General features: G+C 40.2%; 2 protein-coding genes across 2 annotated transcripts in view; both read left to right on the forward strand.

Moving 5' to 3' along the window:
- The window catches only part of LOC122805110, an 807,491-nt gene extending 802,918 nt beyond the window's left edge, over positions 1-4,573 (forward strand). The window contains exons 6-7 of the mRNA XM_044075326.1: positions 4,027-4,335; positions 4,526-4,573. Coding sequence (XP_043931261.1) covers positions 4,027-4,335; positions 4,526-4,573 — 357 coding nt within the window. The remainder of the gene's footprint in view (positions 1-4,026; positions 4,336-4,525) is intronic.
- Positions 4,574-60,980: 56,407 nt separating this feature from the next.
- On the forward strand, positions 60,981-203,952 carry LOC122805259. The gene is made up of 4 exons (XM_044075381.1): positions 60,981-61,121; positions 94,479-94,558; positions 116,382-117,548; positions 203,799-203,952. The coding sequence occupies exons 1-4, from the start codon at positions 60,981-60,983 to the stop codon at positions 203,950-203,952; spliced, it is 1,542 nt and encodes a 513-aa protein (XP_043931316.1).
- The last annotated feature ends 84,406 nt before the right edge of the window (positions 203,953-288,358 follow it).

Genomic DNA, 288,358 nt, shown 5'->3' on the forward strand with positions numbered 1-288,358 from the left:
GGCTGAGGGTACTGCAGGACTTCCAATCTATGTTAAAGTCCCCAAGTATTAAGGTTTCTTGTGGAAGATTGATAGATATCCAGTTAAGAATGCTTTCAAGGGTATTAATGTTATTACCAGGGGGAAGGTAAATACAAGCGATGTTAATGGATTTGAATTTGTTGATTTGAAGTTTAGTAACAAGGATTTCTGAGTTATTAAATATAGGTAGATTTATGTTAGAAGAGGTGACTTGTAGATTATTTTTATAGAGGACTGCTACACCTCCTCCCTTTTTGTTAATACGGTCCATTCTCAGGATACTGTAGGCAGGTGGGGTAAGTTCATTGTCATTAATGGATGGTTTTAGCCATGTTTCTGATAGACATAGGAAATCAAATTGGTAGAATTCTAATAGGGCATGAAGATGGGTAGTCTTGTTTTTAATGCTTCGAATGTTAAGATGTGCTATTGAAAGAGAGTTTGGAGGCTTAATAGGTTTATGTGCAAAAGTAATATTAGATGTGATTTGTACGGTGTCAGGAATATTGTTTGGGCCAGGATTAGGATGAATGTCACCATCTAGAAGGGATAAGTGGAGTATGTTATATGTGGGGTTGCTAACTTTAAGGAAATAAAAACAGAGTGTTTTTCTTGCATGGAGAGTACTATATTTTATATGGGTTAGTCTGTGATATTTGGCTTGCAGGTAGCAGGGACAAATTGTGGTGTTAATGCTATAAAGAGAGGTAGGTAGTAGTGGTGTGGAGGTGAGCCTGGAGGGCAATAGAAGGTTTGGGTGGAGTGTATGTTCATAAGAGGTTAATGTATAGATGGTTATTAGAGGAGGTAGGAGCAAAACAAATGCTATAAATTTTAGTTGAGGTCGATAGGAAATATTGGCCATGATGTAGGTATAAGATGGGAAGATAGGTAAGGGTATTTAGTAATTGCAGTTGGGTATTTGAAACTATAAGGGTGGGGTGGATATGTGATATAGTTAGGAGAGGTAATTGAGTAAGTTTGGAGAGGAGTGGTAATAAGGAGAACTATTTGATTGGTATAGGTAAAATAGGGGTGTGGTTAAGTGAGAAATATATTGAGGACCCTGGGGGTGGGTGGGAATTGGGGGTAGGGAGGAGTGAGTGAGGAGGCTAACGGAGCGGGTTGAGACAGTTGAGTGAGACAGTCGTGGTGAACAATCAGTGGAATTCTGATTGTGGAGGAGTGACTGCCGGGGTAAGTAGGTTTGAGATCTGTGTGGAAGAGTAGGATGTTGTATAAGTGAATTTTAAAGGCAGATAGTGGGAAAGTATAGCAGAACAGGTAATAGGTAGGGTCAGTTGTAAGAATGCTAAAAAGGAGTTTAAACAGAAGACAACCTTATGAGGATGAGGGGCATCAGGAGAGGAGCAGAATAGGAGGGTGCCACCTAGTGGGCAGTCAGGTTAATAACCACAGAGGTGAGGAAAGATTCAGGCAAGGCTATACTGAGGCTAGAGAGGCAATATATATGAAAGGGTTAATAATACTAGGAGTATGAGAGAGATTATACGTAGTCTACTGGATTTAAGGGGGGGGGTGGCTGCTGGGTGTTCAGGCTGTGAGGCTTACAATAAATAACAGCAAGGATAAAAGCAGTGGCATGAATTAGCTATAAGCCAACTTACAAATTGCACAAATTCTCTTGTCACTTTTCGTGTGAGAACAGCAGATTACACTTGTAAAGTGATGTTACAGTTGGATGCTTGGGGTAGGTCCTTGGGTCCCTGGTGGAAAATAATCTCCTAGTGGAGGGTAGGCAGGAAATTGCACAAATTCTCTTGTCACTTTTCGTGTGAGAACAGCAGATTACACTTGTAAAGTGATGTTACAGTTGGATGCTTGGGGTAGGTCCTTGGGTCCCTGGTGGAAAATAATCTCCTAGTGGAGGGTAGGCAGGAAATTGCACAAATTCTCTTGTCACTTTTGTGTGAGAACAGCAGATTACACTTGTAAAGTGATGTTACAGTTGGATGCTTGGGGTAGGTCCTTGGGTCCCTGGTGGAAAATAATCTCCTAGTGGAGGGTAGGCAGGAAATTGCACAAATTCTCTTGTCACTTTTCGTGTGAGAACAGCAGATTACACTTGTAAAATGATGTTACAGTTGGATGCTTGGGGTAGGTCCTTGGGTCCCTGGTGGAAAATAATCTCCTAGTGGAGGGTAGGCAGGAAATTGCACAAATTCTCTTGTCACTTTTCGTGTGAGAACAGCAGATTACACTTGTAAAGTGATGTTACAGTTGGATGCTTGGGGTAGGTCCTTGGGTCCCTGGTGGAAAATAATCTCCTAGTGGAGGGTAGGCAGGAAATTGCACAAATTCTCTTGTCACTTTTCGTGTGAGAACAGCAGATTACACTTGTAAAGTGATGTTACAGTTGGATGCTTGGGGTAGGTCCTTGGGTCCCTGGTGGAAAATAATCTCCTAGTGGAGGTAGGCAGGAAATTGCACAAATTCTCTTGTCACTTTTCGTGTGAGAACAGCAGATTACACTTGTAAAGTGATGTTACAGTTGGATGCTTGGGGTAGGTCCTTGGGTCCCTGGTGGAAAATAATCTCCTAGTGGAGGGTAGGCAGGAAATTGCACAAATTCTCTTGTCACTTTTCGTGTGAGAACAGCAGATTACACTTGTAAAGTGATGTTACAGTTGGATGTTTGGGGTAGGTCCTTGGGTCCCTGGTGGAAAATAATCTCCTAGTGGAGGGTAGGCAGGAAATTGCACAAATTCTCTTGTCACTTTTCGTGTGAGAACAGCAGATTACACTTGTAAAGTGATGTTACAGTTGGATGCTTGGGGTAGGTCCTTGGGTCCCTGGTGGAAAATAATCTCCTAGTGGAGGGTAGGCAGGATTTGATCAGCACAAAGGGGCATGAAGCACACAGCAGCCAAGGGGTATCCTAGCAATGCTGCCCACTCATGTTTAGGACATCAGAGGGTAGCCATTCGGCCATGTCTCATGCATCCTACAAATACATGTACATATATTTTGATATATGTGAAGGTGTTAAGCATTTGGTAGGTGGGTAAGTTTTCTTTATTTTGGGTATGGAAAGTGGGAAAAATGGTACGTTACAGCATTCCTAAATTAAGTACTTGACTGGGTGGACTGAATACCTCAAAGACCCAGTAATGGGATTGGGTTTTGAGTTATAACTGCTCAGTGGAGAAATAAGAGGATTATGAATCTGTTAAGTTGCTATCTACTCTTGTTTTTTTTTCAGACAATGACCATTAATGCACTGCTTTGATGAAACAGCATGTGTTTTTAGTTAATCTAGCTAGTGACAGTATCTTTGATATTTCCGTGTTTACATTCCACATGGCATTACTGTGGCAGAGCTTGTCTAATAGGATGATGAAGTTGTGATTCTCAGTACTGGAATGGGAGTTAAGGCCACACCTTTCACATATCTCTTTTTCCCCTGCTGTTCTGCATAAGGAGGTTATTTGTGTACATGTGTAAAATCGTGTAATTTTGTAAAAATGGGTAAGATTTTTGTCCTTGTAGACCCCTTTATTTTGGGTCTGTGCCCCTGCCCCACTACATCATTATATTTGTAAGTATTATTTTCTGTAATGGCTCTCTCATGGAACATTATTCTTGGAATGGTCAATAAATTAAGCTATGCAGCATGCAAATGTTTCTTGCATCTTGAATGGGGGAAGCATGAATAAGATAATTCAGATTTCTAGAATAAGTCTGTGGTTGCTTTGTGAATATTCGCTAATTTATTTTGTTTTGGAGTTTATTAATGACAGCTGTTTGTAAGACTAGGCATTTTCACAGGTATCATTTCTGTCGAATTAATATGCTCATGTCACAGTTATTTCTGTCAGATTAATTTGCTCATGTAAAGCTGAGCTGTACATTTCTGAGCTTATCTGTTGTAGATTAAAAAATAAAATTAGATTACATAAAATTAGGATCTTACCTGCCATTGTGCTGATTGAAAGGTCTTAGATGTGACTGAGAAATGTATAACTTAACTACACATTTTTTTAGGTCTCCAGGTGGTACTGTTCAGTTTTTTATCAAGTGCAGTTTAAAGAAGCTACATGCAGTGCTAGTAAGAAGAGCTTGCATCCTTCAAGAAAAGAGACAGTACCTATAAACCCAGCTTGGCAAGAGCATGTTCACAATTTCCAGAGGGAAAATCCTCCTCCCGCTGTTGAAGAACTAGTACATCTTAGACAGTTCTCTAACTTAGCTCCTGAAGTAAATCAGAAGAAACAAGGAAACTGCCTTTCATACAGGTGTGTATTTCCACTTCGCTACACAAATGTAATAGTGCTTCACAGAATTCTCATTCAGGTACTGATGTTTAATCATATTAGTTGTATCTCAGGACATGGGGTTGTGTTGAATTTCATCAGTTCTGATAATGTGCATCTGTCTCACAGAAGGACTGTACATACTGGGTAACATAATTGTGGGTGTACATCTATAATGTGCCATATACATAACAAAAACTGTGAGTAAATGTTTAATGTTTTTTTTTTAGAAAAATATAGTGGATGGACTTGACTTCAATGAGCTTTTTGAGAACTGATAACTTAGCTGTAGAATATGGTCATCATTTCATCAAATCTGCAGTAGCTTTAGCTATATACATCTTCGGTGGATATAATAGCCAAGCAGCTCCTAAAGTATAAGGAGAACTTCCACGTGCCCAAACTGTTAACATCTTGAGCAGAGAGGAAGAAAATCAACAGTTTGGACACCAAGCCATTCAGAGCTTCCCTGCTGCTAGAAGACCGCTCCTCTTGGGGGCTTTCATGGATCAGTGGTTGGTTAGAGTTCCTCCATTGTTGAGCACATAAGTTTCTGGAGGGGACTTGCACATTTTAATTTTTGATAGAAACTTAACTTTTTATTTGAAATAACTTATTTTAAGCTAAGAAATTGTGTTTTATTGGACTATCTTATAAATTTTAACAGTACAGTGCACCTTTTTACTTTTGTGTAAAAAGTTGTTAAAACTGTAATTGTTTTTCTTTTCTGCTGTAAATATTTGTTAAATTATTTTAAAGAGTTGGAGTAAGTATTTGTTGTGCTTTTTATAGTGTTTTTTGTGGAAAAAATACTTTTTCTACTTACCACTTTTACTGACTGTTGCTGCCAGTGTTACGTGGGCTTCAGGCTTCGATTTCGACTTCACCATGAAACAGTTTACCTGTTCCTCATTTCAATTTCGACTTCACCATGAAACAGTTTACCTGTTCCTCATTTCAGTTTCGACTTCACCATGAAACAGTTTACCTGTTCCTCATTTCAATTTCGACTTCACCATGAAACAGTTTACCTGTTCCTCATTTCAGTTTCGACTTCACCATGAAACAGTTTACCTGTTCCTCATTTCAATTTCGACTTCACCATAAAACAGTTTACCTGTTCCTCATTTCAGTTTCGACTTCACCATGAAACAGTTTACCTGTTCCTCATTTCAGTTTCGACTTCACCATGAAACAGTTTACCTGTTCGTCATTTCAGTTTCGACTTCACCATGAAACAGTTTACCTGTTCCTCATTTCAGTTTCGACTTCACCATGAAACAGTTTACCTGTTCGTCATTTCAGTTTCGACTTCACCATGAAACAGTTTACCTGTTCGTCATTTCAGTTTCGACTTCACCATGAAACAGTTTACCTGTTCCTCATTTCAGTTTCGACTTCACCATGAAACAGTTTACCTGTTCGTCATTTCAGTTTCGACTTCACCATGAAACAGTTTACCTGTTCCTCATTTCAGTTTCGACTTCACCATGAAACAGTTTACCTGTTCGTCATTTCAGTTTCGACTTCATCATGAAACAGTTTACCTGTTCCTCGTTATTTTCCTTCATCCAGACACAAAAAGAAGACAATTCCCAGACAGACTTTTCCCCTTCTGCTGGCTACAAATTTGCCTCAGTTTCAAATGGGTGAGTTTGCTGTGGCCATTTCTGGTTCCTCAGACCATTCATATTCTATTGTAGTTCCCCCTGGTGTAGTTCCTTCAGCCAACATGTCCTCTGAGGCTGTTGGAATGCACTTGGTAGGTGTGGGTGAAGCACTCTTATTGGTCTCAGAGGAAGGAGCAGGAAATGTCTGTCTGGCTAGACAGACTGGAATGCTTATTCTGCAGGATGATGTGCCTCACAGGAGTTAGTCTGCTTCTATGTAAATTCCTGTTAAGAAGATTCATAGGTTCATAGGTTGGTACTTGGCTATCGGCCCTAGGGGTATGCAAGCCTAGCCATAACAATTCCCTGGATATTTCTTCCCACAATATTTACTTCTCTGGACCCCTGTCTAGCAGGGTGACTGACATGATCCGCGGGGTGTCTTTCCTATCTCCCATCCAATCATCAAGGTTCCTTTTGAAGAGGGCCAATGAGGCGCTCTGCTTGACATGTATGGGCAGTCTCTTCCAGAGTATGGGGAGTCTCTGGGTCAGGAACCTATCCCTCCAGCATGTTTTGTTCATTGTGATCACAAGGTTTAGATCCCTGGAGCGTGTGGCTCTGAGGGATTGGGATTTCTTTAAGTGGAGCATGTCCAACAGCTCTGGGTTTGAAATGGCCTTGTATCTTAAGCAGAGATCACCTCTGAGTAGACGATATGCCACAGAGTATAGCTGGAGTTTTTTTAGACGGTCAGCATATGGCATCTGCTTTAGGCCTGTGATTCTTTTAGTGAGGTATTTCTGTGGCCTTTCCAGCTGTTGCAGATGTCTTGTGAGGTACATACCAAATGGGGCATTACACTCTATAATGGGTCTAATGAGGGATGAGTACAGTGGGACAATGACCTCCTTTTTTTCTGGATGAAAAGCCCTTAGTGATGACGTGTGCCACATAGAAGGATTTCCTGACTGTTGTGACGATGTGGTTATCGAAATTGAGACCACTGTCCACCTGTGTCCCTAAGTCTCTCATCACACTTTCGATGTTTATTGTCCTGCCACCTATGTGGTAATTCATGGATACATGTTTTTTTCCAAAGGGGATAACTATACATTTCTTGGCATTAAGCTTGAGCCCATGGCTCTGGCACCAGGCATCTGTTTCTGTAAGGCCATTTTGTAGAATATCCACATCATTTGGGGATTCAATAATGGCTCCCAGTTTGCAGTCATCTGCGAACTTTGTTAGCCAGAGTCCCTTAGTGTTGGCCTGTACTTCAGAGAAGAAGCATAATGTTAAATGTTTATCTTCTCCTGTCTCAGTTACTTCAGACAGGAATGATTTATTGGGTTTAAATCTTGATCCCTCTCATTCTGTCTTTATTCTGTAAAAGAAAAATTAATTGTTTTCTAAAGATTTCCAGTATAATAAACAGATGGAACACCATGTATTTTCTCTTCTCAGATGACTGAGTCTGAGAAGAGTTTTTCTTCTGATAGTCCTTTAGAAGAATTTTCTTTTTCTGAAACCATATCCAAAATGAACTGATTGTTTCCTTGGGAGCACAACGATTTTCTGGTATCCATAAAAAGTAATTTGTTACAGCTGGAATTTCAGCAACAGACTGCTGTTCTCCTTTACTTCCAGCAGTGGAAGATGCTTTTATTACGGCCTGTAAGTTACCTGGCAGCTAGCCTGCTGCCCCTAAGAAAGCAGATTGTATGACGTTCCCCAGTTTTACCAAATGTTATTTTCTAATCCCAGATCTGACCGTGCAGCGATTTTCTTAGCAACTCCTGCTGCTGCCATACATTTGGTAAATTCTAATTCCCTCTTTCCCCGATAAGGCTGGGAAAGCCTATGATGGATTTTGGGGAAAAGTGTTTACTTCTGCCACACTTATTTTTAGGATTCTTAGTTGTCAGGCTCATGTATTAGAGTTTTTGCTTGTATCATTTGAGAATATGAGGAACATTATAGCCATATAGCCACGTTTCCCTCTTTTTAGGAAAAATCCTTTGTGAATATACTTACTGCTTCTGTGCCTCAAGTGACCAAAGACTCCTGAAGTGTGCTTATAATTCAGCTTATGCTTCTTCAATTGCTGCTGGAACCATTGTGAGAAGGTTTGTTTGGATATCGGCACAAAATTTACATCAGGATGTTAAAGCCGAATGTTGAACTCTTCTTAAAGTGTTTTTCTACAATTTGTTACTGATTTCCTTAAAAATTATGATGAGAGAAGACACTGATTCAGGAGGTTACTCAAATTTTTCAGGCTTCTCTCTCTCCAAGTTTAAGGTTTTACACCTGTCTCGGCACACTTTTAAAAAAGCAAAATAAGCAGAGAAAGCAAGTGTCTGGCAAGTACATATTTAAAAAGCAACAGTAAGGGAGCTCCAAAGAGAAAGAGCAACCCATCCAGAAACAGGAACAGTCCCAGCAGGTCTGTATGACTGTCTACAGATGGTATCCTCCTCCTCATCCTGAAAAGCCTTTAAATCTTCCCCCAAATCTGGCCCTCCATTTCTCTTATTGGCAATGATAATCTCAGACAAATGGGTTCTGAGAGTGATACATCAGGGATACAGATGGCAGTAGGAATCTCTTAATCCTTTTCATGGGATTCCTCCTTACTAACCATATCAGACTTCTTTTTTTTTTCCTCCTGTCATTCGGCATCCCCTCACTCTGGGGGTAATAGAAGCTGTCCCTCTTTCTCTGACAGAAAAAGATTTTTATTCAACAAACACTCAATACATGCTGAATAATGTTTTGGAGGCGGAATGAGATTTATAAAAAGGCAGGATTTCAATGAGCTATGTGATGTTTGATTGACAGTGAGTGGATGTATTATAAATATAATGTTTGCAACTAAAAATGTCAGTATGGTTTGTTTTTATTTAGATATACAGTGGCTATAAAAAGTGTACACACCCCTGCTAAAATGCCAGGTTTTTGTGATATAAAAAATGATACCACAATAAATCATTTCAAAACTTTTCCCACCTTTAATGTGACCTATAACCTTTACAATTTAGTTGAAAAACAAACAAATCTGTTAGGGGAAATAATATAAAAAATAACAAATGTACAATAAGATGGTCGCATAAGTGTGCACACTCTTAAACTAATACTTGTTGAAGCACCTTTTGATTTAATGACAGCATTCAGTCGTCTTGGGTAGGAGTCTATCAGCATGACACATCTTGACTTGGCAACATTTTCCCACTCTTCCTTGCAAAAGCACTCCAAATCTGTCAGATTGCGAGGGCATCTCTTGTGCATGGCCCTCTTCAGGTCACCCCACAAATTTTCTATTGGATTTAGGTCTTGGATCTGGCTGGGCCATTCCAAAACTTTATTTTTTTTCTGGTGAAACCATTTTTTTGTTGATTTGGATGTATGCTTGGGGTCATTGTCATGTTAAAAGGTGAAATTCCTCTTAATCTTCATCTTTCTAGCAGATGCCTGAAGGCTTTAGGCCAAATGTGACTGGTATTTGGAACTGTTCATAATTCCCCTCCACCTTGACTAAAACCCCAGTTCTAGCTGAAGAAAAGCAACCCCAAAGCATGATACTGCCACCTCAATGCTTCACCGTGGGGATGGTGTTCTTTTGGTGATGCACAGTGTTGTTTTGGCGCCAAACGTACCTTTTGGAATTGTGGACAAAAAGTTCAACCTTGGTCTCATCAGACCATAAAACATTTTCCTACATGCCTTTAGGAGGCTTGATGTATTGTTTTCAAATTTTATCTGGGCCTGGATATTTTTCAATGTAAAAAAGGGCTTCCGACTTGCAACCCTACCTCATAGTCCAGACATATGGAGAATACGGGAGATTGTTGTCACTTGTAGTACACAACCAGTACTTGCCAGAAATTCCTGCACCTCCTTCAGTGTTGCTGTAGGTCTCTTGGCAGCCTCCCTGACCAGGTTTCATCTTGTCTTTTCATCAGTTTTGGAGGGATGTCCAGTTCTTTGCACGTCACTGTTGTCCCATATTTTCTCCACTTTTTGATGAGTGTTTTCACTGTGTTCCATGTTATATCCAGTACTGTGGAAATTTTTTTCTACCCTTCTCTTGACGATTACCATTCAACAATGAGATCTCTTTGATGCTTTCTAAGCTTTCTGCGAACCCTGGCTTTTGCTGTAGCAGGTAACTGAGTAAATGTCAGGAAAATCCTTCTAGGACAGCTGAACTGTATTTGGGGTTAATCAGAGTCTCTAATTGATGGCAGGTGTTTACTCAAGAAGACTGAATGTTGTAAATAAATCAAAAGGTACTTCAACAAAGTATTAGTTTAAGGGTGTGCACACTTATGCATCCAGCTTATTGTACGTTTTTTATGTTATATATTTTTTCCCCAAACAGATTTGTCTGTTTTTCAATTGAAATGTACAGGTTATAGGTCACATTAAAGGTGGGAAAAGTTTTGAAATGCTTTATTGTGGTCTTATTTTTTTTATATCACAAAAACCTGACATTTTAACAGGGGTGTGTACACTTTCTATATCCACTGTGTATGTAATATATATATATATATATATATATATATATATATATGTATAGGTTTATTATCATTACAGCGATCGCACTTGCGAGTTATCATTTCTATGAACCGTAGAAACAAAAAAAAAACCAGATGACAAATATGTCGAACCCGGAAGTGGTGAATGTTTGAATTCGACACAATTCGCAATTCACCACACTTCTGCAACTGTTAAGTAATGAGCAACTCACAGTAAAGAACTTTTTTGCAGTGGGACAAGCCCCCCCCCTGCACTCCCCCCTGCTATGTATATATACAAACTCCGAGATTGCATTACAGTGAGGGAAAGGGTACATTTTCTGATCCCCACTATAGTGAGATATGTGCTAAAATGTAGAAAGTCACAAAAATGAATGCTGTAGCACATTCGTTGTTGTGCATTTCTACATTTCTATGTTCATTCATTCGATACTATCGAATGGGGCATTTCTGACTGCCATGAATTGAACAAAGTCCGATCGCCCATTTGATGGGTGTGTGTGTGTGTGTGTGTGTGTGTGTGTGTGTGTTTATATATATATATATATATATATATATATATATATATATATATATATATATATATGGGTCTGCTTTTTCTTATCGAAAGCTCATCCTTTCAAAAAGAAAAAGTACGAACCCATTTACGTGAAAGTGCACTTTCACGACTACCGATTCAAAAAAACTGGTAAGATTAAAATAAAAAAAAAAACACAGCACTGCATCATGCTACAGTGGTGATAAGGGAATATACCTGATTCCCCACTGTGGTGTGATCTCTGAGTTAGTATATATATAAAGTAGTGTGGATGTGGGGGCACAGCCTCCCACATGGGGGCTGCAGGGGGCTTCCCCCCCTGCAAAAATGACTTTTTAATGTTTTTTTAATCTTACCAGTTCGTTGAACTGGTAGTTGCGAAAATGCATTTTCATTTAAGTGCACTTTCGCGTAATTGGGCTCGTACTTTTTCTTTTTGAAAGGATGAGCTTTGGTTAAGAAAAAGTGGACATATGTATATATATATATATATATATATATATATGTATATATATATATAAATATATGTAGATATATATATATATATATATATATATATATGTATATATGTATATATGTAGATATATATGTGTATATATACATATAATATAGTAGTAAAAATCCAAAATAGAATACCACGACCGCCACAGCTAAACATAAACTTTATTAATAAGAGGATAAGCGTTTTTGAGTTGTAATCCTTCTTCAGATCAAAGCTCAAACAAACAAATATTTATATTGTAAAAAGTCAGTTTTAGAATTTGATTGGTTACTCCAGACACCAAAAAATGAAGGTGAGGTTTTGAATATCAGAAACTTAGTTTCACTGCGATCGTATTGCATATGAAATATTGACCATTTCTTTATATATATCCTTTTATATGATGATTACGTTTACCTTCTGGTGAATGTTGAGGCACATTTTCATGACTTCTTTGGAAAGTGATATAATTGTTTATAAACAATTTGTGGTCTGATGTAATTTTAAGTATACATCGTGAACACTATAGCCATTGGTCAAATTACAGAATATTCCTATTGGAGGAATTTATTAATACTCATTCTTTATTGGTTCACAACTTTTAAGACTTGTGATTAATCTCTAACTGAATTTTAGGCTTATGATTGGCTCTAACAATAAAACTCTTCATTTCAGCATTTTTCAAAAAAAGTTAAAAACTTAAACTTCAGTGATTTGTTATACACACATACAAAACATGAAAATATAGGTCTAAGCTAAGACAATTGGCCTAAAATGCATTATTACACAGTAAAAAACTGTTTAGATATACAGAATATTATGCATGAATGAAGGAAAATGCTTTGGTCTTTACTAAAGAATATGCCATTTTACCATTGGCTTAGGATAGTAATTAAATAAAACAAAATCTACGTTAGCAGAACCAGCAGCAAAGAGTCCAATATTAAGTGTTTTATTAACATCCACTTTTCTTTCAAGAAAACTGAACTTAATGGCCAACTTTTATCAGAAATGTATAGACCATTTGAGTGCTGAAATTGAAATTTTGGATGCTAATATCAAGTCACATGTAGACTTTAACAGGTATAACTATGAGTATAAACAAATTTTTTCGACCATAGACCAACAGATATCTCGTAATATGGAGATGAAAATGAAAAAATTGAAAAAAGACATAGATGCATATAACAAATAAACTGCATATCCCCCCCCCCCCATTCTCAGAGTGTTGGCGACAGTCTAGGTGCTCTTGTCAACTCGACTTATGGGGTTATGAGGCAGACAGCTAGACCTAGTAGGCCGGCCACTGGAGAGGATGTGGAGGATGTTGTTCCTACAGAAAATTTTGTAACTGATGGTGGTAGGGATGAGGAGGTTTCTCGTTCTACACCGTCTTTTTTCCTCAAACCGGGGACAGAACCATCAGAGGTTTTACAACACGAGGAGCTATCACAGGAACAACAGCAAGAAGCCTTTTCAGAAGTAATGAGAAGGACAAAACCTGACATCATTAGTAACAGTTTTGGAGATTTTTTTGTTTACAACTATTCGAGTTTTACAATCACTGTGGAAATGTCTGATTTATTTTCAAATGGTCTTACTTTTGTTCCATGGAGACATTTTAATCTAGCACACACATTGCTTGATTTAAAGTTGTTTATACGTAAGTTGAATTTATTGTTAATTTTTGGTAATACTGTTTTAGACAAAAAAACTTTGAGAGTCCCAAGTACATTCAACCCCCCTATTCACCCTTTACTTTTTGTATTTGAACATTTGTGTGAAACCAAAATCAGAAACTCAGTCAACTGTTGTAGGACACTTCCGAACAAAAACTTGACTGATGACAAAGTTGACTTGTTGGACACTTTAAAAAGTTTACCTGTCAGGATTCTCAAACCTGACAAGGGGGGTGGTTTAGTACTAATGGACACTTGTCATTATGAAAACTGTCTTACCCACATGTTATTGCAGGATGCTTATACACTGTCTAGCATCAACGAATTGAATGCAGCGTATAGGTGCATCCATGTTTTCTTGAATTATTTGTTTTTAGAAAATGTCATAGAACAAGATTGTTGAAATATTTGACTGTTTCGTTTCCTAAGATTCCAACAGTTTTCGGATTACCCAAGATCCATAAAGATGTGTACAACCTTCCCATGAGGCTATTGGTCAATGCTAGGGGTTCAATCACTTACTCGATAGCCAAATATGTGGACAACATACTGAAAAAATACGTTGAAAAGGAAACACACATTTGTAAAGACTCTTGGGCTTTTTTAAAAGCCATGGGTGCTTTAGAATTCAAGAGAGGTCATAGATTTTTGACAATAGATGTAAAAGACCTTTATACGTCTATCCCTCATGCTACAGGGATTGACTGGGTCACTGACCGCTTATTGCATCACAACGCTAGCAGTGTAGAAATCAGATTGGTGCAGGAATTGTTAGACGTCATCTTGAAGTACAACTTTGTAACATTTGGGGGAGAGATATATTTACAGAAGACTGGTGTAGCCATGGGCTCACCAGTAGGGGCCAGTTTTGCTAACATCGTAACGGCCGAATGGGAACACAGATATGTGTTTGGTAATCGCAACGGTCAGTTCAAAACTGATTTTTACACCAGATTTTTGGATGACATTTTTATATTGACAGAAGGTTCAATTAATGATGTGGTGACTTTCATGGACCATCTCAATTCCAGCTTGTCTTTTTTTGAATTTCACATTTGTAGAGTCTGATTCTAGAATTTCTTATCTGGATGTAGACTTATACAAAGATATCTCTGCTGGTAGCTTTAAGGCCAAAATATTTCGTAAGAGTTCCTATTCTAACACCATGTTACACTTTACTAGTGCCCACCCTGGGCACCAAAAAGGAGGTGTAGTCAAGGGGCAACTTGTGCGCACTGCTCGAATGGTAACTGACGATGAACCCTTTTTAGAAGAATGTTAGTTTATTAAGGGATTGTTTCTACACAGAGGTTACCCAGACAAGTTTATTCATGACCTGGTTACTGAGGTCCAGACTAAAAGGTATGGGGGTGTTTATAAACCTATTTTACAAAGCAGTTTGTTCACAAGTTGTCCACTAGAACATTCACCTCCAGTTATGCCTGAAGTCTTTGTAGACAACAAGAAAGTAGACACTTCTATTTCTTTCATCACTAATTACAGTGCTGAGATTCACTTAATTAAGGAGGTGTTTGTCAAGAACTGGAGTATTTTCAGGTGTGACAATGCCTTACAAGCCAGGCTTGGCACTTTGCCTAGTTTTATATACAGGAGGGTGATAACCTCAAACGGATACTAGAAACAAAAAAGGACACTCGTGTTAGAGTAGAGGGCACTTTCAAATGTGAGAGTTGCAACATGTGCAGGCACATTGCCACTGGTTTGAGATTCAAAATTGCTGGGTCTTCTTTCTCCACTGTTGGTAGATTCAACTGTAAATCTCAATCGGTCGTTTATTTAACTTGCTGCCAGTCTTGCCCAGCGTTTTATGTGGGCAAGACTGACAGAGGTTTTAATGAAAGAATCTATGAGCACTTATATTGTATTAGGAAAAATAAGTGTGAAAACGCTTTGGCGAAACATGTTAATGACCACCCTCAGCATAGTTTTACTTTTAGGGTGTTAGGACAGGTTCCCTTCGACATCAGGGGGGTCCTTTCCAACTATTATTAGAGCGCCTAGAAGTGATTTGGCAGCTGAAACTCTGTTCATATAGACCCCCAGGTCTCAACGACAGAGTAAGTTTAGCTTGCATTTTGAAACTTAGAAGTATGCAGAGGTAATTTTATTATTATTTTTTATTTTCATTCTTCATCTACGACTTATTATTTTTTATGTTTTACTTCTTTCTTTTTGTCATCAAATCGGTTCCATTTATTATGTTTCGTTTTTCTTGGTTTTAAACATTTTATGTTTAGACACATTTTCATTGACAATTTTTATTTTATTTTGGTCAGTTGTTTGATTTCAAAACACAATTTGTAAAGACCTGACTTTTGTATGCAGTAGCACTTTAAGAAGCTTTGAGACCAGCTTTTTCCCACATATTGATGTCAGCGAGATTTAACCAGGTGGTTGGTCCATTCAAATGTACCATGTGTTGTTAATTGTGTATTTAAGGAGATTTTTTTACATTTGTTACCTTTTGATGTTTGTCTGAAGAAGTTCAGTTTTCTTGAATGAAAAGTGGATGTTAATAAAACGCTTAATATTGGACTCTTTGCTGCTGGTTCTGCTGATGTGGATTTTGTTTTATTCATCTTAGTTTGTTTCAGCTTTTGTTGCTTCAGTTAGGATAGTAATTACTTTTGACCTGTTTTGTTGATTTTTATGTCTTATTAACATATTATATTTTAATGGCCAAATATTTTTGGCACTTTAATGGCAAATTTTAATTGGTTGTTTTCAACTAATGAACCCGAAGCTGGCAAGAGTGAGAGATGGTGCTTTAATGGCTTTATTGGCCAAATATTTTTGTTGCTTTAATGGCAAATTTTAATTGGTTGTTTTACTATTTAAATAATGGTTTGTTTGTTTGAGCTTTGATCTAAAGAAGGGTTACAATCTGAAAGTGCTTATTCTCTTATTAATAAAGTTTTTGTTTAGCTGTGGCGGTCGTGGTATTCTACTTTGGATTTTTACTACTTTATATTTTTGGATACCTGACCTTGGTGACCATTGTTCTAGCTTCTTTGTGGATATATATATATATATATATATATATATATATATATATATATATATACTTGTAGATATATATATATATATATAAATATATGTATACACACACACACACACACACACACACACACACACACACACACACACACACACACACACACACATATATGGATTCACTTTATAACCCCGAAATTCTGAAATACCGAATTTCAGAATATCGAGATCATAAAGCCGAAGCACCACAATACCGACTGCCCATAATCGCGAAATTCAAAATCCCGACACTTACATACACACACTCACATACACACAACTGCCTCCCACACACAAACAAAACTAACCTACTTAAATATTCTAACTCCGGGACCGCACAATCACACACAAAGGCAATTCACACCCACACATTTCACAGCCCCATGCACACACACATCACAACCAAAACACACACTAACATACACTACAGCACATAATCTACACACTCATACAAATTTACCTGCACTTACATCCATTCATACACCGCAACACCAGAAGCTCCAAACTTCGGTATTTTGAATTTCGCGCTTCTGGTGTTTTGTGATTCCGGGCATTCGATATTCTAATCTCGGTATTCTGAAGTTTGGTATTTCAGAATATCGAGATTATGAAGTGAACCCATATATATATATATATATATATATATATATATATATATATATATATATATATGGTTCCCATTCAGAAGCCTGAAACATCATAAGCCTGAAAATCAAAATCCTGAAACCAAAAGCCTGAAAATTCAGAATCCTGAAAACTCAAAATCCTGAAAGCCCAAAATCCTGAAAGACCAAAATCCTGAAACTCAAAATCCTGAAAACACAAATAATGCTAATATGTCACTATAAAGACACTAATATCTACCAACTGACCCTGACCCTAACCCTAACCCTAAGATCCGTCACTATCACACACTCACCTGAACCGCGCCCTAACCCTAACTCACTTAAACCGCCCCTAACCCCAATATTTGTCACTATTGCATACATACCTAACCTGCGCCCTAACCCTAACTCACTTAAACCGCCCCTAACCCTAAAATAAAACCAACCACACACTTACCTGACCCCAACACATGACCTAACACCACAGGGCTAACAATAGCAAAGCCACAATGACATCAGTATGTCTATTTTTTGATTTCAGGATTTTGAGTTTCAGGATTTTGGTCTTTCAGGATTTTGGGCTTTCAGGATTTTGAGTTTTCAGGATTCTGAATTTTCAGGCTTTTGGTTTCAGGATTTTGATTTTCAGGCTTATGATGTTTCAGGCTTCTGAATGGGAACCATATATATATATATATATATATATATATATATATATATATATATATATATATTTAGGTTTACTATCATAAATTCAGAACAAAACGTGTCTGCATTTTCAAATTTATACATCGGAAATGAACATTTCCGAATTGTCCTAACGTAGAAAACAGTTGTGTATTGTCGAAAATGTCGCTCGCGACATTTTCGGCAATACACAGCACTCCCACCCGTCCCGTAACTACCTACCTAACCAGCCTAAACACACAGTTATGCAGGGGGCAAGCCCCTTGCACACCCCCTGTGGGGGCTGCACCCCCCACACACCCCCAACTTAATATTCCAACTCCGAGATCTCACTATAGTGAGGAAAGGGATGTATTTCCCTAACTGCACTTTACCGCGATCCCCTCACATGAACGAACGTTAGAATTGCGAATGCACAGTCCATTCGCAATGGTAACGTTCTCTCACATCACCTGCCGAAATATGAAGTATTCAAACATCTGTTGTTCGAATACTTCATAGCCGTGCAAGTGCACGTCAGCATTGTGATAGTAAACCATACACATATATATATATATATATATATATATATATATATATATATATGTAGATTGCTTATCTCATAAGTAATAATTTAGTAAAGATGTTTCTTGTTTAAAGAAAGAAGCGTCTTCCAGACCAGTCTAATATTTTTCCTTTTTAAACCAGTTGTGAAAGCCCTTCTTTTGCCACCTTTAAGTTTCTTTTGTAACTCTAGATTTCAAGAATGTTGACATCACATTCCCATATCCTCAGATTTCAAACATTTCTTAAAGTTTTTAGTCTCTGGGTTACAGTTTCAGTTCTCTGCATTCCTCTTTGGGTTATTCATTGCTCCAAAAGTATTGATAAAGAGTCTAACCCCAGTGATAGCCTATTGCAGACTGCAAGGTATTCACGTTTTCTTTATTTAAACATCTTGCTTATTTTTGCAGTGTCTTTTTCAAAGTGTCCGGAATCTCTCACTTGGGTGACAAACTCCTTCCCAGACTTGGGTGAGAAACTCCTTCACAGACTTTGGTTTCAAGAGAAGATTCCAAAGTTTTGTTTGACTCCTTCCCACAGGATTGTTTTCCTGGGCTACCTCCTAGCAGCTTCAGTTCAAAGAGTCTTTCTTCCACAGGAAGCAGTATATCTGTATCTAGATCCATTCCTGAATTTTCCCCAGTCCAAGACTTCAAGCAAGGGAATTTTTCACAACATTGTAGCCACCACGACTGGTTAAAACTTTATTTAACACACAGATAAGCGCTTTCTTGTATTAGCTCTTCATCAGATCTAAAAAACAGTTAAAATCAACCATATTTAAACAAATAGCAATCAATTAGAATCAATAACAGAACCTACGCCCCTTCAATAAGGGTTTTAAAGGCATACAAACATTTAACCCAGGTGTATGGTTAGCTTGCAATTCAGTTATCCATCTTAACTCAGCTAATTCAGTAAAATGTACAATGTCACCCCCCCCCCCCCATACTCACTTGTATTTATAACACCATAAACTGAAATCTGAGCTCTTTATTTATTTCAGTATGGTGATATAGAGCATTACTTCTCAAACATTATCTGATGTCACTAATATGTTGCAATGTACGTTGTTTTAACTTTATGTTAGTCTTCCCAACATTGAATGCTTGGCATGATATGCACTCAGCTAAATATACCACTTTTTTAGTTCTGCAGTCTGCATGTAGTCTAGATATATACTCCCTGCCTGACACAGGGTGTACAAAGATGTTATTTTCTTTAATATGTTGACATGCCTTGCATTTCTTACATTTAAGAGTTCCCAACTTCTTCCTATGTGTTGTGGACTTGTTGGGAAGTATGTTCTTACATAAAATCTGCTTCAGATTTTAGCTGTTAGTATAAGCAAATATGGGGTGGGGACCTACTAGTGCTTTCAGCTTGTCATAAGTATGGAAAATCTTCCAGTTCTTTATCACCTGGGATATGGCATCATTATCACTGTTATAGTGTAAGTTTATTCTCACAAACGGGTTATTTCTTAGCTTCTGTCCATTAACAATAGTCTTATTGTCAGAACTGCTCATATTACTTTCAAACCATGGCTTCCCTCTCTTCCTTCTCCAATTTTTTGTCCTAGCTATTGTTCTCTTAACTCGTTGTGTTGAATAGCCATGACTAGCAAACATATGCTGCATATTGTCTAGCTCACTTTCATATATACTATCTTCAGTGTGTAGTCTAGAGATTCTTAGCCCCTGCCCACTCATTACATTATCAGAAATGTGCCTTGGGTGCATACTGTCATACATTAACATGTCATTTCTCCAACAACTGTTCCTCTACACTCTGGTTTGTAGTTTGCCAGTCAAATCTGTGTAAATCTTCACATCTAAAAAAATCTATTGATTCAGCAGAATAGCTCACAGTAAAATGTAAGAAATCTGTTGTGTTTTCCAAGTATCTAACAAACAACAATAGTTATTCAATTGTACCACTGCATAAAATAAATATGTCATCCACAAAACGATGGTATATTTTTAAGCTTGCCTTCCATGGGCAAGTACTAGATAGAACATGGGTGGCCTCCCACGATGCCAACACCAGGTTGGCGTAAGTGTTGGCACAGGGGGTACCCATGGTTACACCATCTCTCTGCCAATAATATTGATCATAAAACATGAATAAAGTATTGCCCAAGATCAGTTCAAGAAAAGCACATATCTGTGTAACTTTTCATCAAATGTTACATGAGCTAGAATAAAATCTTTAACAGCTGTGATTCCGTAAGAATTCGGAATCACAGTAAATAAATTATTTGCATCTAAAGTCACATATATGTAACTTTCATGACCAGTTATAGATTCATAAGAGTCACTCAGAGATCATAAGAAACAGGAAGTATTATTTATCATTGCTGGTGCATAAGATAACATTATTTTAAGTTTCTTCTCCACCCATATGGAGAGCAACTCAGTAACCCAACCTCTGCCAGATACTATTGGACCATAAGTGGGTTTGAGGACATTCTTATGAATCTTAGGTAAACCTTTCAATATAGGTATAACAGGTTGTTCAACTATCACAAATATATATATATATATATATATATATATATATATATATATATCTTCAGTTAGAACATTAATCGCAATAAATTGTCTAAATTATATTTTACATATGCAATAAAATCACTCACTTGATTGCATGTTGTATTCTGATAAGTAACATTTTCAACATATCTTGTAAGTAATCTCCTCTGTCAAGTATTACAATTCCATGCCACTTATCAGTTGGCCTAATAGTAACATTAAAGTTCTTCAAATTGTTAAGAGCTTTCTGTTCACACTCAGTTAAATTATAATAACCATGTCTCTTCTTTGTAGCTAACATATCAGAAATTTCCATTATACATAAATTCAAAAAGTGTCCATAACAGGATGTGCAGGTGGTATAAATGTACTTGGTTTCTTCAGCGGTATCTTAGTAATATCATTATCCTGCTGGCCAAACAGTAATTTAAGGAGAACGTTTCTCCCAAATAAATGTATGTCAGAAAAAAACTTGATGTGTTCTGGTACTTTGTGCTGGTATAAAAGACATACCTCTGTTCAATAGGGTAAGCTCAGAGTCTGATAAAACATATTTAGAAAGACTGCAAACAATACTTTCATCAGTATGAACTGCAGTACCTTTTATCTAATCATTTTTCTTCTTTTCCTGCCTATGCTGGGTGATCTTTCTTTCCGCTGTGTGTTTTTCATCCTCACAGGGACTGTAATGGTAGGAAAACCCGAAACAATCAAAAGCATCACTTTCAGTCTGGCTCCCAGTTCTTTGTGTGAGCTTTTGTCATTGCTGGTGGCTGCATCATATTGGGACTGCAGCATACAGCCATTTTTATTCAAATTTTCATTTTGTAACTCATTTTCATTCACCACTGTGTTGTCAGAGAGCATTGGTACTTCTTGGACTATTACCGCCAAACCAGAAGTGCTGGGTCCTTTCACTTCTGGTTGAGTCCTGCCCTCTGAATATTCAACCTCAATTGCATTTTCATTCATGCTTTTGTACCAGAGTTAAATGTAGGCCAAACAAAGACATTCCCCTTGGAAAAATCAGTATACTCTCTTTGTAACTTCCGTATTTTAATACGCTGAAGTTTTTCATCATAAGTATTAAGGGAATGAAACAGAGTGACTAGCCTTGCAAATGCACATCATTCTCCAAGTTCTTTTCTGTTTCATTCTGCATTTTCTCTATTTTTTTCAACCAGTTCATTTTCAGTTGGTGAAAAAAAGTCCAGCAACAGCTGTATATACTTAAAGCTGGTGTCTAAATTAAGGGTTTGCTATCTGGCCAACAGTTCAGGGTAAGCGTCCCCATAGGAAGGCATACATAAAACACACAGTCCTCTTGGAACTATTTAAAAATGGAGGCATGCTTCTAAGTGAAGTCTTTGTCATTGCATGTGTTTAAGTATAAACAGTTCTTTTTCTAGTTCCACACTTTTTTCATTGAGGCACTCCTCCTCACACATATCAGGATCACTGCATTCTCCATCAGCTGAACAAATAATAGAGGGTTGTTGTTCATATTTTCCATTCTCTTTGCTCTTTCCTTGAATGTTCTTGTACATGGTGTCACAGGGTTCAGTAGATTCTGAGTCAGCACCAGCCATGTCTACTTCCTTACAGAATGTGAAGCAGCAACAACAGCAATAAAAATCCAAAGCAGCCAAGGAAGAAGTAAAAGTCCACAGTGGTAAAATGTACCATACAGGACAAAAAGAAAACCCACCGGAGCCAACACGACCGGTTAAAACTTAATTTAACACACAGATAAGCATTTTTGAACTTTTATGCTATATGGTATATTTTACCACTGTGGACTTTTACTTCTTCCTTGGCTGCTTTGAATTTATAAGATTCACAACATTCATGATTCTTATTATTTTTTAGCCAGACTCCACACGATAACGATTCAGTGGTATCTGGAATTTGTATGGTTCCGACATCAGCATCCCCTTACATTCCATATTCTTATGTTCTTGTTTTAGGATTTGTAAAAACTGCTTCACTGTAAAGACCAGTTTTATCTGAATCCAGTTCTCCCATTTGCCCTTCCATCTCCAACACTGTGTGTAACTATGGATGGCTTAGCACTTTGGGGAGCAGTGTATATGGGTGTAAAAGTAAAAGGTCTTTGGAAGAAAAAAGACAAACCAAAGTAAGGGTCATGCTGCTAAATGCTAGGAATTTAAACTAAACCTGCACTCCCTGGAAGCACTTCTTTCACTAGAAGATGTAGATGTCTGTGCAGTTACAGAAACCTGGTTCAAGACCTCCGAGAGTACCCTGACCTTACAAGGCTACAATGCCTTCCACACCTTTAGACTGCAAAGTGAACATGCGAAAACCAAAGGAGACAGTATTACCATCTATATTAGAGATAAATTCACCTCCCGTCTAGTTAGACTGGACAACTCCATGGAGTTACTCCAAGTCCAGGTTACAGTGGTTAAGACCCCCCATTCAAGTCATAGCCAGTTATAGAGCCCCCTGCATGGGTCATGATGCCCACAAAGCCTACTTGACCAAACTGGAGACAATCCAAATTTTACCGAACAGTCTGGTTATGGGAGATTTCAATTATCTCACCATCAACTGGGAAACCTGTGCTACCAAAATACACTTAGTCACAGTATGCCAAAATATCCAACAACACGATAGTCACAAACAAACAGTTTTAATGAGAAGCTTTCGGGTCTACACCCTTCATCAGCACATAAAATCATCTCAATTAAGGTACATTTAAATAGAGGAAATATTAAAAAACACATGACAAAGCCAGCCATTCACACAAAGGGTAAAATTAAATATGCAAATCTTCTAGAGTTTTTCTAAAAAACCTTTGTTAATACATTGCACTGAAATCAAAATCAAAAAAACCTTCCCCTATGATAATCCATATAAAAATACAATATATACACCTCAACCATACACTATTCATTACACAAAATTAGACATTTACATATTATACTAAAGGTATAAAAATATGTAAAATTATAAAAACTACCTCATAAATTTTCTCTTTGATGTTTGACCAGAACTGGTTTAATACTCACAGCACCATTCAGGCCTGGAGTTTTATCTGCCTGTAAACGTATAATCCATTCATATTCCTTCAGGAGCAAAATGTTATCTATGTCACCACCCCTATTACCCATCTGCACCGTACAAATACACCTAAACTTAAATGCATGAGTCTGAAATTCATTTAAATGTCTATATAAAGCATTTGTCTCCACCTTCCTTCTAATCTCAGATTTGTGCTCTGTTATTCTATCCTTGAGCCTTCTTGTTCTTTTCCCCACATAAAACGCATTACAGGAAATACAACTAGCTAAATAAACTAGTCTAGTGGTGTTACAATCTGCTTGCGATGTAAACTCAAAATATTCACCTGTAACTGGATGACGAAAACTGGCATTTCTATCATTTATATCCGAACAGCAGGCACAATTATAGCATTTAAAGGTGCCCCTTTTCATTCTTATGGGAACATATTCATTCATAAAATCCTTATAACACAAAATTTGTTTGAATGTTTGCCCATTCCTAAATGCAAATCTTGGTACTGGACCTAAAATGTCCTTTAAATCAGGTTGGGACAATAAAATTATCCAGTTCTTTTGTATTATCTTACATACATAATAAGTATTAGTGTTATAGGTGGTGGTAAATCTAAGTACATTATTACAAACCTTTCTATTAACTGTTAAGTTTAATGCACTTCCTGAAGTACTCATTGAAGCATACTTTAATACTGGCCTATAAGGGCCACTTCTACCTTCTAACACTTCTATATAACCCATATTGATATCTTTAGGGTGATAGCCATTCTCAAAAAATTCTGCCTTCATTTTATCAGCTTCTTCCAAAAACACATCATTGTCAGTAGTCAACCTACTAACTCTTATCAGCTGTGATTTAACAATCCCTCTATATATATGAACAGGGTGCAAGCTGGCCGTATTCAAATACCTAGCTGCATAAACATCTTTTCTATGCACTCTTGTCTCCAATCTACCTTGCTGTTTATATAACCTGACATCTAAAAAATCAATATAATCCATAGAGTGCTCCATCTTAAATCTAAGAAAGTCTGTCGTGGTATTGATATACGACAAAAAATTCTCCAATTGAACTAGAGTCCCCTTCCAAATGAAAAAACAATCATCCACAAACCTACAGTAACACTCAAGAAGATGAGTATACTGATTAGTTTCATTTAAAATGTATTGTTTTTCTCACATATATAATACTAAATTAGCAAAAGTGTTTGCCACCGAAGTGCCCATGGCCACACCACTTAATTGCTGATAAGGAACACCATCAAAAATAAATATATTCTTTGTCAAGACCATTTCTAATAGAAGACAGATGTTTTCAACTTCAGACACCTGCTCTAATGAATAAGCTGTTAAAAAACGTCTCACTGACTCAATCCCATAATTTATCGGAATTACCGTGAAAAGGGATGTTATGTCTAAAGTAACTAAAAAATACTCATTTCCAACTTCATCATTATAATAACATGCTCCAAGCTTCCCAAGAAAGTGCACAGAGTCTTTCAAGACTGTTTCACATCTAGATAGATGCTTTCCTAGTATTCTCTGCAAATATTTTGAAATTGGCTCTGTGACCCATCCTCTGCCTGACACAATGGGTCTAAGAGGTGGGTCACTCATAGATTTGTGCACTTTCGGGATACCATAAATTTGTGGAATTTTTGGACATGTCACTGTTAGATATGAAAACAAATCAATTGTTATATCATTATTTAGTTGCATGTCATATAACAATAAATTTACTTGAGAAATATGCTGTTTAACATCAACAAACGTTAGCATTTTAAATGTAGATGCATCAGACAAAAATTCTTTAAATTTACTAATATACCATAATCTATCCATTATTACCGTTGCCCCTCCCTTGTCAGCCTGTTTTAACACAATGTTCTTATCATTCTTAAGCTGTGTCAGCAACTTATATTCACTATATGTTAAATTATATTTAGTATTCTTATTCTTACATTTACTATTGGTAAGATACAAAGCCCTTATTTCATTTTCAACTACATTCAAAAAAGCAGTAATAACTGGTGAAAGCTGAGGTATGAAAACACTTAACTTCTTGTTTACAACATTCCTATCATTCGTTTGCTTGTACAAAGATTTAAACATAACATTTCTCGCAAGCAATTTCACGTCAGTTAAAATATCAACAATATTGTCTTTAAATGTAGGAATAAATTTCATCCCATAGTTCAATAATTTGTAGTGTTGTTCATTCAGAATAAGTTTGGAAAGATTAATAGTACCTTTAAATAAGCAAATGTCCGTACTCATCGTCGCGGTGCTTTGCTGGGCAATTTCGGACTCTCGTTCTTCCAGTTCAAGACCGACTTCTGCAGCATTTTCTGACCCTGTGATTCCTGCGAAGGAATATATCTATATCAATACCACGACAGACTTTCTTAGATTTAAGATGGAGCACTCTATGGATTATATTGATTTTTTAGATGTCAGGTTATATAAACAGCAAGGTAGATTGGAGACAAGAGTGCATAGAAAAGATGTTTATGCAGCTAGGTATTTGAATACGGCCAGCTTGCACCCTGTTCATATATATAGAGGGATTGTTAAATCACAGCTGATAGGAGTTAGTAGATTGACTACTGACAATGATGTGTTTTTGGAAGAAGCTGATAAAATGAAGGCAGAATTTTTTGAGAATGGTTATCACCCTAAAGATATCAATATGGGTTATATAGAAGTGTTACAAGGTAGAAGTGGCCCTTATAGACCAGTATTAAAGTATGCTTCAATGAGTACTTCAGGAAGTGCATTAAACTTAACAGTTAATAGAAAGGTTTGTAATAATGTACTTAGATTTACCACCACCTATAACACTAATACTTATGATGTATGTAAGATAATACAAAAGAACTGGATAATTTTATTGTCCCAACCTGATTTAAAGGACATTTTAGGTCCAGTACCAAGATTTGCATTTAGGAATGGGCAAACATTAAAACAAATTTTGTGTTATAAGGATTTTATGAATGAATATGTTCCCATAAGAATGAAAAGGGGCACCTTTAAATGCTATAATTGTGCCTGCTGTTCGGATATAAATGATAGAAATGCCAGTTTTCGTCATCCAGTTACAGGTGAACATTTTGAGTTTACATCGCAAGCAGATTGCAACACCAGTAGACTAGTTTATTTAGCTAGTTGTATTTCCTGTAATGCGTTTTATGTGGGGAAAAGAACAAGAAGGCTCAAGGATAGAATAACAGAGCACAAATCTTAGATTAGAAGGAAGATGGAGACAAATGCTTTATATAGACATCTAAATGAATTTCAGACTCATGCATTTAAGTTTAGGTGTATTTGTACGGTGCAGATGGGTAATAGGGGTGGTGACATAGATAACATTTTGCTCCTGAAGGAATATGAATGGATTATACGTTTACAGGCAGATAAAACTCCAGGCCTGAATGGTGCTGTGAGTATTAAACAAGTTCTGGTCAAACGTCAAAGAGAAAATTTATGAGGTAGTTTTTATAATTTTACATATTTTTATACCTTTAGTATGATATGTAAATGTCTAATTTTGTGTAATGAATAGTGTATGGTTGAGGTGTATATATTGTATTTTTATATGGATTATCATAGGGGAAGGTTTTTTTGATTTTGATTTCAGTGCAATGTATTAACAAAGGTTTTTAGAAAAACTCTAGAAGATTTGCATATTTAATTTTACCCTTTGTGTGAATGGCTGGCTTTGTCATGTGTTTGTTAATATTTCCTCTATTTAAATGTACTTTAATTGAGATGATTTTATGTGCTGATGAAGGGTGTAGACCCGAAAGCTTCTCATTAAAACTGTTTGTTTGTGACTATCGTGTTGTTGGAAACCTGTGCTACCCCCATCTTGCTAGCACAAAGGTTCCTTGATTTTGTTAATTCAAATTCCCTGGAACAAATTGCTCATACCCTGACAAGTGGAACAAGCATTCTAGATCTGGTCCTCACTAACATGTCAAACAGATGCACTGCTCCAACTGTCAGACCATCTTTAGTTAGATCTTACCACAAATCAGTCACCTTCAAGCTGGCACTAACACCAGAACTCACAAAGGGTGAAATCAGACTAAAAAACTTCACCAAGGCAAAATATACCTTCCTAGGTGAAGGTATAAATGCATTCCAAGCCCCGCCTTAAGCTAGAAGTGGTAACTACGTTGAAGCTTACAATAAAGCCCTGTACAATCACTTGCAAGTGTGTAAACTCTGCTGTACCAGAAAGAATAAAAGCTAGAGCCCCAAGTAGAAACAAGCTGCCATGGTGGCCATCCAACATCAACAAACTTTACAATAATGCAAAAAGTTGCTTTCTTAGAAAACAAAGGCAAGGCCCCAACAATGAAAAGGCACCCTCCTCAGCCTCAACAGGCAAATAAAACAACTTGTCAAATCCTCCAAGGGCTCCTTTGAGAGAAACTTGGCAAGTACAGTCAAGGATAACCATAAGGCTTCTTACAGTTACATACACAGCCTAAAAGGTAGGACCCAAGCATGTGCAGAACTAGTGACCAATGGTATCATATGCACTGACCCCACAGAGATGGCAAACCTGCTAGCAGATAGGTTTGGTGAAACTTTCACTCCCATATTCCCTCCTTACTTATCACAAACCTTCCCCCAAATCCCCCACCCTACATAACTGAACAGCAGGTTCTCAAAGCCTTATCCAAGGCAAAAAAATACAGCCTCTATGGGACCAGACGACATCCCAGGCTATCTTCTAAACAGGCTAAAACATGAACTAGCATCACCATTAAGTATCCTTTTCAATCATAGCCTAACCACAGGCTTTGTTTCTGTGGAATGGAGAACAGCAACAGTTATTCCCCTCCACAAAAGTGGCCTAGCTACAGACCCAGGGAATTACAGACCATAAGCCTCACCAGGCTCGTCTGTAAGGCCATGGAACATATCATTATGGACCTCATAAATAAAGACTTAGGTGACCTCCAAACCTTGGATCCTACCTAATTTGGTTTTGTCAAGGGCAGATCCTGCCTGTTAAATCAGACCCAGAAACTTGACCAGGCTCGTCTGTAAGGCCATGGGACATATCATTATGGATCTCATAAATATAGACTTAGGTGACCTCCAAACCTTGGATCCTGCCTAATTTGGTTTTGTCAAGTGCCTGTTAAATCTAGTGGACTTCTTTGAAAATGTGACCAGGGCCATTGACGAGAGCAGATCTGTGCACATTGCATACTTCGACTTGGCAAAGGCTTTCGACACAATCGCACATTTAGGCATTACCGATAAACTTAGCAAACTGAATATAAACCCCTTCATTATAAGATGTAAATCCAAAAGAGAAAATATAGCCAATTGCACGAACACGGCTGAAAACTGATAGCAGTTAAAACAGATTTATTGACAAGTTGTCTAAAAGCACGTAAAATTCTGTGTAAAGTCTCCAAAGAATCTCATACGATAAGCACTTTCGAATCTTCTTCAGATTGCAGTTGGCTATATTTTCTTTTTTCTTTTTTGGATTTATTGCTTTGGCCAGCTGCAGTTTAGTAGTGGGAGGTACTAGTGGGGTGCCACAGGGTCATTGCTGGGCCCCCTATTGTTTGGTATATACTTTTCAGAAGTTCAGGTCAAAACTAAGGGATTGTGGATGACCAAGTTTGCAGACAACGGCAGTCGTTGAATCCCCAAATTTTATCAGTATACTCCAGGAGGGTCTCATGCAGACAAATTACTGTGTATTAGTCATGGTCTCAAACTGAATGCAAAGAAATGCATCTTCATTCCCTTCAACACAAACAATGTCCTTTCACACTATCAAATCGACAACAATACCCTAAGTACCCGTGAAGTGATAATGGACCTGGGATTACAAGTTGACTGCAACCTCAACTTCCACCACCATGTGTCTGCTGTAGTAAAGAAGGCTTTATACGTAGCACACTTTATTAGTAAAGGCATCACCTCGAGAGCAAAAGAGGTTATAACCCCACTATACTCGGCACTAATCCAGCCCATAGTTGAGTATAATACCCCATTCGGCATGTACCATACAAAGCACCTGCAGCAATGGGAGAGACCTCAAAGGTTTTTAACAAAGAAGATCAAGGGGCTCCAGCATGTGCCTTACACAGACAAACTAAAGTCCCTGTCACTGTACTCCGCGTTGTATAGACTTCTTAGGGGAGACTTATGCCTGGCCTACAGAGCAATCCAAGACCCAAAGCTTAATGAACTTGCTGCATATCAATAAATCAAATGGGACTAGGGCTACCTGTTCCAGGGACCTAAATATGGCCTGTGATTTAAATAGGATATGCATGCTTGACAGATTTAGTGATTGCTGCATCTTTGGCTCAGGCTATCAATTCATGTGAAGCAGAACACCTCTATGACATCGTTCAAGAGGAACCTGGATGAATGGATGGGGCACCATAAATTCTTACCAGGGATACCACCCACAACCCTCTTGGACATGGGCAGTCATTACTAAATGCAAACTTTGGTACTGACTAGCATTTTCATGGTATTACATTGGAATGAAATGGCTAGGCTTAAAATTACTTCCTGGTTGATATCCTGGTAATCTCCTATGGCCAGAAGACATAAACATAAAAAAAGATGTTGACAGTCATAAATGCACTCAACTCTGTCAATCTGTGGTCACCTGGATCATTACAAGTGATTACAGAAAACCACAGTGATATGGTACTTAAGAAAAGGGGTGATCCAGATCTTACCCTTTGTGCAGACTACCCGTTAAAGTCTGGTTTATAGCAATTCATAACAGTCTCATTCTCAGGCATCTTACATCCCCTAAGAACAAAATTGCATGGAAGACAAGCTGAGCAGGACAAGGGCAGACCATCATGAATGGAAACTAGATTGGGCATCTTCCCAAGTTTTGATCCATTTGTGAGGAGTTCCTCAAGTAGATCTGTTTGCCTCCTCTCTGAATAATCAACTGGCAAGATTCTACTCCAGAACTCTATGCAAGAAGGCCTGGAAGACAGATACCTTTTTGTTTCTTGGACAGGAATGTTCCTGTACACTTTCCCTCCCTTTCCATTGATAGCCGGGGTACTTCTGAAGATTCAGAAGGACTCTCCCAGGATTATTTTGGTGACTTCCTTCTGGCCCAGACAACAGTGGTTCTCTCTTTTGGAAATGGCTGGGGGCAATTACAACAAGCTTCCTAACTGATCGCACTAGATCATGAGTGTGTGATGCATGCCGACACCAATCAACTTCATTTAACTGCCTGGATGATAGGGCCTTAATTCCCTTTATGTATCTGTTTACTGAGGATGTGCAGTAGGTACTAATGGAAGCAAGAAAACCTGCTACTAGAAAATCATATATTAATAAATGGACAATGTTTTCTTATTTGTGCCAATAACATAACTAGCACTCATCCAGGGCTAGTTGTTCTCAGGTGTTACAATATTTGTGTGAGTTACTATCCTATGGCTTTTCTTACTCCTTCATCAAGGTTTATTTTTCATCCATTTCAGAACGTCTGCCCATGGAGCCCCCTCTTTCAATGCATTTTCATGTCAAAATGTTTTTGAAAGGGGTTTTGCATAAGAGCCCCCCAAGAAAAACTGGTGGCACTTTTTTGAGATCTTAATTGTGTGTTAGAGAAGCTAACACTTGCTCCATTTGAACCAGCTAATCTGACTGACTTGAGGTTCTTAACTTAGAAAACAGTTTTACTGACTGCTTTGACCTCTGCAAGAAGAGTATCTGAGTTGCAAGCTCTAGTGGTGAATCATCCTTATCTCATTTTCCAAAGAGACAGAGTGAGAACTAATCCTTCTTTTATCCCTAAAGTGGTATCCATGTTTACTTTAAGCCAAATTATCTATCTCCTTTTTTCCTTTGAGATCCTAAAAATGTCCACAGGCAACTCAGGTACTATCTTGATCAATTGTTCAGTTCTTGTGAAGGTAAAAAGAAGGAACATCTTGCATCAAAACAGACTATTTCCAAATGGTTGTCTGAGGCTATTACCTTTTGTTATTTTCACTTCAACACAACTAGGGGAGTCTTGGCTTCATCTATAGCTTTTTAAAAAGGCTGGATTCTAGTAGTATTTTAGAAGCAGCATCTTGGTCATGTATACATACTTTTACAAAGCATTATAAGCTTGTTCCTTCTCTGTGTTTAGATATGGATTTACTAGGACCATTCTCCAGAAGCTCCTGGACTATTCTTCCACCTTCCAGATGTAGTAAGCTACAGTAATCAACCCATATAGCTAAGGTTAATGCAGCGGTGATAAATATGATGAACATATTACCATAACAGTAGAAGTTCAGATGTTTACTGGTGCTGTAGCTGCTTCCTCCCTACATTCCCCTTGTTTTTCCTGTGCTGTTTATAATAGGGTGTGGACATTTATTTTGTTCCTAGCAATATCCTTTCAGTGCTGAGCTTCTCTGTTGGCATAAAGGCTGTGAAGGGTTTGGCACAAAACTCTGTTTTTTTAGTCAGCCCAGCTTGAGCTGACTGGCGATTTGGGTACATTGAAGGTGCCCCAAAGCTTTGGAAGCTAGCTGGTTGTATTCTGTGCAGGATATAACCCACATAGCTAAGGCTTCTGCAGCAATGATCATTCAAACATTTACTGTTATGATAATTTTACTTACACAAATGTGCTTTCTGTGATCTTTGTAGTGACTTCCATCTGTCCCATTCAGAAATGATTTTCCCTTCTTTTGGAAATGTTCAAAGGCATTACTACAGGTTTCCTCACATACAAGACCGGGATTGTATAATACACCTTAGCTTGAAACATAGTCAGCTAACTGCCTGGATGATGGCCCTTTGATACCTTTAGGCAACTATTTTATGAGAACATAGAGCAGGTGTTGATGGATGAAAAGAAGTCTGCTACTAGGAAATCATATATTACTAAATGAAAATGATTTTCTAGTTGGTGCCAAGGCAAGAACCAGGACCCTGTTAAGGTTAGTATTCCTGTAGTTCTGCAATACCTTTGTGAGTTATTATCCTCTGGCCTTTCTTACTTCTCTGTCAGGGTTTATTTTTCAGCCATTTCAACATGTCTGTCCATGGATCCCTCCCTTTCATCACATTCTCATTTTAAAATGTTTTTGAAATGGTTGCTGCATACCCGGCCACCTAAAAGCCACCAAAAAAACAGGTGGCTTCTCCTTGAGACCTTAACTTTGTGATGGAAAAATTAACTCTTGCTCCATTTGAATCAGCCCATCAGGCTGATTTGAGGTTTATTACATGGAAAACAGTTTAGTTAATTGCTTTGATGTTTGCAAGAAGAGTGTCTGATTTATAAGCTCTCATTGTGGGCCAGCCTTATCTCGTTTTCCACAAAGATAGGGTAGCTTTTATAACTAAACCTTTTATGCCTGAAGTGGTATCATGGTATACTTTGACCTGAGCTGCTCATTTCCCTGTCTTCTTTCCAGAACCTAAGAATGGGGGAGAAAGGATCCCTCATACTCTCAATGTCCACCGAAAACTCAGGTACTATCATTACGTAACTAAATAGGTTCCTAGGTTCATAGGTTGATACTAGGCTATCTGCCCTAGGGCATTTATAAGCCTAGCCAGAGTGTGTTTGGCTTTCACCACCCTTTTAGATTAGTTGACTGTGCTTCTGTATAGTAGGTCACAGAAGATAGCCCTTTTAAGGTTAGTTTACTGTGCCTCTGTCTAGTAGGGACACAGAAGAGATCCCAGGGGTAAACCTACGATCTCCCATCCACTCGTCAAGATTTCTCTTGAAGAGGATCATTGAGGGGCTCTGCCTAACATGGATTGGGATTTTGTTCCAGAGTGAGGGGAGCCTCTGGGATATGAAACTGTTCCTCCAGCATGTCCTATTTATTTCTGTGCTGAGGTTTAAGTCCCTGGAGCGTTTAGCTCTAAGGGATCTGGATTTCCTGAGGTGGAGCATGTCCATTAATTCTGGGTTGGACATGGCTTTATACATCAGGCACAGATCGCCTCTGAATAGGCAGTAAGCAACTGAGTAGAGCTGGAGTTACTTTAGCCTAACTGCGTAGGGCATCTGTTTGAGTCCCTTGATCCTCTTAGTGAGGTACTTTTGGGGTCTTTCCAGTTGCTGCAGGTGTCAGGTAAGGTACATCCCGAATGGGGCATTGTATTCAATTATGGGCCTGATGAGTGATGAGTAGAGGGGCACAATAACCTCTCTTGATCTAGATGTGAACCCTTTTGTGATAAGGTGGGCTATATAAAAAGTCTTTCTAACCACTTTGGCAACGTGATTGTCAAAGGAGAGATTGCTATCTACTTGGGACCCCAAATCCCTAATTACTTCTTCCGTATTTAATGGATTACCACCTATTTGGTAATTTGTGGGCACTTTGTTTTTCCCAAAAGGGATGACTATGCACTTTTTGGCATTTAGCTTTAGGCCATGGCTCTGGCACCAGTCTCTTTCAGATCTTTGGATCAGTTCATTTCTTGTGAAGAAAAGAAGTGACAGCTTTTGTCAAAACACACTTTCTCCAAATGTTTGTCTAATTCTATTATTTTTTGTTGTAATTCAACAAATCTATTCCAGTCAGGGTCAAAGCTCCCTCTACCAGGGCCAGCTTTGGTTATATTGTTAAAGACCCAGACACATTGTGGTTTCTTCAAATTCTAATAAACTATGTAAAATTGAACATGGATGTTAATGGTTTATGTACCAAGGTTATGAATCAAGCACAACAACTATGTCTGTCAATATGGATTGATCAGTTAGACTCAGACCTATCATCTGAAATCCATATGTGCAAAATGCAGTCATTAGAAATTTTTTGCTAAATAAACATCAGATTATATTTGGTCTTGTGTGTTGTATATGGCTTTGCTTCTACCTCAAATGAAATCTGTTCAAAATAGTAATTCATGCAGAAATTAGAAACATTATTTTACAGGGTAAATCTATTTTTAATTCTAGTAAGCTTATTGAAGTAAGTCATACACTTTATGCTTTCTGTTTAATTTACACAATTAAAATATTAAAAAAAAAAAGTAAAAAGCTTTAAGATGATACAGGAGGCAGTGTTGACTTGACATTATGTGCTGCTTATAGAACTATTTTGAAGTGACTGCAGTTGCATGAAGTAGAAATAGAATTACATAGCCCCGCAGGAAAACCTAAGTGCATTGGTAGGTATCTAGCCATGTCTGAGTTGAAAGGGAAGCAGGTATGAGCTCTGGGTGTATGTGCTGGATGGTCCATACATAATCTGCTCAGTAGAGCTGTGATGTGTGTTGCCAGAGTAAATGAAATTAGTTTGAATGTGTTTGGTGAAGCTGGTCTGCTTAACTGTGAGTCAGTAACAATAAAATTAAAACCAGGTGTCGTGTTAGGCCTTTCCCACATTCAGAAGAGTGCCATTTCCTATACTGTCCAAAGCAGAGGTAGAACTTAAATGAATGCAAACACTGGCTGTGACTGAGAGTGTAAGTGAACTGACTGAATAGTGTGTGACAGTGGTCCTACTCATTAAAAAATGGCAGTACGTAAAATGTTAAGTGATGCAGTCATGCAAGAAAGGTTTATTGTAGCTGTTGTAGGAGACATTGCTTCAAATCTGGTTGATGTCAAAGTGCTCTGCACATTACAGGCTTCAAGCTGGGTTTGGCAGATACTCTTGATGGATAGCTGAACTCTTAACAACCTTTATTGCTCTCATTAGAAGGTTTTGTTTTACGAGACTCTCATTTGGTATAACTTCAATTTTAAAAATAATTCAGTGTGAGATGAGTAATCTTAAAAAGACATAAAGGTGTTTTTGCCATGTATGACCTCGTAGTTGGCCTTGTTGGACTTAATTAGACCTCTTATAGGTTCATAGGTGTTTCCTAGGCTAACAACCACAACAGCCTTTTTACGCCTAGCCATGTATCCCAAATCTCTGACAAGTTCTGATACCCTTGAGAAGTTTAAGCATGGGCCTGGGAGATGAACCATTTATAGATTACCTGTGTCCTTTAGAGACATAGGTGCCAAACCAGGGATGAATTTCCGGTCTCCCATCCAATTGTCCAAGTAGCACTTGAATTGGGTTAGAGAGGACCTCTGCTTCACATGGATGGGGAGCCAGTTCCATAGATAGGGTAGTCTCTGTAATACATACCTATCTTTCCAGCAGATCCTATTTATATCCTAGGCAAGGTTTAAGTCTTTAGTATGGGTAATTCTGGTGCTGTTTGTTTTGTCCATCAGAGTGGAGTCTGACAATGCCCTGTAGACCAGGCATAGATCTCCCCTCTAAAGCATCTTAGTTTCTTGTTTAGTTGTATAAGAGAGCACTTGTCTTTAAGGGGAATTGATCTTCCTGATTTTGGCCATGAGTTTTATTCCTTTATTATATACCCTGGTTAGGTGAGAATTTCATCAGTGAGGTTTGTTTTTAATGGTTGTTTTGTGTTTACTTCTGGCAGCCTGTATGCAGCCATTCACATGTCTGTATAGGGACAGTGTGAATAATACTGCATAGGTAGCTGTGGTCTTTTGGTTAGGGAGAGACTTGAATTTTGACAAACTCTCACTTAATAGGATGTAGTTTGCCTTAGAATAGTTCCTAACTGTCACTGGTTTAGCTGGGTTTTCCAGGCTGATGTTTACTTCAAAAGAGACAGCTTTGTGATCCAATGTCATTAGTGAGGATGTGACATGGGGGGGGGGGGTGCAGTGCTCTCCCATGTTGGTGAGTATCAGATCCAGTATGCTTGATCCTCTGGTTGGAAAATTTGCTGTCTTGTTCCAAGGTGTTTGTGTTTTTGTGTTAATAAAATCCAGGAAGCATTAGGTCTGTGAGTTTCAGGCACTGTACATTTCCAGTCTATAGAGGGGTAGTTAATGTCACCCATGAATAGGGTGTTTGTCTGGATGGTGAGCATCTCTAATAGGTTTAGGTAAGAGTTGTGAGACTCTAGGGGCATTGATGGTGACCTGTAGCTAGCCACAACACTTATCTATAGTAACTTGCACATTAATGAGCTCCATGCTACCATCCTGTTTAACCAACTTGGAGGTAGGTTTGTTGCTAATGTAGATCGAGACACCTCCATCTTTGCCTCTAGTCCCTGCTATTGTTGGTTTAAATGTGTGTAAGGCTATGTAGACTTGCACTGCCAAAGTACTTTCTAGAGCTTTAAACCAAGTCTTGGTCATGATAAGATGCCTACATTCTCCAGGGTTAGGAGGGCTTGAAGGGTATGAAGTTTTTTGTTTAGGCTCCTAACATTGAGCAGTAGCACCTTAGGGTTGCTTGGAGACTTTTTCACTATTTCTGTCTTTTCAGCATTACCTAAACAAGGCTCCAAGGGTTGGATAAAGTTTTTGCCAATATGTGAGACCCTAGGGTGGCAGGTGACAGCCATCCTTGACAAAGCAACATCCTCTTTTGACAATGTTCTCCCATGCTGACAGATATCAGATCCCCTGGAGTGACATCAGAAACTAAGCCCATTAGTAAAATCAATCATTTTATGTTTATACTGTAGCATCATCCGTTGTGAAGGTAGAATGCTGTTCAATGCAAGGCTCGTACCTATCTGTGACACATATTCTGAGAGATCTGTTATGTCTCTTTTCATGTAGTCCAATGAGGTATGTCTCACACGGACTGTGATAGAAATATATTGGTACCTGGGGTGCAGTGGCTTGAGTGCATGCATAATTTTGCAGATCCTGGCTCTGGATAGGCAACTAAGTGTTATCTTCTCCTTGTCTAACCTAGTGAGTGGAGCATCTGTGTATCTCACAATGGAGTACCCAATCACAAGAGTAGTAGTTAAAGTAAATGCTTGCCTTATGGGCTTTGTTCTTGGGAAACCATTGGGTGTAGGCTTATGTGAGATGTTTGATGTTGATTTTGGTATGTGTGTTTTAGTGATTGATGAGAAACAATGTTGATCTTAGATGGCTTTGGAGGTCTTTGAGATTTGAGAAGGTTTCTTTTAAGCACCTCAGCATAAGACAGTCTGTGTGTGTGTGTGTGTGTGTGTGTGTGTGTGTGTGTGTGTGTGTGTGTGTGTGTGTGTGTGTGTGTTTGTGTGTAAGGAATGGTGTTTGTGAGGGATGTAGTGTGGGTATTCTTGACAACCTTGTTTGTATGTAAGATTTTTGCATCCAAGGAAGTTATGTATTTACAGCTCTTGCATGCTGTATTATTTTCTTTAGTGATTACCTTGTTGTCTGAGAACATGACAGAATTGCTATATTCCCTCAGAATACCCAAATCTACCAATCTGGCCAGAGAGACATTTGAAAATTGTGTATCCTTGTTGACTCAGGTGCTTGAATAGGATTGGCTGTTCAGAATTAAGTATTGGGTTTTTATAGGGTTCTGCAAGGGTAGCTTTTGGGGTTAAAGGCAAGGTGTTATATATTGCTAGGATATGCTAGTGCTATTTGATGTGCAAACTAGTTTCTGGAGTTCAGGCCAAGATGTTATATAGTGTTAGGATATGGTAGTGCTGTTCTGTGTGCAGGCTAGCTGCTCTAAGCTTAATTCGTCAGAATGGCACACAGTTTAACATGTTTTGGACCTAATACTAACTTTGTAGGGAAGTGTTGCTTTCTGGCCATTTGCTACTGTACAAGGCACTTTCTAACCATTGCTGCTCAGGGGGCAGCTTCATGCAAACTTGCCTGCTTTATAACTGAGAAAAAAAGCTTTAAACTGGTACCTGTGCCCTCTAACCAATAAATAACCACACTTTTAGCTCCCTGGAGTGCTTCCCAACTCAGAGAGATCAGGTAAACACCTACTGCCACAAGATGGATGATCCTGGAATTTTGCAATGTGAATGCACTGGAAAAAGCAACTCTCAACTATAGATTGAACAACAAACAGCTACCTAACAACTAAGTCCCTGGCTAATTCACCTTTCTACAAGAAAATTTAGAGGCAAACAGAACTAAAAAAGCCAACAAACAGGGAAATTACTGTTTTTTTTTTTTTTGCTATAATGTTAAATAAATACTGCTCAAAAAGAGCAGCGATTACTGTATAAAGCAAGTGCATGTGCATTAAACAAGAACATTTTCTCATCTTAGAGCTTAGATGGCTCGGAATGCAATTTGTGGGACTCCAGGGGGATTGGGTAAGTGTTATGACTTGTTACTTATTGCTCCAGAATGCTTTACTGATACTGAACAAAGATATTTACAAAAGAAAGCATGCCTTGTGAGTGTTTGGGTATATAAAAAGTTATCGGGACTAGAGATTTTCCATGTCTAACTTGACAACAAGCCTCAGGTTCCACTGATTAGTTCTTATGAGCTGAACAAATTGCCACCCAGATGCCAAACTCACTTATGAGACATTTCAAGTTAAGAGCAATCCATATGCCTGGAAAACAGCTAATTGTGGCTGACATGTTATCTCGAAATCCAATGTGTGACCAGACACAGTCAGATACTGAAGTAGACATCGCTGCCTGTGTGCAGACCATTATGCAACTTGACCAGTGACTGCAACAAGTCTAAAAGACTAAAACAAGCTACCAAAATTATAGTGAGTTAAAAAAAGTCATCAGGTACCTCAGGGATAGATGGGCTAACCTATTTACACAGACAAAGTATATGATGTACAAATACTACTCCATCTGTGCGCAGTTGTCTAAGCATAGTTTTACTTCATCACAGTGTGCTGAAGTGTTAACAGAAATACATAAAGGACGCAAAAGACTTAACAAAATGTCACAAAAGAGCCAAGGTGTTGTCTGTATGGTGGCCCAGCATTAACATGGACATTGCAAAGCTTGTGTGAAAATGCAAACACTGTGTTATACACAAACCATTCCAAAGGAGAGAACCATTGCTATTAACTCCTTTACCATAAGGTCTTTGGTAAAATACAGCTGCTGACTTCTGAGAGTTCAATGACAAAAGCTACCAAGCTGTAGTGGGATGTTTTTCACATAGAGGTATTGCAGGTAACAACCATGACTAGCCAACCAGTCATTGCAAAATTTAAAACTGTATTTCCCTAATATGGCATTCCCATCAAAATGGGTATAGAAAACACTACCAGCTTTATGTCAACAGAATTCCAGAAGTTTGTTGGCTACAGTGGTTTTCTTCATACTATATCAAATCCTTTCTATCCACAGTACAATGGAGCTGCAGAGAGAGCAGGCCAAACTGCTAAAATCAGCCTTGGACAAACAGATATACTAAGAACTTTCATGTCTTACATGCTGCCACACAAAGGGCCAAAGGAGTAAGCCCAACACAGCTAATGCTTGAAAAACTAACACAGTGGCAGTGGAATCCAAATTTGAAATAAAGTCCATTCCATATGAGTTTGTAATGCAAAATGATCAGAGAACAAAAGACTCTTAGATTCAATTTTATGATAGATGATATTCTACCCATCCACTGCCTGTCTTCCATCTAGGCCAGTCAATGTACCTTAAGTTAAATGGGGCAGAGAAGGTGGAAGACAGCTGATGTTACAGTACAAAAAAGAAAAGAAAAAAAAAAAAGCAACAAATTAAGGTCCTGCATGATGCAAACTGAAGATGGTTCCATAGTTACATAACTGGAGGTCTGATGTAATTTTCATTCATTCTTACACCTGTGGGTTCAGATCCAAACCTTGGATGCACCTCAGCTGCTTTTTTCTAGCTTAGGATCCGACTCTCGAGCTCCTTCCTTACCCATAATGCCCCTGTCCTCCAAATGACCTCATATCTTGTTTGCACTTCTAGCAAGCTGGGATTTTTCTCTCATAGCTCCTTGTGGGTCGTGTGTGATATAAAACTAATTTTAATACCTTTTTCTGGCACTTACTTGTAGTCTGTCACCCTTCCTTACCCTTCTAGAATCTGTTTTTTATTATTTTTGTATTTCTCTGGGGTATATCTCTCTCTACCACTGCTGGTAGTTTTCCTTCCTTCTTTCCTGTATTCCTTTTCTACTAAATAAAAAAAGTATTCTTTTTCTACCAAAACAAAAAAGTCTCTTTCTCTCTTTGAAAATTGCTTTTGTTGTTAGAGCCTGATAATGGCTGGTAAACCAGACAAGCCTGTCGGGTTCAAAAAGTACACTTCCTATGGGAACAGGATTCCTCAGTCTAATGCTGACAGGGAGTGCATTTGCTGCCTAGGGCCTAGTCATTTGGATGTGACTTGCAATATTTATGTGGGTTTCAGTACCTGTGCTCTTGTGGAATGCCATAGCAAGTTAATTCTAAAGGGTCTTCTTCCTCAGCCTGCATCTGTTGCTGGTCTTATCTAGGGAATCAGGGACTCAAACCCCTACAAGAAAGCATAAGGACACCAGGGAGCACAGTAAATGCTCTCCTGGCCAGTCTCTACAAAAAAGAGCTACTTCTTGCCACAAGTCAAGACTGTGAAACTGTTAGATCCTAGGCTTTTGGATCTGACACAAATTATCACCTCCTCAGCGCTGAACTTCTAGTCCCTCCCTGGAGGTCATATCTCCTACCATGACGTCTCCCTTTATTCAAGCGACTCTGAAGAAGTCTTCCAGACCTTCCTCAACATCATCCTCAGTCAGATCTTCCCAGAACCTTTCTGAACAGGAGGTGGACAGGCCGAAGAAGAGATTCCTCAGGACGTAGATAGAGATGGATGTTTTGCCTGCTCCATCTCCCACCGGATTCCTGATCCACCATCCTACCTTTTTGTGCCTTTGATTACTCCTTCTCCGATCCAACCTCCTGTTTCAGAGCCTTCAGCTCTGGAGGTAACCAGAGTCGATACATTGACCTTATGTCCCTTCCTTCCTTGGCTCCAGCAACTTCTGTGATCTGATTGGCTCTGACTCTGTTGGATCATGACGGATCTCTGAGCTGAAGTGTCAGTGTTAGATCCAAAGGAATGTCCTCTTCTCTGAAGTGTTCGTAGCCGTCGCTTTCTGTCTGAGCCTTGGAAGGTGACAGCTCCGCTCCGACTCCCCCTACGAGACAGAGATTAATTTGGAGTTGTCTGTTTCTAGAGTCATGGTTCAGGAGCAATTGCTTTTGGCCTCTCTCGGTCATTCTGCATTCGAAATGGTGGAGAGAGTATTCTCCCACCTGAGAGTTACTTCAACTCGACCTCCTTTGGATCCTACCCCTCTTCTGACTTTTGCACCTGAGCTGGCTTATCCTCCACCTCAGGGACAGCCAGATCCTAAGAGCTTCTGAGCAGTTTCCTCCACTGAGTTCCCCATCTCTTATGACACCTCCCTGGAACATCCCACTGAGGAGATCCCTCGAAAGAGACTGTAAAAGAGGAGGCCCTTGAATTCCCATCAGCAACCCTTGACACAAGACTTGAATTTTGATGAAGTAGAAGGGTCTACAAGATCTCCACAGGATGATGTCTCCTTTGAAATCCTATGCCAAAGAGGTGGATGGTCTACTCAAAGCCCTTCCTCATAGGAGTCAGTGTTTCTGGAGGCCTTCGAGTCTGGCCCATCTAAATCTTGGATGTCCCCTCTCCTGCGGATGACCTTATTGACCTTGCTCCCGCAGGGCATGTAAGGAGCCAGACACCATGGAGCCCATTTCAAAGAGAGCTGACAAGATCCTCAGTGCCCCATTAGATATGCAGCACTGGACAAAAGGTTCCCCAGTAGATGCCATGGTTGTTGCAGCAGCCACTAAACAGGAGCTAGCTGAACAGTGCTCGTCTGTCCATCCTCCTACCAGGGAGTCTAGGGCTTTGGACAGACTTGGGAAGCAGGTATACACATCGGTAACTTTAGCTTTTCAGTTGCTGAGTTACCTGGCACACTTCACCAGACTACAGAGGGACTTAATTAAGGAACTCTCTAGCTCTGCCCCAGGGATTCATGTTTGCAGATGAACAGAAAACCTTTTCCTCCGGATTGGCCATCCTCACATGCTGCAGAGGGTACATCAAGGGCCGCTGGTTCAGGCATTGCTATAAGGCATCATGCCTGGATGCGGCTCTGTGACTTCATGGAACCTTTCAAGACTTCCTTCATCAGTGCTGCTTTTGATGGATTATTGTTTGGCCCCACTGTTAGAGATGTTCTCCCATAATGAGAAGGATGGAAAGATCTTGTCTGCCATTGGAATCCATTTTTCTACCCCACAAAGACCCTTCTCCAGGAACCAGCGTGGTGTTAAAAAAATTGTGGTTCAAAAAGTCTCAAGGTCCTTTTCAAGAATCACAGGGAGGTTTCCCCCAAAGGCAGAGGGGGAATAACTATAATGGTAGATGATGCCTTCATGGCAGAGGGATCTGCAAAATCAAGGATCACGAGATTCCTTTTTGGATAGGTCCTTTCAGCGATTCTGAAAGGTTGCCCGACTGTCCATCTCTGAAGGCAGTCAGGGGGCAATTATCCTTGCACCCAGACACTTGATTAGCCATTACAAATGATTGCTGGGTGCCAAGGATCATAGCCAGAGGATATTCCATTCCATTTTTTTAAAAAAACAAAATCAAGGAAAAATCTCATCTATGTTCTGCCCAATCAGCGGGAGAAAAATTACAAAGCTGCTAGGAAAAAAAGAGTCATCCAGGAGGTCCTACCAGACTAAGTCAGATCCAGAATTTTCTCAATGTTCTTTTTAGTGCTGAAGAAGACGGGGGACCCAAGGCCAATCTTGGACCTAACTTTAATGAACAAATCAGTAGACAGTGTGAAGTTCCAGATGGTCACAGTTCAGTCCATTGTACCACTGTTACGAAATGATGACTGGATGTGCTTGATCAACCTTCAGGACGTGTACTATCTCATCAAAATGAACAGGCACTCCAGAAGGTTTCTCCTTTTCTGGCTGTGGGACAGTCATTATCAGTTCAGAGTACTTTCCTTTGGTTTCACCACAGCCCCCAGGGTGTTCACCAAATGCATGGTGGTAGTAGCAGCTCATTTGAGACTGCATGGATTCAAGTGTTTTCTTATCTAAATGACTGGCTCTGGACCACATCAACCAGTCATCTACTACTACAAGCCAAGGACTATTTACTTTACCTAGCCCCTACCCTGGGCATTATGATCAACATACAGAAATTGCAGCTTCATCCAGTACAGCTGACAGACTTTATAGGAGCATGTGTAGACACAGCCAGTTGCCTATCCTTTTTGTCCCCAGACAGGATAGACACCTTAAGATGCATATAAAAAAATTCTGGCCATTCCCAAACTACTAGCAGGTCTAGTCCTCAGAACATTAGATTCGATGGCTGCCATGATAACTTGATTCCAACAGCACGCTTACATATGAGAATCCTTCAGTGGACACTGGTGGTTCAATGGTCGTTACACTTGTATCTGCTAAATTACCCAATCAAATTGTCCCAAGTGTGCAAGGACTCCCTTCTCTGGTGGCTGCAGTCAGAAGTCAAACATGGATGTCCGTTTGTTCTTCATCCCCTCAACACCATGTTGACCACCGATGCTTCCCAGCTAGGGTGGGGGACATTACCTGGGTCAGACTGTCCAAGGCACATGGTCAACACAGGAGACCAAATTGCATATCAGTGTCTTAAAGGTGAGAGGGTGCTTCTAGTGTTGCAAGCATTACACAGCTTTCTTCCTGTAGGAACTATTGCAGTACAAGCGGACAATATGTCTGTGGTATCGTACATCAACAAGCTGGAGGAACCAGACCTTACCCCCTCTGTCGAGAAGCAGTGGGCGACCTCTTCCAACTGCTTCCTAGTTGCAATGCACTTTCCAGGGAAGTCCAACATTCTGTCAGACAGGCTCAGCAAAGTTATTCTGCTGCCTCATGAGTAGTCTCGGTCAATCAGTGGTAGACACGATTTTCCACAAGTGGGGTCAACCTTGCTGTGACCTCTTTGCTTCACCCCTCAACATCAAATGCAGCAGATTTTTTGCCTTGATCCCTCCTCAAGGACAGTCACCAAGAGATGCTCTAGTCTTTGTTTGTCCCTCCAGTCTTCTTTATGCCTACCTTCCCCTACCCCTCATACCCAAATTTCTTCAGAAAGCACAGAGGTTGAAGAGCAAGGTGATGCTCATTGCTCCCTTCTGGCCTCAACAGGTTTGGTTCCCCTTTCTTTGGTCTCCTGTGTGGATGCTAGAACTGCATCCAGAACTTTTGTCCCACCCATGAAGGCAGATTCATCCAGATCTTCCAGGTTTAAAACTAACCGCATGTTTTTTCCAATTCCAGTGATGGCTAGAAACACAAGGGTTACTTCACTGGTTCAAATGATTTTAATATCCTCACATAAAGCCTCTACAAGAAAGATTTATAAAAGTAAATGGAAGATATTCTCTATGTGGGCACACCAAAAACATTTGGATCCTTTTACAGCTCCATTTCCTGTAGTTTTGGACTTTCTTGCTTCAGTTTTCCAAAGCGGGACACGTTTTTCTACTATTAAGGTGCAACTGGCAGCCATCTCAAATTATCACATTTGGGGCAATTCATCTTCTCTGGCTTCATCCTCAGGGATATCTTTTCACTTAGACCTCCTGTAAAGGACCCTGCTCCTCATTGGGACTTAACCATAATGTTCCAGGCTCTTGTCCTACCTCCTTTTGAACCTTCAGCCAAGGTAAACTTGAAATATCTTTCCTGGAAAACTGCCTTTTTAAGCTCCATCACCGGCTTAAAGGGTATCTGAATTACAAGCGTTTTCAGCCAAACTCCCTTATTTGAATTTTCATAAAGATGGAGTGACCTTGTGTACTAATACTTCCTTTTTGCCCAGAGTTGCCTCCAAAAACAATATTTATTTGTTTATTTATTTACATTTGGTTACTGGGAAAGTCCAACAAGAAGCCCATTTTCAGCGGAGGCCTGGGGAGAAAAGCAACAGAAATTTAAGCAATATACAATAATTAGATAGTACAATACTATACATACAGTAAGATGCAGAATACACATCATCTAGTTAGTCTATACAAAGTAGTATTCAGTACAGTTTTCTAGTAGATACAAGTTCAAAAAGAAAAACACAAGCATTTCAGTGAAGATCACTGTGAGAAAAAAATATCAATCAGGTCATTAGCATACCAGTTTTCTTCCCCAATTTCTAGAACAAGTATGAATGCACTCTTCACCTGCAAGATTAGATGTTCATAGACAGCTGCTTTTCCGTTTGGACAGAATAAAATCTTTTTGAAAAACTGACCAGCTGTTCGTCTCCTTCTCCAGTGTTAGAAAAGGAAGGCCAGTGTCCAATCTAATTTTGTCTAAATGGATCACAGATTACATCTCTCATGTATATTCTTCTAAAGATATCCCTCTACTTGGTCAGGTTAAAGCTCATTCTACTAGGTCCCTGTCTGGATTTCAAGCCTTCTGGTCCAGAGTTTTGATAGAGGACATTTGTGCAGCTGCTACTTGGTCGAACTCCCATTCCTTTGTCACACATTACAAATTGGACATTGTTTCTAGAGGTAGGGCTACTTTTGGTTCCGCACTACTCTGGAATATCCTTCCATGAGGGTCACCTGCGGTTACTGTAACTGGGGACTCTGTCCCACAGGTTGAGGAATGAATGAAAATGACAACATCAGATAAAGAAGTCATATACTTATAATGTTCCATTTATGTTGTCCATTTTCATTCTTCCTCAACCTTCTCCCTCCATCTCCCTCTCCCTTCTGGGAAGATTTGCGGAAGTATTCTGGGAACTGCTGTTCCTTCTGAGCTCCTGGTTCTATCTGCTCTCTGTTTTATGATAGTTTTGTATCCATACTTTTATGTCTTTGCTTATATAGCTGCAGCAAACTTGATCTGAGGTAATTTGGATGACAGGGGCATTATGGGTATGGGAGGAGCTCGAGAGTCAGATCCTAAGCTATAAAAAAGTGACTGAAACCACAGGTTGAGGAAGAATGAAAATGGACAACACAAATGGAAATTTATGGTAAGTACATAACTTCTTTACATACAGGCTGTTCCTGAAGTGTCTCTAAAAGTTATGTTCCAGAGACCCATACCTAGGCATTTGAACCAAGAATGAAGAAGTCCTTTGCCACTGAGTGTTCCTGTTTCTTCAAAGACTCTACTATAACTTAATATTTGAGACAATGATGGATTGACCAACATTAAAAACTGAGCTGAATTTGACTGTTGCTAATTCTGTCCAGACTTTTCCACTGAGAGACAGTAGACAGAATTCTAATTGCTTTGTTTGTTTAACTATTTTTCCTCCAGAAGTTCCAGTGTTATTTACATTAATTTAAGTGATCATGAAGTACACGTTCCATTGAGATGTTGTGAATATGAGATACAGCGGGTAGATAAATTATTGATTTTTTTTTGTTATAAAAATGTCATTGTGTTGCTGTTAAGTCTTAATGCCTACCTGAAATGTTATTTCAGAAGTAATTGCTTATCTAGTATTGGTAAACAGTTTTATAGTATCTGTACAGCTAAGTAGCAGTGAAGAGCTATTAAATATGTGCATCAGAGATAGTATAATCATGTTCCATAGTTTGAAAGAGAGTTCTGTCAATGATAAAAAGTTGTATGTCACTCTGAAGTTGTATATTCTGTGGATATATCAAAACAGATACCACGTAGGCTCACATGGTGATACTCATAAACTTTAATATGTGTGCAAATACATAAAATGACTAAAAGATAACTAAAAAAATAAAACATAAAACTGGTAGATTAGTGCTTTCGGAATAAATCATGTTTCTTCAGATCACCATTAGCACTGACCTCCTGCTATTTAAAGACACCCAGTAGCGAATCAGAACTGATGTTGGAGCCTCGGCCCCTTCAAAATCGGTTTCAATGAAAGCATTCCATTTAGACCAGGAAATTTATTAGCCTGAAGGTTCACTATCCACTGAACCTCAGCTGTTTAAGTTAAATTGCACAGATCTCCACCTCTTTTACTTGGTTTACAGCTCTGCAGTACAGAAAAGAAAAAGCTATGGGCAGGGTTCTCTTTAATGTGCTGGAAGAGCGCACTACATTTACTTTTCAGTCTTATGTCTCTTAAATGTTGTAGAATGCACTCTTTCAAGCACTGATTAGTTTTTACCACATAGCAGCATGGGCAGGTGTGACATCTCTCAAGATGTACAACAATCATCATACAGCAGTTAGTACTGATCTTTGGTTGGTACACATTACCAGATTTGGGATGTACAAAAACCCTGCTCCAAACAAATGTGTTTGCAAGCTTTCCAGTATCTACATCAAAAAGGTCCAGTTCTGTTAGATACTGCTGGATTATAACTTACTGGATAAAAATTTCTACTTATGTTTTATTTTTTAGTAATCTTTAATCATTTTATGTATTTGTATGCATATTAAAGTTTGAATATCACAGTGTGACTTTACTTGGTATTTGTTTTGATATATTTGATATATTTTTACCACCATAGACTTTTCATCCTTGCCAGTTTTTGTGCTTCTTTTAGTTTATATTCTGTGGATATGTGATACAGCACCTTACATTTGAGTCAGTTATCCCTTAATGCTTACAATGTATGGTCTGTCAGTTAATGTTAAGTTCATGATAAAAGATGAACCTGTTACTAGCCTTGTTCTTGGTTTGTGGTGAGAGATGGAGCTGTTAACAACCTTCTTGCTTTGCAGTTATTTTGTGTATTAAAGGTATTGTTGTACTTGAAATGCTTATGTTTCTTGGCATTATTTATACTTGAAACGAAGATGATTGGGCAATCGTAGGTATACATTATGACGGATATAACAGTTTTTAACAACTTGTTATGATCAGGAGAACAGATACTGACTTTAGAATGACTTGATTGCCGATGGTGATATTAAATATTACCCCAACTCAGGAAAATTCTGCATATGTTATCATTTGTTTGTTTAGCAGGCGTGGCAAGATAAGCTGTAACATTGTGCTTATAAGGCTATTTTGTGTAGAGAAGGAACTGATGCACATTTGCCCTCAAAAGACTTATATATGATTTAAAAAAGGACCTATATGTGATTCAGAAGTATATTTGATCATTTTATTCTCTGTGCAACCAAGTTTTGTAGTGACCTTGGCACTTTTTTCAATAGCTTGGAACCAGGGCCCTGACTCCTGCCTTACTCACAATTCCCCTTGGTGTCCCAATTACCTCAGATCTTGTTTGCTGCTTGATCTATCAAGATGTGTGATTTGAGGGCTATACTGGAGTGTGTAGTGCTGACTTTTGAATTTACTGCGGTGGTGGTGCTGTGGTAGTGTTGTCGCTTCACAGCAAGACGTTGTCCTGTTCGATTCTCAGCTAGAGCGTCTTCTGTGTGGAGACATGTGTGAATGGGCATACCTTCGTTGAAAGTTGTGTGTCAGGGCCAGCAACTCGGCACGTAAAAATCTACTGCCAATCATTAGCAGACTGGAGTTCCGCTGTGGCGACCCCTAACTGGGAAAAGCCGAAAGACACAACAACAACAACTGTTTTCCTACATACATATCTGCTTAATTTTCTAGTCTTCCCATCAGATTTGGCCTTTAGCAGTTTATGAACTACTTTGTCTCCCTTTCTAAGAAACTTGTTGCTGTTCCCACCTTCCCTACCTGAAAAAATAATAAATAAATAAAAACAATCTTCTGCTGTTGTTGTGCATAGGTGCCATATAGCTCTTTATCTGGTACTGTTGTTTCCACAGGAATGCTATGAACAGTGGTTGTGGTTGTTGGTGATGGTTACTCTGCTTGCATTGTGTGCTATTGCTTGTTTATTTTGACATGTCTTACAAAGCCTCTGGGTTGAAAAAAATGTGCAGCTTTCAGGAACACAATTCTGCCCCAAGATCTGCATCCTCTTTGTGTTTGTTGCCTTGAAGTTAAGCACTAAAAGGCTGAATGTGAAACCTAGGCTTCTTTTGGTTCCAGTGCTTTGCAAAGGCATCATGGTAAACTAGTTTTGAAGGGCTTTCTTCCTGGAAGGTTCAACTTCTTCCACTTCTGAGATGCCTTCTTCATCCTCAAAGAAGCTAGATAAAACTATGGTACCCAAGGAAAATGAGAAGGAAGGAGAAAAAGTAAAGAAAAAGAGCAGAAAAAGAATCAGGGGAAGAAAAACAGAAAAAGGTCTTCAGATGTGTTGATCAGTGTGGTCTGGCTGTGAAGACCCCAAGACTTTCAGATCCACATGCTTCAGTAGATCTGTGGCTCTGTTCACTATCTCCATCCCTTCATTTTCCTCAGAGCCAGCTAGCCCAAGGCTCCACTAGCCCTTTTATAGGCAAAAACACTAATGATCATTGTGATGGCTTCATCTTTCAGCTCTTTCTGGTCATTGAGTTTTTCTTAAGCTGACATTGACAAGATGGTACAGAACTTTCTATGGACACAGATCCAGCTGAATGTCCTCCTGGTGCCTACCCCATCGGTGACTCTGGATGTTTCCTACTGTCTCACCATTGATCCCTCCTGTACCAGTTTGAATTTTGAATCTGACACCCATGTTAGTAATAAAATCATATTAGTTTTACAGGATATTTACATCAATGCATGGACTAGGTCTCTGATTAATGGGATTTTAGGGATAACAATTCATATTCAAAGAGGTGTAAAACAGGGTATCTGATGTTAATTTTCATTCACTCCTCAGTTAATGGGGATCAGATCCAATCCCCAGAATTGACTTGGCCCTTATACTAGCTCATGCCCTTCAACAAATTCTTGGGCTCCTTTCCTGCCCATAATGCAGGTACCCCCCTAACAACTCTCGGATATCATTCTCTGCTTTATTGTCCAGACATGGTCATCTTCAGATCTCGGGTTTAAAGTAGGAGATTTTGATCCTTCTAAAAACTCCTTATATTTCACTATTTCTTTAATCTTTCTTTAATATTTAATCTTTAGTTTTAGGTTTAGGTCATTCTTACTGTCCCTTTCCTTACACATTCGAGTGTATTCTTTACTACAATAGTAGGTGGGCCTAACTTTCTTTCCCTTTACCCTTTTTTACACTTGGTGTATTTGTCTTTAATTACCATTGTTGGTATTTTGTCTTTATCTACTAGTTTATTATAGCTCTTGAGTACTATTGCTAGTATTTTTCTTTTCCTTTCTTTCTGGTAAAAAAAGTTTACTTTATCTCTTCTCTTGTTACTATAAAAATGTCTGGGAAAGGTCCAACAGGATTTAAAAAATGTGATAAGTGTGGGCACAAGTTGCCTTTTTACGATTGCCACAATCTTTTTGTGTATTGATTAGGTCCAGAATATTTACAACAACACTGCAGTGTCTGTCATGGGTTTAACCCTCAAGCACTAGCGGACAGGAAGAATAAGTTGATTTTAAAAGGATTACTGCTATCTTCCTTTTCTGAAGTCATTGCTGGGGTTCAATCCCCCAAACACAAGTCTAGAGAATCTACTAAGAGGTCTAAGTCTTCTGAGTCTCCAGCCTCTATTTCATTGGATCCTAGGAAGAAGAAAGAGAAGCTGGATCTGAAATTACTTACAGTCCAACCCTCATTGGATCCAGTTAAACCCATATCAGATCTGACAATGTACTCTCCAAGTTTGGATCCGGTCTCATCCAGAATGCCCTCTTCCCTTTTTAGAGAGGTGCTCCAAGTCGCCATCCATAGTATCTTCTCGTTCCTCCAGGAGTCTTACAGAAGCATATGTGGAGAGGATTGTAAGCAAAGTTTTCACAGAGCAATTTCAGAGAAGTGTTGTCATGGTTCCTACCCCTTCAGTTCAGGAAGTCCAGTCGTATACTACTCCAGTCATTACAGCTCCTTCTCTAAGACTCCTTGGATTCAAGCGTTCTGGGTCAGTCTGGTTCAAATCCAAAGAGAGCACAGTCTTCAGATGTGAATACTACTCTAAGTGTACCAGCTCTGACATCTGCAGAACCGAATGACTGTCTGAGATGAAGCATCCCTTTTGGATCCAGGAGGATGATGTTGACTTTGAGGATTTTGGAGCCATCTCTTCCTCTTGGAGCTCTGGCACAGGACAGCTTGGCCCCAACTTCTGCCTGTAGTGGATTGTTCTTGGAGCAGATCAGCTCCGTTGTCTTCCTTCTCCCCAGAGCGATCTGCTTTTGAGGTTGTGAAGACTGTTCTCTGCTCCAGCAGGTCATGTGGATCCTTCCCCCACAGATCCACTCTGTGCTTCTCACATGAATTTGCATCGTGATCCTCAACATGCTATCCCACAGGGATAGCCAGCTGAAAGCTTCCAGACTACCAGTAGGGAAATTTAATCTCTTCTGATACTTCACCGGACCACCCCACCGAAGAAGTCCCTAAGAAGAGAAAGTGCAGGAGGAGACACTTGGACTCTCCTCAAGAGTCAGTCACTGACGATACTGATTTTGATGGAGAGGGGTCCCCAAAATCACCACCCGATGATGTCTGATTTGGAGACATTCTTGAGATCCTTAAGCAAAAGTGTGGCTGGTCATCCCAAGACCCTTCTCTGGAGAAATCAGTATTTCTTTAAGCTTTTGAGACTGGCCTGTCTACCTCCTGGGTTGTTCTGCCTGATGATGAACTCATTGATTTGATTTCTAGGTATGAGAGGAAGGAACCTGATACAAGTGAACCAGTCCCCTAGAGACAAGACCAGATTTTGGCTCCACTAGAAGGCTGGGAATTTTGGAGTAGAGGGGTGCCAGTAGATGCCATGGTTGTGGCAGCAGCTACCAAAAAGGAACTCGCAGAACAGAGTTCCACTGTCCATCCTTCTAATAGAGAATCTAGGGTGATAGACAGATTTGAGAAGTGTTTATGCTCAGCAACTTTTACACTCAAATCACTGAACTATTTGGTGCATTTTATGAGGCTTCAAAGATATTTAATTTAAGAGCTATCAAAATTTCTTTCTGGAACTGAAACTGCTGAGGCTCAACCCTTCAGAAGTCTCTCAGTTTGCTACCCTACAAGCTATATCTAATTCATCCACTAGGCTTATTTTGCACACTGCAGAAGGCACCTAATGAGCTGTGGGTTCAGGTATTTCCATCAGGAGGCATGCATGGATGCATCTCTGTGATTTTGCGGATCCCATCAAGTCATCGTTTGTCAATGCTCCCTTTGATGGCACTTCTTTGTTTGGTCCCACAGTTAAGGACACACTCTCCAGATGTGAGAAAGAAGGAAAGACCCTCTCTGCAGCAGGCGCGCATTTCTTGACTCCTCAAAGGACCTTTTCCAGGAATCAATAAGGAGGTTGAAAAATGTTAAGAAGCTGTCTGGGTCCTGTCCAGGTCACATGTGTAGGTAGTTCCCCCAGAGGCATGGGGGGTGATAATAGAAGATGATGCCCCCATGGCAGAAGAGGCCCACAAAGCCAGGGTCTAGAGATTCCTCTTCTGACAGACCCTTTCAGCATTCCTGAATGGAAGCCCAATTGCTTATCTCTTGAGGCAGTCGAGGGTCACTTACCTGTGCACCTGAGAGCTTGGCTAGATGTAACAAAAGACAGTTGGGTACAGAGAATTATTTCCAGAGGTTATACAGTTTCCTTTTCCCTACCTCCTTCATTGTCAAGAACATTTCCTCATGTTTCACCCAATCAGAAGAAAGCAGCAGCACTAAAAATTCTAAAGCTGCTAGGAAAAAAGAGTCCTCTAAGAGGTCCCATAAAACCAAACAGAATACGGAACTTACTCAAGATTCTTTTTAGTGCCAAAGAAAACACGGGACTGGAGACCAATTTTGGATCTCAGTGTATTGAACAAGTTGGTTTGACAAAAAGTTCTGGATGGTCATGGTTCAGTCCATTCTGCCCTTTCTGTGCAAGGGCAACTGGATGTGCTCGATAGACTTTCAGGATGTGTAACTATCACACAAAGATGAACAGATGATCCAGTAGGTACTTGGGCTCCTGGTTGGGAGACAGTTACTTTCAGTTCAGAGCACTGCCCTTTGGCCTCACCACAGCACCCAGGGTGTTTACCAAGTGCATGGCAATGGTAGCAGCTCACTTGAGACTACCAAGATTCCAGGTGTTTCCATATTTAGTTGACCGGCTCATTACCACCCTGACCAGGCGTTAACTGATACAAGCTCAAGATCAGGTGTTTCAGATCTGGTCACATCTCAGAATAACCATAAATTACAAGTCTCATTTATAACCAACCCAAACATTAGTGTTTATAGTAGCAGTGTTCAGCACAGTGTCTATGGTAGCTTCACTTCTAGCATCGAAAGTGCAAACAATAAAGATGCAGGTCAGGAAAATAATTTTCAGTACCAGAATTTCAGCCTGATTGATTCTATGAGCCCTGGAATTGATGTCAGCAGCAATAATTTTAGTTCCTTTAGCAAGATTTCACATGAAAATTCTAGAATGGATGCTAGTAACAAATGGTCAACACTTTTTCAACCCATGTCAGTGAAGATAAGAATCACCCAAGTATGCAAATGGTACCTTTCCTGGTGGATGCAGTCACTACAGCTGTTGCAAGGTTATCCTTTCATCCTCCCTCAGCCCAAGGACATAGTGACTAGTGACTCTTCCCAGAGTGTGTGTGTGTGTGTGTGTGTGTGTGTGTGTGTATGTGTGGGTCATTTCCCACGGAAAACAGTCCAAGCACTTGGTCCCCAGAAGAAGCCAACTTGCATATCAATGTTCTACAGATGACACCAGTGTTTTTGGTGTTGCAGGCATTTCAAGACTCTCTCCCTCTAAGGACAATTGCAGTCCAGTCAGACAACATGTCCGTAGTTTGGTACATCAGCAAACAGGGTTGAACCAAATCTTACCCTCTGTGTCGAGAAGCTTTCGGAGATTAGCAATGGATATATCTGCCAACCCCTTTCTAATAGCAATGCATATTCCAGAGAAGTCCAACATGATAGTAGACAAACTGAGCAGATCGATCTTACTACCTCATGAGTGGTTTCTCAACAACAAATTGATGGAAATTATTTTCAGTCGGTGGGGACAGCCTTACTGGGATATTTTTGCATCTCTCCTAAACAATAAGTGCAGTAGCTGCTTTGCCCTGATCCCCTCATTGGGGTATTCATGGAGGAATGCTGTACTACATGATTGCCCCCCCCCCACCCTGATCTTCTGTATGCCTATCCTCTGACTCTCTTAATTCTCAAAATTCCTTCAGAAAGCAGCTCAGTTGAAGAGCAAAGTCATTCTCATTGCACATTACTGACCTTTGCAAATTTGGTTCTCTTTCCTTTGGCCTCATCTGCTATAGCCATCTTGGGTCCTGGATCCAATTCCAGACCTTCTGTCTCATCCGACAGGTATAGTTCACCTGGCTATCTCAAAACTTAAACTAACAGCATGGAACAGCATTCCTTTAATAGCCAGGCAACCAGTGTTCTCTTCCCTGTCTTTTCCATACTTTTATCTTCCCATAAACCTTCTACTAGGAAACTCTACAGGAGTAAGTGGAGAAGGTTCATTTATTGGGCAGAATAGAATTAGATAGACTGTTTCTAATCTCCAATTCATTTTGTTCTTGAATTTTTAGTGAGGTTATTTTAATGAGGGTGCTAGTTCATCAACTATTAAAGTTCCATTCACAGCAATCTATAACTTTCAAGTGGGGCTTCAAAATTCTTCCTGGCTTCCTCTAAACTGTGCAAAGCCTTTTTGAAAGCTACTTTTCTGCTAAGACTCGCTTATAACGACCCCTTACCACCATGAGATGTAAATTTGGTACTGCAGGCCTTGATACAGTCTCCCTTTGAACCTGCAACTAAATGTGATCTTAAATTTTTGACCTGGAAAACTATCTTTAGTTGCAATTACATATGCTAGAATAATTTCAGGAATTCAAGCATTATCTTCTAAGCCCCCATATTTGATTTTTCATAGATAGGATCACATTATGTACCAGTGCGTACCAGTGCTTCCTTCCTTCCTAAGGTGGTGTCAGACTCCAACATTAACCAATCAATTAACTTGCCAGTATTCTTCCCACAATGTACAAATAAAGGGGAATATATGCTGCACTTACTGGATGTTCATAGACAATTACATTTCTACCTACCCAGAACAAAAAAAGAGTAGAAAGACTGATCAGCTATTTGTTTCCTTTGCACATGATAAATCGGGGGGAATCAATTACAAAGGTAACTCTAGCTGGATGGCTGACAGATTGCATCTCCTTTATCTATAATAAATTGAATCTCCCTTTACCAAAAGCGTTAAAGGCTTATTCAACCAGATATGATGGCAACTTCTGCTGTTTTCTATTCTAGAGCCTCTATGGACGATATATGTGTGGCTGCAACTTGGTCAAATCCTCATACCTTTATCACTAATTACAAGCTAGGTCTGATCTCGAGGGGAAGAGCAACCTTTGGCTGAACCATACTGTGGAATATCCTTTCTTAGAGTACACCCAGGAATTTAGGCAGCTGGGGATTCTGTCCCATTAGCTGAGGAATGAATGAAAAGTGACAACATCAGTTGAGTTCTGGAGGAATTAAATACTTCAGGACACCTGTGTCCTTTTTGTTGAACTGCAGTTATGACATTTCGTTTATAGTCTTCTTGTCAAGCTGCAAACAAGATCTGAGAGATGTTAAGGGTAGTCGTTATGGGTAGTGAAGGATATGTTGGAGGCCATAAGCTTGTATAACAGACAAGTCGAATTTGAGGATCGAATCCGATTCCCATTAGTTGAGGAAGAATAAAAATGGACAACACAGATGGAATGTTAGGGTAAGTACAGAGCTTCTTTTTCCCGTGGAGTGGTTTGCCATTTAGTTTGGTCATAAATGCTGTATTGTGTGAATGTGTAGTACTTTACAAATATAAATCACTTATTTTTACTAAATTTGTTTTGATTTCTACATACTTGTCTTATGCAGATGACCTAAATATAATGGCTTGTAACACTTCTGATAATGAACATTTTTTTGTGGGCTGAATTGAAGAATGAATCAAAATTGACATCAGATACCCTGTTTTACACCTCTTTGAATATTAATTGCATTATAATGGGCCAATACTGTTATATTAGACCTTGGCGTGAGCTATTTCCTTCATTAGCAGCAGTATCTGCCAAACAGTGACTCTTTTCTAGTACATATGATTTGCAATATTTTTCTGGAGATTAAAGGCTTGATGAAGTACAAGATTAAGGAGGATAGGCTTTGTAAATATGTTTTCCTGTGAACATCTATGGAACATGCTTTATTATACTGTCTGAGAGTTCAGAATTTGTAGACTCAAGTATTACCGGATTATAAACATGTAGTAATAACTTTTGTTATGATTCATTAATGACAATTTGAATGCTTTTATAATCATTTATGATAAAATAACTAGTACAGTTTGGATATTGTGGTTAACTCGCTACAATGGATTATTATACCACAAATTGTGGGGCTACACTTTGATAATAGAGAATATGAAGAATGGCTGTTGCAGGAGTGGTGGGCTGATACTTGACTTTGTTTGTTTTTTATCTTTTCCTTTTTACTATCAGTATGTATAATTTAATTTATTATATTGTTGAATTTCTGTATTTTGTTAAGCATGTATGATGCATGTTGTGCAAATATATGTGCAATAAATATCCATGCTTTTTAGTGAAATGACACTAAAGCTGCTTCCAGGAGAATACACAATGGAGGAAATGGAGAGAAGAGGGATGAGCAAGCATGCTGTGGTCATTTGCAGTATGAGGAGAGTAATGCCAGTGAAGAAGGGACTACGGATGTAAATTATCCAGGTAGTTGAGAGCCACATACCATTGTGCCCAGACTTCAGACTAACAGTTCGGAACATGAGGTTCTATTAAAAAGTATGAATGAAGTGGAACCATGTGATGAGGTAGCTGTTCCTGGACCACATATGGAAGTATTTCCAAGTGAGACAGAACAGAACTTGTAGGTGTTTCAAGAGAAGATGGCACAAACAGGCTGGTGAGGCAGAATAGGAAAAATTGATGTTTTTTTTTCAAATTTAAGTACTAATGATATGACATGTAGTATGTGTGCTGAAGTCACAAAATACATATGCATCTATTGTGAATACATTAAAGAGAACAGATAAGAATGATGTTAATTTGGTACAAATGTAGTAGCCTGTTAAAACTGAGACTGAACTAAGGGAACCAATTCATAGATATTGTGTAGGACAGTTTGGTGCATACATTTAGTGTTAAACCAGAGGACATTAGAGCTTTTATTCATATAGGTGCTGAATACTTTCTCAAATTATCGTTTGAGACTTTAGAAATGGCAGAAGGGTTTCTTATTGTCTTTGATGCAAAATCTTTTTGTGAACCTTGGAAGAAATGTGTTGCATGAGGTTCAAACAGGATGTTTAAAAAAGGAGATGGAGTTTCAGTTTACAGCTGCTGATGTGACTGAGAGGGGAATAACCTATTTTACTGAAAAAGGTAAAAAAGTGTGTGATATAAAAAGTCTGGACAAAAGAAGATTATGGAACGGTGCATGGGATATTAATATTTACTTAAATGACATTTTCCTTCAACATTATGTAAGTGTGATTATTATAAAGTATTGAGGGCAACCAAAAACATGCATTCATTGTGGTTCTGCTGAGCTTCCCCCCCCCTGAAAAACTATACAAACTTGTGCTGTAGACGTACAATTCGTATGGCAGCTTCAGCACAACTTCCTGAGGGTCTGGCGTCACCTCCTGACATTCCAAATTTGTTCAAATGTGGAAGTAGAGGTCATGATTTTTGACATTCTGTAAAAGTGACATTGCCAAATTCGGAATGTCGGTTCGATCAAGTGAATAGATTTTTTTTTTTTACTTTCCACTTTTTGATAGTAAACCATACACACACACACACACACACATATATATATATATATATATATATATATATATATGTGTGTGTGTGTGTGTGTTAGATTATTTAAGGTTAGGTTGATGGTTTTAGAAAAAAAAAGAAAGAGGAGTATAATAATTTAGTTGAGTAGCATGAGGAATGTATTGAAAGAGCTGATAGTGAAAGAGCAAATAAAGAAACATTAATAATGAAAATATGAAAAGAATAAGCACTTTACTATATAAACAGAGGTATTTATTGCAGGGTAAAATCAAGGAAGTGTCTGCTTTTTATGTAAGAAAGTAAAAAAAATATGAGGAGAATGGAAGTTCTGAAGGACAAAAATGATAATAAAATGTAGAGGATACAAGAAATGATGAAGATGGACGAATGGAAGTAATGATTGTTGAATAACATATTAAATATGTCTATGATGATAGTAGTAACAAGATGGTAGATACATTGAATTTAAGAAAAAAAGATCATTATAGGATTAAAGAAATGGAAAGGACATAACATAAAGCAATCAGATATTTTTAAAGGTATTAAAAGGTTAAGTGCACATGGCCCTGATGAAATAAGAGTATACATTTTACAAACAAATCAGTTGTGAAAAGAAAAATAAATGTTAAAGTTATGAATTATATGTTTAACATGGCATTACTGATAAAAGGTTATGTAAGGGCATTATAAAGTGTATTTATAAGAAAAATATGAGAAGGATGATGTAAGGAATTGGAGTCCCATAATGCTGAATAATACCGATTATAAAATTTTCATGAGTATGTTGCAAAAAAGATTGAGTAATTATATTGAATGATGTGATTACTGAAAATAATTTATAGAACTGCAGGGAGATATATATACAAAAGACCTGTTTATTATAAAGAAAGTTTTTTAAAGAAACAGTAAAACAAGCAATATAAAGTTAGTCACATGTGCTGTTGAAAAGCTTACGATTGTATAAATCATAAAATTATGTTTGTAATTTTGAAACAGTGTGGATTTAAGGAGCAATTATTGGGAAGCAAGTCTGTGTTTAATAATTCAGTTATTAATGCAATTATAAATGGATGGTTCAATTATAAAAATAAAAAGAGTAAAGCAGGCATGTCTACATAGTGTGGCATTGCTTGCTCTGTTAATGAATACCATTGTTAATAAGGTGGAGTAAGATGTACAGGATGGGGCAGTAGTATTTAAGAAAGTGACTGTCTACTTTGCATATGATGACAATTTAGTAATAATAGCTAATGGAAATGATTGGATAAAAGAAGCTATTATAGAAGTGGAATATTTTATGAGTGTCACTGGATTAAATATAAACAAGGCAAAAAGTAAAGGATTTGGTGAAATTTATTTTACTAGATCAGAAGTTCATTTATTATTATGTATTTGTTAGGTATTACTTTCGGTAATTAGAAAGTTGTAAATCAATGAGTTTAAATACTAGAAAATGTTAAATCAAAGAATACAAATGTGGAAAACATTGAAGTTGTTATACTCTAAGGGGGTTTAGCTCATTCATAGTTATGTATTGGGGAAATCATGGCATTTGGGTAATGTTTTCAATTTTCCATTGCATCTGGAGAAAGAGTGGTTAGAGTTAGTATTTTCCTTTTTGTGAGATCTAGCTTAAATTGGTTATGAAAAATCCTGTTGTTTTTAACCTCCTTGCATTTATATTGGATTATATACAAGGAGTTTAAGATACAGGAAGATTGTGTTACTGAAATGCTGTTGGTTAAATATAAATGTTTATGGGATATGAAAATAAAGAAGAATGGTGAAAAGCAATATTTTGAGCTAATTAAAGGGTAGAAGTCCTCCTGCCCACCTTAGAAATAGGTGCTAACCTTAACCTGTCTGTTTTTGTAACCATAACCCTACACCTTACTTTAAACAAAAAAAAAAAAACTTCCTGTAATATTGCCAGTATTCAGACATATTTGATTGTAGTGTTATTGGAGGGGTTTAGTGTGAAGATCTGGACAAGATATAGTGTTCCTTTTTTAGTGTTTAAGGCTTAATATTGTGAGAGTTCAATATTATGTACTTTCAAACTTCTTAATGCTGGTATTTTACATTTGACAGTAAGTACATTTGATTGTACACAATGCAACTGTACGTGTGTGTGAATATCGATTTGTTGGTATTACAGTTTTCGTTATTTTGTGTAGCTGATGTTTATATATATATATATATATATATATATATATATATATATATATATATATATATATATATAAATTCCTTTGTTGATAGGATTAGTCCCACTAGGCTAGTAGCCTCTTTTCAGGTGAGATCCAAGGTGGTATTTATACTACTACAGGAAATTTGGCCAGGGCATCAGGGAACTTCCTTACTCTTTATTGCTGCTAGATGGGTCCAGAGGGTTCCTACAGCAGCAAGGAAAAGGGCTAAGGGAGGCAGCAACAATGGAGGAGGAGAGAAAAGCTGTGGAGAGTTTAGTAGTGGAAACTGAGAATTTAGAGAAATATTTCTTTGATATGGAGCAACAGAGTCTAACAAAGATTCCTGTGTGATGGCTGTTACAAATGAGGAGTGTTTTGCTGTCTCCTTGGAGAAGGAAGAAAACAAGTGTTTTAAAGTGGTGCAAATAACTGAGCTGACAGCATAAGGGCTTGCAGATGATGTTCTGTTAAAAGTAATCAAGCAGCATGATCCAGATGGCAGTTCTGCTGTTTCATGGGGTGAGATGGCAGATAACATTTGTGGAAGTGTTGAGGGTGGTAGTGTGGAAGAGGAACCAGGTGATGTGGCAGCAGAGAATGCACCAGTTAAAACCCATGCAGCAGTGACAGAAAGTGAAAGAGGAAAGCAGCGACAAACTGAGAAGGTATGTAGTTTTGTGGCAGCAGATAATGCAGTAACTGAAACATATGCGATATTGACAGCAGGCAGAAAAGGAGAGTAGCAACAAACGTAAGTATTTTTTAAAGAAGAGAAAAACAACTGTGAGTGTAAGAACAGCACGACACTGTAATAGACAAATACAATGTATGTTCATAGGCAAATACTAGGCCAAATGCCCTTGTGGGGCATTTAAGCCTAGCCACTTTTCCTTTTGTGAGAATCAAACCCTGTACCTTGTATTTGTGAGGTACACACCTTAACAATTTCACCAACTTCCAATATGGTAACTGTTCTAGGTTTTAGAGCTCAAGAATTGTGGTCATTTATACATACTGAGACAGGGACATTTTCTGATTTAACATTTGAAATTGATGGACTGATGATGAAATTTCTAGAACTGTGTAACAAAAAGACCATTTATCCATGGGAAAATGATTTATTTGCTAGTAGCAATTTAAGTGTTAAAAATGTTACTTTGCAGGTTAGAGCCGATGAACTGGAAGAAAACAATGTTAAAAAAATACATGCAGCATCTGTGTGAATCTGTTGACAATATTCTGAAAGTTAGAAATGAGAGAAACTTGTGTAATGGAGGATGGAAGCAGTTTGAAATGTGAAAGAAACATGGTGAAACACTTGTCAAGTGTTATTATGTGGTTGCTGATGTAGAGGGATTTTAAGATATACTGGCCAACCTAAATCATGTTTCTTTTGTGGGGAATTTTCTCATTTATTTAATGATTGTAAGAAGGTATAATGTAACCAGTGTTGGGAGAAAGGACATACAGCAAGAATGTGTTTGCCTGAATGCAGGCTGTATAAAAAAAGGGACACTTTCAGGTGGATTGTCAAGAGCAAACAGTAAATAATGAAAAGAATGGTATAGGGAAGAAAACATACCTAAGGACGAACAATAAGAGGCTGGGGAAATGGTCATTTAGGTGAAGAAGAAACCGTAAAAGAAGAATAAAAGAAAATGGATGGGGGAACATGGTGATGACAGAGAGTGCATGCCGGAACAGAGGTCAGGAGAAGGGATTGATACAAATACATTTGTTTGAAGTTCTAGCCAGTGTAAAATGTGATTCTGAGGATCAAAGGTTATTTGTATATAAACCTAGGGAAAAAAATATTAATTTGGGGAAAGAGTAAAAATAAAATAAAATGTTTCCTTTAAACTTAAAAAGAAGGAAAAGCAACAATTTTAGAGTACTTTCAGTAAATGTGAGCAGTATTATTAACAATATAAGAAGGTCAGGCATACTAGAACGGTATGTTAAATGTGATGTGGGTGTTTTTCTTTTAAGAGGATGTATGATTCCTGACAAGTGAAGAAAAAATGCAAGCAGAAAACCTGTGGCTTGGAAATATAATATGGAATTTAGGAAGTGGAAATTGTTCTAGAGAGGCTGTGTTGTGTAAAAACAAACAAACAAGCAAACAAACTAACAAAAAAAACTGAGGATACTAGATGCAATGCTGGAAATATGAAAGGGTTAACTGTAGTGGAGAGAGCACGTTTATTTAATTATTGCATTGTATGCATATATAACTAATATTTGTTACATCAAATATTAGACTGTGGTGGTTTACAAGAAAATTATAATTGCAGGGGACTTTAATTGTGATTTAAGAGGAAAATGTAAAAAGAAAGTGAAAGATGGAAAACAAATGCATGAACTGATGAAATGTGGTAAATTAGCTGTGTGTAATAAAAGTTAATGGACTTGTAGTAGGGGAGCTCTTGTTTCTGAAATTGACTATTTTGTATTATCAGAAAGCTTGGAGTAGCAGATAGTTTTATAGTTGTAATGGGTTTATCAGACCATTTGGTAATATGGGTGTAGGTGATGGAAAAAAGGGAGCATATTAAAATAAGAAAGGAAATAAAAAGAATAAATGAGGAATTATAAGATGAAATTGGAGAGTAGGAAGTATTGCAGTTATGGAAGGATCCTATAACCATGAAGGACTTCTATAAAAATTGGCTGAATGGTGGATTAAGTATAAAAAGTATTTTTATTTTCAATGGTAGGATGATGTAAGAAAGGAAGAGAAAGTAAAATATGGGAAAATGTTTAGAATTGAATTAGAGAATTAAGAGAATAATAAAAGAGAGTATGATGATATGGAAAAAGAAATATATAAAAGAAGTTGAGAAAGAAATAAGGCATTGCTGTTTAGACAGAAATATTATTTTCAAGGGAGAATGGAGGGTGTATCTGCATATTTGGGTAAAATAATAAAGCGGGTATTGGTATAATGAGGGAATGAGAAATGTAAAAGAATGTGTAAAAAGAAATCAAGAGCAAATTATGAGTAGTGTAATACAGTATGTGGAAAATATGTATAAGAGTAAAAAGAAGGAAAGTAAGAGTGAATGGAAAACAAAAAAAATCCACAAAGAGTTAAGGAAGAATTAAAAAAAAAGAAATTACTACTAGTAAGTTGATTGAAGTACTTAGGAAAGTAAATATTGATTTAGCATCTGGCCCAGATAGTATAGTGTATGGAATATACAGGAATTAAGGGATTTGCAAAGATAGTATTTTGTAAATGTACTGAATGAATGGTTGAAGGAAGGGTTTGTGTATGAAGAGTTATGAAGTGAGATATTAAAATTTATATGGAGGAAAGATGAGAAGACTGAAATAAAAAAAATTGAAGAGCTATCACACTAAATAACACAGATAATAATACAGAGAAGAATGGAAAGAAGGGTGAGGGATATTATGGAAGAAAGTGTATATGTATAAAATGGAAGCTGTGGATGATCAAAAGGCAGAAAGTGAAACTTATGGTAGGGGATATTAACCAGGCATTTGATAGAGTAGGACATGATGCTTTGTGGATATTATGGAGAAGTATAGAACAGGTAATAGAATTAGGAGTATGTGTATGTCAGCATATCAAAATAATAGTCTGTGTTAGTGAATGGGTATCTGAGTAAAGAAATATGCATGAAGTGTGGTATATAACAAGGATGTCCCATGAGAGGAATATCGTTTGCACTGGAAATGAATGCAGTAGTGTGTGAGGTAGCTTATAAAATGAAAAAAATGCTACATATGTGATGCAAAAGGAGGTGGCAATTCCAGTAGTTTTGATATACACAGACTATATATTTGTAGTTGCTAAGAACAAAATGCGGATGAGTGAAGTGTTGGTTTGTCTGAGTGCATTTTTAAAGGAACTGGGAATGACCTTGAATAAAGATAAAAGTAAGAGTTTGGATGATTTGGTGAAAATTGTGGGGGTGTATTTTTCAATGAATGAAGCATCTGTGCTAGGGATAACACTTGGGAAAATGATGTAGTTATGTTGCCATGGGAGGATTTGATAAAACAAAGAGATATGTCTTCTTTGGAAGAGATATAAAGTAACATTCAGGAAAGATATTTATCTGGTGATTTCTGTATTAATGGTGAAAATGGCATGTACGTCAAATGTATATATGATCTTAGAAAAAATATGTAAAGGAAATTGTTCAATTTGTGTTTTCTTTCATATGGGGTTCAAGATGACATCTAGTGAAAAGAGGTGTGTTGTATATGAGTGAAGATGAAGGGGGATTGGGGTTGCTAAATCCAGCTGTTTATTCTGTTTCTTTAAGTATTAAAGTGGGTGAAGGAAGTGAATGAGAAATTAATTGTGAGAATGTTTAAATATAAGTACTAAAAATTCTGGGAGATGAGAATAAGAAAGAGAAAAAAGAATATGTAAATAAAGAAATTAAAAACTATCAAGAAAAAATACTAAGATATAAAATAAAAAAGGATGATATATAGAAAGATCGATAACTGTGGTACAATAATACGATGAAACAATATAATTATATAAATCCATGGGAAAATTTACCAGAGGAAGTGACTAAAGCCATTAAAGTAAGGAAAAAGTGGTACACCAAGATAGTGGAGTGTCAGGATTTCCTGTGTAGACTGGTAATAAATAAGTTACTAGTAAAGGGGAATATGCCATTAAAAAAAAGTTGAAGGCATGTGTTTATTTTGCAAGGAGGAAGATAGAACTGTGCATGTTTTTTTAAATGTAAAAGAGTGGCAAAACTGGAAAAAGTTGTGTGAAGAATATTTTTGAGAATATTTTTAATGCAGTATAGATATGACAATGATTACATATGGATATTGTACGAATACAAAGAAAGAATATGTGAGAAGGGTAGATAAGAATTTATTTCATGTAATGTGGGTTACTTGGAATGAAAGATTGAACAAAATTTTGTTTAAAGGGAAATGGATGTTGGCAGTTATATTGGGAAAATTAGACTAAGGCCAAGGAAGAAGGAGTGGGGCTCAGTTATGGAAGAATAACAATGAATATATTTATGAAAAATGATAAATAGTAAAAAAAATTAGGTGTATATATGGGTCTACTTCACATCATCTAAATCTCATTTGACTGAATTTCGTTTGACTGAGACCAAATCACCTAATTTTCAAAATACTGAAAACTCATTTGACTAACTCTCATTTCACTGAAATGTAAGTCATAGACATGGTGTAGGTTTCCCTTCACCTGTACTTTGTTTGTGATAAAAAAAAATTCTGTAACTTACAGTGCTGACTGTCAAAATACCAACAGTCATGTAGAAAGTAGTGTTTCTAAATGTGGGTATGTCTCTTTACATTTTTATGGGAAATATCTAAAGTAATATGGCGGATGTGTTGTGTGTTCCCAGCAGTAGTGGCAGTGTCTAGAGTACTGTAAGGTAAGTAAAAGCTGTATGCCCTTTTCCTGTTGGAGTTAGTATATCTATATCTATATCTATATATATATATATATATATATATATATATATATATATATATATATATAGTTCCCCTTTATATGACTGAAACTACAAAAGCCTGAATACTCAAAAGCCTGAAACTCAAAAGCCTGAAAACACAAAAACTGCGTATATTGACTTCAAACAACAGAGACCATATTAATTTCCACTAAGTATAAGCAGGGGGGCAACCCCCATGCACATCCAATGTAGCCACCACACCCCCTGCTACTTAAATATACCAACTCTGAGATTGCACTTAGTGTAATGAAGTACAGTCCTGGAGTTGATATGTTTAAGTAGCAGGGTTTGTGGGGGGCAGGGGGGCTTGCCCCCTGCTTATACTTAGTGGAAATTAATATGGTTTTTGTTGTTTAAAGTTAGTATATATTTTTTTGTGTTTTCAGGCTTTTGGTTTCAGGCTTATGAGTTTCAGGCTTATGTTAATTCAGTCATATGAAGAGGAACCATATATATATATATATATATATATATATATATATATATATATATATATATATATATATATTGTTTGGGGGGTCTGGAGGCATAGCCCCCACCTAGTTTGGTTTTATATTGAAATGAGATTCAGTCAAATGAGTTTTCAGTATTTTGAAAATTAGGTGATTTGGTCTCAGTCAAATGAAAGTCAGTGTGTGTGTGTGTGTGTGTGTGTGTGTGTGTGTGTGTGTGTATATATATATATATATTTATGTATATATATATATATATATATATATATATATATATATATATATATATATATATGGGTTCACTACATAATCTCGAAATTTTGAAATATATCGAATTTCAAAATCTCAGGACCATTAGCCGAAACCCCTAAATATCGAAAGACCAGAAGTGCAAATTTCAAAATCTCGCGGTTCGGAGATGTTAAAGTAGCACTTCTAGTGTTGCAGTCTGTGAATGGGCAGGTGGAAGGCCTGGTAAGTATCTATGTTTGAGTGTGTTGGTTAGGGGCTTTTGTGTGTGTAAGTGTATGTTGTGACTGTGATGTGTGTGTGCGAGGGGAATGTAGGTATGTGGTGGTGTTTTCGTGTGTTTGTCTGTGTAGTGCGGCCTTGGAGTTAGAATATTTAAGTAGGGGGTGTCTGGGGGCGCAAGTGGGCTTGCCCCCCTGCTTGTATGTAGTGTAGGTTAGTGTGTTTGTGTTTTGGGTGAAGGTGTGTGTATTGTATGTGTGTGGTGTATGATTAGTGTAGTGTTCGGGATTTTAATATTTCGCATTTCTGGTCTTTCGGTCTTCTTGTCTTTCGGGTATCTGGTCTCGGGATTCTGGGTGTTGATATTATGGGTTTTCGGTCTTATGTAGTTAACCTATATATATATATATATATATACACACACACACACACACACACACACACACACACACACACACACACACACACACACACACACACACACACACACACACACTCCAGGCTTCACAGTTGTTGACAGATCTTCCTGATTCTGCAGCCAAAACACAGCTGTCTATCTGACAGCCTCCTCCCAAGTAACTTGACATCCTTAAAGTGCAGTTCTGATGCAGCTGAGGTATCTGCTAGGTTAGCTGCTTCTGGATCTGTTCTTAGGAGATATTCTTGGCTAAGATTGCAGCCTTTGCCTGATGATACCAAGGCAAAATTTATAGATGCACCTCTTGACAATTCTGCTCTTTTTGGTGCTAATGCTGCCACCCTTTTCAAATCTCTACAAGAAAAAGGGAAAGAGTTACAGGAACTGAAGCCCATTTTTGTGTCCCCAGTCCCAAATTATCATAGGAATTATCCTTTCAAATCTTATTTTGTGAGGAAGAAATTCCGCACCCCTCCCCTCACTCACAAGAAAGGGACATGCAAGCAGAGCTCCTCCAGATCTCAAACAGCCTCACTTCAAACACCTCCTTTTCAGTGGCAAGTCAGGTAGTCTGTGACTACCAGCCCAATCTCTCCACATTTCTGTTTCCCAGTGCCTCTCTCATTTACTTTCTTCATGGACAAGCATTACCACAGACATATGGGTCCTTTCCATTGTCTGAAATGGCTACTACATGGTTTGGAAATCCATCCCTCCTTTCATGGGCATCCCTCAACCCCTTTGAGACCATCTCCTTCTTTTCCCTCTGGTGCTTCAAGATTTGATCTCTCAGAGGCCCATTCAGGAAGTTCCCCCTCTGCAAAGATGAAAAGGGTTCTATTTCACAATGTTTCTAGTCCCCTGAAAATATGGTCCATGGAGACCAATTTCTAGATCTGTTCCAACTCATTCTTTTTCTTCAGGTTCCCACCTTCTGCATGCTCACTTTCCAGACTCTGTTCCCTCTTTTGCTTACTCAGGCCATATGGTTTCTGTAAACATCAAGGACACATATCTTCATATCCCCATTCACCTATGTTCAGGAAATTCTTACAATATGTTTTTCTGTTGCTTCTTCTCATTTTCAGTTTTGTGCTTTGCCTTTTGGACTCTCCACCGCTCCAGGGGTCTTTACAAAATGCTTGGCTCCTGTCACTGCCTTTTGCAGACTTCATTTAATTCTGATTTACCCTTACCTGGATGACCTGCTTATTCAAGCAAATCATCCAGACATTCTGCAAAAGAACCTCCAAACGACCATATCCCTGCTCCAAAGCCTGGGATTCACTGTCAGCTACAACAAGTCTTCCCTCATCCCTTCTCAGGATCAGGTTTTCCTGGGCTGCAGAATAAGGACAGGCCTTATGATGGCTTTTCTCCCTCCACAAAAAAAATACAGTCTCTGCTGACCTACTTCCAACAGTTGCTTCCTCTAACTTCAGAGTCAGCCAGAGAGTTTCTCTGAATGCTAGGGTTTATGGCATCTCTTATCCCCATGTTACCCCTAGCCAGACTTCACATGCGAAAATCCCAGTGATGTCTGAATACACTCTGGTGCCAGCATGCTCATCCTCCAGAGTTTATTCTTTCTGTTCTCCCTTGTCTAAAGAAAGAGTTACACTGGTGGATTCAACAAATATCTCTGAATCCAGGTTTTCCTTTACAGGCCCCACATCCTGTGCAGGACCTATTTACAGATGCTTCAGACATGGGGTGGGAAGCAACATTGGGACACTTAAAATCCAAGGCCTTTGGTCTCCTTCCATAAGGAAACAACATATCAACATCAAAGAGATGAGGGCTTTGATTCTAGCTCTCCAAGCTTTCCAGTCCTGTCTACGCTCATGTCCCATGTATGTGAAAAGTAAGGGGGCACAAAGTCATACCTGCTTGGCAGGCTGGCCCTTCAGGCCTGGGAGATTGCTTCTCAAGCAAAGGTCACATTACTACCTGTTTACATTCTTTCAGCTCAAAATGTTCTGGCAGACACTCTAAGCAGGTCCCTGACACAAGCCTGTGAATTGATGCTTCACAGGGATGTGTTTCTGGACATTCTGCACTGGTGGGGTACTCCTGCAGTAGATCTCTTTGCTCCCCCTTGAACAGACAGCTTCCAAATGTTTTTGCCAGAGTCCCAGATCTGCTGGCATGGTAGGTGGATGATCTATCAGTCTCATGGAAGAGGATGTTTCTTTATGCATAATGCCCTTTCAGACTCATTTGGAAAGTTCTGCTGAAACTACAGCAGGACAAACCAAAAATCTTGTTGGTGAACCCCTTTTGGCCAAGACAGCAGAGGTTCCTTCTTCTTTTTCAGTTAGCCAAGGGCAATCATCATAAGTTACCTCACAGGGCAGATTTTCTCACTCAAGAAAAGGGATCTCTTATCCACCCACATTTAACAACTCTGAGCCTGACTCTATGGGCAATAGGCTTCTGATCCCTTTCTAACACCTTTTTTCTGAGGATGTGCTTATAGTCCTGCAGGAGGGCATGAAACCCAATGCTAGGAGATCCTACTTCTCCAAATGGTAGAGATTCTCCATCTGGTGTCTGAAGAAATAGCTAGTTCCATTTTCAGTGGACATACCCCTAGTTCTGTCTTACTTGTGTGAGCTGATTAAGGCTGGATTAGCTTACTCTTCTGTTAGAGCCCACCTGTCCGCCATTTCTGCATGTCTGCCTCTATCTCCTCCTTTGACTTCTAGGCTAGTGGTTAAGCTCTATCTTAAAGGCATCTTTCACATCAGACCTCCTAGGAAACCTGTTCCCCTCCCTGGGATTTGAATTCTGTGCTGGAATAGCTTACTCAGGCTCCTTCTGAGCCTGCAATCTCAGCTTCTTTGAATTTTTGCACATGGAAGACTATTTTTCTGGTAGCCATCACCTCTGGTAGAAGAGTTTCTGAACTTTGAGCCTTAAAGGCTTGCCAACCTTTTCTCATTTTCCACAAGGATAGGGTTTCACTCCGTACAAACCCCTCCTTCGTGCTTGAAGTGGTTAATGACTTGTCCTTTAACCAATCTATTCATCTACCTGCCTTCTTTTCTTCTTCTCAAAATTCTAGTGAAAGGGTGCTACATACCTTGGATGTGCATAGACAACTCAAATTCTACCTAGACAAGACTGAACCTATTAGGAAACCAGAACATCTGTTTGTCTCCTTTCATCTCAGGGCACCAGGAAAACCTGTTTTTAAACAATCTATTTCCACTTAGATTTCTAAGGCCATTTCCTTCTGCAATGTGTTCCATGGAAAGACACTCTTTCTCAATAAAAGCTCATTACACTAGGGCTGTAGCTTCCTCTGGGGCTTTCTTCAGAGGTCTGGACACTGTTTTATTCTGGAAGCAGCTACATGGTCTTCTGTCCACACCTTCACCAAGCATTACAAACTGGATACTATCCCCAAATCCAGAGCAGGCTTTGCCAGGGCAATCCTGCATGGGTTCATGGAGACTTCCTCTGCTCTAACCTCTCTTTCCCTACCATGAGCTTTGGTACTCTCCCTCATGTTATGAATATTGCAACATGGGAATAGAATGACATAGAATACTTGTGTAAAATCTTACCATAACCATAGATGTCCTTCTCTTCATGTTGCATTAGTCTTTCTCATCCTCCTTCCTCCTTGGTTCATGCTTTTCTTAGAATTATGTTTTCTTTTACCTCCTGTCCTTGGGCTGGTATTTGTACTGGGCATTTAGTTCTGAGGATGGTATGTGCAGACATTACTTTTATGGCCTACGTCGACTGATATCCTATGTGCAGCATTGCATATACCTTGCAGTAGTTAATCTTTGGTATAGAATGCTATGCAGGAATACTGCAACATGGAAGAGAAGGACATCTATGGTTATGGTAAGATTTTACACAACTACAGTAGAGAGTCTATTATCCAAACTAATTAAGACCTAGGATAGTTTGGATAATCAAACTGTTTGGATAATCAAACATAATTGAAAGTCATATGTACAGGTGGTGCAAAGGGCTAAGCATTGCTTTTTTTGCCAGAAAGCAAGCTCACTGTTGCAGTATTAAGAGCAGGGTTTCATATTATATTTCAGATATAACTGTTTTATGCAACTGTTAAACTACCCAAATAAGGACTGCCCTGTTCTAACATGTTTAAGTGACAACCCTACTCAATCTGATGGCAGCACACGAACTCACCATAAAGACAGAAAGGGCTAACCTGGCTGCAGAAAGGTAACTAAAAAGACCCACCAAAAACACATCACGCAACAGTAAAAACAAACAAAAAAAATTAAGGACGGCACAGATAGCACTGTGGACAAAAAGACCACACAAAAATAACTAGACTGTGTGCTAAAGTGATGCAAAGATAAGGTTGCAAACAGCATGGGGAGGGTGTATCTGTTCTACATTACTGTAACAAGTTACATAATGTGTTCTTAATTAACAAGCTAATCTGAGCATGGTATGAAAAACACAGACTATCAAATTTAAACTTCCAACCCTAATACATCACGGGGTTCAAAAACATGTACTGTGATCCAGTACCAAGAACCATAAGAGAGAGAAAATCTTTTTAATATCTACATTGCATGGAATGACAGTTTAAAGCCCCCACTCAAAATTTAGCACGTGTCAAAATCAAGGTCTCTGGGACATGATGCAAGCACACCCTTACTGTGTACTATAGAGGAACAAGGTGACCTGACAAAAGTTGAACCCCTGTTTTAAAATCTCATATTTGATAACACTTACTGTAAAACACAGCAATGCCTATTCTGCAGGAACGTGCAGTAAATTTCAGCACATGGTTGCATGCGACACACCCAAAAAGACTTCGGGAGGGGGGGGCAAGATACCCACAACCAACTCTAGTATACACATTAATTAATTTTACTTGGATATCCGCAAGCTAAGACACAAAATAATACTACAGTTATTCGCCATGGACTGCTAATACAGAAAGAAATTATAAGCAACAAAATACGCATTGCTAAGACTCATTCAAAGATTTCACTGCACCCCATCAATGGAATAAAACATGAACTACAGAACATCTTTTTGCTAAAAGAAAAAAAAAACTTTTAGTGGACACTGGGGTGCCCGTAAGAAACTCTATAAACCTAATGGCTTAACTCTTTATTTTCAAGCATAAAAAGGGTAAATTGCTATTCTTAAATCATTTCCAATCAGCAGTACACCAAACAGTTTTGTTTTAATTAGAAATAATTAATTTATGCACCTATATTGTCTTACTGCTGTAGTGCCAGAAGAAGAGGCGATGTAAACTCTGATCACTACAGTGCTGTTGCTCTGCAACCCAGCAATGTTAAATACTGCAGTTGATAAAAGAAAAAAGGGGATCAGGAAAAGAAAGGCCCTCATAACCTCTAGCAAACAGCACACAATTTACAATAAAATAAAAATAGGTTTAAATGTATGATCTCACAATGTTTCCACTACTAATTTATGCTGGGATGCTTCTTCGCTTGGGTGGCCATTAACCTGAATATTCTGATTAGCTATTAAGCAACAGCAAAATCTGAACTACAGCAGCAATGAACATTAAATTTTGCGTGGTAAGAAAGACGCATGTACAGACGCAACTCTTATGAAGGATGCGTTTGGATAATTGACGTTCAGATAGGTTCATAGATAGGTACTAGGCTATTGGCCCTAGGGCCTGTACAAGCCTAGCCAAAAAGGTACCCTGGCTTTCGCCACCCAGAAAATTATTTCCCTGTGCCCCTGTCAAGCAGAACCACAGAAGTGATCCCAAGGGTGAATTTCTATTACCCATCCAATCATCAAGATTTTTCTTGAAGAGTGCTAATGAGGAGCTCTGTTTGACATAGATAGGTAGTCTGTTCCAGAGTATGGGAAGTCTCTGGGACAGGAATCTATCCCTCCAGCATGTTCTGTTTATTATGATGACAAGGTTTAGGTCCCTAGAGTGTGTAGCTCGGAGGGATTGGGATTTCTTTAAGTGGAGCATGTCCAACAGCTCTGGGTTTGACATAACTTTGTATGTTAGGCAGAGGTTGCCTCTGAGTAGGCGATATGCGACGTAGTAAAGCTGGAGCTTTTGAGTCGGTCTGCGTAAGGCATCTGTTTGAGGCCAGTAATCTCTTTGTGAGGTATTTATGCGGCCTTTCCAGTTGTTGTAGATGTCTTGTGAGGTGCATACCAAAAATGGCGTTGTACTCTATAATGGGTCTAATGAGTGATGAGTAGAGGGGAACAATGACCTCTTTTTTCTGGATGAGAAACCTTTTCTGATGAGGTTTGCCACGTAGAAGGATTTCCTGACCACTGTGGCCATGTGATTATCAAAGGAGATACTAGTATCCACCTGTGTCCCAAGGTCTCTTATCACACTTTCAGTGTTAAGTAGACTACCGCCTATGTGGTAGTTCATGGGTACAGAGTTTTTACCAAAGGGATAATTGATGCTCTACTGTATTTTTTACTGGAGTATGTGGCAGGTGCAAGGAACCCTTTCAAAAAAACACTTAATCTGATGTTGTCATTTTCATTGATTCTTGAATGAATGGTTTTGGATCTGGCCATCAGATCTAACTCAGACACTTTCTACAGATTCTAGGCATTATCTTACCCATAATGCCCCTGACCATCACAATACCTCAGATCTTGTTTGCTGCTCTTCAAGACGGTTGGGATTACGACTTCTCAATCTCCTTTGGGGTTGTGAGTATGTTTTGCTACTTAAATTTAAAATATTTCTCTATTTTTTATTTAGCTATCTATCTGTACACACACACACACACACACACACACACACACACACACACACACACACACACACACACACACACACACACACACAGTGGATATAAAAAGTTTACATACCCCTGTTAAAATGTCATGTTTTTCTGATAAAAAAAATGAGACCACAATAAATCATTTCAAAACGTTTCCAACTTTTAATGTGACCTATAACCTGTACAATTCAATTGAAAAACAAACAAATCTGTTAGGGGAAAAAATATAAAAAATAAAAAACATACAATACGCTGGTTGCATAAGTGTGCACACCCTTAAACTAATATTTTGTTGTATGTGCACACCCTTAAACATGAAGCACCTTTTGATTTAATTACAGCATTTAGTCTTCTTGGGTAGGAGCCTATCAGCATGGCACATTTTGACTTGGCAATATTTGCCCACTCTTCCTTGCAAAAGCACTCCAAATCTGTCAGATTGCAAGAGCATCTCTTGTGCACAGCCCTCTTCAGGTCACTCCACAGATTTTTCTATTGGATTTAGGTCTGGGGTTTGGCTGGGCCACTCCAAAACTTTAATTTTCTTCTGGTGCAGCCATTCTTTTGTTGATTTGAATCTATGCTTGGGATCATTGTCGTGTTGATAGGTGAAATTCCTCTTCATCTTCAGCTTTCTAGCAGACACCTGAAGGGTTTGGGACAAAAGTGACTGTTATTTGGAACTATTCATAATTCCCTCCACCTTGACTAAAGCCCTAGTTGCAGCTGAAGAAAAGCAACCCCAAAGCATGATACTGCTACCACCATGCTTCACCATGGGGATAGTGTTCTTTTGGTGATGCAAAATATTGTTTTTGCGCCAAATGTACATTTTGGAATTGTGGCCAGAAAGTTCAACCTTGGTCTCATTGGACCATAACACATTTTCCCACATGCTTTTCGGAGACTTGATGTATTGTTTTGCAAATTTTAGCCGGGCCTGGATATTTTCCGTCTTGCAACCCTACCCCATAGTCCAGACATATGGAGAATACAGGAGATTGTTGTCACATGTAGTACACAACCAGTACTTGTCAGAAATTCCTGCAGCTCCTTCAGTGCTGTTGTAGGTCTCTTCGCAGCCTCACGGACCAGTTTTAGTCTTGTCTTTTCATCAATTTTGGAGGGACATCCAGTTCTTTGCAATGTCACTGTTGTCCCATATTTTCTCCATTTTTTGATGACTGTCTTCACTGCGTTTCATGGTATATCCAATGCTGTGGAAATTTTTTTGTACCCTTCTCCTGACTGATACCTTTCAACAATGAGATCCCCTTGATGCTTTGCAAGCTCTCTGTGAACCATGACTTTTGCTGTAGCAGGCAACTGAGTAAATGTCAAGAAAATCCTACTAGGACAGCTGAACTTTATTTGGGGTTAATCAGAGTCTCTTTAATTATGGCAGGTGTGTACCCAAGAAGACTGAATGCTGTAATTAAATCAAAAGGTGCTTCAACAAAGTATTAGTTTAAGGGTGTGCACACACAACAAAGTATTAGCTCATTTCCTCCAGTACAGCTCTTTTGAGCATGTACCTTTAACTTCCAGTGGGTGTGGCTTGAGCCTTTAAAAATGAAGTTATCATCTTACAGTTCTAACAAATAGTCATTGACAGAGGTCAAATATCAATACAGTTGTGTTTGCCATCATGAATGCCTCAAGATAAAATCTTGTGTGTAGCATGGTTTTGGAATTATTAATGCAAATATGAACAAGCCATATTTGACGCCTAGAGGCGTCAGTAGGAGGTAACTGCAGATGCATCTGGAGGCATCACATGGATGTAATGAGTTAGTTTAAGGGTGTGCACACTTATGCAACCAGCATATTGTATGTTTTTTATTTTTTTATGTTTTCCCTCTAACAGATTTCTTTGTTTTTCAAATGAATTGTACAGGTTACAGGTCACATTAAAGGTGGGAAAAGTTTTGAAATTATTTACTGTGGTCTCATTTTTTATATCACAAAAACCTGGCATTTTAACAGGGATGTGTAAACTTTTTATATCCACTGTATATACCCTTCTTACCCTTATATCACTACCTCTTTAATGTAGCATCACTGGTAGTTTGTTCCTTCTTCACACTTATACCTCCAGGTATATTTTTACCATTGTTGGTGGTCTTTCTCTCTCCTCTTTATTTAAAAAAAGACTTTCTTGTCTTTTTTTTGTCTACTACTTTAAGTAGGTCCCTTTTTCTGATATGGCTGATGAACCTACTGGATTTAAGAAATGAACTTCCTGTGGGCATAAGATTCCTAATTCTGATGCCCACAGGGAGTATGTTTATTGTTTAGGCCCAGCATACATTGATGCTCCCAATGTTATTTGTGTGGCCTTCAATGCAAGAGCTATCAGCAATCAGGGGAACAAGCTTATTTTAAAAGGTCTCCTCCCTGCTTTACCTTCCTCTTCCAGTATTTCTTCAGGGGATCAAATCCCATCTCAGAAATCCAAGGAGCCCAGGGAGCACAGTAAGCTCTCTCCTGCCCAGACCTTTCCACATCCACAGACATCTTCCTCAGAACCTCAAAAAAGGTTCTAAATGTAGCCAAAGCATTCAAATCTGAAACAGTCTGTGGATTCACCCCCTCTGTTTCATGTTCCCAGGTTCTCCCTGGAGCAGGTGTCTCCAAGGCTGAGCTCACCCTTTTTACAAGAAACTCCTAAAAGTCCTCTAGACCACCCTTCACATCCTCTTCTGTTAGGTCCTCTTGTAGTTTTTCTGAAGCAGAGGTGAATAGGATGATGAGGAAATTCCTCAGAACACAGATCCAAATTTGTCAGTTTCGTCCCTCACAAAAAACATGAGCCATCAACCTGCTTTTCCACTCATTATTACTCCTTCTTTGACCCGACCACCTGTTTCAGACTCCATGGATCCAAAGGCTCCAGGAGTTGATATGTTGGATCTGAGAGTTCTTCCTACTTCAACTGCTTTCCTGACCCGATCTGCCCCAACTCTGTGGGAATATGAGGGTTCTCAGAACAGAAGTGTCAGTGTTGGATCCAAAGGGTTGACTTTGACTCCAAAGTTTTCAGAGCTGTTGCGTCCTCTTTAAGTCTTGGCACTTTATACCTCTGCTGTGACTCCTCCTTTGGAAGGGGAGATTGGAGACACTCCGTGCTTGTCTCCTCCAAGAGTCTGTGCTCCGGAGGGATTGTCCTTGGTCTCTCTGGGTCTTTCTGCCTTCAAGGTGGTGAGGATGGTCTTCTCTCAGCCAAGTGTAATGTTGACTCTCCTGTCTTTTGATCCATACCCTGTATCTTCTCTGGATCCTGTGTCTGTGCCTTCACATACTACACCTCAGGGACAGCTAGCCCACAACAGCTTCCAATCAGTTACACCTATGGAGCTCTCCGTCTCTTCCAATACCTCCCAGGAGCATCCCACTGAAGAGGTCCCTCATAAGAGAACATGCAAGAGGAGGCACCTGGATTCCCCACAGGAATCCCTTACAGAAGATACCGACTTTAATGAGGGGGAAGGGTCCCCTAGTTCACTGGAAGATGTCTCATTTGGAGACATCCTAGTGAGCCTTCACCAGAAAGGAGGTTGGTCTGCCCAGATTCCAGTAAAGCCAAAGAAAATTCTCCCCAATGTTTCACCTAATCAGAGGGAGCTATCAGCTCAAGAAATTGCAAAGGTGCTAGACAAAAGAGTCATCCAGAAGGCCCCACCATACCAAAGAGAATCCAGAATTTACTCAAGTTCTTTTTAGTGCCAAAAAAGATAGGGGACCTGAGACCAATTTTGGACCTAAGTTTTCTTAACTAATTCATAAAGAACTCCAAATTCTAGATGGTCCTGGTCCAGTCCATTGTACCATGTCTTCAGAAGGATGACTGGATGTGCTCAGTCGGTATTCAAGTTGTGCACTATCACACCAAAATGAATAGGTGCTCTTGAAGGTCTCTGCACTTCCAGCTGGAAGCCAGTCATTTCCAGTTCAGAGCCCTTCCCTTTGGTCTCACCACAGCCCCCAGGGTGTTCACCAAATGCATGGCAGTAGTAGCAGCTCACCTGAGACTGCTTGGATTCAGAGTGTTTCCCTATTTAGATGACTGGCTCCTTACCACACCAACCAGGCATCTACTAATAAAAGCCAGAGATTATGTACTTCACCTGGCACTCTCACTGGGAATCACCATCAACATGCACAAATCTCTTCTTCAACCATTTCAAGTAATAGACTTCAAAGGGGCTCACTTGGACACAGTCAGTTATCTAGCGTTTCTGCCTCAGAACAGAATTTTTACATTGAGGACACACGTCAGGCAAGTTCTTTCTATTCCCGTGCCCCTGGCAAGATTTATCCTCAAAGCATTAGGTTCAATGGCTGCCACTATAACTTGGATTCCCACTGCCTGCTTACACATGAGAATTCTTCAGTTGACTGTAGCAGTGCAGTGGTCCTTTCATCGCTATCCCTTGAGTCACCCTATATAATTGTCTCAAGTGTGCAGAAATTTTCTTCTTTGGTGGTTCCCACTCCAAGGTGATCGAGCTAGGACATCTGCTTATCCTTCCTCCCCCCAGCTCCACATTAGCCAGGGACACCTCTCAGTTTGGTGGGGAGCATTCCTCAGGATGGACTGTTCAAGGCACATGGTCAGTACAAGAGACCACTCTGCATGTCAGTGTACTAGAGATGAGAATATTCCTTCTAGCGTTGCAGGCCTTTCAGAGTTTTCTCCCTTTAGGGACTATTGCAGTACAAGTGGACAACATGTCAGGAATCTGGTACATCAACAAACAGAGGGGATCCAGTCCCTACCTCCTTTGTTGAGAAACAGTGATGGTGTGGCAATGGGCAATCTCTTCCAACCGCTTTCTTTTAGCAGCACACATACCTGGAAGTCTAACATTCTAACAGACAGACTCAGTAGGAGCATCCTCATGCCTCACAAGTGGTCTGTCAACTCATGACAGACATGATCTTCCACAACTGGGGTCAACCTTGTTGCAACCTATTTGCATCCCCCTTCAACAACAAATGCAGCAGGTTCTTTGCCCTTATCCCTTCTCAGGGACAGTCATGTTTGGCCCTCCTGTCTCCTTTATGCTTACCCTCCCCTCCCTCTCATCCCCAAAATTTCTTCAGAAAGCACTTCAGTTGAAGAGCAGAGTGATCCTCATTGCTCCCTTTTGGCCTCGACAGGTATGGTTTCCCTTCCTTTGGTTTCACTTAATACATCCCCCTTGGACACTGGATCCCAGTTCAGACCTCCTGTCTCACACATCAGGACAGATTCACCCAGATATTGTAGCCCTCAAGTTGATCACATGGTGTCTCCATTTCCAATGATGTCTAGACATTCCAGATTTTTCTCCCCAGTTTAAAATGGTCTTTTCCATTAAAACTTCTACTAGAAAAGTTTACAAGAGTAAATGGAGAAGATTCGCTATTTGAGCTCACCAGAAACAATTACATCCCTTTACTGCTTCAGTTCCAGAAGTTCTAGACTCCTTGCTTCAATTTTCCTGGGCAGAACAAGTTTTACCACTATTAAAGTTCAACTGGCAGCCATCTCGAACTACCATATAGGGGATAATGCTTCCTCTTTAGCATCATTTTAAATTGTGTAAAACAATCCTTAGGTGTACTTTCTTACTTATACCCCCAATAAAGGACCCCACTCCACCTTGGGACCTCACCTTGGTTTTACAAGCCTTAGTACACTTGCCTTTTGAACCATCTCCTAAGGTGAATCTCAAGTTTCTTTCAAGGAAAACTGTGTTGTTGGTAGCTATAACTTCTGCAAGATGTGTATCGAACTCCAAGCACTGTCATCATCATCTTCTCCTTTCAGATTTTTCCTGTTAGGGGTCACCACAGCAGAACAATGGTCCACAGAATGATTTGCAGTGGAGTTTTATAGTGTTGAGTTGCCAACCCAGCACCCAACCTTCCACAGAAGGCACAAACATGCACGCACTCACACCTAGGGCCAATTTAGTGTCCAATCTACCTGCAGCATGTCTTTGGGATGTGGGAGAAAAATGGAGCATCAGGGAAACCCACGTGACCACAGGGAGAATGTGCAGACTCCGCACAAAAGGCACCCCAGCTGAGAATCAAACCGGAGACCTTTTTGCTGTGAGGCAGCAACACTACTGCTGTACCCAAACACTGTCTTCTAAACCACATTATATGATCTTTCACAAAGATAAGTTACATTACGCCCAAATCCTTCTTTTATACGTGAAAAACAATGTCAATCAGGTCATCAGTTTGCCAGTTTTCTTCCCTAAATTTGAAAATAAAGGAGACTACACCCTTCATCGTCTTGAAGTACATAGACTTGCACTTTTACCTGGACAGAACCAAAGCATTTAGAAAAATCTGATCAACTATTTGCTTTTTTTTCTAACATAAGAATGGGAAGGCCAGTGTCCAAAACTACCCTGGCTAAATGGATTACAGATTGCATTTCCTATGTCTGTTCCTTGAAAGGTATTGCATTACCGCAACAAATGAAGGCACATTCAACCAGGTCAGTATCTACTTCAGCAACATTTTGGGCAAGAGCCTCTATTAACAATATTTGTGCAGCTGCCTCTTGGTCAAATACTCCTACCTTTACTGTGCATTAGAAATTGGACATCATTTCCAGGGCTAGAGCTGTCTTTGGTGCTCTGGAACATCCTTCCATGAGGGCCACCCAAGGTTACTATAGCTGGGGTCTCTGTCCCATTCGTTAAGGAACGAATGTAAATGACAACACCAGATAAAGAAGTTATGTACTCACCATAGCTTTCCATCTGTGTTGTCCATTTTCATTCTTCTTCAACTTCCCTCCCACCTTCCCCCTGTTCTTAACTCTGGGAGAGACCCAACGGAAGAGTGGTTAGGAACTACAGTTCTTGTTTGAGGTCCTGATCTTTCATCTGTCACTTTCCTGTCATAGTATCATTATCTTAATATATTAGTATAATGTATGTAATAACAAACTTGATCTGAGGTATTGTGGTGGTCAGGGGAAATATGTGTAAGGGAGGAGCCTGAGATTTGGATCCTAGAGTCTGTAGAAAGTGGCAGAGTTGGATCTGATAGTCAGATCCAAACCCATTCGTGGAGGAAGAATGAAAATATCCAACACAGAGGGGAAGTTATGGTGAGTACATAACTTATTTTTTATGTTTATTTTGTAAGTCTCAGTCATGCTTTTCATCAATATTATTTTTAGATAGAATGTAATAAAACATATCTTGTAATATACATAGCTACACATGGTTATATATAAGATATTCAGTGTTGCAAAATATTGTAGCAGCAGTCATTGACCAAAAAATTGACACATACATTACCGACACTAAAATACACATGCACCAAGTGATGGACAAGGACAATATATATATATATATATATATATATATATATATATATATATATATATATATATAAATCTATGTTGCTATTTGTTGTTGATGCAATTACACAAAAAATCAACGATGAGTAAAAATGAAAAAAAGATATTGAAACAACATGATCACAAATGTAAACAATCCATTTACATTTGTGATAATCCATATACCAACCTAAGAAAAACCTACACCCATCCCAAGTATGTGTGTGTGCGTGTGTGTGTGTGTGTGTGTGTGTGCGCGCGTGTGTGTGTGTGTGTGTGTGTATATATATATATATATATATATATATATATATATAAATATATATATATATATATATATATATATATATATATATATATATATATATATATATATATATATATATATATATATATATATATATATATAAAAGGCTGAAGGTAAGAGAAATGACCAGCTAGAACAAGAAGGCTGGAAGAGGCAAGAAGTTGGAATTTGAAGAGATACTGAAAAAAAAAAAGCTGGTGATGGTATGCAGCTGTAAAACAGAAAGAAAGAATGAAGGGAGCTGTATGAGACTGGGGTGGGTGATCTGGTTACAGGACATAGATCAGAGGGTGCTGAATGTCTTAGGAGAAAACGTCATGAAAAAACAGATGTAGGGAAAGAAAGGAGAGGGGATTTCTGTGCAAAAATGTGCTGGGTGGAAGGAGAAAGTGAGAGGAGCAGGAGTGTTATATAAAGAACTAGGACAACAGTTGTAAGAAAGAGAAATGGAATAACTAAAGATGTATTGAGAGAAGAAGGCAGAATAGACAGCAAGTTGAACACACTAAGAGATAATATGAAGAGTAATTCCAAATTAAAACTTGGGATCAACAACTAAGACTACTGTATAGATGTTTCTGTATGCCACCTAGCCTAAAGAGGTTGAGAATAGAAATGGGCAGTAGTGCTAGAGTTGTGGGAAAGAAAGGTGAGAATCATATATGTGTTCTGAGAATGGACCCCTGTGGTGAATGATATAGAGTGGAAGGTTTGAAAACAGAAGGAAACTGTTACATCTATGATTCAAATTCCATCAGAAAGAGATAAGAGAAGAGAATTAGGATACAGGGGGTTGGTGCTGGCATAATGGCACAGGTACAGGGTTTGATTCTGATCTCTGGTTATTGGCTAGGCTTGGAATAGCCTGTATACTAATAGTCTAGTATTTACATATGAACTTCTGAATCTATGCTAATAAATGGATAGATTGTGAATCACATAATATTCAAGGAAAAGGGCAAAGAACCTTATGTTCAAAGATAGCAGCTAGGCATGTATTCCAGGAGATCATTGAAGAGCCAAGCCCAAGTCTGATTAAGTGACTTGCTCAGAGTCGCACAGTAGAGAAGTAGAGCTCTCTACTGAAATGTCAGCACTTGCAATCCTGAACATCATTCTTAAATCATTTTTCTCCTTTAAACTTGTTTTTTTCTTGGGGGGGGCAAGTCACCTGCACTCCCCCACCAATATGCAAGTCCTGTCATTTCAAATGGTTATTGGGAAGTGGATGTGGAGTGAAGATGTGCTGGGGGCTAGCTTTTGGTATTATTCATCAGCTGGGGAACGTGTTGCCTGGTAAAGAAGGGAGTGAGGCATAAATGGAACATCACTGAAAAGCCAGAGAAAACTCTGCCACCACACCTGTTGTGCACCCACACTCAATCTGTTGCCTGGCTTATTCAAAGGGAAGTTAGGGCAGTAAACTTATCTTTGGGCTTACCAGCTAGCTGCATTACAACAGCCTTGCATATCTGCTTCTCGCCCAAGTCACATAGCGTCCAAACTTTTATGACCGAGAGATCTTCCACCTGGAGATGAAAGAATGACATGGCAAAGAGCTGCATCCTGGCTATGCCCCATCTTTGGTGACTGTAGTTGTGTAAAATCTTACCATAACCATAGAATAGAGCAGTGGCATGTGCAAAGGATATGAATTCATCAACAGCTGACCTCTGCCAAACCAACTTCAAAAATCTCATAAAAAGAGTGAAAAGAGGATTTGGAGTCCATGTAGAAGGAAGATGGCAACAAGGAGCAGGAAGCAGCTATGCGGAAAACACTGCGACAGGGTGGAATAAACTAATGGAGAATGAATTATATCATCATTCTGAACAGCAGAAGTAGTAATCAAAGAACGAGTTCAAAAGAGATGATCAGATGGATGATAGAAACCAAGATTGTGGACTGGGATGCAAGTGAATTAAGTGTGCAGAACTAGGGAAACCAGCACAGAGCAAGCTGATTAATGTCAAAGATGAAATGCGCAATGGGGATTAAGTGGTGCACAAAGTGATTGATGATGATGATGCTGGATGTACAAGGATATTCTAAAGATTATGGTGAATATTTAGAAGACCTAAGAGTCAGCGCAGTAAAGCTTAAGTAATGTGGCTGAATTAGGGAAGTTTCCAACTGGACGATTTTTGTTAGGGAATGTTATAGCATGTTTCTGGTTTGGTTTTAAAATACATGCATTAACACTCTGATATCAGCCCTTATTTTGATGCAGGTAACCCAGGTTTAAGCAGTTATAAGTGGCAATTGAGAAGTCAGGCGAGAGTGGTAAGAGTGAGATATGAATAGCTTGAGCTCCTTCCTCTTGGGCAGGATTCAGGACTTTACATTGCAATAACATTCTGTGGTGGCATCCTAAGGCTTGGTACAGGTGAGTATGTCATTTGACTGAACCTGTGTGAAAACTGATACATAAAAGTTGGCTATAAATGTGGAGAAATTCAATATGAATGACTGTGTGCTTTGAGCCTGCAGCTTAGTCAGGGCAGTATGTCATTAAAGAAAAAAAAAAATAAATAAATAAAAATGATTCCCTTTTGCAGATTGGTAACTGCCTGACCAATAGCTTCTACTGTCCCATCATTATTTTTGTGCATTGTTTTGTCTCTGGAGTCTGTGTTCCCTGGTCATATGTTCTTGGGGGGCCCCCAACCACTGCAAGTCATCTTATGTTGATATTTTGTAACATGTCTGTCAAAACAACAAAAGGTAGTACAGGAATCTTGCATATTTAATAAACCAGGTGGGTAATAACTCTTATTTATATCGCCTTTAAAATTCAAAGATATTACTGGTTATAGTAACAGTGTTTTATCAAGCAACAGCTTTCACAATTCCATTAAATATTTTACCACTGACATAGTGCCCTTGGCTTAGTTAAACCCTTCTGGTGGACATTCTCTCCACTAAAACTAACATATCCAGCTTTAGCTACCTGCAATACCCATGGCTGCAGGGGCCCCCCTAATCATCCTTGACTGTGTGGGGGCCCCACAAAAGCTGTGGCTGATGGGGAAAAATGAGGAGGAAAAAAAATTATTAATTTCCTGATTAGGTTGTTTAACCTGAACAGGGCTATTATATGACTCTGTTATAATAAAGCTGGCAATGAACATAGGCAAGGTAAGCACTAGAGAGATCATTAGCCCAGCAAGACTGATCTCAATGCATATCTTGGAGTTTAAGAACAGCTGATGCTTCTGATCTTCAGGGATGGTTTTCTTGTACAGGGAGTTTTATAAAGAATGGCAGAAGAGCAGATACTATTAACTCACACCTTTTTTGCTGAAGAGTTCAGCGCCAATACCAGTAATACCAGAATAAAGACTCAAAATCAGGATCAAGTTTTAAATATTACTCTAATTCAGTTAAAAAGTTAATAGAATAACACATTTTGCATCAACATGCATTTTTTTGCTCAATAAGTATAAAACTCTGATGTCTGGATTTATTGACTGTCTGTAGTCCTGAATGATTCACAAGCAAATCAAACTTTTTATGAAGGACAGAACAAAATTATGTGACTTACACCTGCCACTGTTTAACGGGTTCCTATCAGCAGACCGAAGACGCATGTTAAATGGCCGCTTTCGGTACTTTGTTGTTTTCAGTTAGTATATTTAAGTAGGTGTGTGTGTGGGGGTGAAGCATGTTCTAATGTTGGAAAAAATGGCTGTTCTAGTTTTGATTTTTTTAAGCTTCGCCATATGATTAATCACCGCGTTAAACACTAAGCGTTCGTTGATCTAATATAGACCCCTGTTTAACTGCTAAACAGCAGTCACTGATGTGTGTGTGTGTGTGTGTGTGTGTGTGTGTGTGTGTGTGTGTGTGTGTGTGTGTGTGTGTGTGTCTGTGTGTGTATGTGTGTGTGTGTGTGTGTGTGTGTGTGTGTGTGTGTGTGTGTATGTGTGTGTGTAAAATGTATCAGTGATTTTTATCTGTGTGCTCACACCCAGTAATGCCAGGACACAAACATTATTCTTCTGGGTATCAGTAAAAAATGTAATGTAAAAATTATATTTCAAAAGTGAGGCATAAAATATGTCACAGAACATTTAGACACTTAGATCTTCTAAGAATCTGGGGGCCCTCACTCCCCAGATTATATAAATGGATACAGGGGGCGCCCTCACTCCCCAGATTATATAAATGGATACAGGGGGCTCACTTAATCATCCTTGATTTTGTAGGGGCCCCACAAAAGTTCTTGCTGATTGGGGAAAAGTGAAGAGAAAAAAATGTATTAATTTTCTGATTATAATCTTTTACCTGAACAGGCTGTGATATGACCCTGTTAGGATAAAGCTGACAATGGCCTCTGCCTTCAACTGCAACCATTGCTAATACCTGCCCTGCTTGGATATGTGTGTACAGGAAGCTGGTGTAGGTTGTGTGTGTGTGGTGTGTGGGGGTTGCGTGTTTATTACAGCTCCTTAATCTAAACTGTTAAAGGCAGTTACTTGTTTGCATTCCTGAAGTATGTTCATCATTTTCTTTTACTTTTCTCATAGACCTCAGAGGTGTAGAAAGAAGGCTATTATGGCTTGTGTAAGGGCAGGGTACTGTCTAGGAACAACAAAGCAGAATACATTACTGCAGTCATTTGTTTCACTTTCCCCACAACCTCACTTCAGGAATACATACAAGTAGCTGCCTTTGACAGTTTGGGTTGAGGAGTGAGGAGGCATGCTATGTATATGTATGTCTGCAGTCACTTGAAATACATGACTGTAGTAGTCTGAACCTTTGCTTTCATCCCAATCTAACACCAGAGCAATGCTTAGGCATTCATTTTTTTTGGGGGGGGGGTGAGGCAGGCAGTTCCCAGATAGGACTTGTGTATCCAGACAATTTGTTTGCTAGTTTATTGTTGCTATAATTTTGTCATCTTTGAACATTAAGTCTTGGGTACAACTTATATATTTTTCTTGAAAGTAAAAAATAAGACTGAAATTCCTTTCTTACTCATTTTTTTTATGTCACCACTGGATTAAGCAGCTGAGAAAATGCTCTAAAATACATCCCAGAACATCTATAACCATATGGCTTCTTGGGCCCTGGCTTATTTGAGTTATTTCCTAAATGGTTATTACTGTGCTGAGTTGGTCTGGAAAGATGTGTTGAAAGGATGCAAGGAAAACTAAAGCTGTTTAGCAACACAATTTCTTTCCTCAATCATAATTTCTGTTCAACTCATCATTGGTTGAAAAGATTGTGTAAAAAGAAAAAAAAATCTTTAAAATGCACTTCAGAGCATATAGGGAGTTATGGCTTCTTGAAAAAGCTGAAGAGTAAGGCAAAATGAGAGAAAATGAAGAAAAATGTAATGTGCATAGTATGGGGAGCCCGAGATTAGGGGAAGACTGGAGAGTATGCGTGTATATGGGGGGTGGGGTGCTGAAACAGTAGATCTAGGGTGCCATTTCACCTAAATCCAGAACTGTGTATAAAGTTGCTGCACTGTATCATTGTTGCAGCTAAATGCCACTAACTGTGACTATCCCTTTGTGAGACGGTCCAACATAGTGTGGTACACAGGCCTGTTGTAATATAAGAGCATTGTAGCTACAGATCAGTATATATACAATACTCCTAAAAGTTTGCAGTATGAACTAAAATTTTGCTTAGGAAGGATGGCAGTGACAAGGTGATATGTAGACTTGAAGTGCCCAAGGGGCCCCCCAACTTGACATCTGCTGGGGGCCCCCAAAATGCTAACACCGGCCCTGCTCCTGGTCAACTGGCCTATTCATTGTCCATCATCAAGGCAAAGGTTGACTGGTTCAGGGCATTACCTTTATGGCCCTAGTTCTTTGTATGAGCAACATGCTAAACAGGAAAAGAGGACCATGCAATGGGCTGACCAGTGTGGTTGTTCCTCACTTCTGCAAGGAATGTCTCCATAGCACTGCCCTCTGCCCTGAAACATAGGAAGCAATTACTCTAGTTTCCACCAGGGTAATTGCACTTTCCTCTGTACTTTCCAATCATCCACAGTGAGTGGGTCAAGTCCCTTCATTTCTTTCACTTCCTACCTGGCGTCTCCAGTGTTGGTGTCGCTAATCAAACCCCTATCACCTGGATTACAGTCAAGGTCCATCCATGTGTGTCATAGAACCAGGCACTCTCACTGGGTTATAATATGGGTCAGCTTTATGGGGAATCTTCAGTGTAAAGGGCAGACCTTCATAGGGTGATATGGGAAGTTTATGGTCTGCAGGTCAAGAGGAATGAAAACATTACCAGCAACCAGATGAGTTTTGATAGCTGGCAGGAAGAATAGTCAAAAGTAGTGTAAAGAAATATACATTTATGCCTACACATGTACACCTGTAAAGGATTTTTTTCATCATTTATATGAGAACATAGATGTTTTTGGAAAACATTTGGAAGATGTAATAGATTAAAGGCTGTGATATATGTTCATCATTCTCACTGCTGCAGTAGCCTTCAGGATACAACAACCAGCCAGTTTCACAAAGCTTTGGCTCCCTTCTACACCTTCACTCTGACTGCTGATTAGTTAGCCCTGTGGAGGGAAATCGTCAGTCAGAGTGAAGATTTCATTATTACTTTCTTACTGCCTGGAGACAAAATGGCTGTCAGGTTTCACAGGAGTAGCAGTTGAACCTGAACTTCATTTCTGGCAGATAAGTCCTAAGTGGGAAACCCTTCCACACAGAATTTTTGCCCTTTTAAGAAAAATATTGTAATTTTTCTGGGGGCTTTAGAAGTATTTCTCCTTTAAGAAACCTGATATTCTTTATGAATATCTGAAAATGTTCATCGTATTGATAATTGCTGTAGTAGCCTAAACCACATGGGGTTATATCCTGCTAAGCATATAATAGCTAGGTAGGTTACAAAACTAAGCTTAAGGGCACCTTCCATTTGCCCAAAACATTAGATAGCTTGAGCTGGTGTAGCACATAGATCCAATCTGGATCAGGGGTTAGCCATGTCTTCTGTGGCTGTTGGGGTCCCTCAGTGGGCAAGAGGGGGCCACTCTTGTCAGTTTTGGGAGAAAGGACAGTGAAGGTGTCCATCCCTGGGGAAGTTGCTATTGCTGCCATTAATAAACCTGTTTGCCCTAATTTTCCTGTCAAAAACAAACAGAAAACTTAATGTTTATCTTCTCCAACACCAGTCCCACAGGACAGTAGTTTATTAGGTCTGGCTCAGGGTCTTGTACAGAGTGTTGACCCCTCTTATAAGGTTGTTTCTGGTAAAAGAAAAAGGGATTTCTCTTTTCTTAAATGGATTCAAGAAACTGAATCTTTAGAGGAGTGTGATGAGTCAGATGCAGGTTTTTCTCCTCAGATTTCTGATTCAGACTCAGAGGAGAGCATGGTATCTGAATTTTCTTGAGTGATTCTATTTCTTTGAGACTATTTACATAATGTGCCAGTGTTTTCAGTGGGAGAACACTAAGGTTTTTAGCCTCTCAGAAAATACTATGAGCTGTCACAATTGGAATTCCCAGAACAGTTTGGCACAGTGTTGTACACTGTGTTAGAGGTTTCAGATACAGCTAAAGAAGACCTCATGGTCGTTCTTGGCCTGGGACCTTATCTTCACCTCAAATTTTGCTTTGTTGAACTTAGTCTTCTTTGTTGTCTGTTCAGTTTGAAGGGAGAGTTTTTATATTTTTTTGTGTTACACCTCCTAATTTTAGCTATGAATGTTTCAGTTGTTTTACAGCCAGTTTAATTTTGGATCCCACCAGGGTGGTTTGTTTTTTGAGTTAGTTTTTTGGGTTACTTCTGATAGGCACAGCAGTGTCTATGCAATCATTGACATGGCTGTGAATAATTCTGCATAAGCTACTGTGCTTTGCTGTATGTGATTGGAGGGGCTTGAAATTTTGACAGGTTGTCACTTAATAAAAGGTAGTTTTGCCTTGGAGTACTTTCTAACTGTTACAGGGTTTGCTGGGGATACAGCATTGATTCTTATTTTGAAGGAGACTGTTGTGTGGTATGACCTTACCAGGCAGGACACAACACTGGGGGATGTGCAGGGTTCTCCAGTGTTTGTGAGTACCAGGTCCAATATGTTTGTACCTCTAGTAGGAGTATGTACTGACTTGTCCAGGGTGTTTGTGTTTGCACAGTCTAGGAATCTCTGTACATACGTATTTGGGGACATGTAGGATTCCCATTTTATAGAGGAATAATTAAAGTCCTCCATAAATATAATATTTGGTTGAATATTAAGTGTCTCCAATAGGTTTAAGTATAAGCTATGGGTTTCATGGGACATACAGGATGACCTATAGATTGCTAGGATATGGTATGGGACTTTGTCTGTGGTAATTTGGACATGGAGGAACCCCAACTGCATCATCCTGTTTAAGCAACCAAGAAGTATGCTTGCTGTTGATGTAGATTGGGACTCCTCCACATTTTTTCCTTATCTGTGCAATTGCTGATCTAAATGTGTGGTAAACACGCTTTAAACCATGTCTTGGTAATTGCAGAGATGTCTGCCTTCTTCAAAGTGAGGAGAGCTTGGAGGGAGCGGAGCATCTTGTTTAAACTCCTGGTATTGAGAAGCAACTTTACATTTCCTTGGATAGATTTTGCTATTTTGGAAGGTTTGCCAATTTGGCATTGCTTAAAAAGGCTCAGTGGGGGAGGACATTGTTTTAGACAATATTAGAAAACCTATGCAGAATAGGTGCAGACCATACTTGGCAAAGCTGCATGTTTTTTAACCATGTCCTCCCATATAAAAAAAAAAAAAGTTGTATCCCACTAGAATGACACCAAAAATTAAACCAATTATTCAAGTCAGTCATCTTCTGTTTATATTGTGGCATCATCCTTGGTGAAGGTAGAATGCTGTTTAATGCTAGGCACATACCAGCCTGTGTCACATAGTTTGGGAGGTCCATAATGTCTCTCGTCATATAGTCTATGAAGGTACATCTCAGGCCATTTACAACTGCATGGACTATAAATCATATTGGTACCTGTGGTGCAGTGACTTGAGTGCATGTGTAAGTGGATCCTAGCCCCTGATAGTGAGATGACTGGGGTATCAGTGTGCTGTAAATTGGAGCCCTATATGACTAGAGTCCTAGGTAGTGTACTGGCTTGCCTTATGGGCTTTGTAGCTGAGCCTGCACTTGGTGCAGCTGCATGTGCAGTGTTAGGTGGTGTTTCTCTTGAGTGCTCTTGGGTTCACTGAGGATAGTTTTCAAAGGTGGAATGCCTGGGAGGTCTTTGGGGTTTGGGAATACTGGAGTTAAGTGCCTCAGCATGAGCAGGTCTATGTGTGGGGTGCATACTATCTGTGAATGTGTAGCGTGTGTGTATCTCTGACAACCAGATTGTTATTATGAGTGTTTTTATGTAAGATTCTTTTTACTCTCAAGACATTATCTATATACGTCTCTCACATACTGTGTTTTTTTCTTTCAGGATAAAATAGTTGTCAGTGAACATTAAACAATTGTTACATTGTTTGAGTATTCCCATATTCACTAAACTGGCTGTGGAGAAATAGGGAAAGTACGTATCCATGATGTCAGGTCCTTTACTGGGAGAACTACTAACAAACGGTGCACAAGTGGCTAATACTGTGTGGACTAAGCATGCTTGTGAGGCTAGAGACTAGACTGAGTTATATAATACTAAATTCAGGGGGCAGTGTTCCATAACACACAAACTAGTTAGTCTGTGCTACTCAACATACAAAGTTGATGCTCTACACTCACCAGTTTACTATTACACTTTCAGAGGTGATTTTAAAGGGAAAATTTGGCTTCTGTCAGCATCTATACAGGGCATTACTAATCACCACTGCATAATGAGCATCTGGCATGCAAATTCACCAAATTTACACAGGCACTTAAACACTAAGAAACTGGCTAATAAGCCATAAAACAACTACAGTTAAAGCTTTTGTATGCAGTTCCCAACTCAGATAGACCAGGCCACAACCCACTGCCATTTGATGGACTTTCCCAGCTCTCTTATTGTAAAATCACCAAAAAACAGACTGCATGAGAGTGTAATGCTGTCACAAAACAACTTAAGCAGACTACCTGGATGAGGCAGTTTCAAGTATTAGGGACCTATGAAATGATTTAAAACACACAGTCACCTAATAAAGTAAAAATGAAGCAGTGGCACTCTAAAACAGTTATCTGAAATTCAAAACAATAAAATAAATATCTTATCTGCTAAAGATGGAGCAGGATTAATTTAAGACCCTCTCAGAATATGGCAAAGACACCAAGCAGATGGGAGCTATGTGAAAATGTGCAGGTTTACTCAAGAGCAATACTGGCTTGCTGGGTGGGCCTTCAGCAGTATAGATATATAGAAAACAATAGATGGGAAAAGCACTTAAATAGCTTACACAACAGGTAATAGCAATGAAAGGGGGAGGGGAGGGAATTTGGATGTCAGATTACCATAAGTGGCAGAATACAGAGAGACAGCCTTTTAAAACCACAACAAGAAAAGGTTGGAAGAGTGGGGAAAAGTTCAACCTGCAAACAGCAGACTAGCTAAACAAAGATCTAATTAATTAAAGCCAGTGTTGGAGCTCTAGTCCTGTGACTCTGAGCTACAGGTCAGTGACCCCAGGTAGATCAGAATTTCAGAAAGTTTAGCTTAATGTCTCAGTCAGCGATGGGGCAGAAACAAAGAACAGTGGAAAACACAGTAGCAAAATAAACATAAAAGCAGTGGAATGCAACTTTAAGAAGGTAAATGATAAACAGAATATTAGACTCTAGCAGCCAAACTTTAATATAAATAGTCATAAAAGCCATAAAGCACAAATCCTGGAAGAAAATTCACGATATCACCAGTACTGCAATTCCACAACAGACTAAGGCACCAGACTACTCAGAAATTTACCAATAATACTGTGTATGGAAAAATGTAGTAATAAATAACTAAATGAGGCTCAAATCTAGTCTTGGCTCATACTTCTGCCACAACTGTGAATGAAACTGTAACACTAAGGCTCCAGACAGGTATTAAAATACAAATGGCTAGCTTTGACAAGTAATTCTGGATGGATGGAAGTGCAGTATGATGTATAAACAATACTAAGATCTTGCGGTAATTTGCAGTTCTGGAAAGACTGGATATATAGCAACAACAAAAGAATGAAAACCGATAACTTTTTGGCTAAAACATGAAAAAAAAGCAGAAAAGTACAAAAAAGATATTTGAGCAGAATTTAAATAAAAGTTTTTTTTTCCTTTCATTTTGATGAAAAGCTTGTTTCTAACACTTCAGGTCTTTCCACGTCTCTGAGTCTTGAATAGCAAACCAGCTGTTTATTTATGATGGGGCATTGAAAGGACAACACATGCAAAAATACTATTTCAATTTGGTTGTCCTTGGCAATAGCCTTTTGTTATTCCCTCTGTGGTAAATCTCGTCCAGGCAGTACCAAGGCACATTCTATCAACTTCTTGGCTTCTTTGTTTTGGGATTTCCAGATGGCTGCACACTGAATAACAGCTTGATTTCTGCTCTTCCAACATGAAAACAGAAACTCGGAAAACAGATCCAGTGAATTTGTCTTCTTGGATAAATTTCAGTTACTGGCTAAGAAGTGTACTGCCTGGATGCCAGCAAAGAAGACATTTAGAGAATCTGAAAGAACATCAACCACAAATGGTGAGGTGAAGACACTGACTTGGAAGAATCCTACAGCTGTTCTGCAAAAAGCAGTTTAATCTCCAGATTTTGTACAAGACATAGATGAAAAAATAGGTCAGAGGTGTTCTGACCTGATTAAAATAAATGAAACACTGAAGGTATATATCAACTCAGATAACAAAAGGCTGGAAAAATGGAAGAAGCTTTAAACAGATATTCAGAAGCCCTGATAAAACTGCAACAATCAAAGGTCAAAATGAAGAAAAGGCGGGTTGAGTACGAGACTGCTCAAGAAGAGATGTTTCAAAAAATGGTAGAATTAGAGGACAGAGCATATAAGGAAAAATCTGAGATTTTCTGCTACCAGAAAAACTGGAAGAAATAGACTGTATTAATTTTATGAAAGCACAAATAAGCAACTGGACTGGTATTTTACAGCAGAAGTTATTAATTGAAAGGGCACATCATGTATATGCTCCAAACCTGGCCACGAGAAAGCACTGGGGACCTATATTAGTAAAGATGCAATCCTACCAGCAAGAGTTGATTCTGGCAAAACTGTGGCAGAAGGGCAAAGTGTTAAAATTTGGAGGCAGTAGAGTGTTTGTGGAAAATGATTATTCACTGTATACCAGACAGAAGAGGAGAAAATTTATTCCAACAACCAAGGAACGTTGAGCAGGAAGTGTTTGATTTAACCTGCTGTATCCAACTATCTTCAGAATATTTTTCCTGGAGGACCAAAGTAATATTTTGATGCAGGACATGCTAAAGAGGAAATACAAAACTTTGTGCATCAAAAAGTGAGCTATCAAACAGAAGGGGAGTCTGTTTCTTATTCTTCTGATGATAAAGCTGATAGAGAGATGTTGCCAGTGAAACCTTTTCCAATGCTCCAAAGAAAAAAATATTGAGAGACAGAGAAAAGCACAAGAGTCAACTAGATGAACTTGGAGTACGTTGAAATGAACCAGAGACTGGAGTTCGAGGTCAATAGGAAGAAAACCAGCAACTCAGAAATTAATGAATAAATGTGGGAGTACAAAGCATCAATCACATTTGGAAAATATGGCTGAACAAGAAATACTAGAAATATTGGACTTTTTTACTTTGTTAAACTTGTAGGGGACTCCACAACATTTGCCCTTCTTCATTATATTAATATTTGGAAAAATGTTAATGAGAAGAAAAGAGGAGAGAAAGAGGTAACTGTAAGAATACATTTTGTTCTTAACAGTTTTTTATGAAACTTTCATGTCATAAGCTGCATGTTATATAGTAAAACGTTTTCAATTTTTATGTGTTATAGGGATACTAAAGTAAACAGGTGCCCACTTTTCTTCTTCATCTTTCTTTATTCTTAGTTTTATGAAATGTAGGCATTGCAGTGTAGAAAGAGAATAAAGCCTGGAGAAAAGCATGTTGCTGCAGGATGGGGTATAAAAGTACATTGTTGATTTGCTTTTTTTTTACTGTTGCATAAGGGAATGACTGGATTAAAGATATTGGCTTGATCAGGCAACATGTTTTAAGTGGAAGCAACTAAATAAGGGAAGATTGAATATAATGAAAAGTTTTCTTTAGCAAATAAATGCTCACGGTGTAACATGAGAAGCTTGTAGCTGAAAGCAACTATGTATCTGGTTCTTCTGTTTCTATGATAAGAAGACAATACTTTTTTAAGGCTAAAAATTAATGTTTTTTGAAAGAAGTCAAGTTGTTTTCTACATCTGCAAGAGGAAGAAATGCAAGACAAAAACAGACAGCACTTAGTGTAAGTAGAAACACAGGTTATGTCATGCATTTTGGCATGCATGACCTTAATTATAGGTCAGTTAAAGCCTGTGACTGTAATGTCAGTCTGGGGCAATTGCTCCTATTAGAAGGATTAAACATCATTATTTGAAGATGTCCACAGTTGTGTGCATTTATAGTACATTAATAAGTTATGGGGTTATTCTGGGGACTTTTTTAGGGTTTTCATTTAAACAAAAAGTCTTGTAAGATGTGACACAGCTTCAAATGGGCATGACAATAAACTGTATAAAAGATCAACCTGTCAAACATTGGTGCATACATGTAACACAAAAGCTGAAAACAGACATTTAAAAAGCTGTTATACATAAAGGTGGTAGCAATAACTTCTCATCATATGCAACACTTTCCATATTATCTTAGAATGTGAATGGTGTCACAGGTATATAGAAAGAGTAGTGGACTATATTAAAAAATGCAGAATGCAAATAGCTACACTAGAGGAAACCCATTTGGAAAGTATTGAGCTTTTTCATTTGGTAAAGAAAGGATTTCAAGATGGTTATTTAGCAGAATATCTTGGACAAGGGAAAGGGGGAGTACTTATATTAATTGCTAGAGTAGCTCCAATAGTGGTAGAAGAAGAGACTAAATATAATGGTAGATTTATGGTAGTAAGAGGCTAGTGGCATGGATTATGCTGTCATGCGTTTATATCCCACTTAAAACTGCTACAGTGCATCTCAAGAAGATTTTGGGAGAAATAATCAGCTTTTTGCAGGGACATTTACTTATAGGAGGGGACTGTAAGTTGATTTGCAACAGTGAAATGTATCTTGGAGGCATGTAAAAGAGTGTTGATTTTTAAGAAATATATGAAAATATTTGGTAAAGAAGATGTGAATTCAGTGGTAGGAACTCAGGGAACTCCAAGGTACAATAACTGGGCTAGGCTAGGCTAGATAGAAATTATATTTCACAGGAACATGTGCATTTAATTGAAAGTTTTTATATACATCCAATATCTCTTTCAGATGACATGCCAATAATAACTGAAGTAAAAAATGCAGGGTAATGAAGTAAAAATGGGACCCTACCTAACTTAAGGAACGGATAGTAGAAATTATTCAGGGGTTTTTGGGGAAGATAGAAATTTGTTCAGAAGGTATATCTTGGGAGTGGGATAAAATGAAAATAGAGTTTAAAAATAAGGTAAAAATAAAAGAAAAAGAGATATGGCTAAGAAGTAAGAGAAATTATTTAGAGGAAATGACAACGATTAAATCAGAGAAATGTAGAAATAAAAAAAAAGCACAAATGGAAATATTTATGGAGGAATTGAATATGCCAAGATTAGAGGTAGATAAATTTCAGTTATTAACAGTTAGAATAGGAGGAGATGAGATAAACATAGGGATGTATAACCAAGCCATGGGAAAGTCTCCAAGAATAGATGGCATTCCTGTAGAGGTTTGGAAGCTAGGATGGAAGAAATTTAATACAACCGAGAAGACGAGCAGTCTTGTTTATGGATATGGATAGCAAGATAAAAGCAGTGAAAATGTGTTTACTCCCTTTAGGTTTTTATATGCAGGTCAAGCATATCGTTATCAACCAGAAGAGAAGTTCTGGATAGCAATTAATAAAAAGTTGAAGTATTTTATCCGGGAGGGGAGGAGGGCAAGAGTCATATGGGATAACTTAATCCTTCTAGTAGAACAAGGTGGGTTGGAATTAGCTGATTTGAAAGGATATTTTAGAGCTACACATTTAAAGACCCAATACATAGCACAAAACAGAAAGCTATAATTCAAAGTGGAAAGGAATGATGATGAAGCAGTGGGGAAGCTCAGGAAATGAGGAGAGAGTGGGATTTCAGATGCAGATCCTTAAGGGGAACAACAAGAGCCATACAGAATATTATACTGATAAAACAACAGAAAGTATTCTAAGAACTAGGCCAACACAGGAATGGAGAAAGGAGATTCCATCAATAGGGATGACTGCAGTTAGGGATATAGAGAAATGGCAAGAGGGAGAAGGAATTTACTGGAGAAAACTGCAAAGGAGCCCAGTTATTGTGTGTATAGAATTGGAGAGAGAAAGGTAATAGAATGGCAAAAGGCCAGTAATAGATTTGGACCACAGACATGAGACTACTTTCCCTACAAAAGATTGATATCAGAGTACAGGCACATAGAAAGGGTTAGGGAAATCCTAAGTGAAAGACCAGCACTGGTAGAGGTTTTAGTAGAATCCAGAACAGAATTGCCGTTTAAAAAAGGATAATTAGTATTGCATATAAAATATTGCATAATAGCTATAGGAATCAATCTGAGGAAGTTAGAAAAGCTTGGGAAGAGAGATTGGATAAGCAATTCACAAAGAAACAATGGGAGGATATATATATATATATATATATGTATATGGCTCCCAAATGTGCAGCCAAGTCTAGAAGATTTAGGGTTTTTGCTTGGAAGTATTTGCATGTGCATTTTTATGCCTTAAGCACTCTCCAAAGTATTTTTCCTCCAGTAGATGGCAAATGATGGAGGTGTTTTGGGGAAGAAAGTGGTAACTGGGAACATATTTTTTAGGAGTGTAATGAGTTGGTGGGCTTTTAAAAAAATGTCCTACAGACTACTCTGTGAGAAGTACTGGGTGAGGAAATTGGTGTAACTAAGGAAATTATTTTTTTGAGCTGGGATATTGGACTTGAATGATATTGACAGTGACTGTGCTAAAAACTATATTTGATATATAATGTTTGTAACTGAGACTGTGTCAGTATGGTTTGTTTTGATTTATATAATTATTTGATTGTGTATGTCATAAATAATAATTCAATGAGATTAAAAAAATGGCTTCTTCATTTGTGTATGGGAAAGTGGTAGACTCAAGAAGCATTGTAGGGGAAACTACACGGTTCTCTGTACATACTTTTGTAAAACATTATAGACTGGAATCCAGGTCCAGGATAGGCTTTGCTAGGACCATTCTGCAGGAACATCTGGATCCATATCCTTCCTCTTGCCAGGTTGGATAGACTTTGGTAATTAAGCCATATAGTCTAAAGGCTACTGGAGCAGTGAAATTGATGAACATTGTACAGCTGTGTAAGTTGCACTGACCTATAACAGTAGATGTTCAAATTCCACACAGCTGCAGGAGCTGCACCCACCCTCCATCCCCCTTCTTGTGTATATGGTCAATGATTCTGATAGATGTGTTTTGGTACTATATCTTTTTGAGTTTCAGGATGAGTATGCTTCTTCTCTTATGGGCAAGAAAGTCTTGCAAAACTCTTCACTCTGTCTGCTGATTTCCGTACACAGGGCTGACCAATCAGAAGTCAAAGTGAAGGTGTGAGAGGGAGTCAGAGTTTTGTGAAGCTGGCCAGTTGCATCCTGGGCAGGATAGAACCCATATAGCCTTAATGCTACTGCAGCAGTGAGGAATTCAAACATCTGTTGTTATTTGTAAGTGCAGTTTACATGACTTTTGTCAGTGTGTGCTGTCATATGTCCACAATGGAAGTGCATGCATGGAAGCATGTATGAGTGTCACACATTTATTTATTACAGTATCATAAGACTGACTGGTAGGGCATTTAAAGAAAAGTTGAGATTTGCAATATGATGGCATCAGGGATTCTGCCATGCAGCTGTCACTCCAAGTAAAAAGTATAAGGTATAAGTGAACAACTTAACAGTTCCTAATACTTGAGGCAAACAAGGGTAATAAAACAAAAAAAACAAAACCTGTTTCTTGGAACATTAGCTTTGATGTCTGCATAGGCTGGCAAGATTAACGAGTATACTTCCCTCAACCTCCTTTGCCATGTTTCAAATGTAAAAGGATGAAAGGTATGTTTGATCTCCATCTAGAAGCAACCTTATGCCTGTAATAAGTTATGTACATTGATATAAAAAGTCCAGTTATTTGGTGCAGTATATGGTGTGAGCTAGAATGCAAGATGGACATTCATATAATAACAAGAGCAAAATCAGAGGTATTGAAGTTTGAGATTATAGTCAACAGATCATAAGTGGAGCTTGCTTGAAAGAAACTAATGCTTGACTAGTTTCATGCGTAAGGTGAGTATAATGAGAGAGGGGAAAGCAGATGCAAATAAGTTTGAGAGAAGTGGGCATTAACAGTCAGCATTTAGATGACAAAGATAGACAACTAAAAGAACATGAGTTGGAAATATAGCACATAAAGAAAAGGCAGGGGTGGGAGACACAGGAAAAGAAAAGATAGACATGAAAGGAGAAACAGGAGGGACCCGAGTAGTGAGTGGACTGGAAGACCACTTGGCATTTTACAATTAGTAGTGTACATAGCTCTCCACTGAGGTGGGAGGAGTTTAGGAAGGAGTAAAAAACATGGCTAATAATGTCAGCTTTTAGATATTAGTGATATGATGAAGTTGTTTTTTGATTCACCACTATTATTTATTTAATAATTTATTTATTTGCTTTTGTTTACCAGGAAAATGTTTATCAGTGGCAGGGGCATAAATCTCCAAGTTAGCATACATTCAAGTACAATTAAGAAATGCAATAATATACATGTATGAAGTGGTTACATTGTATTTATTTATTTTATTTAACATTTGTTTTACCAGGATAGTCCGACTGGACAGCTAGTGCCCATTTTCAGTGGAGTCCTGGGGAGAAAAGCTCCAAGAAGTTACAATTGAAATACATAGGTTGTTGAAGATTAAAGATTAACATTAGTAGAATACTGACATTTTAGGCAGGCGTGACAGTTGAATGCAATAATAGTAGTCGGATAACAAGAGGTAGAATGTTAACATGTAAAAGGCAGATACAGTTAAATGCAAACGTCAAATGCAATACAATCTCATAGCTCAATCAGCAGATCACAAATCTTACAGTATTTGTACAATATATGAACATAAGGTACTCAGAGTAGGTACATATTTACAATATTTAAAAAGTTATACAATTCACATACGTGGTCTAAAAAGATAATAAGAAGTAGGCATCAGAGGCCTAAGGGGGTCCCCTCCTACAGTGGGGTGACAGTTCAGGAGGGGTCATTGCAGTTGCAAAGAGGGGTAGCATGAAGGTAAGATTTAAGGAGGTCTTTGAATGTGTTTGTGCGATTTTGTAGCCTGAGGTCAGGAGAGAGAGTGTTCCATGCTTTTGCGACCTCATGGGAAAGTAGCGGTTCTCCAGAGCTGTTCTTGCATGGATTGACTTCAGTCAGGGCTTTGTTACTGGATCGTAGTTCCCTGTGTAGAAATTTAACATGCCAGCTAGGGTGGGGGTTCTCTCAGGGTGATATAGAATTTGATGAACTATGTTGAGTTGGTGGTAGCTTAGTAAGTTTGGAAATTATAACCAGTGTAGTTTATGTAGGGACTGGCAGTGGTGGGAGTGTGATTTAGCATTGGCTGCGAACCTAGCTGCCTTGTTGTAGCATGTGGAGAGTTTGTTCAGGTCAAATCTATTAATGTTAGTTAGAACTAGGGAGGCATACAGTAATGTTGATAATAGATGAGTCTGGCTATAGTAGTTCTAGACTTGGAGGGTAAGAACTGTTTGCTACGATAGAGGTATCCTAATTTTTTGTGGACTTTCAAGATAGTTTGGGATATGTGCTTATTGTATTTAAATTGTTGATCAATAGTAACACCTAGTAGTTTGGCCTCTGGTACTGGGATGATGAGGGTATTGTTGGCTGAGAGAATGGAGAATGTGGGGTCATAGGGGTTAGTTGAGTGAAATAATATTAACTGTGTTTTTTGGGGGTTTAGTATCAGTTGGTGATGGTTTAGCCAGTTCTCTATCTCAATGAAGGATTCTTGGGCTTTACTTTCTAGAAGATGGGTGTTGGGTGCCGGGCAGATTAGGGTAGTATTTACCGCATATTGGACAATTTCAGCTTTAGTGGTTGCTAGGTGGAGTTTGTTTGTAAATTAAGGAGAAGGGGTCTAGGATTGAGCCATGGGGGACAGCACATGTGAGGAGGAATGGAGGGGATAGGGAGTTGACCCATTTGACAGTTTATGAGCGGTAGCTTAGGTAACTGTTAAACCATTGCAGGGAGGGATTACCAAGGTTGGGTTATAGAGCAGGGTTACCAGATTTCCGACTGGACAGGTAGGGACAAAGTGAAGACTAAAAAAAAAAAAAAAAAAAAAAAAGATGGCTGACACGGACTTATACTGCATACAGTTGCTTTTTTTAATTAGATGTATTAATCAAACCAAATATGCAAATAAGTACATACAATACAGTAGTACTGAAGCAGGAATCACAGTTATTATACATTACAACATTACAAACAGTCACATATTGATTAGATATCATCTAAACATTTTAGTTAAATTCTAATTATAAACATATAATCAAACCAAATACATGGAATTAACTACATATACATAATAGTCACACAGTAACAATAATAATAACAATAGTACAGTAGTACACTTTGAACATTACAGTCACATATTGATTAAATACCTTCTAAACATTTTAGTTAAATTCTAATTATAAACATGTATAATCAAACCACATACATGGAATTAACTACATATACATAATAGTCACACAGTAACAATAATAATAACAATAGTACAGTAGTACACTTTGAACATTTGCAGGAATCACAATTATTATGCATTACAAACAGTCACATATTCATTAGATACTTTGTAAACATTGTAGTTACATTCTAATTAGAAACATGTATAATCAAACCATATATATGCAAATAACTACATATGCAGAATACTCACACAATAATAATGATAACAACAATAACAGCAATACAGTAGTACACCTTTGAATGACTATTTTGATTTAAATCCACAAAGTTATATAATAATAACAGTTTTATTACAAGTACTTTTCACAGCTTTTAGCTTGTTTCAAAATATATTCACCATCTGTAGTTGATAAAAACTTTCTAAAGTCTTTACAAGTGTAATTAAAATTTTGTTTGACCATTAATTCAGCTTCCACAGTCTTTAACAATAATCTGTTTCTCTCCTTTCTCCAGGCTGCACTCATTAGACTAAATATTCTCTCACAAATTGCATTCAGGATGATCTTTAAAAAATATTATCCATTTCTCATCTATTCTTTTTTTCTCATTTGCTTCAGTCATACTCAGTACAAACTTGTTTAATAAACAGACATCTTCATATATTAGTATTGCAATTATCAGTATTGCAAGTAATATTAAATAATTTTGTTAATTCTTCAATTCGAATTTTACATTTGGTTTTAAGGACAAGACATTAATGCACTGAAATTTGTTACTTTCAAATTCAAACCATTTCTGTAGGTATTTGTGTGTCATCACTGCATTGTAGTAACATTGTTCTAGCAATGCTTCCATAAAAGGCATCATCTTTTTTTTTGACTGAGTGACTGCAATACACCGTTCATTATTTCAAAAATATAAATTATTAAAACATCACTGCTTTGAAGTTTTGTTAACGCATTCTGAATAATAGTGCATGCATTTGCAACAAACCCCAGGTATGCCAATGCCAATGCCAATTCATCACTGAAAAACAATTCAAGAATTTCAGATTTGGATTTTTGACTCAAAAAGTACAATCTCAAAATTTTTATTATCCGCTCAATTGTGGGCATCAAAGTGAGCCATGCACATGGCATAACATTTCAGACCACTCTACTGCTAGCCAATAATTCTAACTAAATTCATTATAAATTTATATCAAAAGTTAAAGTTTGTGCAGCCTTTTTAGCAGTATTATGTAGTATGTGAAATTATATTTGAATTAAGGTCTTTAATTCTGTAAAGAAAGCTGTTACATTTTGTATTTTGTTATAGAATCTGCTATACTAACTGATGTCATATTGCCTTTATTTGAGGTGGCTGGTCATCTTGCAATTCTTTCAATATAATTCTTTTTGATTCAGGTGCAAGCACATGTGTAATAATTTTTGTTGCTTTAGTTCTACCACAATATTTTTTTGATATTGTTGAATCTGGGAACAAACAAGGAAAGAGCAATCCTGCACAGTCACTGGAAATGTAACTGTGTGAATGCTTCACAGTGTGAAAACAAAAAGCTGTTTCTGCAGCAATAATATCTTCTTCCTTTGAATTTTTTGTCATGAAAAATGTTGTTATTTTGGTGCGTGAAGCTGCTGAAATATTGTTGGAGTAGACTTCACCATGTCCAATTGAAAACGACATATTATTGCACATCGAACATATAGCATATCCTTCCAGGAATATTTTTTCATCCAATCAGTGTTAAATTTCACAAGCCTTTTTATTTTCTTTGAAGGAGTATTATCAATATCTTCGGAAGTACTCTTCTATATAATGATGAAAAGTTTTTACATGTTAAGATATTTTTAATAGAATGTAGAAATCGACTATGAACAAGCAACAAATACCAGGCTGGGTGTTGTAAACTCAACAAAAAAGTCGTAAAATAACACCACTAAGCACAGAGACAGAGTCCAAGTTGATTTTACTTTTTAGTGTAGTTAAACTGCAATAGTCACTATTTGATGTTTCTTAATGTAAAACTGGTTTTGAGAGCTATAGTGTAGTACCAGATGTTTTACAACAAAAGGCAGAACTCCTGCAGTATCTTGATCCTTAGAAATAAGTTCACAGACTTCTACATAGAAAAACTTTGCAAAACTCAGAACAGCTTTTGCAGTATCAGAGGAGGTTAGGATGTACCTCACCAGATTTGTATAACTGGAGCTGTAAACACCCTAGAGGCTTCCAACAAAGAGAATTCTACATTTGAACAGAAAGACTAAAAGCAGTGTCTCCCTTGAGTGTCTTACAGACTCTTCAGAGGAAATCAATGCCTTGCCTTCCACACAGTCCCCAGCAGTCAAAGACCTTTTGTACCTTCACACATCAAACAATCCCAAAAATATCAGAACATCAGATCTAAACCAGCTTTAACAGAGCAGTAACACAAGGTGGAGAGACAAATTAGTTACTCAGAATTTTCAAAACCTCTGGAATAGACTCACTCTTCAGATAAAGCAGTGTAATACACTACCTTCTTTCAAATGGGACCTGGATAATTGAATGAGTATTCACAAATTCAACCTAGGCATGACTGGCACAAGACAACCCTCGGGGTTACAACAATCTAGGGTGGGGAACTGACATGGCATAATGATTGCAAGACTCAGTAGCCTTAAACTTCTTGTGATAACATTAAATACACTTAAATGGGGAAGACATCCCAGATCAATATCAGCAAGAAACAAAATCATCCAAGGCTAGCCCAAAGATAACCACAAGGCATTCTTTAGCTATGTCAAGAATCTAAGTAGCAATTCTCAGATCTGCTCAGAGTTGGTGCAGAATGGCACAAAATACACTGAACCGACCGATATAGTCAACATCTTGGCATACAGGTTCAGTGCAAACTTATCCGGGCCCATAACTATACCAGAAGAATGTAGTGCCCCTGAAATCACAGACACTCAGGTTAAAACAGCCCTCTCCAAAGCCAAAAACACAGCATCAATGGGACCGGATGGTGTCCCAGGCTGTGTCCTACATGAGCTCAAAGATGAACTAGCCTCTCACCTAAACACACTCTTTAAACTCAGCCTCTTCACAGGCTATGTGCCCACAGAGTGGTGCACAGCAATGGTTATTCGGTGGAGTCAACCCTGGGAACTATCGCCCTATAAGCCTGACTAGCTTGGTATGCAAAGCTGTGGAGTGCATCATCTCATTAACAGAGACATTGGGAACCTCCAAACACTGGACCCTACCCAGTTTGGCTTTGTTAAGGGCAGATCATGCCTCCTAAACCTGGTAGACTTCTTTGAGACAGTTGGTGGCCCACACAGCCTACCTAGAGCTCGACACCATTCCCCACTCAGGTATTATAGACAAGCTCACCAGCCTGAACATAAACCCGAACCCACATGGTAAGAGTTTGGGAGCTAGGTCTGACTCTAAACCAGTTACAAGTGGCATTCCCCATATACTTCTCAGAGGTACAGGCAAGCACAGGAGGATTACTGCAAACTAGGGGCTATAATTGACTCTCCGGCTGACAGAGACATCCTCCAAAAGGGTCTCACTGAGACAGACACCTGGTGTCAAAACCATGGCCTCAAGCTAAATGCCAAAAAATGCATAGTCATCCCTGGAAAAACAAACTACCACATAGGTGGTAGCCCGGAAAACATAATAAGGGATCTGGGGACCCAAGTAGATAGTAACCTCTCCTTTGATAATGGTTATAAAATCCTTCTATGTGGCCCACCTAATCACAAAAGGGTTTTCATCCAGATCGAAAGAGGTCATTGGGCCCCTCTACGCATCACTCATCATCAGACCCATGTCACCCATCATAGAGTACAATGCCCCATTTGGGATGATCATGTACCTTAGTTACAACAAGACACCTACAACTGCAAAGACCACAGAAGTACCTCACCAAGAGATCACTGGCCTCAAGTAGATGCCCTATGCAGCTCGAATGACCCAAACCAATAAGCAAACAACACAGTATAAATTTAACATACACAGAAGTAAAATACATTTCAATACTTAATCAAAATTAAATAAATAAAATACATAATGTTCCACAGAACATAAAAATAGATAGTGAATCTAGATTCTTAGTTAAAGCATAATGTAAATACTTTAAGAGTGGAATCATATAGCATAAATCAAACAATTAACACTTACATCCACCTAAATTTGACCTATACAAGTAACTACAGCAACAACTTTGTACTAACACCCTCAATATTTTATCCTTTCCTGTACTTTTTTCAAGGTACTCCATCCTTCAAATGCTTAAACTATCGCTATGTCTACTATTCCTTTCCTTTCTCCAGTCTAAGAAGCCCTTTAAATAAGAATTGTATATCATGTCACAATGTGTTGTCATATAGAGTAATGTTTCATGTGCAAATTGGTTCTGAGAATCTGAGTTGACCTACTTTATCACATAGTGGCTTATTAAGGTTAACATATTTAAACAAGAGTATTGAGCTAAATGTTAATTTGTTAAGTCACAGTTCTTTACTTTTTTTTTTTTGCTGGTTCAGTGGTTAAACAATCATTATTTCATGACTGACAGTCTGAGTACGTTTCTCTTAGCGATGTTTCTTAGATGGGTAGAAATCTTACTGTGTGCATTTCTAAGTTATGTATTAGGATATTATCATCTTTTTTGCTTAAGTTATCAATTAGCCTATTAAGAGGAGATATAATAATATATACTTAAATTACAACCAGCTGCTTGCCTCTGTCACATTATCACATATACAATCGTAAACAGTTATTATTTCTCTGGCTGGCTGCATGCTCAGCCTCTAATACTGTTGTCTTTGGGCTGAAAAGCCTGAACATGAGAACTGGGCATTTGGATCTGTGCTCCCGAGCCTGATTAACAGTTTAACACACAAATAAATAAATAAATAGTCTCTCCATTGAATAACGCAACGCAGTACTACAAATACAATATGTAAGGTTTTACTAACTCAACTCACTGTGTAAGTGGGTAGATCATCACATGACACAGCAGAGCAGAATGCAGAACGGAACATGTAGCAGCCTTATCGTATGATGAGAAACTTGTGGAAAACAGCCAGGCAACATACAGGAAGTCACACACTGGCAACCCTGGTTCAGAGAGGCAGGCAAGGAGTTGTTGTGGGAAACTGTATCGAATGCCTTGGATAAATCTAGGAAGGTGGCAGAGACACGTTTCCCATGGTTCCTGGTATGTGTTTATGGTATTAGAGAAGTTAATTAGGGCAGTGGTGGTGCTATGGAATGATCTAAATCCATGTTAGGTTTTAGATAGTAGACTGATTACTGCAAGTATTTAAGTGTACAAACACATTTCAGATCATATTTAGAAGATATTGAAGAGTAGGAGCCTTTATGTTTTTAAAAAAACGGTTGAGGATAGATACATTTATGCTACAGAAGTAGGAGGAAGGTAGATGTTGGATAGATGGAGTTAGTAATTCAGGTGGAGTGAAATCAGAAAGACTAATTGTTTTGTAAGGTGGGTTGGATTTTTTAACAAGGCAGAGAGCCTGTGGGTAATATATATTTACATGTTTTTTTTTTCTTTGGTGGTCTTTCAGTTTAGCTTTGAATTGTAGATTGGTCAAACCCCTCATACCCCGTGGTAGGTTGCTCCATGCTTGGGAGTTGCTGGCTGAGAACAATAAGTCATCACAAGAATTGTTTGATTTTGTGGATTCTACTAGCTTGAGGTCTTTAGAAGTGCAAGTTTCTATTAGGGACATGCCAGTGAATGTGTTTGGCCAAGGTGGGTGTGTTTAGTGCATGGTGTAGTATCTTGTGCACCACGAGTTATTGTGAAAGAGAGATACGATAGGGTGGTTCATAGGTAGTTAGTTGCTAGGCTAGATACACAAGAGCTATTTTACGCCTAGCCAAGCTTATTTATTTATCTTTGTTGACTGGGAAAGTTCTACTGGGTAGAACTCATTTTCAGCTAAGTACCAAGGAGAAAAGCTCCTTCACAGTATATTTATATTAACAAGTGAATTTCAGACAGTTCTCAGAAAAACAACAGTTACCTTTCGCATGGAAAAGCAAACATAATTACAAAAGAGGTATATGCAGTACAGTATTTACATCAATAATTATGCCCATACAGTTGGTCTAGCTTGTAAAATAATTCAAAAATAAATGGATTGATACTGCAGAAGGGAAACATTATTTTAATGAAGTTTAGTGTTCTTACATTTCAGTAAGGAAAAGTTTGCAAGGAGTTCAACATATGTCATGAAGTAAGTTATAAAATTATGTAGGAAGGGAGATTTTAGTATTGCATAGGTTCGTCAGAAGTTCAAGAGATATAATGAAGTAAGTTCTTAAATTATATAGGTGGGGAAGGGAGATATTAGTATTGTATAGGAGGATAGTGGTAATAGCATATGACTGGGAGAGCATCGTATACGATTAGCTCTATTTAGTGTGCCTGTTTCAAGTTAGTGTATGCAGAAGGAGGTATAGAGGTGATGCATGAGAGGGGTAGAGCGGTGAATTGGGCATTTAGAAAAAAAGCAAGATGAGAAGCGTTACGTAACAGGGGGGTGAAAAGGCATGTATTGATTCAAAGGCAGGAGGGAAAGTTGTTAGTGGTGTAATTATTCAAGTAGAGGAGGGCGAAAAGTTAGTGATAAACAGTAAGTTTGTGCTTTCATTAGATTTCTCAAGCTGGTGATGAACATGAGCATGACAAGGACTGGGTAGGGCAGGGCTTCCCAAAGTGTGCCACCGCAGCTTCCTCACAGGGGCGCCATGAACTAATAAGCTTAGCTGCAGCTAAGCTTATTAGTTTGCGGCAAACTAAGTCTAGACCTACACTTTAGCTTTTTAGCAGAACTGGCATCAAGTATAGCAGCAGTCGCCAACCACTGGGCCATGGACCAGTACCGAGCCATGGAGCACTTGGAACCAGGCTGTCAGGTAAGTGAATGCCTGTATGCGTGTGTGTGTGTGTGTGTGTGTGTGTGTGTGTGTGTGTGTGTGTGTGTGTGTGTGTGTGTGTGTGTGTGAGAGCAGGAATGAATGAAGAAGTGGCTGTGTGTGTGTGAGATCGGGAGAGTGAGAGCGATGTGTGAATGAATGCAGGAATGAATGAAGAAGTGGCTGTGTGTGTGTGTGTGTGTGTGTGTGTGTGTGTGTGTGTGTGTGTGTGTGTGTGTGTGTGTGTGTGTGTGTGTGTGTGTGTGTGTGTGTGTGTGTGTGATCAGGAGAGTGAGAGCAATGTGTGAGTGAATGCAGGTATGAATGAGGAAGTGGCTGTGTGTGTGTGTGTGTGTGTGAATGAATGCAGGTATGAATGAGGAAGTGACTGTGTGTGTGTATGTGAGATCGGAAGAATGAGATGGATGTATGAATGAATGCATAAGTGGGTGTGTGGCATGTGAATGTGACAGACCGTGAGAGCGATGTGTGAATGAATGCAGGTATGAAAGAGGAAGTGACTGTGTGTGTGTGTGAGTGACTGTGTGTGTGTGTGTGTGTGTGTGTGTGTGTGTGTGTGTGTGTGTGTGTGTGTGTATGTGTGTGTGTCTGAGAGAGTAAGAGTGATGTGTGAGTGAATGCAGGTATGAATGAGGGAGTGACTATGACTGTGTGAGAGATCAGAAAAGAGTGAGAGCGATGTGTGTGAGTGAATGTGTGCATGAATACAAAAGAGGTGTGTGTGTGTGTGTGTGTGTGTGTGTGTGTGTGTGTGTGTGTGTGTGTGTGTGTGCGTGCGTGCGTGCGTGCGTGTGTGTGTGTGTGTGTGTGTGTGTGTGTGTGTGTGTGTGTGTGTGTGTGTCACGGGGGGAGAGAGTGAAGAGTGAGAGTGATCCCTGGCAGCAGCAGCAATGAGGTCTGTGTAAGTCTGGACCATACCACTGGACACACACCTCTCACCCTCTTAGATCAAGAAATCTGGACAAAGCCAAAAATAGTGGGGGTACAAAGGCACAAAACAGGGATACCTTTAAGTACTGCTCTCACACTTAGAAGTTGATAGAAATGCAGGTTTTGCATTAGCATGAATTTTCTGAAGGGTATGAAGTATGAAACTCAACTGTCTGTCATTATTTTCTGACTTCAACCTCAATGATCTGCCTGTGATTTGCCAGAAAACAATAGTTTTATGAGAAAAAGACCAAAAATATGAGGCAAAAATCTGTACAATTGAGACGTATGCTGGACAGAGCCAAATAATAGGGACAGATTTTAAATATTGCTCTTATAAACTTAAAGTTAATAAGGTTGCCATTAGGTTTGCTTACCTCTCAACCGTAGTAGATCAGTGTTATATTGTTAAGCAGAATGTACACTTTTTTTTTGGTAATTGTCTTTTTATTGTACTTTTGAGCTTTTCTCCCCAGGTCTCCCAGTCCTGTCAGGCAGCCTCGTTAAACAAATGTCAAATAAATAAATGAAATATGCACTTTATGCGCACTGCGGGGGGGCCTTGGGAAAACCTGGATTCAGCAAGGGAGCCGAGAAACGAAAAAGTTTGGTAACCACTGGTGTAGGGTATAGTTTGAGCTGGATTTTAAAGCTTTGGAATTTGTAATTTTCACTTGTGTAGGGATGGTGTTCCAGAGCCCCCAAAGAATTATTTGCTTTAGTAGTGCTTAGTAGAAATTTATCACCAGAATGGAGGTCGCTTGTGGGCATGTAAGACAATAATATGTTTTTAATGCAGGGCATTGTTCAGGAAAATATATCAGTTTGTATGCCATAACTAGCTGAGCGTATGTTATATAGTTGTTAACCTCTAGCCAGTTTAGCTGCTTCAAAGCTTGGCAGTGGTGAGCTCAGTGTTCAGTGTTGGTAGCAAACGTAGCTGCTTTGTTGTAACAGCAGGCTGATTTGGATTTTAGTGTAGAGTTTAAAGATAGGTGAGGCATATAAGATGGTTTGGAAACAAATAGGGTGAGGCAGTGTTTTTTTTTTCTGGGCCTGTAAGGTTCTGTTTTGCCCTGTAAATGGAGCCACGTTTCTGGTGGGTCTTTTTAATTGTTTGAAGAATATGTTGGTCTTAGCTTAAATTTATCAAAATATTGCTGACAAGTGTCAGTACCCCAAGGAATTTTATAGTTGTGATATAGACACCAAGTGTTCACATGCTGTCCTGTCTGTCCATTAGAGACATAGGTGTCAAATCAGAGGTAAATTTGAGATTTCCCATCCATTGTTTCAGTTTATATATAATTAGGGCCAGCAGTGAGCATGCAATTTTTTTGCTGTATAGATGGGAAGCCTGTTCTGAGGAAGTGATAATCTTTGAGAAACATACCCATCCCTTCAACATGTACTATTTATGTTGCAGTTGAGATTTAGGTCCTTAGTTTGTATAATTCTGATACTAATTGTTTTGTGGTCATACAAGAGATCCATCAGTGTGCGATCAGCAAATGCCTTGTAGGTTTGGTATAGATGACCATGCAGCAGTCTGTAGGAGGTAGGGTTTTGAGATGGTCCCCATAGGACTTGCGGTTTACTCCATGTATTCTTTTTGTGAGGAACCTCTCATACAGTTGAAAATGCCTGTTCAGGTACATGCGAAAGAGTGCATTGGACTCAATAACTGGTCTGATGAGAACCAATTACAGTGAAACAATGACCTCCTTGGACCTGGATGCCATGCCCTTACTTATACATTGTGCAATGTGGAATGATTTTGTCTTCACAGTGGACAGATGGTGGTCAAAAGTCAGATTAATGTCAATATGCATTCCTAGATCTCTGACCAATGATTCTATTTTTAGGGGTGTGTTATTGATGTGGCAATTTCTGTGGGTGGCTGTCTTTCTAAAGGATACTATTATGCATTTTTTTCACACTGAGTTTCAGACCGTGGCTCTGGCACTAGTTGTTTGTCTGTGTTGGGTCTTCTTAAAGGGTATCTGTGTCTATTGCGGATTCAGGGACTATGCTTAGTTTGCAATTGTCTGAAAATCTGGTTAGCCAGAGATCTTTTACATTTGTCTTAACTTTATAGAATTAAATGCCAAAAAGTGGAGACCACAGCATCAAACACTGAAACCCTGCTAGTGACTGACCTCTTTTGGGGAGGTGGATTCCATTGTCCTAACTTTTTGTGTCCTATCAGTGAGCCAGCTGGCCATCCATTGGGTGACATAATTCTGTAAGTTTATCCACAATGCCCAAGTCAGGTATTGTGTCGAATGCTTTATACCAGGTTTAGGTAGGTGATGTGCACTGTTTTGCCCTCATCCATAGCTTTAGTGATCTTCTCAAAGAAGTTCACCGGGTTAAGTAGGTATAACCTCACTATGACAAAACCGAACTGGGTAGTGTGCAGTGTCTGTTGGCTTCCCATGTCATTGTTTATCAGACACATGATAATTCCTTCCATAGTCTTACATATGAGAAAAGTCAGACTAACTGGTCTGTAGTTTCGTGGGTCTGTGGAAGGTCCATTCTTTTGTAGATGTATAACTGTTGCAGTCCTCCATTCATTATGCATGAAGTCTGTCTGGAAGATATGGGTAACCAGTTTCTAGCTGGCCTGGCTGGTCACGTTTCATGCTATTCAGGAGACAATTCAGGGTGCTAAGGGCAGAGCATTAGTAGCATAGTTTGGGCAGGGCAAGGGAGGCAACTGCCATAGGACCAAAGTGGTGGGGTAACATGAATGGACGATCCCTTTCACTGTTTAATGCATACCAGCTTTTAAAAGCTGTTACTGCATTTGTGGTCAAACCTGATCACTTTTTTGAAGAGCTGAGGGAGTGGGACACTAGTTAGTCAGACCTGCATAGATCACTTTATTGGACTTGTAGTGGTGAGTCCAGGTGTGGAGCTTGCATATAGACTTACTAATTGTCTTACAACATTGTGCTAATTTAAGTGTGATGGCGGGTGGAGGTTTGTGAAGATTGTTCAGGCATGTAGGAAAGTAGTGAGGTTTAAACAGGTGGCTGATATTTGTTTTGCTGTGATTTTGTAGCATATGTTTTGCTGTATATAAGAAGCCTAGCTTGATATGGGCTTTTTTGATTGCGGAGTTAGTGATACAGGTCAAACTTTTTTCAATAATAATTATGCCAAATAGTTTGGTGTTTGTGGCCTTTTTCAATTTTTGTGTTATTTGATGGTAAACTATTAAGATTTTTGTTATTTTGATTCATTCTATTGGGGAGAAATAAAATAGGAATATTTTTTTGAGGGGAGTTAATAGCAGTTGGACAGTTGTAGCTAGTTTTCGACAGAGATGAGAGCATCCTGTGTGATAGTTTGTAGAGTGGATAGAGGCAGAGCAGACTAGAGTAGAACCATCTGTGTATTGCATGATGGTTGCTTGTTTAGATTGTTTATACATGCTTTTTATAAATATATTAAAAAGGATTTGTCAAAGAATGGAGCCCTAGGGGACACCAGTTGTGACTAGGTGGAAGGCAGAGTGGGAGTCAGCCCATTTTACAGACAGGGTGCAATTGTTTAGTAGTTGTCAAGCTAGCCAGTGACAGGTGGTGGTAGACCATTTAGTGTGTACAGAAGGAGTTGATGCAAAACTGTATTCAAGGCCTTTAAAATATCAAGAAAGAAAGTGGAGATGATTTGGTCTAAATTCCTACCTTGATTAACAGAATCAAGGAAATGTAGTGAAGATGGTGGGGTAGAAGGTTGTGCTGGATGCATGAGAATAGCTGATGTTCTAGTAGGAAGGTTAGGAGCTGCTGGTGAATACATCTTTTGAGTACTTTCGAGAGTGGGGGGTGGCTATGGGGAAGTAATTAGACTGCTCAGTGAATGTGAATGAAATTATGAATGATGCTTTCCATAGGGCAGGGATGTAGATTTCTGTTATGCAGCTATTAATAAGGATGGATATTGTGTAACTTGTACTTTTGGCTACTATGCTGAAATGTTTAGCTGGTAGGTAGTCAGGTGCCATTGTTGGTTTTAGTTTCCGAAGATGTTTTTGCTGGTATTGTTTGAGATGGCTTTTCAAGTTGAGATGAGGTCTGGGATTGGGTCATCGGGACATATGGGGTGGGAGATTGGATTATTGTTGGGAGGGGTGCAGGATATGACGTGGTTATTGAATTTATCTGCTTTGTTTTTGTTGGCTTCTGATGGAAAAAAGCTTGAAATGAGTTTCCTGCATGGCTTTAAGAAGTTTTTTTAGATATTGCCAGGCATGTTTGGGATTTCTGTTAGAGTAATCTGGTTAATGGGGGAAAAAAATCATTTTGTCATTAATAACTTGAGTTTTGGTATGGTTTCTGAGATGGAGGTATGTGTCTAGGTTTGTTTAGGTGCTCTCTTTGTGCCATTGTTTCCAGGATTTTGTCCCTTTCTTTCATAAGTATTTTGGTTAGATGGGTTAGCCAGGGGGGCATTATTTGCCTTGACTCTTTTCATAGTATGTGGGACTTCTGATTCATTATGTTTACAAAGGAGCTGTTGAAATACGAAGCTGACTCATCTAGTGGTAGGTATTTGAGGAATTTCCAGTTGCATTGTTAGGTGTCATTGAAGGTGGTTTTGATGAATTTTTGAAGTCTCTTGCATAGTTAAAAAGTAAAGGTTTAGTTGGCTCGTGGTGGCCTCTGTGGATATAAGTGGAATGGTGATCACTTAGGGTAGCTGGAAGAATGACTGTTTTGTTTTTCTCAGGGTTGGTTGTCAGTATGCAGTCCAGAATAGATGTTTTAGATTGTCAGTTTGTTTTAGTTCTTTGATTAGCTTTGTGAAGTTGAAGAGGTTCATACCGTGGGAGGGGGAGCACCTAGATAAAGTATTGGAAGTTGTACACTAATGTGGGCAAAATAAACTGTGTCCACATGCAATCAGCTGCGCCTAGTCACTGGTGCTAAGTTGTGTGTCCTAGTCAGACACAGCTTGCCACAGGCAGAGTGGACACATGTAGAAGCCCAGGCATAATGCATGCAAGGACCAGCACAGCATGGACTGTACACCATGTAATGCACTCACTGGCATTTGTACAAAACAAACACTGTCCTGCCTGTTTCTATTTTCTGAAAGCTGAAAATGCTTCTGACATAAAATATGAGGAAAGTACATGGATGCAAGTAGATGGGGATAGGGTTTAATTAAGAAAAAACAATACGTTTATTTACATTCCTGAAAAAAAGGGAATGCTCCTTTCAATGAGTGTTATTATCAAAGAGGTTCATGTGCAGAGTGTAACACTGTATAGCAAAATAACTTATGCAATGCGTTCTGTATTCTTGCTGAAACTGAACGAGTATAAATGATTTTGACTATTTGTAAATGAAAACGTCATGTACAGCAGTTTAGTGGATATACAGATATCTTATTGCATTGAATTCATAGTAAAAATATTGATTTTTTTATGAGAGATATACATGCTTCTGTACTGGATAATGTGTTACATTAGAGTGGGCCCTGAATTTGATAGATTTATATCATGAAGTGTTTATAGTTCAAAAGGAAAAATTCCATATGGATCTTAAAATATATTCTGTGCTTTTAATTTACTAGCAAAAAATAAATGGATATATGTGGTACATTGCATTTTACTTTCATAATAAATGTAACCACGTAGCATTCATCCATTTCTTCAAATGTTCTAGTAAAACATAATTGATACTGTACCATAGAGTGATGTGCATTTCTAGATATACCAAATATTTACCTGGTGAATTTTCTGCAACAGTCAGTTGTTAAGTTTATCCATAATAACACTGTTGCTACCTAGAGTCAGTTGACTTAGTTGACTTAATGTAGAACAAGAAAAAGTGAGGCATTGGCTAGTTGCCTTTCTTTCAGGAAATAAGGGAAAGTTCATTACATTATTAATTCAGTACATTTCTCAGGTAGATCAGAGAAACTGCAAGAGTACAGTAGATTGGGCATTCCCACCTTCTATGACCTCAGTGTGTGATATTAGGCCTAGTGATGCTTCTTTTCCCAAGGTATCCCAGAATGTGAACAAGACAGAGTCCCAGCTTTCCCACACTACAGTTGGACTGCAGTAGAAGAAGTGCAAAGAACCTAGGTCTTAAGAGCTGAGAGGTAGTCACAGTGCCATTGCAGAGGATGAAATCCACTCAGAGTCCTTTTTACTAATGCTTGGTGAGTGCTGTTTGTACTGAATAGATATATTTGTGTGTAGGAAGTTCTGGGGGGTTTTAAAGTATAGAAGTACCCCACTTTTGGAACCATTCAGTAGACAGTGTTAGGAAGTTTACATAGGTTCCCTTAGGAATTTTAAGGCAGTTGATAAGGAAGACAGAATTTGTGAACAGTGTAGTGTTTCCTTCCACCTGCACCACAGTCATGGCTTTTTACTGGTGAATAATGAGTGTTGTGACCAGAAAACCTTGAAAAAAGGATATTAGTTACTATTTTGTTCTAGCTTAGGAGGCACATAAGAGCTATTTGTGAGATGTGAAATTGGGTGTTTACGTAGACATGTGACATTTTTTGATGTAAAAAATATACAGCAAGTAAAAAATAATGTACAAACTTACGTAACGTTTATATACATAATGAAGGTAATTAAGCATCATCCAGTGCAGCTGAAGTAAAATGAAACTAAGTAGGTGCATATTTTATTGTAGAGCATGCTTTTTTGTCAGTGACACTGTTTTTCAGGCAACTGTGCAGTTTACTAACTTGAACCACTGAATATATAAAGGTTACTGAAATGCTATTTTTCTGCCTTTGCTGGTATTCAGAAAGATTTTAATTTTACATAGAATTGGTCTCAAATTTTCTTTTTTTTTCCCTTAACAGATGCTATGTGATTCGGAAGCTCTTGAGATGTCATGGGCGAATATTCTGTAGGGATTTGGAGCAAGTTATCCAATGGCAGGAATGCTTTCTTAGCCTACATAATCACTTCTGGCCACTAACCACTAGTAATGTTTATACCAGTGCAAATGCAGAGCTCAGAGCTACAGCATGTATGTTTCCTAAGACAGGTGAGAATGATTCAGCACCAACCCTGCTTGCTATGAACTCAGAATACCTTATGGAACCCAATGATCATTTCATTGACAAGCTAATGTTTCGAACCCAAATGTCTGAATTTGGTATTGAAATACCTTTTGTCCAGTGTCATTTTGATCCTAGCCAGAACACTGCAACATCAATTAAACCATTCGACAGTAAAACTTCTTCTGTAAGTTCCTTTGACATTGGATGTGATCATGTTGCTATTGGCAACTTAGAAACAGTGACTGTAAAACACAATAGTAATCTGCCAGGTAAACTGAGCACTGTAGACACATCTCACTTGGCTGAAAATTCATATGCCTTAAGTGATGGAGATGTTAACAGTATTTCATCTGGCTGTGTTGATGACTGCAGATCAAATTGTACCAACATGGTTTCAAGAACTTTAAAAATGTTGCCCAGAATAAATAGGAAGTCATGGAACATTGAATTGAAAGTAATTCGATCTTCTAGCTTACCCAAGAATCCATGGCTGAGCTTGCCTTTGGAGGACAGTGAAAAGTCCTACACTGTTGCTCTGATGTTAGGGAGACAGCTGTATGAGTCAGGTGTCAATCATGCAGCATCTAATTATCCACATCGTGGTGAAGAGTCTGAAGAAAAAAGAGCAGAGACCTTTTGTTTCCCTTCTCTTCTGTTTGATTGTAGTAGTTTTGACAATATTTGGAATCCAGAACCAGTACACCAAACAATATGTGAAGTACATTGTGATAAGAGAAGTAACTTCAAGGATTGTGGGGTTCAAACAGAAGGGAACAACACATGCATTGTATTCTCTGACCCATTTGTTAACTGTGAGTTTCAGTCCAGTTGTAACCTGCCTCTTTCCTGTGCCTGTAATAAATCCCATGAAGACCACAGGGTGACAAAGTTCAACAGTAGCAACCTGTGGGATAATAGTAACCATTGCCTGTCAAGAAATGTGGCGAATGACATGTCGGAAAGGTATTTCTGTTTTATTAATAAGTGTGTAACTTATAGAACTATAAACTAAAGTAAATGCTTCCTGTACATAGAGTGAGATTCTAAATTTGAAGTTTGTAACTCATAACTGCTGTTAAAACAGGTGAAGTAGTTAATAACAATGAGGCATGTAAGTGGTGAGGTTTAACTGTTTTACACCGACTTCATCATGCCTAATTTACTTTGTCTGTACTTGTGCCTTATTTATAGGCTTGACTCCACTTCACAGTTTATGAACTATTTCAAAGCTTGAAGTATTTAATTTCTGTTTAAAAATATGCAAACTTGTACTGCTTATATAGTAGGATATGATGTCCTTTTCATTCTTCCTCACAAATGCGTATTGGATCCGATCCTCAGATCCAACTCGGCCTCATATAAAAGATTTTGGATCCAATTCTCAAGCTCTTTCCTGTATCCATAATGTGCTGTTCTATTCCCAACACCCCAGATCTTGTTTGTGCCAGTGTGCTAAGACGGATGTTCTTTCTCGAACTGGTAAGCAGTGTTTTTTGTGTACTTTTGTCTTTCCCAACTTTTCCAAAAAAAATTTTATTTTACTGTTAGAGATAGTGTTTGCTTCTTTCTCCTCTAGATGTTGCTGGTGTTGGGACATTGCTTCACTTTCTTGTCTTTCTTTTCTTTCAAAACAGGTTTATTGTTTTAACATATAAGAGAAATATCATAACAATTTTATACAAGTAATTAAAAATAGGTATTATTATAATATTCAACAAAACAACTAAAGTATTTACAAAGACATCCACTACAATCAGATCAATTAATTAAACTAAAATACCGTGCTATTGAAATTAGAATTTTTTTAACAAATTTTGTAAATTATCCCATACAATATAATATGATGTTTTTCTAGTTGTTCTCATTCTAATTGTGCTTATTTCCATATGGCACATTATATTCATAACATTTTTAAATTCATTGAACGAAGGAGGTGTATCTGAAATCCAATTTCTAGTTATTATTTTCCTGGCCACTGCTAGGATAGACCATAACAAGGGAAGCTTAATCTTTTAACACATTGAGGTACAGGTGTGTTGAATAATATAAGAGACTTAGAAATAATGAAATTATCTGTAAAAGAGCCTGCAAAAATTCATTAATTGACTTCCAGTATTCTTTCAACTTCATACAATCATAAAACATATGAGCCCAGTCAGCATTAATTTCTACATTACATCTCTTACATAGATTATCTTTATTATTTATTTTATTCATCATCAAAGGTGTATAAAAAGATCTATGTAAAAATGTCCATGTATAAAGTCTCCAGACAATGGAAGATGTAGTTCTATAAGCAGATTCCAATATATATTGTTTATCTTGTTGAGTTGGTGGGTCCCCATTAATAGAGGTGAAATAATTCCAGTATGAATCTACACTGTAAAAAGTTTCTTGTCTGATAATTTTATGTATATATGAAAGTTTACCTTTATCAGAAACTTTATGCTGTAAATTTAATATCAAGTAATCAATCAGTTTTGGAATAGATTCTTTAACTGTTATAGACATTAGATCTAGTCTATCAATGAGATGGTGTCTAAAGATCTGAACCTCTAACCAGCAAGTTTCTCTTAGATCAAATTCTTGTTTTAAGAAATCTAGATTTTAACTTTATTATCAGATATCAGCTGATACCAGTACTTTAGATCATTATCTATAGCTAAATGAGCTCCTTCAGAAGTAGATGACATAAGCATACCCTGAGTATACATTATAGGGAATACAATAAAATTCCATTCCCTATACTTAGGGTGCATGAATATAAAGTTACGATAACTAATAATAATATTTAATGGGTAACAAACCATATGTTTAGGTGTAATAGGTGAAGTACAAAATTCCTTTAGCAACCACAACATGGAGTTATTTGCAATCATATTTTTATGTGTTAAGGAGATTTTCATGAAGTGCATACTAATTAGCTCCCAATAATCTTTCCATTTTGCGATATATGACTGATCTATTAATAAAGTAATAACTTTTATAATAGAAGAGATAATATATAAATTAAAGTCTGGAAAAGAAATACCCCTTGAGACCAGCTATTAGTATGTTTCTTTAATGCAATCCTAGGTCTATTAGGTGCCCATAAGAAATTTAACATTAGTGTATTCAGTTTCTTGATAATTATTTTTGTAGGTGAAAGTATTATTGATTGTATTAAGTATAAAATCTTGGGAATATTATCATTTTAATAATTGTAAGTCTCTCCTCCATAGTAAAAACATATTATTCCAGGTATTAAAAGATTTTGTATATTAAGAAAACAGGTATTATAGTTATTATATATAATAGATTTAATATCTTTAGATAGTATTATACCTAAATAAGTTATCTGACTTGAATTGGGTACATATTTAGTAAAATCATTAATGAGAATATTTTTATATATAGGTAGTATTTTAGTTTTTCTTCATTGAATATTAAACCAGAAATACTTTTAAAATTCATCATTTTATCAAATAAAGACTGCATAGAAGAATTAGATCCTGCTGATGTAATTAGAACATCATCTGCAAAAGTTGAATTTTTGATGTTGTATTTATTTCAAAACCCTCTATGTCAGTACTGTTTCTAATCAAATTAGCCCAAGGCTCCATTACTAAAGTGAATAATAGTGGAGCAAGTGGACATCCTTGCTTTGTACCTTTAAGAATGGGTATTTTTTGTGAAACATATGTTCCTACCTTAATATAAGCCCCTTTGTATAAATGCTCAATTAAATTTATAAATGCATCAGAGAAGTTTGTGCATTTCACTAAGGTAAACAGATAGCCCCAACTTACTGAATCAAATGCTGAACCTATATCAAGACTAATAAGTGTTAAATCTTTCTTTTTTCTATTTGCAAAATCAATTAATGTTAAAGTTCTTCTTATATTATCAAAAGTATTTCTATTTACAATGAAGCCCGTCTGATCTATATCTATAATGCCGGGGATGATTGTCTTCAATCTATCAGCAAAAATACTCATAAACATTTTATAATCAACATTAAGTAATGAGATGGGTCAATATGAAGAACATCTAGTTGGATCTTTATTAGGTTTTAAAATTGGTGAAATAAATGTATATTGCCAAGATGGGGTTATTAACTCAGTTTGGGCCAAAATAAAACCTTATGTATTAATGAATATGTAGTTTTAGAAAGGATTTTATATATCTCTGGTATAATACCATCATTACCCGGTGCTTTGTTTGATTTAAGCTTATTTATTTGTGTAATAACTTCTGTATATGAAATACTCTTGTCCAATAGTTTAATCTGTTGTTTATTAAGCTTTTTATTCATGTTTGTGGTTATAAACTCCTTTATTTTATCTTTAGGTTCCATGTTAATGTTGTTATGGTTAATCTTGTGAAAGTGATTTCTAAATTCATCCAGTATTTCTGGTATACTAGAAACATTCTTCTTTTCCTTAGAGAAAAGATTTCTTTGATATGGTTTTGTTTATTCAATCTTTTGTTTTATTTTTAAGTCTATGTAAGTATTTGGGGCTTATTGAATAAGACAAAACTTGTATTCTCTAAAGTTATTTTAACTTTATGAGTTAAAATTTCTTTGTATTTCTCATTTAGTTTGTTTATTTCTTCAATAACTTTCTTGTCCATAATATTTTCTTTATTATTATGCTTATAAGAGTCTAATTTACTTTGAATATCTAACAATTCCTTATCCCAAGATTTCCTTTTATTATTATACCATCTGGTACTTTGTCCATATAGATATGATTTTAAGGCATCCCAAACATAGACAATGGAGACTTCAGGAGTATTATTTATGTCTAGAAAATGTTGTACTTCTGAAAGCATATATTCTTTATAGTCTTTTAGCTGAGTTAAGTATGCTGGTATCCTTTTGATCTGAACATTATGAGTATTTTTTATCATGAATTCAAAAACAATTGAGTTATGATCAGATATAGGACATGAAATGATTTTGGAATTAATTAAATCTGTTACCATCTGGTTAGAAATAAAGACCCTATCTATTTTTGAATAAGTTTTGTATCTGTTAGAAAAAGGTGTATGGTAATGATTTTGAATCTATCTGATTATTAATATCATTCAAATGATAAGAATTAGCAAAATCATTTAAATGTTTTGCATTGGATGTAATTCTTCTTTTCCTTATGGTGGTAGTATCACTTTCATGTAGTATACAATTAAAATCACCAGCTAAAATAATATCCCCTATAGAGAATGATATGATCTTATCAATATGATGTTTCACTGTATTAATACCAATTCCAGGTATCCAATATACATTAATTAAAGTGTAAGTCTTCCCATTAATTTGTATTGTAACCATACAAAACATTCCTTTGTCATCCTGAAAAGACTTAATGGTTTTAGGAATGGGCATACATTTATTCCATAAAATAGCCACTCCTCTTTTTTTCTGAGTGTGCTCTGAACTAACCAATACTGTATACTTATTAGTGGCTAGTTTATCAATATCTTTTTCAAGAGATGGGTTTCTTGCAGGAAGACTAGATTGGCCTTGTGTAAATTAATGTATCTTATTAGGCTTGCCCTTTTACACGGATTATTCAATCCATTAATGTTTAAAGAAATTCCTTTTAAAGATGTCATTTGGCATTTTAAAACTCAAGAATCTTATGATCGAAATAACAAATAACAAGATAAATAATGTTACATCTCCTCTTTAGGTGTACCTTTAAATATAGCTGTATTTATTAAATCTCTTATGGGATTTTGTATAGGATTCAATTTTATTTGTAGTGACAATGAGTATACAAAATATATTGTGGATGTCAAAACTATATACATATAACAATGAACAAGTGAAAATAATGTAAGGATTAAACCTTGCATCCAGCCTGGAGTTGAAAACTCCAACTTAGAGTAGTATTTACTACTCAAGTTAACCCTACCTAAGCAGCAGTACCTCAGCTACCACCTTATCAATTTAATACTAGTTATATTTAACTGAGGTTAACAGTTTTCAATTCAATTATCTATCAAGACAAAACTACACATTTGGTAAAACAGCATCATATAAACTAAAATAAACTTTTTTTTTTTAAAAACTGTTCATACTACTATATAGATCTATGTAATATATAACACTTGTATTCAAATAGCATTCAAATAATCTTGATGTTAGAAATCAAGAGGAGAGAAAATTAGGTTCTAACATTCATTTAAATCAAAAACTTTGGCTAATATGATTCAGACATTACATATATTAAGATGCATCTATTTTCTGTCATGTGAATACTATTAACAGCTTCCAAAAAAAAATCTTGAATTGTTTGTATATGAGCATTTACTTAAACTCATTATTGTCAATAGAGTAAAATATTGTATTCATAAAATTATTATAAATCATATTGCATAGTTATGCAAATTCTCAGAAACACTTGCATTAAAAAAAAGCCATCACACACATACACACAGACACACACACACATACATACACACACACATGCACACACACACACACACATATATATATATATATATATATATATATATATATATATATGATCTCACTGAGTTATGTCCTTGTTGAGCACTATCCTACTTGCTGTCCCTAGAATAAATCTGTCTGCTTTATAGAAAATAATGCACAGCAAACACATTTTAGTAACCAGATTTTACAATCATGCTAACCTACTGCTTTAAAATATATCACATGACATTTCTTCCAGAATAGAATTATAAAATTGTTTATGCTTGTCAATCAGATGAATTAAATGAATTATAATAAAGTATATGTTTGGAACAGAAGTTTTTAACACAGATTATTATGCTGCTGTTAAGTAGATTTTCAAAAACATTTAAATAAATGTTTCATTTTCTATGCCTTCTAAAATAAAACATTTACTTACTACAAGAAACTAAAAAAAAAAGCCATCACACTCACACACACACATACACATACACATACATACACACACACACACACACACACACACACACACACACACACACACATATATATATATATATGATCTCACTGAGTTGTGTCTTTGTTGAGCACTATCCTACTTGCTGTCCCTAGAATAAATCTGTCTGCTTTATACAAAATAATGCACAGCAAACACATTTTAGTAACCAGATTTTACAATCATGCTAACCTACTGCTTTAAAATATATCACATGACATTTCTTCCGGAATAGAGTTATAAGATTATTTATGCTTGTCAATCAGATGAATTAAATGAGTTATAGTAAAGTATATGTTTGGAACACAAATTTTTAACACAGATTATTATGCTGCTGTTAAGTAGATTTTCAAAACATTTAAATAAATGTTTCATTTTCTATGCCTTCTAAAATAAGACATTTACTTACTACAAGAAACTACATCATTTAGACTCATTATAACTGGCATATTTTATGAATAGAGTATTTTCCTGAATCTGTGGTGTGTCAGTGTGATAACTATGTCAAAGGTTATACTAACTGCTTTCAGTTTCTCTGTGAGAATTCTGTGAGTTGAAGCTTTTGAAGTAGTTCATGGACACTGTGCATGAGACAGCCCACATCTCAGATTGTCTCTCTTAACATTTTGGCGGGAAACTTATTAAAACTAGTGACAAACATTCATTTAGTAGTGTAAATGCATGTAAACATGACAAAACCTTCACAATGTATTCCACAGACCATTACAGCCTCTTACTTCTTTTCAGAAAGAGAAACAAATTGAATCACAGCTTGCCATTAAATCTTCAGATATTTTGACTGGTTATGAAACAAAACATTCTAACTGACATATTTTATGAATAGAGTATTTTCCTGAATCTGTGGTGTGTCAGTGTGATAACTATGTCAAAGGTTATACTAACTGCTTTCAGTTTCTCTGTGAGAATTCTGTGAGCTGAAGCTTCTGAAGTAACTCATGAACACTGTGCATGAGACAGCCCACATCTCAGATTGTCTCTCTTAACATTTAAACTTATTAAAAACTAGTGACAGACATTCATTTAGCAGTGTAAATGCATCTAAACATGACAAAACCTTCACAATGTATTCCACAGATCATTACAGCCTCTATGTAAGTGAAATTAAGCCCAAAATTACCAACAAGCAATAAAACTCAACATTCTTCTCCCAACTCAATTTTCATACAAATCCTATTATTCACTGTGCCCACACAATCAAAAGCATTTCTATATATTAATAAAGAAAAGAAAAAGAGAGTACAAAATAAAAGGGAGTGAGGCAGAAATAAAAAAATGTAAGAGAAAGCTGTAAGAAGTATATGCAATGGAATGTTACTTACTGTTTATATTAATAGAGTTAAAAATAAAACATATTATTTACTCTTATTTAGTTCTGATTATTATTAGTTAAAGCATAACAGATTATTTACAAACAGGCATAAGCAGTATAATCAAGAAAGTATAATTAGAAATAGCATTTGAAGAACTTATAAAAACTTTTACAAGGAATAAATATGTTATTATTCTATTAATGATATTTTCATTACTGTTCTCTCCATACCCTCCCCACCCTTTACCCACTACATAATCTAAATAGAATGTCATTGTTTAAACAAAGAAAATAATAAAGGAGAAGGAAAAAAGGTAAAGATAAAAAATGTATCAAATTACTAACCTTACTTCTTTTCAGAAAGAGAAACAAATTGAATCACAGCTTGCCATTAAATCTTCAGGTATTTTGACTGGTTATGAAACAAAACATTTCTTTGCACATAGAGAATAACTTTGATTAAATCTTTTCCAAAATATTTGTGGCTTTCTGGAAATGCAGGAACTATATTCAAAAGATTAATAATGAACTAAAATGATGAGAGAAAAAAACATATAACAAATCATTTGTTTTTCAGTCTCTTCTTCTTCTCTGAAGTCTTCCACGAAGCTTCAGTTGCCAATCTCTTTAATGAAGAACTAGCCCATTCCATTTCTTCTATTTTATCCAAAATCCTTTTTCTTTGACAAACAGTAAAGCAGATTCTAAATCATCGAAAACCTTAGGACCATCAGGAAGGAAGATTTTAAGCTTGGCAGGAAACAGAAGGTATGTTTTAAACTGTGCTTTTTTAAGCTCCCTTATTAGTGGCAGAAAAACTTTTCTTTTAGCTATTACCATGGAAGAATAGTCATTGTCAAAACGCACAGTTGTCTCATTAATCTTAACAGGAGCTTTAGCCCAAGCAGATTTAAGAACCATCTCTTTATCAAAAGATGATAGAAATCTAACTATAACTGATCTAGGATATTTTTTGTTAGAGTTAGTATTAGCTATAGATCTATGTGCTCTTTTGATACCAAAAGAGAATGCTTCTGGTAAGTCTAAAGTTTTAGGGAGCCAAGTTGTTAAAAAGAAGTAATATTGTTACCTTCAATATTTTCTGGCAGTCCAAAAATCCTAATGTTATTGCGCCTAGATCTATTTTCCAGGTCATCCAGCTTTGTTTGTAAATGTGTATTTTGTTTCAGCAGAAACTCAATGTTGATTTCCTCTTCTTGGATTCTATTTTCCATGTCATTCACAGCTTCTTCTATGCCTGTCATCTGGTTCTTCTGTTGTTGCAGGTCTGTATGTAACAGGTCTATTTGTTTTGTAGTTTTTCTATGAAGGTGTCTATTTTAGTATCCATTTTATCCATTTTATCAGTAAGTTGCTGGATTATAATTATCAGAGACTGAAGTTCTTTCTTGATGCTGGAGTCTTGAGAATTTGTCTTACTGGAACTCATTTCAGACTGATAAACTGACAGGAAAATTTCCACAGTGATTTCTGACAGGAATATTGTTAAGATTTCCTTTCTTTTTTAGATATAGTTCAAGAACTATATAAAACAAACGTATTTAGAAAGAAAATTACTTCAAAAATTAATTTTTTAAGTAATTAATTCCTGTCAGTGTAATGAAATTGGTGGAGCTGAAGAAATCTACTGCTATCCTGTGTTCATCCTTGGCCACGCCCCCCTTGTCTTTCTTTTCTGACCATTCTTCTTAGCATTGTCATCCTGGTTAGTACTTTCCCTTGTAAGTATTTCGCCCTGTTTCGTTCATAGGTTTTTCTTTATAAAAAGTTAAGTTTCCTATAAAGTGCTATTTGGTACTTTGTTCATAGGTTCATAGGTTCATAGACTGGTACTAGGCTATCGGCCCTAGCATAGCCATAACAATTCCCTGGCTATTTCTTCCCACACTATTTACTTCCCTGGACCCCTGTCTAGCAGGGCGATTGACGTGATCCCGGGGTGAATTTTCTTTCTCCCATCCAATCATCAAGATTCCTTTTGAAGAAGGCCTTCTTCTCCCTTAGTGATGCTGTTTTTCTGCTTCCTTAAGATATCTGAGAAACCTGTTGGTTTCAAGAAGAGCACTTCTTGTGGGCAGAAGATCCCTGACTCTGATGCCCATGAGAAGTGCATTTATTGCCTGGGAGCTGACATCTCATTTCTCCTGTGCCATTTGCACCACTTTCAAATCCAGGGCTCTCTCTTACTGATGCAACAGGTTAATCTTAAAAGGCTTGCTTCCAGTTTCTTCTGGGGCTCAACCCCTCCACAACTTCTCAGAGTCCAAAAACAATCTCTTCAAAAGTCTCCAAAGGCTTCTTCAGAGCCTTCAGAGAAAGTTAGGAAGGTTTTGGAGCTGGCCTCCTTGGATCTGTCTTTCAGGCCACCCTTGGATCCACAGTCCTCCTCGGATCTGACAAGCTTGGATCCTGCAGTGAGCTACCCTTTACCATCCATCTTCTTCTCGAATCCTAAGCCTTTAGATCTGACAAGCAGAAGTCGTACACCAAAGTACATTCTGAAACCTGTCTCGACAGCTCTACCTTCTTAACTCTTTCAAACACCAAGGAAACACTCCAGACCAGCGTTCATGGCATTGTCCAGGTCTTTTAAGCATTTGACAGAGGCAGACATGGATAGGATGATGCAGAGATTCATCAGGGCTCAGATCCAGATTGGGGGGTCCTCCCTGCTCTGTCCCCTCATGGATCTGTGAGTGCCCCTGCTAAGCCCATTCTATCTCTGATCTGACCTGCAGTTTTCGAGTCCCAGCATACAAGATCCCTGAGAGGTTCAGTGTCAGATCCAACAAAGGTCCCATTTGGCCCTGACTTTGACTAACTCATTCCTTCCCCTGGGAGCCTCAGCCCTAGACAGTTTGGATCTGATTCTCTCTGTGAAGCTTGGATCCAGAGGTGGCCTGACCTTCCTTCCTTGGAGAATGCAGGCCTGAGAAGGGGGGGTTCCAGTGGTCTGTCAGCATTCAAGGTGGTAGAAAGAGCATTCTCTTTGCACAGAGAACTCTGTTATCTGGATCCTAACCATCGTCCCTCATTGGGTCCAAGCTCTGAGCCCATCAGACCTGTTCTACAGAGAAAGCCAGTTCCAGGAAGCCTACAAACAGGTTCCCCGGTGGAATTTCCCCCCTCTTCTGATACCTCTCCCAAACACCCCACGGAAGAGGTCCCTCGGAAGAGGACTTGTAAGAGGAGACACATAGTCTCTCCGATGGAGTCTTTCATGGAAGACACTACTTTTGATGAGTGAGAAGGATCCCCCCGATCACCACCCGATGATGTCTTTTTCAGAGATATTCTTCAAATCCTGATACAGAAGGGTGGCTGGTCTTCTAGTCTCCTTTACTTGAGGAATCAGTGTTTCTGGAGATTTTTGGTGCTGGACTATTTACGTCTTTGCTGACTCCCCAGGTGAATGAACTTATTGACCTGGTTTCCTGCCAGGCTTGGAAGGAACCGGACATTGTTGATCCTATCCCCAAACGCCAGGGCATGTTTTAATTCACCCTTCTGATAGACCCCACTGGAGCAAGGGAATCCTGAATGATGCTGTAGGTGAGCCAGCAGCCACCACGAAGGAGCTTGCTGAACAAAGCTCCTCTGTCCATCCACCAAACAGAGAATCCAGAGCAATGGACAGATTTGGAAATGGAGTTTACACCCCAGCTAAGTTCACGCTGTGATTGTTAAATTACCTGGCACACTTTACTTGTCTGCAGAGAGATTTGATGAAAAAACTTTCAAATATTCTCCGAGTCCATGTCTGCAGAGGATCTCAAGAAGGTTTCTCAGCAACTTGCCACTCTTGTGTCCATTTCTAATGCATTGATAAGGCTGATTTCCCACACAGCAGAGGATGCCTCACAAGCTGCTGGTTTAAGGGATAACCATTAGGAGACATGCTTGGATGAGGTTATGTGACTTTGCAGAACCCTTCAAGCCATCCTTTCTCAATGCCCCCTTTGATGGCTTTTCCTTGTTTGGGACATCCGTAAAAGACATGCTCTCCACAGTGAACAGGAATGAAAGACTCTGTCTGCCTTAGGAATCAAGTTTTCTTCCTCTCAATGTACTTTCTCTAAAACCAATGAGGCAGTAACAAGATGCAGTTCTAAAAATCTCAGGGACCTATACAGGATTCACGTGGGGACACTTCCTCCAGAGTCAGAGGAGAAAGTTTCAATGGGTGACGTCACCCTAGAGGCAGAGAAGGGCCTGCAGAATCAGGGCTTCAGAGATTCTTTCTCTGATCGGCCCCATCAGTGCTCCTGAAGTGTTGCCCAACTGTCTGCCTCTGGAGGCAGTCTGGGGTAATTTTTATTTTCACCTAGATGCTTGGACAAGTATCACACAACATTTGTCGGTGCTAAGAATCATATCCGAGGGTTACTATATACCATTTTCCCTTCCTCCTCTTGCCCGAAGAAAGAAACTTCCAGACATTCCTCTCAGTCAGAGGGAAGATGCAGTTCAGGAAATACAAAAGCTGTTACAAAAAAGAGTCATCCAGGAGGTCCCACCCGAACAAATAGGATTCAGCACTTACTCCAACGTCTTTTTTAGTGCCATAGAAAACAGGGGACCCATGAATCATTTTGGATCTAAGCAGGAACCAATTTGTAAAGAAGACGAAGTTCCAAATTATTACAGTTCAGTTCATCCTGCCTGTTCTGCACAAGGATGATTGGTTGTGCTCTAGATCTTCAGGATGTGTACTATCACATCAAAATAGACAGGTAATCCAGGAGATATCTATGCTTTTGGCTGGGGCCAATCATTACCAATTCAGAGTACTACCCTTTTGTCTCTCCACAGCCCCCAGAGTGTTTACCAAATGCATTGCAGTAGCAGCTGATTGCTTTAGATTCAAAGGATTCCAGGTGTTTCCATATCTCGACAATTGACTCCTCACCGCCACATCCAAGCATCAACTTCTACAAGCCAGGGATTACTTTCTCCAGATTTTCAATACCAGTACCTTAGGCATATCAATAAACCATGCCATATCAAACCTGATCCCAGTATAGACTTTGTAATTTATAGGTACTCTCTTGAATACTACGACTCAAGTGGTGTCCTTACGTCTTCATCGCATCGCATCCTTGAGAAATCTGTTACAGGCCATACTATCTCACCCATCCCTTCCAGCAAGACTAGTATTACAAGCTCTTGGTTTGATGTCAACTGCCATTCTTCTAGTTCCTGTAGCAAGATTCTTCATGCAAATCCTTCAATGGACCTTGGTTGCACAGTGGTCATTACTTTACCAGTTCCTGTCCTTTTTTATAAGACTCACCCCAATCTGAAAACGTCATGTTCGCTGGTTGATCCAGTCCAATGACCTGTTTCTGGGCAGATCATTCACCCTTCCTCTCCCTCTCACCAAGGTGACCCATGGATACTTCCCAGGTGGGGTGGGGGGGAATTTCTCAGGAAAGACGGTCCAAGACATGTGGTATCCTCTGGAGACCAAGTTGCATGTCAGTGTCCTAGAGATGAGAGCAGTCCTAGTGTTGCAGGCATTTCAGGATGTTCTTCTTCTGGGGACTATTGCATTTCATACAGACAACATGTCAGTAGTCTTGGTACATCAACAAACAAGGAGGAACCCACTCTTATCTCTCTGTGTAGAGAGTCCATGAGGGTTTGGGAATGGATGATCACTTCAGACCGCTTTCTCATTGCAATGCACATACTAGGGAAAACAAAGCACTAGCAGACAGAATCAGCAGATCCATTCTGATTCCCCATGAGTGGTCTCTCAATCAGTCAGTAGTGAACATGATCTCCAGCCATTGCGGCCAGCCTTGCTGGGACCTATTTGCCTCACCCCTCAACAAATGCAGCAAGTTCTTCACTCTGATCCCCCTCTGGGGGAAGTCACTGAGAGATGCTTTGATTCTCGATTGGTCTTGGGGTCTCCTTTGTGCTTACTCTCCTCTCCCTTTGTTCCCCAAGTTCTTACAGAAAACAAGTAGGCTGAAGAGCTCAGTCATCCTCATTCCCCCTTCTGACCTCAACAGGTATGGTTCCCCTTCCTCTGGTCTCACTTGAAATATCCGCCATGGATACTGAAACCCACTCAGGATCTCTTATCTCATCCATCGAGAATTCAACACCCCAGTCTCCACTCCCTCAAGCTAACTACATGGTTTCTCCACTTCCAGTGATAGACAGTCCAGGCTTGCATTATCTTGGCCTCACAGAAGGCTTCTACCAAGAAAGTCTACAGAAGCAAATGGAAAAGATTTTCTATTTGGGCTTCCAGTAAGAATATCGACCCCTTTTCAACACCTACTTTGGCCATTCTTCTCTTTTTTAAGGATGGAGCTAGCTTCTCTACTATTAAGTTTCAGTTAATGTCAATTTCCAATTTCCAACCTGGAAGCAATTCCTTTTCTCTGGCTTCCTCCAGATTATGTAAGGTCTTCATGAAGGGTGTCTTTCTCCTCAAACCCCCAATTAAGGACCCCAGCTCCTCCTTGGGATCTTGTTTTATTCCTTCAGGGTTTAACCCAGACATATGAACCAGCAGACATATGCAACATGAAGTCTCTTTCTTGGAAAACAGTCTTTTTAGTGGCCATTACATCAACAAAAAGAATTTCTGAGCTTCAGGCCTTATCAACTAATCCTCCTTATATTATTTTTCATAAGGACAGGGTGTCTCTACAGGCCAGTCCTTCCTTTCTTCCTAAAGTGATGACAGAGTGAAATATTAATCATGTCATACAATTACCAGTCTTTCCAAAATTTACTAACAAAGGAGAATATATGCTTCATCTTCTTGACATGCATAGACAATGCTGTTTTTATCTTCACACAACAAAACAGTTCAGGAAGTCTGATCAGCTGTTTGTATCCTTTTCCCCTAACTGCTTGGGTCAGGCAGTTTTCAAAACTACACTGGCCAAATGGATTACTGATTGTATTTCATTGGTTTATTCTCAAAAAGGATTAGAATTGCCTCAATCCCCTAGAGCTCACTCCACTAGATCTATGGCTACTTCATTTGCCTTTTTGTAGAACTTCCATTGACATTATTTGCACTGAAGTCACTTGGTCAAATACTCATACCTTTGTTCCACATTACAAACTGAATATTGTCTCCAGATACATAGCTTCTATTGGTTTGACAGTACTCTGGCATGTCCTTCTGTAAGGGCCTCCCGAGTGCTACTTAACTGGGGATTCTGTCCCGTTTGTGAGGAAGAATGAAAAGGACAACATCAGATTTAGAAGTTATGTAGTTACCATAACTTGGCATGTGTGTTGTCCGTTTTCATATTTCCTCACTTTCCCTACCATCCACCCCTAGCCTTGTCACTTCTAGAATTATCTGTTAGACTGCATTGGAAGCTTTCTGTTCCAGGTTTTAGCCCCAACTTTTTTTTATATCTTTTTCTGTCTATATGATAAAGGGGGAGATTAGACAGCAAACTCTATCTGAGGAGTTGGGGATAGAATAGAGCATTATGGGTAGAAGGAGGAGCTTGAGAATTGGATCCAAAGTCTTGTATATGCAGCTGAGTTGGATCGGAGGACTGGCTCCAGTACCCATTTGTGAGGAAGAATGAAAATGGACAGCACAGATGCCAAGTTATGGTAAGTACATAACTTCTAATTATTCTGTGCTATAATCCCAGGAGCATTTGGGATGTTCTTCAGTGCTGCAGTAACCTAAGTTATATGGGTTATATTCTGCTGGCAAGCTTCCAAAGCTTCAAGGAACCTACCACTTGTTCAAACTGTTAGCTCAAGCTGAGCTGACTAAAAGACTGGTTTGGGTACCAAGACCTTCAGAGCTTTCTTGCCAGCAAAGAGAGTGCTACCACATGTCTTTTGAGGATTGATAGTCAGCTAATGCTGTTTCATTGCTGAACAGATAAGTTCCCTTCAGGGAAAAATGTATTTACTTTTTATGACTAAAACTGTTTCTGCAAAATAGTAATTTTAAAGCTGAGAAACATGTTTTAAATGACTGTTACTTGACTTTTAATTACTTTTAAATGAGAGAATCACTTTTTTACTTCTGCAGTAAAAAGTCTTAGATTAAACTACTTTTTCTCAGGGAAAAGTGTAATTTACTTTTGGGGGCTGGGGTAAGTGCTGCCTAATGCATTTTATAGGGGAAAATGGCTTTTTTACTACTTAACTGTTTTACTGACTACTGCTGCCAGGTTACCCCAGGAATTAGGCATCTTTTTCTGCTTAACCATTGAGCAACATACTAGTTCCTTGGATGTTCTTCGTGTTTCACTGTTGCAGTTATCACACTTGGGTTATCCTGCGAGGGGTAACCCTCAGTTGGCCCAAATACCAGAGGCTTACTATTTCTGCGTCGATTGCTGTCGCTTCAGTACTGACGTCATGTCATCAGAGGTATAAAAACAGGCAGCCGACGCCATTACATCAGGTCTTTCTTGCTGAGGAGCCAGAAGCAAAAGTGCCGGTCGGCCACTACCTGAGTTTTCATTTCCGAAATTGAATCATCTTAAAGTCTTCTAAAGCTAAGTACCCCGTTGGGAATCTTTTTTTCTTGCTCAAACCGATGTCCGAAAAAGTTAACAATTGTCTTGCCTGTGGAAAGCAAATACCACACCGAGATTTCCATTCTTACTGTGTCACCTGTTTAGGCCCAGACCACGATGTACCTCACTGTCGATTTTGTGCTTTGTTCAATACCCAAACTATTAGTTGTCTTGCCCTTATTGTAGCTAAATACTTTCATTCTCGATCTCCGTATTCCGAAATGGCTTTGGTAAGCCATCTGACTACTGATCTTCCGAAAAAATGTAAGGATAAAGACAGAAACAGAATGCACAGGTCCAAAACTGCTGATGACGCCTCCGTTAAGCTAGTCGCCAGTTCGCCGGTACTCAGTGAGGTGCTTTCGCAGCCCATGATGTCTGCTCCATTGGATTTGCAGGCCGCTACCGAGAGCCGTTCAGAGTCCGGTATGCCACGAGACTCTTCTTTGACTATGGAACCTGCGGATGTCTCTAACTTGGATGGGTCCGGAGCCGCTGTACAGACACCGGCTTCTGAGGAAGCTCTTAGCACTATCAAAAGGGTTCCCAGATCTTCCTCCAAACCAGTGGGCAGAGGCACAAAACTAAGTTCATTCCCTGCTCTCCATAAGGGCAATTTAGCCTGTCCCTGGAGAACAGATAGGCCAAGGTTTTTATTCCAGACTTTTCCTGGTACCCAGAAAAAAGGGCACCTGGCACCTAATCTTAGATCTCTCCATTCTAAACACCTTCCTGGTGGTACCAAAATTCAAAATGCTCACCCTACAGCAGCTTCTCCCTATGCTTTCCAAAGATGTCTGGTTAGCCACCCTAGATCTAAAGGAGGTCTATCTGCACATCCCAATAAAGGACTTCAACAGGAAATATCTACATTTCAGGGCAGGATCTATGCATTATCAGTTCTCTGCACTTCTCTTTGGCTTATCTACTGCTCCCAGAGTTTTTACAAAATGCCTGGCTCCAGCCATTGTCTATTGCAGACAGAGAAATATTCAAAGTTATCCCTACTTGGACAATTGCCTAATTCAGGCAGACAATCAGGAAAAGCTGTTGCAGCACCTGACATGTAAAGGACCTTTTTACCTCCCTGGGGTACACTGTCAATGAAAAGAAATCCAAACTAGTCCCCAGTCAAAAAATTGTATTCCTGGGAGCAAGCTTGGACACATTATCCCAGATGGCATTCCTTACTCCAGAAAAGCAAGCCTGTCTGATAGGCTACTTCACTCAAATGGCCACTAGTGCCCAGATATCCACAAGGAAAATCCTGCAGGATCTAGGGTTCATGGCCTCCTGCATTCTACTAATTCCATATGCCAGACTGCATATGAGGAAACTTCAATGGTACTTAAAAAGTCTTTGGCGCCAACATTCTCAGGACCTGGAAACACTCATACCTATTATACCTTGTCTAAGGAAATAGTTCCTTTGGTGGGCAGATTATGCCTGGGGTGCACATCTGGAAGGCAGGTGCATTCAGGGCCACTGGAGCCCAAATCAAATTCATCTGCACATAAACCAAAAAGAGATGCTAGCTGTTCATCGTGGTCTGACAGCTTTCATATCCTTACTCTCAAAAGGGCCCTTACTAATCAAAACCAACAACACCACAGTGATGTGGTACATAAACAAGTAGGGGGGAACTTACTTTTACCCACTCTGCAGGCTAGCCATGACCCTGTGGTACATGTCCTCAGCCTTGCACATTCACCTGCAAGCTCAATTCCTTCCAGGCAACCAAAACTCTCTGGCTGACAACTTAAGCAGAAATCTCCTAGACCCACATGAGTGGCAATTAAACCACAACACCTTCAGTCTTGTGACCCAGAAATGGGGTACTCCAAAGGTGGACCTATTTGCCTCCCCCTACAACCACCAGCTCAGCAAATTCTGCACTAGGTTACCTCAAAGCAAGTCCTGAAAAGTGGATGCCCTATCCTTCCAGTGGGCAAACCTCTCAATCTATGCTTTTCCCCCTCTACCTCTTCTTCCAAGAGTATTACTCAAGATAAGGGAGAAAAGACCAAGGGCAATCCTGATTGCCCCAGACTGGCCACACCAACACTGGTACCCACTACTGTGCAGTCTGTCACCATTGCCTCCATGGCACCTATCCCATATCCCTTCTCTCCTACCTCAGCAGGAGGGTCAGTTCTTAGATCCACAGTTGCAGACCCTGAACCTTGCAGCCTGGCTTATCCCTTGACTTCTCCTCCAGTGGCCAGCCTAAGCAAGCAGGTACTGGATGTCATACGTGAAGCCAGATGACCCAGTACAAAGAAATCCTATGCTGACAAGTGGAAAAGGTATTGTTCCTGGATTCACACTAAAGGAGCGGATACATCACAGCCCTCCTTGCCTCTCATCCTGGATTACCTAGCAGACCTACTCCACAGAGGCCTCTCCTTCTCCTCCATTAAGAGCCATGCCTCTGCCATCTCTGCTTATTACAGGACTGTGGCACCTCTCTTCTGTCACCCTCTCATCAAGCCATTCCTGAGAGGGGCTAACAACTTATGGCCACCAAGAGCAGCCCCCAACCCTGCTTGGGACCTTAACTTTGTATTGGAAAAGCTCATGCTACCCCCCCTTTGAGCCTGCAGCATCAGCAGAGTTAAATTTCCTCTCTTGAAAAACACCCTTGCTTCTGACCATCACTTCAGCTAGAAGAGTGTCTGAGCTGCAAGCACTTATGGCTGTGGAGCCTTTCATTATTTTTCATGCTGTCAGGGTCTCCCTCAGGTCTAACCCAACTTTCATGCCTAAAGTGGTGTCCAGTATGGCTCTCAACCAATCTATCCATTTGCCCACCTTCTTCCCTAATCCTCAAAATAAGGGGGAAAGGATTCTGCACTCTTTAGATGTGCACAGACAGCTCAGATTCTGCCTTGATAGGACTAAGCCCTTTAGGAAATCTGACCAGTTACTAGTCAGCTTTGCACCAAGGGCAGAGGGCAAGCCCATATCAAAACAAACCATCTCCAGATGGATAGCTCACTGTATCCATTTCTGTTACAAACACCATGGGAAACCACACCCTCAGGGAGTCAGAACACATTCCACTAGGGCAACTTCAACCTCTACAGCCTTTCTCAGAGGAGTCCTTACCAGGGACATTCTGGATGCTGCTACTTGCAGTTCTGTTCATACCTTCACCAAGCATTACCACCTGCCTATCTTTTTCCAAATCCAGGGCGGGCTTTGCAACAGCAGTCCTGCAGGGCATACTAGCCAGCCCCAACTCTTCTTGACTGCCTCCACCCATTCTTCAACTTTGGGAATGAACCCAAGTGTGATGACTGCAACAATGAAACATGACAAACATAGTACAGTTGCGTACACTTACCATAAATGTAGATGTTCGAGTGTATTCACTGTTGCAGTCCTGGTTTCCCACCCACCAGCCCCATCTCTCTCTCACTTCCTCACTCCTTACAGGGATATTGGTATTTACTTTTTACTGGTGGTGTTTTTCCACCATAACTTAGCTCCCTATTTGGGGGCTCCTGACATTTGCGGCAAGAAAAACTGATGTAATGGTGTCAGCTGCCTGTTTTTATACCTCTGATGACCTGACGTCAGTACTGAAGCGACAGCAACTGACACAGAAATACTAAGCCTCTGGTATTTGGGCCAACTGAGGGCTACTCCTGGCAAGATAACTCAAGTGTGTTGAATGCAACAGTGAATACACTCGAACATCTACATTTATGGTAAGTGTACACAACTGTACTTTCTTCTTCCAGCCACAAAAAAGAGGAAAATTATGATCAGCCTCTGCAAATGTACCATAGCCACAGATGAGTGACTGTTGTGGCCAGAAGAGGTTTCTTGGACCACTCATCTTTTTCCCTGGCTCCTGCTGGTGTTGCCCCCACAGCCACTGTGGATTGGGGGGTGGTTTGACATGTCTTCTTTGGCTGTTGGAGTGCCCCTTTTGGAGAAGAGAGAGAGACACACTTGTCAGTCCTCGCTGGGAGAAGCAGCAAAGAATACACTTACCTAGCCAGAAAGATCTGCCCATCCCTTGGGATGTTTTTTTCCTGGCAAAAGTGGGTCTGTTTCTTCAGAAATTCCTGTCAACAAGAAACAAAAGTCTTAGACATATTTTGTCTCCTGTCTCATTTCCTTTGGAAATGATTGATTTATTGGGCTTAGATCAGAGTTTAGTTCAGGCTGTTGGACCTTCCTGTATAGCCCTTTCTGATAAAAGAAAAAGGGATTCTTGGTTTTCTAAAGAGATTCAAGAGACTGAACTTTGAGATTCCAAAATGGTGGACGGCCATTGAGCACTCTAGATGTGCAGCTCCCTTAACTTTCAGCAATATCTGACCTTTTGCCTGCGCATCCTGAGGAAAACTATCAACTCTTCAACAGAGGAAAAGGCAACAAGTAATCTGCTTAACTATTTCAGCTTTATTTTTTGTCGGATTACCTTTTTTGCAAGAAAAATAATACTCACTGCAACCAGATCACTGAACCGCATGGTGTGGATTCTTCCAGATAAGTAGGCCTGAGTGAAAAAGAGAAAGGAAAAAAAGACTTGTTTTAACATAAAATTTCCAGAATAAAAACAACCTTCTGCACCTTTGTTTAGCTGACTATATCTTATCTGAAAACCAACTAATTCAGCGTTGGAAATGGAAAATCAACCAGAGCACATGGATGCAGTAACTACCAAATCTAGACTATCAAATATAGTTAAACCAGAAAAAGATATTTCGTCAAAAAGCTAAAAGCTAATTTCAGTCAGAAACGACTAAACCTGTCCTTAGATCAAAGCAAGAACAAGCATTAACATTGGAAGACCTTAAAATTGCATTACAACCACTGCAAACAGAAGTCCAAGCATTTTCACACAAACTAAATACTTTCAGCTCAAACATGGACCAAATTATGCTCAGATTAGAAGAAAATGAAGCTAAAATCATAGACAATGAACTGAAAATCCAAGACCTGAATAAAAATATACAGGGTGGTGCAAAAAATATTTCAGAATTGCAACAAAAAGTCCTGGACTTAGAAGCTAGAAGCAGATGGAATAATCTCATTATCAGGGGAATACCAGAGTCTGTTGAAAACACCCAACTAAACACAGTCATTAAAGAAATACTAAGCACACTATTGCAAGATAAAGAACTTCTGGAATACATAACAAGTGAAAGAGCTCACAGATCCATAAGACGCTCACAAAACACGGACTATCCAAGACAGATATATGTCAGGATCCTTAATTCAGCCCATGTACAATTAATACTATCTGCGTATAAAACCAAGAAAACCCTCACATGAAGAGGACACAGAATCACAATAAGCCAAGACCTTCCTCTTGAAGTCAAGCAAAATCATCAGAAACTAAATAAATGCTGTGCTTACCTGATAGAAAAAAGCATACGCTTTCAGATGAAATATCCTGCTACATTAATATTCTACCATAAAAATGAAAATATATCCATAGATACACCTGAAGAAGCAAAAGTCACTTTTCTCCGTCTCTACAATGTAAATCCAGCTTGAAAAAAGTCCAATCCACCTTTGCTTTGAGTATGTTAGCTAACATACTAAATATGTTTAAAAATGGTAAGATATTAAAAATAGATTCTGAATATGGGTATAGGGAGGCTGTTATGCAGAGTTGATGCATATGGATGTGTACGTTTGGAAAGTAGTAGGTAATTTTGACACCCCTCTGCTCTATAAGATTTTTACGCAGACCCAGTCACAAATATCCTTTGATTTTGATTTTATAAGTTTTGTTTATCTGTTGTTACAGAGGGATGGGTGGTTAGGCACTCACAGGAGAGCAGAAGTCACTATACAGAAAGTACAAACTAACACAAATAAACAAGAGTATCTCTTTATGATGTCAATTGCTTATTATGCTTTATTAACACTAATCAAGAAATATTTTTTAAACTTTCAGAAATTATATCTCTAGATTCATGGAACGTTAAGGGGGTTTCAGACAAAAGTAAAAGGAACCTAGTCATGCATATTATATATCAAAGTAAAACAATGATAACCTTTCTTCAAGAAACTCACCTGATCTCACAACTTTGGGACAGGGAGAGAAAAAGTAAATGGGTCAAGCATATAGTAGCTGTTGGACATAATTCTACTTCTAGAGGGGTTGCTATTATTATTAACAAAACATATCAGGGGGAAATTGTTTCCACGAAAACTGACTTAAATGGCAGATGGGCGTTGTTTACCTCTAAATACCATAGCATAGATAAACCATTACTTTTCCTAAATATCTATAGTCCCTGCTCTAACCAACAAACTTTTATTTATGAAATCTTTAACTTACTTATTGAATTCCCTAACCATTTATATATAATTGGGGGAGACTGGAATGCGTAACTGGAACCTGACAAAGATAGATCCCATAAAGAAACCAAGCAACCGCATAGCATAAATATAGCCCTTAGTGAACTACAAAATACTTTCGATCTATTCGATCCATATGAGAATTTCCAACTTGACAAAACAATATCTAGATATACCTTCTTTTCTACATCTCATAAATCTTGGTCAAGAATAGATGCCTTCCTACTCTCTCAATTCTTTTGGTCGTATAAATTAAAATACTGCATTTCACCTAGATCTCAGACCATTCAAAAATCAGTCTATTCAGAAACCTGCTAAACCTCAACCAAAACATATCTTACTTCAATAAGTGGACTTTAAATCCAAAAATTATTCAGAAACAAGAGGTAGCAAAAGAGATAAACTGTATATTCACTCAGATGAAGAAATCATAACTATTCCAATATCTTTTGATAAGCAATGGGAAGCTGCTAAAGCAGTTATTAGAGGTGTTATAATTCAAAAATCTGCCTGGTTTAAGAAAAACTACAATAATACCAAAACCACACTACAATCGCAAATTGCGTCAGCAGAACTAGAACTACAACAAAAATATTCAAAAGAATTAAGAGGAAAAATGTATGGAATGGCAAAAACAACAACATAAACATTACTTAGAAAACTTAACTTTTTTAGAAAACAGGACCTTATATCAGTACTCAGAATGGGCACAAACACCCTCAAGATTTTTAGCCAGGCTAATAAATACTAAGAGTGACCCATCAAGAATCAAAGCATTACATTATGAAGGACGCATAATTCAGGAAAACCAAGACATTTTAAATGTATTTGAGAACATATATAAAAGGCTGTACAACATGCACTTTCCTCAAATGAGAAATTTAAAGAGTTCATTCAAAACCTAAAATTTCCACAAGTTATACAAGAACAACAAAAACTTTTAGCGGCAACTTCACCTAACAGAGATAAAAGAAGCAATAAAAAAATCTCAGGCAAGGTAAATCTCCAGGACCTGACGGATTCACATCTAAATTTTATAAAATATTCTCAGAACCTGTTTCTAAAATCCTACTTAAAGTATATAATTATATAATACAACAGGTTCATATTATAAGCTCGAAGGTCCTGTTCAGTGAATACGAAAAGAGTGACACATATTTACCGAACCGCAAATACACCAAACACCATAAACCGTGAAATTTAAAATCACGAATTGTCATACTCGGCCAACCCCACCGCCTGTGACATGCTACCTACCCAAACAAAATAAATAAACCACATACATACACTATATCTATGCACTTACCTTAACCCGTACCCTAACCCTAAGGTCCGTAACTATCGCACACTTACCCTACAGAGATATACCCAAGCAAAATAAATAATCCACACACATACACTTAACAAAACCTTACTTCTAACCCTACATTAAATAAACCTTGCATACATTACCTATCTATGCACTTACCTTAACCCGCACCCTGACCCTAAGGTCTGTAACTATCGCAAACTTATCTTACAGAGCTATACCGCAGACAGACCAACTATGACAAATCGACATTTCGGATTTCCTGGTTTTGAATGTTCGCTGTTTTCATGGTTCGCGCAGTACGTGTCGCTCTTTTCGTATTCACTGAACAGGACCTTCGAGCTTCTAATATGAATCCTAATACAACATGGGATAACAGACATATATATATATATATATATATATATATATATATATATATATATATATATATATATAACTCTCAGACCATCCTTCTACTTAAACCGAATTCTGACCCGACGGACCCTACTAATTATAGACCAATAGCCCTCATAAACACTGACTTTAAAATCTTTGCCCAAATCTTAGCCAACAGGTTGAAGAATATACTCCCCTCTATTATATCTCATAATCAGCTGGTTTTCATGGTAAATAGGCAAACAAGTGATAACACTCTATTACTTGACACAGCTCTCAGATTACTGAAAACAGATAAACATCCCAAATATGTTATTGCCGCAGATGCTAGCAAAGATTTTGACAGTAAATCTACACTTTTTATTTAATGTTATGCCTTTATTCGGATTTCCTTAAGACTTTATTAATAAAGTCAAGGTCTTATATCAGATGGCCTCTACTTCTATTCAGATTAACAATAATAAGCAAAACCTGCCCCCATTTCAAATGGCACAAGACAAGGGTGTCCACTTTCTCCCTACATCTTTAATTTATATCTCAAACCCCTATTTCTTTTTATATCACAAAAATCTTTTCTACACATTCTAAGAGTATTAAATACTAAAATGATATATTCGGCATTTGCTGACGACTTAAATATATACCTACAACTCCCCACAACAGATCTTCCTAAAATACTGACAGCCATTGACAAATTCTCAGAGATCTCAAATTACAAACTAAATCCCAACAAATCTCATCTCTTCCCACTAAATCCCATTGGACATATGCACTTTTACTTCCCGGAAAGCGAGATTAAGTTAACTTATCAATTAAAATACTTGGGGGTATTATATACTCCTAATTTTAGTGACATTATTAAAAATAATTTATTCACACCTGGAATACTATTGAAAATGATATGAACAGATGGAAAAATATCACTATGTCTTTGTTATCAAAAAGTAGTGTCGTTAAGATGAACCTGCTACCAAGAATACTTTACCAAATGAATGCTACCTTCACAATTATACCCCAAAAATGTTTTATAGATATGGAAAGAACTATATCCAGATTTATCTGGTATCCCAAAGCTACTAGAATCAAATATGAAAAGCTTATACTTAAATCTAAAGGTGGATTAGGGTTACCTGATTTTAAACTGTACTACAGTATTATTAATGCATATAGGCTATGTCAAATTTTAAATTATGAATCAAATACAAATGTATGGTCCCCCTTATGGTCTAGAATTTGGTATGAACAAATTTAGACACTTGGGTGCAATCCTAGGGCTCTCCTATTCCTAAATTTAAATCAAAAAGCTATCTATGTTAAGAACGTACATCCACTTATTAAACAAATGGTATTAATTACTCAAAAGCTCTTTTCATCTGTACAGTTATTAAATGCCCTCATTTTATTGCAACCTATACACCTTAATCCTAATTTACTATTAAATAATCAACTGATAAACTTGCAGGACGATCCCTTAATAAGAGATCTTACAGTATGAGAAATATACAAATGGAAGGAATGTGATATAACACAATTATGAGAGAAATTAAATCTCCCAAAGAAATACGTAAATGTTATGAACTCACTCCGATACCTTATAAACACCAAATTTCTGCCTGATAATTTTGATAAACAAGACACTAATTTATCCCAGTTAATTCTAAAAAATCTAACAACCAAGGGGAAAACAATTTCCAGAGTCTACAAACTTATGATTGATATAAAACATCAGAATTGTACATTATTTTCCTCATACTGGCAAAAGAAAAACCCACAAATTACTGAACAAGATAAAAAAGATGCCATCGAAAACACGTTCAAATTCAGTCTGTTCAAAAAGTTGCTTTACACACAACTTATGATTAACAATAATACATATTTTATCCATCAAAAAATTATTAAATTTAAAAACAAATACCCACCTGAATGTCTTCACTGCACTAAGCAACCAGCAGACATTCTCCATGTTATGTAGGAATATAATAAAGTTCATAACCTATGGTGTTCATTAAGGGCAAAACTAGAGAAAATGGGCTATCAAAAAAGTACTTTATCCTGGGAAACGGCTGTACTACACATTAATATAAATAATCTTCCAATAGTCTTAAAGCATGTCCTCATCACCATATGTGTTCTTGTCAGATTCTGTATTACAAAGAATTGGACCCTTGCAACCTCACTCTCATGGGAAGGTTTTAGCAATTTAGCAATCAAATACATCTACTCTCACAAGCTACTGTATGTTACTAAGAAACGTTAAGTACTACCAAGAGTATTGGGAATACCTATTGGATTTCATTCTCAAGAAGTAAAGTATTAATTTTAGAAGTGAAATATTCAATATATGTAAGAAAGTCAATAAGGATATATTTAGAACCATATTATCATTGTCATTTTATAAATCTTTATGTTGATAAGCTGTTCACAAATAGATGTACCCTATGTAAAGGTTTTAGTTTATCTATCCCTCGTATGTGTAATATCCCCCTAAATAGCTAATGGTTACTGTTTTGTTCTTCTTATCACTGCAGAATAAGTGGTTAGTATAAAAATTGGATTCTTGAAGTGACGTCTTTGTATATATTGTATATAGGTTGTTATGGTTTGTTGTATGTGTTTTTTGTTGTCAAATGTCTTATATGTTGTAACCTTAAAAACTGCAATAAAGACATTTTTGAGAAAAAAAAAAGAGACTGAACTTCAAAATGAGTGCAAAGGGCCAGAGAATGTTTTGTCGCCACAGCTTTCGAGTCCAGATTCTGAGGCTTCCCTTGGAAGGATTCTCTTTCTGTGAAACTATTTCCAGAATAAATCAGATGTTTCAGTGGGAAAACAGTCATGTTTTTCATTCCCTCAGGAAGTATTATGATTTGTTACAAGTAGAATTTCCAGACCGTTCTATTCCTCTTGTTGTTTCTGTCTTGAAGGTTGTATTTGTCATAGCCTGTAACTTTACTGACAACTAGCCTGTTGTGCTAAGAAAGCAGATTGTATTAAGTTCCTCAGTCTTTTAAGTTTTATACATTCATCCCAGACCAGACACAACATCTATTAACTTAGTGAACACAACCGCTACTAAACAGTTTGTAAATATTTATCCCTGTCTTTTTGTTAAGGGTAAGAAGGCTTTTGGTAAATTTGTGAAAAAAATTATTTTTTTGTTGCACTTGTTTTTTTTTTTTTTAGAATTCTCTGCTGTCAAGTTCTTGTATTAATATTTACTCTTGCCTGTTTTGGGAATATGAGGAATATTTTGTTATGTCTATTTTGTGTATGTTAGTTGCTTCTGTGTCTCTAGTGTCTACCCACTGTTTGAAATGTGCTTATGATTTTGTTGATGCCCCTTTTAGGGCTATTGTCTCTTAAACAGTTATGAAAAGGTCTGATTGACAGAAATTACATTTTAATTCTCCCTTGGATAGAGAGTTAGTTTTGGACCATCTTCTGCAGGGGTAATTTTAAAATGTGATGAGGAAGGTATGTTGATTTATGGGCTCTCTCATTTTTTCAGCCTTCCTTCTCCAACTTAGCCAGTGGATTCAGTGCTCCCCTGCTACCTTCTTTTAAAGGCAAATTATACTGACCCAGCGATCTGTTGGTAAGCAGACATTTAAATAACTATTACAGGGAGTTTCCAAAAACAAGAGGAACTCCCCAAAACTAGGAGAGTCCAGTAAGTTTGTATGACTATTTAGAAGAGTCCCCTTCCAGCCTGGCATTAAATCCATTAAGGTTATTTTTGGCAGATGGAGTCTCCCCGCTTATTTTGAGGGATTATCCAATACTCACCAGACTTAACTCTTCTTTTTCCTCCTGTCTTTGAGCATTTGCTCTCTCATGGGGATGTTAAAAAGGGTCTATATTATATCCTCGAATGCTTAAAAAAGCGAACGCTGATTGATCGAACTTATTTTCTTGAAACTGCAAAATATCGAAGCAGCAGAAACTCAAATTTTTTCCTAGGGAAAGAATTTGGTTGTTCGTTTCTGTTGCTTTGGTATTTTCAGTGTTATGGTGGAAAGTTACCGGTTGGATTCAGGTAAGTGTGCGATTGTGATGATGTGAGTGTTAGGGTGATTTAGGTGAGTTAGGGTTAGGGCTCGGGTTAGGTGTGTGTGCGATTGAGTGGACATGAGGGTTAGGGCGGATTTAAGTGAGTTAGGGTTAGGGAGCGAGTGAGGTGAGTGTGCGATAGTGACGGAACTTAGGGTTAGGGTTTGGGTTAAGGTAAGTGGGTAGTTAGTGGTGTGTGCATAGTTTAGTGTAGGGTTAGGTATCAGATTTTAGGTGTATGTGTGTGGATTTATGTTTGTTTGGTGTGCTTGTGTTGTGTGTATGTGTTTTGGATCAGCGATTTTTTTCCCTAGGAAAAAAATCACTGATCTGACAGTTCGAGATTGTAAGCTTTCGCTTAAATTAGGTCGATCAATCAGCGTTCGCTTTTTTAAGCGTTCGATGATATAATATAGACCCGTTAAAAAGCCCTTCCTCCTCCTCTTTTAGAATGTTTTTTTTTTTTTATTCAAAACTGCTTCTGATTGAAAGTTCTAAATGTTATCCACTTCCCTTTTTGTTATCCTGTATTTTCCTTTTGAAGTTTTCTGGTAACCTTAGATTTAAAAGATGCATACCATCATATTCCTAGATCTACATTTCAGATGTTTGTAAAGGTTTTCTGTGTCTGCATCATATTGTCTGTTTCATTACCCTTTGGTCTAGCTACTGGTATAAGGGTATTTACAAAGTGTCTAGCTCTTGTTATAGCCTACTGGCAAGATGTTCACAATTTTTCTTGTTTAGGTGATTTGTCTTTCTTTGCAGAGAATTTTTCAAAGTGTCCGGAATCTCTCACTTGGGTAAGGGATCCCCTACACAGACTGGGGTTCTAGGAGAATGCACAGATGTCCTGTCTGACTAATTCTTGCAAGGTTGTTTCCCTGGGATGTCTCTAGGACACCTCAGTTAAAAGTTCTTTTCTTTCAGAGTGTAAAATAGATCTGTACCTAGATATTCTTGAGTTTTTCAACTTGGACTACCGTGTCATTAAGGAAATTCCTCAGGATTTTGAGTTTCTTGGCATCTATGATTCTCATGATACCTTTTGCAAGACTTAAGGGGTTACTGCATTTATTTGTGATTACAAAAACACTCTGCAGAATTTTCTTGGTACATTGTAACATTTTGATTTAATGTTATGTTTAACATGATTATTCAGTTGCCAAGACATTTTTACAAAATGAATCATTTTTTAATGACAATAAGAATGTATTTTAGAATTTGCCTTATATGGTGATTTTCCTTCTGGGAAAGATCCACAGGAAGTCATGTGATGACTGTGGAAGTATTTAATGTGAATGAACTTCCAGTTCATGTTTTTTGCCTTGAAAAAGCTCGCAAGTGGTCAAGTGAAAGCGCTTGGAAGAGACTGTGATTTTAACTTTGCCTTGTCATATTAAAGGATCTTATTGGAGACCTAGCAGCTGATTGATTTCTTCTACTGCTTATTTTGAAAGCCTTTGTGTACCTGCTTCCGGGTCCTGTGGTGCCAAGTGGTTTGCATTCGTGGTTTGCTTTTGCAAGACTTAACATGATAAAAATGCATTGGTACCTGGAATCTGTATGGCCACAACATAAACACCCCCTAACAATTCAGTTTCTAGTTTTGGGGTTTGTTCATAGGCATAAAATTAGACCCTCTTAGTAACAGCCTGCATATCATTGCTGGAGCCTTCCTGTGTCCTGACAGAGTGCTCTTCAAACTATCTGGAGATATACAAAGCTAAGTATATTTTTCTGGCACTTCAGAGTTGTGTACTGTTAATTGTTGCTTGACTAATTTTATATCATTGCTGGCTGACCAGAGTTGTGCACTGTTATTTTTGCTTCACTGTATAGTTTTTCAGATCTCTGCCGAAGTTGTTTTTAGTCATTTTTAATTTAATTGCATTTTTTTAAACTGTTTGGTCTAACATTGCTACATACTCAAGTGTGCTAGCTTGCACTGCATTTGAATTGTTTTTACTGCTGTCTTAGCTACTTTTCTGTATATAAAAAAAAATCTAAGCCTCTTTCCTACCTTTTGTGTAACTAGTGTAGTCCAGATTCAGATTTGCTGTATCCAGGACTGTATGTAAGCTTCTGAGCCCCCCCAAGCTTTCTGTGTTGGAGGGAAGCCTTCTAGCTTATCAGTGGGAGTGGTAAGCACTAGGTAACCTATCTACCACATAAGGAGTGGTTCTGGCCCAGAAATTGTAGTTATTGGCCGTTTGGGCAGTTTTTCCATCCTCTCTCAACTTTCTGATTTAAAAGCCCACATTTGCACTTGTTTCCCCCCTTTCCTGTGACTAGATTAGTCCAGATACAGATTCTTAGTTTTAGCACTTGAATTTGCTTATTCGTGATCAGCACTTGTTCAGAACTTGTTGCAAGCACTAAATAAGCTACTGATTAATACAACACTCAACCTTCCTCATTAGCTAGAGGAAAATAATTTTGGTACTTACTTTCCTCACTTGCTTAGAGAAAAACAGATCTTGTACTCACTTTCCTCACTTATCTAGAGGAAAATAGTTTTTTATTCAGGCATGTCCAAGGGTCAGCTCCCAATGTTCTCTCCTGTCTATCTGATGAATCTGGGCATCTTGGGGCAATGTAGAAATTGCCTCATGTACACAGACATCCCTCTCCTCCTACCACCCAACACTACAACCTGTGAGAGATGCAGTTATCTAGCCAAACTGGAGGTAAAGCTCTCTCCAACCAAGACTGAACTTGACAGTCAAGAGGAGAAGGTAAACCCTTGCACCACACCACACTCATCACATAGTCTCACTAAGTCTGCACTACCAAAATCCACACATAGGAACACAAAAACATTCACAGAGGCTCTCAATAATAATCTGCTCAAGCAACAGAGACCTCCAAAGCAGAAATGCAAGCAACCTCCACCCCCCCAACACAACCCAAATGACACATAGCCCGCAAACTCAGTGTGCCACTCAATCACAGCCAATAAGGCAAAACAACTTACCCAACACACTAATCATAGGTGGCGCTATAGTCAAGAATACTGATGTCCCACTCACCAGGCTAAACAAGGAGAAGGTTACTGTCAGCTGCCTGTCGGGTGCCAGGATCCGCCACATAACCCACGCACTCAGGTCACTCCACAGCAAGTACAAATATGACTCTGTCATTGTCCATGTTGGTATGAACGACCTGAGATGTACCTCCCTGGACTACATGAAAAGAGACATGAAAGAGCTCTCCGATCTTGTAGCCCAGGCAGGTATGACCCTAGCCCTGAGTAGCATTCTGCCATCACCCAGAATGATATCGCAGTACAAGGACAAAATGATTGACTTCAACAATTGGCTAAGCTTCTGGTTTCATTTTAAAGGGATTCAGTATCTGTCTGCCTGGGGTGACATGTTCGACAGACCATGATGCTTTGCCGGAGATGGCCTGCAACTGTCACCCCTGGGATTCCGGATACTAGCTAAGGTTCTTGCCGCCCCTATAGTGCCTTTTTTTAGGCAAGGTTCAAATGACAAATTCACCACCGTAACAGGAACAGGCAAGCAAAAACTGAGGGTGATGCTACTCAATGCTAGAAGTCTAAATCTCAAAATGCACACACTCAAGGCACTCCTTATAATGGAGAACATCGATATCTGTGCAGTGACTGAGACCTGGTTCAAGGCTCCAGAGAGCACCCCTGCACTACCAGGCTATAACTCTGGAACGGAACACCATAGGTGGAGGTGTGTCCATATTCATTAAGGATATCCACACCTCCAGGCTAGTTGCTCAGCATAATGCATCCGAGGTTATCCAAGTGCAACTAACTCTGGGCAAAACTGCAATCCAAATTGTAGCTTGCTACAGATCCCCCACCATGCCCCAGGATTCCCACTCCTCTTTTGTTGATGTACTGGAAAATATTAGGGTTCAACTAAACACCCTAATAATGGGGGATTTCAACTACCCCACCATTAACTGGGAAAACTACTCATGTACCAACTCCTTTGCTCAACACTTTTTGGAATTCATAAACTCCAATGCCCTGGATCAACTTATCCACACCCCCACCAGGGGCAACAATATCCTAGATCTAGTCATTACCAACATGAGTGACCGGTGTTCCACACCTGAAGTCATCGCCTCATTGGTCCGATCCAACCATAAGCTAATCACCCTAGATATCCACATCCTGCCCCCACCCCCCATTAAGGAAACCACGGTAAAAAATTTCTCCAAAGCCAATTTCATGCTTCTTAATTCAGAAGTGGTGAACTTCATGACACCCATGCAGATGGACAATACAGTTATGACTACTGAATCCTACACAATTGCATTTTATAAGCACTTACACAAGTGCATGGATCGTGCTATCCCAAACAGAACCAAGAAGCTGTCCTCCAAAAAAAGGAAGCGAATCTGGTGGTCCCCTGCCATAAACAAACTGTACAACAGAAGGAAAAAAATGTTGCAAAAGAGAGTAAAATCCCATGAGTGGAGGAGCTCAGTAAGAAGCTGCGATCCCTGATAAAATCCTCCAATGCTAGTTACGAAAATAAAATCACCACTGATTCTAAAGACAACCACAAAGCATTCTATAGCTATGTCAAGAATCTCAATGGCAACACTCAGATCTGCTCTGAGTTACAGCACAATGGCACTAAATATACAGACCCAACTGATATTGCCAACATCCTGGCAGATAGGGTCAGTGCTAACTTTACCCCCCTCTCACCCCCTAAAGGGCCCATCTCTATACCGGAAGAATGCAGAGTTCCTGTAATCATGGCTGCACAGGTAAAAATTACACTCTCCAAAGCCAAGAACACAGCATCCATGGGACCAGACAACATCCCAGGCTGCGTTCTACACGAACTACAGAACGAACTGGAACCCCACCCTAAGTACCATGTTCAATCATAGCCTCACCTCAGGCTTTGTGCCTGCTGAATGGCACACAGTGACGGTTATCCCACTCCACAAGGGGGAAGCCACCACGGACCCCGGGAACTACCTCCCCATTAGCCTGACCAGTCTGGTCTGCAAGGCCATGGAACGTATAATCATGGAGCTTATAAACAAAGACATTGATAATCTCCAAACTCTGGACCCCACCCAGTTCGGGTTTGTAAAAGGCAGATCATGTCTCCTAAACCTGATAAACTTCTTTGAAGCGGTCACCAAAGCCATAGACGAGGGTAAGGTGGTTCACACAGCCTATCTAGATCTTGCCAAGGCTTTTGACATCATCCCCCACTCTGGAAATATAGATAAACTCACTAAACTAGGTATAAATCCCCATGTCACAAGATGGGTTGCCAACTTTCTCACTGAGAGAACCCACACTGTGAATGTAGCAGACTCCAAATCTGACTTCAGACCAATGACAAGTGGAGTACCACAGGGTTCAGTCATGGGTCCTCTCCTGTTTGGTATTTACTTCTCTGAAGTACAGGCTAACACAGAAGGTCTTTGGCTAATGAAGTTCGCAGATGACTGCAAACTAGGAGCCATAATCAAAACTCCTAACAATGTGCACATCCTACAAAAGGGCCTCACTGAGACAGATGCTTGGTGTCAAAGCCATGGCCTCAAGCATAATGCCAAAAAGTGCATTGTCATCCCCTCTTGTAAAAACTCTGTACCCATGAACTACAATATAGGCAGTAGTATACTTAACACCGAAAGTGTGATAAGAGACCTTGGGACACAGGTGGACAGTAGTCTCTCCTTTGATAATCACATCGCCACAGTAGTCAGGAAATCCTTCTACGTGACACACCTCATCACAAAAGGTTTCTCAGCTAGAAAAAAAGAGATCATTGCTCCCCTCTACTCATCACTCATTAGACCCATTATAGAGTACAACACCCCTTTTGGTATGTACCTCACAAGACATCTACAGCAACCGGAAAGGCAGCAGAAATACCTCACAAAGAGGATTACCAGCCTCAAATAGATGTCCTACGCAGGCCGTCTCAAAAAAAACTCCAGCTTTACTCCATTGCATATCGCCTACACAGAGGTAATCTCTGCCTAACATACAAAACTATGTCAAACCCAAAGTTGTTGGACATGCTCCACTTAAAAAAATCTCAATCCCTCCAAGCTACACGCTCTAGGGACCTAAACCTTGTCACCACAATAAACAGAACATGCTGGAGGGATAGATTCCTGTCCCAGAGACTTCCCATACTCTGGAATAAACTACCTATCTATATCAAACAAAGCTCCTCATTAGCACTCTTCAAGAAAAATCTTGATGATTGGATGGGAAATAGGAAATTCACACCGGGGATCACTTCTGTGGCTCTGCTCAACAGTGGCACAGGAAAATAATTTTCTTGGATGGCAAAAGCCAGGGTACCTTTTTGGCTGGACCAATAGCCTGTTTGTAATTTATTTATTTATTTTTTTTTTTGGAGAGACCTTATTTTTCAAAATTTCAGTCTCTGATTCTTCCCAGCTCCAGCACAATTGTTTACTACTGATGCCGCAGACTTTCCTTAGGTAGCAGTGTTTACGACGATAAAAGTTAAAATAGAAAAGACAGACCAAATCACATAATAGTAAAAGAGTTAGTAACACTTATAAATGTTCTAAGCAGGAAAGACAGACCAAATCATATAAAAATAAAAGAGATATTGGCACTTATAAATGTTCTCATCAATCTCATAATTTTGGTGCCTGGGACTTTTACAGATGTTTACAAAGTACTTAGTAATGATGAGGTACATAAACAAGGGGGGACCAGTTCTTACCATCTACATAGATTAACCCTGGTAGCCTTTTTAGCTTTTTAGCACAATTTCTTTTTATAGGCATCCTACATACCATCAGAGCAAAACTATGTGGCATATAAGTTGAGCAGGACCAAGACATTCCCTCTGTAATGGAAACTGTATCAGAGGGTCTTCCAAGATTTGATCTACTGTGGGGGACACCTAAAATAGTTTTTTGTTTTGCCTCCATTATTAATTATCAGTTGGCAAAATTGTTCCTCAGGTCCACATCCTTGATGCTGTTTCTTTTCCTTGGACGGGAATTTTCCTGTGTGCTTTTCCACCCTTTCCAATATTTTCCATGGTCATTCTGAAGATTTATAAGGACTCTCCAAAGATCATTGTGGTGACTCCCTTATGGCCCAGGCAACAGTGGTTCTCTGTTATTTTTGGAATGGTTAGTGTGAATTACCTACTCTACTCACAAGACCAGGAGTGTATGATACATCCCAACCGTAACAACTGCAGCTGACTTCCTAGATGATAGGGTTTTAATATTTATTAGATACGTTTTTCTGAGGACGTGAAACAGATGATGTTATGTGATCCTATCTCGCCTACATTCTGTACTGATGGGTTCGGAGCCGATCCTCGGCTCCGACTCGGCACGCTATGCAATAGAGCGAAGTCTCTAATTGGCTGAGCTATTCTATATCCCAGGATGCACCACCACCAATTCCCCAGATCTCGTTTGCCGCTTACACAGCAAAGACATGGTCTCGAGCTTGGCTGAGCTAAGTGCTTTCTTTATTAGAATTTTCTGTCAGGAATTTTCTTAAACTTAACCAAAAAGCTGTTTTAACAGCTGTCGTTGTGTATGAGTGAGTTTTCTGAACTTTTTTGTGGTAAAAAATTGTTTTTTCAGGGAAAGGTTTCCGTTTAAGTTAGAGGGGCCTTCCCCTCGTGCGTGAGTAGCCTTTTTGTGTAGTGTTTGTGAGGTGATCAAGTTCCCGTTTTTAGTTAGAGGGTTCTTTGCCCTCCTGTTGTGTGACCAATACCCTTTGGTTAACTTATATTTTACTGTAAGTGTGTTTGTTCTGATTATTCAGTTTTCCTGTGTTTTTTTCCTAACTGTTTGGCATTATGTCAAAAGAGCACAGACCCTCTGGATTTAAAAAATGCACTAGAAGCAATTACAAAATGTCTATAACGGACGATCACTCCCTTTGCGTGTACTGTTTAGGACCCAAACACCTTCAGGAGTCTTGTAGTGTGTGTCACGCTTTTTCCTCTCAAGTCCTCCAAGAGAGGAAAAATAAATTGATTTTAAAGGGACTTATTAAGCCTACTTTTGAAGAGGCCTTATCTTCCTCTTCTTCTTCCTCTAAGAAAAAGAAATCGTCGGCTCCGACCAGCCCGTCGGAACCGACACAAAGAAATCTAGGCAGGCTTCTCCATTGGCTCCATGGACTTCGGAGCCGAGGGCGGAACGGTCTGCCTCGATGCCTCCAGCCTCGACTCCTCTGGCTTCGGAGCCGATGGATGGAGCTTCGAGAGGCAGATCACCTTCATCGGCTCCGCTGATTTCGGAGCCGATGAGGGTTGTCCGCTCAGACTCTTCCCCTTCGGCGCCGAAGTCCTCTTCGGCACCGAGGGAAATTACAATGGAGTCTCCTTCGGCACCGATTTTGATCGAGACAATTCGGAGCCGGTCCCCCAGTCCTTCGGAGCCGGTGGAGAAGTCTAGTCGGACCCGTTCGATCTCCTCCCGATCTTCCAAGATGTCAGATTCGGACATTGACAGGGTGCTCCAAAGGCTGTTTCAGTCTCCAGTCTTCAAAAAGTTAGTTTCGGCTCCAGCCCAGTTGGCTTCGGAGCCGATGGTCCACCCTTTAGCCTTGGTTCCTCCTCCAACAGCCTCGGCACCGTTGGAGTCGGTGCTGGTGGAGCCGATGGAGGTGTCCGGGTCGGCTCCGACCCTTACTCCTACTCCGGCCTTTGGGTCGAAGTTCGCACGGACCTCTTCGGTCGGCCCCGGGGGTGACGCTTCGGGACCAATGTTTTCGGTTCCGAGCCTCTCTCTCGGTGCGTCGGCTGCGGGAGTGCCATCTGCTGTTATGGCTTTGGGGGTCGGGCCTTCCCAGGATTCTGGGGGTCCGGCCTTTAGAGCCATGAGGAGTGCTTTGGCCAAATCTTCTTTGGCTACCTCCACCGTCTCCCCGGCACCTTCCCTAGGCATGGAGACTGGGTCCTTTGTAGTCCCCCTGTCTCAAGACAGCGGAGCCCTGGGGCCTGAGGTCACCCCATTGGGGTCCCTCTTCCTGGAGGTCCCTCTGAAGAGTCTTGGAGGAACCCCAAGAAAAAAACAGTGCAAGAGGAAGCACGTCGACTCCCCTGACGAGTCTATCACCTCCAACACCGATCTTGATGATGCGGAAGGGTCCCCCAAGTTGTCCTCGGATGATGTCTCCTTTGCGGACATCCTGGAAGTCCTCAAGCAACGAGGTGGCTGGCAGACCAAACCCCCTTCCTCTGACGAGTCGGTGTTCCTCAAGGCCTTCGGGGCTCAGCCCTCCGCCTCCTGGGTGTCTCCGCTCTTCGATGAGCTCCTGGATTTGATCTCTCGAAGGGCGTGGGAACATCCAGATTTTGTGGAACCGGTGCCTGCTCGCCCTAACAAATTTTTGTCAGCGCCCCCGGAAAAGAAATTTCTCACCAAGGGTGTGGCTGTAGATGCTATGGTGGTGGCATCTGCTACCAAGCAAGATGTGGCAGAGGCTTCGACGTCCGTCCATCCCCCTAATAACGAGTCTAGGAGCATGGACCGGTACGGGAAGCGCACCCTTTCTTCAGTGGCCTTTACATTAAGGTCTCTGAATTACCTCACGCACTTCACTAGACTTCAGAGGGACCTGATCAAGGAACTCTCAGATACCCTCTCTGGTAACCTGCCTGAGCAGTTAGCCCAGACAGTTAGATCTCAGTTGGCTACCCTGTCGTCGATATCGAACTCGTCCATGAGGCTCATTTCGTATGCAGCCGAGGGGGCGAGTAGAGCGGCGGGTACGGGTGTTGCTCTACGGAGACAAGCCTGGCTCCGCCTGTGTCATTTTGCGGAGGCCTTCAAGTCTTCCTTTGCCGACGCTCCCTTTGATGGGTCCTCTTTGTTTGGACCCAAGGTAAAGGACACCTTGACCCGCTGTGAACAAGAGGGTAAAACTTTGACTGCCGTAGGAGCATGGTTTTCCTCTCCCTTTCGGCCTTATCCCAAGGCTAAAAGAGGAGGGAAAATGTGGATCTGAAGTAAGAGATTCATTTGTCTGCAACCTGTGGGTTATGGATCCGACATCGGATCCGAACCTGCATGGTTTACCAGCTATGGATCCAAGCTCTCAGCTCCTCCCCTCACCCATAATGCCCTGCTCTCCCTACATGACCTCAGATCTTGTTTGCCGCGCTGGTGACCAGATTTGTGTTCCTAAGCTCTTCAGCTAAGTGCAGTTTTCTAGTCTTTACAGTGTTTAAATTGTAATTTTGTGTGAAAGTTGTGAAAAAGTTTAGGTTTCCCTATTACTTGATTATACTTTTTAGTGTTTTAAATTTATTTTTACTTTCCCTCCCCTCGCTGGTAGCGTAGTGTGTGTTTGGGCCTGTGTGTGCTTTAGTTACTTTTGCTTTTACCCTAGTTTAAGTAACTTTTTTTGTGTACTTTGGGATGTCTGAACAACCCAAAGCAGTGTTTTCTAAGTGCTCCGAGTGTGGCCATAAGCTTTCCCCGGCTGATGGCCACACTCGGTGCGTTAGATGCCTTGGGGTTGAACACCTCACTTCTGGATGTTCCATTTGTGCAGGGTTCAACCCCAGGGCATTGAAGGAGCGGAGGTCCAAGCTTGTCTTGGCGGGTCTTTTGCCACCGGACTCGGCTCCGGCCTCCGCTCCTTCGGGGGTAACCGTTTCTACGATTGTCCCCTCTCCAGCTCCCCCTCCTCCTCCTGGGACTCAACCTCCCTGTAGTGGTTCGGAGGAGAGGGAAGCTAGAAAGAAGGACTGGAGGGAGAAGCACCATAAGCGGCGGGCCGAGACCTCTGTTTCGGCCCCGCCAGCCAAGCGGCTTCTCCCGGCCTCCTTGTCTGCTGGCTCTCCCTCCTCGGCTCCGGTCTCCTGTGTGTTTTCACGGGACCTGAGGAGGAGGAGACCTGATCTCCGTCGAGGCTATCCAGGAGGCACTCTAGGCCTACCTCAGTAGCCTCGTCGAGATCAACCTATAGCCTGTCAGACGCTGATCTGGACGGATGATGAGAAGGTTCATCCAGGCCCAGATGCAGATGGGAGTGCTCTTGCCTTCCCTCTGGGGGAGCTCGACCCCTTTTTTCAAGCCAATTGCTCCTTCTCCGACCCGCTACCGGGTTCGGAGCAGTTGGAGCCGAGCAGCCGGGCCGGGGTGGGTCGGCGCCGATAGTACTTGGTGCCGGATCCGACCCTGCCCTCGAGTGCCGGATCCGACCTCGGAGCCTGGATCCGAGCTTTGGATCCGGGGATCAGTGCTCCTTCGGCCCGTCTGTGTCGGGCGCACTGTCCCTTCAGATCCGAGTGCTTGGCGCGGCTCCGATCCACTCCTCGGATCCGAGGGGAGCCGATTGTCGGATCCGTTGGTCGAGGTCGGCTCCCTTCGCTTTTGATGTAGTGGAGAGGGCCCTGTTGAGGTCTCCGGACCCCGGCACTTGCTTCGGCTCCGTCCCGCGCTCCATCTGCACTGGGTCAGGCTTCCACCATCCGGCCCTTGGGACAGCCCGCTCCTTTGCCCCAAGCTGTTCCCCTGGAACAGGTCACTGTTTGAGGAGTCCTCTGACAGCCCCGGAGGATGTTCCCGCAAACATACGTGCAAAGGAGGCACATTGACTCTCCCGAGTCTCTCACAGAAGACATGGATTTGGAGGAAGGGGAAGGCTCCCCAAGGTCACCCCCCGAGGATGTCTCATTTGGAGACATCATGGAAATGCTCCGCATAAGGGGGGGGTGGTCTGCCCCCAAGTCTTCCTCGGACGAGTCCGTGTTCTTGGAGGCATTTGAAGCGGGCCCGTCTACCTCTTGGGTGTCCCTCCTGCTGACCCCTGGTGGACCTCATTACCACCAGGGCGTGGAAGGAACCGGACACCGTGGAGCCAATCCCAAAAGGCCCGACCGTATTCTCAGTCCCCAGCTGACCGTGCCCATTGGAGTAAGGGGCCTCCGGTAGATGCCATGTTGGCGGCGGCCACCAAGAGGGAACTTGCTCAGGAGAGTCCCTCAGTCCATCCCCCGAGCAAGGAGTCTCGGATGATGGACCGCTTGGGGAAGTGGATGTTTAGTTCAGCGACCTTCTCTGTGAGGGCGCTGAACTATCTGGCACACGTGATTAGGATGCAGCACGATCTTATAAAAGAATACGCTGCATCCCCCCAGAGTCCATGTCGGAGTAGGACAAAGTGCTGCACTCCACCCGCATGGCCACTCTCAGGTCCGTCACTAATACCTCTATGCGGCTACTGTCCCATGCTACGGAAGGTGCCGCTAGAGCCGCAGGGGCAGGCCTAGTTACTAGACGTCAGGCCTGGCTCTGTCATTGCGATTTCTCAGAGCCCTTCAAGGCGTCATTTGCGAACGCCCCCTTCGATGGTTCTGCCCTCTTTGGCAAAACTGTTCGCGACACTTTGACCCAGAGCGAGAAGGACGGGAAGACGCTGTCTGCCGTCGAATCCGCTTCTCTGCACCCCAGAGGCCCTATTCTAGGAACCAAAAGGGTCAGAAGAAGATGTGGTTCCGAAGTTGCAGCAATCCCAGCCTGCTCCGGACAACCAGTCCTTCCGTGGCAGAGGAGGACAGGGAGGACGCCCTAGGGGCAGAGGGGCTCCTAGGAACTTCGGGTCCAGAGAACCCTTCTCTGAACGGCCCGCAGCAGCCCTGAGGGGTTGCCCGGCTGCTCCACTCTGGAGGCAGTCGGAGGACGTTGAGCACCTAGCGGCATGGGAGTCCATAACATCAGACCGCTGGGTTCTCCAGATTATATCCAGAGGATACCGTATCCCCTTTCTTCACTTGCCAAAATTGAAGTCCCTCCCCGACGTTCCACCCGGTCAGTGGGAGGCCGCTTTGGCAGAAATTGGCCATCTGCTAAAGAAAAGAGCCATCCAGCCCGTCCCCCCAGACCAGATCGGATCAGGGTTCTACTCCAGGTTCTTTTTAGTGCCAAAAAAGACGGGGGATCTAAGACCAATTTTAGACCTTTCACTCTTGAACCTGGCAGTTCCCAAGGAGAAGTTCCGAATGGTCACGTTGCAGTCTATTCTCCCCCTTCTGGGAGAAAATCACTGGATGTGCTCCATAGACCTCAAGGATGCGTACTACCACATACTAATGGACAGGCGCTCCAGGAGGTTTCTCCGCTTCCGGCTGGGAGCCAGTCACTACCAATTCCGGGTCCTTCCCTTTGGTCTCACCACAGCCCCCAGGGTGTTCACCAAAGTATTAGCAGTGGTAGCGGCCCACCTGAGGCTTCAGGGGGTGCAGGTCTTTCCTTACCTGGACGACTGGCTTCTCACCACCCCAACAAGGCATCTACTTCTCTTGGCGCGAGACTCCTTTCTCCATCTTGCTCCACGCCTGGGCATCACGATAAACACAAAAAAATCCAACCTAGCACCCAATCAGCTCATAGATTTTATAGGTGCCAGGTTAGACACGAGGAGACTGAGAGCCTTCCTCACAGCGGACAGAGTGCAAAGCCTACAGCTCCAGGTGCGGGCCATTCTCCACTCAAATTCATTCGGCGGAGTTGGTCCTGAGGGCCCTAGGGTCCATGGCAGCAGCGATTGCTTCTTCCTCTCGCCAGGTTCAATATGCGTATCCTTCAATGGACTCTCATGGTTCAGTGGTCGTATCTTGCTCTTCCTATGCATCATCCCATTGCGATCAGCAAAGCGTGCAGGCGGTCCCTCCTGTGGTGGCTACACTCTCCAGATCTCCACGGAGGCCGCCCCTTTTGTGCCTCTCCCCCTCTCGCCACGGTGACCACGGACGCCTCCCGCCTCGGGTGGGGGGGGCATTTTGCAGGCTGGACGGTCCAAGGCACGTGGGACGATTCAGAGACCTTGCTGCATATCAATGTCCTAGAGATGAGAGCAGTGCTCTTAGCATTGCTAGCACTTCAGGCCTTTCTTCCCTTGGGAACAATTGCGATTCAATCGGACAACATGTCTGTTGTCTGGTATATCAACAAACAGGGAGGAACCAGGTCTTACCCCCTTTGTCGAGAAGCCATGAGAGGGTGGGAATGGGCAATCTCCACCAACCGCTTTCTTATAGCAACGCATATTCCGGGTCGGTCCAACATCCTGGCGGACAAACTCAGTCGCACCATTCTCACCCCCTACGAGTGGTCTCTCAATACTCAGGTAGCGGAATGCATCTTCGCACAGTGGGGAACTCCTTGTTGTGATCTTTTTGTGTCTCCCTCAAACACCAAATGCGACAGTTTTTTCGCCCTGATACCCCCTCCCGGAGGTTCTCCAAGAGACGCTCTGGTGCATGCTTGGCCACCCGGTCTTATTTATGCTTATCCCCCTTTGCCTCTGATGCTCCAAGTTCTTCAGAAAGCCTCTCGGTTGGGGTGCAGAATGATCCTCATTGCTCCCTTTTGGCCTCGACAGATCTGGTTCCCCTTCCTAAGGTCTCACTCAGTGAATCCTCCTTGGATTCTAGATCCCATTCCGGATCTGATTTCTCATCCATCCCATCTATCTCCTCTGAACCTGGACAACCTCAAGCTGACCACTTGGCTGCTCCAGTTCCACTCCTGATCAGGACTCCCGGTATTTCGTCCCCTGTTAAGGCCATCCTGGTGGCAGCTCACAAGCCATCCACTAGGAAAGTCTACCGTAGCAAGTGGAAGCGGTTCTCTTTGTGGGCGGAATGGCAAGGCCTAAACCCCTTCACAGTTCCTCTCCCTTTGGTGCTTGACTTCTTAACCACTCTTTTTAATGATGGTGCCAGCAGTTCCACGGTCAAAGTACAGCTTGCAGCGATTTCTCATTATCACATTGGTCATGACTCCAGTCCACTGATGTCTGCCAAATTGTGTAAGATTTTCCTTAAAGGTACCTTTCTTCTCAGGCCCCCTATAAAGCAAGCGGTTCCTCCTTGGGGCCTTTCCTTAGTTCTTCAGGGCTTGACCGCTCCCCCCTTCAAACCTGCGGCTACTGTAGATCTGAAATTCTTATCTTTCCAGACTGCCTTCTTAGTAGCCATTACTTTGGCCAAGAGAGTCTCAGAGCTTCAAGCATTATCAGCTAAACCTCCGTACTTGGTCTTTCATCCGGACCGTGTTTTCCTCAGGACCAACCCGTCCTTTCTTCCTAAGGTAGCTTCTGAAGCAAACATTAATCAATCCATTAACCTCCCTGTTTTCTTCCCCAAATATCAAAACAAGGGTGAGTACAAGCTTCACTCCTTAGACGTTCACAGGCAACTTAGATTTTATCTAAACAGGACTGCTGGTCATAGGCAATCCGACCAGTTGTTCATTTCCTTTGCTAAATTTAATTTGGGCAAGCCAATTTCCAAAGTCTCATTATCTCGCTGGATTTCACAATGTATCTTACTAGCTTATCAAGCTTCGGGAAGGCCCGCACCGGAGGGTGTACATGCCCATTCAACCCGGTCAGTCTCTACCTCGGCCGCCTTTAAGGCTAGGATTCCTCTAGATGATATTTGTGCAGCAGCCACGTGGGCTTCATCTCATACTTTTATTTCCCACTACAAGTTGGATCTTGCATCTAGAGGTAGAGCATCCTTTGGCTCCGCGGTGCTCCGGAATATCCTTCCATGATGGCCGCCCAAGATTTAGGTAGCTGGGGACTCTGTCCCACAGGTTGCAGACAAATGAATCTCCTACTTCAGATTTAGAAGTTATGTACTCACCATAACGTTCCATCTGAGTAGATGTATTCATTTGTCTGCAACCATCCCGCCCTCCTATCCCCCTGGCCTTTCAGTTTCCTGCATATGTTGTGATACCCTTTTCAGGGTGTTTATGCTGTTGGCAAACTTGATCTGAGGTCATGTAGGGAGAGCAGGGCATTATGGGTGAGGGGAGGAGCTGAGAGCTTGGATCCATAGCTGGTAAACCATGCCGGTTCGGATCCGATGTCGGATCCATAACCCACAGGTTGCAGACAAATGAATACACCTACTCAGATGGAACGTTATGGTGAGTACATAACTTCTAATTCCATAAATCTCAGAAGAATTACCCCTCACAGCAGGACGATCCCCCCTCTAGAGGCAGAGGAGGGGGAAATTTTTCCGGAAGACGCCGTCCCAGAGGCGGCAGAGGCCCCCGCAACACTGGAGACCGCGAGTCCTTTCATGGCTCTTCAACCTCTCAGCATCCCTGAAGGATTGCCTGACTGTGCAGCTCCAGAGCCAGTCGGGGGTCGTTTTTTCGAGGCACCTAAAGGCCTGGGAGAGTATCACTCAGGACCAATGGGTGCTCCGAATCATCACCGGAGGTTACGTCATCCCCTTTTCACACACCCTCCTCCATCCAGGAAAATCCCGGACCCCCCACCCAGTCAACGGGATATTGCAGCCATCGGAATTTCAAAGCTGCTTCAAAAAGGAGTCATCCAACCGGTCCCCGTAGACCAGACCGGATTAGGGACTTACTCAAGATTCTTTTTAGTGCCAAAAAAGACCAGGGACTTGAGGCCCATTTTGGATCTTAGCAACCTGAATCGATCAGTCAAGAAGTCCAAGTTCCGGATGGTCACCTTACAATCTATTCTCCCGCTACTGGAGAAAGGTGTTTGGATGTGCTGCATAGATCTCAAGGACGCCTATTATCACATTCTGGTAGATCAGGCGTCCAGGAGACATCTGTGCTTCAGCCTGGGAGACAGTCTTTTCCAGTTCTGCGCACTGCCCTTTGGTCTCACCACAGCCCCCAGGGTGTTCACCAAATGTTTGGCAGTGGTGACTGCTCACCTGAGGAGTCTAGGATTCCAGGTGTTTCCGTATCTAGACGACTGGCTCCTAACTGCCACCTCCAGGCATCTACTATTACAGAACCTAGCAGCCACTATATCTCTAGGAACCTCCCTAGGAATCACCTTCAATTGGGCAAAGTCTGTGTTGCTGCCATCTCAGCTTATACGGTTTATTGGGGTAGACATAGACTCAAGGCAAATGCGGGTCTATCTTCTTACAGAGAGAATAGAAACATTACAATCTCAAGTCCGAGCATTGCTCCTCAAACACCGAGCCCCAGCAAGGATGGTCCTACAACTGTTGGGTTCCATGTCGGCTACCATTCTCCTGGTTCCCTTAGCAAGATTACACATGAGGATTCTCCAGTGGCTCCTGTCGGTCCAGTGGTCATATCAGGAACTTCCTCTCAGTCACCAAATTATAATTACGAAGACGTGCAAACAGGACCTCTGTTGGTGGCTTATCTCGTCCAACCTGGATCAGGGGCGACCTTTCGTTCCTCCTCCTCCATTGGCCACTTTGACTACGGACGCCTCCCAGACGGGGTGGGGGGGACATTACCTGGGCAGGTCAGTTCAAGGCAAGTGGCATCCCGGCGAGACTTCCCTACACATCAACATACTGGAAATGAGGGCAGTGCTTCTGTCGCTCCAAGCACTACACTGCTACCTCCCCCAAGGTATGATTGCCGTTCAGTCCGACAACATGTCAGTAGTCTGGTACCTGAACAAGCAGGGAGGGACCAGGTCCTACCCTCTTTGCAGAGAGGCCATGAGAGTATGGAATTGGGCTGGTGCAACCGACCGTTTCTTGGTAGCAGCACATATTCCGGGGAGATCCAATGTGATAGCCGACAGACTGAGCAGAACCATTCTCTTCCCGCACGAGTGGTCTCTGAACGACAGAGTAGCATCTCAGATCTTCAGAAGATGGGGAACTCCTTGTTGCGACCTCTTTGCAACCCCCCTCAACATGAAATGTCTACGGTTCTTTTCTCTTACCCCGAGTCTGGGGAGATTTCCCAAGGACGCCCTAGTCCAAGCTTGGCCCACCGGCTTACTGTACGCCTTTCCTCCGGTTCCCCTTCTCCCCAGGGTGATCCAGAAGGTGATTCACTTGCAGTGCAAGATGATTTTAGTTGCCCCATACTGGCCTCGTCAAGTCTGGCTGCCATTTCTTTGGAAATACGCACTGGACAGTCCATGGTTCCTGGACCAGCTTCCAGATCTCTTGATCCACCAGTCGGGACAGCTTCACCAGTCCCTTCACTCACTGAAGTTAACAGCTTGGCTCCTCCACTTCCGACTATAGTCAGGAACCAGGTTTTAGACTCAGAAGTTATACATATCTTGTCCTCAGCCCACAAGAATTCGACTAAGAAAATGTATAATAGTAAATGGAAGAGATTCGCCATTTGGGCCCAACTCCAGGGTTTAGATCCCATTACTGCCCCGGTGGCGGACGTTTTGAAATTCTTAGCTTCCCTATTCAATCAAGGTTCTTCAGTCTCTACCATTAAGGTTCAATTAGCAGCTATTTCTATTTTTCATGCAAGTATAGACCCACCTTTGATGAGCAATAAGTTGTGTAAAGCCTTCATGAAAGGTGCTGGGCTGCTACGTCCTCCAGTTTCTCATCCTGCTCCACCATGGGATCTCAATTTCGTATTAGGTGCCTTGACATCTTCCCCCTTCGAACCGGCAGCAACTTCTGACTTGAAATTTCTTTCCTGGAAGACGGCTTTTTTGGTGGCAATTATCAAACCGCTGTACCTGGTTTTTCACAAGGATAGAGTATCCCTTAGGCCTAATCCATCTTTTGTTCCCAAAGTTTGTTCGAGTTTCTGTCTTCAACAGTCTTTGGAACTTCCAGTTTTCTTCCCCAATTACTCAGACAGAGCAGAATATATCTTCCATTCATTGGATGTCCACAGGCAATTGCGTTTCTACTTAGATAGGACGCACCAAACACGAAAAACAGATCAGTTGTTTGTGTCCTTTTCAGACAATAAATTGGGCAAAGCCGTCACGAAGGTCACTATTGCCAAGTGGATCAGAGACTGTATCAGTCATATTTATTTTCTTTCTAATAGAGAGCTTACAACCACTGTGAAAGCTCACTCTACAAGAGCTATGGCTACTTCAACAGCATTCCAAGCTAAGCTTGCCATTAGTGACATTTGTGCTGCGGCTACCTGGTCCTCTCCTCACACCTTTATTTCTCATTACAAATTGGATGTGGCATCTCGGGGGCGAGCTTCCTTCGGTTCCACAGTTCTCAGGAGTGTTTTCCAGTGAGCCACCCAGGAATCAGGTGCTAGGGACGCTGTCCCATCAGTACAGAATATAGGCGAGATAGAATCACATAACATCTTTTAGTTATGTACTTACCATAACTTTAGATGTTTGGGATCCATCTCGCCTACATTCCTAATACCCACCCTCCTTCCCCCTGCCTTGGAGATCAGAAGAGACCGGACGGTTCGAGTTCGACCGTTTCATCTTGAAACATCTGGCAATGTTATATCAGCAGTGCATGTGTGGGTGCATGTGTGTGGACAAACAAGATCTGGGGAATTGGTGGTGGTGCATCCTGGGATATAGAATAGCTCAGCCAATTAGAGACTTCGCTCTATTGCATAGCGTGCCGAGTCGGAGCCGAGGATCGGCTCCGAACCCATCAGTACAGAATGTAGGCAAGATGGATCCCAAACATCTAAAGTTATGGTAAGTACATAACTAAAAGTTAACAGAGACAGGAAAACCTGCTGTATATTGTCCATCAAAAGAACCAGCACCCATTCATGGCTAGTATTTCTCTAATTCTGCTTTATTTATGTGAGTTACTACCATATGGCCTGGCTTAGTTCTCAGTCAAAGTTCATTTTTCAGCCATTTCAGCATGTCTGTCTATGGAACCCCTCTTTCAGTACAGCCTAATGTGAAAATGTTTTTAAAAGAGGTGTAGCAAATGAAGCTTTCTGGAAAGAGGTGGCTACTCCTTGGGATTTTAATTTTGTTATAAATGCTAATTCTTGCAGTATTTGAACCAGTATATCAGGCTGGGTTGAGGTTCTTGACATGGAAAACAACTTAACTATTGCTCTGACCTCTAAAACTAGAGTATCTGAGTTGCAAGCTCTTATGGTGGGTCATCCTTATCTCATTTTCCACAAAGGGGGTTTCTTTATAAAGTAATCCTACATCTGTGTCTAAAGTGGTATCCAAGTGTATTTTAAACCAAGCCATCCATCTCCTCTCTTCCTTCTAGAACCTAAAATTAAGGGAGAATGGATACTCCAGGCCTTGAATGTCCACAGACAACATGGGTAGTATCTTGACAGAACAAAATCTTTCAGAACTTATGATCAGTTGTTCATTTTTTGAGAAGGTAAGAAAAAAGGACCACGTTAAACCCACCACAACAAAGCTATTCCAGGCAGGGTCAAGGCTCACTCTACCAGGGCTTTGTTTTCATCTGTGGAGTTTTGGAATGGGTTGGATTCTAGAAGTATTCTGGAAGCAACTTCTTTGTCCTCTGTGCATGTTTTTACAAAGCACTGTAAACTAGATTGTTCTCCAGGTCTAGGACAGGCTGTGCTTGCACCATTCCCCAGGTCCTCCTGTACCCTCATCCTTCCTCCCCCTCCTCCCAGTCAGTCAAAGCTACGACATTCTACCCATTATAGCTAAGGCTACTTCAGCAGTGATCCTCATGAAGAGTATAGTACAGCTGCATAAGTTAACTTACCATAACAGCAGGGGTTTGAATGACCACTGCTGCAGCACCTGCTTCCTTCCTCCATCTTCCTCTTTTCTATGTTTTTTTTTATGCCAGGGCATATACATGTATTTTTTTCCTAGCATTGCCCTTGTTGAGGTTTAGGTTTTCTTTCTCTGTTGGCATGACAGCTTGGCACACAAACTTGTCTTTTAGTCTGCCCAGCTTGAGCTGACTAACGGTTTTGGTGCGTGGAAGGTGCTTTGAAGCTTTGAAATCTGGACAGTTGTTTATATCCATAACAGGTGAAATACAAAAGACAACGCCACAGGACCTTGCTCCAGCTAGTAAACCACTCAAGTAGATCAGGAAAGCTAAACGCTAATTTTATTTGTACACAGCTGTACATTGCATCTTGTCTTTTATTGTTCAAACAAAACATAATCAATTACTTAGAATGGTGCCAGTGGTAAATTGTGACTGCTACCATCTTAAAAAATATATAAATATATTTTTTAAAAACCATTTTCAAGAAAAACTTTTTTTAAAAACCTTAATATTTGCAATAAAGCATTATTGACCTACAAGTACATTACATTCAAGTCGTAACTTTGGCAACAGTCATTAGTAAAAATTAAAAATTAAAAATTAAAAATTAAAAGCATCCACATGTAAAGTGACAGCATATGTCCAGACTCGTAATTAAAACTTGTCAACTAATTAAGTGTATACACTTTAAAGATGTTTATAATAAGGCTTTGAGTTCGTGACAAGAAAAAGTCAACTTAAATAACTCTTAAGCCTTAAAACAGGTAAAATATTACAATTGTCATTTAAACCGGGGGCATGAAAGGCATCTGTTCTAAACTGCCACTCTAATTCTCTCAGTTCTAACAATAATGGGAAAGGGCCCCCTCTAATTGATGGAATAATCTGGTCTATCGCCATAAAAGAAAAGCTATGTCCTGGAAAATCAATCAAATGCTTAGAAAGGGCATTATTGGGATTTTCTGTCCTCATGGCATATACGTGTTCGTACATGCGATCACGTAATCTGCGGTCCGTCTTCCCTATATAGTAAGACGGACAGCAGTTACAAAAGGCAGCGTACACTACTGCTTTGCTTTCACAATTAAGGGGCATTCTGATAGTATATTTCTTGTCCCTTATTGTGAAAGTCTGACCCACCTTGACAAGGTTACATCTGTTGCAGAAGCCACATTGAAACATCCCCAACCTTTTATTAAATCGTGTACCAGGATTATTCGTCTGTAATAGTTCCTTCAGATTTTTACTCCTCTTAAAAACAAATTTGGGACAACTGCCAAATTTATTAACTAACAAGGGGTTACTCAAGATAAAGTCCCAATTCTTCTGAATTATTGATACAATATCATTAGAGTCAAAGCTAAATGTGGTAATGTAACAAAGCGTAGGGTCAAAACTTTTTCTTTCAATAGACCTATCGTTCTCACTACTGGAGACGATTTCTCCCTACTATATAGGGAAGACGGACCGCAGATTACGTGATCGCATGTACGAACACGTATATGCCATGAGGACAGAAAATCCCAATAATGCCCTTTCTAAGCATTTGATTGATTTTCCAGGACATAGCTTTTCTTTTATGGCGATAGACCAGATTATTCCATCAATTAGAGGGGGCCCTTTCCCATTATTGTTAGAACTGAGAGAATTAGAGTGGCAGTTTAGAACAGATGCCTTTCATGCCCCCGGTTTAAATGACAATTGTAATATTTTACCTGTTTTAAGGCTTAAGAGTTATTTAAGTTGACTTTTTCTTGTCACGAACTCAAAGCCTTATTATAAACATCTTTAAAGTGTATACACTTAATTAGTTGACAAGTTTTAATTACGAGTCTGGACATATGCTGTCACTTTACATGTGGATGCTTTTAATTTTTAATTTTTAATTTTTACTAATGACTGTTGCCAAAGTTACGACTTGAATGTAATGTACTTGTAGGTCAATAATGCTTTATTGCAAATATTAAGGTTTTTAAAAAAAGTTTTTCTTGAAAATGGTTTTTAAAAAATATATTTATATATTTTTTAAGATGGTTACTTCATGACATCACTTCCTCCTGGTATTTAAGCTTGCTTAATTGATTATGTTTTGTTTGAACTCTGATGAAGCCAAGCGTTTGTAGCAAGGCGAAAACGTTTACAAATAAAATTAGCGTTTAGCTTTCCTGATCTACTTGAGTGGTTTACTAGCTGGAGCAAGGTCCTGTGGCGTTGTCTTTTGTATTTCACCAGTTTCTTTTTACTTTGTCTACGCCGGTTTGTTCGTATATCCATAACAGGATATAACCTATACAGCTTAGGCTACTACAGCAGTGATCATTCAAATCTCTGCTGTTATGTACACAGCTGTACATTGCATCTTGTCTTTTATTGTATTGTAATTTACTTAGAATGGTGCTAGTGGTAAATTGTGACTGCTACTGTCTAGGAATGAGGATTGTAATAGTATGGATTATTAACTGCACTGCAAGTTAGGCATAAACCCATCAGTAGTCTATAGGAGATAGAAGGCAGTTTTGTTTCAGTCTGCCTTCAGAAACTTGACCAGTCATTTATGTTATCTTTCTTGTATATTATCATTGTATAATCTCCAGTTCTGCCATATATTTAGAAAGATAAAAGCAGGATGATGCATTGTATTGCAAAATGGTTTCACTGAAGGCTTAAAATATTTTTAGCTTGGTTAGTGCTACCTTTCAAAATAAGTTAGTTTTAAAGGCCTTACCCTCTTATGTTATATTGTGTTTAGTCTGTTATCAATCAAGATATCCATATCATTGGTGTAATCCATAGTCCATACAGGGCATGGTGTTTTATTTTAGGTATGTAGAGATGCATTACCTTCAAAATGCAGTAAAGTTAAGTTACAGAGATTTAAGTTCAGTGATACTATGTTACATCAGCTCTGCAAAATATTGCTGTAGTTATAGACTGTTTTGAAAAGAACTGAAGTTATCTACTTCACAGAGATATTTCTTAGTATAGATAAAAGTGAAAGGTCTAGACAGTGACAGACATAATGCAGACCCATATTACATACCAGTGGGCACTGTCTGCTCTGATGATAGATACTATTCCTTTCTCTCTGCAAACTAGTTATGAATCCAAAGCTAGTTATGAATCCATTTTTTCAATAAATGATTTATTTTTACTTATTGAAACTTTTCACTGTTGCCTTTATGGTTGTTTATCAGAAACTTTGTTCATATGCACATAAACTGCATATACCAGTATCCAAAGTCCAGTGACTGTGATGGTTGCTCAGAGACAGCAGCAACCACAAAAATAAAATCTTCCATTTAAATTATATTCTGAAACAGGGCAAGTATGTCTTCTTTTCCTTTATTTTATGCAAGTAGGGAAACACACTTTTTTGTTGTGATTTTTTTTTCTTGAAATCAGACTTCTAGGCTCAGTTATTTGTCGGAGGTCAGACTTTAAATCTACAATTATTTGGTTTACTGTGAGATCCTCGTTATGGAATGGAATAACCATTATGCATGGAATGATTAAATGGCAACAGTAATGGCTGTGCCATATGTACCTTGATATTATACAGAAATTCTCCAGGAGTGGAATTGCTTATTATAACGCTCGATACATTGAATTTGTTAGATCAGTAAGTAAATGACATGACATGTTTGGTTGATAAAATGTTTAGGAGGTTTATAGTAAAGGTAACTTGCTGAGAAAACTTTTCTAAAGTCACAAATGTTTGTTACTGTTGTAGTCTCTCTGGTCACATTTAAGTGTATGGATCTGTTGTTTATCTTAACTATTGTCAGAGAATCAAATGCTTTATTATCATCTATATATTTCTTTTTGCTTCCAGATGTTACTAATGAGTACATGAAGTATTTCTTGCATCACTAGAGCTGTCATATATTTTTGTGTATTAACAAATTACATTGCTTTAGAAATGCCTGTGCATGTAAGACATCCTTTTGATGTCCTTCTATTTATCTGTTGCAGTATTCTAACAAGAGGAAGTTCTCCGCCGTAGGCCAGTACGCAAAAGTCTTTCACTGTGGTAGGGTGCATAGTATGTCACACACAGGCTGCTCTCGTACATCAGCCATAAAAATGATTTACGCATGCACCAACCTCAGAACTTCTCTGCTGCTAGTCCAAACACCACCTTCAAACTTTGGTCTGCTGGCCAAGCCATTAGCTGTGTTCCAGCAGTTTTCTCAGATTAAGTGCCCCATTGTGGAACTCTCGTTTCCTTTGCTGCTGTTTTGCGCTAGGGTTCATGTCATGCAAAAAAAAGGCAAATCCCAGTGTGGAAGACAAATTCCACTTAAATATAGCCATCTCCCGTGTTTGTTCTGCCTAGGGCCTACCCATGACCACAAATCCTGTCCGATTTGCCAGGCCTTTATGCCCATTACCCTAAGAAGTAGGCTTTCCTCCTTAGCCATTTACTTGGAAAACAAGCACTTAAAGTTACTAGCTAAAAGTGCAATGGAAGGATATTCAGGGCCCAAAGTCGAGTCGATCATGAAGCAGAAGTCCAAAAAGCTGGGGCCTGAAGTTTCTGATGCACCTCTTACCACATTCATCTATCCTGAAATGGATGAAAGCCCAGAGATGCATACAGTTCCTGATTCCATTTCACAGGTTGAGCCTGATGTTGAGGCCTTCTTGGATCCTACCACAGGCACGTCCTCAGAGGCTGAGCATGCATCCATCCCAGATGTACAGAGGGAACCGAGGCTCATGATAACCAAAGGCCCTAAGGGGATACCTCAGATCCTGGTGCAGGAGGAAATTCACTCAGATATTATTGAATGTAGGCCTACGTCCAGGCCTCCTACATTACATAGTGCAGAACTGCATCAAAAGAAGAAGCAGGTCTAAACACTTGTCCCCTCCAAAGGATCCTCACAGTGATTGGGAGCAATTCAGCCAAGGTCTTTTCAGGCTGTTATGGCCCTTAAGCCCCCTTTGGGTGTTTCACTCCATGGCCCACCCTGCACAGCGTCTCCACATAAAAGGGTTAGAGAAGAGGTTTCTTCAGATGAAGAGGCTTCCTCCAGAGGAGGAATCTCTGGCCTATTCCTCACAGATCCCCTCACCTTTAGACTATGCCTCCCCAAAGGAGGATTCCAATGGAACTGACTCAGCCATGGAAGAACTCTTTTGGAGAGACCCTAGTCAAAATGAGCGATCATTTCAAATGGGATAGCACTCAAGTATCTGAAGTTCAAAAGAGATACCATGACCTTCTGCAGGTGGAATCACCCAGCCCTTCAGCTACTCCTGTTGTATTACTTGGCTTTCTAGATGCCTTTGCTGTGCCTCCCAGGCCCCTGATTCCCAGCCTCCAGCCCCTAAGAAGCCAGACCAATTTTTCAAGGTCCCTGAGGATTGCAAGTTCATATTTAAATGTCCCTCAGAAGACCCATCGGTTATTTCAGTGGCTTCAGACAAGCCATCCAGTGTACTGCCTTCAACCTCTCTCCTTCCTTCAGATAAGGATGGCAGGATCCTGGGATGAATGGGCAAGAAAGTGTACACTTCAGCCACCTTGCCATTTGGAGACATTAATTACCAAACACACATGACCAAATTTGCCCTAGAGTTTCTGTCTCAACTCCCTCAGGTCATTTCTGATTTGCCTGCCTCAGGAAAAAAAAACTTGGCTGCATCCTTGCTTGGAGCTTCCTCACAAATGCAGCTATGGTGTTGCAGAAGCTTCTGCCAGGGTAGCTGCCTCTGGCTCTGTCTTAAGGAGATTCTCCTGGTTAAGATTTCTGCCATTACCAGAGGACATTCAAGCTAAACTTATGGATGCCCCTTTGGACAACTCTACATTGTTTGGCCCAGCATCTGCTTATTTTTTTAAATCTCTGTAGGAAAAGGGAAAGGAACTGCATGAATTGAAACACATATTTGTTTCCCCAGTGCCTAAAGTTCAATTAAATTATCCAGCAAAAACTGCCTTTTTATATAGGTGCTCCTGCCCTGCTCCACATAAAACAAAACAAAAAAAAGGATGGTAGGAAGCTTCAGCAGTGCAAGGTTGCTCCCGTAACACCAGCTGAGAAGCAGACCTTTCCTGACAAGCCTGGTTCCCTCTGATTGCCCAAGCCACCAAACCCACATTCTGCTTTCCCAGTGCCTCTCTGTTTCTGCCAGTCTGGAAAACATAACTCAAGACTCCTGAGTTACCCTGCTTTCCAGAGCTATTGCTAGACCCTTGGAGACAAAGAATCACTTAGGAAGCTCCTTAAGACTAAAAAGGAAGAGGTTTCTACTCCAGAATATTCCTAGTGCCCAGAAAGGATGGTCCTTGGGGACCCATTTTGGATCTGTCTCAGCTCAACACCTTTCTGAAGGTACCCACCTTCTGTATTTTAACTCTTCAAATCCTGTTTTCCTTTATTCTGTCACAAGACTACTCGGCTTCCTTGGATATCAAAGATGAATACCTGCACATTTCCATATAGTCCAACTGCAGGAGGTTTTTACATTTATCTGTGGCTTCCTGGTATTTTCAGTTCTCTGCTTTGCCCTTTGGACATTCTACTGCACCAAGGATATTTACAAAATCTCTAGCCCCTATAATTGCCTACTGCAGTCTTCATGGCATCCACGTTTTCCCTTACCTGGACAATCTCCTTTTTATGGCAACCTCCCCAGAGATCTTAGAGCAAAACATCCTCTTTACCATTTCTCTTCTACAACGTCTGGGATTCAACATAAACCACAAAAAATCCATTCTCACCCCCCTCTCAGGATCACATCATCCTGGGGTGCAGGATACAGACAAACCTCATGAGGGTCTTTCTTCCCACTCAGAATGCACAGGGCCTCACTTCCTTCTTTAAAAACCTACTGCCTCTTCACCACACTTCAGCCAGAGAGTTCCTCAGGGTTTTGAGATTCATGGCATCCACTATCCCAATACTACCTTTGGCCATACCTCACATGAGAAAACTCCAGTGGTTTTTAAAATCAGTCTGGATGCAGGATTCACATCCTCTGGAGTTTCCAATTCCTCTCATCCCCTGACTGAAGAGGGAACTACAGTGCTGGATCCAACAAGTGTCACTCAACCCAAGACTACCCTTGCATCCTCTGCCACCAGTCCAAGAACTCTTCACAGATGCTTCAAATGTGGGCTGGGGGGCATCTTTCGGAAACTTGAAAGCACAAGGGGTATGGTTCCCCTCTGAACAAAGGGAACAAGGAACACATCAGTGTAAGGGAGATGAGGGTGCTGCTGCTAGTGATTCAGACCTTTCATTCTCTCTCCTTCTAGGACTCTTAAAGCTGCTCACAGAAAATATGATGGCCCTCTGGTATGTGAACAAGTAGGGTGGGAACCAAATCCTACCAACTGTGCAGGCTGTATTCCAGGTTTGGGAGCTGGCAGTCCATTACCAGGTGACTCTTCAAGCAGTGTACATTCCATCCAGCCAAAATTGTGTAGCAGGAACCTTGAGCAGGTCCCTAACACACTCCCATGAATGGATGCTTCAAAGGGATGTGTTTCTGGACATTGTCCATCAGTGGGGTATACTTCAAGCAGATCTCTTTGACTCCCCCATGAACAGACAACTTCCACAATTTTGTGCCAGAGTTCCACACCCTGTGGTTTGGAAAGTGGATGCCCTCTCGTTCTCTTAGAAGAGGATGCTTCTGTATGCACCCCCCCCCCTTCCGATCATACCGAAAATCCTGTTCAGAATTCAGCAGGACAAACCAAAAATGTTGCTGGTGACTCCCTTTTGGCCAAGACAACATTGGTTCCCTCTTCTCCTGCATTTAGCCAAGGGAGATCAACGCAAGTTACCTCATAGGATGACCTTCTCACACAAGACAAAGGAACCATCCCCACTTGTCTACCCTCCAGCTGACTCTGTGGATGATAGGGTTTTAATTCCTTTCAGACCCCTGTTCTCTGAGGACATGCTAAGGGTCCTGCAGAAGGACTGGAAACCCAGTACCAGAAAATATTACCTATCTACGTGGAAGAGATTTTAACTTTGGTGTCTCTCACAAAACCAGGATCCACTGTTAGTGGAAGTCCTCTTGATTCTATCCTACTTATGTGAATTGCTCAGTGTTGGCTTGGCATACTCCTCAGTGAAGGCCCATATGTTGGCTATTTCTGCCTGTCTGCTTCTGCCCCCCCCCCCCCCCCCCCCAGTTAGCAGATTTGAAACTAAACAATTTCTTAAATGCATCCTTCACATTAGACCTACCAGGAAACCTATCTCTCCTCCCTGGGATGTTAATTTTGTCTTGGAAAAACTGATCCTCCCCTCTTTCGAGCCAGTTTCATGAGCATCCCTGCAACACTCCTCCTGGAAACTGTACTTTCTCCTAGTTATAACTTCAGCCAAATATGTGTCTGAGCTCCAGGCCCTAATGGCCTCTCCTTCCTATTTGTTTTTCATAAAGACAGGATATCCTTGTGTACCTACTCTTCCTTTATTGCCAAGGTAGTCAATGAATTGTCACTCAACCAGTCCATTCATTTACCTATCTTTTTTCCTTCTCCACAAAAGTCTAGTGGGAAGGTGTTGCACACTCTGGAAGTGCATACACAAGTTAGATTTTTATTAGACAAGGCCAAATTTTTCAAAAAGTCAGACTTTTGTCTGCTATCATTCTAGGGCTCTGGGATTGCTTGTTTCCAAGCAGACTATTTCCACTTGGATTTCTAAGGCTATTTTGTTCTGTTATGTGAAGCATGGTAAGACCTTTACTTCTATAAAGGCTCATTCCAGTAGGGCTGTAGCTTCATGAGGTGCTTTCTTCAAGGGATTGGATACTAGCTTTATTCTCGAAGTGACTACATGGACATCTGTGCATACTTTCCCTGAGCATTACAAATTGGATGGCATTTTTAAGTCTAGGACAGGTTTTGCCAGAGCCATACCCCATGGCTTTCTGGAGAGGTCAACTGCTTTTTCCTCTACCCTCTCCTCATGAGCTTTTGTACACTCCCTCATGTTAAGAATGCTGCAACAGAGAATAGAAGGACAAATAATAGTTGTATAAAATCTTACCATAACGATAGATGTCCTTCTATTCTCTATTGCAGTATTCCAGTCCCTCCCGGTTCAAATTTGCTTCAAATTCCCTGAAGGACAATGTCTTTACCTGGAAATATGCATGATTATGAATCACTCCACTCGACAGATAATACAACTACTCAGTAGAGAATGTATTACTTGCTCACATGCATGCACAAACACAGACAGTGACACTTATACTGTAAATACTTTCATGTACAGACACTGATGGACTCATTCATACACTGTGCCAATGTTCACACAAACACTGAGACACACCAACATACACACACTTACACTTAGTCATACACAGCATGACTGACTTCTTTCAGCTATCTGTGCAAGGTAAAGGGTCTCTGACATACCCTTCATAGATTCCCACCATTGGGAGGTATTGTATGCACCACTAATGTGTGGTGCACATGTAGTACTTTTAGATCCTTACCTGCACTTGTGTATTTTCAGTGTATGGGCAGCATGCTGGGAAACTCTCTTACATTAACCGTTCCCATGGAGTACAAGTACTGCATTTGCATGTGGTGCCCTGAACAGCACTTGCTAGAGTGCACAGTGATAAATTGAGGCAGCAAAGCTTGTCTGTGAATCAGAATGGTCCTGTGAAGTCTGCAGAAGGTTTGAACTCATCTTGCATTGATTAGTAATAGTTTTATTTTAACTCTTATTAAGACTTCAAAATGTGGCTTTTGTTCTGCACAGCAATGCTGTCAACCACCAATGTGATTCTGTGGTCAGTTTTAAATGTGGATACATCAAATGCAGTCCCTCTCCCCATTCTCATTCCCAACAATCGTCCCCTACTTTATGACACATATGACATATTACCTAACCATTCAACATTTCATGCTAGCTTTCATACTCACCATACTCACACACTTCTTTTCATGTACCATATCCATCTTCCCTCCAATGATTCTAACAATATTACTGCCAACATTCCCTATATATCACCAAACTTCTGTAATAGCTCTTACACACATTTCTATAAATGCCCAGATCTTGCAACTTCACCCATCTGTGCCAAAAACTCACCCCAGAACAAGAATAAAATATAAAACATTATTTCCCTTTAACCTCTACCTTACAAAATACAACTCATTGGTGATATTCACCCTAACCCTAAGCTTGTTATACATATGTCTGTGTGTTCCCCACCCTCGCACCTACATACTCTGTCTACAGGTCAGCCTAAACTAAAATTTTATCATATCAGCATCTGAAATATTAGTAACAAAACAGCTGACCTTCATGCATGGTTAATACACACTCGGAAGACATCCTAGCCATCTCTGAAACTTGTTTAAAGCTAAGCATCAGGGATAAGGAAATCTCCCCAACAGATTACAACATATATACACTCATCAGAAAGGTGAAAAAAAGATGGTGGCATAGCTGTAATGTATTCTAACACCCTAGAACTCTCACTCTATCCAAATACTTACCCCACCTTCATTAATGCTGAGATACTCCTCTCCCTCCTCAGACTAAATGACAGTGAAAGAGGAAAAGCCCCTGTATCTTAGCTCTGTATATTCCACTTGGTGATAACATGAACATAGTAGCGTATTTCCTCTCTTAGACAACATTGAATATTCACCATGAAACAATAATCAATGATTACTTAAACAAAGACTGTCCCTCCTTCACCTTTGACATCTCCTCAGTGTTACTAAACTTATACAGTTACTCAACACTTATTCTTAGTACATCCAGGCTCAACAAACCAAATAGGAAAAAAATCAATACTAGACTGGTTTGTAACACAAACCTGATAAATTCAGGCACCTCACTAGGTACATTTAGTGATAATCTACCAATCTTTTCCCTTAAACACACAATTCCTCAACCCAATTAATACTAATTTAAAGTATGAAATCTAATGAACTTTAGTAAAGAAACCATCTTAACCAGTTTTACTTTTATAAACTAGAGTGCTGTCAAAACCAATATCCTAGATGATGCAGCCCAACTATTTAATACTGCCTTCATCAATGTTTTAAACAAACTGACACCAACACACACAGCAAGAGGGTTAAACAAAACACTGTCCTCTGACTATCTGCAACAACCAAAAAATAAATGTAGGATAGGGATAAGGCATGGAAAACATATTAAGTTAAAAAAATGTAACAAAATCTCCAAAACTTCAAACAAGTTCTTAAACCAAAATGAAAGTTAAAAACAATAAAATAAATCACTGTTTCAACCTACAAAACAATCACCAAAAACCTTGTTACTTTCTGGAGCTCCATTAAAAAAATTATCCCCTTGTAGAATAGAGCAGCCGAGTCTCTACCCAGACATGCACCCATACTTCATTATTTAACCCCACTTCATCAACACCATAGAATCACTACTTAATGTAGACACTGCCAATTCATTCCAGCTTAACATCCAAGTCAGTGGCAACCGTAACACTTTCTCAATACTGCTCCAACCTCTGTCATTAAAAAGCATCTCCAAAAATCAAAACTACCATTCTAACTGCAGAAAACCTACTTAGTGAACACCTGAAAATCTCATCAGATGCCACTGCCTGTCCCATCTCATTACTCATTATCAGATCCATCCAGCAGTTTTATGTCCCTTCCCTATGGCAGAAATCATTCATCTCACTCCTGCACAAAGGAAACAGAAGTAATCCAGAGGGCTTGAGTGAAGTCTGGTATCCCACCTGTAACTCAGAGTGTGACAGGACTAACAAGAAACATAGTACAAAGGATTAGTCCAGATAAAATCACTTTAGCTAGCAGATCTAGGAGACTTTCTCTCTGATACGCTCCCTGTAGGAGGAATAAAGAAGACTTACTGAAGTTTCAAGTAGTTTATTCATTTAAGTAGATAGATGGATAAGTGCTCTTGTTGTAATCCCATTTAGTTCTAAATCCCAATTAGAACAAGAGCACTTGGCTATCTACCTACTTAACTGAATAAACTACTTGAAACTTGAGCAAGGAATCTTTATTCCTCCCGAGAGACAGTCTCCTAGATCTTCTAGCTGAAGTGATTTTATCTGGAGTAATCCTTTGTACTCTACTCCTGTATAGAGGGGGAAGTACAATTGATCTGTCCAACTGCAGACCCATAGTTATACTTTCCCCCTGTCAAAATTCTTAGAAAAATGCGTCCATTCTCAACTCCCAACTATATTCTTACCAGTAACCTCTTCCGCCCTACTCATCATGGCTTTACACTTTACACTGCTGCACTGTTAGACTTCTCTAACATTGTTAATTGCTGCAACAACACATGTAGTATTATATCTGTCCTCTTCTTGGACTTATCTAAACCTTTTTACACTGTCTTTCATAATTAACTGCTCCATCAGCTAGCCTCCTTTGATCTACCCTATTCCATTATCTTCTGGTTCCTCAGCTACCTGTCTGACAGATCCCATGCTGTTAAGTGGCAATCTATCATCTCAACCTTTCTGTGCGTCTCTTGTGGTGTTCTTCAAAGCTCCATACTAGGACCACTCCTGTTTAACATATTTATGAATAATTTATTAGTAATTTAAAAACTGCATCAGAACATGCCAAACTAGTCCAGCATGCTGTTGATGCAACCCTTATCTGCTCTGCACAAAATCTCATTCTTATCCAAATGCTCACACAAAATTCATTCTCCTCCATAGGCACTGGCTAGCAAAACCAGACCTATTACTAAACCCAAAAAAGACAAACATTCTACTTTTCACTCTTAAGTCTCATACCAAACGCAAAGCTAATTTTCAGATCACCTCAGCAAATAGCATGACTAATTACTATGAGTTATAGTAGACAAAATTACTATGGGTTAAAGTAGACAACTCCATGATGACCTTCAATCTCCACATCCAACAAACAATCAAAACAACACATCAGAAGTTAGGTCTGCAAAATAGAGCCAAACAGTATCTGACTGAAATCAACCAGGTAGCATTAGCATCCACCTACTTGCTGCCAACACTTCTTTTATGCTTCTCCTATGTTCACCAACCTCCAGTCCACCCTGACAGCTAAACTAGAGCAATGCTATAATAAAATTGCAAAATTTGATTCCAATGAGCCATACTCCATGCATGACTATTGCCTTAGGCATGGTACCTCATCTCCTCACGTACCCTCAACTTTAGTTTACACATAGATTAGTCTTTCATCCTGAAAAATGTCCTGCCCTAAGCAGTATACTAGAACTGCACTAATAGAATTCACCACTCTACTGACAAACATTGACTTTCAGTTCACAAAGCTCACAATAAAACAGGAAATGCTCTTAATTCCAATTGTGTCGCAGAATCCTGGAACTCAGTTCCTCCTCCAGTCAGACTCCTCAACAAAACAAATATCTTCAAAGATAAATTAAAGCTGTCCATGCATGACTCCTGGTTATGTCCCTGCTATTCCCCAAGTTAAATCTTTCCTAAACTGCCTCTCCTATGTACACACATGTATCAGTGCTATTTCTTCTCTCTTATCTCATGGTTTTCTGTCTTCTACTCTTCTTATAACAAAATGCATATAAATATATTTGACCTAATGTACTGTACACAGTGCTGACTGTTGCTGCCAAATACTTGCTTATTTCATAATTATCTGCTTTATTTATCCTCACTTTGTATGTAATGCAGCTAATTGTTACCTGGACATTCTGTATATTGTTTAGTTCTACTATAAATAGTTCTTGTGGAACTTTTTATGCAATGCTGTTAAATGTTTCCTGAGTATTCTGCATGTCGTAGATGTACTAATGTTATTTCTTGTTGAGTTTTTCTACCTGGGCATCCACTGAAAAGGTGCTTATTTCCCCAGTTAGACTTTTCTGGTAAACAAATGGAAATAAATAAATAAATTCTTAAAATAAAGGATTATACATATATTTGGAAGGTTAGCTAGCATCAGATTTAATATAGTGTCCCCTCTACTCAGCGCAGTAACCAGGTGTAGCAAATCATTCAGTCTCACAAAATGTGGGAGGTTGGAATAATGGTTAAGGTGTTTACCTTACAGACACAAGGTGCAGGGTTTGATTCTCACATGGAGCAATTGGCTAAGTTTAAAAATGACCCAGAAGGGCAGTTAGCCTAGTACTAATTTATGAACCCATGTAAAAATGTTTGCACATCGATGTTTGATGAATGATGGAACTCCCTACCAGTGTTATGACAACATGGATTACCAGCAGTAATTGAGTTAAAATTAATCTGGATAATATGTAGATCTGTTATGGATCTGAAATGTCATTCTTCACTAATAAGGTCAGTTGATCTTTAATATCTTACTGTCTGAATATCCATGCTAAGTGGATTCAATATAATCTTGAAAGAGCTCTGAAATAATCTGTTTGGTAAAGCATGTGATCTGATGTTGTCATTCTCATTCATTCCTCAATGAATGGGAATAGGTTCAGATCCAACTATCTGATCCGACTTGTAACTTCTAAACCTTCTAGGATCAGAATCTCGAGCTCCTCCCTTACCCATAATGCCCCTGACCACCACAGTCCTCAGATCTTGTTTGCCTTGCTTCAAGACGGTTGGGATTGAGATTTATCGTGCTCCTTTGGGGTTGTGAGTGATGTTGGTATCTTTTATTGTCTTTATTCGGTTTCCTACTGATATATTATTAGATCCCTCCTTATCTGCTATCTTTTAGTATTCTCTATTACCATAATTGGTAAAGTTTTCTTCCTTTCCTCCTCTCTATACGGCTGTATAGTACTCTCTACCATTGCTGATAGTCTTTCCTCTCCCTACTTTAAATTTTTGTATAGTTGGTAGCTTTCTTAATTTTTCTTCTTTCTTAAAAAGTCTTTTCTAGTAGCTTTTTAATAGTAGTGTGGCTGTTGTTAAGTTTCTAGCTCATTTCTCTGTAAGGGTGTATCTCCATATCTCTCTCCCAGTATAGCGGATAAACGTACTGGGATCTGATGACTGGGTCTACAGATCCGACCTCGGATCTGACTCTGCCATTTCTGTAGACTTATGATCTGAGACTCAAGCTCCTCCCTCTCCCATAATGTCCCACTCCTTCTCTAACCTCTGAGATCATGTTTGCTGCCTTCCAGCACAGATGCGATTCCACAGGCTCAGCTTAGAGATAACCGATTTTTCCTGCTTTTAGTCTACAGTGAGTTCTGTCCTTTTCTCTTTTCATTCCTTTATATGTACATATTTGTTAGGTTAGTTTTTTTGTACCTCCCCACCCTTTTTAGCTAGCTCTTATCAGAGTTTCTCACTGGTGTTAGGGTTGTTTCCTGCCCTCTGCATTTTTCTCTTAACAGTTATTTCCTCTTTCTCTTCTTTTCTCCTCTTTCCAAGAAAAAAAAAATCTTTCCCGGTATTTTTGATTTATCTTTAGTGTTTAAGTCTCCTGTGTAGTGCTAGTGTGTGTGTGTGTGTGTGTGTGTGTGTGTGTGTGTGTGTGTGTGTGTGTGTGTGTGTGTGTGTGTGGGTGGGTGGGTGCACTAACCTTCCAGTATGTCTGACAAACCTGCATGTGCTGAGAAACCCACGGGTTTCAATACGTGCGCCTCTTGTATGCATGATTTCCCAGTCAGATGCCCACAAGAGGTGCGTGTATTGTTTTGGGCCAGGGCACTTGGAGGTCAAGGGTGACATCTGGATGGCCTTCAATCCCCAAGCACTTGCTGATCGGTGCAATAAGTTGATTTTGAGAAGTCTCTTGCTGACCTTTGGAGCTCAGACTCCCCCTGCTAAGAAGTCCTCTCAGCTGCTGTAGGATCCATGTCTTCTTTACCAGAGAAGCTCCAAAAGTTTTCAGATCCTTCTACATCAGATCCTACCTGTTCTCATGTCTCTTCGGATCCGAGAAGCACTTTTGATCTGATAGAGTCTGTACCAGACAAGATCTTTCTCTGTCAGACCCCCAGACATTTCTCCAACAGGTCCTATCAGTGCTCCTGAGGCAATGCCCGACTGGCCTCATCTGTAAGCATTCGGGGATAGAATATCATTACATCCAGATGCCCGGGCAAACATAAATGACAGCTGGATGTTAAATATAATTTCCAGAGCTTACTATATATTCCCTTTTCCCTTCCTCCTCCCTGTTCCAGGAGGTATCTCCCCGATGTGCCACCCATTCAGAGGGAGAATGCTATTCTAGATGTTCAGAAACTTCTAGAAAAAAAGAGTCATCCAGGACGTCCCAACCGAACATCAAGGATGCAGAACTTTCTCATGCTTCTTTTTGGTGCTAAGGGAAACAGAAGACCTTCGACTGATCTTAGATTTAAGCAGTCTGAATTTGTTTGTAAAGAAGTCGAAGTTCCGCATGGTTATGGTACATTCCATTCTGCCACTTCTATGCAAGGACGATTGGATGTGCTCTGTAGATCTCCAGGACACATACTATCATATCAAAATAGACAAGCCCTCCAGGCAACATTTGCTCTTCCAGCTTGGAGTCTGTCATCACCAATTCAGAGCACTGCCTTTTGGTCTCACCACCGCACCCGGGTGTTCATCAAATGCATGGCAGTGGTTGCAGCCCACCACCATCTGCAAGGATTCCAGGTGTTTCCATACCTAAACGAGTGACTCTTGAGAGCAGCTACAAAGCATCAACTATTTCAAGCCATTGAGGTTATGCTACAATTTTTCAATTGCTTGGGAATAGCAGTGAATTTGGCAAAGTCAAAGATGTCTCCTTACAGGACATAGAGTTTATAGGGACTCAATTGAACACAACCACACAGATAGCTTTCCTAAATCCACAGAGAATAAGATCATTGAGACAGCATGTACAACCATTACTGGATATCCTGACACCGCCAGCTCACCTGTTCCTCATGGTCCTAGGGTCCATGTCAGCTGCCATCCTTCTGGGTCGTCTAGCAAGATTCTTCATACAGGTTCTCCAGTGGACCCTAGTGGTCCAATGGTCTATACTGTATCATCCATTGTCAATTTTCAAGCGTAATCTGCAGTGGTGGATACTTACAAATGACCTCCATTTCGGCAGACTCTTCACTCCTCCTCCACCTATAATCATAGTGACCATGGATGCTTCCCTTTTGGGGTGTGGGGGCATTTTCAGAGAAGATTGTCCATGGGACGTGGTCCACCATAGAGACCAAATTGCACATAAATATCCTGGAGATGATGGCGGTTCTTCTGATGTTGCAGGCCTCGCAGGACTGTATCGCTGAGAATGATTGCAATTCTTACAGACAATATGTCAGTTGTTTGGTGAATCAACAAGCAGGGGGTAACCCGATCATACCCTTTGCGCAGGGAGGCCATGAGGGTTTGGGAATAGGCAGTCTCTTCAAACCGCTTTCTTATTGCAATTCACATTTTGGGGGAGTCCAAAGTGCTGGCGGTCAGACTGAGCAGAGTGAACTTAATCCCACATGAGTGGTCCCTGAACCAATCAGTAGTGAATCATATATTCACCCCTTGGGACCAACCTTGCTGCGACCTCTTTGCCTCTTCCTTGAATAACAAGTGCAGCAAGTACTTCACTCTGATCTCTGCCTTGAGTGAGTCACCCAGGGATGATCTAGTCCATGAGTGGCCCATATGTCTCCTGTATGCTTATCCTCCAATTCCCCTGTTTCCCATAGTCTTACAGAAAGCCAGCAGGTTGAAGACCACTCTAATCCTCATTGCTCCCATCTGGCCTCATCAGGAATGGTTCTCCTTCCTGCAGTCTCAGAGCAAATATCCCCCATGGATACTGGATCCCAGGCAAGATCTAATTTCCCATCTGTCGGAACGTCAGCTTCCCAATCTCCTATCCCTGAGACTAACCTCTTCCGCTTGATTTCTCCACTTCCAGTGATTCTGCAAAAGTTCAGGCTGGCCTCCCCTGTTTGAGAGATTATACTTGCTTCTCAGAAGTCTTCCACTAAGAAAGTGTATAATAGTAAATGGAAGAGATTTTCCATTTGGGTGTTGGAGTGGAATATTGATCCTTTTTCTGCCTCTGTTTTTGGATATTCGTATGTTTCTCAATTCACTTTTTCAGCATGGAGCTAGTTTTTCCACTATAAAGTTACAATTAGCAGCTGTTATGAATTTTCATTTAGGGAAAAATAACAATCTTTCATCTTCCCTCTCCACTTCAAGGCTGTGCAGAGCCTTCGTGAGAGGAGTCTTTCAGCTCAGACCTCCAATAAAAGATCCATCCCCTCCTTGGGATATCACTGTTGTGCTTCAAGTTCTTACTCAGAGAACCTATGTATCTGCTAGCTCAAGTAACTTAAAATGCTTGTCTTGGAAAACTTATTTTCTAGTGACCGTTACTTCAGCAAGAAGAGTGTCGGAATTACAAGCTCTGTCTTCCCAGCCACCTTACATTACCTTCTTCAAGGATAGTCTCTCCCTCAGAATGAACCCTGCCTTCATACTGAAAGTTGCCGCAGAGACAAATATTAACCAGCCCATTCATCTACCTGTATTCTTCCCAAATTATTCCAATAAGGACGAATATATGCTGCATTCGCTGGATGTGCATAGACAGTTGCACTTCTATCTACACAGAACAATTGTTCATCTCTTTCTCACCAAATAGATTAGGTCAGGCCATATCCAAAATTAACTTAACCAAGTGGATTATTGATTGTATTTTTACAGTCTGCTCCCAGCATGGCATGCAACTTCTTTGTCCTGTTAGAGCTCATTCTACCAGGTCTATGTCTACCTCATCTACTTTCTCCACAAGAACTCATATTGATGAAATTTGTGCAGTAGCAACCTGGTCCAAACCTCACACATTTGTTTCTCACTATAAGTTGGACATTATTTTTAGAAACAGAGCATCCTTTGGCTCCTTCCTTGAGGGTCACCCAGGGTTTATGTAGCAGGGAACTCTGACCCAGTAGTGAAGCATAATGAAATGGACAATATCAGATCAGAAGTTATATACTTACGGTAACTTGGTATCTGTGTTGTTCAATTTCAATATGCATCACATTCCACCCACTTTCCCCCAACATAAATCAGCTGAGAGCAGTAGAGAGGATATGGGAACCCATAGGTTCCTAGTTTGAGCTTCAGTGTGGTTGCTTTCTTTTGTTTTTTCTAATAGTATAAATCTAAATCACCTTTGAGAGGACAGCAAACTCGATCTGAGGAGTTAGAGAAGGAGTGGGGCTTTATGGGAAAGGGAGGAGCTTGAGGCTCAGATCATAAGTCTGGAGAAATGGCCGGTCAGATCCGTAGACCCAGTAGTGATGCTTAATGAAACTGGATAACGCAGATGCCAAGTTATGGTAAATACATGACTTCTATTTAAGAAATGCACTTCCTGTGGGCATAAGCTCCCCAATTCCAATGCCACCAGGGAGTGTGTTTACCGTTTAGGCCCAGCACATCTGGACACTGTTGTCTTATTTGGGTGGGATTCATTTTTAGAGCTCTGATTGATATGAGGAATACGTTGACCCTCAAAGGCCTCATACCTGCTTCTGCTTCATCCTCCAGAACTTCTTCGTCAGGGGCTGAAACCCTCTGTCAGAAAGCCAAGGAGCTCACGGAGCATCATAAGTGCTCTTCTGCCCAGACTTCTACTCAGACTTCATCGGCGGAGTCTCTTTCTAAGGTTCCTAAAGTATCAGATCCGAAATCCTCTGATCTGACAATGCCAATTGCTTCTTTACCTTGGAACCATTCACCTAAAGTATAGAATCTGACAATGTCTATGGCGGTTTCCCCTCGAAGCTATGTTCCTACAATATTGAATCTAAACTCTTCAGATCTGACTATGTCTATGGCTCCATCTTTTCCTGTCCATACTTCTAGGTACTCTCTGGAACCAGCGTCTCCAAACCTAAGGTCCCCATTCACACAGGAGGCACCCAAGAAGTCTTCAAGGCTACCCTCCACATCCTCTTCAGTTAGGTTCTTCCATACTCTTAAAACACAACAAAAAGGGATGTTAAAGAAGGATGCTCGGCACCAAGATTAATCCCACAGGTTTATTGTAAGCGCTTTCTTGCACACAGGTATAATGAACTTCTTCAGATAAACCTAATTCCAAAACAAATGCTTTAAATAATATCCAGCATTAAATGACATCACATATACACCACCCTCTTAAAGAAATACCATTAAAAAAAAAAATATATATATATATATATATATATATATATATATATATATGTATGTATATACACACACACACATATATATATATATATATATATATATATATATATATATATATATATATATATATATATATATATATATATATATATATATATATAAAATATATATGTGTGTGTGTGTGTGTGTGTATGTGTAAAAATCAATCCTTATTTTTTCAACTTCATTACAAATCCAAATTCTTGTTATATGAAACCTCAATTTTTTACATATTTTTATTTTATATAAAATCATCTTTCAAGAGATTTTAATTTTAATATACAACTTAGGGAGCAGTAATCATTCAGCCCAGGATATGAACAGGCATTCAATTTTAACTGCCAAAGGAGTTCTCTCACCTCCAATTTTAATGCCCATGGGCCGCCCCTTTTATTCTTCTCTATTTGTTCGATCACCAAATATCGAAAGAAGTGACCTGGATTCTCCAAAATATGTTTGGCCAAAGCATTAGTAATATTTGGTTTACTAATACTATATTGATGTTCATATATATATATATATATATATATATATATATATATATATATATATATATATATATATATATATCCTGGTTTAGGTGCCGTTCAGTTTTCCCTATATAAAAACTAGCACATGTTTGGTATTTGGTTAAATATATGACCCCTTTAGACTTACAATTATATTTTCCTTTAATCTTATATATCTTATTGTGAATCTTAAAGGAATTAGTAACTTCAAGGGGGTCATAGTTCTCTCAAGTAAACGTTTAATATTAAGACCCTTCCTAAAAATCAGTCTTGGCTCATCACCTATCTTAGACCTAGTGGATGTATTCTGCATTATTAAAGCCCAATTTTTTTATTAAGATCCTTTTCAAAACACTAGAATCACTTGAGAATGGGGTAATAAAACTAATATATGCATCCCTTGTATTATTCTCATCCATCATATCACCTATTAGTTGTATCTGTTCTCCAAATAAAATTCCTTTTTAAAATATGTCTGAAATGGCCCAACCTTCTTTTTATATGAACTTCGTATGTTAACTTCTCAATCAGTTCAAGTGGATACCCCCGTCTAAGACACAGGGGTCCAGGGAAGTAAATAGGAAGTAAATATTGTGGGAAGAAATAGCCAGGGAATTGTTATGGCTTGGCTTGTACAGGCCCTAGAGCCGATATCCTAGTACCAACCTATGAACCTATAAAGGTGTTACATTCAGCCTCAAATTCCTTGTCCAATAAGGTCATTCTAGCTGCCCTAACTAGCTGTCCCTTCACCACAGCTTTCTTTTGGTGAAATGGATAGGAACTTTCAAAATGCAAGAACGTATTCAAATAGGTTGCTTTCCTGAAAATTTTACTGAGATATCTGTTGTTCATCCTATCCTTAGATAACCAGACATCCAAAAAGGAGATTGCATCCTTATCAAATTGTGATGTAAATTGGAGGAAGGAGTAGTATTATTTGTTATTTAAAAAGGTTTTAACAGTTTCTTTACCTCCCTTCCAAATCAAAAACATATCGTCCAGGTACCTAGTATACCAATATATATATGATCAGACATTCCTATTCTTGAATATAAATTCTCTTTCCCAATATGCCCTCACAATATTGGCAAAGCTGGTGCCACAGGGAGACCCCATTGCCGCACTACTTTTTTGTAAAAAAGTATTCATTAAATTATATGAAATTATTAGTTAAAATGATGTCCAACAATCTATTAGATTAATTTCCTCGGAGTCTGCTCTTTTTTCAAGTAAAAAGGCAGTAACCCAACTTATGACTACATGTTGGGGGATAACTGTGTATAAAGCCTTGACATCAGTAGTCAAGATGTTATACTCATTTTGACATTCCAATTCATTAATCCCCTCCTGGAAGCTCCATGAGTCATGACAAATTTGGGGTTCAGAATTCAAATAGCTTTTCAATTTATTATCAACTACTTTGGCACATGCACAGGTGATAGATTTTCTGTCATCTACTATTGGTCATAAACGGGGGTTGGTCAAGTTTTTATGGATTTTAGGGATGCCAAAGATAACGAGTGTTAAGGGATCCACCATATTCAAATAATTATATAAATCTATGTCAGTGCAGGCTTCTATAAACAAATCATTAATAAATGACCTAACACGTTAGTGTGCTCCAGTAACTTCATTAAGTGACACTTTCACATAAGCCTCATTATTGCAAATTTTGGTCATCCTAATAATTTTGTCAGATTCATCCATAAAACTAGCCCACCCCCCTAATCAGGTTTCATGACCCTCACTTTCTGCATCTTTAACAGTTTTAATGCTTGCCATTCCTTATCACTTAAATTATCCCTTCCATTCAGGCATGTCGATTTTGTTAATACAGTCCTAAAGTCCATTTTGCACATCTTTTCAAACAAAGCTAATGTTGAGTGTATTATTGGTGGAATAAACAAACTCATAATCCTAAAAAAAATTATTTATTTCACTCCTGCTTCCCAACATTATATTCAAATTCAACTTATGTAAGTAATTTTTTAAGTCCAGGAGAGTTCTAGGTAAATCCGCCCTTACACTTGGTACGAAGGCTATTAATTCTGGATCGTCTTACTGAGAGGAAGTTATATATTTTAAAATCTCCTTTGACATTAGTCAAAATCTTAAGGTTGCTCCCCGTTGTGGTGTTTGAATATAACTCCTCCGTTACCTCCATCGACGATTCTGTTTCCTGGAACGTTGATTGTGTCGAAGCCCACCCTGAAAGTTTGATTGGTTTCTCCTCTGGGGCCCACAAAAATCTTGGCTACTCAGTTCATTATTCATATGATCCTGTTGATTGGATGAATCCTTCAAATGTTTGCTGCACCTAACAGGTGGGGTATTTGCTCAAGTATTGGTTTCAGTGTCAAGAGAGGAGTGGATACCAAGTTTATTCGTAACTGTATTTGCACTATTAGCTGCATTTGTATGACCAGGATTTCCCCAATTTTGTGATGAAGGACGGGAGGGATAGGCTGTCCCGTTTTCATAATCAAGTCTATCCCTCTCCATTTTCTTAATTTTAACATCCTTCAGCTTCCATAGTCTTAGTGGAAGTGGACAGGATGATGAGATTCCTCAAGACACAGGTTCAGATGGGAGTTTTGTTAGTTCTGTCTCCCAATGGAACTGTGAGCTGGCAGTCTTCCCTTCTACCAGTAATTACTCCTTGTCCAATTCAACTGCCCACTTTGGAGCCCTCAGATCTGAAACTCCTGGGAGTCAAAATGCGGGATTTGACGGTTATAACAACCTGTACTCCGACTACCTCCTAATGCGGTCAGCTCCAATATTGTTATAGCACAATAGATGTCGGAGCTGAAGCATTGGTGTCGGATCCGAGGGGTTAACTTTGACTCCGAAGTTTACAGAACCCTTGCTTTCCCTTGGAGCCTCGGTGCTTGATAGCACAGCTCTGACTCCTCCCTCAGAGCAGGGAATCGGAGGGGCTCGGGTTTGTTTGCTCAGGAGTCTCAGCACCGGAAGGACTGACATTGACTTCTCAGGTTCCAGTGTCTTTGAGGTTGTGTAGAGATTTTTCTGTCAACATAGAATAGTCTCAACCCTCCCTTCCTCGAATACATGCCCTACTCCTGATCTGGATCATGTATCTGAGCCTTCACATCCTTCATCTCAGGGACAGCCAGCCCAGAAGAGCTTCCTACCAGCTCCATCAGTAGAGCTCCCCCTCTCTTCTGAGACCTCCCCAGAACATCCCACTGAGGAGGTCCCTCATAAGAGAGCATGCAAGAGGAGGCACCTGGACTCCCCGCAGGAATCCCTCACAGAAGACATGAACTTTGATGAGGGGAAGTGTCCCCTAGATAATCACCAGAAGATGTTTCTTTTAGAGACATCCTACAGATCCTTCATCAGAAAGTTGGTTGGTCTTCCCAATCCTCTTCCCAGGATGAGTTTGTGTTTTTGGAAACCTTTGGGTCTTGCCCGTCTACATCTTGAGTTACACCCCCTGCAGATGAGCTATAGACCTCATCTGCCACAGGGCATGGAAGGAACTGGACTCTTTGGAACCTATTTCAGGGAATTCACTGATTTGACTAATCTCAAAGATCTAGCCTGCAAAACTGTATATAGAAAAGGGTTTAATGTAAAGAGGACATTAGAACAAAGTTCCAGGTTGAGGGTATATGATATGCCGAGGAAAGGACGTTTTCGCTGTGGGTGTTGGATCAGGAAAGTATATACTTGGAAAGTAGAAATAGGAGATTGTGGTCAAACAATTTTTTAATTTGCAATTCAAAGGTGCAGTGCACTGTCTGTCTCTGCCTCTCTTGCCAGGCATTCTGTGGGGGGCAAGGGAGAGAGCTAAAGAGGCGTGTATATGAGCATGTCTATGATATTCAAAGAAAAGTCAACAGCAATGCATTATATAGGCACACTGTAGTCTGTGAAGGAGCAACATTTAATTTTTTTGTCTTGGAATCAGTTTTACAGTGCAATAGGGGAGGCAATTGGCCTGCATTATTTGTCTCATAAAAAAACATGTTGGTTTTTTTTTGAATCAAACAAGCCCCGGGTTGAATGATTCCATTTCTATGCCCCTTACTTAAAATTGAAAGCAGAACAACATTCAAGCATAACTGGTTGAAAATATATAATATATTAGATGCATATAATATTCAAAGTTATTAATTTTTGTGAATATTCTAGTGTTTGAAATGCACTCTTGTTGGGAATTTTTTTTGCTTTATGTATCAATTATGTAATTAATCAATTAATCTGAAGAAGTTGTTTGCTTTGTTTTAAGTGGATTTGTTGGTGTTGCAGCTTTTTGACTTGTTTGGTGTACTCTTTGGAACCTATCCTGAAATGCCCTGACATAATTGTGAGTGCTCTGACAGACAGACCACACTGGACTAAAGGTATTGCTGTAGATGCCTTGGTTGTTGCGGCAGCCACCAAACAAAGCTCCACTGTCCATCCCCCTAACAGAGAGTTTAGGGGTTTGGACAGGTTTGGGAAGTGGGTCTATGCTTCAGTGACTTTCGCATTGCAGTCTCCGAACTACCTGGTGCATTTCGCCAGATTACGGATGGACTTAATCAAGGAAATCTCTAAATCTGTCATACGGTCCATATCTGCAAAGGAACAGAAATCCTTTTCTTCATGCTTGGCCACCCTACAATCGATTGCCAGTGCATCCATGAGGTTGAGCTCACATGCCGCAGAAGGTAAAACAAGGGCAGCCATTTCAGGTATAGCCTTAAGGAGACATGTCAGGATGCGGATGTGCAACTTTACAGAACCCTTCAAGATGTCATTCATCAATGCATCCTTGTTCAGGCCAAAAGTGAAAGAGACACTCTCCCAGAGTGAACAGGATGGAAAGACCTTGTCTGCCATTGGAATTCACTTCTCTACCCCACAGGAGACCCTTCTCTAGGAGGCATGGTAGTAGGAAGTTGTGGTTCAAGAAGTCTCAAGGTCCTTTCTAGGAGTCACACAGGGAATTTTTTTCCCCCAGAGGCAGAGGGGGAAATAGTTATAATGGAAGATGTTGCTCACATGATGGAGGAGGTTCGCACAATCAAGGACCTCAAGGTTCTTTCTCAGACAAGTCCTCTCTGTGTTAGTGAAAGTTTGTCTGACTGTCCTTCTCTGGAGGCAGTCGGGGGCACTTATCCTTGCACCTGGCCACCTAGCTAGCCATCTCAAATGACCGTTATGTGCAAAGGATCATATCCAGAGGTTATTCCATTCAACTTTTTCAAAGCCCTGTCAAACCAAAGACATTTCTCCTGATGTTCTACCCAATCAGAGGCTGCTAGCAGCTTGAACAATTTCAAAGTTGCTAGACAAAAGAGTCATCCATAAAGTCCCACCAGACCAGACTAGATCCAGGATGTACTCAAGGTTCTTTAGTGCCGAAAAGGACAGGAGACTTGAGACCAGTTTCGGATCTGACTTATTTGAACCAGTTTGTAAAGAACTCCGGATTCCAGATGTCATGGTTCAGTCCATTCTGAATTTGCTTCAAAAAGATGACTGGATGTGCTCAACTGATCTTCAAGATGCATCCTATCACATCAAAATGAAGGTGCTTTCAAATATATCTGAATTTCTGGCCTGGAGCCAGCCATTACCCATTCACAGCCCTGCCCTTTAGTCTCACCACAGCCTCTAGGGTGTTCTCCAAATGCATGGCAGTGATAGCGGCTCACCTCAGACTGCTTGGATTCAGAGTATTTCTCTACCTGGATTACTGGTTTCTTACCACACAAACCAGGCATCTCCTAATAAAATCCAGAGATTATATGCTTCACCTGGCATTCTCAGTTGTCTAGAGTCTCTACCTCAGAATAGGGTTCTTACAGTGAGCACACATCAGGCAACTTCTTGCTACTTTATTGCCCCCAGCAGTAATGGTTCTCAAAGTATTAGGAATGATGGCTGCTATGGTAACTTTGATTCCCACTGCCCATCAACACATGAGGATTCTTCAACAGGCTCTAGTGGTACAGTGCTCCCTTCATCCCTGTCCATTGAATTATCCCATAAAGCTGTCTCGGATGTGCAGAAATTCGGTTCTTTGGTAGACCCACGTCAGGTAGTTAAATCTAGGTCATCTGTTTATCCTTCCTCCTCCCAGTGCCATGTTGACCACGGATGCCAACTGGGATGAGGGAACATTGCTTGGGATGGACTGTTCAAGGCAGGTGGTCAATAAAAGAGACCAGTCTGCATATCAGTGTCCTAGAGAGGAGGGCGGTGCTTCTAGTGTTGCAAGTCTGTCAGAGTTTTCTCCCTGTAGAGACTATTGCAATACATACAGACAACATAGCAGTAGCCTGGTACATCAACAAACAGGGGAGAACCAGATCCTACCCCCTTTGTTGAGAAGCAATGAGGATGTGGCAATTGGCGATCTCTTACAAGGCAACACACATGCCAGGAAAGTGCAGCATTCTAGCAGACAGGCTCAGCAGGACCATCTTCATGCCTCACGAGTGGTATCTCAGTCAGTGAGAAACATGATCTTCCTTGCTGTGACCTATTTGCATCCCCCGTCAACAACAAATGCAACAGGTTGTTTGCTCTTATCCCTCCTCAGGGACAGTCCCCAAGAAATACTGTAGTCCATGTTTGGCCCTCTGGTCTCCTGTACACTTATCCTTCCCTGCCTCTCATCCCCAGATTTCTTCAGAAAGCAGGTCAGCTAAGAGCAAAGTGATCTCACTCATCAGGGTAGCTTCATCTGGATATTCAAGGCCTCAGTGTGACTGCATGGTTTCTCCAGTTCGTATAATGGTTAGACATGCCAGGCTTTCCTCCCCAGTTAGAAGAATCTTGATCACTTCTCACAAAGCTTCTTACAAGGAAAATTTTCAAAAGCAAATGGAAAAGATTTGCTATTTGGGCTTACCAAAAACCGTTAAATCCCTTCACTGCTCCAATTCTGGCAGTTCTAAATTTCCTTGCTTCAATTTTCCAGGATGGAGCACATTTTTCTACTATTAAAGTTTAAATGGCAGCCATTTTGAGCTTTCATGTAGGGGATAATGCTTCTTCTTTAGCATCATCTAAATTGTGTAAAGCATTTCTTAGGGGTACCTTTTTACTCAAACCTCTAGTAAAGGACTCCACTCCTCCCTGGGACCTCACCTTGGTTTTAAAAGGCATATTGCACCCACCATTTGAGCCTTATTTTGGCAGCCGTGACTTCTGCTAGATAGGTATGGTATCAGAACTTCAAGCACTTCCTTGTAAACCACCATATTTGATTTTTCATAAAGATAGGGTTACTTTACATACCTTCTCCTCATTCTTACCAAATGTTGCCTCTGACTCCAATATCAGTCAGGCCATCAGTTTTTCCAGTTTTCTTTCCTAAGTTTGAGAATAAAGGAGAATCCACACTTCATCTTCTTGATATACATAGAAAATTGTGTTTCTACCTGGACAGAACAAAAACATTCAGAAAATCGGAGCAACTATTTGTTTCTTTTTCTAATGTAAGGATGGGAAGGCCAGTTTCTAAGACTGCTCTGGCTAAATGGATTACAGATTGCATTTCTTATATTTATTCCTTGAAAGGTAGTGCCTTACCTAAATAACTCAAGGCTCATTCAACCCAGATCCATGGCTACTTCAGCATATTTTTGGACAAGAGCCTCTATTGACAATATTTGTACAGCTGCCACTTGGTCAAGCATACTTTTATTGTGCATTACAAATTGGACATCATTTCCAGAACTAGAGCTGCCTTTTGTTCATCGATGCTCTGGAACATCCTTGCATGAGGGCCACCCAAGGTTACTGTAGTTGGGGACAAATGAATGTAAATGACAACACCAGATAAAGAAGTTATGTACTCACCATAACATTCCATCTGTGTTGTCCATTTTCATTCTTCTTTAAATTCCTTTCCACCATCCCCACTGTCCTTCATCCTGGGAGAGACGTAATGAAAGAATTTTTTTAGGAACCATGGTTCCTGTTTGAGCTCCTGATCTTTATCTATAAATTTCCTGTCATAGTATCATTACTAGATATCTATCTATCTATCTATCTATCTATCTATCTATCTATCTATCTATCTATCTATCCATATATGTGTGTGTGTGTGTGTGTGTGTGTGTGTGTGTCTGTATATATATATATATATATATATATATATATATATATATATCTAGTGCATGTAGCAGCTACAAACTCGATCTGAGGTGCTGTGGTGGTCAGGGGCATTATGGGTAGGGGAGGAGCTCGCGATTTGCATCCTAGAAGCTTTGAAAGTGGCTCAATCGGATCTGATGATCAGATCCAAACACATTCCCATTCATTGAGGAAGAACAAAAATGGACAACACAGATGGAACATTATGGTGAGTACAGAACTGTAGTTTTATTGGCCACTAGGGGTCATTTCCAAGACTCCTTCATCTTCCTCTCTTAAAACCTAGTTGCCTCGTGGTTTGGGCGTCTTTTCAGGCTTGTTGGCTGTTGGTGAAGCACCCTCCAAGAGGAAAAAACGCTGAGAGAAGAAGGGAGCCACTTTTGAGATTTTAAGTATTTTTTCTCTGTTTATTTGCTAAGTTTTTCTGCATAGCTGCCTAGCTTGAGCATTTTCTGGCTTGTTAAACTTGATTTCTGTATTAGTAGCTGTATTTAGAGCACAACCAAAAGCTGTTTGCTGAATTTCCTGTTTGCACTTAATTTTAAATCGTTTTTTTCTTAAAACTTGCATATTTTCTGTCCTTGACCTAGCACTCTTGTATGGGGTCATTTACTGCACTGTTATAACTTGATATTACTTGTGAACCTCTGCTATCTCTGTAAAAACAAAAAAAAAAATCTTGCTTTTTTCCCACTTTTCTGAGAGTTAAAAAGTTCAGTTACAGGCTTGCTGTTCCTGAACTGTTTGAAAGTTTCTGTGAGGCCATTTTCGCTTGGGCTGAAGGAGGGTCTCTCTGTTGATCAGTGGCAGTGAATAACATTGAGCAGCTTCCCTGCCCCCGTAGAGGTGGTTACTGACTTGAAACTGTAGTTTTATTGTCCATTTTGGGTCTATTCCTGCTTCTTTCCAGCCCCTGCTATCAAGCACGCTTTAACGTGCTTTAGCGATTTAGCCGGAGTTGCCACTAGAGCAGCATCGGGCAGCCGGTTAAACAAGGTTAAACTCTTTCTGGCTCCAGAAAGTCTGTTCTTCAATTTTTCCCTTAGAACTGCTCTGTTAGGAACCTAAACAGTTTACACCTTCACTAAAAAGTGCAGCACTTGTTCCAAATAGCTTTTTCTTCTCAAAAGCTCAGCACTTGTCTTATAAGCATATCCCTTGTCTTATAAGCATTCTCTTTGCAGGTCAAGCACTCCTATATTATACAAATCTCTCACTAGCAAAACCCCCAGGAGTGCCCACTTCCCTGCTAAGCCCACTACTTTTCTGTCTCATACCAACTCATAATTCTTTCTAGCATGTCGAAGGGTCAGATGCTGGCGTCCTCTCCTGCCCAGTTGGTGAATCTGGGAATTCTGAGACAATGTTACAATTGCCTCATGTACACGGACAACCCTCTCCTCCTCCCACGTAACACTAACACTTGTGAGAGATGCAGCTATTTAGCCAGACTGGAGGCTGAGCTCTCTCAACTCAGGACTGGCAAGACCAGGCAGGAGGAGAAGGCAACTACACACACCACAATACCAGTCTCACATAACTCAACCACACCACTGAATCAAACACATAAACACACTAAGACATACTGGAGGCTCTGAGTAAAATTTACCTAAACAGCAGAGGCCTCCAAAGCAGACACCCAAGCAACTGCAAACTCAATACACCACACAAACAACACATAAACAACAAAATCAGTGTGCAAAGCAGTCACTGCCCTTAAGGCCAAATACAACACCAAACATACTTGTCATAGGTGACTCCATAGTCAGACACACTGACGCCCGCTCACCAGACTGAGTAAGGAGAAGGTCACAGTAAGCTGCCTGTCGGGCGCTAGAATCCGCCACATAACGCAAGCACTCAGGTCTCTCAACAGCAGGTACAAGTACGACTCAGTCATTGTCCACGCTGGTGTCAACGACCTGAGACGCACTCCTTGGACTACATGAAAAGAGACATTGAGGAGCTCTCTGATTATGTAGCCCAGGCAGGTATGACCCTGACCTTGAGCAGTATCCTAACTTCACCTAGAATGATGCCACAATACAGTGATAAGATGATCAGCTTTAATAATTGGCTTAAATTCTGGTGTCATTCAAAGGGGATCCAATGTCTGTCTGCCTGGGATGACATGCTGGACAAGCCACGCTGCTTTACAAGGTACGGCTTGCACCTGTCACCTCTAGGCTTCCGGATATTGGCAAAGGCTCTTGCCACCCCCATAGTGCCTTTTTTAGGCAAGGCTCAAATTCTAAACCTACCACCCTAGAACACAAAAAAGGAAAAAAACTAAGGGTAATGCTGCTCAATGCCAGAAGTATCAATCTCAAGATGCACGCACTCGAGGCCCTTCTTAGTATGGAGAACATCGATGTCTGTGCTGTGACAGAAACCTGGTTCAAGGCTCCTGAGAGCACCCCAGCACTATCAGGTTTCACCTCATATCATGCGTTCCGGCCCCAAAATTCGGACAACACCAAGAAAGGAGGGGGGGTGTCCATATTCATAAAGGACACCCACACCTCAAGGTTGGTGGCAACGCACGATGCATCGGAGACCATCCAGGTGCAATTAACCATAGGCAAGTCTGCTCTGCAATTTGTAGCATGTTACAGGCCACCCTCTCAAACTCAGGAACCTCACATGGCCTTCCTGAAAGCATTGGAGGGGATAAATGTATCTCCAAACACCATCATACTAGGTGATTTCAACTACCCTAATATAGACTGGGAACACTACTCAAGCCCAAACACTCTAGCCCAAAGGTTCCTGGAGTTCATAAACTCAAATGCCATGGAACAACTAGTCACCATCCCCACAAGAGGAGAAAACATACTTGATCTCATCATCACGAACATGGGATCACAATGTTCAACACCAGAAGTATACCCCTCACTGGTGAGATCAGATCATAAACTAATCTCGCTGGAGGTCCTCATCCGCCCCACCTGGAATAAAAAAGACCACAGTGAAAAACTTCTCAAAAGCCGACTTCACACTTCTAAAAACTAGTGTGGTGTCCTTTAAGGCCCGTGAGCCAGTGGTAAACATTACTCAAACCGCTGAATCACTTACAAATGCCTTCTACCAGCACCTACAGGACTGCATGGATCAGGCAATCCCAAACAAAACTAAGACTCTTTGTACCAAAGGCAAGCGTCCAGTCTGGTGGACCCCAGCCATAAACAAGCTCTACAACAAAAGGAGGAAGCTACTACAAGATAGAGCAAAATCCTTGAAAGGTAAGACACCTTTGATCATTATAAGTAAAAACTAAGAGCTCTCATAAAATCATCCAAGGCAAATTTTGAGAGAAAAATCGCCAAGGACTCAAAAGACAATCATAAGGCCTTCTTTAGCTATGTTAGAAACCTAGGAGGAAACTCCCAGATATGCTCAGAATTAGTTCAAAATGATGTGAAGATTACTGAACCTACACACATTGCCAACATACTGGCTGACAGGTTCAGTGCAAACTTCTCCCCCCCAAAAGGAGAGATATCTATACCAGAGGATTGTAGCCCCCACCAAACATCTCCAACGCCCAGGTGAGAACTCCTCTCTCCAAGGCAAAAAACACAGCATCCATGGGACCGGATGGTGTCCCCGGCTGTGTGCTCCACGAACTCAATGAGGAATTAAACCCGCAGTTAGGACAGCTGTTTAATCTTAGCTTCACCTCAGGATACGTACCCAAGGAGTGGCGCACGGCGACTGTGGTCCCACTTCACAAGGGCGGTGCCTCCACCGATCCTGGTAATTACCGTCCCATTAGCTTGACGAGCCTTATCTGCAAAGCCATGGAGAGGATCATAATGGAACTCATAACTAAAGACATAGGGAACTTGCAGACTTTGGATCCAACCCAGTTTGGCTTTGTCAAAGGCAGATCATGCCTTTTAAACTTGGTTGACTTTTTCGAGACAGTCACCAAGGCCATTGATGAGGGAAAGGCAGTCCATACAGCCTACCTCGACCTGGCAAAGGCCTTCGACACAATACTCCACTCAGGTATCATCGAAAAACTCATCAGCTTGAATGTAAACCCATACATCACAAGATGGGTTGCAAACTGGCTAAGTGACAGAACCCACAGGGTCAGAGTTGCTGGAGCCATGTCAGACTCAAAGCCTGTCACAAGTGGTGTCCCACAGGGCTCAGTCCTGGGTCCACTCTTGTTCGGCATCTACTTTTCTGAAGTACAAGCAAACACAGGAGGGTTATGGCTGACAAAGTTTGCAGATGACTGCAAACTGGGCCATAGTCGAAAACACATCTGACACAGATATCCTTCAGAAGGGCCTCACAGAAATGGATAACTGGTGCCAGAGTCATGGCCTAAAGTTAAACGCCAAGAAATGCATAGTCATACCCTTCGGGAAAAACAAGGTTACCCCTAGCTACCATATAGGTGGCAATCCACTGAGCACAGAAGAAGTCATCAGGGATCTGGGGACCCAGGTTGACAGTAGCCTTTCGTTTGACACTCATGTTGCTAAAGTAGTTAGGAAAACCTTCTACATTGCCCACCTGATCATGAAGGGATTCACATCTAGATCAAGGGAGGTCATCGTCCCCTGTACTCATCACTCATTAGACCTATGATTGAGTACAATGCCCCATTCGGAATGTATCTGACCCGACACCTGCAGCAGCTGGAAAGGCCCCAAAAGTTCCTCACCAAAAGGATAAAGGGTCTCAAAAATATGTCTTATGCTGCCCGACTGAAAGAACTCCAGCTCTATTCAGTCTCATACCGCTTGCTCAGAGGTGACCTGTGCCTGACATATAAGGCCATGTCAAACCCAGATTTGATGAATATACTTCACCTCAAAAAATCTAGATCCCTCAGAACCACAAGGGCGCGAGACTTAAACCTTGACACGGTTATTAATAGAACGTGCTGGAGGGACAAATTCATCACCCAGAGACTCCTATGCTGTGGAACAAAATCCCGGTACATGTGAGGCAGAGCACCTCGCTGGCCTTGTTCAAGAGGAATCTTGACCAATGGATGGGAGATCGCAGATATACCCCAGGGATTACTTCAGTGTCACTGCTTGACAGAGGCACAGCAAAATAATAGGCATAGTTTTATTCAAACTAAAGGGGTGGCGAAAGCCACATAACTATGGGCTAGGCTTATAAATGCCCTTGGGCAGATAGCCTAGTATGAACCTATGAACCTATGAACCTATAACTTCTTTATTTGGGAATTTTGTTACAAAATATAGAAACGCCACTTTGTTTTGTGTTGTTTCACTCATGATGTTACCCAATGTGTCCATCAACATTTTAATGGCATTAATTTTTTCAGACACATTTCATTAACTACACACTCCATTTTGTCTAACAACAGAAAGGCGTCCATGATTGCCATCTTCTTGCTGAGACTCCTTGCTTTTTGGTGACCAATTTACTATACTGAGTGGCTGGAGTGCATGTTTTAAGTCATTTAGACATTCCTTTAAATATACAATAGAAATTTTTATTACCTGTCAATGTATTTTTAACAGTTTGTCTTCCTTTGGGAGCTAAATGAAGATTGTTACTGCTGAAATGCTTGATATTATTAATCATTTCTTCTTAAGACAACATATATTGTACGCTTTAAATTAGATGCTACCTACTTGGCAGGTTACTGAAATACTCAGTTTATCAAAGTTTGTATACAATGGCATTGGAAAGAAGTTTACAGAACGATACAGTGATACCCATTTTAAAGATTAGACTGAATACAGATTGTTTCAGAAAAGAGAACCTCAGTGTGTTTCATATCAGTAGATTTTATAGTTGTATATAATATAATGTTTACCTTTGTTCAGATCCTGAGACCATCAAAGTATGCAGATATTATAGCTGAAAGTGGTAAGTCCCCTATTGAACTGTCTAATAATTTTTTATACTGCAGACAGTTCTTAGCACTTCTGACACTTAGGGATTCAGTCCCACAATGAAGAGATGAACTGTGAAGCAGTTCTGTCCATTTTGCCAGCTTGTTCAGAAAAACATTAAAGTGAGGCCAGTTGAATGGTAGTTTATAATGTTTTCAATGAGTTCTAAATTCAGTATAGCCCTTAATATCATGTGATGCATTGCTGTATATGCTAAACACAGCTTTCCTATGGTTACATGATAATTAATACAGCTACCTCTGCAGAATTAGTCACAGAAACCATGTACAGACATGTAAACAGCTGCATTAATGCTACTGTACCTGCCAGAAGTAAGTCCAAATGTAACACCAAAAACAAACCCCACTGGTGGAATCCTTACCTTAACAAGGTATATAACAAAAGAAAAAAAAAGTCATGGCCAAAATGAGAAAGAACAACTCTCACAGAGACAGGAGCTGTCTGATTCAGTTAAACAAGAAACAAAGAGGTCTAATGAAGTCCAGCAAGACCAATTATGAGGTCAGGATAGCCTCCCAGATTAAGGATAATCATAAGGCCTTCTTCAGCTGTGTCAGGAACATTAAAGGTAACATTCAATAATGTGCAGAATTGGTCACAAATGGCACAACCTTCACTAACCAGGGTGAAATATTGAATCTATTTGCTTATACATTTAGCTCTAACTTCACCCCTCACTCCCCCCATCTACCCCCACTAAAATCCCTTCTACTATATTCCCCAAACTGTTAACAGGAAGCATGTCCTGGAGGTGCTTGCTAAAGCCAAAAACACTGCTTCATTGAGCCCTGACAAAATCCCCAGTTGCCCCCCGACACCCCCCCCCCTCCGGTTCAACCCTCACAGAGCCAGCCATTGAGTATAATGCCTCCTTTTATATACATCTGTCCAGACATACACAGCAGCTGGAATACCCACAGAGATATCTTACAAAAAGGATGCTTGGTTTAAACAATTTGCCAGACATGGACCATCTCAAATCCCTGTCACTATACCTCATTCACTCCAATGGAGCTCAATAAGTTTGCACTGTGACTTCCAATGGTTGGTTCCTTAGACAAATGTTCATATCTCTGGTACCATAGGGATTATGAAAGAAGTATAAATGCCAAACTCTTCAGCACAAACTATTTTGATAGTGGAAGTATTCTTTAGGTTCTAGGTCTTAAACCAAATTTTATAAGTTGCACAGTAACTATTACATTTGTAATATTTTGCAAACAACTTACAATATCTCAGCAGCCACTCAAGTTACACACATACTGTCAGTTGCATTTTATTCATCTAGCTGAGAGCTTTCATTTGAGGCTAAGAGGTTCTGTCTGTGTTACCTTCTTGTTAAGATATTTAGAAAAATGCGAACATTATAGCTATATAAATTAATATCATAACAACAATAGTTCATATCTCTTTACCTGCAGTAGACAGAGCTCAAATATTAATGCAGTTGAGTTTGCTATTGTGAAAGCTTTAAGATGAAATCTTTTAAAACCATGTACATAGCATGGTATTGGAATTATTGATGCAAATATAAACAAGCAGTATTTGATGCCTAGAGGCTTCAGTAGGAGTTAACTGCAAATGCAGCTGGAGACGTCACTTGAATGTAATGAGATACTCTGTATCTTACAGACTACTAAGAGGTGATCTGCATCTGGCATATGAGGCAACCTCTGACCTTGCCCCGATGGACCTACTACACTTGAGCAAATCAAACAGCACCAGAAATATTCAGTCAAAGAAACTAAACCTCCTGTGCAACATCAAGAAAATAGTGTGGAGAAACAGGTATATCAAGCAGAGGATACCACCGCTATTGGACAGACTCTCCATCCACATAAAACATATCTCATCCCTGTTTGTATTCAAGGAAAACTTTGATCTATGGATAGGAATTAGGAAATTTACCCCAGGGTTGCTACTCACTGATATATACCACACTTGGGGTCTTATAGATATCTGTAGTTATCCCACTGATCCCAGATATTAAGACTATATGTAGTATGAAATGAGTCCATGAAGGGGGTAAGGGAAATCAAACACCATATAGTCTGGGAAATTTGGCTGGGTTTAAAATGGCCCACAAAGGCAGATAGTCCAGTCCTAACCTATGCATCTACAGGCAGCCATGAGAGCTGCTTGTGTCATCACTGGCTTCCTGGTAATGAGGGCATTTTGTATGTCCTATTTCTATCACCGGAGCAGGGGCATGAGCTAGCTGCATCACTAGTGGACTCACAGTAGCTTCCTGTTTGAGTGCATGCTTCTCTATACTCACTTATGAAGGCTACCACCAGAGATTGGCTTGGTGAGCCAAAGGCAAACTCCTCAGGGCACACTGCCACCACGCCTCCTACTAGAGATTGGGGCTGTATGTGTTGGTCCTCTTCCTAGGATAGGCATGATGATTTTCCCCTACCAGCTCCGTCAAGCACCTGAGTCATTAATTGAATTTCGGTTGCCTGGACTATAGTCAAATGTTTTATCCCTTTACACTAGCAGATTGTTCTTTCCTCGCTCTAGGATTGTTAGCCATCTAGGTGGCTAGCACCATGGTTGCCTGACAATCCCAAGTTAAATTTCTTTGTATTTGCTCTTCCCGACTACTGCTTACTTGAGCTGAGATTTTCAAGTTTCTTTGTTTTATCTTTGTATTAATAAAGGCAGAATGCTGTTACTACTTTGTAGCTCTTCTCTTCTATCTCTGTATAAAATCTTCAACCTTCTCGGTTAGTGTAAAATTCTTTGTTATTTTATTTCACATAAGGGCAGTTAAATTTACAGTTATACAAGATTGTCTTCCTTTGTATTGTATTCATTAAACAGGTAAGCCCACTAAGCTTCCCCTTGGAAAATTGCAAGACTGAAATCTGAAGAGCATTTTCACTAAAGTTAAAAGTGTAAGCTGTTATAAAATTATCATGTTTATTAATTGTGTGATTTGCTACAAATTTGAACTCTGGAGCTATTTTTTATGTTGTTTACCACACTTTGAACTCTGAGGCTGGTTTAACATTATTGACAAAAGTATCACAAATTAACCATGCCTCCTTTAAATATCCCTTACTAGTTTCTTTGAGTTGTTTTGAATGGACATTTGTGTTACTTAAGTACAGAACATGCATCATGAATGCAGCTGTAAGTTTAACTGTTTTCAATTTTTTTATTATGTGAACAAAGGACAGCACAGACCATTGCAAATTCACTACCACTTCAGAATGACTGGGATATACAAGAAGAACTGGAACTTCAGGAGAGTGTTGAAAAACAGCTTCTCAAAACTGCAAAAATTTTGGAAGTAGGTTTATATGCCATGGTGTTGTATGCATGTTGATATGTTAGCATTACCACTGAAATTAACATAAACTAAAATGCAGTGCATGGGTCTGTTTGATTGCACTTTGAATTTTGGAAAAAAACAGCCTTGTTAAGCACCATTCTGACATAAGAAAGAAACTTAACAAAGTTTGTTAAGCTTCTTTCAGCAGTGTCAAGTTCCAGTATCATGCAAGAGCACTGAACAGTGTCCAGAACAGTTTCACAGTTTTAAAAGTTGTTCTACACTGCATTGTCTCGCTCTGTCTCTCTCTCTCTCTCTCTCTCTCTCTCTCTCTCTCTCTCTCTCTCTCTCTCTACATGCACACACACACACATACACAGAGGGAATATGGCTAACAGCTTTTAAAACCATTTATTCATCAGAGGCATATTTTGCTTCTGCCTGCTATCTAAGTATTTTGTGGCTTTCAAAGCAGTAATGCGATTTGTACTTCTCTCTTTTTTTCTTGTAATTGGTAGTAAGTGGAGAAGATAGAGCTCCATGCACTCCAATTCTGATTGGGTCTGTTTGATAATAAGTAACTTGCTATGTGTTTTCAAAATGATCGAGAAGTTTCACCCCTCAAACTTTGCTTCACTGTTCTTTGAGATAAATTTCTTTACATTCATGTCCTGAACACACACGTTTGTTAGGATAGGAGAATTGATCATAATCCTCTATGCTATTCACTTCAAGTTGTTAAGTCTCTTGAGAAGTTTTTAACCAGAGGTACAGATGATTTGTTGATCATTAGCAAGTATATTCAGTAAAGCAGTTATTGCTGACTGCTGGCAGTACTGAATCAGAACAGAGTAGTAGTATATTTTGATATAATCAAAAGTTCATATCTTTCATTCATTTAATTAATATAACTTTAATATGTCTTAGCCCTGTATTGTACCATGTTCAAGGTTACACCGTGGTCCTGTGAACTTTTACAGTTCAGAAATCAAGTGCCTAACATTCTAAAAATGAACTCTTGTTAAAGTAATGTAAAATAAATGGCTTAAGGGCTTGGAGTTATTTATTACCATTCATGGCTTTCATATGTTTTTTGTGTTTTGTTGTCTTTGTGCCTGTTTGTGTGGTTTATCTGTTATTTCTTCTTTTGTTTGGTATTGCATTTTATCTTGTTTGTAGCTAGGAGGGGAAAGGGTCAAGAAACTTAGGTGTGTGTGTTTTATATATATATATATATATATATATATATATATATATATATATATTTATATATATATATATATATATTGATATATATATAGATATAGATATATATATAGATATACACACACACACACACACACACACACACACACACACACACACACACACACACACACACATACACACACACACACACACACACACACACACACACACACACACACACACACACGCGTGTGTGCTTGTGAATATTGTATAAAATGTACATGCATATACATATATGTATCTGCTGGTGGTTTACAATCAAAATCCTGAAGTGCACGTGTGCAGTTATTCACCTCGTTGAACCATATTGTCGAAATCGAAAATGATTTCACGCCCCCATTTCAAGCCATGTTAATACCGATGGTCTGAAATTCTTTATTAAAATGTGACCATTGGATTTCGTTTGCCGTTTGGTGTTCTTTGATGCGGGTTTGCTAAGTTTACATTCCATTTTCGGTTTCTTTGAAACTGTACTTCAATGTACCACTAGTCGACGAAATACACTTCAGGGTTTTGATAGTAAACCTCTGCTGTTGCTTTTTGAGTAATTTTAGATATCTGACAACCCCCATGTAAAATGGTAAAAAAGGAGTTAATGATGAAGAGAGCTAGTGTGTATCAGCAGACTATAAAAATGTAATTTGTCCTTGGTGGTCTGTAGGATGACGTTGGTCATCAAGAAGAGGAGGAGAAATTTGAAAGCAGTGCCAAGGATTAAATGGTGGAAGTTAAAAAAGGGTGATTGTAAGGTGGAGTTCAGGGAAGAGTTAAGACAGGCACTGGGAGCAGTGAAGAGTTACCGAATAGCTGGGAAACTACAGCAGAGCTAGTAAGGGAGACTGCTAGAAAGGTGCTTGGTGTGACATCTGGACAGAGGAAGGAGGACAAGGAGACCTGGTGGTGGAATGAGGAAGTGCAGGAGAGTGTACAGAGGAAGAAGCTGGTGAAGGAGAAGTGGGATTACCAAAGAGATGAAGAAAGTAGACATGAGTATAAGGAGATGAGACGCATGGCAAAGAGAGAGGTGGCGAAGGCTAAGGATAAGGCATATGGAGAGTTGTATGAGAGATTGGTCACTAAAGAGGGAGAAAAGGACCTGTACCGATTGGCTAGACAGAGGGACAGAGCTGGGAAAGATGTGCAGCAGGTAAGGGTGATAAAGGATAGTGAGGGAAACATACTCACAAGTGAGGAGCGTGTGTTGAGTAGATGGAAAGAGTACTTTGAAGAGCTGATGAATGAAGAGAATAAGAGAGAAAAAAGGTTGGATGATGTGGGGATAGTGAATCAGGAAGTTAAACAGATTAGCAAGGAGGAAGTAAGGTCAGCTATGAAGAGGATAAAGAATGGAAAGGCTGTTGGCCCAGATGACATACCAATGGAAGCATGGAGGTGCTTAGGTGAAATGGCAGTGGAATTTTTAATCAGATTGTTTAATGAAATTTTGGAAAGGCAGAGGATGCCTGAGGAGTGGAGAAAAAGTGTTTTGGTACCTATCTTTAAGAATAAGGGTGATGTGCAGAGCTGCAGTAACTACAGAGAGATAAAATTGATCAGTCACAGCTTGAAGTTATGGGAAAGAGTAGTGGAAGCTAGGTTAAGAAGGGAGGTGATGATTAGTGATCAGCAGTATGGTTTCATGCCAGGAAAGAGCACTACAGATGCAATATTTGCTCTGAGAGTGTTGTTGGAGAAATACAGAGAAGGTCAGAAGGAGTTGCATTGTGTCTTTGTGGACTTAGAGAAAGCATATGACAGGGTGCCTAGAGAGGAGTTGTGGTATTGTATGAGGAAGTCAGGAGTGGCAGAGAAGTATGTAAGAGTGGTACAGGATATGTACGAGGGTAATGTGACATTGGTGAGGACTGCGGTGGGAGTGACAGATACGTTTAAGGTGGAGGTGGGATTACATCAAGGATCAGCTCTGAGCCCTTTCTTATTTTCAGTAGTGATGGACAGGTTGACAGATGAGATCAGACAGGAGGTCCCGTGGACTATGATGTTTGCAGATGACATTGTGATATGTAGTGAGAGTAGGGATCAGGTTGAGGAGACCCTGGAGAGGTGGAGATATGCTTTAGAGAGGAGAGGAATGAAGGTCAGCAGGGCTAAAACAGAATATATGTGTGTAAATGTGAGGGAGGGTAGAGGAATGGTGAGGATGCAGGGAGTAGATTTGGTAAAGGTGGATGAGTTTAAGGACTTGGGATCAAAAGTTCAGAGTAATGGTGAGTGTTTAAGAGAGGTGAAGAAGAGAGTACAAGCAGGGTGGAATGGGTGGAGAAGAGTGTCAGGAGTGATTTGTGACAGACGGGTACCAGTAAGAGTGAAAGGGAAGGTCTACAAGAGGGTAGTGAGACCAGTTATGTTATATGGGTTAGAGACGGTGGCGTTGACGAAAAGGCAGGAGTCAGAGCTGGATGTGGCAGAGTTAAAGATGTTAAGATTTGCACTGGGTGTGACTAGGATGGACAGGATTAGGAATCAGTATATTAGAGGGTCAGCTCAGGTTGGACAGTTTGGAGACAAAAAATCCAAAATGAGAAACAGTCCACCAATAAATAAAGCACAGATCGAATAACTGCTTCCCTGTGATGGATCCAAAATGCAAAACACGAAAGTAAAGTGCTGGTTAATATTTCTTCTTTATTTGGTTGAGCGCTTTCATCTAGACAAATGTAGATTTCATCAGAACAAAGAACTGCCCTTAAGGACACCATTAAATACTATACTTATTAACATAATTACTTAATTAAATCAATGCATTCATTCCATTTAAAGTGCTAGTGCTTCCTTTCCTAATACATATCAAATTACATATATTAATACATGTTTTAAAACGTAGTTTAAAACTGTTGCTCCTTCATAGCACACTAACTATGTAAATCATTAATTTTAAAATCCATAAAAACATTAGTTAATATTGACTTTGTAACCTCCTATGAAAAACAAAAATATAAAATTGTGTAAATAGTGTATGAGGGATGCCCTTAATAATAAGCATGTCTAACATAAATAAAAACACATAGAATATACATATAGTATTGGGGGTGATGTAACTAATGTACCCTCACATATTGGTGGAATGATTATAATTGTAAAATAATTCAGTGATGAAATCTAATAATAGTGGAAATGGCTGAGCCCTTCCCATACCCACTTGTCAAAGCTCCTGCCATCACATATCATAAGAATGGGGAATGAAAAAAGCCAACCACATTTTACATATTATTGGCTAAAATCGATTTCACAGAGATGTGGTCATTAAGCCCTGGTGGAGCAGAGGCATTTAGTTTTATTTGCCACCTAGTCTCCAACTCACCTAATTTTTTCCTGACATCCCCTCCCCTGGGATTAGATGAAGCTACATCTAATATAGCAAAGTGGAACAAGTTGCACTTAGTACTCTCCTGCATATGCCTCCATAAAGCATTCTTATCATCTTTCTTCCGAATGCAATAGTAGTGGTCATAAATCCTTTGCCTTAGGGTCCTGTCTGTCTTTCCCACGTAGTAACCATTACAGGTAGAACACATTGCTAAATAAACAACGTGGGTAGTCCTACAATTTCCTTTCTTAAAATTTATCACTGTCCTAGTGAGGTTTTTTAATGTGGTACTCTTCATAGTACAAATGTATCTACACTGATTACATGTACCACATTTAGTTGTCCCAGTATGTTCCTTCCGATTAGATATTAACATTTTTCTTTCAAGTTCCCTTTTTAAATTGTCTCCATTCCTGGATACAAACCTGGGTGCATCTCCCACTATTTCTGTTATTTTTGTGTCAATCTTTAATATGTTCCAATTTTCCTTCATAATTCTTTTGATGTTTGCAGTCCAAGGGGTGTGTTGCAATATGCATGCTCTGGTGTAACTGACTTCTGTCCCCCTGTTATTAACTTCATCACTATGTGTATGTAATAGGGGCCCTTTTCCCAACAGGGGTATATATTTTGTGCCCCATTCTTTGAGCACATAACTAGTCACATCCGTCACTAATTCTCTGGGGTAACCCCTCTGAATGAACATATCACCTATATACCTAAGTTCACTTATAAGATCTTCGTGGACGGATGTCATCCTAGCCGCCCTTATACATTGTCCTTTGATTATACTTCTCTTCTGATTGGCGGGATGAGAGCTACTAAATTCCAAGTAGCTATTACTAAATGTGTCTTTCCTATATATTCTACTTTTCATCTTACCTTCATTAATAGTAATAAGTGTATCTAAATACGCTATCTGGTGAGATTCCACTGTATAAGTGAATTGTAAATAATTATTCCTAGAATTTAAGTATCTCATAAAATCTTCTAATTCATTTCTATCCTTCTTCCAAATCAAAAAAATGTCGTCCAAAAATCTATAATAACAGGAGACCGCTTGATATTTATGATTACCAAAAATGTGCTCCTCTTCCCAGTCACTTAAATATATGTTGGAAAAAATGGGGGCACACGCTGCCCCCATTGCTACTCCTTTAACTTGCACATAATATTCACCATCGAACATTATGTAATTGTGTTTCAGTACAAGTTCCATAAATTCTACTGTGAGCTGGATTTTGTCCATTGAAAACAACCCTGATTTTTCCATTGACCTTTCTAACCTAAGCAGTCCGTCATCTTGTGGAATGCTTGAGAATAAATCTACCACATCTATGGTTACTAGAAGGGCATCAGGGGTGAGCATGTCATCATTAAGTCTCCCTAAAAAATCCCATGAATCTTGTATGACATGTGTATAAGACTTGTATAAGGGTTTGAGCCATCCGTCCACTACCTTACCAAAATTGAAAGTTTTGGCTTTGTTTCCAGAAATGATCGGTCTGAAAGGGGGGTCCATAACATTTTTGTGGATTTTAGGTATGCCCACCATGGTGCTAATGATAGGTGAATCCACCTTAAGGAACTCATACAATTCACCACTTATTCTTTCATCTATTAAGAGGTCTTCCAAATATAAATTAATTTTGTTATACCCAATATTCACTTCATTTTTTGATGATTTTTCGTAGTTCCCAGACTTCAATAAGATTTCATTAATTTTATTCTTGTATTCTTCCTGACCATATAATACAATTCCTCCTCCTTTGTCTGGTTTCATTACTCTTACTGTATTATTCTCCTGTAACTCTTTAAGGGCTTTGCCCTCTGAAATGGTCAGATTATACCTAATTTTAGTATTATTGATTTTATTACTATACTTGTAAATATCATCAATTACCATTTTTTCATATGTCCCAAGTACACTGTTAAGTGGTGGAGTATAAGTGCTCTTCTTTTTGAATACTGTGTTACTAAAATTCTTATTTTTTCCTTTGTCAAATAGTACCGCTAAATTTAATTTCCTCATGTACTTTTTGACATCAATAATACAGTCCTCTACCTTGAATCTTTTAACAGGTACATATTTCATTCCTTTGCAGAATAGGGTAAAGTGTTCTTTTTTAACTGTCATTCCTGTAAAATTGTATATGTAAAATTGATCATATACACTAATTATATTATTAATTTTTACCACATCTCCTTTGGTGGGGTCAGAACCTGCCTGGTGGGAGCCTACCTGGTATGGCCCTCCCCCATTACCCTTCTGGGAAGTGGGTGATAGAATTCTGTCCTTCTTATCTGATTTGTTCCTCTGATCCCCCTGTTCGTCCCTCTCCTTTCTTCTAAAAAATCATTACCTTCAAAAAAGTTGTCACATAGATTTAATTAAGTAATTATGTTAATAAGTATAGTATTTAATGGTGTCCTTAAGGGCAGTTCTTTGTTCTGATGAAATCTACATTTGTCTAGATGAAAGCGCTCAACCAAATAAAGAAGAAATATTAACCAGCACTTTACTTTCGTGTTTTGCATTTTGGATCCATCACAGGGAAACAGTTTGGAGACAAAGCAAGAGAGGCGAGATTGCGTTGGTTTGGACATGTGCTGAGGAGGGATGCTGGGTATATTGGGAAAAGGATGCTAAGGATGGAGCAGGTAAGAGGAAAAGAGGAAGGCCTAAGATAAGTTTTATGGATGTGGTGAGAGAGGACATGCAGGCGGTTGGTGTGAAAGAGCATGATGCAGAGGACAAAAAGAAATGGAAACAGAAGATCCGCTGTGGCGACCCCTAACGAGAACAGCGGAAAGAAGATGATGATGTCCTTTTTATTTTTAACTGATCACATTATTTGTTTCACTGTTGCTTAGAAGCTTTGTTTGCTTTTCAGGATGCTTTCTCCGGGCAAACTTATTTTTGTTAATTTATACATACGCACACACACATACACATATGTATGCAGGGGCAGCCCGTGCTATTGGACTGCCGGACTGCAGCCCCCTCAACTTCAAACTAACAAAATAAAACAAATAAAAAGAAAAAAATATTTTAAAATTTCGTGGAATTCGCGCATGCGCACTAGTCCAGACTGCTGCTGAGACAGTCTGGAGCATGGAGCATGTGCAGATTGTCTCAGCAGCAGTCCTGATTGAGACAAGTGAACAGGAACGCTCCCACAAGTCTATGCAGTTTTAAACTGCATAGATTGCCTGGGAACTCACTGGGGAAATGCGTCGGGGTCGGACTGCAAGGTCGGCAGTCAGGAGAAGGATCTCGGGTCTGGATTGGAGCTTGCTGCAGGGGAGGATCTCGCGAGGGGCAAGGTCAGGATTTGCGCGGGTTTTTCAGCTGCACTCGTCGTGAGTTTTGTGACCTGGATCTAATGGTTGTTTTGCGGACAGGGATTTACTACAGGACCAGGTAAGTGTGTGTGTGTGTGTGTGTGTGTGTGTGTGTGTGTGTGTGTGTGCGTGTGCGTGTGTGTGCGTGTGTGTGTGTGTGAAAATGCCCCTGGTGCAATATACTGGTGGTTAGACTCATGGTGGTGTGGTAGGGAATACCTCAGGCTTGAACCCTGTACCTTGTATGCAGGTGTTAAAGACCTGAATTCCCTACCCACCACCATTTGTAAAAAAAATTGCAGATTTTTGCCTCATATTTGATCTGATCTGTTCCTCATAATATCTGTGGTTTATATATGTTGGAATGCTTGATATTTGATGGTGCAGTGGTAGTATTGTTGCCTCACAGCTGCAGGTTCTCAGGTTTGCTTCTTGGCTGGGGTGCCTTCTTTGTGGTGGTGGGGGGTCTGTATCTTCTCCCTGTGTTTGTGTGGGTTTGCTTTTGTGCCCTCCCATGTTACAAAGACATGTCTGCATTATTTCTTCCTGGGCCTCTGCTGAGAATTGTTTTTTTTTGTTCCAAGTCAGACTGTCCTGATTAACAAATGTTAAATAAAATTGACAGGCATTTGAATTTCAGACTTCAGGTTTCTGAATGTTTAGTTCCTTACATATTTGATGGTGCAGTGGCAGTATTTTTCCCTCACAGCTATAGGTTTTCTGGTTTGATTCTTGGCTGGGGTGCCTTCTGTGTGGAGTCTGCATCTTATCCCTGTGTTTGTGTGGATTTGCTCTGGTGTCCTGCCATTTTACAAAGACATGTGTCTACAGTATTTCTCCCTGGGCCTCTGCTGAAAATTGTTTTTGTTCCGTCAGAAGTAAAATTGACAGGCATTTGAATTTCAGACTTCATATTCTTCAGAAAATACATAGTAAAACAACATTTTATTCTAGCAGTAAATATATAGTAATGCAACCTTTTATTATAGCAATTTTTTAAGTTTATAAGATGGCTATTTGAAATTTGTCCTTATTTTTGGGACTGTAATACCCTGTTAGTGGCTTTGTCCAGGTTTTTTGTGCTAAGGTTGACAGCTATGCAAGAACTGAATTCACTGAATATGTTTGAGGGCTGTATTCCCTCATTACTGGGTTTGTCCAGGTGTTTTGTGCTAAGAGATTGACAGCTATAGTGAGAACTGAATTCATTAAATGATAGCCATTTAAGTTTCAGTCTTCCTCTCTTTCACAAAGCAGCTGATTTGGCGTAGTGGTATGTTGCTCTTGATTGTTTTGCACAGGGACCTTGGCAGTAAAATGTACGGTGGTAACACAGCATTTTTCTTTCACAAAGCAGGTGATTTGGCATAGTGGTACGTTGTTCTGACTCTCTTGCACAGGGACCTTGGCAGTAAAATGTATGGTGGTAACAAAGCATTTTATTCTAGCAGCTTTCCAAGATTATACAAGCAATGTTTAATGTGTCCCTGGTTTTTGCCCTTTTGACCCACCCCAATAAATTTGGCTTTGTCCAGACTTGTGCTGCGCAGTTGAGATGCAGTTGAGTATTGAGTAGATTTTACAAGGAGCTGAGAGCTGCAGGGGAAGAGAAGTTTAGTGCTGATTATGCTAAGTCAGCTCACATTGCTAATAGCACAAAAGGTTGTGTACTTGCTTTTGATGCAGAAGGTTGTTGGTTCTACTCCCATAAGGGGTGAATGCTGCCGTATTGAAAATGAAGATACTAACTTTGAGCCTGTTATCAGTTTGCCATCCATTTCCTATTGCAATATTACGAGCTTATTTTTAATGTAATTTAGGCAATTTATTCCTCAGGGGCATCAGACACTTTATTTTTCGATGAAACCATGAAATATAAAGGTGATTGCTAGCACCAACCTCTTCGTTACAGATTTATTTAACGTGGAATTATTTAGATGACTTTTTTACTACTTCAGAGATTGTGCATATTTACTGAATGGTGGACTGTAGAATTGTGCATATTTACTGATAATAGTGGACTGTAGAAGTTTGAGTAGACTTTTATGATGGAAATGTTCTGAAATGGACAGATGTTATGTGATCCTATCTCGCCTACATTCTGACTGATGGGTTCGGAGCCGATCCCTCAGCTCCGACTCGGCACGCTTATGCCAAAGAGCGAAGTCTCTTATTGGCTGAGCTTACTATATCCCAGGATGCACCACTACCAGTCCCCCAGATCTCGTTTGCCGCTAACTAGCAAAGACGTGGTCTTGAGCTGGCTGAGCTAAGTAGTGTCTTTTCACTAACTTTTCTGTCAGAAATTTGCTAATTCCTTAACAAACAGCTGTTTTAACAGCTATACTGTACTTTTTGTGTGTGACTGGTTATTTTTTCTGTGAAATTTTGTGTGTGGTTGACGTATTGGTTCTGACTAGAGGCCCTTTCAGTTGTAGGGTTTTTTCCTGTCAGTCAATTGCTTCAAATCCTAAGGGGTTTGGATCCCTTTAGTTAATTTTTCCTTTCTGTTGTTGTCGGACAGGCTACCTTAATCGGCGACTGCAAGCTAATTATTGTAGTGACAGTTTAAAAAAAAAAAAAAAAAAAAAGTGTGTCTTTCTGTAATTGTTGTTAAATTTGTTGCTAATTATGTCTCAGGCTCCTAGGCCTTCGGGCTTTAAGAAGTGCACTAAGTGCAGCTTTAAAATGTCTATCACAGATGACCACTCTCTCTGTGTGTATTGTTTGGGCGCCAAACATTTACAGGAGTCCTGCAGCGTTTGTCACGCTTTTTCCTCGAGGGTCCTCCAAGAGAGGAAAAATAAACTGATTTTGAAAGGCCTTATAAAACCCTCTTTTGAAGAAGCTTTAGCATCCTCTCCTTCTCCTGCTAAAAGAAAGGGCGTCGGCTCCGCCCAGTCCGCCGGAGCCGACCGCCAAAAGACAAAAGCAGGATTCTCCTTCGGCTCCAAGGACTTGGGCCGAGGGCAACGGTCTGCCTCGATGCCACCAGTCTCGACTCCTCTGGCTTCGGGCCGATGGCTGGGGCATCGAGGCGGTCACCTTCATCGGCTCCACTGGTCTCGGGCCGATGAAGGTTGTCGCTCAGACACTTCCTCCTCGGCGCCTAAGTCCTCCTCGGCACCGATGGAAACTAGTTTGGGTATTCCTTGGCCGATAGTCATCGAGTCGCCTCGGGCGGTCCCCTAGCCCCTTGGGGCCGTTGGAGAGGCCAACTCAAACCCGTTCAGTATCCTCTAGGTCATCGAGGATGTCAGATTCGGACATAGACAGGGTGCTCCAAAGACTGTTCCAGTCCCCAGTCTTTCAAAAATTTGTTTCGGCTCCGACCCAGTTGGCTTCGGAGCCGACAGCCCATGCCCATGTCATTACCATTCCTCCTCCGACCGCCCGGCTCCGTCGGAGCAGGTGCTGTTGGAGCGGTGGAGATCCTAGGGTTGGCTCCGACCCTTACTCCAACCCGGCCTTGGGTCGAGTTTGGCACACGGACTTCTTCGGCTGGACCCGGGGGTGATGTTTCGGGACCTATGCTGTCGGTTCCGAGCCTCCCTCTCGGTGCTTCAGCTGCGGGACTTCCGTCGGCTATCATGGCTCCGGGGACGGACACTCCCAGGATTCTGGGGTCCGGCTTTCAGAGCTATGAGGAGTGCCTTGGCCAAGTCTTCTTCGGCCATCTCTCGGCTTTACCGGCACCTTCCCTGGGCGTGGAGACTGGGTCTTTGGCAGTTCCCTGTCCTTAGGCAGCGGAGCCCGGGGCCTGAGGTTACCCCACTGGGGTTCCCCTCCTCCTGAGGGTTCTTGAGTTGTCTTCAGAGGAGCCCCAAGGAAGAGATCGTGCAAGAGGAAGCACGTGGACTCCCGAGTCTCTTACATCGGACACTGATCTTGATGATGCAGAGGGGTCCCGAAGTCGTCCTCGGATGATGTCTCATTTGCAGACATTTTAGAGATCCTCAAACAACGAGGCGGCTGGATATCCAAACCCCCCTCTGCTGATGAGTCAGTGCTTCTCAAGGCCTTTGGGGCTCAGCCCTCCGCCTCCTGGGTGTCTCCGCCCTTGACGAGCTCCTGGATTTGGTTTGTCGGGCGTGGGAACATCCAGATACTGTGGAACCAGTGCCTTCTCGCCCTAACAAATTTTTGTCTGCCCCACCCGAGAAGGAGTTCTTGACTAAAGGCGTGGCTGTAGATGCCATGGTGGTGGCATCTGCTACACAACAGGGCGTGGCAGAGGCTTCAGCGTCCGTCCATCCTCCTAATAAGGAGTCTAGGAGCATGGACCGATGCGGAAGCGCACCCTGACTTCAGCGGCCTTTACACTAAGGTCCCTGAATTATTTGGCACATTTTACCAGGCTACAGAGGGATCTGGTCAAGGAGCTGTCAGATTCCCTCTCGGGTAACCTACCTGAGCAGCTAGCTCAGTCGGTTAGCTCTCAGTTGGCTATCCTTACCTCGATTTCTAACTCGTCCATGAGGCTCATTTCATATGCGGCCGAAGGCGGGTAAGCGCAGGCACAGGCGTGGCTCTCGGAGACAAGCCTGGCTCCGTTTAATGTCATTTTGGAGGCCTTCAAGTCTTCCTTCGGCGCTCCCTTTGATGGGTCCTCTTTGTTTGGACCTAAGGTTAAAGACACTCTTACCGCTGTGAGCAAGAGGGAAAAACTTTATCTGCCGTAGGTGCACGTTATTCCACTCCCTTTCGGCCTTATCCCAAGGCTAAAGGAGGAGGGAAGATGTGGTTCCCAAATCACGTAAGTTTTTCCTCAACAGCAGGAAGATTCCCCTTCCAGAGGCAGAGGGCGGGAAATTTTTCTGGGAGACGCCGTCCCAGGGCGGCAGAGGGCCCGCAATTCTGGAGACCGCGAGTCCTTTTGTGGCTCTTCAGCCTCCCACACTTCATGAGGGATTGCCCGGCTGTGCTGCTCGGAGCCAGTCGGGTGCCGTTGCCAAGCACCTAAAAGCCTGGGAGTCTATCACTCAGGACAGATGGGTGCTTCGGATTATGCCGGAGGTTACACCATTCCCTTCACACACTCACCCCCACCGTCCAAAAAATCCTGGACCCACCACCCAGTCAAAGGGAAATTGCAGCCAGAAGCGTCAAAGCTGCTAGAAAAGGAGTCATCCAACCGGTCCCCACAGACCAGATCGGATCCGAAATTACTCAAGGTTCTTTTTAGTGCCAAAAGACAGGGGACCTGAGACCAATATTGGATCTCAGCAGACTAAACCAATCCGTCATGAAATCCAAATTCGAATGGTCACTTTACAATCCATTCTCCCATTGTTGGAGAAGGATGTTTGGATGTGCTCCATAGATCTCAAGGGCGCCTATTATCACATACCGATACATCAGGCGTCCAGGAAGTATCTGCGCTTCAGCCTGGGAGACAGTCATTTCCAATTTTGTGCACTGCCCTTTGGTCTCACCACAGCCCCCAGGGTGTTCACCAAGTGTTTGGCAGTAGTGACTGCTCACCTGAGGAGTCTTGGATTCCAAGTGTTTCCCTATCTGGACAACTGGCTCCTGACTGCCACCACCAGGCATCTACTAATGGACAACCTCAAAGCCACCATCTCCCTGGGTGCTACCCTGGGAATTACATTCAATTGGTCAAAGTCTGTCTTGCTGCCCTCTCAGCGCATAAGGTTCATAGGAACAGAGATAGACTCAAAATTGATGCGCGTCTTTCTTCCTACCGAAAGGATTCAAACTTTACAAGGTCAAGTTCAAGCCCTGCTTTCAAGATCCAAAGCCCCAGCCAGGATGGTCCTGCAACTTTTAGGTTCAATGTCTGCCACGGTTCTCCTAGTTCCACTGGCAAGATTGCACATGAGGATTCTTCAGTGGCTGTTATCGACTCAATGGTCCTTTCAGAATCTCCCCCTCAATCACCCCATTATGATTACAGAAACGTGCAAATGGGACCTCCGCTGGTGGCTTCAGCCGTCCAATCTGAATCAGGGAAGACCTTTTGTTATCCCCCCTCCGGTGGCCACCCTGACGACGGATGCCTCCCAGACAGGGTGGGGGGGGCATTGTCTAGGCAGGTTAGTTCAGGGCTCCTGGCTTCCAGACAAAACCTTTCTCCATATCAATGTATTGGAAATGAGGGCTGTACTTCTGTCCCTACAGGCTCTCCACAAGTTTCTCCCTCAAGGCATTATCGCTATACACACAGACAACATGTCGGTGGTCTGGTATCTAAACAAACAAGGAGGGACCAGATCTTACCCCCTTTGCAGAGAGGCCATGAGGGTGTGGGAATGGGCTGTAGCTACCAACCGTTTCTTGGTAGCGACCCACATTCCAGGAAATCAATATATTGGCAGACAGATTAAGCAGGACAATTCTCTCTCCTCACGAGTGGTCCCTGAACGAAACAGTAGCAGCTCAGGTTTTCAGAAGATGGGGGACACCGTGCTGCGACCTGTTTGCAACACCACAAAACACAAAGTGCAAAAGGTTCTTCTCCTTGACTCCACGTCAGGGGGAGGCAGCTATGGATGCTCTAGCACAACCTTGGCCAACAGGGCTACTTTATGCATTTCCTCCGGTTCCACTTCTCCCCAAAGTCATTCAGAAAGCTTCTCAATTGGGGTCCACAATGATACTAATTGCTCCGCACTGGCCTCGTCAGGTATGGTTTCCCTACCTGAAGAAACATGCTGTGGACGATCCTTGGTTTTGGATCTAACTCGGATCTGCTGATTCATCAGTCGGGACGACAACACCAGTCCCTTCACACTTTGAAATTGACAGCTTGGCTCCTCCACTTCCGACTTTAGTCAGAAATCACACCTTAGACCGGAAGTTATTCACATTTTATCTTGACCCACAAACCCACCACTAAGAAATTGTACCTCAGTAAGTGGAAGAGGTTTGCTATCTGGGCTCAACTCAGGGCTTAGACCCTATCACTGCCCGATTCCAGAGGTTTTGAAATTTTTAACATCCTTGTTTAATCAAGGATCTTCAGTCTCTACTATTAAAGTCCAACTGGCAGCTATCTCTAAATTTCACGAATCCATGGATCCACCGTTGATGAGCAGCAGATTATGCAAAACTTTCATTAAAGGTGCAGGGCTGTTAAGACCCCAGTTTTCATCCTGCGCCTCCGTGGGATCTTGATTTTGTACCGTGCCTTAACATCTTCCCCTTCGAACCGGCTGCTACATGTGAGTTAAAATATCTGTCTTGGAAAACTGCCTTCTTAGTTGCAATTACCTCTGCAAGAAGAGTTTCAGAGCTTCAAGCCCTATCTATCAAACCACCGTACTTGATTTTTCACAAGGATAGAGTATCACTTAGGCCTAACCCATCTTTTGTCCCAAAGGTTTGTTCTAATCTCTGTCTCCAACAATCTCTAGAGCTACCAGTTTTCTTTCCAAAATTCTCCAACGAGGCGGAGTACACCCTCCATAAATTGGATGTTCACAGGCAATTGCGCTTCTATCTAGACAGGACTCAGCAAATTCGAAAATCAGACCAGTTGTTTGTGTCCTTTTCAGACAATAAATTGGGTAAAACCATCACTAAAGCTACTATCTCCAAATGGATTAGAGATTGTATAACTCAGGCTTATTCCTCTTCAAATAAGCAACTTACAACATCTATCAAAGCTCACTCTACCAGAGCTATGGCTACTTCTATTGCCTTTCATTCCAAGCTCGCTATTTCTGAGATTTGTGCTGCGGCTACTTGGTCCAACCCGCACACTTTCATTTCCCACTATAAATTGGATGTGGCATCTAAACGCGAGCATCATTTGGTGCCACGGTACTCAGGAGTGTTTTCCAGTGAGCCACCCAGGATTCAGGTGCTAGGGGCGCTGTCCCATCAGTCAGAATGTAAGCGACATAGGATCACATAACATCTTTTAGTTATGTACTCACCATAACTTCAGATGTTTGGGATCCATCTACTACATTCATCTACCCTCCTTCCCCTGCCTTGGAGATCAGAAGAGATTGAACGGTTTTGAGTTCTACTGTTTTATCTTGTTTCATCTGACGATGTTATATAAGCAGTGCGTGCATGTGTGCATGTATGCGGACAAACTAGATCTGGGGGACTGGTAGTGGTGCATCCTGGGATATAGTAAGCTCAGCCAATAAGAGACTTGCTCTTTGGCATAAGCGTGCAGTCGGAGCCGAGGATCGGCTCCGAACCCATCAGTCAGAATGTAGGCGAGATGGATCCCAAACATCTGAAGTTATGGTGAGTACATAACTAAAAGTTTTGTTTCATTGTTTACTGGAAAAATGTTCAAAGCAATAGGAAGGTGTATCAAAGAGCACATGTATGTTTCATATGCAAGGGGCCTATGATTTGAAAACAGCCCAGAATTAATTTTTATCTGCCACGGGTAAAATGTATTTTCTTTGAATGTGGGTTTTAATGTTGTTTCAATGAATGTGAGTTTCAAGGGCAGAGAAGGTTTAATGCCAAGTTTGTTTAGCAGATGTCTTAGTGTTTGTGCTGTAAAATGCAAAATAAAACTTTCAAATGAAGTTCAAATCATCATAGAAGTAAATCAGTATGCACATTAGTGTTGATGGTAAATGGAGTGAAATAGCAAAGTAATGGATCATTGGAATGGCTGCAGGAGGCTCCATTTGACCATGGTTTTGTGAGGGAAGGCGGCAAACTTAGACAGCCCCAGCTGAACTATACCTCCCAACTGTCCAGATTTTCAAAGAATGAATAGATTTTTTGCTTCTTTTTTTGGTTTGTTCCTCATAAAATTTGTGGTTTTCTGGCAAATCATTTAGGAATTAAGTCACTAAATAATGACACACTAGTTTCAGACTTCATAACCTTCAGAAAAATACATGCTAAAGTAAGACCTGTTCTATCAACTGTCCCAGTTTATAGAAGAGCAATTTTTAGTACTGTTTATATGTTCCCCCAATATATTTGGCTTTGTCCAGATTTATTGCATTAACAGGTTGAGAGGTACATGCAAATAAATTGCTTTATAGAATTAGGCATAGCCAAACCTCTGAACTATCCCTGATTTTGACTCAAAATGTTGCTCTTCCCCTAATGATCCCTCCGCAAAATAGCAATTTTGGAAGAAAACATGGAGGGTTTATAATAAAGAAATGACTGTAATAATCAGATTACTTTTATTTCAGAAATGCATGTAGATTATTTTATTTTGTCAGCTGCTCAAGTTAGCAGTACTAATATTAAAGTGTCCCTTCTTTGACAGGTTCCCAGCTGTATTGTGTTGCTATTTTATATTTTTACATGGCATTTTTGGTCCATTTTTCATAAAATTGTGTTTTTTTGGCAAATTAGTGACAAATAATTAAAGACTGAAGTTAGAAAATAATGACAGACATTTGAGTTTCAGATTTCATACCATTCAGAAAATTCATACTAATGCAAGACCTCTATTAGCTTTCTAAGTTTATAAGAGCAATATTTTAAAAAATGTCCTTATTTTTGGGCCTTTGTCCCATTTCTTTGTATGGCTTTGTCCAGATTTCTTGCTCTGAGGTTGAGAGGTATGACAAATGTGTCAGGGCCATCACAAGTCAGCCAGAGACATTTCAAACTGTGGCATACTTGTTACACCCCACTCCCCCATGTAGTGACTCTGGATGTGTCGAAGCAAGGCAAGGAGTAGTTATGCAGTATAAATGTGCAGAGAATCCCACCCATCCAAGTTAGACACAAGTACTAGAGTGTTATTTCATCTGTCCTTGATTTTTACAGAATGGTCTGGTTTCTGTCATATTTTTTGTACTGTTGATTTATGCTTATTACTCAAAGTGCCTGTTGCTCTGTGTTTAAGTAGCAATACTTTAATGACCATCAGGTAAGCTTGGCTGAGATTGCAAGATGCAAGTAAGCTTTAATAAGCATACTGTTAAAGAATTGCCAACATTGAAAGCCTTTCTGTTGCCATGTAGAGAATACTTAACTAGATAATGTTTAAGCCTTGGGTATTGAAATGCATATGCCAGTATTTGTAATAAAGGACAGAATTACATTATTTTAAGAGTCTCATTACACTTGGAGACTTCCAGTCATCTCTGCAGGCTTTACCCGTAAACCGAATGCCAATTGCGTGGTCCATAACCTGTACAGTAATCCTTTTAAGCAATGTATCTTGAGCTTCTTTCTTGTTTGCTTTTCATTTTTTACTTTGATCATGTTTTCCCCATGAAACAAGAAGATGTCAGGCAGCAGGTCTTTTTTTGGATAAGGGACATTTTTAGAAGTGGGGGCATCAGAGATTTCTACTTTCAGCATGTTACTTGTTACTTTAATAAAGCTGAATATAAATTATAATTAGAACTGCAGTGCAAGAAGTGGTTTGAGTTGAGTGCTGCTTGTTTTTCTTATACTTGATTTTGACTGGCGTTCCATTAATGTATTTAAAAAAAGTAATTTATTTTTTCATGCCTCACAACCTTTTTTTTTCCATCTAGATATTAAGCTCTCATGCAGCCAATGCATTGAAATATTTTTATTCTTCTACACTTCATTTTGTCTTGATTGGACTCTCATGACGACTGTTTGGCACCCAGTGCAGTATATTTAGTTTTTGTGGTTTGCTACTACAGGTGTGTGTGTGTGGTAGGGAATACCTCAGGCTTGAACCCTGTACCTTGTATGCAGGTGTTAAAGACCTGAATTCCCTACCCACCACCATTTGTAAAAAAAAAAAACCTGCAGATTTTTGCCTCATATTTGATCTGATCTGTTCCTCATAATATCTGTGGTTTGTAAATGTTTGAATGCTTGATATTTGATGGTGCAGTGGTAGCATTGTTGCCTCACAGCTGCAGGTTCTCAGGTTTGCTTCTTGGCTGGGGTGCCTTCTTTGTGGGGTCTTTATCTTCTCCCTGTGTTTGTGTGGGTTTGCTTTTGTGTCCTCCCATGTTACAAAGACATGTCTGCATTATTTCTTCCTGGGCCTCTGCTGAAATTTTTTTTGTTCCAAGTCAGACTGTCCTGATTAACAAATGTTAAATAAAATTGACAGGCATTTGAATTTCAGACTTCAGGTTTCTGAATGTTTAAGTCCTTGCATGTTTAAGTCCTTGCATATTTGATGGTGCAGTGGTAGTATTGTTGCCTCACAGCTATAGGTTTTCTGGTTTGATTCTTGGCTGGGGTGCCTTCTGTGTGGAGTCTGCATCTCCTCCCTGTGATTGTGTGGATTTGCTCTGGTGCCCTGTCATTTTACAAAGACGTGTTTGCAGTATTTCTCCCTGGGTCTCTGCTGAAAATTGTTTTTATTCTGTCAGCAGTAAAATTGACAGGCATTTGAATTTCAGACTTCGTGTTCTTCAGAAAATACATAGTAACACAACCATAACACAACCTTTTATTCTAGCAATTTTCTATGTTTATAAGATGAATATTTGAATTTTGTTCCTATTTTTGGGACTGTATTCCCCCATTATTGGCTTCGTCCAGTTTTTTTGTGCTAAAGTTGACAGCTATGGCAAGAACTGAATTCACTGAATGTTTGAGGGCTGTATTCCCTCATTACTGGGTTTGTCCAGGTGTTTTGTACTAAGGGGTTGACAGCTATGGTGAGAACTGAATTCACTAAATGATAGCCATTTAAGTTTCAGTCTTCCTCTTTTACAAAACAGCTGATTTGGCATAGTGGTATGTTGCTCTGACTGTTTTGCACAGGGAGCTTGGCAGTAAAATGTATGGTTCTAGCAACTTTCCAAGATTATACAAGCAATGTTTGTGTCCCTGTTTTTTGGGCTTTTGACCCCCCCAATACATTTTGGCTTTTTCCAGTTTTCTTGTGCTGCGAAGTTGAGTATTGAGTAGATTTTACAAGGAGCTGAGAGCTGCAGGGGAACAGACGTTTAGTGTTGCTTAAGTGAAGTCGGTTTGCCTTGTTAATAGCACAACAGGTTGTGTACTTGCCTTTGATGCAGAAGGCTGTGGGTTCTACTCCCACAAGGGGTGGATGCTGCCATACTGAGTATGTTCTCCTTGGTGAAGATACTAACTATGAGTCCGTTATCAATTTGCCATCCATTTCCTCTTGCAATATTACTAGCTTATCATTTTTTTAATGTAATATAGGCAGTTTATTCCTGAGGGGCAACAGACACTTTATTTTCCAATGAAACCATGAACTATAAATGTGTTTGCTAGCAGCAACCTCTTCATTAGTTACAGATTTCTTTAATGTGGAATTATTTAGATGACTTTTACTTCTTCAGAGATAGTGCATATTTACTGATAATGGACTGTGTAGAATAGTGCATATTTACTGATAATGGTGGACTGTAGAATTGTGCATATTTACTGATAGTGGTGGACTGTAGAATTGTGCATATTTACTGATAATGGTGGACTGTGGAAGTCTGAGTAGACTTTTATGATACATGTTCTGAACTGGGCAGTTTTGTCATTATGGGTGCATGCATTTTGTTTCATTGCTTACTGGAAAAATGTTCAAAACAAATTTAAAATGCCCTCTAACAACTGTAATATATTGTACAAGGAATATAATTTAGTACAATGAGGAAGGTGTATCAAAGAGCACATGTATGTTTCATATGCAAGGGGCCTATGATTTGAAAACAGCCCAAAATTAATCTTTTATCTGCCACTGGCAAAATGTATTTTCTTTGAATGTGGGTTTCAATACTGTTTCAATGAATGTGAGTTTCAAGGGCAGAGAAGTTTTAATGCTACGTTTTCATTGTGAGACTGCATTGCTTTGTTTAGTAGATGACTTAGTGTTTGTGCTGTAAAATACAAAATAAAACTTTCAAATGAAGTCCAACTCATCATAGAAGTAAAGCAGTATGCACATTAGTGTTTATGGTAAATGGAGTGAAATAGCCAAGTAATGGTTCATTGGAATGGCTGCAGAGGCTCCATTCAACCATGATTTTGTCAGGGGGGAAGGGCAGCAAACTCAGACAGGCCCAGCTGAACTATACCTCCCAACTGTCCAGATTTTCAAAGAATGAATAGATTTTTGCTTCTTATTTTTGATTTGTTCTTCATAAAATTTGTAGTTTTCTGGCAAATCATTTAGAAATTAAGTCACTAAATAATGATACACTGAGTTTCAGACTTCATAACCTTCAGAAAAATGCATGCTAAAGTAAGAACTGTTATTCTATCAACTGTCTCAATTTATACAAGAGCAATTTTAGTACTGTTTATATGTTTCCCTGTATATTTGGCCTTGTTCAGATTTACTGCATTAACAGGTTGAGAGGTACATGCAAATAAATTGCTTTATAGAATTAGGCATAGCCAACCTCTCAACTGTCCCCGATTTTGGCTCAAAATGTTGCTCTTCCCCCTAATAATCGCTCCACAAAATAGCAATTTTGGAAGAAAACATGGAGGGTTTACAATTAAGAAATAACTGTAATAATCAAAGTTATAGATTACTTGAAATGCATGTAGATTCATTTATTTTGTCAGCTGCTCAAGTTAGCAGTACTAATATTAAAGTGTCCCTTCTTTGACAGGTTCCCAGCTGTATTGTGTGGCTATTTTATATTTTTGCATCACATTTGGTCCATTTTTCATAAAGTTGTGTTTTTTGGCAAATTAGTGACAAATCACTAAAGACTGAAGTTAGAAAATAATGACAGACATTTGAGTTTCAGATTTTATACCCTTCAGAAAAGTCATACTAATGCAAGACCTACTCTGTTATCTTTCTAAGTTTATTAGAGCAATATTTAAAAATTGTCCTTTTTTTGGGCATTTGTCCCACTTCTGTGTATGGCTTTGTCCAGATTTCTTGCTCTGAGGTTGAGAGGTATGACAAATGTGTCAGGGCCATCAGTCAGCCAGAGACATTTCAAATTGTGACATACTTGTTGCACCCCACTCCACCATGTAGTGACTCTGGATGTGTCCAAGCAAGGCAAGGAGTAGTTATGCAGTGTAAATGTACAGTGTGTCCCCCCCATCCAAGGTAGACACAAGTACTACAGTGGCTTTTCATCTGTCCTTGATTTTGCAGAAATGTCTGGTTTCTGTCATATTTTTGTACTGTTGATTTATGCTTATTACTCAAAGTGCTTGTTGCTCTGTGCAATGCTTTAATGACCATAAGGTAAGCTTATCTGAGATCGTAAGATGCAAGTGAACTTTAATAAGCATACTGTTAAAGAACTGCCAACATTGAAAGCCTTTCTGTTGTTGTCATGCAGAGAATACTTGACTAGATAATGTATAAGCCTTGGGTATTAAAGGACAGGATTACATTATTTTAAAAAGCTCATTACACTTGTTGGAGACTTCCAGTCGTCTCTACAGACTTTACCCGTAAACTAAACAGAATGCCAATGATCATGTGTGGTCCATAACCTGTACAGTAATCCTTTAAGCAATGTATCTTGAGCTTGTTTCTTGTTTGCTTTTCATTTTTTACTTACATGTTTTCCCTATGAAACAAGTAGATAGTTGTCAGGCAGCAGGTCTTTTTTGGATAAGAAACATTTTTACAAGTGGGGGCATCACAGAGATTTCTACTTTCAGCATGTTACTTGGTACTTTAATAAAGCTGAATATAAATTATAATTAGAACTGCAGTGCAAGGAGAAGTGGTTTGAGTTGAGTGCTTCTGTTTTTTCTTGTACTTAATTTTGACTGGCATTCCAGTAATGTATTTAAAAAGTAATTTATTTTTTCATGCCTCACAACCTTTTGTTTCCATCTAGATATTAAGTAAGCTGTCATGCAGCCAATGCATTGAAATATCTTTATTCTTCTACACTTATTTTTGTCTTGATTGGACTGTCATAGTGATGGTTTGCCACCCAGGGCAGCGTATTTAATTAAAGTTAGTTTTTGTGGTTTTGAGCATAGCTCCTCCCCTTTCTAGTTGGCCACGCCCCCTTCACTTGACCCCACCCATTCAGCTATCTCCTGCAGCCCCCCTTTGATTTGAAGTCACCAGCTGCCACTGTATGTATGTATGTATGTATGAATATATATATATATATATATATATATATATATATATATAGAGAGAGAGAGAGAGATTATATAGATATATTAGTAAACTGTTAATGCAAATGATGTTGTGTTGTAGCCTTGTTTTTGTCTGATGTTGTTCTTGTTTACTTGTTTCACTGTTACTTTGAGGCATTGTTTGTTTCTCAGAATGCTTTCTGTAGGCAAATATAGCAACAAAGCAACCCCTAGGATTCATTAACAATCGTGTATGCTTTGCACTATGTCTGCATGATTATAGCACATTAGAGCAATGAGCAGCAGTGCTCATTGGTTATGCGTGCTGCTCATTGCACTTACATATATCCAAACACCATTTTGTGGCCATCAGCAGTGTTGGTGACCATGAAATGGTACTGGGATAGCACAAGCACATAATGTAAACAAAACTGCTTGCCTGTGTGGAGACCTGTTATGCAAGCACAAGTGAATAGCTCATATGAAGTAAAGGCTAGTAGAGTACAGGAATTAAGATGCAGGGGACATTAAATGGGGAGAATGTAAACACAATAGAATGTTAGTACGTAGTTCAGACATAAATAAAAAGGGAGGGTAAATGTAGAAAATGTACACAATTAATGCAGTCAAATGTGGTTATGTCAAAAAGAAACATTTTAAACATAAATATTTCCATATTGATGTAAGAATAATTAATCCTTTTCCCAATTCTTGACCCATGTACTTAGCTAAAATGGATATGTTAACAACGGATGTAAAAGGGACACAGTGCAACATTACAACAAAGGGAAGTAAATGTGATATTAATGTTGATAACATGCTTGGTTGAGATAACAGCAAGTACAGTGGATATATTAGTTGCTATTCACATAGACTGCAGTTATTAAATACGACATGTATATCCATGGAATGTATGTATATTAACTGACAGTAGTGCTGTATTCTCCACTTCATCATGTATAAGCAAAAATAAATGAATTCTACAGTTATGTACATCAGAAAGGGACACATTTTACCATTTGTTGTCATTTGGCATCCACAGTATGATAGGTGGGGGTATATTACCTTAAAACATGTGTTAGTCAAGCATGTATTTTATGTTCATGTACATCCTAAACAGTAATATAATAACACTGAAAATGTATGGATTCTCTGCCTTGGAGGATGATGCCTTAAACATGTTGCCATCTGACTGCCATAAAATCTCTCTGCCTAATCACTCCTGTCTAACACAGTTGTCCGATAGATGTTACCAGATTCAACCCCCTGCCTATCATACTACACACTGTACAGGGCTGTGTATTGACTGTCTGCTGCACGATATAGCGATGGATGTTTTTCCATATAAATGAAATTAATATGTGAAGTAATAAAGGACATTTGAGGATAATTTGTACTGTATGATCTGATGTTTTCATTTTCATTTGTTCCTCGACCTGTGGGTTTCGGATCCAACCTTCAGATCTGACTTGGACACTTTACAAGCTTAGGATTTGAAGCTTTAGCTCTTTGTCTCCATCCAGTAATGCCCCATTCCCCCAGATTACCTCAGATGTCATTTGCAGCTTGTCTGATAAGCATTGAGGTTTGCTGCTCTAGAGCTCCTGTCAAAAGTTTTGTACTAAAACCGTAAGTCAGCCTTCAGCTGTGTTTTTCATGTTCCATTTTTCTATCCTCTCCTCCCACTTTTTGTCTCTTAGCTCTAAATTTATATATGTAAAAAAAAGTTTTGGTTTACCTCGATGTTCCTACGGTTTCGTCCATCTGGTTCTTTCCTCCTTCTCCTTTCGTTCCTAAGTAGACAGATTTTTTCCCTTTGTTCATTTATCATGGCTGAGAAGTCTGATAAACCACTGGGTTTTAAAAAATGCACTTACTGTGGGCACAAGATTCCCTTATCTGATGCTCACAGGGAGCTTGTTTACTGTCTAGGGCCCAGTGCTCTTGGACAGTTCTTGTGACATCTATGAGGGGTTTAATCTGCAGGCAGTGGCGGACCATAGGAATATGCTCATTTTAAAGGTCTTGCTTCCTTCTCCTGCCCCTTCTGTACCCTCCACTTTTGGGGCTCAAACCTCTGTCAAAAAGCATAAGGTGGCTAGCGAACATAGAACATGTTCTTCTGAGAGATCCTCCTCTGAACTACCAAAAAAGGCTCAGAAAATCTCGGATCCAAGACCTTCAGATCTGACCATCCTGGTCTGTCCTCCTTCGGACCCCATGCTCACCTTGTCACTTCAGAGCTGGGTTTCTCGGCACAGAGGTCTCCTCTCAAAGAGGCCTCTCCCAAAAGAGTGTCCAGGCAACCATCAGTTTCCTCTTCTCTCAGGTCTTCCCGGAGCTTGTCGAGAATGAGGTGGATAGACTGATGAGACAATTTTTCAAGACACAGACCAGATGGGGGTTTTGCCAACTCCATCCACTTCTGGATCCAGGAGCAGACCTTCCCCCTTCTGTCCTGTAGTGCCTTCTGTGATCCAACCTCCTGCTTCAGAGTCATTGGATTTGATGGCCCCGAGAACTGAGACGTCAGATCCGGTAGTAATTATTACTATGAGTCTGACCACCTCCCTGACGTGCTCAGCTTTGACAGTGTTGGGGCCCAGTGCATCTTGGAGCTGAAGCTTAGCTGTCAAGTCTGGGGGGGCTTACTTCGACTCTGAAGTTTTTGGAGCTGTCGCTTCCCCTTGGAGCCGTGGCTTTTGACAGCTCAGTGCTGACTCCCCCTCATTGCGAAGGATTTAGGGGGGCTTCAGAGCCATCCGCTCTGACAGCTTCGGATCCGGAGGGATGACTCTTGGGTCCTCATAGACCATCTGTCTTTGAGGTGTTAGAGAGGGACCTCTCCCACCCTAGGGAGCTCCTCTTTCTCCCACCATCAGATCCGATCCTCACCACATGGAATCTGTGACTGATACCTCATGTCTAGCACTGGGACAGCTGGTACTGGAAAGCCTCCAACCTTTTCCAACTGTGAAACCCCAAATTTCTTCCAATACCTCCCCGGAGCATCCCACCGGGAAAAAGAAGTGTAAAAGGAGACACTTAGATTCCTGTCAGGAATCTGTCACTACTGATACTGACTTCGAGAAAGGGGAGGGGGTCCCTTAGATCTAAACCTGATGATGTCTCCTTTGCAGATATGTTAGAGATCTTCCATCAGAAAGGTGGATGGTCCTTCCAAAACCCTATCCCAGAGGAGACAGTAGTTTTGGAGGCTTTTGGCACTGGCCCATCTACATCTTGGGTGCTAAACTACTTATCTCACTTTAGCAAGTTACAGAGGGACTTAATCAAGGAACTGTCTAGCTCAGTCCCTGAGTCTATGCCTGATGAGGAACAGAACACCTTTTCCTCCAGAATGGCCACTCTTCAATCGATCTCCAGCTCGTACATGAGGTTGATTTCCCACGCTATGGAAGGCACCTCAAGGCTGCCGGTTCTGTTATTGCCATTAGGCTTGATGCCTGGATGCAGTTGTGTGATTTTGTGGAACCTTTCAAGGCGTCATTTGTCAATACACCCTTTGATGATTCATCATTGTTTGGCCTCACAGTCAGAAACACACTCTCCCATAGCCAGAAAGATGGAAAGACCTTGTTTGCCATCTGAATTCATTCCTTCTCCAGGAATCAGTATGGTGGAAGAAAATGGTGGCTCAGGAAGTCTGAACGTCCTTTTCAGGAATCACAGGTGAACGTTTCCCCCAGGAGCTGAGGGGAGAAATAGTAATAGTGGTGGATACCGCCCACAGGGCAGAGAGAGTCCGCAAAATCAAAGGTCTCGCAATTCATTTTTGGACATACCCTTTTAGTGCTCCTGAAAGGTTGCCCAACTGTTCTTCTCTGGTGGTAGTCACTGTGTGCTTATCTTTGCACCCATAAGCCTGGATAGCCATCACAAATAACCGATGGGTGCAAAGGATCGTATCCAGAGGATACTCAATTACTTTTTAAATCTAATCAAACCAAAGACTTACCTCCCTGATGTGTCACCCAGTCATAGGGAAGTAGCAGTGGTAGAAATTTCAAAGCTGCTCCAAAAAAGAGTCATCCAGGAGGTCCCTCCCAACCAAGGTGGATCGGGCATATACTCAAAGGTGTTTTTTAGTATCAAAGAAGATGGGGAACGAAGGCCATTTTGGATCTAAAATCTCTGAACAAATCAGTGAAGAACTCGAAATTCAGAATGGTCATGATCCAGTCTAATCCATCCTACCTCTTCTGCAGATGGATGACTGGATGTGTTCAATAGACTTAAATAGACCTGAAGGATGCGTACTACCATATCAAAATGGGCAGGTGCTCCAGACGGTGTCTTTGCTTCAGGCTGGGAGCCAGTCATTACCAATTCCAGTGCTCCCATTTGGTCTCACCACAGTTCTCAGGGTGTTCACTAAATGAATGGCAGTAGTTGCAGCTCATCTTAGACTGCAAGGATTTCATGTATTTCCTTATCTGGATGACTGGTTCCTAAATGATTTTACCAGGCATCTACTCATCCAAGCCAGGGATTACCTGTTGCAACTAGCTGCCACTCTCGGCATAACCATCAATATGCAGAAATCACAGTTACTACCTGTTCAACTGATAGACTTTATTGGAGCATGTTTGGACACAACCAGATCTGTGGCCTACCTACCTCCAGACAGAGTATCGACCCTGAGGCTGCATATCCTGCAGATCGTAACACTTCCAGACACTCTGGCAAAATTGGTGCTCAGGGCATTAGGCTAGATGGCTGCCACAATTACCCTATCACTTACAGCACGCTTTCACATGAGAATCCTGCAGTGAACGTTATCAGTCCAATGGTCTTTACACCATCACCCACTGAAGCAACTGATCAAGCTGTCATGTATATGCAAAGATTCTCTCTTTTGTTGTTCTCATTCTCCAGAATTCAACTAAGGATGCTCCTTTGTTCTTCCCCAGCCAAACGCCATGCTGACCATGGATGCCTCCCAGATGGGGTGGGGAGGGCATTTTCTAGGATGAATGGTGCAAGGCATGTGGACTTCTCAGGAGACCAACTTGTATATCAATGTCCTAGAGATGAGAGCTGTCCTTCTAGCACTGCAAGTTCTACACAGATTTCTCCCTCTTGGGACTATTGCAATCCAGACGAACAATTTGTCCGTAGTGTAGTACATCAACAAAGAAAAAGAGTAATACATACCAACCACTTTATAACTGCAATGCACACTTCAGGGGAGTACAGTATTCTAGCAGACAGGCTCAGCAGAGTTTTAGTGACGCCTCATGAGTGGTCTCAATCAGTCGATGGCAAACATTATCTTCCTCAAATGGGGTCAACATGCTGCAATCTCTTTGCATCCCTCCTCAACAACAAGTACAGCAGGTTCTTTCCCCTTGATTCCCCCTCAGGGACAGTCACCAAGGGATGCTGTAGTCCATGCTTGGCCCCCTGGTCTGTATTATGCATTCCCCTCCTTTACCCATGATTCCCAAATTTCTTCATAAAGACTCTGATTGAAGAGCAAAGTAATCCTCATTGCTCCCTTTTGGCCTCGCCAAGTCTGGTTCACCTTCCTTTGGTCTCACCTGATTTGCCCTCCCTGAACACTGAAACCACTTCCAGATCTACTGTTCCATCCCTCAGGGCATACTCACCAGAATCTTCAAGGCCTAAAATTGACTGCATGATTTCTCCAATTCCAGTGATGGCTAGACATTCAAGGCTTTCATCCCCAGTCCAAAAGATTCTGATTTCTTCACACAAAATATCTACAAGGAAAATCTACAAGAGTAAATGGAACAGATTCTCCATCTGTGCTCAATAGAAGCTAATAGATCGCGTTATGTCTTCTGTCCCAATAGTATTGGATTTTCTGGCCATCCTCTTCCAAACTGGAGCCAGCTGTTCTACTGTAAAAGTTCAATTGGCAGCTATTTCAGATTTTCATATTGGAGAGGACTCTTCCTTTCTAGCTTCATCAAAACTATGCAAGGCTTTTCTCAGAAGTGCCTTTGTACTTCGTTCCCCATTCAAAGATCAAACTCCTCCTTGGGACCTAACTTTGATTTTACAAGCATTAGTTCTTTCCTCTTTTTTACCTGCAGCTAAGGTAGATTTGAAGTTTCTTTCCTGGAAAACAGCTTTTTCAGTAGCTATTACTTCAGCAAAAAGAGTTTCTGAACTACAAGCCCTGTCTTCTAAACCTCCTTATTTAATTTTCCTTAAAGACAGAGTATCTTTGTGGACCAATCCATCTTTTTTACCTAAAATTGCTTTGGAAAACAATATCAATCAATCTATTAAACTACTAGTTTTCTTTTCCAGTTTTCAAAACAGGGGCGAATACATGCTGTATCTCCTTTATGTTCATAGGCATTTGCGTTTATCTAGACAGGACAAAATCTTTCAGGAAATCTGATCAACTGTTCATATCTTTCTCAGAAATGTGGCAGCAGTTGCCAAACCCACACTGTCTAAATGGCTACAAAATTGCATTTCCTTTATTTATTCTTCTAAAGGTATTCCTTTGGATGAATTAAAGCTCATTCTACAAGATCCATAGCGACATCTCAAGCCTTTTGCTCAAGTGTGTCAATTGATGACATTTGCGCAGCTGTCTCTTGGTCAAATTCTCATTCCTCTATTACACATTATAATCTAGACATTATTTCCAGGAATAGGGTTGCCTTTGGCTCTGCAGTGCTCTAGAATATCCTTCTGTGAGGGTCATCCTAGGTTGTTGTAGCTGGGGACTTTGTCCCACACATTGAGGAATGAAAGAAAATGGCAACATCAGGTAAAGAAGTTATGTACTCACCATAATGTTCCATTTGTTGTCCATTTGTGTTCTTCCTCAACCTCCACATCCTCCTTCCCACTGTCCATAATTATGAAAGACCTGATGGAGATACCAGTAAGAACCACAGTTCCTGTTTTGAGCCCCTGAATTTTATACTCTGTCCTTTTGTTCTGTACTGTGGATGTACGATTATTTCTAATATGATTACATAGATATCCTGCATATACCTTGGCAGCAAACTCGACCTGAGGTAATCTGGGGGAATGAGGCATTATGGGATGGAGAATAGGAGCTTGAGCTTAGAATCCTAAGCTTGTAAAGCGGGCCAAGTTGGTTCTGAGGGTTGGATCCGAAACCCACAGGTTGAGGAAGAATGGAAATAGACAACACAGATGGAACGTTCTGGTGTGTACATAACTTCTTTTTGTCAGAATGATGACAGAGAGGTAACTATATTAATGTTCACACAAATGTGAGCAGTGCAATATCAGTATTTTTTTGCCCAAGGAAGTTCCTGCTGTTATATCATCCCACAAATGAAACACAGTCTATCTGTGTAGATGTGTTATACAAATCATAGCTGCATGCATGTGCCACATGAGCACTCACACCATGATGCTTGCAGAACACTTTTTTCACTGACAGCAAATAAAAAATGAGCTTTGAATTCTTTCTCCAAAATAAGAAGTGAGAATAATAACTCAATGAATGCAGTATTGTTTATGTAACAGTACATTTATACAGTGTTGCCCTTTGCTGGAATCGAGCAGCAAGCTATGGAAGTCCACCGATTACCTATGTGTATGAATCACATGCACCACAGTGGAAGTCTTAACACACCTGTGAGACTGTACATCATATGATTGTGTTGCAAATAATTTGCATGAGATAAAAGGGGTGGGAGAGTCCTCTCTCACTGTAATTGTAAACATTATAACAATTCTGGATGTTATTCATGCATAACAGCATAAGGACAAACAATGTTTACAGTCAATGTTGGTTTTGAACACCTGACTATGTGATGATAGAAGCTATATGATATTTTGAAGAATGGCCATGCCACAGTGCAAATGTTGCAAAGATTGTGAGATATTTGGGTATTTGAGTATTTGAAGCCTTGACATCATATTATTGCTGCAAGGGATATGTGTTCCTGTAAGATCGTTAAAAGAATGTTGCTATATGTGTATTTCTCACACAACATTGCCTACTACTAGGTATACACAAACACATGTGATGTGTAGTGCAGTCATCAGTGTGATGGGAGAATGGCAATCATGCACAATGTGTGGATAATCAGGGATTCAAACACATGCCTAAGGCAACAGCATGCAGAATACTATCTCATTAACTCACTCCACAGGAAAAGCCTTAGTAGTTCTCTTTGGAAAGCCAGATATCATCCATTCACATCATCATTATCCAGTAAAGCATTTCTGTGCGAAAAATGGGCAGCAGATCTTGTAAGAGGAATCCCCAGCCATACATGTACACAGCAGATAGCTGGCTGACATTGTTACCTACCTGCACATTCACAGACATACTGACACAAGTGAGTCTAAGGAGTGATGGCTGGATTTGAACAGACTACCTAAGAACACCAGGTACAAAGCACTACCAGAATTATATTCACCACACGAAATGTTCTTTTACAGTTCTGGCAATGTACATGTGAATAGTTCATATTACCATTGCTTAATATGTTGATGTTCATCTAAAAAGGTGATTGAAGAGCACAGTAACAATAGACAGCTAAACATAATATATGCACTGGAAGCCCTTTCTGCACAGCATGACAGACAAACACACAGTCACAGTAGTCAGTCTCGATTCAAACGTCCTCTCTGTTTAGTTATGTGGCATAGAGACCAGAGTATCAACAGCCAGCACATCAGAATAAGTCATATTACAACTGTGATGTATTTCAGTTTTGAAAGCATGATGTAACTGTTATGTTTCCAAAACTGGGTATTGCCTGGGGGTAATAAAATTTGTAGTTTAACAATCTGCCAATAAAATTACATCTCTTAAGTAGAATTTTACATAAGAAATATTTCACAGAGCTAGTTGTGCATGGCAGTACACAGTCACATTACTTAAGCAATGTTGGAGTCTAACCCCCTACCTATCTTGTTGCAGAACCTAGAGGACACAGTATTAACCACAAGCACTACAGGAGAAGTCTGAGTTTTACAGTGAGAGTGTACTTATGAAAGGATGACCTCATCACTGTGCTGCAGACACAATGCTTGTGTAAAAATGGGTTAAGGGGATGTGGGAGTCCTCCTCCAGGATATAATTTTCCCCCTGAGGAAATATATTCTTAACCTCTGTTCATGAATCTGTACATACTAGACATTGAAGCCACACACACATGCATGCACGCATGCGCTCGTGCACACATCCACGCACACATATACACACAAGTTCACCACTGCGGAAAATGAACCTCCTACCTATCTAGTTAAATACTCTATAGATCACATTATTAGCTACAAGTACCACAGGAGAAGTCTGACTTTAAGGGGAGAGAGTTCACTTTTGACAGGATGACCTCAGTTTTGTGTTGCAGAGATGATGATGTCCTGACTGAAGTCACTGTTGCGGTATTCCTGACTTATGTGTTTTCACCACTGATGTCTGGCCAGGGTACCAAAGCTTTACCTTTCCAAGGTCATATGTCTGATGCTTGACCTCAACTCATAATTAAAAGGGTATATAGACAAATGTGTAAGTGTGGATCCTCAGATTAGTATGCCACCAGCTCAAATGCGGGTTGTTCGTCCATCAGACTAATTGCCGTTTGGTCACTGGTGCCATTTTTTCATGCAATCACTTTTTCAGATAAGTGCTTCATTGGGTAACCTTCCATCTGATGTTGTCAATCTTCATTTATTCTTGACCTTTGGGACACTGTTCCAATCCTCAAAACCAGCTCGGACATTACACAGCTTGCACAAACCCAAAACTCTTGAGCTAAGACTCTACCCACAATACCCCCAATACCCCTCTCCAGATTATTCCAGATCTCGTTTACTGCTGTTGTCGCAAGATGCATCAGCCACATTCTCTCGCAAGCTAAGTAGAAATTTCATAGTTTTTCATATTTTCTCTCTAGTATTTTCCTGCTTAGATTTATATAAATATATATATTTTCTTTATCTGAGATTCCTTCTACCCACTCAGCCTTTTCCCTGTTTATCCCCCTCCCTTACACTGGTAGGTTTTTCTTCCTTAGTTCCTTTCTCACTTTCTTTCGATGAGTGAGTGTGCTGTTTTTTCCTTGCAGTAGTCTTTCCCTACTGTTGTTGTTAGTAGTTTCCCTCTCCCTCTCCCTTCCTTTGTTTGGGTAAGTTAGGCCTACCATTGTTGGTAGCTTTCCTTTTTCGTGCGTGTGTGTGTGTGTGTGTGTGTGTGTGTGTGTGTGTGTGTGTGTGTGTGTGTGTGTGTGTGTGTGTGAGACTGCTGTCTTTTGACTCTGTTTTTTGTGCCATAGTCAACATGGCAGATAAATCTAAAGGGACCACAGGCTTTAAACAATGCTAGGATTGTGGAAGGAAGATGCCCAACTCTGATGGGCATTCTTCTTGTGTGTACTGCTTGGGCCTGACACATCTTCAGCAAGACTGTACAATTTATCAAGCATTTAGTCACCGGGCCCTAGTGGAAAGGAAAAACAAAATAATTCTAAAATGTCTAATTAAGTCCTCTTTTTGGGAGGCTCTGTTCAAGTCTGACACATCCTCACCTTCCTCTCCCTCTAAATCTGAACTTGGGCATAAGAGTAGTCACTCCGTACCGGTGTCTCCTTCACCTCCAGCAGCCAAAAAGCACAAACCTTTGGCTCCCACTGCACCAGCAGAATCAAAGACTAAAATAAAAAAAATGATGGGACTGACTTCCTCAGCACCATGGGGCTTTTTCTTTCAGGACTCCACCAAATCTTCCTCCTGTTACCTTTTCTGAGGGCTTAGAGCTTATGACTCTGATTCCACTGGTTCCAGCTGTTCTGACAGCATTTACCTCTTTGGTTCCAGGATCCTCCTTGACTTTCTAGGTTCCCTCGGGACCAATGGACTTGCAGGGTCTTGGCCCCACTACTGGGTCCGAGGGTCCCAGTTTGGCTTCAGATTTTTCTTCTGGTCTCCCTTGACTCTCAAAGCATTGACTGACATGGGCTCTTTCTCGGCTCCTGCTTTGGGGGTAGGTTTCTCGGAGAGGGGTGTGACCTCGGTTCTGAGGTTGGCCTGCTCAGTTCCAGGCTCCCATCCTTCTTCGGGGGGACATGCCTTCCAGGTAATGGAGAGGGCACTGGCCTTTGCAGGTTCTCAGCTGGCCCCTTCCATATCGGAGTTTTATCCCTGGCCCCCTCTCGCCCAGATCTGCCACAAATCTCCATGTCTGGGCAGCAAGAACCAAAACTGCAGGAAACCCCTGTGCAGTGCCCTTCTTCTTCAGAGTCCTCCTTAGAGATTCATACTGATGAGCCACTGAGGAATCTGTCACAGAAGACACAGACTTTGATGATGGGGAGGGTTCCTCCTGGTCACCCCCAGTAGATGTCTCCTTTGGAGACATCCTAGAAATCCTAAAACAGTGGGGTGACTGGAAGTGCAAAGAGCCTACCTCTGAGGAGTTGGTGTACCTGCAGGTTTTTGGTGCTCACCCATCTACTTCGTGAGTGACCCCTCCCGCTGGCAATCTTATTAAATTGATCATATAGCGGGTTTAGAAGGCCCTTGACTCCGTACAGCCAATTCCCAGGAGATCAGACAAAATTCTCTCAGCTCCAGAGGACCACTAGCATTAGGCTAATGTGTTAGTGGTAGATGCCTTGTTGGTTGCAGCAGCCACCAAAAAGGAACTGGCAGAAGAGAGTTCCACTGTTCATCCCCCTAATCGAGAGTCCAGGGCAATGGATAGATTCGGAAAGCAGATGTGTGCATTACCGACCTTTGCTTTAAGGTCCTTGAATTTTATGGCACACTTTACTAGGCTCTAGAGGTATCTGATCAAGGAGTTGCCAGATACCCTTGCAGGAGATGTGTCTGAGGAGGTCCAAGATAAAGTGGCCTACCAGCTACCTAACCTGGAGTCTATTTACAGCTCGTCAATGAAACTCATCACTCATGCAGCTGAAGGAATGATGAGGGCAGCAGGTTCCAGCATTGCCATAAGGCATCACACCTGGATGCACTTTTGTGAGTTTGGGAAGCCATTTAGTTCTTCTTTCGTCAATACTCTTTTTGATTGATCTTCCTTATTTAGCCCCAAAGTCAAAGAAACATTAGCCAGGTGCGAGAAAGATGGAAAGACTCTATCTGCAGTGGGCATATGTTTTTCTGCTTCCCAACGATCCTATTCTAAGAGCCAGAGGAGTGGGAAGATGTGGTTCAAGAAATTCCAAGGGCCTTTTCAGAACCCATATGGTGATGGCTCCGTTTGGTGGCAGAGAGGAAAGCGCCAATGGAAGACGACGACCCAGCTGCAGAGGTGGCCTGCAAATTCAGGGTTCCAGATAGTCTTCACTGGGAAACCTTACCAGCACTCCTGAAAGGGGGCCCAATTGCTTACCTCTGGAGGCAGTTGGGGGAAGATTCTCTTTGCACTTGAGGGCCTGGTGGCATATAACAGATACTTGGGTGCAAATGATTATTGCCAGAGGTTACCACAATCCCTTCAATCTCATTTCAAGATCAAGAAGAAGACTCCCTGATGTTCCACCTAATCAGAGGGATCAAACAGCTCTGAAAACTCAAAAGCTGCTAGAAAAAGAGTCATCCAAGAAGTCCCACCAGACCAGATAGGATCCGAATTTTACTCAAGTTTCTTTTTGGTGCCAGAAAACACAGGGTACTTGAGACCAGTTTTGGACCTCAGCCTTCTAAACAAGTTTGTTCAGCAAACAAAATTCTGGATGGGCACAGTACAGTCTGTCCTACCTTTCTTAGAGGAAGATGATTAGATGTGCTCTGTAGACCTTCAGGATGAGTATTACCACATAAAAATGGACAAGTGCTACAGAAGGTTCCTCCACTTTCAGCTAGGAGCCAGTCATTTGCAGTTCATAGTGCTGCCCTTTGGCCTCACCACAACCCACAGGGTGTTCACCAAGTGTTTTACAGCATTGACAGCTCACTTGAGACTGCATGGATTCCGGGTGTTTCCATATCTAGATGACTGACTCATCACCACTCCCACCAGGCATCTACTGCTTCAAGCAACAGACTTTGGTGTTTGCCTGTTTGCTCACCTGGGCATTACAGTGAATCACTCAAAATCTCATGATCTAGTGTTCATAGGAGCCTGGCTAAATACCACCACTTGTACAGCTTCTCTTCCACTACACAGGCTACAAAAGATAAGATCCCAAGTACAAGGCATTTTCTCCAACAAGATACCTGCACTGTTAGCCCTGCAAGCATTAGGGTCCATGGCAGCTGCCATTACCTTAGTTCCAGTAGCAAGATTTCACATGAGACTACTACAGTGGCTTTTGGCATCCCAGTGGTTCATCCTGACCTATTCAGTGACTCATTCCATTTTAATTACTGCTCGTTGCAAGTAGGACTTATCCTGGTGGATGGAATCCCAGGAAATTCTGTTAGGCCATCCCCCTTGTTCCACCTCAACACTAGGCCATAGTGAAAACAGACGCCTCCCTGATGGAGTGGGCAGGGCGTTATCTGAGAAGAACAGTCCAAGCACTTGGTTCCCAATGGAGGCCAATCTGCATATCAGTGTTTTGGAACTGAGGGCAGTGCTCTTAGTGGTGCAAGCCTTCCAAACTGTCCTCCATCTATGAATGATTGCAGTTCAGTCAGACAACATTTCAGTAGTCTGGTACATCAACAACTAGAGTGGTACCAAGTCTTACCCCCTGTGTTGAGAAGTTGTCAGAGCATGGCAATGGGCCATATCCTCCAACTGCTTTCTGATAGCAACACACATCCTGGGGAGCTCGAACGAGATAGCGAACAAACTGAGCACATGTATTCTCCTGCCTCACAAGTGGTCTCTCAATTCCAGAGTGGGGAAGGAGATTTTCCATTGCTGGGGCCAGCCTTGCTATGACCTCTTGGCATTACCCCTGAACAACAAGTGCAGCAGTTACTTTACCCTAATTCACCCTCAGAGGGAATCCCCAAGAGACTATCTCCTTCACGATTGGCCCTCAGGACTACTCTATGCCCTATCCCCCTTCCCACTAATTCCTCTCTTCCTAAAGAAAGCCAGCAGGTTGAGAAGCAAGGTGATCCTCATTGAGTCCTTTTGGCTTAGAAAAATATGGTTTCCTTTTCTGTGGCCTCCTCTAATTCACAGTCCATGGATTCTGAACCCATTTCCGGGTCTTCTGTCTCATCCACAGGGACTGGTGCACCCTAGTCTTCAGAACCTCAAGCTTACAGCTTGGCTCCTCCAATTCCATTAGTCACCAGGTAGAAAAATGTATCTTCTCCAGTCCAAAAAATTTTACTAGCTTCCCATAGACCTTCCACCAGGACATTTTACCACAGCAAGTGGAAAAGATTTTCTATTTGGGTGCACAATATTGGTCTTAACCCCTTTTCCACACATGTTGAAAAGGTATTAGAGTTTTTAGCTATGCTTTTCGGACAAGAAGCATCTCCTTCTACTGTTAAGATCCAGTTAGCTGCTATTTCCAATTTCCACAATGGCTTTGAAGACCATACGCTAATTTCCCATAGACTGTGTAAAGTGTTCATGAAGAGAGCCTTGTGGTTGAAACCATTGTTTAAAAACCCCCTAGCTCCTTGGGATCTGACTATAGTTTTGCAGTCTTTAATACTTTCCCCCTTTGAACTGGCGTCTACCCGTCACTTAGTTTCTCTCATGGAAGACCATTTTCCTGATAGCCATTGCCTGCGCGAGAAAGGTTTCTAAAATACAAACACTATTTTCAAAACCCCATATTTGATTTTTTCATAAGGACAGAGTTTCTCTAACAACCAACCCATCTTTTCTTCCTAAGGTAGTCCCAGAAACTAATATTAATCAAACCATTGACTTACCTATTTTCTTTCCAAATTTTTCCAGCAAAGATAAATATTGCTTACATTTGCTGGATGTTCACAGACAATAGCGTTTCTACCTCAACACCACTAAAGAATTTAGAAAATTGGATCAGTTATCTCCTTTTCCGGTCCATCTCTGGAAAAATCTATTTCAAAAGTCACCTTGTCAAGGTGGTTAGGAGACTGTATTACTGTCATGTACAGTAAGTATAATCTCCAATTACCAGTGCCAGTGAGAGCAGATTCTATTAGGGCAATAGCCATGTTTGCTGTTTTCCTTCCAAAGCTTCCATGGATGAAAAAATGTGTGTAGCAGCAACATGGGCTACTCCGCATACCTTTATCACTCATTACAAATTGGATCTGGTCTGCAGGGCAAGAGCATCCATTGGCTTTATGGTTATCAAGAATATCCTTCCATAAGGCCACCCAAGATCTAAAGTAGCTGGGGACTCTGTCCAAAGGTCAAGGAAAAATGAAGATTGACAAATTCAGAAAAAAAATATTCACTTACCATTACATTCTGTCTTTGTTGTTGATCTTCATTTAACCTTTGCACCCCACCCTCCTCCCCCCTCTTGCAGACCTTTTGGAGGATTGTACACTTGTTCTGGTAACTTTATCAGGTTTGACCTTGGACATAGCCTCTTCAATTCCATGTACATATTCTTTTGTCTTCCTTTGTAGCTGCAAACTCGATCTGAAGTAATCTGGAGAGGGGTATTGTGGGTATAATCTTAGTTTGAGAGTGTTTGGCTTGTGTGAGCTATGTAATGGCCAAGCCAGTTTGAGGATCTGAACTGTGTCCCAAAGGTCAAGGATAAATGAAGATCGACAACACAGATGGAATGTTATGGCAAGTACAAACTTTTTTTTTTTGCTTATGCTAATGGTACAAATGTGTTAGATGTCAGCTAGTAGCAGTAAGTGCAAGTGTGGTAGGTAGATTCAGATTCCATACAAGGACTTGCACACTAAGTGCCTTTTATTAGGCCTAGAACATGATCACAAATCCTGCTTCATTTGTCAAACATTCATTCATAAAACCTTTAGATTTAGGCTTTCCTCTCTCAACACCTTTCTGGAAACTCAGAGTCTTAAATGCTTTGCCCAGTTCAAGATGGCAGAATCCTCATCCCCTGATGTCCCTTTTCCACCTAAGAAGAAGCTTATGAGGCCCAGAACAGATCTGCAGTACCATGTTTGAGACTCTAATGTATCCACTGAGGTTGCAGAGCCTACAGTACATCAGGTTACCTGTTACAGAGAGACCCCATTGAAGGGTGATTATGGCTCCTGAGGCCTTGCAGACTGCAAATATATCTGATGAACCCTGAATCATCTTTCCAAGGGCCCTCACAACATCCCTCAAATATAAGAGATTCCAGGCACAGTAATAGAGGTTAGACAAGGTTCCAGACCTACACATTTTATACAGGTGGATGTCATACCCAAAAAGAAAAAGACACTAGACATGTGGCTTCTCCATCAGCAACTAGAGAAAATGAGTGGATATATTTCTTCCATGAATTGTTCAAAGCTATTATGGCTATGAAACCCCCCTCGTTTGGGTCTCCACAACCACAGGCTACTCCTTAAAAACATGTTTTGATATCTTCTTCTAAAAAGGAAGAAGAACAAGATTATGATTCAGATCGCTATCTCTCTCTAGATTATTCTTCTCATTTGTATTCTCATGGGCAAATCTCTTTGGATAAAGAGGACTCCCTGTCTCTGGATTCTCATATTAATAAAGCTTCCTTTGGGGAGGCTATCCAGAACACGAAGAAACAGTTTGAATGGCAATATGTGATGGAAATCATTACTCCTACCCCTTCCTGAGTATCTCTTGTTCTTGAGGCTTTCCAGGACACTTTCCAATTCACCTCTTCAGTGCCTGACTCTCAACCACCAGCTCCTAAAAGACCAGACAGGTTACATGAGGTGTCTGATGAACTAAACATATTTATACAAGAATACTGTGGAAGACCCCCCAGCAGCAACTCTTGCTTCAGATAAGCCCTCTGAGCTCTTACCCAGTGCTAATGCCCTACCTACAGACAAAGACAGTAGAAGTTTGTATAAATGAGGAAAGAAGATATACAGCTTTTCTACCCTTGCATTTAGGCCAGCTAACTACCAGATTCAAATGACTAAGTACATATGATTTATGTTCTTCACTTCTTAACAAAATTATGCTGAACCTTCCAATTGAAGAATCAAGGCAACAAGTGCAGAATCTTTCCCAGGCCAGTCAATTAGTGAGACATAGATTTAGGTGCAGCTACGATGCTGTAGTTTGTTATCCATAGATATGCATGGTTTCACAGCCAGCCTGTCCATAAGGATTTCAAATCAAAACCATTAGACTTCCCCTTGGACAAAGACCTATTGTTTCATTCTCAGGCTGACAATCTGTTCAAAACTCTGCAAGACCAAGGTAAGACTATGAAGGACTGCAGGTTTTATTCTCCTCAGTTCCTAGATACTATAGGAACTATTCATCTAAATCTACAGTGCTCCTCAGAATGGACCCTAGGGCAACTCACAAACTAAGAAAAACCCCATAGGAAAATGTACTCTGAGAAACCTCATAGGGAACCACCATCGTGGAGGCCTCCCTTTGGAAATAAAAATCTGTAGCTAGCTTTACAGCATCCCTCCCCTGCCTTCAGCCTTCTCTTTTCAAAAACTGTCACTATCCCTGGCCCTGTGGGAAGCTATTACCACAGACAAATGGGTTCTGTCTATCATCAAGGATGGCTATGCCATGTCCTGGGAAAATATTCTCTCTTTAAAAGGCAACCCACATCCTCCTCATGACTGTCTCTTCTTGCCCCCTTCATTCATGACCTCCTGAATCACGGCACCATTGAACAAGTCCCAAAGAACTTCTTAGAAAAAAAAGATTCTACTGCAGAATTTTTGTGGTGCCAAGGAAAGAATTACAATGGAGATCTATCCTAAACCTCTCTCTTCTAAACATTTTCTTGGTACTACCTACTTTTAGAATACTCTGTCTTCCCACTCTCCTGGCTTTCATTCTCCCCCAGGCCTTTCTACTGTATTTAGATGTGCAGGATGCCTATTTGCACATACCCATTTGTCCTTCTTGCAGGACATTCCTCAGTTTTTTTTTCCTCTGGCTCCTTGCATTATCAATTTATTGCTATGCCTTTTGGTCTTTACAAAGCACCAAGAGTGTTCACAGATGGTCTAGTCCCAGTGGTGGTATCCTGCTGCAGGCAGGGAATTCATATTTTCCCGTACATGGACGAACTCTTGATGCAAGCTGTTTTTTTAGGAGTCCTTCTTTAGTTTGTGTACTATACCATCCAACTCCTCTCAGGTCTGGGATTCATTATAAACTACAAAACAAATCCCACATGGCTCCTTCATAGGACCTGGTTTTCCTAGGCTGCAGACTGGACACAAAAAAAAATGCATGTCTTCTTCCACCAAGAGAAAGTTCACAGTCTGTCCAAATTCTTCCTAGATCTTTCCTCTGCAACACATTGCTCAGCAAGGGAGATTAAGCAAGAACTTTCTTGGTGGCCATCATTCCTGTGCTGCCCCTGGCTAGACTTCATATGAGAAAAAGCCAGTGGTATCTGACGTCTGTGTGGTCCCAACACCTTTTCCTCTTGAACACCTTGATTCCCCTCCTCCCTTGTTTCAAAAAAGAGCTACTTTGGTGGAAGGTACAGATCAGTGTCGACTCAGGACTTCCCATCAGACCACCTCCTCCTCTTTAAGACGTTCAGACAGATACCATTGATGAAGGGTGTTGGGCATGGACAGGATCACACTGGGTGCAGGGCAGATGGAAACCTCAGTTCCTGAAGTAACATGTCAGTCTGAAGGAAATGAGGGCTCTTCTGCAAGCACTGCACACCTTCTCCCATCCATGTAAATGCAGACCAGTCCTACTAGACATGGACAACACAACATTCATGTTGTACATAAACAGGTCAGCACCAGGTCTTGCCAGTTGTGCAGGTTAGCACAGGAGGCATGGAACTTATCCACTCAGATATACATCACCCTCATATCCTCATGCATTCCTTCACAGGACAATGTGCTGGCAAACTCTCTGTGCTGCTCCTTGGAAGACCCCCACAAATCATATAGACCTCTTTGCAACATCAACCAACCATCAGCTTTCCCATTTCTGGCCTAGGAAACCTTGTCCCGCAGCCTGGAGGATAGATGTCTTCTCGCTCCAGTGGACAGGGAAGTTCTTTTATGCCTTTTGTCCACTGTCTCTTCCAAAAATCCTTTTCAGTGCACAAAAGGAAGCACCCAAACTCCTTTTACAGGCACCCTTTTGGCCAAGGCAGCATTGATGTCCCTTGCTATTTCCCCTTCACCTGACAAAGGGAAATTACAGGAAAATTCTCCACAACCAGACCTGATCACTCAACAAAAGGATTGCTTTTCCATCCAAATCTTCCCTTTCTCATCTTGACGCAATGGATGATAGAATTTTAATCCGCCAACGACACTTTTACTTTGATGATGTTGTTCAAGTACTAAAAGAAGCCAGGAGACCCAGTACTAGAAAATCTTACACAACTAAATGGAAAAGGTTTTCCTATTAATGCCGCAAACACAGTCAGGACCTATTATTATCACTGGTCCCTTTGCGAATGCTCCATTTAGGTTTGGCTTACTCTTCTATAAATATCAGCTATTGGCCATTAATGCCTGCCTGCCTGCTTCTTAAACCTCTACTTATGGTTAGAGTAGAAGTCAAGCTATTCCTCAGGGGAGTTCTACAGCTTCACCTAACAATCTTTTCCTTGGGATTTCAATTTTGTGCTAGAAGAGCTAATATTGCCTCCCTTTGAACCAGCATCTTCTACTTATTTAAAACTCTGCACTTGCAAAACTATCCTGCTTTTGGATCTCATCTCTGCTAGGAGAGTTTGAGATGCAAGGTGTCATGGCCATTCTCTCTTTTCTTATCTTCCACAGGGACAGGATCACTCTCAGGGCTATTTCATCCTTCATGCCTAAGGTAGTGAACGATTTGTCCCTCGATCAGGCTATTCAGCTTCATCTTTTCTTTCACAACCCCCAAAATGGGGGGGGGGGGTCTTACTTCTCTGGACATTCACAGACAACTGAGATTTTATTGTGACAAAGCCAAATCCTTCAGGAAGACTGACCAGCTGTTTGTATCTTTTATGAGCCTCAAGTAGGACCATTTGGTCCCCAAACAAAGTATTACGACATGAATACCTAAGGCCATCTCTTTTTGCTACTTGTACTTCCTTTCCTGCCTGAAGGCTCATTCCACTCAAGCAGTAGTTTCCTGAAGAGTTTTTTTAGAGGGGACTAGACACTGGGTCTATCTTGGAAACTGCTATTTGGTACTCTATGCATACTTTTGCCAAACACTATGAAATTGATAGCTTCTCCAGGCCCAAGGCTGCATTTGCTAGGTCACTTGTATCTGGACTGCTAGACAGCTCATCTACTCAGTAGCCAACCACCCTTTGTTCCATCTCTTTCATCTCTGGGAATCACCCATATGTCAGGAATACTGCAACACTGATTTCAATCAGGGCATAGTACAGTTGTGTAAGAACTTAGTATACCAGTAGGTGTCCTACTGATCCCTGTTGCAGTATCCCTTCCCACCCTCCATCATCTCTTCCCTGGCTTACTTTTGTCTTAATTTTCTTCTCCTTCTCTGCTCTAACCTCTGCTATGCTGCATGGAAATGGGGGAATTTGCTAATCTATTTGAGCTACACCCCTCCTAGCTGACCAGGCTTCCCTCTCTCAGTAATCTTCAGGCCACTGGCTTGGAGGTAGCCTGAGGATCCACACTTGTATGTCTGTCTATATATCCCTATGCTTACAAGCTGAGGTTGTGCATTAGATGTATGACCTTGAGAAGGTAAAGCTTTGGTACCCCAGCTATATGTCAGCAGTGATAACCCATATGTCAGAAATACTGCAACAGTGATCAGTAGGACATCTATTGCTATGATAAGTTCTTCCACAGCTGTACTTTTGTGTTAAAAGTGAGATAAAGTGCAGGGGGAGCTGTATCCAAAGTTATTTTTTTTTCGGAGTGGAAATGGACACAGTACATCTGTTGCTGAGGCTTTACCTAACTGTCCCTAGAACCACACACACACACACACACACACACACACACACACACACACACACACACACGCACACACACACCACTGTGTGAATTGAACCTCCTTCACAGGAAAAGTTTGACTTTAACAGTGTTGAAATGCACATTGTAGGTAATAACATTTCACTGAAGTAGCCGCTACTGTGCATTACAGGTGTTGGGACAAATGTATGTGTCTGAATGTGCCAACATTATAGCACTGGGCTTGTCCCATTTAATGACAATATATTCTGCTAAGATGTATACACTGTCATTCATGTACATTGCATTACTGTGTGGGATGTGTACCTTTTTCACATTATGGGGTGTCAATGACAATCACAGTTGTAAAACAGTGGATCCTCAAGCAAGCACAGTTCATCCACAATGATTGCATGCAAATAGTAACCATTTATTGTGTCACTGCCAGTTGTCTTGGCTAATGCTTGCACAATGTACATTGACAGTACAAACAGATACTTCTGAAGTATGACTGTGCACTTCTGAGTAACAGTGATAGATTATGTGAAAAGGTTACACACCATTGTAACACAGTTGCAAGTGTAACAGTTGGAGTGCAGACATACATTAACAGACTGATTTCATTGAGCCAGCATCAGTCTGAAATCCATATACCTTGGTTTCAAAGTTCCATAAACACATGCAAAATTTGTGTGGTCTACTCAAAAGAATCCTGTGCTGTAATTTTTTTAAAAACTCTATCCCTGAAGTGCACCACTAGCAAGCTAATTTGCGTGGCTGATGGCAAAGTATTAGCACATGCGTATTGTAATCATATCTTGAGGTATAGAACTTAGAATGGGAATTAGCAGTAGTCTGTGGTGCTCCATGCTGACCTTTGCACAAATAAATAGTATACACATAACAGCCATGACTAAATCTGATGGATTATAAAAAAGATATGTCTTATGGTCAAGTTTCAGGTGTCATAAATTACATATTTGTCATGAAAGTTGCAGTTCTTTAATCATTATAAGTATGACACAAGCATATTAAGAAGCACATGAAGAACCAAGAATGTTATTGCTTGTGGAAGCATGGCTTATGGAAAAAAGTTTTGAATCAAGGAGGTTTATTTGCTGAAGGGGTGGTAAGAGGTGGACAGTTGGTGACAGGAATATACAAACATACTAAGACATTAGTTTATGGTTTATTTATACACATTTGTGTTGTTACTCTTCTCTTTATCATCATAATTATTCAGGCAAGATCTGTACAAGGCAGTGCCCCCAATAAGGAGCGAGAGCATTAATACAGCAGCAGGGTTATGTTTCGTTAAGGAAATGTGTAGCAAACAGTTACACACACAAGAGTCGTACAAAACACTTTGGCATGCATCTGGATTCGACCCTTGACAGTATTCCAAGAAGAATCTACAGATCTGATTATTGTCTAACCACACTACAAAGTTTAAATGTGACAACAGATGGAAGCAAAGAGAATGTATGAATTATTCTTCATTGCCTTCATGACAGCTGCAAAATCCCATAATGTATACATTTTATTTATTAGCCTAATAGATATGAAACAGTAAAAAGTGACGATACAGTATTGGAAACACAGACACATGGAAACAATGACAGAGATGCACAAAGAATGTTATAATTTTACTGGGTCATTTTTAACATTATTGGGGTGTGTTATTTTATGTTTTTCCTGATAAGTAATTTGTTATGCTATGCACAATCAAATGTTTCCAGTAGGGAGAAAGCAGGAAAGTTTAACCATGATTGAGTCATAAGCAGGATAATGGTGGTTTATAAGACAGGTAGACATTTACACACATAATAGTAATATAATTAAAACATGAAATATGATGTTTACATATTTCTGGATTTGAACCCATGACACTATGCCAAAACCATTTCACAGACGTGAATGATGTCAACAAAGCACATAGGAAATGTTACTTCACAACCTAAATTTTACTGGTTTGATGGAGAGGTCACAAAACAGTGAGGCAAGGGAGAATATAGCTATTAGGCTTCATCACAGTGATGACAATTCTGACATTATGTAAGGTGTACATTGCAGCCAGCAGCATAAATGATCTGATGCAGAACAGAGATGTGATGTGTTAAGGTGTTATGTGCTATGATTTACACATTTCTCATGAAGGCAGGAATATTTGGGTAGCATGTTTCCTAAAATTCTTTGCAATTGGAACATCATATGTGCTGTACATTCAACTCTTCAACCTATTCAAGAGAAGATTAGCCTAACTTTACATAGCACAATGAGGCTAAGCACAGTACAGAGAAGGACAACAAAATAACGCTGATGAAGGCAAAAAGTCACAAGATTTTTCCAAAAGCTGTGTACTTCCTTTTCCCCTAAGTTACAGGTGCTGCTTGTTACCATTACACAAATGCAGAAGAGAGAGACTGATTACACAGATGGAGGAAGATGCACAGATGGGGGAGCAGGAGGCAGAGACCAAGTAGATTCTGACAGGAGCAGGGTAATGGTGGCTCAAAACAATATTTAGGGAACAGCTACACACAGAACAGTGTACTAAAAACAGTCAATAACAGTTTGCTAATGCCTGGATTAGAACTCTTGAATGTTTGCAAAAATCAATCTATAGATCTGAACATTAGCTCATCACACCACAAAGGAACTTGTACTTCATACCCCTTAAATCACACAATTGAAAGGACAGTGACCACTTATTGAAGCAGAAGGGGTAGACAGAGACAGGGAGGGAGAAATAGCAACTGCATTGTTCATGGTACATTTAGGACCATCTTTATGGCATGTTGCTCTTGGGTTTTTCCTCATTATTAATCTGTCATGTTCTGTACAATAAAGTGCTTGCTGTAGGGAGCAAGAAGGGCTAGGAAAGTAGAAACAAGATTAAGACATAAACAGAATAAGGGTGGTTTCCTGAGTCTTGCTTTTGGGGATGTAATGTTTTTACAAATGCTTTCTTGCTACACTGTCCAAATAGTATGTTAATGAAATGTTTTAACTGGAGATAAATACAGACATTTGCAGTTAAACATATGCTAGTTATATAAAATGTCATGAACTAATAATTCGACATACAGATGCAATCAAACCCATAACATTATACAAAAACATCATTCTACAGACAGGGCAATTATTTCAGCACACCACGTAGGAGCTTGTAGTTCTTTACATCCATCAGCCTAAGAACTGTTTTAAAATGGTGCCTTTACTCTGTATTCCTCTAGTGCAGTGGATTTAAGCACATTTGTTTGAAGTGAATGTTACTAGTGTGGCTGAGATTAAAATCTTCAGCTTTTGCCATAGGAAGTTATACAGCATTCACCATCACTCATCAGTGGTACATAATGCCAACCTCTGTATAAATGCCGAGGACAAAAAGTGCAGGGTTTTCAATGGGCCATTTCTATTCATGTGTAATGTGTGTGATTCTATTTTTAACCAGATTAAATGTGTGAAAAGGGGGATTGATAGGATAGTGGTGAAAATGGTGGCAAGCAGAAGTTAGGACACAGGGGAATGAATACAGGAATTTGCAGGAGGGTGGTGGGAGAGCACCATAGCTATCCACTTCTTTAGAGCATAAATGTAGTATTCACGGCTTTGGAGAGTGACCACACCAGGGATGTGAGACGGTAACAACAGAATAATGTTATATAGCCAATTGGACCAAGTCAGATGTGTCAAGATGACACCAAGGCAAAGTGGAGAGCTATGTATGGGGTGTATTTTTTATTTATTTTTTTGTGGTGGGAAAAGTGCTCATTTTTTGTAGGGGGGGTGGCGGTTGGACAGAGAAGAATGCTGCAGAAGGTTAATAGGAATGAGAGGGTCCGATAGGTAGGGTAGGTTAGGTAGTAAGCACAGACATACAGGACATACAAGACACACAGGGATGGTGATGGACTTAAAGGGTTGGGGGACACCAGGATTGGCGAAAGGTAGGGGATCTTGGAGCCAAATCACCACCTTTTTGAGAACAGTGAGAATATACTTCTCACCGAAAGAATGGTCATCACTTGTCTGTCACAGTTACCTGGATTAATGCTGGATGCTGCATCATTTTGGCAATATGATGCAAGACCTTTTCAGCCCTACTGCTTTGGGAGCTGTGGTCCCTCTGCATAAAGCCTTCTACTAGCCCTGCCAGCTACTGACAGATGACAAAATCACTACCTCTACTACTATTGCTCCCAGAGGGTACCATTGCACTAGCAGCCAGGGCACCGCTACCTGACACAAGTGGAGCAGATAGGGCAAGTGTTGTGGACACAATGCTGACAGGCTGCGAATATGTGCTGTGTGTCTGTGCTTCCTCTGGTGATGCCATGGCTGACACCTGTGGAGGTATGGTGGGGCCAAACCACAGTGGTCAGTGTACTTCCCTGTGCTTATGTTCATTTTGCTTTCAGCAGTAACGTATTAAAATGTATATGAAAAAAAGAGAGACATGGTGGGGGAGACAAAAAAGAGAATTAGATCAATAGCATGTCACATTATTTTATTGTTTCAGTAGATATACCAATGTAAGAAAACAATCTGTATATCTAGGCCACATCCAGATATGATGGCAATCCATTAATGTGTCATACAATCAGTGAAGCACAATGGCATGATATGATAAGTAGAATTTGGCAACCTGTGTAAAATGTCCCAGTTTTTAATAATGGCAAGTGTAGCCGAAAGTTAAAAGAGTGCACCATTGAGCATAAGTCTCATATACGTAGATTTACTGAAGCCAGTGCCCTATTTAAACATATATCTGAAAATGATCTAGGTCATTCATTTAAATTTAGAGTTATTCAGGTAGTGCATAAGCATAGCAGGGGGCTTATTTTAATAACATCTTAGAAAATGCTGAATATAGTTGGATAATTAAGTTAGGAGTGGATTTGAAGCCTGGTTTGAATAGTGCTGTAACTATCAAACCAGTTTTACTTAAAAAGCAAATCAAGTATTGTTGACATGTTTGCCCAACAATTTTCTTAAAAATTCATGTGAAGAGTTCTTATTGTCTGGCTGTTATTTCATGCCCTATTTTGTATAATTTAAACTGAGTAGCTTATTGAATGGTTTTACCACTGAGGAAGGGCTTCTACCCTCAAGCTTTGTTTTGTGTAATAAATAGTTTGGCGGTTGAGTCTGAGTGTTGATTTTGTAATCAAAACATTGTAACAGAAGATGTTCTTCGTGTTTTCACTGTTGCAGTCATCACCTGTGTGTTATCCCTGCTGTGGTAGCCCTTGGTCGGCCCGAATACTAGAGTCAATGTTTTTGTGCGCTGGCTGTCATCGCCTGTAGTCTGACGTCAGGTCGTCAGTACTATAAAGCAAGGCAGCCGATGTCATTACATCACTCTTTCTTGCTGTGGAGCCCATAGCAGAAGCAGTTTGCACGAGTGGCAGTTGGTCCGTATCAGAAGTTTAATTTCAACAGAAAACGTCTAAAGCCAAATACCCCATTGGGGACCCTTTTTTCTGGCACTAGCCGATGTCTGAAAAAGTTAACAATCATCTGGTCTGTGGAAAGTAGAACCCACACAGAGACTTTTATTCTTACTACATCACTTGTTTAGGCCCAAACCATGATGTCCCTTGTTGCCAGTTCTGTGGCCTCTTTAATGCGAGAGCCATTTACGTAGAGCTCTTTTTGTAGACGGAAAAGTCTTGATAAGTGGATGGGAAATAGGAAATACACCCCGGGGATCACTTCTGTGGCTCTGCTCGACAGAGGCACAGGAAAATAACTTTCTTGAGTGGCGTAAGCCAGGGAACTTTGTTGGCTAGGCTTACTTTGTCCCTTGGGTCAATAGCCTAGTACCTACCTATGAATCTATGAATAATTATTTTTGTGTTCCATCTTCGAATTCCAATAAGGTGTCTGTCAGCCAACAATCTGTCGACATTCTGAAAAAAATGTAGAGATAAATATAGAGACAGGCCACACAAGGCTAAGACTTCTAACGACACAACCGCAAAGCAAGTCATCAGTTCTCCGGAATTCAGTGAGGTGCTTTTGCAGCCCCTGATGCCCGACTTGCAATCTACGCAGGCCTCTGCCGAGACCCTTTCGGAGTCCGGTATGCCGCAGAAATCTACTTTGTCTTTTAAGCCTTTGGCTGTCTCTGCCTTGGTTGGGTTCGCAGGCATCGGCCTCCGAGGAGGCCTTTCACACTACCGATTTTAGACAAAAAGTGATGTCTTCGCATCTGACTACCACTTCTCAGAGACCGACGGATTCTCTCAGGCCTAAAAGCCAGGCCAATCCTAGGAAGTCTGCTTTTAGCCATCTTGCTGCTGCTCCCCCATCCCAAGTTCAAATGCTTAAAATAGCTGAGGATCTCATCTCCCTTATCCGAGGTACTCAGGCCCCCACTCCTAAAAGGAAAAGGTATTCTTCTCTAGAAGTTATGACAGACCAGTAGTCTGAGGAATCTGATTATTCTGCTTTTGAAGAGGGGCAACATCCCTTAACTGTTTATCAGGATTCAGATGCAGAGGAATCCATCCTTTCTACCTCCCCACCAGTGGACCTCTCTTTTGAGGAAACCCTTCACTCCCTCAGGGAACATTTTCAATGGGAATCTCGCGACTTCCCACAGTCTAAGAAAAGACTTAGAGAGTTTCTGGACCTGCCCCAGCACAGATTCCTGGCCATTCCACCTATTTTGGAAGTGGTGGATGATGTTTTCCATGAATCCACCTTAGCTTTTGATGCCCTGCCTCATGCTCCAAGTAAATCTGACAGGTACTACAGAGTACTGGATTCTCACAAATACCTGTATGGGAATCCTGCTGCAGACCCTGAGGTTATTACACAGGGACCCAAAGGAGCCAAGACTAGTTCTGCCTGGAATCCTCTTCCTTATGACAAAGACTCCAGAGCTCTGAGCAAATGGAGTAAGGAAGTATACACCTCTGCAGCCTTAGCTATCAGAGCACTCAGTTGTCAGTTCCATATGTTGAAATATCAACAACACACTTTGGAACAATTAAAACAGAAGATTTCTACCTCTCCTGACTGTGCCAACGCAAACAAGCTGGCAGAATTACTGCACTCTGCTTGTCAAGTGGTCAAACACTCATTGCAATGTGGATATGATGCCCTAGAAGCCTCTAGCAGGGCAACAGTAACATGATCTGTTATTAGGAGACATGCATGGCTGAAGGAACAACCTCTCCCTGATCATGTAAAGTATAAACTTATTGCTGCACCCCTAGACAAGGAGCACCTGTTTGGGGAAAAAGCAGAAGAGGTGCTTAAAAAGATGGAAGACAAAGCAAAATCTATGCAAACAGTAAAAGATTTCTTTCAAGTTCAACCTCCCAAATTCAGCAGGAACTTTCCCTCTAAGCACTGGGCCTTCTCTGCACCTAGCAGACAGGGCCAAGGTAAGCCCTGTAGGGACAGACCATCCAGGCCCCTATCCCAGGGCCAGCAAAGAAGCAAACAATGGACCACTTCCATTTCTAAGGCAGGGAGTTCTAAGCCAAGCTTCTATGGCAAGCACTCACAATGACTCTCCCTCCCCCTCTGCCCTCCTTTCACTCATCATAAACTAGGAGGAAGGCTGACCCTCTTCAAGGACAATTGGGTTTCAATAACTAAGGACCAATGGGTCTTAAAAATAATTTCTCAGGGATACTGATTCTCCTTCAGCGAACTCCCAATTCCAAGTTGGTACCCACACCTCCCCCCAAACCAGTGGGCAGAGGCATTGAAACAGGTCCAAACTCTTAATATCCCAGGGGGCAGTAGAACATGTCCCTCCAGATCAAACAGGAAAACGTTTTTACTCCAGACTATTCCTTGGCACCCCATCGTGGATCTATCCAAACTAAACACCACCTTGGTGGTCCCCAGATTGAAAATGCTAACCTTGCAGCAGCTCCTGCCTAAGCTCACACAAAATGCCTGGCTTGTGAAACTAGACCTAAAAGATGCCTAGCTCCACATCCCCATCAGGGAATCATGCAGAAAATTCCTGTGCTTCAGAGCAGGCTTTCAACACTTTCAGTTCTCTGCACTGCCTTTTGGCTTATCTACTGCTCCCAGTGTATTCACCAAATGCTTGGCCCTGGCTATAGCATTCTGCAGACAGAGAAATATACAGATTTACCCTTACCTGGATGACTGCCTCATTCAGGCAGAGTGCAAAGAAAAGTTGCTCCAGGACCTTCTCTTTGTCAAATTACTCCTAACTTCCCTATGGTTCACTATCAATGAGAAAAATCAAAACAAAACCCCACCAGAAAAATTATTTTCTTGGGAGCTGTGCTAGACACAGCATCCCAAATGGCCTTCCTATCCCCAGAAAAGCAGAGCTTCTTGCCTCTACTTCACCCAGCTGGCTTCCAGAAGTCACCTCACTGCGAGGAAGTTCCTGGAAGCCCTGGGATACATGGCATCTTGAATCCTTCTTATACCTCTCACCAGGCTTCACATGAGAAAACATCAGTGGTACTTAAAGAACCTTTAGTGTCAGCACTCTCAGTCCCTAGAGACCACTGTCACACTGATCCCATTTATAAGGGCTGAATTTCTCTGATGGGCAGAGGCCTGTGCCATGAACAAGGGTCTTCCCTTCATCCTCCGCCCTTCAAGCCAGACCATCACTACCGACGCCTCAGACATTGCTTGGGGCGCTCACCTAGCAGGCAGGTGTACCCAAGGCCTTCACTTGCACATCAACCAGAAAGAAATAATCGCAGTGCAAAAGGCTCTGACTTCCTTCTAACCCCATCACAGGCCAGGGGTCCTCCTTATAAAAATGGACAACACCACAGTGATGTGGTACATCAACAAGCATGGGAGTACCAAATCTTACCCCCTGTGCAGGTTAGCCATGAGTCTCCGGCTTACAGCCACCTCCATGGGGCTTCACCTAATTGCCCAATACTTACCAGGGATCAACAACACACTGGCTGACCACCTAAGCAGAAATTTGCTGGACCCTTACGAATGGCAGCTCCACAGAGAAATCTTTCTGCAAATCACTCAGGAGTGGGTGACCCCAGAAGTGGAACTCTTTGCCTTGCACCTCAACCACCAGCTGCGAAAGTTCTGTACCAGGGAGTATCACCTCCTAGCATGGAAGGTGGATGCCTTGACCTTCCCCTGGAGTTCCCTTTTTGTGTATGCGTACCATCCTCTGCCCCTTATTCCCAAGGTTCTTATCAAAATAAAAGAGGAGAGACCAAAGGCCACCCTCATTGCTCCAGATTGGCCCAGACAGCATTGGTACCCCTTATTACGCAGTCTGACCTTACAGCCCCCAAAGCTGCTTCTCCTGATGTCAGACCTCTTGACCCAGGAGAGGGGGAAGGTACTGCATCCAGACCTACAGACTCTCAGTCTTTCAGCATAGCTTATACACTAAAAACTAACAAAGGAGTCCATGTTAAGCAAACAGGTCCTGGACATCATCAAAGAGACCAGAAGGCCCAGCACACGAAAATCATAAGCAGGAAAATGGAAAAGATTCAGCTCTTGGAAAAAAATCCTTTATGCCCAAGGTGGTATCTGATGTGACCCTTAACCAGGCCATACACCTTCCCACCTTCTTTCCCAACCCTCAAAACAAAGGGGAAAGAATTCTACACTCACTAGATGTGCACAGACAACTCAGATACTATCTGGACCATATTAAGCCATTCAGAAAAACAGACCAGCTTTGCCCCAGGGGAAGAGGAGAAGCACATTTCCTAACAAATCATTCCAAATGGATTTCACAATGTATCCATTTTTGCTACAGACTGCATGGGAAACCCATCCCTAAGTCTGTTTGTACCCACTACACTAGGGCAACCTCCACTTCCATTGCCTTCCTCAGAGGAGTACCTACCAGGGACATCTTGGAAGTGGCCACCTGGACCTCTGTCCTTACCTTTACAAAGCATTATCACCTACCTCTCTTTTCTAAGTCTTGGACAGAGTTTGCCTCTGCAATTCTGCAGGGCCTCCTGACCCATTCCTAGGACTCAACCTATCCTTCCACCCCTTTCTTCAGCTTTGGGAATCCTCCCACAGGTGATGATTGGTACAGTGAAATGAATGCAAAGAACATAGTAAAGTTGTGTGCAGTTACCATAAATGTAGATGTTTGAGTGTATTCACTGTTGCAGTCTTGGTTTCCCTCCTTCCATCCCCCATTTAACATCTTCCCCTTGCGGGACACAAGTTTCTCAAGGTGGCTTTTAGCCACCAGGACCAATTCTCTCTTTTTCCTTGTGCTTCTGATGGGTCAGGGCAAGAAAAACTGATGTAATAATGTCAGTTGCCTTGCTTTATAGCACTGACGACCTGACATTAGACTACAGGCGACGGCAGCCGACACACAAAAACATTAACTCTGGTATTCGGGCCAACCGAGGCCTACCACACCAGGGATAACCCACAGGTGATGACTGCAACAGTGAATACACTGAAACATCTACATTTATGGTAAGTGTACACAACTGCACTGCATTCTGACACCCTGTTTAAAAGGTATCTGCAAACTGGATTCAAACTCCATATCAGATGTATTCTTTTTCTAAGCTCACTGCACTTAAACTATGTGCCACAGGAAAAGTTACCTGATAGATGCATTTTCCTCACTGAGTAAAATTCAGAGTTCTGACAACCACACAATAGCACCAGGCTTGTTTGCACTACAGAAGGCAGCCAAAATTAAGTTGTTTCTCTTTTTTTCTTAGGAAGTGAACTGAGTTTGCGCACTGAGTGTAGCACAAATGCAAAAGGCATTTAAAAAGGGAAAACAAATAAAGGAAAATGAAATCACTCAAAGGTATACCTAGCAATGGCCAGAGTAAGAACGTGTATTAGAGTAACACATTCATCCCTCTCGTATCTGTTTGCCACATCAGAACTTTCATTTGTGGCAGTCATTATCAGGACTTTAGGTAAAGCCAAAGTGGACAAACAGCAGCTCATGTTGTTTGCAGTATGGATAATAGTTGAGTTTTAAGCAACAACACAGTGATCTAACAAAATTTATGTAAATATGTATTTAGATTCACCTCTGTAAAATTATCAGTTGATTGGCTTTGAACCCTGCATCACCTGTCTTATTTCTCTAAGCTTAATTAACTTATAGCCTGTGCCACAGAGAAAGTTATGTGAGAGGTGCAATTTTTTTCATTGAGTGCTATCCAGAGTACTGAGTGCTATGTGCTAGCACCAAACTAGTTTGTGCTATAAAAGGCAGCCCAGTTAAATTTTTCACTTTTTTCCCCTTAGGCAGTGAATATTATTATTCTGCTTTTGAAGAGGTGCAACATCCCTTAACTGTTTATCAGGATTCAGATGCAGAGGAATCCATCCTTTCTGCCTCCCCTCCAGTGGACCTCTCTTTTGAGGAAACCCTTCACTCCCTCAGAGAACATTTTCAATGGGAATCTCGCGACTTCCCACAGTCTAAGAAATACTTAGAGAGTTTGTGGACCTGCCCCAGCACAGACCCCTGGCCATTCCACCTATTTTGGAAGTGGTGGATGATGTTTACCATGAATCCAGCTTAGCCTCTGATGCCCTGCTTCATGCTCCAAGTAAACCTGACAGGTACTACAGAGTACTGGATTCTCACAAATACCTGTACAGGAATCCTGCTCCAGACCCTGAGGTCATTACAGAGGGACCCAAAGGAGCTAAGACTAGTTCTGCCTAGAATCCTCTTCCTTATGACAAAGACTCCAGAGCTCTGAGCAAATGGAGTAAGAAAGTATACACTTCTGCAACCTTAGCTATCAGAGCACTCAGTTGTCAGTTCCATATGTTAAAATATCAACAACACACTTTGGAACAATTAAAACAGAAGATTGCTACCTCTCCTGACTGTGCCAATGCAAACAAGCTGGCAGAATTACTACACTCTGCTTGTCAAGTGGTCAAACACTCATTACAATGTGGATATGATGCCCTAGAAGCCTCTAGCAGGGCAACAGTGATGTGATCTGTTATTAGGAGACATGCATGGCTGAAGGAACAACCTCTCCCTGATCATGTAAAGTCTAAACTTATTGCTGCACCCCTAGACAAGGAGCACCTGTTTGGGGAAAAAGCAGAAGAGGTGCTTAAAAAGATGGAAGACAAAGCAAACTCTATGCAAACAGTAAAAGATTTCTTTCAAGTTTAACCTCCCAAATTCAGCAGGAACTTTCCCTCTAGGCACTGGGCCTTCTCTGCACCTAGCAGACAGGGCCAAGGTAAGCCCTGTAGGGACAGACCATCCAGGCCCCTATCCCAGGGCCAGCAAAGAAGCAAACAATGGACCACTTCCATTTCTAAGGCAGGGAGTTCTAAGCCAAGCTTCTATGGCAAGCACTCACAATGACTCTCCCTCCCCCTCTGCCCTCCTTTCACTCATCATAAACTAGGAGGAAGGCTGACCCTCTTCAAGGACAATTGGGTTTCAATAACTAAGGACCAATGGGTCTTAAAAATAATTTCTCAGGGATACTGATTCTCCTTCAGCGAACTCCCAATTCCAAGTGGGTACTCACACCTCCCCCCAAACCAGTGGGCAGAGGCATTGAAACAGGTCCAAACTCTTAATATCCCAGGGGGCAGTAGAACATGTCCCTCCAGATCAAACAGGAAATTTTTTACTCCAGACTATTCCTTGTTCCTAGAAAAGAGGGCACTTGGCGCCCCATCCTGGATCTATCCAGACTAAACACCACCTTGGTGGTCCCCAGATTGAAAATGCTAACCTTACAGCAGCTCCTGCCTAAGCTCACACAAAATGCCTGGCTTGTGAAACTAGACCTAAAAGATGCCTACCTCCACATCCCCATCAGGGAATCGTGCAGAAAAGTCCTGTGCTTCAGAGCAGGCTTTTAACACTTTCAGTTCTCTGCACTGCCCTTTGGCTTATCTACTGCTCCCACAGCTTGGCCCTGGCTATAGCATTCTGCAGACAGAGAAATATACAGATTTACCCTTACCTGGATGACTGCCTCATTCAGGCAGAGTGCAAAGAAAAGTTGCTGCAGGACCTTCTCTTTGTCAAATTACTCCTATCTTCCCTATGGTTCACTATCAATGAGAAAAAAATCAAAACAAAACCCCACCAGAAAAATTATTTTCTTGGGAGCTGTGCTAGACACAGCATCACAAATGGCCTTCCTATCCCCAGAAAAGCAGAGCTTCCTGTCTCTACTTCACCCAGCTGGCTTCCAGAAGTCACCTCACTGTGAGGAAGTTCTTGGAAGACCTGGGATACATGGCATCTTGAATCCTTCTTATACCTCTCACCAGGCTTTACATGAGAAAACTTCAGTGGTACTTAAAGAACCTTTAGTGTCAGCACTCTCAGTCCCTAGAGACCACAGTCCCACTGATCCCATTTATAAGGGCTGAATTTCTCTGATGGGCAGAGGCCTGTGCTATGAACAAGGGTCTTCCCTTCATCCTCTGCCCTTCAAGCCAGACCATCACTACCGACGCCTCAGACATTGTTTGGGGTGCTCACCTAGCAGGCAGGTGTACCCAAGGCCTTTGGAATGCCCAGCAACTTCACTTGCACATCAACCAGAAAGAAATAATCGCAGTGCAAAACGCTCTGACTTCCTTCTAACCCCATCACAGGCCAGGGGTCCTCCTTATAAAAATGGACAACACCACAGTGATGTGGTACATCAACAAGCATGGGAGTACCCAATCTTACCCCCTGTGCAGGTTAGCCATGAGTCTGTGGCTTACAGCCACCTCCATGGGGCTACACCTAATTGCCCAATACTTACCAGGAATCACCAACACACTGGCTGACCACCTAAGCAGAAACTTGCTGGACCCCTATGAATGGCAGCTCCACAGAGAAATCTTTCTGCAAATCACTCAGGAGTGGGTGACCCCAGAAGTGGAACTCTTTGCCTCGCACCTGAACCACCAGCTGCAAAAGTTCTGTACCAGGGAGTATCACCTCCTAGCATGGAAGGTGGATGCCTTGACCTTCCCCTGGAGTTCCCTTTTTGTTTATGCGTACCATCCTCTGCTCCTTATTCCCAAGGTTCTTATCAAAATAAAAGAGGAGAGACCAAAGGCCACCCTCATTGCTCCAGATTGGCCCAGACAGCATTGGTACCCCTTATTACGCAGTCTGACCTTACAGCCCCCAAATCTGCTTCTCCTGATATCAGACCTCTTGACCCAGGAGAGGGGGAAGGTACTGCACCCAGACCTACAGACTCTCAGTCTTTCAGCATAGCTTATACACTAAAAACTAACAAGGAGTCCATGTTAAGCAAACAGGTCCTGGACATCATCAAAGAGACCAGAAGGCCCAGCACACGAAAATCATAAGCAGGAAAATGGAAAAGATTCAGCTCTTGGAAAAAATCCTTTATGCCCAAGGTGGTATCTGATGTGACCCTTAACCAGGCCATACACCTTCCCACCTTTTTTCCCAACCCTCAAAACAAAGGGGAAAGAATTCTACACTCACTAGACGAGCACAGACAACTCAAATACTATCTGTACCATATTAAGCCATTCGGAAAAACAGACCAGCTTTGCCCAAGGGGAAGAAGAGTAGCCCATTTCTAAACAAATCATTCCAAATGGATTTCACACTGTATCCATTTTTGCTACAGACTGCATGGGAAACCCATCCCTAAGTCTGTTTGTACCCACTACACTAGGGCAACCTCCACTTCCATTGCCTTCCTCAGAGGAGTACCTACCAGGGACATCTTGGAAGTGGCCACCTGGACCTCTGTCCTTATCTTTACAAAGCATTATCACCTACCTCTCTTTTCTAAGTCTTGGACAGAGTTTGCCTCTGCAATTCTGCAGGGCCTCCTGACCCATTCATAGGACTCAACCTATCCTTCCACCCCTTTCTTCAGCTTTGGGAATCCTCCCACAGGTGATGATTGGTACAGTGAAATGCAAAGAACATAGTACAGTTATGTACAGTTACCATAAATGTAGACGTTTGAGTGTATTCACTGTTGCAGTCTTGGTTTCCCTCCCTCCATCCCCCATTTAACATCTTCCTCTTGCGGGACACAAGCTTCTCAAGGTGGCTTTTAGCCACCAGGACCAATTCTCTCTTTTCCCTTGTGCTTCTGATGGGTTAGGGCAAGAAAGACTGATGTAATGATGTCAGTTGCCTTGCTTTATAGCACTGACGACCTGACATCAGACTACAGGCGATGGCAGCCGACACACAAAAACATTGACTCTGGTATTTGGGCTGACCGAGGGCTACCACACCAGGGATAACCCACAGGTGATGACTGCAACAGTGAATACACTGAAACATCTACATTTATGGTAAGTGTACACAACTGCACTGCATTCTGACACCCTGTTTAAAAAGTATCTGCAAACTGGATTCAAACTCCATATCAGATGTATTCTTTTTCTAAGCTCACTGCACTTAAACTATGTGCCACAGGAAAAGTTACCTGATAGATGCATTTTCCTCACTGAGTAAAATTCAGAGTTCTGACAACCACACAATAGCACCAGGCTTGTTTGCACTACAGAAGGCAGCCAAAATTAAGTTGTTTCTCTTTTTTTCTTAGGAAGTGAACTGAGTTTGTGCACTGAGTGTAGCACAAATGCAAAAGGCATTTAAAAAGGGAAAACAAATAAAGGAAAATGAAATCACTCAAAGGTATACTTAGCAATGGCCAGAGTAAGAACGTGTATTAGAGTAACACATTCATCCCTCTCGTATCTGTTTGCCACATCAGAACTTTCATTTGTGTCAGTCATTATCAGGACTTTAGGTAAAGTCAAAGTGGACAAACAGCAGCTCATGTTGTTTGCAGTATGGATAATAGTTGAGTTTTAAGCAACAACACAGTGATCTAACAAAATTTATGTAAATATTTAGATCCACCTCTGTAAAATTATCAGTTGATTGGCTTTGAACCCTGCTTCACCTGTCTTATTTCTCTAAGCTTAATTAACTTATAGCCTGTGCCACAGAGAAAGTTATGTGAGAGGTGCAATTTTTTTCATTGAGTGCTATCCAGAGTACTGAGTGCTATGTGCTAGCACCAAACTAGTTTGTGCTATAAAAGGCAGCCCAGTTACATTTTTCACTTTTTTTCCCTTAGGCAGTGAACTTGTGTTTCTGCACTGCAGACCAGAGCAGAAATACAAAAGGCATTAAGAAAACAAAAGAAGAAAGAAAAAAAAAAATAGATTGTATTGCAAAGTAACATATGCAATGGGTATGCAGTGGGTATAAATGTGTACGCACCCCTGTTAAAATGCCAGGTTTTTGTGACAAAAAGAATGAGACCACAATAAATAATTTCAAAACTATTCCCACCTTTATTGCGACCTGTAACCTGTACAATTCAATTGAAAAACAAACAAATCTGTTAGGGGAAAATATGAAAAATAAAAAAACATACAATAAGCTGGTTGCATAACTGTGCACATCCTTAAACTAATATTTTGTTGAAGCACCATTTGATTTAATTACAGCATTCAGTCTTCTTGGGTAGGAGTCTTGTCAGCATGGCACATATTGACTTGGCAATATTTGTCCACTCTTCTTTGCACAAACACTCCAAATGCTCATGTATAATCCTGTATTTGTGTCATCGGACAAAATGCCTATCATATATTTCCATTTGGGTATACAGACAGAGTTCTTATTCAAACATATTATTATCCTAAGCTGTGTAGCTTTATAATAAGCCTCCAAATCTGGTAGTCCCAAAGCACCATGCTGCTTTGTCAGTATTAGTTTTGCCATACTGCACTCTTTCTTTTTTATTATCTCAAAAAAACTCCATAATTTATTTTTCATACTCTTCCATATATGATCTTTCAGTTGATACATATAAGCCTGACCGATATAAAGAATCACTGGTGCCAAAATCATTTTAATCACTTGTATATTATCAATGTCTATAAATAACAATGTCCATGGTATTTTCTTATCTCTAACCTTTTGAATAATTTCTACCCACATTTCTTTAGTTGCTTGCTCCGCATTCCATTTTAATGCAGTTCCCAAAACTAAGATTGCTTTGTTCAAACTTTAATTCCAAATACTTTCTCGAACTAATAACCTTACTAGGGTAAAGTTACTGAAGAAGAAAAAAAGGAGGGTAGCTGTCATTTTTGGAAAGGTATGATTTGTAAGAGTTGGGCTTAAAATTAGGCACTTCTGCAAACTCTTTTGTACTCCTCCAAACTGCAGTGATGTCAGTAATACTTATGGAGTAATAAATCCTTATATAATCTGCAATGGCTGTGCCTCTAGCCTAGCCTAACATTAGGCATTGAAGACAAATAACCAAATTACTTTGAGTTAGATGTACAAGTAACATCTCTAAATATGAATTAAATAAGATGACCTTGGAAAACTTGTCATTTTTCTTCTTTAATAGTTATTAGTTCTGATGGCAGACCATCTTTTGTTATATTATTAGATTGTGGTATAGTGCCCCTAATTAGAGAACAACTTTGCATGCTCATAATGCAAGGATAAAAAAAGCATATTTACTATTTCCTGAAGACTGCAAAAAAAAAATACAGACAGCTGCGGTAGTTGAGATGGGAGAGAACCAGAACCTGTATCACATATACAAAGTTCATAGTTGTAATACAGTATATCTGAGCTGCGTTCTTCAAATGAAGATACGATGTCTCAAAAATGGAGCCATTGACAAAGAAATTAAGAGATTTACAAATTCAAGGATATAACTGGTGTGGCACTCAGGAAAAGTTAGTTTTGTTTGCAGGTGATATTATTTTGTGATGATAAATCCAGAAAAGGGCATTTTGATGTTGTGGAACATTTTGAGACAGTTTCAAGTCTTTCTGGGATATAAAGTAAATGGAGCTAAAATAAAGGCTATAGTGGTATCCTGTGTACCCACACATGAGTTGATTCAGCAATGCCCGTACGTATGGGGACATAAGATGAAGCATTTATGTATTTGGATTAAAATTATTTTGTTATGTCAACTAAGGATATGTGGGAAGAAGCTACATAAAATTTGAGAAACTGGAAGCTAATAATTATGGATCTGGATAGCAAGATACAAGCAATGAAATTTTAGGTCCCTATTAAATTGCCGAACATTTCAAAATCCGAATGTCATATGGTCGACACCATATGATTGAACTTTGAAAAGTTCAAAGATGAAAGGCAATGGCTCCATATGCGCAGAATGGGGAAATTTCCCTTTTCTGCACTGAAGTGCGGTCTCAGAGTTGGTATATTTAAGTAGGGGGTGTGGGGGGTGCAAGAGGGCTTGCCCCCCTTCTCAGACCATCAAGGCAAGTTTCTTTTTTATTTTTTTATTATATATTCGATGTTTCAAGTTTCGCTCATATGTTGTCAAACTTATGAGGTTCGAAATTTTGAAGCTTCGAATATATAATATAGACCCGAAATCTTTAGTCCCCCTACTCTCTTATACATGTCAAGTCATAGTTTTACCAACCAGAGGAGAATGTGGGTGTGAATAAATAGCTGAAGGAATATGGGGAGATACAAAGAGCAGACATTGTGTGATAAACTGATTCTCCCCACAGAACAAAGTGGTTTAGTGCCTGTTTAGAAGGGGTACTGTATAGTTATGCAGTTAGGAGTTTTATATAGAGTAACTCATATCTAACTTCTCTAGTGCACACTGCAGAGTGCATTCTTTTCAATCGATCATCTCTACTTACTCCAAGTAGACTTTTTCTCTCTCTGTAAACCTAGCTTGCTCCTATAGTAGTACTTTTACCTTTATAGCACACTCTTATAGATAGCACCCCAAAAGGCAAACCCTTTAGCATAGCATGTCGAGGATCAGTTTAGTGTCCTCTCCTGCTCAGCTGGTGAACTTATGTGTTAACAGACAACCCTCTCCTCCTCCCACAAAACACATATATATATATATATATATGGCCATACTGGAGGCTGAGCTCTACCTGACATAGGACTGGCAAGACACAGTCAGGAGGAGAAGGTTACCACACACACTATAGACCCAGTCTCACATAGTACCATCACAACCTCAAATCATACACATAAACACACAAAGACAAATCCGGCTCTGTCCAAAATCCACACAAAACAGCAGAGGCCACCAAAGCAGACACCCAAACAACCACCACCTCAGAACACAACACCTGCAACACATAGACCTCACAGTCAGAGTGTCAAACAGTCACAGCCCTTAAGGCCAAACACAATGCCAGACACACTAGTCATTGGTGACTCCATAGTCAGACACACTGACGTCCTGCTCACAGACTACTGAAGGAGAAGGTCACAGTAAGCTGCCTGTCGGGTGCTAGAATCCGCCACATCTACAAAAAGAGAGATTGAGAGCTCTCTCTGATTATATGTAGCCCAGGGGTGATGACCTGACCTTGAGCAGTATCCTACCTTCACCCTTAAACTCTGGTGTCATTCAAAAGGGATCAATGTCTGTCTGCCTGGGATGACATGCTGCTTATGGAGAACATCGATGTCTGTGCAGTGACAACCTGGTTCAAGGCCCTGGCTGAGAGCACCCCAGCACTATCAGGTTTTACCTCTTATCAAAAGACACACCCCACACCTCAAGACTGGTGGCAACGCACGATGCATCGGAGACCATCCAGTGCAATTAACCATAGGCAAGTCACAAACTCAGGAACCTCACATGGCCTTCCTGAAAACACTAGAGGATAAATGTATCACCAAACACCATCATACTTGGTGACTTCAATTAACCCTAATATAGACTAACACTACTGCACCCTTACCTAGCCCAAAAGTTCCTGGAATTCATAAACTCAAATGCCATGGAACAACTAGTCACCATCCCTACAAGACCGCCAACATCACACTTGATCTCATCACCCTAACCCTAACTCACTTATCCCACCCCTATCCCTACAGACCGTCAACATCGCACACTTACCTTACTCGCACCCTAACGTCCGTCACTACAGCATACTTACACATCCTTTCCCCATCTCAGTGTTCTCAGCGTCGGTGTCTTCCTCCGTCGGTCTTCTGCCTTGTCGATCTTCTGGCTCTTTGTCGGTGTTCTGACTTGTCGATCTAGTCAGGTAGATATATATATATATATATATATATATATATATATATATATATATATATAAACAGACAAAAATGAATAAGTCAGTGTTAGTGTTAAAAATGATGATTACATAAGGTGGAGATCAATAGATAAAGACAGACTGGGATTTTGGATGGAAGTTCTTAAGGAAAATTACCATCATACATAATATTATATTCATAAAATAGCAGAAAGTATTCTAAGAACCAAGCCGGTGTAAGAATGGAATAAGAATACTTTTACAGTAACTATGTCTGCATGTAAAGATATATAGAACAGGCAAGAAGGGCCTGGAATTTTTCTGGAGGAATTAGCAAACAAACTTGGATTTTGGGAGCAATAACTTGGGAGGAAAAGATAACAGAGTGTTATGAAGCTGCCTTACCTAGCAGAAAATTATAATAGCAGTTAGGGAAAGGGATGTGAGAGTGCTAAGTGAAAGCTGAACTCTTGTTGAGTTTTTAGCTGCGTAAACAAAGAAGGAAGCTGTTACTAAAAAAGGATGATTACTAGGGCATATAGAATTATGCATAATGATCATATAAATCAGTCTGAAGAGGTTATAAAAGATTGGAAAAAGACAATGGAAAGGCAATTTACAAAGGAACAATGGGAAGAAATTTGTAAGGCTGCCAAGTATGTAGCAAAGCCCAGAAGGTTTAACAGTTTGTTTGAATAGGTATTTTTATACCCCAAGTAGATTTCAGATTTTTCCTTCAGTAGATAACAAATGATGGAGGTATAGTGGGGAAGAGAGTGGTACTGGGTATTTTTTTTAAGAATGTAATAAGTTGACACATTTTAAAAATTCATATAGTGTACTTCGACATGTTATTGGAACAAATGGTTGTAACAAGTAAATTACTCTTTTGAGCTGGGATATAAAATCTGAATTGCCTAGACATAATTAGGTTTTACTAAGATCAGTTTAGTTGACTGGCAGAAATACATTTAATGGAAAATGGAAACCAACATGTATTCCCAACTTCAGGTAAGTTCTGAATATTGTAAAGAATATAAACAAACTGGAGGAGGGATCTTCAGAAAAGGGATGGAACAAATTTAATAGAAGTAAATGGAATAAATAAATATGTGCCCAATAATGTTCAGGAGAAGGAGTGAGATACAACAGAAATCAGGAAGTGAGTGAATAGTAATTATTACATATATATTTACTGCTTGGCAATAACAATAGAAACTGTTACTATGTTTTTTCTTATCTGTTAATATTTGTAATGCTGTATTAGAGAGGATGATGTGCTGATTTACTAAACGTGTCTTTTTAAGAGAATTTTAATTATGTGTATGAGCTTGAACTCATCATGGAGGTAGGACCACTGACTGAAAAGCTGAAATGACCGTTTTTATCTCCAACTGAATTTTGTTAGCCCACAGGCCTGTTAAAAGCTTGCTGTCTATATTCATTAAAGAAAGTGGTCTATTTTGTAAGTTAAAGAATTGTGTGGCATTGGTTTGGCTGTTTATCATGCAGCCATAAATAATTATAGCCTGATAAAATCTTTGAATAATCCTTTTTAATTTATAGCAAATGATGTATAAAAACATGGGAATCCGTTTAGATCTTGGATTTATTTCATTTCCGTCTGTCAGTAGTGAAATCAGTTTTGGCTTTTATAATCTAGCAGCTCAGTTTATTATGCATATGTTATGGAAGATATTTACCTTAGGTAAATACTTACCAGTTGTTGTACAGCTCATTTGAATAACTGAGGAACAAATCAGTCTGTGTCCTAACCATAACTGTATATAATGTCTCTATACCAGATGGCTGGTATAGAATTTGAGGTTAGATAATCTGATTATCTTGGACAAACTTGTCAGGCTCCAGTGGCCTAATGGATAAGGCATTAGCCTCGCTAAGACAGGGGGTTGTGAGATTAAATATCATCTGGAGTGATATAATTTTAAAGGGTGGCTTTGGCATAATGGCTGATGGCTAAGGTCTTTGCCTCATAGAAACAAGATACAGAGTTTGATTCTGACCTTAGGTTATTGGTTGAAGTTAAAATGACCCTTCAGGGTAGTTAGCCTAGTACTCACCTAGTACTATGAACCAAACAAGCAAATAAAATGAATGTTCTCTAAAAATACCTAATAATTTAGCATATGATGTGGTATGGTTCATCCTGTTCTACACAGAGGACAGAAGCTGCTGATTTTCCAGTCGGCTTGGCCTGAAAAAAAAATCCTAGGCTTTAGCTCCTCCTCCCATACACATATTACATTGCACACCACAATTTCCTCCAGATCTTCTTTGTCATGTACTTTTTTCAGGGGATAAAATAGCCGAGTTCATATTAAAAACACAAACGTTTACTTACCCGGACACCTAAACGCCGACACATATTCCGTGATCCACAAATACACCGAATGCCCTAAACCGCGAAATTCAAAAACTTGAAATGTCATACTTGTCCCATCCCTCCGCCCGCTACATACTACCTACTCAAACAAACTAAATAAACCACATACATACATACACTAACCAAAACCCTACTTCTAACCCTAAACTAAACCCTACTTCTAACCATACACTAAATCTTGCATATACTACCATCTATGCACTTACCTTAATCCGCACCCCAACCCTAAGGTCCATAACTATTGTACACTTACCTTACGGCACTATACCGCATAAGGGCCAACCATGACGATTTGACATTTCAGATTTCGTGCTTCAGGATGATCAATGTTTTTGTGGTTCGATGAAGACGTGTTGGCGTTTAGGTGTTCGGGTAAGTAAACATTCGTGTTTTTTATATGAACCCAAATTGCCTTGGGTTATTTTCTCATTTAGTTTGTCTACTTTTAGTAAGGTGGTTTCCAGAGATTTTACACTTGATTATTTACTGATCACAGTTTTGTTTCCTACCTTTTAGGTGAAACTAAATCATTATTCTTGTGCTTTCAAATTTTAAAAGTTGATAAAGTTGCTCTTCCCTCTTCCTCTTGGCTACAGTCTTCTTTTATCAACTTAATATCCAGCCCTTCTGTATCTTCATATTGTATCCTCTGATTCTGTCCAGCGAAGCCATCTATGGCTGCAATGTTTAGTCATTGATTTGAGTATTTCTTGGGTGGTGGTGGTGTTCTACTTTGAGTGCTAATTCTACAAGAAATGGAGAAGCTACTGGGATTCAGTAAGTATGAGTTATGCACTTGTAAGATGCTCATACAAGACTGACATTTACTTTTATGTGGTATACTTAGAATCTTAATGTAGAATGTAATATTTGCAGGAAACTTAGCTGCAGACTTTAGCTAGTCATACTAACAACTTATTCTCAGAGAACTTTTGCCAAAATAAGAATTACAGAATTCATCCACCTATTATAGCTTGAAGGGTTCTGCCTTTGAGACCTACTGAGGAACAAGGACAATGGTAGGTCTATTATGCAAACAGGTTATTTTAATGAAGGAACTTTATTTCCCTTTCTCTAAGATACTCAGGTGGGATTAAGGAGATTCTGTGTATGAATAAGGTGTCTCTAAACTGGTCGTCAGTGTAGTTGAAGACCAACCCTCTAGATTGATCAGGAGGAATGGTACTTCTTTGTCACAGGTGGACCTTCTCCTGCCATATCCCATTTATTTTGTTTCCTCCCATAGTTCTGTTACCGAGGACATCTATTTTGTGAAACTCTCACAGGCTGTGCCTCAGGAACCAGCATATACCCCTCAGGTTCCAGGGTGAATAGGCATAATGTTCCTTTGCTTAACTTTGACCTTGCCTTCCTTTCATTCCCTACAAAGGCACTGATCCCCTTGTGGCCTGAAAGCATCCTGCAGGCATTGACTCTAACACAAGTGAAATGTCCCATGTGAGTGCTGTCTTCAGTGTCAATAGGTTCAACATCATACTCTTTTGGAGCATTTTGTCTCCTCAGTCACGGGTCTCTCGGTTGACTGCTCAGCATCAGTGTCAGTGGCAGCACCCTTGGAACCTCTTTACAGGTCTGCTTTTTTGGCAGTTGAGCCTTTAGTGCTGAGAGCTTTACTGTTAGTTTCAGCTCTAGGGGGACCGTTTCTCATCAGAAGTCAGTGTCCTCCCTTCTGCATCATTTGTGCCAAACCTTTCTTCACTAATGCTGATGAGGCATACTGTTGAGCTCTGCAGTAATATCTATGGTCGTACTGAGATGTTGACGTCATCCTCCATCTTCATGTTACCATCTTTGCTGCATGGACTTCCTCCAGCATCTGCTACACTTTCAGCTTCCATTCATGAAAGATCCAGACCTGCTTCTAAACCTTACTGAGCCATGTGACATTCAGACAGTGGATTGTGTGTTTGAATGTAAGACCACGTCTGAGAGATGGAGTATGAATACACTTCTTCGTCATTGTCTCTACAGCATTCCCTGCCAAAGAGGCACAGAAAGAGGTCATCCACATATAAGAAAGCCAACTCCCCTTTGTAGTCCCTGGTGCAGATAAAGGACAGTGGAGTCACAATGGATTCCCCAGTTCCCCCTGGAAACCCCATATTTGGAGAAATTCTGTAAATTACAAATCTTGCTAGACATAGCCCCCAGCAGTTCAGTTTTACTTTGTGAAGGGTGGATCTTGTGTAATTAAATGGTAAATTTCTCTGAAATGGTTATGGTGGCTGTAGATGATGGCCATGCAGCCTAAGCAGTATCTTGACCTGGCCAAGGTGTTTAACACCATTCCCCATGCTGACATCATAAAAAAGCTAAATCCTTTAAAAATTGACCCATAAGAGATCAGATGGATATCAAACTGGCTGAAAGACAGAATCCAAAGAGGGCAAGTTGCATGTGCCTTATCAAAAACTATGAAAGTGACTAGCAGTGTCCCTCTGGGTTTGGTGCTGGGATCTGTCCTTTTTGATATTTACTTCTCATATCTCCTAATAGATAGCCAAGACCCCTGGATAACAAAGTTTGCAGATGAGTGGAAATTATGGTTGTTTAATTTGTTTTACTCTTACTTACCTCCAGTCCAACCTTCTGTCTAAATTGGAACTCGCCTATAATAAAATTGCAAGATTTGCCTCCAATCTCCCCTACCACTCCCACTACTGCTTATAGCATTGAAAAAAACTGCAGTGGCTGGAATTTCATTATTAAATCCTACCACCCCAGCTTCTCATGACTCATGCTATCTTATATGAGCCCTCCTCCTGCCCTTCACACTCTCTTCCCTCATCCATCCCTACTCTCTCAACCATGCCGCACATAGCTCTCAACAACATCTTCTGCAAGTATATGCGCCCAAAAAAATATTGGTAAACTCCTCTACAGCTACTCAGCGGCAAATGCTTGGAATAAACTACCAATTAGTGCTAGATCTATCCCAAACCCTGACTCTTTTAAAACAGTTCTAAAGGATGACCTTCGCAAATCATCGTCATGCTTATGCAGTCACCCAACTTAACCCTATCTTCCCCTCCTCTTATACTCACCTAATACTCCAGCAGCAACCATTTTCTGTTTTCTGTCTAACAGATCTACAAATTAGTCAGCTCTTCTCACAACCTACAGTTCTATACACTTGGAAAGGGATTTTGTGCCTTGAGATTAGCCCTTTTCTAATTTCAAATTTTTTGGGTTTCTAATACCATGATGAGAATGGACCCCATTCCTAAGTTGAAGTATAATTAAAGTTCATGAAATTAGTATTGTTTCAATCTTTGATAGCCGAAAATGTTCTTCACAGCACCCACAATGTGACCAGTACTCCTTCTGCAATTCATATGGGGTTACATGGATTGGTCATCTTCATCATCTTCTTTCGGCTGTTCCCATTAGGGGTCGCCACAGCAGATCATCTGTTTCCATTTCTTCCTGTCCTCTGCATCATGCTCTTTCACACCAACTGCCTGCATGTCCTCTCTCACCACATCCATAAACCTTATCTTAGGCCTTCCTCTTTTCCTGTTACCTGGCATCTCCATCCTTAGCATCCTTTTCCAAATATACCCAGCATCCCTCCTCAGCACATGTCCAAACCAACGCAATCTCGTCTCTCTTCCTTTGTCTCCAAACTGTCCAACCTGAGCTGACCCTCTAATATACTGATTCCTAATCCTGTCTATCCTAGTCACACCCAGTGCAAATCTTAACATCTTTAACTCTGCCACATCCAGCTCTGAATCCTGCTTTTTTGTCAATGCCACCGTCTCCAACCCATATAACATAGCTGGTCTCAATACCCTCTTGTAGACCTTCCCTTTCACTCTTACTGGTACCCGTCTGTCACAGATCAGTCCTGACACACTTTGGTAACATATCTAAATATGATTGTAAATTATTTTTTATAAGACTCGTTGCTCCTACTGCTATTGGAACTGTCTGGGTATCTTTCTTCCACATTGCTCTTGTTTCTGCCTGCATATCCTGGTATTTTATGACTTTGTGTCTGTATGCAAGACACTATAGTCACTGGGTGTGGTGATTTCAATGATCAATGCTACTTTTGTCTTCTTTTCTTGGACCACTATATCCGGTTTTCTAGTATCTATCTTTTGAACTGTTGGTAATGGGTGATCCCATGTGATATAAACTTCATCATTTTCTATGATGCTTTGTGGCTCATGTTTCCAGTGTTTTTCAGGCACTTCGATACCATAATGTTTGCACAATCCCCAATGCAACAGTCTCGACACATTATTATGCCTTTCAGTAGTCCTTCTGCCATTAGTGTGTCACAACCAGTAAGAAGGTGTGTAACTGTTTCCAGTTCGGTTTTACAAAACCTACATCTGTCTATTTCTCCCACATGTTCAATGGACTTTGTAAACCAGCATGTACATAGCCCACTGTCTTGGGCTGCCAATATTAACCTTTCATTTCTTTGTTTGAATTCGCCTCTTCTTAACCATTCCGGCGTTCATTCTTGAGCAATATGAGGCTCTTCCAGAGGTTTTCTATACTTGCAACTATTTATTTTTTCCACATTTTTTGCCTTCTCATCTATTCCTTCACCTTATATTCTTTCTTTTGTTTTTTTTTAGCACATTCAGATGCTGCCTGGTTTTTATCTACTTCTGATTTGATTTCCATTCCTGCTTGACGTCAGTATTCTTCTGCTAAATTAGCAGAGAAGTCCTTTTAGATTTATTCTCCTCATGTTTCAAAACTTTCACTACATTAAGATCTTGTGAGGTCAGTAGATATGTGTGGAGTCCCACAATTGCAGATCTGTACATGTAATCAATTTCAAGGAGGCCCATCCCTCCTTCAGCATGGGGAATATATAATCTTGGTATACACTGAGTTTTATAAATCATTTGGTGAGCGTGAAGCATCCTTCTTGTTTTAATATCTAATCTGTCCCAACACTTTTTGGGGCCAGTCAATCACTCCAAAACTGTATGTTAGGACAGGAAGAGCAAATTGATTTATAGCTTGGATCTTGTTCCTAGATGTCAATGCTGTTCTCAGGATTAATTTAAGTCTTCTGAAGTATTCCTTACTGAGTTTTATTCACATTTCTCCATGTTTTATTGCTGATCCTTCATCAATTCCCACGTATTTATGCACTCCTTCTTGCTCAGGTTCCTTTATATCACATTCTTGTCCCAAACTGATGTTTTCTTGGTGTTGCAGTTTTCCTTTTTTAAAGGTTGCTTTTGCACATTTATCAAGACCAAATGACATTCTAATACAATCTGAAAAAGTTTTGACAACCTGCAGCTGTGCTTTCAGTTCCTCATCTGATGAGCTATACAGTTTTAAATCATCAACAAAAAGAAGATGAGAAGTCATTAGACTTTGTTTTCTGGAGCCAAATTGTAGCCATGGCCTAAGCTGTTAAGTTGGTGTATCTTATACGTTTTCAAGCACTGTTTTGTCCATGAATGTGGAATACTATCAAATGCTTTTTTGTACTTAAACCATGCCATACTTAGAGTCTTCCCGTGTTTACAGTTCTCCACTATAACTTTAACAACAAATTATCCTTTGTTCCATATGACTTTCTTTTATTGCCCTTTTGTTCTACTGCCATAATTGAGTTTTTTTCTAAATGACTATAAAGTCTATAAGCGTCGATTCCCATGTATAGTTTATACATCGTCAGAAGACAAGTTATTGGTCTATATTTTTAGGGTAGCTTGCAGGTTCACTCTTAAGTAAGAGCATTGTTTTGCCTGTTGTTAGCCAGTGTGGCATCTGTTCAGGGTGCGCATATAAATAGTTCTTGCTCATAGCTAAATCCTCGTACAAAGATGTTAATACTTTTAACCAAAAGTTAGGTATTGCATCTGGGCCTGGGGTTTTCCAGTTAGGGGCTTTTCTTAACTTTGTTTCAATCTCTGTGGCTGTTATTTCATCCCATTTCATATCCTGTACCTTTAAACTTCTTATTCTTTCTTTTACTTCTTCTATCCATTTAGCATCTTTGTTGTGTTCCACAGGATCTTCATGGATACTTCTCCAAAATGTATCTACTTCCTCTTTTTTTGGCGGTCTTTCAGGTTTTTTTACCCTATTTCCCAATTCTCTATAAAACTTTTTGGGGTCATCAATACATTGCTTATTTTGTACTTTACCCTTATATTTATCTGTGTATATTCTAAGTTTTTCCGGCTGTGCTAAAATTTTTTGTTTGTTTGCGATAGTGCATGATAGCTCCTGGTCTGTTCTACTACTGTGCATTGCTTTAATCACATCTATCTTTCTTAGTATTTTTGTTGATCTGTTCCCTCTTCTATAATCTTCTAACAGTGACACTTCTTGTCTTAATTGCTTTATAGATTTCTCTATTCGATACTTCCATGATGGTATTCAATTTCTCCCCTTCCTTTCCTTCACTACCCTGTGATCTTGTGGTAGAACTTTATCAGTTATTAATTTAGCAGCACAGTAGTATATCATGTTTACTTCTGTTATATCACATGGATCTCTAAGGGCAGTCCTAATTACTGTGTTCATTTGTTTTATCAAACTTTTTACTTTTGGGGTTTTATTGACCTTCTGCAGCCTATTTTTTTCATTGATCTTAATATATCTATCCCTGTTCATTAAATGCCAACTCTTCTCTTAGCTAATTTTCTTCCACACTGAGGGCACATCTCTTGTTTTCCGTTCCCTGCGGGCATTCTATAGAAAGTTCTATAGCATCTTCTTGTAGCACATTCTCTTCAGTTTCATCCTGTCATCTGTTGCTCTGTTATATGGGAACACACTGGCCTACCACTCCTCAACATTGACTGCATCAGAGTTTCCAGTTTCCTGTTCCTTCCCTTGCTGTCTAGCTTCATGTGAATGTTTATACTGGTTTCCTGTGGAAGGCTCCAAAATATCTTGATATGACACCTGACCAATTGCTTCCTTTTCCACTGGTTTCCCCTTAATTTGGATATCCTTTGCTCTATCCTGATGTGCTTTCAGCATTTGATTTTCTACACTGAATCCTTCTATTTGCAACTGCTCCATAACCTCAATTTCTATTTGTTTGAATTCTCCATTACTAATCTCTTTTTCTACTTTTCCGCTTAGTCTTCTTATGTTTTGTATTGTAAAGATTTCCATATCTGGATTCCTTTGCCTGTATTTCTCTTCAAATATCTTTGGTGCTGCTGTTTTGTATTGGTTAGTTTTGCTTTCTCCTTTGCATAAATATTACACCATATTAAATCTCGTTTGCTTTTCCATGTCCATATTTCTTCTTCACATGTCTCCTGATCTTCTTACTTTTCCCTATTCTGGGGACTCACTCCATCATGCTGTGATGTAGTCTGTGTTAGACCTTCTACATTAAATCCTTCACTTCGCAGACACTCAATAACTTCAACTTCTGTTTCTTTAACTTTTGCTTTACTAATCTTCATTTCCACATTACATCTTTGTGATATTCATTTTTTATTGTGAAATTTTCCATATCTGGATGCCTTTGCCTGTATTTCTCTTCGAATATATGTAAGGCTGCCTTCTCTATATTAGTTAACTTGGCTTTCTCCTTTGCATAAATATTGCAAAATATATTTCTTTTTTATATTTTTCACATATCTCTAGGTTTTGTTGTTTGTTTTTGCACTTCCTCAGATGCTTCTTTTCCCAAACAGATCAAAGTTTCTTGATCTATATACTGTTTTTCAAAAATCTGTTGTATTGATGAATGCAATTTTTTTATTTGAAGCTTCTGACAGTTTTTCCTGCAGAAGTATTTTTCTTTCCTCTAATTTCTCTCTTAATCATTTTTTATATCTTAGTCTGGAAATTCTGGGCTTTTTACATAAAAGTAACAATACATAATTTCTTTCTTATCCTCAATAGTCCACTTTATCATCTTTATGGCTCTTCTTTGGCCAATCAGTTTTTGTGGACTGCTACTTCCTTCTACAACAGGAGGGCCATCCTCCCAATGGGCCTGGCCTGACCCCATTCTAGGAATGTTTCCATATTTTGAAGATTCTACACTGTCATTTTTTCCAGTCCTGGCACCAGTGCGCTTACCAGGATTGGCCACTTTTTTTATCCTGGGTCTTGTGAACCCAGCTATCTTTTTTTTGTTTTTGACCTACTTCTGTCCATGATATATGCTATATAAATACAGTCTATATATCAGTGTCGTCTTGGTGACATTTTGTGAAATACAGGGTCCACCTCGCAAAGGTACTCACCAAGATTTGAGGATGAATTCACTTTCAGCCCTACCACTCTCCTGTGCTTGCTGACTTTTCATCTCTCCATTAGGACCCCATAGCCCCTTTATATAGTGCGCATTTATAATTTATGTTCCATTTTATTTTTTGTATGTGTTGTGACCATTATCTTGGTAACATTCTCTTAGTCTAGCTTGTTACTGTTCAACCTCAATGTGTATTAAGTCACTACACATGTTTTAACATGTTTGTTTCTCTGACAAATTGTCATATGTTAGTGAACTCTAAATGTTTTTCTTTTTTTAATTCTGTTATTTGATAACTTTTGTTACTTGTATTACATGGAGCTTATCTCCTCGGGCCTCCGCTGAAAAAGGGTTTCTGCCCAGTCGGACTAACCCGGTTAACAATGCCAGATAAATAAATAAATACTCTCAACTTTGATCAGGACAGTTTTCAAATACAACACTCCTTTTTGTTTGTTTTTCACTAAAGATGCCAAACAATTAGAAAGTCCCCAAAGTTTCCTAACCTGAAAAATATCAGCCATAAAGTTGCTAAACTTTGAGGAGAGGCAGGAAGCTTTATCCTTTATTCAGTGCTTTATAGAATTTTGAGGAAAGATCTTTGTCTTGCTTTTTGATCTGATTGTCCTGGACCTCCTATTTCTCTCCAGTAGCTACACAAATACTGGAATTGGGGACCTAAATCTTCACCAAGAGCTAAACAAAACATAGTGAGGGAATAGGTTTATAACACAACACCTCCCAAACCTCTGGAATAAACTTCCCCTATATATTGAGTGCAATTCACTGCCTTCCTTTAAAGTTATAATCTATGACTGGATGGGTAGCCACAAATTTATTGTGGGATTTATTTGTATGGCCCTCCTGGAGAAAGGCGGTAAAGCCTGATGGAGTGCACTGGCAAGGTGTGAATGGTCATAAGACTCAGTGATCTTGGCATATCTGTGAATCTGTGAAATATCATGCAGAATAAAGTGAGAATGGCCTGGTAGCTCTTTCATTTACAGAGAAGGCCCTGCAGAAGGCCTTTTGATTTCTTTCATCTTCCTGGTATGGCTCCCCCATGTGGACAGGATGATGGCTTTTGTCTACAGGGAGGCATTGATATACCCTGATGTAATGACACCTGTATCTAGGAGACTGGACAGAATCATTTATGCTCCTAGGGATTGGAATGTTTGAGTCCAGAATTCCGTAGCAGACTCGGTTTTCATCTTGGTTGCCCTGAAGAAGACTGCTACATGTCAAAGCTCAGAGGTTCATCCCTTCAGAGGAGGAGTCTGGGGTAATGAATCACTTCAGGAAGTGAGTATACACATCCTACACTTTATCTTTAACAGATTGTGGTTACCTGTTGCATATGCTAAGGTTCCTCTCTCTTAATTTCTCCAAGTCTTTTGGGTTTCTAATATCATGACGGGAATAGACCCTGTTCCTAAGTCAAAGTATGATTAAAGTTCATGACATTAGTATTGTTTCAATCTTTGATGTCAGCCAGTAGTGCTCTTTGCAGCACCCACAATGTGCCCAGTAATGACTCCTTCTGCGGTTTGTATGAATTACATGTATTGGTGACATATCTAAATATGATTGTAAATTCTTTTTTATAAGTCCTGTTGTTCCTACTACTATTGGAGCTGTCTGGGTATCTTTCTTCCACATTGCTCTCATTTCTGCCTGCAAATCCTGATATTTTATGATTTTGTGTCTCTCTATACCCAAGACACTGTAGTCACTGGGTGTGGCAATTTCAATGCTCAGTGCTACTCTTCTCTTCTTTTCTTGGACCACTAAATCCAGTTTTCTAGCATCTATCTTTTGAACTGTTGGTAATGGATGAGCTGTCTTTTGAACTGAGGTTCCAGTGTGATATTGTTGATGAAATGTCAAAAACACTGGAAAAGCTGTCTGATAGTGGGCTTAGGTACAAGCTGTTCACTCAGCCAGCTACCCTGTTTGTGATTTCCAGTCTCACCATGTACTTCACACTTAGTGTATGGTGCATTGAAGGTGGCAGGCAGCAGAATTACTGTGTACCATCATCCCTTTTTTCAGCTTATTGACTTTTCTTAGAATTGTAAGGTGTTGTTCCATAATGTTCTCATTAATGTCAACAACCTTTTTAGGGCCTCAGGTTAAGGACAGGAAAAAAGGAAAGTATGTCATGGTCATTGGTTTGAAATTTGAGGCTTTCCATAACACCTTTTCAAGGACACAATAAAAACTTTGCCAGTTATGGTACAGGCATACAGACATGGTCAGCAGTTGCATAGATGTCAGACATCTAGGAAGAACCAGTGCAGATGTGGTTGTGGTTTCAGATGTGGTTGCTGACCCAGTGGTAAGTCCCCACTTTTTGGCTAGCAACAGCTGAATCACTGTGGCCTTGTCCAGCTCTGTACCTCTTGGGATAATTGTAGGTCTTTTTGTCCCTCAGTATTTTAGCATGGATGGTCATTGCACACACCATATGGATTTGCGGTGATGGTGCTGCGGTAGCGTTGCCGCCCCACAGTAAGATGCTGTCCGGTTCGATTCTCAGATAGAGCGTCTTCTGCGTGGAGACATGTATGAATGGGCGTACCTTCATTGAAGGTTGTGCGTCAGAGCTGGCAACTCGGTATGTAAAAATCTACTGCCAATCATTAGCGGACCGGAGTTCCGCTATGGCGACCCCTAACCGGGAAAAGCCGAAAGACTCAACAACCAAATCCCTTTTTGTTCTCCAACCCAGCCACACTCCCTTCCCATTCCTGATGGCCCATCTTTCAGGAGGTGACAGTGAAGTTGGAAGTCTCAAGCCACCTATGAAAGAGAGCCATTAAGGAGGTCCCACCAGACCAGAGGGATCTGGCTACTACATGGCTAGGGATGACTTTAGATCTAGGTCCCCTAAATGAGTTTGTCTCAAAACAAATGATGTTAAGTTGTCCCATCTCACCTTCGTTCTTGCTGTTTGGGTTCGGAGCCGATCCTCGGCTCTGACTTAGCCTACTTCTATAGCTCGAGAGCTATTTACTGGCTTGAGGCTAACCCTTATCCCAGAATGCTCAACGTCAGCTACCCAGATCTCGTTTGCCACTTCAGCTGCGAGGTTGCTTCGTTATGGGCTCAGGCTTAGTATAGTTTTTTTCTATTATTAGAAAAAATGAAAGAAGCAACAGTTTACCAAAAAACTTCGGTTCCACCAATAAGCGCTGGATATCCCAGTAACCACAAGGATGCGATTCTTCACAAACGGTTTGTTTAATCCACACAACGCCAATAAGACAAAACAAATGACACAGACTAAGACAACGATGATATTGAAAAATTCAAGTACAAAGCGCATATACTGACTGACACCATATAAACAACGTGTAACGAAATAAAAAACACCAAAAAATGGTTAGAGTTTAGCGCTTTCAACCATATTATCTGGTCTTCTTCAGAACTGATGAAAAATAACTGTCTTGCAATTTAAATAAATTCTTTGGCGCCAAATAATTGATTGCTCTTTAAAGATACAGTGTTGCAATAAGAGCGTGATCTGTTATTATAAAGCATCAACATAAGCAACGAATAAAGACATAGCGCAACCTTTGCAGTGTGTAAACATGTTCACAACACTGAGTAATACACATACATAATTATATTGTTACATGAAATTCGTAAAAATTGATGAATAATGATAATAATAATAATAATAAGAAGACAGACACTGTAGACTAAATTAAAAACTTGTGTAGTCGATATAGTGCAAAAAGATGAAAAAATAAAAACTAGATGTAACTTCTAATACCATGCTAATCAAAATAAATGAATGTTAACTAAAAAATCACTAAAAAATCATACTGTCAATTCAACAATAGATTAAATAGACTTGAATGTTTACGTAACTAATTGTTGAAATATTAACGTAACAAAAACCTCATCCATGTTCTATTAAATAAAGATAACTCACTAATGTGTAATAATAAAAAGTAAATATTAAATGTTGAATATTGAATAATAAGTATTGAATGTTATATATTGAATGTTCAATATACTGAGTTTAAGTACAAATTCATATTTGAAAATATGTAATATAAAATATGTAATATAAAAAAGTTTTTAATAAATAAATATATAAATAATATATATAAATATGTAAATATCTAAAATTTCTAAAAATTTGTTGCTACACATCTAACTCAGTATTTGAAGTGTGAGGAAATGGATAACTTCTAAAAACCAATTGAAGAATGGATTAAAACATACGTTATTGTAATAATAATTAAGTCATAATAATAATATAAATGCCATTACTTGATGAGGAATCTGCTATGAACATATAGTTAAAAATACATGAATGATTATTCTAAAAAATAAATTAAATATAATTGCATATCATTAAAATAGTAATGATTTTATGGAAATGCTATCATTTAAACCAGGTAAGCTGGTGGCATCAAGAAATATTTGCCACCATATTTCTCTAAATGCCAATAGACCTCTAATATCACCTCCCCTTGGATCATTTGAGACAACCTCTAAAATTGCAAATTTAAATGTATGTTGTTCTCCTGATGTCTCAATATGTCTGTACAAAGCGTTAGTTGTATCCTTGGTCCTGATGCAATATATATGATCATAAATCTGTTTTTTCTAGCAGCGTTCTGTTCTGCCAATGTAAAACGCTGTACAAGCCCCACACTTAGCCAAATAAATTACCTGTTTGGTATTGCAATTACCCTCTTTACACACAATTGTACTTTTGTGTCCATTACTTAAAAATATTTTGTCGTCACTAGACATATATTTGCAGTAATTACAAAATCCACATTTTCTCCTTGCAAAATTCTTGGGAATGTTCGAACTTACACCTTTTTTACCTTTTTGATGTTCAAGTAATTTTTTCAAATTTTGTCCCATCCTATAAACAAATTTTGGTTTAGTACCCAAGACTTTAACCAAACCCTGTTCACTGCTAATCAAATGCCAGAATTTGTAAATGATCTTCTTGACATTATCTGCTCCGATACAGTAAGGTATAATACAAGCTCTCTGAAAACAGGGATTTACACCGTCATTGTTAAGGATGGGGTTGTTTTGAATTTCTCCCGAACCTAATAAAGGTTTATATTTCGTACCCCAGTGTTCCACAATATAGGACACTACATCTTCCATCATAAGTGGAGGATATCCTCTTTGATTAAAAAATTCTTTAATTTGTGAAAGCTCTTTGTGTAATTCATCCAATTCTGATACCATTCTGGCTGCTCGAATACATTGACCTTTGAAAACATTATATTTAACATTAGGAGGATGACAACTGGAATAGTCAAGATAATTGTTGGAAAATGTAGATTTTCTATAAATTTTAGAACTTACTTTCCCTTCATCATGTGTTATATAGGTGTCAAGATAAGGCAAGCCTTTTGAATCAAAAGAATGTGTGAATTTTAAATAATCACTACTGTTATTAATGAACTCAATAAATTCTGATAATGTGTCTTCACCTCCTTGCCATATAATGTAAATATCGTCCAAGAATCTTGAATAATATTTGACATTTTGATAGTACTTGCTCTTAAATAACACATTGTCCTCCCAATTCAACATAACCATGTTAGCATAAATGGGGGCACAAGCTGCCCCCATTGCAACACCTCTAATCTGTCTAAAGAGCTCACCTTCAAAATAAATAAAATTGTTTTCTAATACTAATGACAGCATTTCGGTGATCAAACATATAGTGTCCCATTCTAAGTCTGTATGTCTCATCAGACTGTTGGTAAAAGCTTCCAATCCTTCCTCTTTAGGAATGCATGAAAAAAGATCAATCACGTCAATTGTGACTATAAATTTGGGGCTGCTACAACCAGTATCAGACACTGGGTACTGGGAAAGAAAGCACCAAGAATCTTTAACCATATGCGGTATAAAAGTATATACATTTTTAAGCATTATATCTATGAATTTCCCTATTTGAAAAGTTTTCGAATAACTACCCGATACAATGGGTCTCATTGGGGGGTCTTTTGTATCTTTGTGTATCTTTGGAATGCCTACCATAGTAGCTAATTTAGGATGAATTACTTTAATAAACTTATATATTTCATCAGTGATTCTTGCATCTAATAAATATTCTTCAATGTAAGAATCTAGTCTTTGATATGCTATATGAAGCTCATTCCTAGAAACTGTTTCATAATTGCCTGTAGAATACAATATATCATAAATTTTCTGAATGTAAGTCATGTTATCATATATAGCAATGCCCCCCCCCCCCTTGTCGGGTTTCATTATTCTAATGGAACTGTCTTCTTTTAAAGCATATAATAATGTGATCTCATCTTGCGTCAAATTTTCATATTCCTTTGCACTTTTCAATTGGTTATATTCGCTATATATTTCTCTGGTTACTACTTTGTCAAATATGTCGATAGTGGGGTGATTTGGTGGTGTAAATTTACTCTTAATAGTAAAAGAAGGACATGTTTTGTCACCCCCTCCATTGTCATTGTTGATAATCTTGTCCTTGTAAAAAACTTCTAAATTAATTTTCCTGATATATTTCTTGAAATCTATTAGTACATCGGTAAGTTTAAATTTAGGGTTAGGAATGTACTTCATACCCTTCTCAAATAGCATAAAATATACTTTATCGATATGCAATTCAGAATAATTGTAAATGTTGAAATTACGATAAGAATAAATATTCTCTTTAATTAAAATTTCATTATTATCTAAAACAGTGCACTGGTCAGAACTTCCTTTACATGTGTCAGGGGATATTATAACTGTGACTTCTTCATTGTTTTGATATTTATTCGAAGCTATTGGTAGGGTTTCCTCTCCCAATAGTTCCCCCGTGAGTATGATTTTTGATACATTTTCTGATATGGTGGATTTTTGTCCCTCGGATGTTTCTGAAAACCCTGTGTATTAGTATATTCGCCATATTCTTCAAAATCTTGATGGTCACCACCTACATATTTGGCCTCTTGGTTGTAAGGGTTCCCCTTGTTATTACGTTCTCCCATAGAATAATTTCGTTTCTTGGGCCATACATAGGCCAATTGTTGTTGGTACTGATCCTTATCCCTCATCATTTTATCATTTTTACATTTACATAGAGTGGATGCCCATTTTCCAGCTTCAATATATTGTTTATTATACAATTTCTCCCAATCCTTAAATAATAAATCATTCACTATCATAGTATTTAAATCACCCACTTCTTGGATTAATTTACTTAATCTTTCATCATAAAATTTCATCAATAATCTGATATATTTAAATCCACATTCATCAAATAAACTGTTAAATTCTTTTTTACCAGTGTCTGTCAATTCAATACCCATAGGTAGTTTGAAGAATCTTAGGCCTTTTGGGACAATCTTAACATCTATACACTTTTGTAAATACATATTGTCTACTTTTAGACCATTGATGGTCTTTAATTTTTTCCCCATCATAAAAATCATAGACTTCAAACTGCCACTCTCTTTTTTTTCTTTCTTCTTGTGTGTGTATAACATTTAAATTGCAAGACAGTTATTTTTCATCAGTTCTGAAGAAGACCAGATAATATGGTTGAAAGCGCTAAACTCTAACCATTTTTGGGCGTTTTTTATTTCGTTACACGTTGTTTATATGGTGTCAGTCAGTATATGCGCTTTGTACTTGAATTTTTCAATATCATCGTTGTCTTAGTCTGTGTCATTCGTTTTGTCTTATTGGCGTTGTGTGGATTAAACAAACCGTTTGTGAAGAATCGCATCCTTGTGGTTACTGGGATATCCAGCGCTTATTGGTGGAACCGAAGTTTTTTTGGTAAACTGTTTTTTCTATTATTATAATTGTTGTTTATTCTTAAAAATTTTATCAAGTTTTTGTCTAGATATAGTACTTTGTCCCTTATCACCTTTCTTGTGTGTTGTAGCTTTGTTGGCCATCGCTCCATAACTTGCAGGCCTTCTGTTTCCCCTGAACTCATTTAAATTAGAGCGTTCTTCTTTCCCCCTTAGGGCAGCCGTTTAAATTAGAGGCTCTCCTTTCTTTTCCTTAACTGTAAAAAAAAAAAAAAAAAAAGACTGTTTGTTTCTTAGTTTAGTAGTGTAAGATGTCTAAAGAGGCCAAAGTTTCTGGCTTCAAAAAGTGTGACTCATGCTGTCAGAAAATGTCTCTGACAGATGGGCACACTAGCTGTGTTTCTTGTTTAGGGGCTGTGCACCTGCAGGACTCCTGCTCTATCTGTCATGCATTTAGTCCAAGGGTCCTGCAGGAGCACAAAAACAAGTTAATCCTTCGAGGATTATTGAAACCACAGGATTCCCTGGCTAAAGGTTCTCAGCCAGTGAAATCCTCTAAGTCTGTCAAGCCATCAGCTCCATCCTCGGAACCGACTCCTGGGCTTGAACAACCAAGTTTGTCGATGCTGACTAGCATCGACAAATCAACTTCTCCCTCGGCTCCAACTGCTACCTCGGAGCTGTCTCTGAGCCACAAGCGAGTAAGGTCTCCTTCATTAGAGCCGATCTACTCGGTGCCATAGTCACCCTTATTAGGAAGTGAACGCAGTCATCGCTCTTCATCCCACTCCTCTCGATCCTGTAGGTTATTGGATCAGGATGTGGAGAGAGTAGTCAGCAGGTTGCTTAAATCACAGGCCCTTGCGAAATTACTTTCCAGCCCACCTCAGCAGGTTGCAGCTCCATCTGTCTCCATCTCCATTCCTCCTCTGACTACACTTTGTTTGGAGCCAGAGACCATGGATGTGCTGATACTAGAACCGACCCCACTGATCACCTCCTCTTCGGTTTTGACGTCGGCTCCAATCATCTCAATTGTTCCTTCCATCGAGGGATCTGGGCGCCAAAGCTCTCTCGTCAGCTCTGAGGGGGGAATTGGCATCGGTCCCTTGTCCGACCACACTCTCCCTCTAGGAGCTTCGGCACAGGTGAGCTCGGCTCCCACATCGGCCTTGAAGCCATAGCCCTCGACGTGGAGAAGGACTCCCATCTCTTCAGAGCCGGAGCTTTCTTTGCCTCAGGATTGGGACGTCTTCAAGGTCATGCAGAGTGTGCTGTCCCCTGAAACAGCCCTACTATCAGCCCCATTGGCTCCTTCTCTTGTGGTGCCTGTGCCAACCTCTGCTCTTCCAGCCCAGAAGCGTAGGGAACCTATGCCCCAAGACACCCCATTGGGTGACCATTCTTCTTCTGAGGCCTTCCCTGATCACTCAGAGGAGCCTTCCCAGAAGAAGAAGTGCAAGAGGAAGCACCTAGCCTCCCCTGAGTCTGTCACCTCAGATACAGACCTGGATGAATATGAAGGGTCCCCCAAGTCCCCCTCAGAAGATGTTTCCTTTTCAGACATCCTTGAAATGCTTAGGCAGAGGGGTGGCTGGTCTTTCCTAGCCCTTACTGAAGATGAGTCTGTATACCTGGAGGCATTCGGTTCCCAACCCTCCACCTCCTGGGTGTTTCCACCTTTTGATCTACTCATGTCTGTAGTGGCTTGAAAGGCTTGGTCACTCCGGATTCTGTGGAACCTACTCCAAGGAGACCAAATAAATTCATAACAGCCCCCCAGGACAAACAATTTCTCTCTAAAGGTGTGCCAGTTGATGCCATGGTGGTAGCAACAGCCACCAAGAAAGAGTTAGCAGAAACTTCTTCATCTGTCCATCCACCAAACACAGAGTCTAGGATGATGGGCAGATATGGGAAGCAAATGTTTTCCTCAGCAACCTTCTCAATGAGGTCCCTGAATTATTTCTCTCATTTTACACGATTTCAAAGGGATTTCCTAAAAGAGCTTGGAGATACCCTACAAGATCCTACAGCTGAGGGAGCATCAGCCAAAATAGCTTCCCAGCTTGCGCCTCTTAATTCTATACTCAACTCCTCCATGAGGCTGATTTCCTATACAGCCGATGGAGCGAGCAGAGCCACAGGTACAGGAGTGGCTCTCAGGAGACATGCTTGGCTGTGGCTGTGTCAATTTGCGGAACCCTTTC

The sequence above is a fragment of the Protopterus annectens genome, chromosome 1.part0 (assembly GCF_019279795.1).
Source record: "Protopterus annectens isolate FY-2018-M chromosome 1.part0, PAN1.0, whole genome shotgun sequence".
NCBI classification, from domain to species: domain Eukaryota; kingdom Metazoa; phylum Chordata; order Ceratodontiformes; family Protopteridae; genus Protopterus; species Protopterus annectens.

What these genes read in the sequence shown, in the direction of transcription:
- LOC122805259 (XM_044075381.1), top strand. Translation starts at nt 60,981, where the DNA reads ATGGCAGATAACATTTGTGGAAGTGTTGAGGGTGGTAGTGTGGAAGAG. An exon ending in AGAAAAGAGGAGAGAAAGAG is followed by an intron (nt 94,559 to 116,381) that starts GTAACTGTAAGA and finishes TTCCCTTAACAG; the next exon opens with ATGCTATGTGATTCGGAAGC. An exon ending in GCGAATGACATGTCGGAAAG is followed by an intron (nt 117,549 to 203,798) that starts GTATTTCTGTTT and finishes ATGTGAACAAAG; the next exon opens with GACAGCACAGACCATTGCAA.